The sequence below is a fragment of the Somniosus microcephalus genome, chromosome 8, assembly GCF_052327205.1.
Source record: "Somniosus microcephalus isolate GS21.2 chromosome 8, FLI_Smic_1.0, whole genome shotgun sequence".
Lineage (NCBI taxonomy): Eukaryota > Metazoa > Chordata > Chondrichthyes > Squaliformes > Somniosidae > Somniosus > Somniosus microcephalus.
Window position 1 is genome coordinate 153155782 of NC_140994.1, and position 243793 is coordinate 153399574.

Genomic DNA, 243793 nt, shown 5'->3' on the forward strand with positions numbered 1-243793 from the left:
GAAACTGTAAACAAAGATGAAGTATGTTTTGTACATAAACTGAGTACTATACATTCGATATTACATAAGATACAAACATATTTACAACAATAGAATAGACTAATTGTATAACTAACTAACATTTGGACTAACTTCTATAACTATCAAATATTAACCTTTTATAAACATAGTGTTATCAAAATACTACTCTGACAACGTTGCTATTATGCTAAGAAACAAAGATACTCACAGATATTGCGCTTGGCCTAAAATATGAAATCAGATTACATTGGATTGTGAAACCCTTATGGAATCCTCCATTACTGCCAGGTTCTTCCTGGAATTCTACTTCCTGTGTTACACAGGAAGAAAGGTATGAAGGTCAAATGACCTCTCACAGGAAGAAAGGAACAAAGGTCAAATGACCTCACACAGGAAGAAAGGAACAAAGGTCAAATGACCTCTGCTTCATACAAACACACTGCTAACACAATAACCACCACCAGAGGGTGCTACTGCATGTAAAAATGTCCAGAATGGCACATAATGTCCAGAGCATTGACAGATGAATTGTTATCATTTGACAGCTCTGTGAAGCTGTCAAACACTGACATTCTATGTAGTTTGATGAGCTCTTGAATTCAAGACCTCATCAAACCTCTTTCTTTTGCAGAAATTAGATAGTTGTTGTATTGGAGAATGCAACGGCCATCTGTCATCTCTGCCGCAGAGGTGCGAAACTCGCCGCATATCCACGGATTGAAGCCTGCAGGAAGAAACAAAGATAAGTAAACATTTTCTATCACTTTCTACTTACCTCACATACTCACCTCTCCACACTTGCACCCATCACTCACCTCCACAGCACACATTTGGACCCCTCTGACCGCTGCAGTCCCACTATTCGCCTCGGTGACCCTGGCGGGGTTCGGAGCCTTCGGGAAGCCCACACTTTTGTGGATAAAATGGGGATAATCCTCTCATCTGCCTGTTAACTACCTGTTAAGTGGCTGTAATCCCCCTCCCTCCTCCAAGGAGACGGGGCCTGGTGCAGGTTGGGCACCCGCCCCCAAATTCTGCCATTTACCCGGCAGTCCCGCCTCCATACCCGCCTCCCAGGGCTGGCAAGATCGCGCCCCCACGCCCCTTATAATTATGGGGAGGCAGGAAGGGGATTGTAGCGGACACTCTGGTAAGCTGGTGGTCCCGCTTCTCATTACAATTCTTTTCTCTCCGTTTCCTGGCTGACAACCAGCCAGATTGAAAGGATGGTTGGCTGCCATGCTGGAAGGCCTGCACTCTGTAGGGGGTGGTGTGTGTGGTCAGCTTTGCCTCTTACTCGTGAGTGGTATGAATCACTCCCACTCCCTTGGTTCTAGACCTTGGACTAATTTCGGGGTTTTAATGAAATTGCAACTGAGTTGGTGAAAGAACTTGGATTTTATTTGAGACAAGAAAATATACACAACACAACAATCTTATCACTCTAAAAGGGGGTACACTTCGGAATATATGAGGGAGAATAACAATAGACAGAATACTTCACCTCTCCCAATCCCACTACACTAACTAAGTTGGACTCCAGAGGACCAGGGATAATGCTCACCAAACGACTTCTTTTGACAGTTGTAGAGGTTCGCAATTTCGGGGTTCTCTAGATGTGGCAGTTGGGGCCTGCCGTACCCCGGATGCAGTAGAAGACTTCACCTGCATTGCTGTTTCAGTCTCCGCATGTCCGCTGATGCGGTCGGGTGCGTATTGGACCTATCAGGTAAGTACCCAATTTCTTTTGGTCAGAAATAGGGTTTAGAGTCTTTCCATCAAATCTTACCCAGGGGTAAGTCGGAATAGTTTGTAGAATGGAAACAAACTTGCGAATCTTCGGTTTCTTCCAGGTTGGTTTCTTGTCGGTCACGATGGCCCAATATTACCTAGTTGCTGGTAATATTTTCGGTTGTTTGTTTCTTGGGGCCTTTGGTTTCCGCGAGGCGTTCGATGATGTCTTCTCCTGGCTTGGACTCCTGATACTTTTGTGACTTGGCGTGGCTTTTGAAGTCTTCTTCTTCTCTTCTACACGAGCCATGCTGTATCGAATGGACCGAAACTGAACTGCTCTCTTCTTCTGGACTGTACTGAACTGAACTCCTTGACCGAACGAACCGACTCACTAACCAACTGAAAAAGCAGGCCCCAACTCTCCTACCTCCACCTGGACCATGACCCCACTACCAAACATCAAACCACCGTTTCCAAGACTGTCACTGACCTCATCTCCTCTGGAGATCTTCACCCCGCTGCCACCAACCTCATAGTTTCCCAACCCCACACAGCCCGCTTCTACCTCCTTCCCAAGATCCACAAACAGGACTGCCCTGGTAGACCCATCGTTTCAGCCTGTTCTTGCCCCACGGAACTTATCTCTTCCTATCTCGACTCTATCTTTTCTCCCCTTGTCCAGTCTCTTCCCACCTACATCCGCGACTCTTCGGACGCCCTCCGCCACTTTAACAGTTTCCAGTTTCCTGGCCCCAACCGCTTCCTTTTCACCATGGACGTACAATCCCTCTACACCTCCATCCCCCACCAGGATGGCCTGAGGGCGCTCCGCTTGTTCCTTGATCGGAGGCCCGTCCAGTCCCCATCCACCACCACCCTCCTCTGCCTGGCTGAACTTGTTCTCACATTGAACAACTTCTCCTTTAACGCCACTCATTTCCTCCCAATCAAAGGTGTTGCTATGGGTACCCACATGGGTCCTAGCTATGCCTGCCTTTTCGTGGGCTATGTGGAACAATCTTTGTTCCAGTCCTACTCAGGCCCCCTCCCTCACCTCATTTTCCGATACATTGATGACTGTATCGGTGCCGTTTCCTGCTCTCACCCCGAACTAGACAATTTCATTCAGTTTGCCTCCAATTTCCACCCTTCCCTCACCTTCACATGGTCCATCTCTGACTCTTCCCTTCCCTTCCTTGACTTCTCCATCTCCATCTCTGGGGATAGGTTATCGACCAATATTCACTACAAGCCCACTGACTCCCACAGCTACCTGGACTACACTTCCTCCCACCCCGCCTCCTGTAAGGACTCTATTCCATTCTCCCAGTTTCTCCGTCTCCGCCGTATCTGCTCCGACGATGCCACCTTCCACACCAGTGTGTCCGACATGTCTTCCTTTTTCCGCAACTGAGGATTCCCCTCTACCATGGTTGACACGGCCCTCGACCGTGTCCATTCTATCTCCCGCACTTCTGCCCTCACCCCTGCCCCTCCCTCCCGGAACCACAATAGGGTTCCCCTTGTCCTCACCTTTCACCCCACCAGCCTCCACATTCAACGGATCATCCTCCGCCATTTCCGTTACCTCCAAAGTGATCCCACCACCAAACGCATCTTCCCCTCCCCTCCCCTTTCAGCATTCCGTAGGGACCGCTCCCTCCGAGACACCCTAGTCCACTCCTCTATCACCCCGAACAGCCCTTCCCCTTCGCCTGGCACCTTCCCGTGCAAGTGCAGGAGATGTAACACCTGCCCCTAAACCTCCCCCTTCCCACTGTCCAGGGCCCCAAACACCCCTTCCAGGTGAAACAGCGATTTACTTCTACTTCTTGCAATCTAGTATACTGTATTCGCTGCTCACGATGCGGTTTCCTCTACATAAGGGAAACCAAACGCAGATTGGGTGACCGCTTTGCGGAACACCTCCGTTCAGTCCGTAAGGGTGACCCCGAGCTTCCAGTCGCCTGTCATTTTAATTCACCGCTCCATTCCCACTCGGACCTCACCGTCCTTGGCCTCTTGTATTGTTCCACGGAAGCTCAACGTAAACTCGAGGAACAGCACCTCATCTTCCGATTAGGCACTTTGCAGTCTTCTGGATTCAATATCGAGTTCAACAATTTCAGATCATAACCTCGGCCCCTATTACTTTTTTACTTATAATTTTTTCCACCCCTTTGTTTTGGGTCTTCCTTTCCCCCCCCCCACCCCCTCCCCTTTCCATTTGTTTCTCTCTCCCACCTGGCAGCTGTCTCCTATCCTGCCAGTACACTTCACACCTAATCTCAGCTGTCTTTTGTCTCCACTGGCCTATTACCATCTCGTCTGGTTTTGAATACCTTTTATTGTCTCTTTTACTTCTTTTGTTCGATCGCAGCCCTGCCTTCGATCTATTTTCTTTTCTTTCCAGTTTTGAAGAAGGGTTTTGACCCGAAACGTCAACTCAAATTTCTCTCCACGGATGTTGCCTGACCTGCTGAGTTTTTCCAGCATTTTCTGTTGTTATTTCGGATTTCCAGCATCTGCAGTATTTTGCTATCATACCATTTGAGGCCTTGCTTATCTGCCCGCCCAATCTTCTCTGGCCCATTGTCATTTTTGGCGGGCTCGTTAACATTAATAGTTTTTGAATTCTTTAATGGGTTTCAAGCTGGTCCCATCTATCTTAATTGGTTTAAGTTGGTGTGAATTAGTTTTGGGATGATCCATCGAAACCTAAATTGGCTTTAAATGACTGTTTAATCTCTGGTTTGATTAGTAAGATTTGTTATTTCCTGCTGGGGTCAGGGTCCCTTTTGTTGGTCAGTGGCATGTTCTGCATTATGCATACTTTGGATGGCTCTGTAGTTTTTGGTGGGAATGGCTCTTCCGTTGGTCTTTTATCATTATGTACAATGACTGAGACAGTCCAGAACGTTCCCAGACAGTTTGGCTTATGCCAATATCCAAACTGCTCGTTTTACAGAGGCCCATCCCAATCCCTTTGTCGCAGCCTTTCACAGGCTTGAACATGCCTTTTAAAATAACCAAAATCCTGGGGTTTTGACTTTAAGCCCCATATTCTTATACCATTCTGACATGGTTTATTAACAGTCCAAAAATCCCTTCTTTCGGGTAATCTTCTTGGTTTTGGGGGATCTGCTGAATTTTGAGAATCTTACATTCCCCCCTGTGATACTCTATTCGCTAAGGTATCATACTGGGTGAGCAAAAATTCTGATCCCTGAGAGTCAACCTTCCCCTGTATTATCTAAACTAAAACCCCAAACAAAACACTCTCCCGTTCCCCTTTAAGTGTAGTGTTTAACAGATATACATACAAGGCAAGGTTACATTCACATCCAAGCATGGAGGGGTCCAACACCCCTGCACCACTTGGAAAAAAAATTATACACACATAGGAAAAATAACGACACACACAGTCACCAAACTTTATTTTTAATACCGGATAAGGTTTATTTTATACCTGGTCATAGACTTTATTTTGATGCTCCCCATGCTCTCTCATGTTGAGATTGAAGCATCTTGTCCCTCCCCTTGCACTTTGTGCACAATAAGTAGAAAACTAGACCGAGCTGGCAGACCACTAAAATGTGGGAAGCCAGTCTGATGCAAGAAGGGACCTCGATATTTTCAAAAATGTCCCACCAGGGTGGAACTACAATATTGAAGATCTTGGCCCCTATCTCGACTGTATTCTGCTCTAATGTGTAGAAATGTTTCTGAAAGATCACAACTGCTTTTAATAGGGCGGTAAGATGTTCGGGTAGAGGGGGAATTTCATAGCCGAAATGTGTTACGTAATTTTGCAGGTTGGTAATATTTTCCCTGACAGTGAGGTGAACAGTTGAGGGTTCAGGGATGGGTACAATCCGTTCCTGGGCCACTTGAACTTCTGCCTTGGGTTTAAAGCAGAAACTGCAGTCACTCACTGGACACCAGATGTACTGGTAGTGGGGCGCACTTGTGGTGACACAATATGTCCCACCCCTTATGAATGCTACCTGTAGGGGGACATGGCCTTGTGCCATTACCTCCATGGTACAGTTAATAGGTCATGCGCCAGCAGATTTAAACCCGCACTGTGGTCTCGAATAGGTGTTCAAGTGCTGGGGGCACAGTATTATGTGTGCTCCCAGGCTCCGGCACCCAGAGAGGTCTGTACCTGTCATAGTGTGCTCCCACTTTATGACATAAGGTGGGACCTCTGCGAAACGGACGTGTACACCCCCTTGAATGATCCCAATGTTCTCCACCCTGTATACCGGTGCAGGTCGGGCTGTCCCCACCATGACCGGCATTCTTACTACTATCCCCATGCTAGTGGCCTCGATTTTCAGTGTGCCGTGAGGCGGGCTTTTAGGTGTGCGGGGGGCTAAAATCCTGAATTCGGGGGTCCCGATACCATCCTGCCCAAAACCCGCCTCCACGTAGGTTTCACAGGAGGCGGGTACCCGCCCCGCACTGGGACCCGCTGACTCGAGGCGGGAAGGGATTAGTGCCAATTAACTGCCTGTTAACAGGCAGTTTTTAGCCTAATCCCTATTTTGAGGGGTGTCGTGTGGGATTCCCAACGGCTCCAAACTACGCCAGGTTAGAGCAGGCGGGCCGTCGGGTTGAAGGACTTGGAGGGGTCGCGATGTTGGTGTTCAGGTGAGTGATGGGTGCATGAGTGCAAAGGTAAGTGTGTTTGGTGTGTCTAAAGTGTGTAAAGAAGTTTTAATTACCTGTACTAACCTTAACAGCCTTTCTTCTTCTAGGTTTTGGGAGTCCATCACTCAGCCGGCACTGAAAGCAAAATGGCTGCAAGCTGTCAAAAGTGACAGCCTTCAGCTTTCATTGCCGGTGAGAGTTCTAACTGAGTCTGCGTAGAAGGACTCAGGTTAGAAGTCAGACTGTCAGTGTTTGACAGCTTCAAACAGCTGTGAAACACTGATATTTCATCTGTCAAGACGTCTTGACAGATGAAATTTCAGTCTGTGACGTCACCTGTTGCCGGGTGGCCCTTAATTGGCCTGCTGAGCCCGCTGGGTGGACTCAACAAGGTCAATCAAGGGAAAATCGCGTGGATTGGCCGGACGTCGATGTAGGCGGGACTAAAACCCGAAAGTTGTAGTCCCGCCTCCTTCCCGACTGCTGATTGAAAATCCAGCCCAGTATGTTTCGAACGTCCACAGTTTACTGGGATAGGGTAGGCTTCAGAGGCTAGGCGGAGCTGACACGAGCTCAGCGAATTACTAAACGGGTGGAGGGCTGCGAGGTGCTTGTTGCTAATCCAGGAGGGGACTAAACCTTGTTTTAAATCCTTCAGGTTGCTATGGCCCTTGCCTAGCAACCATGCCCCGTATAGCACACACACCTCAGCTTGATCCGAAGCATTCCTGTCTTCCCGTATGAGTACATTTACTGTTTTGGCGTGTCTCTCCAGCTCAGTGATAATCTCTTTTAAATGAACTGTCATAGCCTGGTCCTCGTGTAGCTCTGAACCTACCACTGTGTTCTCCTCTGTTAGGATTTTTCTTAATTGGGTCTTTAAGCCATTTATCTGTGTTTGTAGCTCTATATCATCCAGGCTATTTATTACTGAGGATCCTGTATTATAGGCAGTGAAAATATCGTTCCAGGCTACCCTTCTTTATTTCCCCGCGCCCATAGTATATTCAGGGTGTAAAGTGTATAGTTTCGCTTTGTCTACGTTGGCAAAGTCGAATTCATAAAACTTCCTAAACATTTCTTTCAGCAGGGCCTGGTATAGCTGTTCTGTCTCCTTAGGGCACCATTCAGGTAAGTGTACCTCGGTCAGGTTCAGGATCACTGAGGCCACCGCATAGTGTACCCCCGGTGCAGCAACTTGTCGGTTGGCACTAGGACTAACCCATTCCCTGGTCCCTTGGTGGTGGTAGGACACCTCTCTACTATGATCCGCGACGTCGTGGTCATGGGCAGGGGCTTTTGGGGGCGTGCTATGAGTTCGGTGGCGTTGACTGGGATTGGGGAGTGTGGGATCGCGCACACATGCAGGCTAGAATCCCACCCCATCCCCTTCCCGGCATCTTGCCATTGTCTGTGGAAGATGATGGATATGCCTGTGGGGCAGACTTTCTCTAATCCCCACATACAAACTCCCTGTTCCAACTTCCACCACTTATCCCAACACACACTCACTCCCCCTCGGGTCCCTGTGATCATACGGTGGGTGTCGTTCCCCAATCGTTCCCAGTCGACTGCGGGATTTCCTATGTCCTTGCTCAGCTTTCTGAGCCACCGCCACCTATCCAGGGGAATCTGTCCTTTACATGTGAGGCACACACGTTTCCCCTTGGTGACGCTGACCCTTGTAGCCACGATCTGTACCCTGGGGTACGGATGGAGGCCTCCCCGTACGTGAACCCGGTCTGGCTGGAGTACTGAGTGGAGTTAGACCCCAGCCACCCTGGCCACCTTCCCTCATGGAAGTAGATAGCGAGCTCCTCCACACCCCGTTCGCCACCCCCAGCGGTAACAATCGGTGCGCTCTTTCCCGAGCACCCATAGATGTGGGAGTTCTCCACGTCTCCTTGGTCACCAATGCTCACCCCTACCAGGGCGAGCAGGAGCAGAACCTTTCTCATGATGATTTCCTTTCTGTAGGGGCACATAAAACAGATAGCCATGGCCCGAGAAGGTTCTCTGGCCTGACACAGTTACCGAAATTTTAAAAAACTTAAATTTATCATAAACTAAAATTAGACTATTAAAATTCCAAACCTAAGAAACTGTAAAACACTCTTAAACTAAAAGCCATATACATCCGCCGCCCGTCTCCAGATGGCTAGGCTAATCCCTGTTAGACCTCTGCCTTTTGTGGAATCTTGGCAGCTTTTACGGTTGGGCGTAAAGTGACCTGTGCCACCGGACCCGGAGTGTCCTTCTTAAAAGAACTGGGGTTTTTTCCGTTTCCCAACTGACCGGGGGAGTGTGCCCTCCTGTGCTGCAACACACTACCCCCTTCTGTGTGGCTGCCGAGTCCCTATCCTGTCCTGTGGGTTGTGTGCAGCCTGATGCCACAGGCTGGGGACCCTTCTCTCTCTCTCTGCCCAACGCTACCTCTCCTGTGAGTCCCTCACCTTTGGAGGCGGCAGGCTGGGGTTCTGTGTCCTTAGACTGGTCCCTGACCTTGGTTTTTCCCTTTCTGTTAAGGGCTCGCCTGGGGCTGGGCCGTTTAAACTGATACTCGGGTGTCCATGGTAGTTTAGGCTGTGGTATGCGAGGAGACCTTCTTAAGGCTCCGGCTACTAGGTGTGTACCTGAGTCACATATGATTGGTGGGAGGGCCCCTCCAGTCACACAAGTCACTGCCCCCACCTTTGCGGTCTCTGAGTCTGCCACAGCTGCAGGCTGATGATCTCTAGCTTTAACACGGTTCGCCCTTGCTGACTGTTCCCCACTCTCAGCTTTGAACAGCTTGCACTGGTTAACGTGGAACCACTTTGTGTGGTGGGACAACTTTATGGCATAGACCATGGGACTTGCCTTATCCACAATGCTGTACGGCCCCATATACAATGGTTCGAAACTTCCCAACCGGGCAAAGTTCCTCACCATGGCCTGATCCCCTATCTCCCACTCGTGGTGCCTGTTGGGTTCTAGCAGCAATCGGTTACTCCGGTGCTGTTTTCCCATGTTGCTAGCAGCCTGCCAGTGAATCTGTTTAAGGTGTTCAAACAGATTCCTGATGAAACTGTCCCAGTTCACCTCTTTGAGCTGACCTTCCGTGAGTACCGGGGCTAGTACATGGGTGGGGGTCCGCATAACCCTGCCAGTCATCAGCTCGTACGGGGAGTACCCTGTGCTTTTTGACTGGCTGGCTCGGATCCACATTAGGACCAACGGTAGGACTTCTACCCACTTCTTGGGTGAGTCTCCCATCTCCTTGTGCAGCCTTTCTTTGATGGTGCGGTTTAAACACTCTACAGGACCTGATGACTGCGGGTTATAGGCGAAGTGCCATTTCCCCTCGATGCAGAGTACCATGAGGGTCTCTTGCATGACCTCTCCGGTAAAGTGACTCCCTTGGTCAGACTCCACATACTCTGGGAGTCCCCATCGTGAGAACACTTACCTGACCAGGATCTTAGCTGTACCCAATGCGGTAGCTGTTCGGCAGGGAAAAGCTTCCACCCACTTTGAAAACACATCCACCAGGACTAGGCAATACTTGTAGCCTCCCTGGGCGGTGGGTAGGGGCCCGATGTAATTGATCTGGATCAACTGCCATGGTCCCTCTACCCGCCTGATGTGCCCCAAAGATACCTTCCTTTTCTGGGGGTCAGGGTTATTGGCAGCACACACCAGACAGCCAGCACAGAACTCGTGGACCTGTTCCCTCAGTCCTGGCCACCATCCTGCCTGTTCCACCCGCTGCCAGGTGGTCTCAGGCCCGGGATGCCCTGCTCCTGGACCCTCATGGGCCAGTTGGAGGAATTCCCTTTGGTGCTGCTGCAACACTACCCATTGCTCCCCGCTGAACAGCATGCCTTCCTTGACGGTGATGGCTGCTCTACTGTATGGGCCCTCTACCTTCTCCCCTTTCGTGAGCCCATCCAGGATGGTCCTGAGGACGGGATCTCATCCCTGGGCCTGCTTTAGGTCTGGGACCAAAGCTACCCCTTGTGTACCACCCTTGTCCCAGATTGCGGCTACCGAACCTGTCTGGTAGGCGTCCCAAAACTCTCCTTCCCTGGCTCCCTGCTTGGCCAATTCATCTGCCTTTTGGTTGCCCTCCCGCATGGGTTCTATCTTTGAATGGGCTTTAACTTTATGGATATAGACCTTCCCTTCCTCCCCTATGCTGTTATGATTTTCTCCAGCAGAGGTTTGATTGCCAGGGGTCTCCCGTCAGCAGAGGTGTATCCGCGACCAGACCAGATGGCCAGGTATTCGGTACACGAATTGCATGTGAACATGCTGTCCGAGCAAATCGTGTACGGGGTAGGGAATTTCTCGGGGTGTGTAACCACGTACACTTCCGCGGACAGTTCAGCCTGCTGGGTGCTCATGGTGCTGGGGAGCTTAATTGCCAGGGCAATCTCTGCCCCTGGGTCATAAACTCCACGCCCTGTAAGTCGTTTCCCAGCAGATACTGTGCTTGAACTGTCTTCATAGATTTCACAGCCTGTGGAGTGCATCCCGGCCCGAAAACCTATGTTGACTTCCCATACTCCTTCAATGGAACACCGGTGGGCCGTCCCTGGATAAATTATGTTGACTGCGAACTTCGGTTCGCAGAGACCTTTCACCCTTAGGTCCAACTGGGAGAGAAGCAGGTGTAATGATCAGTAACCTGTCATTCTGGAATGGTACACTAGGTGGTGCTGTATTTATATAAGAGTGGGCTACCCACGATGCACTAGGCTACCCACAAGGCAGCAGTCAAGATGGATGCCTCTACAGATACTGTACTTAGTCCACACGTGCTCAATAAAGTGTCTAGCAAAAGCTAGCTTTTCTTAATAAAAACGACTAGTTATTAATGAACATAACATGGTACCAGGATTGGTAAGATCTGCTGAATATTGTGCAACGCGACATGGAGAATTTGAACCTCACAGGAAATGTCGACTACAATTGGCGGACTTTTAAACAACAATTCGAACTCTACATTGCTGCCATCGGGTACGGTACGAAGCCAGACGCAAGGAAAATAGCGTTGCTGCTCATGGTTGCAGGCCCACAGGCGATAGAGGTATTTAATACATTTGTATTTAATCCAGAGGAGAACAGAGGAAAATTAGACGATGTGCTAAAGAAGTTTGATACACATTGTTCTCCCAAAAAGAATGAAACCTATGAGAGGTACATCTTCTGTTCTCGGACACAGCAGCAAAATGAGACTTTTGGTAGCTTTTTGACTGATCTGAAACTGAAAGCACAGACATGTAATTTCTCTGAGCTGAAAGCATCCATGATTCGTGACCAGATTGTGTTTGGTATTCATGATAAAAAAAGTCAAGGAACGTCTGTTGAGAGAAACCGAACTAACATTGGAAATTGCTGTGAAAATATGCCAAGCCAGCGAGCTAGCTCAAAAGCACGTGAAGAGTTTCAGTGAAATCAATAATGATGCGATTGTAATGAGTGATAATGCTGCTGTCGGTGCTGTGTCCTGCAAGGGGAAGAAACGTGGGCAGGACAGAAATGAAAAGCAATCGGAGGATGAAATTTTTAATTGTAAATGCTGTGGTTACAAACACCAGTTAAGACAATGCCCAGCGTTTGGAAAAATGTGCACAAAGTGTAATGGAAAGAATCACTTTGCCAAACAATGCTTTTCAAAAGTAAAAACAAAGAAAGGGCAACGAGTTAATGTAATTGAGGACACTGATTTAAGTGAGACATTTTTTGTACGAATGGTGTCATGTGACAATGTCAAAAATGATACAGAAAATGTGCAGCCCTCAGATATGGACAACGCTGAACATAAAATTAATGCAGTAAAAGAGGACAAATGGATGATCCCACTGCAGATAAATGGAGCATTAGTTACATTGAAACTGGACACTGGGGCAAAAGCAAACTTAATCAGTATGAGTGACATTAAAAACATGAAAGAAAAGCCCAAAATACAGAAAAAGTCAGTACTACTGAAGGGCTATAATGGACAGAAAATAGATAGCTTAGGTGTATGCAGACTTAAAGTGAGAGTCAAAGACAAAGTGCATCATCTCATGTTTTCTGTTGTGGCTGAAGGACTTGATTCACTACTGGGTGACAAAGCTTGTGAGGACTTAGAACTGGTCAAGAGAGTATACCGTATAAACTGTGCCATAAGCAGACCAGATGACTCAATGGATTCTGTAGTAAATAATTTCCAGGATGTGTTCAAAGGATTTGGAGTTCTACCATTCACTTACAAGATCCAGCTAAAGGAGGTTGCTCAGCCAGTGGTACATGCTCCACGAAGAGTTCCAGCACCCCTGCGTGACCGGCTCAAGAATGAACTGGACAGAATGACCACACTAGGAGTCATCAGGAAAGTCAAAGAGCCAACAGACTGGGTTAACTCCATGGTATGTGTAAAGAAAAAGAACAATGATCTAAGAATATGCATGGATCCAAAGGACTTCAATGCAAACATAAAATGTGAACACTACCAGATTACCAAGCGAGAAGAAGTCACCAGTGAAATGTCAGGTGCCAGATACTTTACAAAGCTCGATGCCTCACAAGGATTTTGGCACCTAAAACTGGATGAAGAGAGCACCAAATGCTGTACCTTCAACACACCATTTGGTAGGTATTGTTTCCTCAGAATGCCTTTCGGGATAATATCTGCATCTGAAATCTTTCATAGAGCGATGGAACACATAATTGAAGGTCTGGAAGGAGTTCGGGTCTATGTTGATGACATCATCATCTGGGGCTCCACATTGAAAGAACACAATGAGAGACTGACTAAAGTGCGACAGAGCATACGCCGGAATGGACTGAAGCTCAACAAAGCCAAGTGTCAGTTTAGCATCCAGGAAGTCACTTTCCTAGGAGATAATCTATCTGGTAAAGGAATAGAGCCAGATATGGAAAAAGTAAACGCCATACTCAACATGCCCTGACCCACTGACAAAAAAGGAGTGCTACGCATCATGGGGATGATAAACTTCATTGGAAAGTTCATTCCTAACTTGTCAGCCAAGACAGCCTGTCTGCGAGACCTGCTACGTAAAACAAATGAGTTCGCATGGACAGAAAGACATGAACAAGAGTGGATAAACCTCAAAACAGTGCTGATAACCACACCTGTACTCACCTTCTTTGACCCAACAAAAAGAATCAAAGTTTCAACGGATGCATCAAAAGATGTTCTAGGTGCGGTCTTGCTACAAGCAGAGGGTGAAGATTGGAAGCCTGTTGCCTATGCCTCCAGGTCTATGACTGATACTGAGTGTCGATACGCCCAGATTGAAAAGGAATGTCTAGGCTTGGTAGTTGGGCTAGAAAAGTTTCATGGCTACATATATGGACTTCCCACCTTCACAGTTGAGACAGACCACAGCCCACTGGTTGCCATCATAAAAAAGAACCTGAATGAGATGTCTCCAAGGATTCAATGACTCATGATGAAGCTGCAAAGATATGACTTTGAACTGATCTACACACCAGGCAAATACATAGGGCTGAAAATTCAGTTGGGTTAGCGCCCCATTTGAGGCGCTAGAGGGCCTAGCGCCGGAGTTATGGCCGGTTTGTAAATTCAGTGGGGCCCTGCCATCGGCGTTAGACCGGTTGCGCTGCGCCAGCACCGATGACGTCATCGGTGTGCGCAGCGTCCCGGTTGCCGTGGTGACGGGCCCCAACGCCGAAATTGAGTTGCGGCCGCCTCGCCCGTGGCAGCTGCAACTAACGATGTTTCAGCAGAGTCCTACGCGAGTTAGCGCCGGCGCATTAAGGTCGCGCGGCGGCCGGCCGCTTTCCCGCCGGCCGCCTGCCTGCACCTCCCTCCCCGGACTCCTCCACCCCCCCCCGCGGAACAGATGCATCTGGCCTGCGAGCCCGGCACTTCTCCGAGGTGCCGGGCTCATTTTTTTCAAGATTTCAACGGCCAGCGGGCGGGTGCAGGCAGCTCCTCCTTAACTGAAGGAGGAGGCCTGCACTTCCCCAGCCTGCCGCACCGCATCGGGTGCCGCAGCGCCGGAATTGCGCCGCAATGCGGCAGTCAGCGCCCATTTTGAGGCGCTGACACCCTCCTGTAGCGCTGGCAGCCGTTTGGGCGCGGCGCTACTGAATTTTTGGCACGCGCAGGGGTCTTAGCGCCGGCGCTAAATTTCCAGCGCTAAAGCCCTGGCGCGGCGCCAACTGAATTTCTAGGCCATAGTGTTAGCAGATGCACTGTCCCGAGCACCCACAATGAGTCATGTGAGCTCTACTGAAGAAGACGTGGATGTTCATGTGAGTATGGTGACTGCTGCGCTGCCCGTGTCAGACACAAAATCAAAGCAAATAGCAGAAGAAACAGTAAAAGATACAGTATTACAAACAGTAATAGAGAACATTCATCATGGTTGGCCAAAAGGTTCCTGTCCAAAATATTTTCACATAAGGTCAGAATTGAGTGTCGCAAGTGCACTATTACTAAAACAGAACAGAATAGTCATTCCACAGGTTCTACGTCAAGACATGCTCAAAAGGATTCATGAGGGACACCTCGGAATTGAAAAATGCAAAAGGAGAGCAAGAGACACTGTTTATTGGCCTGGCATAAATAAGGACATTGAGAACATGATAGGCAAATGTGAGACATGTCAGAAACACCAAAACAAACAAGCAAAGGAATCAATGATAGTAGCTGACATACCAACAGCACCATGGCAAAAGGTTGGTATGGACCTTTTTCATTTAAATGGTAAAGACTATCTAATAGTGATTGACTACTATTCTAACTATCCTATGATTGCGCTGCTCTCAAGCACCACAGCAAGCAGTGTCATAATGCATGTGAAATCCATCTTCGCCAGACATGGAATTCCCAGGATTGCCGTTAGCAACAACGGTCCGTGCTTCAACTGTAAGGAGTGGCAACAGTTTGCTGCACATTATGACTTTCAACACACCACATCCAGTCCTTTGTATGCTCAGTCGAATGGTAAGGCAGAGAAAGGTGTTCAAGTTCTCAAGCAGCTCCTGAAGAAAGCGACAGAAAGCAAACCTGATCCTTATCTCGCCCTGCTGAGCTATCGAGCCTTACCTTTAGACTCTGGTTCTTCACCTGCTGAACTCCTAATGGGTCGCAAGTTGCATACCACGCTACCCTGCTGTGCAAAAGAAAAGCAGAGTAAGGAACTGAGACAGAGACTTCAACTGTTAAAGCTGAAACAGAAATCATACTATGACAAGTCATCCAAAACTCTGAAACCATTGACAAGGGATGATGTTGTCAGGATTGAGGATCCAGATGCATGGAACAGGAAAGCTGCAGTTCTTGAGGAAGTAGGACCAAGGTTATACACTGTTAGAACTGAGGAAGGACAGATTCTCAGGAGGAACTGCCGTTCACTCCTAAAAATACAAGAGACTATTGAAGAGCAAATCGATGACAATGCCACAACTGAATCTTGTCACTCACCACCAGAACAATCTAACACAAATACACATACAGGCTCTCATGAAAGCACATCAGACTTACCTGTGCTGAGAAGATACACACGTGAAGTAAAAAAGCCTGATAGACTTAATCTTTGAGCACAAAGAAAACTACATTGAAAATGCATTGACTTTTGAAGATGTTTACGTTGTTATTGATTGATATTGATTTTGTTTAACCTCAAAGAAAGGGGGATGTAATGATCAGTAACCTGTCATTCTGGAATGGTACACTAGGTGGTGCTGTATGTATATAAGAATGGGCTACCCACGATGCACTAGGCTACCCACAAGGCAGCAGTCAAGATGGATGCCTCGACAGATACTGTACCTAGTCCACATGTGCTCAATAAAATGTCTAGCAAAAGCTAGCTGTGTTCATAATAAGAATGCCTGGATAAATTATGTTGACTGCGAACTTCGGTTCACAGAGACCTTTCACCCTTAGGTCCAACTGGGAGAGAAGCAGGGTCCAGCGAGCAATGCGGGCACTGCTCACTGTCCCATCTTTAATTCTCCCATCTAGGAGCATCTGGGTGGGCGTGTGATGGGTAAGGAGTGTGATGGGTGAGGTGCCTGTGAAGATCAATGATCTTTTCACAGCCCAGTGAGTGGCGAGGAGGTGCCTCTCAGTTGGAATAGCCCTTTTCTATATCCGTGAGTATCCTGGAGGAGTAAACCACCGGTCTCAGCTGGCCGTGCCAAGCCTAGAGCAGCACTGCACTCAGGCTGTCCCCGCTGGCTGCTACCTCCAAGAAAAACTCTTTTTCCCCATCAATGGCCCCTAGAGCCGGCACGGTCTGCAGATCTTGTTTGAGTTTCACGAATGCAGCCTCGCAACCCTCATCCCAAACCCACTCCACTCCCTTGTGTAGGAGTCGGGGCAGAGGGGCTGCTGTGGCCGCGTAATCCTCAATAAAATCTCTGCAGTACCCGGTTAGCCCTAGAAATGATCTCACTCCTGTCACTGTATTGGGGGCTGGTAACTCTTGCACAGCTTCCCTTCTGGCTTTATCGATGGCCCTTTCCCCTGCGCGCACAGCCAGCCCTAGGAATTTTACTTCCTGTCGGCCGATCTGTACTTTCTTAGGGTTTATTTAAAGCCTTCTTGCCTGAGCAACTCCAGCAGTTCAGCCAGTAGTGGACCGTGTTCCTCTCCTTCATCAGTGAATAGGAGCAGGTCATCCACATACTGAACTAACTGCCGAGGCCGGCTGAAGCTCTTTAAACAATTTGCCATGCACTGGTGAAAAATGCTAGGGCTGTTGTGGAAGCCCTGAGGTAGGCAGTTCCAGGTGTATTGTTGGCCTTTAAAAGTGAAAGTGAACTTGTACTGGTCCTCTCTCTGTAGAGGGATGGACCAAAACCTGTTGGAAATATCCAGCACCGTGAAGGTGGTCGCGGAGGCTGGAATACTTCCAATGATGTCGGAGCAGGGGAGGGATTACTGCAGGAATTACAGGCCCAAAGTCAGGAGACGTTACAGGTAGCAGAGAAACACAGGATCAGACATGAGTATTTTTGGTGTCAAGTCACCGAGGCTAAAAGCAATGAGTTAGTGTTAAGAGAGGAGAATGCTCGCCTAACCAGACAGTTAAAAGAACAGGAAGAGAGGTTAAGAGATGTGCAGGCAGCTTATAAGGTAGCAAGTACTAGGGATTTTGAAGCGGGAGATCACGGCCCCTGCCAAAAGCAGATCGACAGTTTAAAACTTGCTCTGTCCTGGGCAAAAGGCATGGTATGCCTAGTGAGCCCGGGTGGACCTGGAAGTAGACGGAGAAACTGTTCAGACCTCACCTGTGGCGCCGGGGAACGACCCGGTTGGGCAGCAGGAGGGACAAGCAATCTGTAGGGAGGGCAGGGAGGAGTGCACACCACCACCACCTGTGGCACCGGGATTTGACTCGGTTTGGCAGCAGGGAGTAGGGGGCAAGCCAATGCAGGAAAGATCGGAGCCGGGACCGATGTGCCCGGCTCCACAGCAAAAGTTTGGCCTGCCCGGCGGTGGTGGGGGCCAGGGGCCCCTTGAAAGCCAATTCATGATTCCCCATGGTACCCAACAGCTTAGGGCTATGGTAAGCCACCTGAACAAACTCACCCAAAAGGGAGACCCCTCATTCCAGTTCATGGAAGTGGAACAAGCAGCAGGCATCAACGAGTGCGACGACTCTGAGATGGCCAAAATGCTTCTGTTCTCTTTGGATGGCAAGCTATACCAGTCCCTCTCTGCTGAGAGCAAGAAGGGACAGGGCGGGTACGCTGCCATCCGGGAGCAAGTTCTGGAGGCGATGGGGATGAACGATGGTAGTCCTTTCTCCCGGGTGGAGAAGACTACACAATTAGCAGGGGAGACCCCACAGGCTTTGGCAGACAGGCTGTGGCCTGTGTATAGGAGTGCCTGTAATGGGGATCTCGACCGGACTAACTTGAACCAGGATGAGCTGGCCCACTGGCTCTGGAGTCTGGTGGCAAACAGCTTGCCATGGATCAGAGCCAAGGCCGAGCTGTGGTTTGACCCAAAGGGCCCCCAAGTCACCGAGGAGACAGTGGTCAGACAACTGACCCTGGCTTACCGCAACGGTAGAGGGAGAGACGAACCACAAATGAAAGGAAAGGTTCACGAATTAAAACCAGGCCAAAGTAAGAAAGAATGGCACCAGGAAGGGGGTAACCCTTCTGATACGAGGCGTAACTGCTTCGGGTGCGGGAAAAGTGGGCATTGGAGAAGGGACTGTAGGAATCCATGGAAGGGTAACATAGGAAAGAACTCCCCAGCTCCTGCCCCAAAAACAGAGACACCGATCTCTTCCTCGCCCCCCCCCCGCCCCCGCTTGATTCATTAGTAGCTGCACTTTGAGTTTTGTTGGCTGGCCCAAGGAAGGTAGCCACAGCCACGGGTGCTTTAACTCCATCTGCCCCACCCAACACAGACCTATCTAGAGCCAGCGCAGCCTGTCTACCTGTGTCCCCTTGAGTATGATGCGTGGAATACACTGCTTGTTAAGATGGAGGTGGAAAAGGTGAAAGGGACCTATCTGTTGGACATGGGAGCATCGAGCACCATCGTCTATTCAGATAACCCCGCTGCCTCACCTCTGTCTAACGGGGTCCCGTACAGCTTAGTGCGGCTTACAGGTAAAGAGCAGGCTGGCTCGTTCTCCATCCCACTGTCCATTCATTTAGGAGCACTCCACACCAAGTGGACCTGTGTTTTAATGAAATTGGAGCAGGATGGAAGAGGGATCCTGGGGGCTGATTTTATTATAGGCTACAGGATTCTAGTGAATCTTAGGAACCACTGTCTGTGGGGAGCATGCATCAGCAAAGAAAACGAAGTAGCAGTTATCCCAGAGAAACAGGGCAAGGGGACCTTGTGTACCCTAAAACCAAAGGAGGGTTACGACCTCGAACAAATGGTCAGTAACACTCCAGTGGAGCACCAGGCATTTGTGCGAGCACACCTCGGCGCATTTGCCACTCATAAGCATGATTGTGGGAGGGTGAACGGGATCGAGGTTAGTGTAGACGGAGACCCCATGACCCGACCACAAAAGCAGTATAATTTCCCCAAAGAGGCGGAGGCAGACATGGAAACGGCCATGACCTCTCTGTTCAAACAGGGGGTATTGAGACCGATAGCCACCCACGTAAACTCTCCATTGTGGCCGGTTAGGAAACCAGACAACTCCTGGAGGGCCACAGTGGACTATCGGGTACTCAATCGAAACATCCCCGCCTGTGCACCGACGGATAATGCTCACCAAACGACTTCTTTTGACAGTTGTAGAGGTTCGCGGTTTCGGGGCTCTCTAGATGTGACGGTTGGGGCCTGTCATACCCCGGACGCAGTAGAAGACTTCACCTGCGTTGCTGTTTCAGTCTCCACGTGTCCGCTGATGTGGTCAGGTGCGTATTGGACCTATCAGGTAGGTACCCAATTTCTTTTGGTCAGAAATAGGATTTAGAGTCTTTCCATCAAATCTTACCCAGGGGTAAGTCAGAATAGTTTGTGGAGTGGAATCAAACTTGCGCACCTTCGGTTTCTTCCAGGTTGGTTTCTTGTCGGTCGCAGTGGCCCAATATTACTTCGTTGCTGGTAATATTTTCGGTTGTTTGTTTCTTGGGGCCTTTGGTTGCCGCAAGGCGTTCGATGATGTTTTCTCCTGGCTCCGACTCCTGATACTTTTGTGACTTGACGTGGCTTTTGAAGTCTTCTTCTTCTTCTCTTCTACACGAGCCATGCTGTATCGAACGGACCAAAACCGAACTGCTCTCTTTCGGACTGTACTGAACCGAACTCCTTGACTGAACGAACCGACTCACCAACCAACTGAAAAAGCAGGCCCCAATTATACCATTTGAGGCCTTGCTTATCTGCCCGCCAAATCTTCTCTGGCCCATTGTCATTTTTGGCGGGCTCATTAACATTAATAGTTTTTGAATTCTTTAACGGGTTTCAAGCTGGTCCCATCTATCTTAATTGGTTTAAGTTGGTATGAATTAGTTTCGAGATGGTCCATCGAAACCTAAATTGACTTTAAATGAATGTTTAATGTCTGGTTTGATTAGTAAGATTTGTCTTTTCCTGCTGGGGTCAGGGTCCCTTTTGTTGGTCAGTGGCATGTTCTGCATTATGCATACTTTGGATGGCTCTGTAATTTTTGGCTGGAATGGCTCTGCCACTGGTCTTTTATCATTATGTAAAATTGAGAATATCTTTTCAGGGAAAAGAAACCAGAAACTGTAAAAGCAGCAGAGAAGTAAAAAAGGGCTAACCTGATACCTGATCTTTAATTGTTAATGAGGCTGGTGCCCACGAGGCTACACCTTGCTGTAGGAACAATGTAAGGCAGCGTGCAGAAGTTATACAGACAATAGGCGATCAGAAAACGCATTACCATGATTGCAAACGCATTACCATAATGTTTAGGTGATCATGAACACATTACCAGGATGTTTACTTAGCTGTAACCCATTCAGTTAAATGTGACTTCTTTATTTCAAACTGCCAGGCCAGGAAATCAAATTAAATGTATACGTGCACAGCTCAGGATTGGTGCAGGAATATACGAGGTGTTAATGTCTTCTCAAATGCAAGTATAATAATGTAGCACACTGTATGACAAATTGCTTGCTCTGTTGGGTTCGTCAGACTCTTGCAGGAGTCGGTGCCGACATTTCAGAGTAAGACTCCGCGGAAAATAAATCGATTGAATTCTCCAGTTGCATTCGACTCAGTGATTACTGAACCAGACTGAGGGTAAAAGAATCCGTTCTATCATTTGGTGTCAGAAGTGGGATCTCAATGGACAGTCACCGAGAGTTCGCGAACTAAGAGTTGAATCGTCTCGGACATGGAGAGAGGAAATGGGCCCCCGATGTAAGTAGTTTCTTGTACTACCTCAGTTTTCCTCTGATTCCGCCAGTCTGACGACGAGTCGGCCAATCGCTAACTCCCGTGTGGTGTCCCGCCGAGATCCAGGTCAGTCTGGCGAATACTGGAAGGGATAGGTGATTAGGTCAGTGATCGGATATCACTGAGGGTCAGTGATCGGATATCACTGAGGGTCAGTGATCGGATATCACTGAGGGTCAGTATACGTACTGAGGGAATAACTAGGAACTTTGTAAACTTAGAAATAAGCACTTGTGTCAGGTAAAGAGCGTCAACCTCGTATATCACTTGGCCCGCCTAGGCTCTGAACAAGTTTAAAACGCGACTGTGTAAAGTTCACAAGGGGAGTAAGATGGGCAACTGTTTAGATACCACGACTGAATCGGGTAGCGCCTTACAGACCCTTTGTGAACAACATCCTGACAAAGCAAAGCAACTTAGACAGTTGTCGGGAGGATTGAATAAGAAATTAGGAAGTGATCAATGGCCACTAGGAGGAACTAAGAATCTAGATGCCGCTAAAAAGGCTCAAGAACTAATTTGGAAAAGTAACAGGGGTACCACAGCCAAAGAACTAATTGCCCTATGGAGACAGTACTGTCAGGAACTGAAAGAAACTTCCTTGTTAGCAAGTTGGCAGGAAAATGCCTTAAAATTAGGAATAGCACTTACAGGGGGAGGGGTAGTCAAATCAGTAGAGGTATTGAAAAAGGAATGCGCTCATGAGAAACGCTCAAAACAGGAGTCTGAAAAGACCACGAGCGAGCCTGGAAAGGCTGATAAGAGTGGATTACGTAATCCAATGGTTGGCCTTGCCTTGACAGAGGGAGATGGTGATGATGATTTGGACGAATGGAATCACAGGGCTCAGGTTGTTCCCCACGCACCCCCCCCGTACGTTAACATTTATCCCCCGGTGGCACCCGCACCAGCTGCACAAACCCCCGCGCCGACACCTCAAGTATCTGCCAGTGCCGTTTCCCCGCCGCCGTCAGTCACGGTTGAAGTAAATAATCCCCCGCCGGTCCAGATGGGAGACCAACAACCGGGTCCCCAGTATACCGACCCTGTTGCCTTTTACACCCGACTCAGGACTAAGAATAATCGGCCCCCGACGACACCCTCCCCACCCCAACCCAGTCCATCAAGGTCACGAAAACGGAGAAATCAAAGGCAGATGATTCAAAGTCAGAGGCTAGAGAGTCAGAGCCAGAGTACCCTCAAGGCTTTAAGGTCCTTTTTAGAGTGCCGGGACCATAGTGACATTGACAGTGGAGATTCAGGAGACGACTTGTCATCCCTGGAATCAGAATCTGATACCGAGAGACCCGCCAGACATAAACCGACACCCCGGCAGTTGCCGGTGAGACAAATGCCTAACCCTACCTTTAACGCAAATATTCCAGTGGCCGCCGATAACTCCCGGACCATAGGTATCTTCTACCCCTGGAAACCTAACGAGATAATGGCTATCTTAGCCGGGATGCCAGATAGGAAGAAATCCCCCACCTTGTTTGTAGAATTCCTCCGGACTACTATACTCGTCTATAATGCTGAATCAAGAGACTTATGGGCATTAGTACAGCAGATCTTGAATCCCGCCGAACATGCAAGGTTTTTGGTTAACCTAGGCTTTGAGGACCATGCCACATTAGAGGCTCAAAACGCACAGAGTGCTGCTCGTGAACGCGCCATACTCACTGCTTTAACCACCACCCTGCAGAAACCCATTGATATATCCAAGGTGTTGGATACTAAACCACGAAAGGGCGAGGGAGCAGAGGAATTCCTAGAGAGATTCTCTGAGGTATATCGGAGTCAGTCAGGAGATGCTAATTACCGGAACGGAGCAAACTCGCCGCAATACTGTGCTATCCTGATAAATTGTCTACCAATCTCGGTGTCTGAAGCAATTAAGACTAACAATATGGACTGGTCAGAGAATAGTCCCAGCCAGATGGCCAGGGCAGTGAAATATTATTGGAAAGAGAGTAAGAGTCAGGAGAGTCAGCCCCAGGTCAAGGTCAAGACTGTGTACGTGATATGAAAGGAAGAGCCAAAGCCCACCCAAGATGTGATAGGATATCAGACGGAGCCCCAGTACTGCGTCCCAGAGTGGGTTGACAGACAAGGGTACAGAGATACCAGCCATCCCAACGGACCAACCGTCCCTAGTTATGGCCCACCCTACGCTCCCCCAAGACAACATTTTGGCGATAGAGGAAGAGGAGGGAGGCAAGCAGGGTCAGATACCTGTTTTAATTGTGGCCAGCAAGACCATTGGAGCAGGGAATGTCCCTCCCGAAGACAAGGAAGAGGGGGCCACATGCAAGGACAACGGGGAGGTTGGCAGGGAAATCGGGGACGAGGAAGATATACAGACTTCTCCCAGAATAATCCGTTTCCCCAGTACTGACTAGCCAACCTCGTGGTGAACGGGTTCCAGTCGGACAAGGAGCCCGTTCTATCCCTGCTAATTGAAGGGAGCCGACATACGTTTCTGGTAGACACCGGAGCTGCTATGTCATCTGTCCGATCAGAGCTCAATCTCCCTAAATCCGGGGAGACACAAAGCCTGTCCGGATTCCAAGGACAAGTGTGCCAGTACCCGATATCAGAACCAGTTGAAGTAGCATTTCAAAATGAGTCTGTGAAACACCAATTCGTGATCACAAATGGGCTGGATTGCAATCTCATGGCCAGAGACCTGTTATGCACATTTCAATTAAGAAGCATTGTGCTACTATCAACCCAGCATGTTTTCTCACAGAACCACCCCTCGAACAAACAGACCCAGGACATGATTGTTTATTTTTAATCAAGGAAGATACCTCCGTCAGGGAGGATCTATCTGATGCCCCAATGCAGAGTCCTGACACAACCATGTATGTAGATGGAAGTGCGTCCGTCAGTCCCCTTGGGAAAAGACTTTCTGGATATGCAATCATAGATCAGGACAGTAATACTTTGGAGTCTGCCGCCGTTGAACTTCCGTATTCCGCCCAACAAGCAGAACTGTTCGCATTAATACGAGCTTGTATCTTAGGGAAGGACTTAAAGGTTAACGTTTATACAGACTCGAGATATGCCTTCGGAGTGGTTCATGATTTCGGACCATTATGGAAAAACAGAGGGTTCCTAACCTCTGCAGGAACACAGATATCCCATCAGAAATTAGTATCTGATTTGCTACAAGCCCTCATGCTACCAAAACAGATCTCTGTGATAAAGTGCTCCGCACACACAGCATGACAAACCCCAGTAGATATAGGGAATAGATGCGCTGACCAGGGAGCTAGGGAAGCGTCCCAGGAACAACGAGTAGTTGTGCCTAGAATGATGAGCCAGACTAAAAGCTCAAATAAAAGCAAGTCTCCCTCGGAAAAGCCAACGCCAACCATCCAAGACGTCATTAAGTTACAGGAGGACGCTCCTGACTGTGATAAGGGACTGTGGAAACAGCTCGGTTGTACATATGATTGTGTGTCTAAATTATGGGTCACCCCTGCCGAGCAAACTTGTATGTCAGATGAGCTAGCATTATGGGTTATTGAATGTATACACTTTGCAACTCATTGTGGTGCCAGAGCAACTAGTGACACGTTATTAGCTACATGGTGGCATCCTAGATTACAAGCTCTGGCTCAAGGTATTAGCAGTCGCTGCCTCATTTGTCAGCAGCATAACCCGGGAAAAGGCATACCTTGTGAAACGGGTAAGACGCCGTTACCCACGGGTCCCTTTGAGACCCTCCAGATGGACTACATTGAATTAGAAAGGTGTCAGTGTTATAAATATGTACTGGTTATTGTTGATGTATTTAGTAAGTGGATTGAGGCCTACCCGACTACGGATAACAAAGCCTCCACTGTTGTAAAAGTTTTAATGAGAGAAATTATTCCAAGGTACGGAATTCCAAACCGATTAAGTTCAGACAACGGCCCTCACTTCGTGGGTCTGGTAAAAAAGGAGTTCTGCACTCAAATGGGCATCCAACAGCAGCTACATTGTGCCTACAGGCCACAGGCCGCCGGACTGGTCGAGCGGGCTAATCAGACCTTGAAAAATAAACTTGCCAAATTACAGGCCGAGACAGGAACTACATGGCTCAAACTACTCCCCGTGGCCTTGTTCCAAATACGCACTACCCCGGCTGGTGCAGCAAGATTAAGCCCTGCTGAAATCATATATGGCAGACCTCTCAAAACCCCGTGGAACCAGGAAGTCCCAAAGACTGTCCACTTTCACCACATGACGGCAGAAATGACTAACTATATTTTGTCGTTAACCAGGGCATTGAAAGGTTTGCACTCCCGGGTACGCGCTGCTTACATCGACCTCCCTCCTATAGTCAGTCCCTCCCAGGTCGAGCCCGGAGCATATGTATTAATCAAGAATTGGACGCGAAAAGGATTGGAACCTCGTTGGGAAGGACCCTATCAAGTCCTACTCACCACCCCAACTGCTGCCAAAGTAGAGGGAAAGAGTGCTTGGGTTCACCTCCACCACTGTAAAATTGTCAGTAATGCTATGCCTGAAACTTAAAGAATGCTAACCTCTCTTGCTTCCAAGAAATCTCTCCCTAAACAGACGTGCCGCGCCGACCAGCCATGCAGACGTCGCTGTGGATCCTCTCTATCAGTGTCCTGATCACGCTTGGAATAACTCAACAGCCCAGAAGGAGAACATGCCAGCGGAACCAACCCAAGCGGGTACACCACCTATGCCACGGAGACGTGCTTCGGTGCAATGATGATAACCCAAGGCGGGTTCGGGAAATGGAACGTGATCAACTGGGACACCTACATTGGGCTTATTAGACAGCCCCACCGCTCGGTAATGCTGAGATATATACACAGAGGAACATTGCCATACCATTGGACCAAGTGTAAATTTGATTACGTCTGTCGACGCCAGGTGACCAAGTCTGTTACTGCAGGACCATGCAACAGAACTACCGATACCAAAGGACAAAGCTGTTATCCGAAGTCCAACCAGGAAAGGAAAAGAAATGGACTGCCCCCTATGAGCAGCCTTGACTATTTTAGGTTAGAAGGTATACAGGCCAGTGAATATGAAATGAAGGAAGTAAAGTACGATGATAATAAAGAATTTGATCGACTGAATAAAATAGACGTAACCGAATAACGGTTGGTTATCATAGAATGATTAAAGGAGGGAATGAGAATATCATTTCAGGGAAAAGAAACCAGAAACTGTAAAAGCAGCAGAGAAGTAAAAAAGGGCTAACCTGATACCTGATCTTTAATTGTTAATGAGGCTGGCGCCCACGAGGCTACACCTTGCTGTAGGAACAATGTAAGGCAGCGTGCAGAAGTTATACAGATAATAGGCGATCAGAACACGCATTACCATGATTGCAAACACATTACCATAATGTTTAGGTGATCATGAACACATTACCAGGATGTTTACTTAGCTGTAACCCATTCAGTTAAATGTGACTTCTTTATTTCAAACTGCCAGGCCAGGAAATCAAATTAAATGTATACGTGCACAGCTCAGGATTGGTGCAGGAATATATGAGGTGTTAATGTCTTCTCAAATGCAAGTATAATAATGTAGCACACTGTATGACAAATTGCTTGCTCTGTTGGGTTCGTCAGACTCTTGCAGGAGTCGGTGCCGACATTTCAGAATAAGACTCCGCGGAAAATAAATCGTTTGAATTCTCCAGTTGCATTCGACTCAGTGATTACTGAACCAGACTGAGGGTAAAAGAATCCGTTCTATCAAAATGACTGAGACAGTCCAGAACGTTCCCAGACAGTTTGGCTTAAGACAATATCCAAACTGCTTGTTTTACAGAGGGCCATCCCAATCCCTTTGTAGCAGCCTTTCACAGGCTTGAACATGCCTTTTAAAATGACCAAAATCCTGGGGTTTTGAATTTAAGCCCCTTTTAGGCCCAATATTCTTATACCATTCTGACATGGTTTTTTAACAGTCCAAAAGTCCCTTCTTTAGGGTAATCTTGGTTTTGGGGGATCTGCTGAATTTTGAGAATCTTACAGCTGGTAGGCCGCAGCAGGGAAGCGGAGACGATGGAGCGGGAGATCCTGGAGGTTGGGGAACAGATCAGAAAGACTGGGGGGAGCAAAGATCAGAGGTTGGGGATATCGGAGGCATAAAACATATAACCATCCCAGGAGCGAGAGACGAAGGGAGAGAGAGAGAGAGAATGGAATCAGGTATTTCGGAGCTGGGAGAGTTTTTTTCATGAGCTGAGAGGCTGTTCAGATTGCAGGGAGGAAAGCGGGTTAGCTTGGGGGGCTGGGGCTGGGGGGGAAGCACTCCTGCTCCTCCTGGCCCACCCGCAGTGCTGGAAAGGCACTTGGTTGACATCACGATCTCCGGGCGCAGGAGATCATGGAGGTAGTGTTTAGCGCCACTGCAAACCGCCAGTTCAATTTCGCAGACGGCGCTAAAATCGCCGCGCTTGAGCAATAAATTGCTAGCGCTCTGTTAGCGTCCCTGGAGGCGCTAACGGGAGTTGCTAACAAACCCCTAAGAACCAACATATAGTGTGGAGTGGAGTAAGGTGTAAAGGTGGCAGGTTTGCTTCCCTGAAGGGGATTAATGAATCAGTTGGGTTTGACCTCAATCTGGCAGCTATCATGTTTACTTTCCTGGTGCCAGACCACAAATTACTAGATATATGCGACCTAGCAAACCGATCACACAGCATATACTAGCAAGTTACCGGTTTAACAATGCAGGGTAAAGAACCGAGCTTAAATTAAAAGTTTTGTATCCACACTCAATTATTGTTTTCAGCGCAGCAATTATGACCTTTTTGGCATTTAAAAACTCACCTGATTTCTGCTTTCTCTTCAAATAAACGATGGTTAAAATAATGCCATCGGAATAATGCAAAGACAGAAAAATAATGGTCAGAATTTTCTGGTGTGCGGGCGGGGTTAGAGGCAGGTCGGGGGTGAAAGTTGAAATAACTTGGAGCGGGTCGGGAATCTGCCGTCATCCCTTTTCCTTTCCCTTGGGCGTGTTTGCCAGCGTGGCAGTGACCTGAACGGCAGAGGCGGCCGAGCTAATTTAGATGATTATTAAGTACTTGTCAGACCCTTAAGCGTCTTTTTAACCCTACCTTTCAAATTTCACTGGATGACCACGGGAATCACACAGCTCGGGAACTACGTCTGTCAAGCTGAGGTGGAATTTCAGTGGCCATTGATCCAGCACAGCATGGAAAGCACAATAAATACACCCGCCTGACACCTGGTTACTTTCCTAAGGCAGATGCTGTTGCTGAGTGCATGGTCAGCACAGATTTAGCTTTCTAGAGGCTGCAGGTGTTTTCAACAAAGTCGGGATCCACTGGCACCTCATTGGTAGAACAATTGACAGATTGCTTCTGCCGTCTCTACTTGACCTGCTATCTAATACACAAGCATGGTTGCCGTTTGTACTGTCTCACCTTGGTCCTCAGAATCGGACCGCGATGGGCCCCAACACTGGCAGCACCAGGCACACCAGCAGCACCAACAACAACACCACCAACCTTCTCCTCAAACTCTTAATGCTGCGCAGGGCAGAGGGCATCAGTGCAGGGCAGCAGTGCGCCGGAGGCGATACCCCCAACACAGGGTATACAGGCAGAGGTTGAGCTTCCTCAACATGATGGCGCAGCAGTGCCAAAGAAAGCTCAGGCTATCGCGCCAGGTCATCGCAGACATTTGCCCATTGCTGGGGCAAGACCTGCAGCCCAGAGGAACGGGTGGACATGCCTTACCAGTGGCTTGCCCTCAACTTCTTCGCCTGAGGCTCCTTCCAGGGATCTACAGCAGACATTTGTGGCATCTCGCAGTTGGCCGCCCACAGATGCATCACCCAGGTGATCGATGCCCTGTTTGACAGGTCAGCCAATGACATCAACTTTGCCACTAATGAAGCCAGTGTTACTGAGCGGGCGCTCAGCTTTGCCACCCTGGCTGGTTTCCCACGGGTGCAGGACGTCATTGAGTGCACACATGTGGCCATCAGGATACCCCATCAACCAGGAGTCTTTGTCAACTGCCAGGGCTTCCACTCCCTCAATGTGCAGCTCGTCTGCAACCATAGGAAGATCATAATGCATGTGCGCGCCAAATTCCCTGGCAGCTGCCATGACTCGTCCTTCACCAGTCCACCCTCCCTCAGCTCATCGCTCCTCCAAACAGACTTTCCAGCTGGCTGCTTGGAGACAAGGGCTATCCACTGATGACGTGGCTCATGACACCCTTGAGGAGGCCAAGTACTGAGGCCAAGGAGAAATATAATAAAAGCCACATTTTCACCAGATGTATCAGAGCAGACAATCAGCATGCTGAAAATGTGCTTCAGATGCCTTGACAGATCTGGAGGAGCCCTTCAGTACGCACCAGCCAGGGTCTCCAGAATGTTCGTGGTCTGCTGCGCCCTGCACAACATAGCGCAGCAGCGAGGATTAGCACTGCATGAGGAGCAAGGCTCTGAGCGCACAGTCTCTTCAGAGGAGGAGGAGGAGGAGCATCAGCTGGAAGACAAGGAGGAGGAGGATGAACCTGTGGTCCGGTTCTCACCAGCACCCGAGCACATTGCTGCTTGGGAGGCCAGGAATGGCCTCATCATGGCCAGATTTACTTAACTTCAGGCATTACACCCATATGGCTGTCACATGCTGTGCCTGGCTCTCAGCACCACAGAGCAACACCATATAGCATCCCTACAATGACCAGGCCATTCCTTTCACACTGACCACCATTGCTGGAGGTATCGTTATGTCTCACCATTCACTCCAACTCACTAAGCTAATTCCAAAGTTGCCGACACAATTGGTCATGACCAGAAAGCCTATGATTGCCCCGCCAAAGTTTGCTAGTGCAGGGGCAGACTTGGCCATCGTGATCCCAGGAGGCATGTGGGGCTCTGACTGAGGGGGAGGCAACGGGGGAGATGTGATCGCTTTTAGAGGAGCCAACACTTCCATGTCCCCTCTCACCATCATCCCCCTCATGGGCCACCCACACTTCCCTGCTAGCAAGGAGGTGGAGAGCACCATGCTGCAAAGCAGCGGGCCCATGAGGACCCAAGACTATGTTTACATCCCTCCTAGAGAGGAGGTCTATGAGCATCTACCATCTATACTCCATAGATAGCCATCTATCATCATGTGCTCCTGTGAGTGGCTCATTAGCTGCTCCATGTAGGCGGCCATCCTTTCCATGGAAGAGCAAGCAGTCACCATCACTTGCAACATGGTGGTGCTCATGTTGGAGATGGACTCCTCCATTCTCTGCACATTTGCAGACATCGCACTCACAAAAACTGTCAAAGCCTCCTGAACTTCTTGCTGCACCTCCAGGAACGCCCTCTTTCTGGATGGCCCCCGAGGCTCAGCTTCTGCATGAAGCTGAGCAGAGCTGGGAGCATTCTGCACCCTCGGGCGAGGTGTCTCCACTGCTGTCCCTGTCTCCACTATCACCTCTTGCTCACTTGTGACTTGTGAGACACCAGGTGACAACACTACTCTATCTTGCGTGGGACCCACCGAGGTGTCGTTTCTGCACTGGTGCTGGGTGCGCCTGTGATTGATGATGGTGCACCCTCAGAGGCTGGAGGCTCCTCTCAGGAGTTGTCTCTCTTTTCCTCCTGGACAGTTGGGAGGGCTCTTGATGGACCTGTGAGAGAGTAAAGAGATGAGTTAGAAATGTCATATCAAGAATGGGTAACGATACCATTATGCACATAATGAATATTCATTGGCTGTTGACATCAGTCCCCATATAAGTGACTGATGATGCCATGTGGCTGTATGAGATGTAATTCTGTCACCAGGTTGCTGAGATGTCCCCCTCTCTCCGTCTCCCACCTTCAGCTGCTCTGCGACTCCTGAGACTTCCAGGGTGACCTCCTCTGCTGAGGTTAAGGTGGCCAATGATGGCGGGCCACATCCGGTTCTATCCCTCTCCCTCTTATTGTGGGCTTTCTTCTCCTGCAAGGAGTGAAAGAAGAGAAGTTTGAAGGAGAGTGATGGAATGAGTGAATGGGCAACATCTTTAGAGGGTGACTATGATGGAGTGGGGTGCCAATGTCAAATGGCCTCCTTGTGTGTTGTTCGTTAGTCATAGAGTTATCTATAGAGTCATAGGGCTGGATTTTGCTAGGGCCGGGGAGGCGGGATTGGAGGCGTGTGGGGGATAAAAATCGCAAAACTGGCGTGCGGGCCCAAACCCGCCTCCATCCCGCCTCCACGCAATTTTCCTAAATTCGTGTCTGCTGGTCCCGACTCCGTCCCACCTCCAGGAGGCGGGATAGGCCCTTAAGGCCTTTAACAAGCCCTCAATTGGCTCTATAATCCCAATTTCCTAACCAGTTGCAAGTTTAATCGTTGTCCCACGTGAAACACGCCTGGTGGGAAACACACATCTGAAACGTGGTGGGAGCACAACTGGCTTGCGGAGTAGCAGCTGCAGCTCAACCATTAAATGGCAGATTTGAACAGGCTTTAATTGCAGGTGGCATAACTTTGCTCTCTCAGGTCTGGGGGATCTTTCAGAAGGCAGACCCACAGCTCTGGAAGTTTGCAGCCTGACAACCATCTCCAGTGTGACCTCCTGGGAAACCCCTTTCGCCACCTTCACTGAGCGCTTCCTCAACTGAGGCATCTACCAGAAGCATGGGAGCCATTTTTGTCCTGCCCTTCTGGATATTACATGAGGCCGCCCAACAGCAGCAGCAACAACAGTTGCGCGAAGCTGCTGCTGCCCCACCTGAGGATGCACAGGCCAGAAGGGGCCAGCACATGGAAGGCCGTCGGCGCAGGAGATACCCCCCAAACAGGGTCTACAGACGCAGGGTCAGCTACCTCAACATGTCTGAGCAGCAGTGCCAAAGGCGGCTCCGACTTTCGCGAGAGATAGTGGCTGACATCTGCGCAATGCTGCAGCAAGACCTGGAGCCCAGAGGAGCAGCTGGACACCCCTTATCAGTGGCCGTCAAAGTCACCATCGCAGTCAACTTTTTTGCCTCAGGCTCATTCCAGGGATCAGCGGCAGACATCAGCGGCATCTCCCAGGCGGCCGCACACACCTGCATCAAGCGGGTAACCGATGCCCTCTTTGCCATCGCGCACAATCACATCCATTTCACCAAGGATCGAGCAAGTGTCATGGCGAGAGCGGTTGGATTTGCTAATCTTGCAGGCTTTCCAAGGGTGCAGGGCATCGTTGATTGCACACATGTGGCCCTTAAGGCTCCCCATCGCAATCCTGGTATTTTTGTCAACCGCAAGGGCTTCCACTCCCTCAACGTTCAGCTGGTGTGTGACCACAAGAAGGAAATTTTGCATGTTTGTGCCAAGTACCCTGGCAGTTGCCATGACTCCTTCATACTGCGCCAGTCTACTGTGCCTCCGCTATTCAGTCCGCCACACCAACTTAACGGATGGCTACTTGGAGACAAGGGCTATCCCTTGAGGACGTGGCTATTGACGCCGCTGAGGAGGCCAGCCAACGCAGCTGAGGAGAACTACAACTCCAGCCACCTTTCCACCAGAGCCATGATCGAGCAGACCATTGGTCTGCTGAAGATGCGCTTCAGATGCCTGGATAGATCAGGTGGAGCCCTGCAATACTCAGCAGCCAGGGTCTCCAGAATCGTTGTGGTTTGCTGTGTGCTTCACAACATGGCACAGCGTCGTGGCTTGCAGATGGCCGAGGAACAAGTGGCTCCTGACATATCCTCCTCAGATGAGGAGGAGGAGGAGGGGGAGGAGGAGAGCGAAGACGAACATCTTGCAGAGGCTCATCAACCAGCGGCAGCAGCGCGCGAGAACATTGGTGGCCAGCATGCAAGGAACGCGCTCATATTGGGCAGATTTGCTGAGCCTCGCCCATGAGGGACTATTGCCTCGCATCCTTTTACCTGAGCACTGATAATAGCCAGGAACCAGCTGACTTCTAGCGATGTGACCACCATACTGACCTCAAAGTGAAAGTCCCATTCGCGAAATGACACACGCCACAACTACAGCAGTAGCCAACAGATGATTTATTACCATTATTCTGATGGCTTTCAACCATAACACATTAAATTCCACCCAAGTGACTACCCTTGTGACTATTTGTGCAGTTTCTTTCTCTTACGCGTGCTCCTACGTAGTGGTTCACCAGTGGCATCAGCAGATGTGGAGGCCCCTTGCTCACTTCCTTGCTGCTCCTGTCTGGACACCTTTGGCGGGCGTCCTCTGGGGTTGCGAGCCTGTAAGGGCTGTGCAACAGTCTGCTGCTCCTGCGGCTGTGCAGGGGTTGAGACGCCGATCTCACTTGGGTGCTGACTCAGGTGGGGCTCTGACCGAGGACTTGTCAGTAGCATGGAAGTTTGAGCGCTTGGAGAGGAGCCCCCACCTCCTTGTTCTCTGCCACCATCATCCCTCTCATGGGTCAGGTCCCCCTCAGCGCTTGCAAGTGGCGAGAGAGCACCTTGCTGCACATCAGGGGAGCCATGGGGACCCGTGTCGGGACTGGCAGTCCTTCTCAGAGGGACTGCCATGAAGGTCTGGTTTCTCTGTTCAATAGCTGCCCATCGCTCCTCCAGAGATGTCAGTCTAGTCTGAACACTCACCATGTTTTCAACACTCGCGCGACTTATCTCCTCCATGGCCGTAGCCAGCCTTTCCACGGAGGTTGCCATCCTTTCCGTGGTAATGCGTTGATGCGCCAATGGACTCCACAAAGGCTCTGCTCATGTTAGCGACGGACTCCTCCATTCGCTCCACACTCACAGCAACCCTGGAGACAAAACCTGCCAGAGACTCCTGCATATTTTCCTGGAGTGCCATCACCGCTGATACTGTGGATGGACCCAGAGGCAGAGGGTCGACATGCAGCTGAGCCGAGCTGGGAGAGTGCTGCGCCCTCCGACTAGGACTCTCCACTGCTGTCCCTGTCTCCACCATCTGCTGAGGCTCACTTGTGAGCTGTGATACACCAGGTGACAACACTACTCTATGTCCCGAAGGTCCCACCGAGGTGTGAGTGTCTGCGCTGGTGCTGGGTGCGTTGCCTTCTGCTGACGCTGCGCCCTCAGAGGTTGCAGCTTCCTCTGAGGAGTCTGGATGCTGAGGCTGAACCTCCTCCTGCGTCCTGGAGACGGGAGCTTGCGATGGTCCTGTGGGGGAGTAAAGGAAAGTGTCAGAGATGAGAGGCCAGGGTTACCTGCACAGTGCTTATTGCAGATGATCAGAGGTCCATCTGCTAGAGCTTCCAAGTCATTATCAGCGAGTCATGCAATGCAATTGAGAGAGTTGGAAAACTCTTCTGTCACCAGCTTGCTCTGCTGCACCGGTCTCTCCGTCCCCCACTTGTGTGTCGTCCTGGATGCCGATGATCTCCAGGATCGCCTCCTCCCATGGGGTCAGCTGGGCTAAGGAGGCTGCCCCTCCCCCTGTCCTGGCTCACTCTCTTCGGTTGTGAGCTCTCTTTTCCTGCAATGGGGGAGACAAGTGGAGTTTGAGCGAGAATGAAGGAGTGAGTGTAGAGAATCGATGGCATAGATGCTTAGAAGGAGAGAAAGATGGAGTGAGATGGCAAGACCAAGGGCCCTCCCTATGTGATGTAAGTTGTTTTCATAGCATGACAGTGATAGGGAGTGTGAGGGCTGCATAGTCCATTAGTTAGGTGAATGTGACCATAGAGAGAGAGGGAGTGGGAAAGGGTGCATGGATGTCAGTGTCAAGTGGGATGTGGAGGAAGAGATTGGTAAAGCTGAGAGCTGGTGAGGAAAGGCAATGGGGATCAGATTAAGAGTGATGGGAACATCATACTCACTTTTCCAGTGCGCAGAAGGTCATGGAAGCGTTTCCGACACTGGATCCATGTTCTGCTGGTATTCGAGCTGGCGTTCACCTGCTCTGCCACCCTCAGCCACACAGCCTTGGTTTGCTGGGGTGGCTTCTTCCTCCCCGAGGAGGGGAAGAGCACCTCCCTGCTCTCTGTCGCTCCCTCCACCAATGCCTGGAGGGCTGCCTCGTCAAATCTGGGGGATGCCTTACTCCGATGTGTCGCCATGATTGATGATGGTAGCAGCAGCTACCAGGGCCAGAAGCTTGGCAGTCTGCTGAAGTGAGCAAGGCTTGTGGAAGCCCTTAAATGAAGCAGCAGTGATGATGTCATCGGAGGCGAGCTTCCCACCTGAAAAGCTCTCCGGCTAGGGGTTCCCACACGTGGGGAATCAATTGGGCTATAAAATCAAAATTGCATCAATTTCCCACATCGTTCAGGATTCGTGTGGGAAACACGAAATGTGGGGAACACGACCCCAACCCGCCCCCGTAGCAAAATCCAGCCCATAGAGTTACACAGCACAGAAAAAGGCCCTTCGGCCCATCGTGTCCGTGCCGGCCATCAAGCCTTGTCTATTCTAATCCCATTTTCCAGCACTTGGTCCGTAGCCTTGTATGCTATGGCGTTTCAAGTACTCATCTAAATGCTTCTTGAATGTTGTGAGGGTTCCTGCCTCTACCACCCTTTCAGGCAGTGAGTTCCAGATTCCAACCACCCTCTGGGTGAAAAAGTTTTTCCTCAAATCCCCTCTAAACTTCCTGCCCCTTACCTTGAAACTATGCCCCCTGGTTATTGACCACTCTACTAAGGGGAAAAGTTCCTTTCTATCTACCCTATCTATGCCCCTCATAATTTTGCACACCTCAATCAAGTCCCCCCTCAGCCTTCTCTGCTCTAAGGAAAACAACCCCAGCCTATCCAGTTTCTCTTCATAGCTGAAGCGCTGCAGCCCAGGTAACAACCTGGTGAATCTCCTCTGCACCCTTTCCAATGCAATCACATCCTTCCTATAATGTGGTGACCAGAACTGCACACAGTATTCCAGCTGTGGCCTAACTAACGCTTTGTACAGCTCCATCATAACCTCCCTGCACTTATATTCTATGCCTCGACTAATGAAGGCAAGTATCCCATATGCCTTTTTAACCACCTTGTCTACCTGTCCTGCTGCCTTCAGGGATATATGTACATGCACACCAAGGTCCCTCTGATCCTCTGTCCTTCCTAGGGTCCTACCATTCATTGTATATTCCCTTGCTTTGTTAGTCCTCCCAAAATGTATCACCTCACATTTTTCAGGGTTAAATTCCATTTGCCACTGTTCTGCCCATCTGAGCAACCCGTCTATATCATCCTGTAGCCTGAGGCTTCCCTCCTCGCTATTTACCACCCCACTAATTTTTGTGTCATCTGCAAAATTACTGATCATACCTCCTACATTCATATCTAAATCATTAATGTACACTACAAACAGCAAAGGACCCAGCACCAATCCCTGCGGTACACCACTGGACACAGGCTTCCAGTCACAAAAACAACATTCGACCATCACCCTCTGCCTCCTGCCACTAAACCAATTTTGCATCCAATGTGCCAAGTTGCCCTGGATCTGATGGGTTCTTACCTTCTTGACCAGTCTCCCATGCGGGACTTTGTCAAAAGCCTTACTGAAGTCCATGTAGACCACATCAACTGCACTACCCTCATCCACACACCTAGTCACCCCCTCGAAAAATTTAATCAAATTGGTCAGACCTGATCTCCCCCTGACAAAGCCATGCTGACTATCCTTGATTAATCCCTGCCTCTCCAAGTGGCGACTAATTCTGTCCTGTGGTAAACCACTGTAGTTCACTGTGTTCACTGTTGTTGTTGTTGTTGTTGTCGTTCACTCTTGTTTCACTGTTGTGCCTGACTATGCCTCAGCTGACTCCGCCCCTGGGCTACCGAGTATAAGAGCGGCCGCATGGCAGCTCCTGGCATTCGGTCGTCCACTAGAGGCATAGTCCTGATCTGTCTGAAGTGCAATTCAGTAGTTAATAAAAGCCTGTCGTTCTGAACTCTGCCCAGCCTTTTATTAGAATTGATAGCGCATCAATTTTATTAACTACTGAAAAAAAAAAACGATGCTGCAGATTCTTAAGATCAAGTGCCTGGAACTCGACCCGCAAGAACCGGACTCGACTGCTAAGTTCTCGCACTGGCTGCACTGTTTTGAGTCCTTTCTGACTGCATCCGGCGAGACCGTCGCCGCCGATGCCGACAAGCTCAGGGTGCTGAACTCTAAAGTAAACCACCGAGCTTTTGCCCTTATCCGGGACGCTACGAGCTACCAGGGGGCTATCGACATCTTGAAGGAGCAATACGCACGCCCGGTCAACTATGTTTACGCAAGACATCTCCTGGGGTCTCGCAAACAACAGCCCGGGGAACCCACAGAAGCATACATACGGGCGCTGAAGGAACTCGGCCGAGCCTGCGAATGCAAGCAAGTAACAGCCACGGAACATACGGAGGAGCTCATCCGGGACGCCCTCGTGGCGGGCCTCAGGTCCACTCACACACGGCAGCGACTGCTGGAAAGTAGCGAGCTCGACCTGAAGAAGGCGATTTCACTCACCCTCTCGTTGGACGTAGCCCACTGGAACATGGAGGCCTACTCCCCGGACCGCGCGGCCACCTCATGGATGCCGCAGCCGCCGCCACCTTGGGACGCGGCGCCGCCACGGGCCCTGGCCTCAACTGCTGCAGCGATGTCCCGCCCGAGCCAGAAATGTTATTTCTGTGGCCAAACCAAACACCCCAGGGCGCGCTGCCCGGCGAAAAACGCGGTCTGCTCTGCCTGCGGTAAGAAGGGACACTACGCTGGCGTCTGCAGAAGTCAGAAGACCCCTACCTCCAGCAGCGCCGCGTGCGATTCGTGGGAGCGGCCATCTTGCCTCCCTCCAGCCTCGTGGGGATCGGGATCGTCATGGGCGCCGCCATTTTGTCCTTCCTCTCCGACGCTGCCATCTTGTCCGCCATTCTGCCAACGGGCCCCCGACTCACCCACCGCCGCCTCACCGGGGTTCTACAGCGACGCTACCGACTCCACAGCGGCCTCCATCACGCTGGATCAATCCAGACCCCACCAGCTAGCCAGGTCCACGATGGACATCCAGGTAAATGGCCGCGCCACAACTTGCCTTTTTGATTCCGGGAGCACGGAGAGCTTCATACACCCTGATACAGTACGGCGCTATTCCCTCTCGGTCCGGCCAACGCGCCATCGGATCTCCATGGCCTCGAAATCCCACTCAGCAGACGTCGGCGGCTACTGCGTAGTGACCCTCTCGGTGAAGGGCTCCGTATATAAAAATGTAAAGCTATTCGTCCTGCCACATCTCTGCGCTGCCGTTCTACTGGGGTTGGACTTTCATTGTCACTTTAAGAGTGTCACCTTGACATACGGTGGACCTCTTCCCCCGCTCACTGTCTGCAACCAGCAGTTTTTAAATTGCCCGCCGTGCCCCACCTGTAGTCTCTCCACCCTCAAAATCACCCCCCCCCCCTGTTCGCCAACCTCACCCGCGACTGCAAGCCAATCTCCACAAAGAGCAGGCGATACAGCACCGGGGACAGATCCTTCATAAGATCTGAGGTGACGCGGCTCCTGAAAGAGGGGATTATTGAGGATAGTACCAGCCCCTGGCGAGCCCAGGTGGTAGTCGTTAAGACTGGCAACAAGCAGCGCCTAGTCATCGACTACAGCCAGACTATCAACAAGTACACCCAGTTGGACGCATACCCCCTCCCCCGCATAGCCGACATGGTTAATAAGATAGCGCAATACCGCGTTTTCTCGACCATTGACCTCAAGGCAGCATACCACCAAATCCCTATCCGCCCTGAGGACCGCCAGTACACAGCTTTCGAGGCAAACGGCCGCCTTTTTCACTTCCTCAGGGTTCCTTTTGGCATCACCAACGGTGTCTCCGTCTTCCAGAGGGAGATGGACCGGATGGTCGACGAGAATGCGTTACAGGCCACGTTTCCCTACCTGGACAACGTGACCATCTGCGGCCATGACCTGCAGGACCATGACGCCAATCTTGATAAGTTCCTCCGCACGGCCCAACTCCTAAACCTCACGTACAACAAGGAAAAGTGCATATTCCGCACAGCCCGCCTCGCTATCCTTGGTTGCGTGGTGAAACACGGAGTCATCAGTCCTGACCCTGACCGGATGCGCCCGTTGATGGAACTTCCCCTGCCCCACTGTCTCAAGGCCCTCAAAAGGTGCCTGGGCTTCTTTTCCTATTACGCCCAGTGGGTCCCTCATTATGCGGACAAAGCCCGTCCACTTATCAAGTCCACTTCCTTCCCCCTGACGGCGGAGGCCCGCTTAGCCTTTCACCGTATAAAAGATGACATTGCCAAGGCCACCATGCACTCAGTAGACGAGTCCATCCCCTTCCAGGTGGAGAGCGATGCATCCGACTTTGCCCTGGCCGCTACCCTTAACCAGGCGGGAAGACCCGTGGCCTTCTTTTCACGAACCCTCCAGGGCTCCGAACTCAGACACTCCTCTGTGGAAAAAGAGGCCCAGGCCATTGTGGAGGCGGTGCGCCACTGGCGGCACTACCTGGCTGGAAAAAGATTTACCCTGCTTACTGACCAGCGTTCAGTTGCTTTCATGTTCAACAACAAGCAGAGGGGTAAAATCAAAAATGACAAGATTTTGAGGTGGAGAATCGAACTTTCCACCTACAATTACGACATCTTGTACCGGCCAGGGAAACTCAACGAACCCTCAGACGCTCTATCGCGAGGCACATGTGCCACCGCGCAGATCGATAGACTACGGGGCCTCCACAACGACCTCTGCCACCCGGGGGTCACCAGGTTCTTCCATTTCATTAAGGGCCGCAACCTGCCTTACTCCATCGAGGAGGTCAGGACCATGACCAGGAGCTGCCCAGTCTGTGCAGAGTGCAAGCCGCGCTTCTATAGGCCTGACAGAGCAAACCTGATCAAGGCCACCCGCCCTTTTGAGCGCCTGAGTATCGATTTTAAAGGGCCCCTCCCCTCCTCTGACCGCAATGTGTACTTCCTCAACATAGTTGATGAGTATTCCCGTTTCCCTTTTGCCATCCCCTGCCCGGACATGACCACCGCTACGGTCATTAAATGCCTGCACAACCTCTTTGCTCTGTTCGGTTTTCCCAGCTATATTCATAGCGACCGGGGCTCGTCCTTCATGAGCGACGAACTCCGTCAGTACCTGCTCATGAGAGGTATTGCCTCAAGCCGGACCACCAGCTACAACCCCCGGGGGAACGGACAGGTTGAAAGAGAGAACGCGACGGTCTGGAAGGCGGCCCTCCTAGCCTTAAAATCTAGGGGCCTTCCGACCTCCCGTTGGCAGGATGTCCTACCCGATGCGCTCCACTCCATCCGGTCACTGCTGTGTACAGCCACCAACGCAACCCCCCATGAGCGAATGTTTGTTTTTCCCCGGAGGTCCACATCCGGTAACTCACTACCACACTGGCTGACGTCCCCAGGGCCCGTCCTGCTGAGGAAGCATGTAAGGCCCCACAAAACGGCTCCCCTGGTAGAGAAGGTTCACCTCCTCCATGCCAACCCCCAGTACGCCTACGTGGCATACCCGGACGGGCGGGAGGATACAGTCTCCATTAGAGATCTGGCACCCTCGGGGTCCACTGACCCGCCACCATTGCCCCCCACCACGACCCCCTCCGACACGGCCCAAAATTCAGTAGACCCAATTCTCACCCCTGTCCATTCCACCCCAGTAGACGGCATGCCGCGCCCCCAGGACCAGCCGGAGTCCACTCGCCCACCCAACACCAAAGGGGACGATACGCCGGTGCTGGACCCCGCTCAAGACGCGTCGTGGGAAGCTGTACCATCGCAACCGTCGCCACGAAGATCTCGACGGCAAACGAGGCCGCCCGACAGACTCGCCTACTCGAACTTTTGATACACTTCACCCCGCCGGACTTAATTTTAAACGAGGGGTGAATGTGGTAAACCACTGTAGTTCACTGTGTTCACTGTTGTTGTTGTTGTTGTTGTCGTTCACTCTTGTTTCACTGTTGTGCCTGACTATGCCTCAGCTGACTCCGCCCCTGGGCTACCGAGTATAAGAGCGGCCGCATGGCAGCTCCTGGCATTCGGTCGTCCACTAGAGGCATAGTCCTGATCTGTCTGAAGTGCAATTCAGTAGTTAATAAAAGCCTGTCGTTCTGAACTCTGCCCAGCCTTTTATTAGAATTGATAGCGCATCATGTCCCTCAGAATTTTTTCCAATAATTTCCCTACCACTGATGTTAGGCTCATTGGCCTGTAATCCCCTGGTTTATCCCTTCTACCCTTCTTGAATAATGGTACTACGTTAGCTATTTGCCAGTCCTCTGGCACCTCCCCTGTGGCCAGAGAGGTTCTGAAAATTTGTGTCAGAGCCCCTGCAATCTCCTCCCTTGCCTCACACAGCAGCCTGGGATACATCTCATCTGGGCCTGGGGATTTATCCACTTTTAAGCCTGCTAAAACCGCTAGTACCTCCTCCCTCTCAATACTAATTTTTTCAAGTATATCACAATCCCCCTGCCTGATTTCTATGCCTACATCGTCCTTCTCCATAGTGAACACAGATGCAAAATATTCATTTAAAACCTCACCTACATCTTCTGGCTCTACACACAGATTGCCACTTTGGTCCCTAATGGGCCCTACTCTTTCCCTGGTTATCCTCTTGCCCTTAATATACTTATAAAACACCTTGGGATTTTCCTTTATTTTCCCGCCAGTGTTTTTTCATGGCCCCTCTTCGCTCTCCTAATTTCTTTTTTAAGTACCCCCTGCACTTTCTATACTCCTCTAGGGCTTCTGCTGTTTTTAGTCTTTTGTATCTGCCAAAAGCCTCCCTTTTTTTCCTAATCCATTCTCATATATCCCTTGACATTCAAGGTTCCCTGGGCTTGTTGGTCCCACCCTTGACCTTTACAGGAACATGTTGCCGTTGTACTCTCTCTATTTCCTTTTTGAAAGACTCCCACTGCTCTGATGTGGATTTTCCTACAAGTAGCTGATCCCAGTCCACTTTGGCCAGATCCTGCCTTATCATATTAAAGTCGGCCTTCCCCCAATTTAGAACCTTTATTTCCTGTCCATCTTTGTCCTTTTCCATGACTACCTTAAATCTCACCGAATTATGGACACTGTCACCAAAATGCTCTCCTACTGACACGTCTACCACTTGCCCAGCTACATTCCCTAGAATTAGGTCCAGTACCGCCCCCTCTTTTGTAGGACTTTCTACACACTGGCTCAAAAAGCTCTCCTGGATGCACTTTAAGAATTCCGCACCCTCTAAGCCTTTCACACTCTGACTATCTCAGTTAATATTGGGGAAGCTGAAATCCCCTACTATTATTATCCTATTATTTCTACACTTCTCTGAGATTTGCCTACATATCTGTTCCTCTATATCCCCCTGACTGTTTGGAGGCCTATAGTACACTCCCAGCAAAGTGCTTGCCCCCTTTTTGTTTTTAAGTTCTACACATATGGCCTCATTAGAGTAACCTGCTAAGATATCATCCCTCCTTACAGCAGTAATTGACTCCTTGATTAATATTGCAACACCCCCTCCTCTTTTACACCCCCCTCTGTCTCGCCTGAAGATTCTATACCCTGGAATATTGAGTTGCCAGTCCTGCCCCTCCCTCAACCATGTCTCTGTGATAGCAACAATATCATACTCCCATGTGCTCATCAACACCTTCAATTTACCTGCGTTACTCGCAAGACTCCTTGCATTAAAATAAATGCCATCCAACCTTGCCATACTCCCTTGTGCCGTTACATATTTGCTCTGCCTTCCAGGCTGACTTGTTTTTTCCTCTATATTTGGCTGTGCATCACCCCCTACTATAGCTCCACTCCATATCCCATCCCCCTGCCCCCCTGCCACGTTAGTTTAAACCCCCCCACAACAGTACTAGCAAACCTCCCCGCAAGGATGTTGGTCCCGTTGGTGCAACCCATCTGACCTGTATAAGTCCCACCTTCCCCAGAAGCAGACCCAGTGATCCAGGAAACTAAAGCCCTCCCTCCTGCACCAACTCTTTAGCCACGCATTCATCTGCTCTATCCTCCTATTCCTATACTCACTAGCACATGGCACCGGGAGTAATCCAGAGATTACAACCTTTGAGGTCCTGCTTTTTAATCTGCTACCTAGCTCCCTAAATTCTTGTTGCAGGACTTCATCCCTCTTTCTACCCATGTCGTTGATAAAATGTGAACCACGACCTCTGACTGTTCACCCTCCCCCTTCAGAATGCCCTGCAGCTGTTCAGTGACATCCTTGACCCTGGCACCAGGGAGGCAACATACCATCCTGGAGTCACGTCTGCGGCCACAGAAATGTCTATTTGTTCCCCTTACAATAGAATCCCCTATCACTATTGCTCTCCCACTGTTTTTCCTCCCATCCTGTGCAGCTGAGCCACTCATAGTCCCACGGACTTGGCTCTTGCTGCATTCCCCTGAGAAACCATCTCCTCCATCAGTATCCAAAACGGAAAATCTGTTGGAGAGGGAGATGGACCCTTCGGACTTCTGCACTACCTTCCTAGTTCTTTTACTCTGTCTGGCGGTCACCCATTCCCTGTCTGCCTGTGCACTCTTTACCTGCGGTGTGACCGCCTTGTTAAACATGCTATGCACGAAGATCTCAGCTTCGCGGATGCTCCACAGTGACTCCAGCCGCAGCTCCAGCTCCGAAATGCAGATTTTGAGTAGCTGCAGCTGGAGACACTTCCTGCACATGTGTTTGCCCTGGACACCTAAAGTGTCCCTGACTTCCAACATAGCACAGGAGGAGCACTCCACGCAGCCGAGCTGCCCTGCCATGTCCTACCCTTAACTTACTCCCTTTAAGTTGAAGAATATTAAATACACTAGGAACCTTACTTCCCTTTAAACACTACTTACTCTAAACTAGAGGCCTTACTTTTACTTTAATGACTGGAATGTAGAAATACTGTAGAAATACTCACCACTGGTTCTCTGTCCCCTCTTGTGCAACTTTTTAGCTCCTGCTCTCCTGGAAGCTGACAAAGATGGAAAAAGATAGGAACACCTCCCTCCCCGAACTCCCTCACTCACCAAACTCGCAGCTTAACACTCTGTTCCCATCTGCACTCCGTGACAAACTGCACTTTTGGTATGATTGCTTTAGGATGAGGGTGAGTGTGAGGGGTGGCTAGTCAGATGGGGATGTGATTATGTAGATAGAGAGGGATGGGTGAACATGCAAGGTATGTTAGTGTGAGTAATGATGTGCAGGAGTAGGATTGGGAAGGCAGTGATGAGGGTGTGATGAGAGGCACAGCAGGAGGAAGTTGAGTGTGGCTTTGCACTCACCTTTACTGAACTAATGAGATCACTGAAGCATTTCCGGCACTGCACCCAGGTCCTCCTGACCACATCTCCATGTTGACCTCCTCTGCAATCTCCAACCAGGCTCATTTGGTCTGCTGGGGAGGTCTCTTGCGCCCATCCGAAGGGAAGAGGACCTCCCTACGTGCTCTCACTCCCTCCACAAGCATATGGAGGGAGTCATCTGAGAACTTGGGTGCAGCCCTCTGCCTCTGTGCAGTCATGTTTGGAACACTCCAATGGTGTCTGCACAATCCTAGATGAACCTTCAAATGCAATGTGGCCATGGCTCCTTTAAATATACCGGCAGAAAATGCGTCATCGATTACATCATCAGACCCACACCATTTAATAGGGCCGGGTAACATGCAGGACTGTCTTAATAGGCGTCATTAAGGGAAAGTCAATCTCAGGAGCGGAATGAAATGAGGAACGGGGTTGCGATCCACCACGGCGATGTGTTTAATGGTGGTGCTCCAGGTACTACATTTAGCATTCAGTCTGTTACACCAAATTCCATTGCAAATGTATTAAATAAAAATGCATTTATTCATATTAACACCATTAAAATAAAAATATTAGAAACCTTTTTTAGTTTCACCTTGGTTTCTTTTTACTCCTAACTGGAAATATAATTTGTAATCAGCTTCGGTCATGTCAAGGGAATAGAAATTCAAGCTTTGGATCTTGAAATAAGTTATTCAAGGGTTGGATTTCATTTTATAGCATCTTTAGCTGGTATTTGTCATACACCCATTCATAACCAGTAGCCAGGAAATCTTGTAACATCTAAAATCTTAATTGATCCTGGGGAGGAGTATTTCTGCAGGGTTCTCTCAAACTCCTACCACATATTTGGTGGAAATCCTGGAGAAATAATATAAGCAGCCATTTTTAGCAGTTTATGCCATTTTTCTGGGGGTTTCACCAATATCCTGGCAGAGAACCCCATGGACACCCCAGGCACACATTCAGAAAAATTCACATTGGAACTTAGTTAACCCCAATTGGCATCAGTTTAGATCATGTGTCTTGTAACAATAAGAGTGATAAGATAGATTTTCTGCTGCACACTACTGGTGCAGAGCCTCAAGAACAACAATAACAAAAACTTGCATTTATATAGTGCCTTTAACGTAGTAAATTTTCCAAGGTGCTTCACAGGAGCGTTATCAAACAAAATTTGACACCAAGCCACATAGGGAGACATTAGGAAAAGTGCTTGGTCAAAGAGTTAGGTTTTAAGGAATGTCTTAAAGGAGGACAGCATGGTAGAGAGGTGGGGAGGTTGAGGGAGGGAATTCCAGAGCTTAAAGCCTAGGTAGCTGAAGGCACAGCAGCCAATGGTGGAGTGATTAAAACCAGAATTGGAGGAGTGCAGCGATCTCTGGGGTGGGGGTTGTAGGGCTAGAGGAGGTTGCAGAGATAGGGTGGGGAAGACCATGGAGAGATTTGAAAACAAGGATGAGAATTTTAAAATCGAGGTGTTGCTGGACTGGGAGCCAATATAGGTCAGCTAGCACAGAGGTGAACAGGACTTGGTGCGAGGTAGGATACAGGCAGCAAAGTTTTGGATGAGTTCAAGTTTATGGAGGGTGGAAGATGGGAGGCCGGTCAGGAGAGTGGTGGAATAGTCAAGTCTAGAGGTAACAAAGGCATGGCTGAGGGTTTCAGCAGCAGATGAGCTGAGGCAGGGGCAGAGATGGGCGATGTTAGAGGTGGAAGTAAGCGGTCTTGGTGGTAGAGTGGATATGGGATCAGAAGCTCATCTCTGAGTTAAATAGGATGCCAAGGTTGCAAATGGTTCAGCCTCAGACACCGTCAAGAGAGAGGGATGGAGTCGCCTGGCAGGAGTGCATATTGGGAAATTGTGCATATTGGGAAATCGTGCATATTGGGAAATCGTGCATATTGGGAAATCATGCATATTGGGAAATCGTGCATATTGGGAAATCATGCATGATGCAGAAAATGATTAATGGACAGAAAATCACGGGTTGCGTGTGCATGATTTTCGAACATGCTGCCCTGGTGGATGAGACTCCATGCTGTGCATGTGTAAAACTTAATTTTACCTTTCAGTGTGAATCCATTAATATTGATCATTGGTGATTTTTCATCATTTGAGTATTGGAAATGAAACAACTTCTTTACAGAGTTGTGTTGGGACTAATCAATTATTATGAATATATTTTAACATATTACTTAAAGTCTCAACTCTAAATATTCACAAGAAGATGTAAGTATTTTGCAATAGCATATGTTTTTGCTTTGATAACTTATAATGATAAACAAGTCCATACAGACCTTGCTGATCGTGTAAATATAATTTTGTATATATGAATAAAGTATTGCAATTTTTTTCCATTCCATATTAGAGCATTTATGAAGCATCCTGATGCTACCTAGTGGCACAAATTCAGTACTGCAATAGTGAAGTCCACTGAAGCACAGTCTTCATCTGTTTTCTGATGTCAATTAATCACCTATAGTTTTGTTCAAGATATAAATTATTTGTTGAGGCAGATGGTCAGCCTGCTTCCAGAGAACTGCCAATGGCCATTGTAGTCAGCCTCTAGAATGCACTAGGCTCTGCCAGATGTGACTTTTTCTCCTCTGATTTTCTGTTCCACACAGGGGGCTGAAAATTCAGTAGGGTTAGCGCCCATTTTGCGGCGCTAGAGGGCCTAGCGCCGCAATGATAGCCGTTTCTGAAATTCACTTCGGCGCTGCCATCGGCGTTAGCCGGTTGCGCTGCGCTGGCACCGATGACGTCATCGGTGTGCGCAGCGTCCCGGTTGCCGTGGCAATGCGCCCGAACGCCGAAATTCAGTTGCGGCCGCCTCGCCCGTGGCAGCCGCAACTAAGACTCTGGCAACCGAGTCTTACACAAGTTAGCGCCGGCGCATTAAGGTCGCGCGGCGGCCGGCCGCTTTCCCGCCGGCCGCCTGCCCGCACCTCCCTCCCCGGACTCCTCCACCCCCCCCCCCGCGGAACAGATGCGTCTGGCCTGCAAGCCTGGCACTTGTCCGAGGTGCCGGGCTCATTTTTGAAAAAATCAAACGGCCAGTGATCGGGTGAAGGCAGCGCCTCCTTAACGGGAGGAGGAGGCCTGCACTTCCCCAGCCTGCCGCACCGCATCGGGTGCCGCAGCGCCGGATTAGCGCCGCAATGCGGCACTCAGCGCCCATTGGGAGGCACTCACGCCCGCCAGTAGCGCCGGCAGCCGTCTGGGCGCGGCGCTACTGAATTTTTGGCGCGCGCAAGGGAATTAGCACCGGCGCTAAATTTCCGGCGCTAAAGCCCTGGCGCGGCGTCAACTCAATTTCTAGGCCAGGAGGATGTTATAGCAGGCCCTGCTTGATGCACCGTTGATCAGAAGCTGAGAAGAGCAAACTTTTGTTCACGCTATGGCCTTTTTCTGTAAACTGGTCATATTTTGATAGAAATGCCTGTCAAGGGCATTCACTCTGCAAATCCCAAAATGTCTGTTCTCTGTTTGTAGTTCAGATGAGTAAACCTTATAAAGCAAACCAAATTAACATATGAAATGACATTGGAGGTGTCAGCAAAGGAGAAACCTGCATGTTTAGAATATATACTGGAGTACGTGAAAACTTAACTGTCATAATGGATGATCTGACATAAAACCTTCAAGTGGGGGCTTTGGAAGTCCTGTACTCTGCTTTATATTGATCAGTTGGGTTTTAAAAGTTCTTGTAACTACCTGTATATATTATATTCTCAGACTTTGCTTAGAATGCGGTTTGTTCATCACAGGATTTTGTGATCCTATCAACATTTGCCTGTAAAACTGTGGAGGCAGCAATCATGGTTTATTGTTTCATATAAAATGCAAATATTAGATGACTATCAGGTTATGGGTAAAAGGGAAGCCATCTGCAGTAATATTCTGTTACATTGTCCCCATGTACAAGACCCATTCTCAGGTGTTCAGGTGCATAAAGTGCATCATTAAATTTCATAGTAGTTGACAGTTTCTGTGTTTTGGGATATTGGAGTGGTCAGAATTGGGAGATGCTGGATTGCTTTGTGAATAATCAACAGTTGTCCAAATCAAACCATTTGAGATTCAAGGGCTGGAATTTTCCCGCTGCCGAGCGTGCGGGTTTGGGGGCAGGTTGGTAGTAAAAATCCCAGAAATAGTGAGCACGCCGGGAACCTGCCGTCATCCCGTCACCTCGCGCATTTAACTCTGGCGGCTTTGAAGGCGGGACACGGACCCAATCAGCAGAGGCGGGTGACCTCACTGAAATCATTAAATGCTTGTTGAGAAGTCCTTAAGAGTGTTTTTAACGCCAGCTTCTGATTTTAACTGCAGGAGCACGGGATTCACGGTGGTCGGTTACTTTGCCTGTGAAGAGGAGGTGGAAGCTCATGGCCATTGGTAAGTTCATTCATTGGCAGCTGGGAAAAGCACATAAATACTGCAACATTACACCTCATTACTTGCCTCATGGAAAGGCTCTTCCTCACTCCATTGTGTCCACAGATTTGGGTGTCTGCAACTTGCAGGTCATTTTTGAAACCTGGGAAACTACTCTCACCACATTGCTACTCACTATCACAACATTGAGGGATTGGCCCTCTGATCTCCACTTTACCTGCCATCTACTGCATCAGCATGGGTGCTACTTATACTTTCTCACCTTGGTCCTCAGAAACAGACCAAGATGAACCCCACCACCAACAACACCAGCCACATCAGCAGCAGTAGCAACAACCACAAGTGCAGCCTTCTCCTCAATGACCTGATGCTCCACAGGAGAAAGGGGGGCACCACAGGGCTGCAGTGCGCTGGGGGCAACACCCCCAGCACAGGGTATACAGGCAGAGGATGAGCTTCCTCAACATGACTGAGCAGCAGAAGTCATGGCAGACATTTGTAGCTTGCTGGAACAAGACCTGCTGCCCAGAGGGCCTGGTGGACACTCCTTACCAGTGGCTGTCAAAGTCACCACTGCCTCAACTTCTTCACCTCAGGCTCCTTCCAGGGATCTTCAGCAGACATTTGCGGGATCTCGCAGTTGGCCACCCACAGATGAATCACCCAGGGGACCGATGTCATGTTTCACAAGTCAGCCAATTATATCAACTTTGCCACTGATGGGGCCAGTGTTACTGAGCAGGCACTCAGCTTAACCGCTCTGGCTGACATCCCACAGGTGTGGGGTATCATCGATGCACACCTGTGGCCATGAAGGCACCCCCACATTACCCAGGAGTGTTTGTGAACTGTAAGGGCTGCCACTCCCTCAATGTGCAGCTCGACTGCAATCATAAAAAGATGATTATGCATGTGTGTGCCAGATTCCCTGGCAGCTGTCATGACTCTTTCGTTCTGCGCCAGTCCACCCTCGCTTAGTTCTTCGCAACCCCCAAATAGACTTACCGGCTGGCTGCTTGAAGACAAGGGCTATCTACTGAAGACATGGCTCATGACACCTTTGAGGACACCAAGTACTGAGGATGAGAAGTGTTATAATGAGAGCCACATCTCCACCAGATGTGTCATAGAGCAAACAATAGGCATGCTGAAGATGCACTTCAGTTGCCTTGACAGATCTGGAGGAGCCCTTCAGTACACACCAGCCAGGGTCTCCAGAATCATCATCGTCTGCTGCGTGCTGCACAACATAGCGCAGCAGCGAGGATTGGAGCTGCAGGAGGAGCAAGAAGCACAGCCTCTTCAGAGGAGGAGGAGCAGGTGGAAGATGAGGTGGAGGAAGAACCTGAAGTGGAGATGGCATCAGCAGCGGCGCACATTGCTGCCCGGGAGGCCCAGGATGGCCTCATCATGGCCAGATTTACTTAACTTGCTCCAATGCAGCCACATGGTGGCTACATACTGTACTAAGATCCCACCCACCAACAACAGCATAAAGCATCCTACAATGACCAAGCCATTCCTCTCACCCAAAGCCCCGGTACTCGAGGCTAAATCATGTCTCACCATTCACTCCAAGTGAAAAAGCCACTTCCAAGTTTTGAGGCAAAAATGGACAAGACCTGAAAATGTTGCAAAGGAAAACATTTATACGTGTCATCAAAATAACTGAAAGGTAAAATTTTTTGATATGCCCATGTGCCTACCCATGTACGTCTACTTTTGTGTCATTTTTCTTTTCCAAGTGCTTCTATGAGGTGCAACCCCTGTGGCTTCAGCAGAAGTAGTTGCAGGCTGCTCACTTCCTGCTGTGACTCCTTATTCACTTTTGGTGGATGTCCTCTGGGTTTTGGAGCCTGTGATGGCCCTGCTAAAGTCTGCTCCTCCTGTGGCTGTGCAGGGGCAGACTCGGTCATCAGGATCTGAGGAATGGTTTAAAGAGTAGATGGTTCAGGTACATTCGAGATACATTCCCACAAGGGGGAAAGGTAGGGCAACTAAAGCCAGAGCTCCCTGGATGACAAAAGAGCTAGCGAGAAAGATGAAGCAGAAAAAGAGCGTGTATGACAAATGTCAGTTTGAGAATACAAGTGAGAATCAGGCTGAATATAGAAAGTTCAGAGAGGAAGTGAAAAAGAAAATAAGAGGGGCAAAGAAAGAGTATGAGAATAGATTGGCAGCTAACATAAAAGGGAATTCAAAAGTTTTCTATAGGCATTATAAATAGTAAACGGGTAATAAGAGGAGAGGTGGGGCCGATTAGGAACCAAAGAGGGGACCTACACATGGAAGCAGAGGGCATGGCTGAGGTACTAAATGAGTACTTTGCATCTGTCTTCACCAAGGAAGAAGATGCTGCCAAAGTCAAAGTGAAAGAGGAGGTAGTGGAGATACTGGATGAGATAAAAATTGATAAAGAGGAGGTATTAGAAAGGCTGTCTGTACTTAAAGTTGATAAGTCACCAGGACCGGATGGGATGTATCCTAGGATGCTGAAGGAAGTTAAGGAGGAAATTACAGAGGTACTGGCCACAATATTCTAATCCTCCTTGGATACTGGGGTGGTGCCAGAGGACTGGAGAATTGCAAATATTACACCCTTGTTCAAAAAAGGGTGTAAGGGTAAACCCAGCAACTACAGGCCAGTCAGTTTACCCTCGGTAGTGGGAAGCTTTTAGAAATGATAATCAGGGACAAAGTTAACAGTCACTTCGACAAGTGTGGATTCATTAAAGAAAGCCAGCATGGATTTGTTAAGGCAAATCGTGTTTAACTAACTTGATCAAGTTTTTTGATAAGGTAACAGAGAGGGTTGATGAGGGCAATGCAGTTGATGTGGTGTATATGGATTTCCAAAAGGCGTTTGTTAAAGTGCCACATAATAGGCTTGCCAGCAAAGTTGAAGCCCATGGAATAAAAGGGACAGTGGCAACATGGATATGAAATTGCTAAGTGACAGAAAACATAGTGTAGTGGTGAATGGTTGCTTTTCAGACTGGCGAAACGTATACAGTGGTGCTCCCCAGGGGTCGGTACTAGGACCACTGCTTTTCTTGATATGCATCAATGACTTCCCGTCCTCACTCCTGGGTCCCGTCCTCACTCCTGGGCCTCGTCCTCGCTCCTGGGTCCCATCCTGTCTCCTGGTCCTCGTCCTCACTCCTGGGTCCCGTCCTCGCTCCTGGATCCCGTCCTCACTCCTGGGCCTCATCCTCACTCCTGGGCCTTGTCCTCGCTCCCGTCCTGCTATCATTGATCCTGATCCTGATCTTCACCGCGCGTCAATTACAGGAGAAATGCAGGGAACAGCACCAACCTCTGTACATGGCCTTCTTTGACCTCACAAAGGCCTTCAACACTGTCAAACATGAGGGATTATGGAGTGTCCTCCTCAAATTCGGCTGCCCTCAAAGGTTTGTCACCATCCTCCACCTGCTTAACGACGACATGCAAGCCGTGATCCTGACCAATAGATCCACCATAGACCCAATTCATGTATGGACCGGGGTCAAGCAAGGCTGTGTCATCGCACCAATGCTCTTAACATAACATAAGAACATAAGAAATAGGAGCAGGAGTAGGCCAATCGGCCCCTCGAGCCTGCTCCGCCATTCAATAAGATCATGGCTGATCTGATCCTAACCGCCAATCTACTATCACAGAACCATCTCCTGAATCTAACAGAATTAGACACACGAAATAGGAGAAGGATCAGGCTACATGGCCCCTGGGCCCGCTCCGCTACCCACAGGGCCATGACCGGTCCGAACCTAGACTCATGTCCAAATTCCTGCCCGCTCCCCATAACCCTTTATTCCCTTTACTTCTAGGAAACTGTCTATTTCTGTTTTAAATTTATGTAATGATGTAGCTTCGACAGCTTTTTGGGGCAGCATATTCCATGGACCTACCACCCTCTGAGTGAAGTAGTTCCTCCTCATCTCAGTTTTGAAAGAGCAGCCCCTCATTCTAAGACTATGCCCCCTAGTTCTAGTTTCACCCATCATCGGGAACATCCTTCCCGCATCCACCTGATCCAACCCCTTCACAATCTTATATGTTTCAATAAGATCGCCTCTCATTCTTCTGAACTCCAATGAGTAGAGTCCCAATCTACTCAACCTCTCCTCATATGTCCATCCCCTCATCCCCGGGATTAACTGAGTGAACCTTCTTTGTACTGACTCGAGAGCAAGTATGTCTTTTCTTAAGTATGGACACCAAAACTGTATGCAGTATTCCAGGTGCGGTCTCACCAATACCTTGTACAACTGAAGCAATACCTCCCTATTTTTATATTCTATCCCCCTAGCAATGAAAGCCAACATTCCATTGGCCTTCTTAATCACTTGCTGCACCTGCATACTAACCTTTTGAGTTTCGTGCACCAGGACCCCCAGATCCCTTTGTACTTCAGTACTTTCCAGTTTCTTGCCATTAAGATAATAACTTGCTCTACGATTTTTCCTGCCAAAGTGCATAACCTCACACTTTCCAGTATTGTTTTCCATCTGCCAAACCTCTGCCCACTTAAATAGCCTGTCTATGTCCCCTTGCAGGTTTTTTATGTCCTCCTCACTCGCTACTTTCCCTCCCATCTTAGTATCATCTGCAAACTTTGATATGTTACACTCGGTCCCCTCCTCCAAATTGTTAATATAGATTGTAAAGAGTTGGGGACCCAGCACTGACCCCTGTGGAACACCACTAGTTACTGACTGCCAGTCTGAGAATGAACCATTTATCCCAACTCTCTGCCTTCTGTTAGATAGCCAATCCTCTATCCATGCCAGAATATTACCCCCAATCCCGTGATTTTTATCTTAAGCAATAATATTCTGTGTGGCACCTTGACAAATGCCTTTTGGAAGTCTAAATACACTACGTCCACTGGTTCCCCTTTATCCACCCTATGTGTTACTTCCTCAAAGAACTCCAGCAAATTTGTCAAACATGACTTCCCCTTCATAAAACCATGCTGACTTTGTCCTATTAAATTATGATTATCCAAATGTCCTGTTACTGTCTCCTTAATAATGGACTCCAATATTTTACCTACCACAGATGTTAGGCTAACCGGTCTATAGTTTCCAGCATTCTGTCTACTGCCCTTTTTAAATAAGGGCGTTACATTACCAGTTTTCCAGTCTGCCGGGACCTTTGCCGAGTCCAGGGAGTTTTGGAAAATTATTACCAATGCATCCACAATCCCTACCGTCACTTCCCTCAAGACCCTAGGATGTAAACCATCAGGTCCAGGTGATTTATCCGCCTTGAGTCCCATTATTTTACCGAGTACCACTTCCTTAGTGATTTTGATCGTGTTTAGCTCCTCCCCCCCCCTTTAGCCCCCTGTTTGTCCAGTGTTGGGATATTCTTAGTGTCTTCTACTGTAAAGACTGATACAAAATATTCATTCAGTGTTTTTGCCATCTCCATATTTCCCACCATTAATTTCCCGGTCTCATCCTCTAAGGGACCAACATTTACTTTAGCCACCCTTTTTCTTTTTATACAACTATAAAAACTCTTACTACAGGTAGACTATCCTTTATCCGAACTTCCGAAAACCGAAACCCTCTAAAAACCGAAAGTTTTTTCGTTTAGCGTAAGTCGTGCGCACGACATGACCAGAGTGGCGCATGACTTACGCTGAGCAGGGCAGAGGGTCACTGAGTTCCCTCCTGGGTAGGAGATTGCAGGCCGAGCCGGGCAGTGTGAAGGAGGTATACCGGGAGAGTGAACCCAACAATACAGTGGCCCGTCCGATAGCTGCAGCGGCCTGTCCGATATTCTTTTCTCCCCCCCCGACCACCGACCCCCACCCTTTCGGATAAGGGATAGTGTATCCTTTATCCGCACTTCCGAAAACCGAAATCCTCTGAAAACCAAAAGTTTTTTCGTTCAGCGTAAGTCGTGCGCACGACCCCGACCCCCGCCGATGCCGACCCCCGCCGACCCCCACCCCCGACCCCCCGCCGACGCCGATCCCCACCCCCCGCCGACCCCGACCCCCGACAAATTTCCCAGTCTTATAAAATACCTTCTGAAATCCGAAATTTTCCGAAAACCGAAACACGGCCGGTCCCAAGGTTTTCGGATAAAGGATAGTCTACCTGTATCTGTTTTTATATTTTTTGCTAATTTACTTTCATAATCTATCTTCCCTTTCTTAATCAATCTTTTTGTTATTTTTTGCTGTCTTTTAAAGTTTTCCCAATCCTCTATCCTCCCACGAGATTTGGCTACCTTATATGCCCTTGTTTTTAGTCGAATACTATCCTTAATTTCTTTACTTAGCCACGGATGGCTCTTTTCTTTTACACCCTTTTCTTCTCAGTGGAATATTTTTTTTTTGGAAGTTGTAAAGTAACTCCTTAAATGTACACCACTGATCATGTATCGTCTTACCCTTTAATCAATTTTCCCAATCCACTCTACTCAATTCCGCTCTCATGCCTTCATAATCTCCTTTATTCAAGCTTAGCATGCTTGTTTGAGATCCAACCTTCTCACCCTCTAATTGAATATGGAATTCAACCATGTTATGGTCACTCATTCCAAGGGGATCCTTTACTAGGACATTTTTCATTAATCCTGTCTCGTTACACAGGACCAGATCTAAGGTTGCTTGCCCTCTGGTCGGTTCAGTTACATACTGCTCAAGAAACCCATCCCTAATACACTCAATGAACTCATCCTCAAGGCAGCCCTGCCCAATTTGATTTGTCCAATTAATATGATAGTTAAAATCCCCCATAATTATAGATGTTCCCTTATTACAAGCCTCAACTATTTCCTGATTGATACCCCGTCCAACAGAGTTGCAACTGTTCGGAGGCCTATAGACTACGCCCACTAGTGTTTTTTTCCCCTTATTATTCCTTACCTCCACCCAAACTGTTTCATTATCCTGATCTTTTGACCCAATATCATTTCTCTGTATTACAGTGATTCCTTCCTTTATTAACATAGCCACCCCACCTCACCTTCCTTCCTGCCTGTCCTTCCTGATCGTTAAATAACCTGGTATGTTTAATTCCCAGGCATTGTCACCCTGCAGCCATGTTTCTGTAATGGCCACAAGATCATACCCATATGTAGTTATTTGTGCCATTAACTCATCTATTTTGTTACGAATGCTACATGCATTCAGATAGAGAACTTTCAAATATGTTTTGTGACACTTAGTTCCTGCTTTTGCCCTTTTTATTACTTTACCTTTTACTCCATACCTTCTGCCCCTTCCTGACACACTCTGGTTTTTAATTTCCCCACTGCTACCTAAGTCTATGACCTTCTCTGTTGTCATTTTTGTTATTTGTTCTCTAGGAACCTCCCCCCCACTAGTTAGTTTAAAGCCCTCTCTACAGCTCTAGTTATATGATCCGCCAGTGTAAGGGGTTTTCCTCGAGAGGTTTCCCTGAGGTTTCTCTCTCTAGAGGCCTCTCTCTCTTGCACAGTAAAACTTTGAGTGGTTCGACCCACTCACCCCTTAGATTCTATCATCTGGACTTAGGTGCAGGAACTGCAATGCAGAGAAGACTCTTGTAGACCAAGTTTGATGAATAAAAATGAAATTTTATTGCAAATGGAAAAATATCAAATCAAATGCAACAAAGACAAGAGTATGGTACATGGGAGGGAAAAACAAATACAAACAAATCATAACGACATTATACTAACTAAGGCAAATATAGGCATCTTATACTCTACAAAGATCATCATGAAATAAAGAAACACATGGAACATCGAGAGACAACAACTCATGTTAATTGTACCCTTAAATCCACCCCCTTATTAAACCTAACTAGATCTGATTGTGAAGGGCCAGAAACATGCTCACCAATCCCACTAGGAAGTGCAAGGTTTTGAAAACGAGGCTGCTGGGGCTGCAACGACTGTCCGATTTTAAACTGTCCTTTTTCTCCGCTCTCTTTGTGACTGTCCGAGCTTGTTGATTTGAGCTTCCTCCAACGTCTTCTCCCAAGCTATGTCTTCCTCCTCAAGCTGCGTTCCGGGGTGCTGCGTCCTGGTCCTGTATCTCAACTCGTCCAAGCTGTCCCTGGGGTCGTTGCCCCTGTTGCGTCGTGTCCCACTGCCGTGTCCTCCAAGCTGCTTGTTCAGCTTGCCTCGAGTGTCGCTTCCAACCCGGTGCTTCTGCTTGTTTCAACTGCTGAAAAGTCTCTTCAGTTATACCTTTCTTCCTGAGGCTTCACTTCCCCCCCAAAATCAGGTGAGTCTTTGTTTTAACTTTTGGTGGGCTTTGAGCACAGCGGGGCAGTTATTATATTTTAAATCATTTTAAGCGGCTGGTAACAGGCCCATCTCTGGTTTGAAATGCCTTTCATTGTTGTTAAATTTCGTGCTGATCCTGTTACCGAGCCCTTGGTGTTGTCCTCATGAATAAGTTATTGTCTCTTTCATCTGGGTCAACATTTAGCTGGCCTCTGTCTCCAGCCAGATCTTGAGTGGATCTGCATCTAATCCATATGCATGCCTGTGGGTCTGGCTTTGTCCTCTCAGAAACAGCTTCCAGAACTTGCTATGGGTTCAATCCACATAGTTGTCTGAGGTTGTGCAGGAACCATTTTAAAGTGTCCCAATAAGCTGGTCACATGATGCGGTGGCCATTTTGTATGCCCCTTTTTCTGGGCTTCTTTTAAAACAGTCTTTAAAATCATGGCCTCTTCTGCCCATTGATCCTTATTAATATGAAATCCAATTTTGCGAATCCTACACCAGGACTCTAGTCCCAGCACTGGCCAAGTGAAGCCCGTCCCAACGGAACAGCTCCCTCCTGCCCCAGTACTGGTGCCAGTGTCCCAGGAAGCAAAACCCATTTCTCCCACACCAGTCTTTGAGCCACGCATTTAACTTCTCGATCTTCCTGGCTGCAATGCTCCATCTCACCCTCAGTAAGCTCCCTGCTGGAGTGGAACTAATCTACAGAACAAACAGGAAACTGTTCAACCTCTGTCGCCTCCAGTCCAGATCCAAGGTCGTCCCATCTTCTGTAATCGAATTACAGTATGCAGACGACGCTTGCGTCTGCGCACACTCGGAGGTTGAACTCCAAACCATCGTCAACACCTTCACTGAAGCTTATGAGAGCATGGGCCTTACACTAAACATCCGTAAGACAAAGGTCCTCTACCAACCTGCCCCTGCCACACAGTACTGCTCCCTGATTATTAAAATCCATGACGAGGCCTTGGACAACGTGGACCAGTTTCCATACCTCGGGAGCCTACTGTCAACAAGGGCAGATGTCGATGACAAAGTCCAACACTGTCTTCAGTATGTCAGTGCAGCCTACAGACGCTTGAGGAAGAGAGTGTTCGAAGACCAGGACCTCAAACCCAGCACCAAGCTCATGGTCTACAGAGCAGCAGTGATACCCGCCCTCCTGTATGCTTCAGAGACATGGACCATTTACAGCAGGCACCTCAAAACACTGGAGAGGTACCACCAATGCTGCCTCTGCAAGATCCTGTAAATCCATTGGCAGGAAAGGCGCACCAACGTCAGTGTTCTTGCTTAGGCCAACATCCCCAGCATCAAAGTTTTGACCATGCTCGATCAGCTCCGATGGACGGGTCACATCGTCCGCATGCCCGATATGAGACTCCCAAAGCAAATGCTCTACTTGGAGCTCCGACACGGCAAGAGAGCCCCAGGTGGGCAGAGGAAATGCTTCAAGGACACTCTCAAAGCCTCCTTGAAAAAGTGCAACATCCCCACTGACCCCTGGGAATCCCTGGCCCAAGACCGCACAAAGTGGAGGAGAAGCATCTGGGAAGGTGCCGAACACCTCGAGTCTCTTCGCCAGGAGCAAGCGAAAGTCAAGCGCAAACAGCAGAAGGAGCGCACGTCAACCCAAGAACCCCACCCACCCGCCCCTTCAACCACCATCTGCCCCACCTGTGACATAGACTGTAGGTCCCTCATTCGACTCATCAGTCACCTGAGAACACATTTTTAGTATGGAAGCAAGTCATCCTCGGTTCCGAGGGATTGCCTAAGAGAAGAGAGATATCAATGACTTGGACTTGGGTGTACAGGGCACAATTTCAAAATCTGCAGAGGGCACAAAACTTGGAAGTATAGTGAACAGTGAGGAGGATAGTGATAGACTTCAAGAAGACATAGACAAGCTGGTGGAATGGGCGGACACGTGTCAGATGAAATTTAATGCAGAAAATTGCGAAGTGATACATTTTGGTAGGAAGAATGAGGAGAGGTAATATAAACGAAAGGGTACAATCCTAAAGGAGGTGCATGAACAGAGAGACCTGGGAGCAGATGTGTACAAATCATTGAATGTGGCAGGGCAGGTTGAGAAAGTGGTTAAAAATGCATACAGGATCCTGGGCTTCATAAATAGAGGCATAGAGTACAAAAGCAAGGAAGTTATGATGAGCCTTTATAAAACACTGGTTTGGCCTCAACTGGAGTATTGTGTCCAATTCTGGGCACCGCACTTTAGGAAGGATGTGAAGGCCTTAGAAAGGGTGCAGAAAAGATTTACGAGAATGATTCCAGGGGTGAGGAACTTCATTATGTGGATAGACTAGAGAAGCTGGGGTTGTTCTCCTTAGAGCAGAGAAGTTTGAGAGGAAATTTGATAGAGGTGTTCAAAATCATGAGGGGTATAGACAAAATAGATAGAGAGCAACTGTTCCCATTGGTGGAAGGGTCGAGAGGCAGAGGACACAGATTTAAGGCGATTGGCAAAAGCACCAAAGTTGACATGAGGAAAAACTTTTCTACACAGCGACTGGTTAAGATCTGGAATGCACTGCCTGAAAGGGTGGTGGAGGCAGACTCAATCATGGCTTTCAAAAGGGAATTGGATAAGTACCTGAAGGAAAAAAATTTGCAGGGCTACGGGGAACGGGTGGGGGAGTGGGTGTAGCTAAAGTGCTCTTGCAGAGAGCTGGCATGGGCTCAACGGGCAGAATGACCTCCTTCTGTGCTGTAACCATTCTATGATTCTATGGAAGTATGTGGGGCTCTGACTGAACGGGAGGCAATGGGGGAGAAGTGGGAGTGCTTTGAGAAGATCCCCTACTTCCGTGTCCCCTCTCATCATCATCCCTCTCATGGGCCACCCGCACTTTACTGGTACCAAGGAACTGGACAGCACCTTGCTGCACAGCAGTGGGGCAATGAACGCCCAAGTCTACGTTTATATCCCTCCTACAGAGGAGGTCTATGAGCGCCTGCCAACTGTTATCCAGAGCAAGCATGTGCTCATGTGACTGGCGCATTTGCTGCTCCATGCAGGTGGCCATCCTTTCCATGGAACAGCACATCATCGCCATCGCCTGCGAGATGGTGGTGCTCATATTGGAGATGGACTCCTCCATTCTCTGCACATTTGCAGACATCGTGGCTGCAAAAGATGCCAGAACCTCATGCAATTCATAGAAACATAGAAATTTACAGCACAGAAAGAGGCCCATCATGTCCGTGCCGGCTGACAAAGAGCTATCGACCCTAATCCCATTTTCCAGCACTTGGATCCCGTATGCCTTCTTAACCACCTTATCTACCTGTCTTGCTACCTTCAGGGATCTGTGGACATGCACTCCAAGGGCCCTCTGATCTTCTGCACTTCTCAGTGTCCTACCATTTATTGTGTATTCCCTTGCCTTGTTAGCCCTCCCCAAATGCATTAACTCCCACTTCTCCAGATTGAATTCCATTTGCCACTGTTCTGCCCACCTGACCAGTCCATTGATAGCTTCCTGCAGTCTTCTTCTTCATTATCAACCACACGGCCAATTTTTGTATCATCTGCAAACTTCTTAATCATACTTCCTACATTCAAGTCCAAATCATTGATATATACCACAAAAAGCAGAGGACCCAGTACTAAGCCCTGCAGCCCCTCCAAGACTGCCCTCTTTCTCGATGGCTCCCAAGTCTCAGCGTCTGCATGCAGCTCAGCAGAGCTTGGAGCGTCCTGCACCCTCCGACGAGGAGTCTCCACTGATTTTCCTGTCAACACCGCCTGCTCTTGCTCACTTGTGAATTGTGAGACACCAGGTGACATCTCTACTCCATGGTGCACAGGACCCACCGAGGTTTGCGTATCTGCGCTGGTGCTGGGTGCGCTTGGGTCTGCTGACGCTGCACCCTCAGAGGCTGGAGGCTTCCTCTGAGAATTCATCTTCCTCCTCCGGCTGGACAATGGGGATGAGGGGAGGCACTTGATGGATCTGTGGGAGAGTAAAGAGATGAATTAGAACTGTTATAATAAGAATGTGTAACATTACCATTATTCACATGAAGGCATTTCACTGGCTGCTGACATCATTCACCATATGAGAGACTGTTGTATGCCATGTGGCTTTACGAGATGTGATTCTGTCACCAGGTTGCTGGAATGCCCCCCTCTCTATGTCTCTCCAACTCTCGAGATCTCCAGAGCCCCCTCCTCTGCTGGTGTTAGTTGGGTGAAGACTGGAGGGCCACTCCAGTTCTCTGTCTCTCCCTATTGTTCTGGGTTCTTTTCTCCTGCAAGGAGGGAAAGTGATGGAATGAGTGTAAGGAATAGATGGGTTACATCTTTAGAGGGTGACTATGAGGAAGTGGGCTGCCAATGCCAAATGGCCTCCTTCTGTGGTGTTACTTGCTATGATTGCATTAGGAAAGGGTGAATGTGAAGGGTAGTTAGGCAAATGGGGATGTGAGTATGTACATAGACAGAGAGGGATGGGTGGACGTGCAAGGTATGTTGGTGTGGGGAATGATGTGCAGGAGTCAGCTTGGGAAGGCAGAGTGATGGGGCTGCATTGACAGGCACATCAGAATGTAGGTGAGTGTGGCATTGCACTCACCTTTCCTGACCTCATGAGATCATTGAATCGTTTCCTGCACTGGATCCCTGCTGTTGACCTCCTCAGCTATATCCAGCCAGGCTCTTTTGGTCTCTTTTGGCGTTCTCCTTTGCCTATCAGCAGGGAAGAGGACCTCCCTGCATGCTCTGACAGCCTCCACCAGAGTATGCAGGGATGCATATGAAAACCGTGGTGCGGCCCTCTGCCTTTGGCTATTCATCCTTGCTATTTTAAAACAGTACTCAGGCCTTTGTATGTCAGGTTCCACCCTCCTCTGGCAACCTTCAAATGGGTTGAGTGCAAGGCTGCTTTAAATATCGGCGCTGGAAATGAGTCATCGATGACGTCATCAGACCTGCTCCATTTATTAGGGCCGGGGAACGCGTATGAGTCTTTCAATTGGGGCCATTAAGTTAAAGTCGCTCTAAACAACACACTGCTCAGAATATCGTGTTCCCGACCCACTATGCGCCCCGATTCCAAGATAAAGATTCCGGCCAAGATGTTAAAAAAAACCAGAGGAGACTTACACAGAAGCATAATGAGACCCTAAGCACACTTCAGTTACACTGCACCTCTTGGGCACCCTGGGGTTTTTTTGTGCTCTTGTACTCTTTATCTTTCAGTAAAACAGGGCATTTGAAAGGGTCCAACTCAATCCACCTGTTGTTTACTTCAATACCTCTCAAATGCCTGTAATTTCTTTGGGGGATCTCCAATCTCCAGCCGTAGCTTCAGAGGAAGGTTAGTGGAATTATGTAATTGGCTAAAAATGGTCGTTTACACTATTTCTCCGGGGATTCTACTGATCTAGGGCTGAAATTACAACAGGAGATGAGGAGACCCCACTGTAATGCTCTCCCATAATGTTTAGCCTGGCTGTTCAATGATGTTTATTTAAATGTTTCAGGAACTGGCTTCTGGAACAGTAGCAATGTTACAACATTACAAATACTACTAATTAATTTTTTTTAAAGCCTGTATTCATTTTGAGAGGGGCTAGGAAATATCTTGCTGGTAAAACTAAAATGCTACTGTGATGCAAAGTGATAGAATAGGCCAACACTGTTTCAGGTCCATCAGATGTTGGAACAAATGTGGAATATGCTTTTCAGGCATTCACAGAAGTACAAAGGTAACAACAACCTCAACACAACAATATACTGTAGCATTTTTAACATAGAAAATGGCCTCAAGGCACTTCACAGAGGTGTAAGGAAAAGAATGGACACAAAGCCAAAGATGGAGATAATAAGAAGGTTGAATTCTGAGAAGGGTCTGAAAGGAGGAGAGAGAAGTGGAGGTGAAAGATTTAAGAAGGGAATTCCCGTGCATGAGGCCTAGGAGGCTGAAACCACAGCTGTGAATGAAAATAAAGACTGGCATTTAAAAGGCACCATTGCGACCTCCGGATGTATCAAAGCGTTTTACAGCCAATAAAGTACTTTTGAAGTGTAGTCACTTTTGTAATGTAGGCAAATGTGATAGCCATTTTGCACATAGCAAGTAATGTGATAATGAACAGATAATCTGTTTTAGTGATGTTGGTTGAGGGATAAATATTTGCCATCACACCAGGGTGAACTTCCCTGCTTTTCTTCAAATAGATTTTTTACATCCACCGGAGAGGGTCGACAGGGCCCTGGTTTAACATCTGATCCAAAAGACTGCGGGGGGAATTTTTCAGGCGGTCAGCGGGCGCGTTTGGTGGTGGGTCGGCTGGGAATTATTTTTGACAGTGGGTCGGGAACCTGTTGTCAACCCACCGCCACATGACTTTCCCAGATGTCGGGTCTGTCAACACCGAACAGACCCAACACGCAGCGGCGGGGGAGGCAATTCAGGTCATTATGGCCTTGTTGACAGCCCATTAAGAAGTATTTTGAGCTCACCTTTAAATTTTACGAGGTCGCCCATGAGTTCCACGCTGCTCGGGGATCACGTCAGGTAAGCAGGTTGGGAATTATGTTACCATGAAGTCATCTCTTTACTTGACAGCTGCAAATGTTCTATAAAAGCTCCCATCTCATAGCTGTTCACTTTCCAAGCTCAGAAGCTGTTGCTTACTGCATTTCGAAGACAGATTGAGCTTTATGCAGGTTGCAAGTGTTTGGAGTAAACTCTGTCTCCAGTGTCACCTCATTGGAACAACCTTTCTCACCATTGACAGATTGCTTCTATCATCTCAAGTTTACCTGCCATCTATTACATCAGCATCGATGCCCTTTAAACTATCTCACCTTGGTTCTCAGAATCCCACCGCGATCAGCTCCCAACACCAGCAGCACCAGGCACACCAGCAGCACTAACAACAACACCAACCTTCTCCGCAATCAACTGATGCTGCACAGGACACAGGACATCAGCACCCGACCACATTGCTGCCCGGGAGGCCAGGGATGGCCTCACCATGGCCAGATTTACTTCGCTTGAGGCTGTACACCCTGGCTGCCACATGATGCGCTAGGTTGGCACCACCACACACCAACACCATTTGGAATTCCTACAATGCCCAAGACATTCCTTTCACACTCATCACTATTGCAGGGGGTACCGTTATGTCTCACCATTCACTGCAACTCACTAAGACACTTCCAAAGGTGCACACAAATCTGTCCAAGAACGCAAAGTGTTGAAAATAAAGATTTCAATATTTGACAGCACATTAGAAGAAACTTCACATGAACATTGGCTAAAACACACAAGTGTGTTGTTAATTGTTATGATTGGACTAGGATGAGGGTGAGGGTGAGGGGTGGCTAGTGAGATGGGGAAGTGATAATGTAGAGAGGGATGGGTGAATGTGCAAGGTAAGTTGGTGTGAGTAAGGATGTGCAGGAGTAGGGTAGGGAAGGCAGAGTGATGGGGATGTGATGAGTGGCACAGCAGGATGAGGTTGAGTGTGGCTTTGCAGTAACGTTTCATGATCTACTGAGATCATTGAAAGGTTTGCAACAATGCAGCCTGGTCCTCCTGACCACATTCCTACTTGTGTCGTCCTGTGCGATGTGCAACCAGGCTGCGTTGGTCTCCTGGGGAGGTCTCTTTCACCCATTGGAAGGGAATAGAACCTCCCTGCATGCTGTGATTCCCTCCATAAGCATATGGAGGGAGTTATGGGAGAGCCTGCATGCAGCCGTGCACCTCTGTGCAGTGCTTGTCAGTGTTTGCAGCACCTCAATGCTTCAGAACACTGACAGCACAAATGTCATAATCAATTTGCACATAGTCCCTTTAAGGAAATCGGCTGATGATGCGTCATCAAGTGACTCATCAGACCCGATTCCTCAATTGGCCGGCAAACGCGTTGGGCAGGCTTAACAAGCCCAGTCAATGCAAAATCACTTTAGACAGCGGGCTGGAGCCAGCAGGGAGTTCGGGGCCCACCACCTACCCCGACCACCCCGGACCCGCCGAGGTAGGGGAAATTGCGACCTGCATCTCTGGCAGTGCAGCACTCCCTCAGTACTGCACTGAAGTATCAGCCTAGATCATGTGCTCACGTTATGGAGTGGAACAAAGGAATCGTGGGATGTACAAGAGGTCAGAGTCAGAGGAACAGGGAGGTTTGTGGTGAAATGTAGATTACAGAGCTAGGGAGAGGTGAGACCATGGAGGTATTTAAACACAAGGATGAGAACTTTAAATCTGAGGTTGACAGAGCAGGAGCCAACATAGATCAACAAGGACTGGAGTGATAGGTGATCGAGACTTGGGGGCGATTTTTCCAGCCCTGGGGAGGCGGGACTGCCGGGAAATGGCAGAATCCGGGGGCAGCTACCCATCCCACCCCCAAGCCATCTTCTCAGGGGGCGGGTACCTGACCCGTGCTGGGAGCCCCCTCCTCAAGGAGGGAAGGGGATTAGTGCCAATTAACTGCCTCTTAATAGGTAGTTAACAGGCAGTTTTTTGGATAATTCCTATTTTGCCACTAAAGTGTGGACTACCCAATGGCTCCGAACCTTGCCAGGGTCAGCAAGGTGAGCCATGGGTCTGCGGGGGTCGGAGGGGCCGAGATGGGCGAGCTTAACAAGGTCAATCAAGGGAAAATAGCGTGGGTTGACCGGACATCGATGGAGGCGGGTCTAAAACCCGACAAGCAGCAGTCCCACCTCCATCACCTCCCCATTGGCAAAATCACCCCAATGTGTTGGATAAGATATGGGCAACAGAGTTTAAGTGAGTTGAAGTTGATGTAAAGTGGAAGGTGGGTGGTCAGCCAGGACAGCATTGGAATAATCAAGTTTTCTAGGTGACAAAGGCATGGAAGAGGGTTTCAGCAGCAGATATGTTGAGGTAGGGACAGAGGCAGGTGATGTTACAGACCTGCATGTAGTCTTTGTGATGGGTAAGATAAGGACCGCAACTTCAGATTGTGATGACACTGAGATTGTGAACAGTCTAGTTCACCACAAGACAGGTGTCAGCTGTGGCTCAGTGGGTAGCACTTTTGCCTCTAAGTCAGAACGTTGTGGATTCAAGTCCCACTCCAGATACTTCAGCACAAAATCTAGCCTGACTCTGAAACACAGTACTGAGGGAGTGCTGCACTGTCAGAGGTGCTGTCTTTTGGATGAGACATTAAACCGAAGGCCCATCTGTAAGATACCCTAGTTTTACACATCTGCCACTCAGGTGGACATAAAAGATCCCATGACAGTATTTTGAAGAAGAGCAGGGGGGTTCTCCCTGGTGTCCTGGCCAACATTTATCCCTCAACCAACATCATTAAAAACATATTCTGGTCATTATCACATTGCTGTTTGTGGGAGTTTGCTGTGCACAAATTGGCTCCTGCGTTTCCTACATTACAATAGTGACTATACTTCAAAAGTACTTAATTGGCTGTAAAGTGCTCAGGAACATCCTGAGGTCATGAAAGCGCTATACAAATGCAATACTTTCTTTCTATCTGGGGAGAGGGATGGAGTCGGTGGCAAGGATACTAAATTTGTGATGAGGTTTAAAGATGGTGGCTTTGGTCTTTCAGGTGTTTAGCTGGATGAAATTACAGCTCATCCAAGACTGGATGTCAGGCAAGCAGTCTGACAGCACAGAGGCAATAGAGGGTGGAAGGGTTGAGAGCTGGTGGAGAGGTGGAGCTGGGTGTCATCAGCATATATGTGGAAGCTGACCCCCAGAGGCAGCATGTAGATGAGGAAGAGGAGGGTGCCAAGAAAGGATCCAAGTTGATGATGTGGGGACGGGAATAAAAGTTATTGGTAAAGATGCTCTGGCTTTTATTGGGTAGGTAAGATTGAAACTAAATGAGGACAGTCAGTCTGAGCTGTACAATGGAGAAGAGGCGTTGGAGAAGGATGATGTGATTGTGCCAAAGGCTGACCTCAGGGCCTGCTGCACCTGGATTTCTCGGCGTAACAGTGTAATCACTGGGAAAGCAGCGTAACTTCGGGAAATGTGGGCGAGCTGCTATTTTCAATGAGGGTGGAGCTATGTTAATGGGCAGTGGTGGGTTTCAACATATGGTTTGTAGAAGTGGCGCAAAGATCGAGGAAACTCTGGCGTAGCGCAAAGATCGAGGAAACTCCGGCATAGCGCAAAGATCGAGGAAACTCCGGCGTAGCGCAAAGATCGAGGAAACTCTGGTGTAGCGCAAAGATCGAGGAATCTCCAGCATAGCGCAAAGATTGAGGAACCTCCGGTGTAGCGCAAAGAACAAGGAAACTCCGGCGTAGCGCAAAGGTCGAGGAACCTCCGGTGTAGCACAAAGAACAAGGAAACTCCGGTGTAGCGCAAAGATCGAGGAAACTCCAGCGTAGCGCAAAGATCGAGGAAACTCCGGCGTAGTGCAAAGATCGAGGAAACTCTGGCATAGCGTAAAGATCAAGGAAACTCTGGCGTAGCACAAAGATCAAGGAAACTCCGGTGTAGCGCAAAGGTTGAGGAACCTCCGGTGTAGCGCAAAGAACAAGGAAACTCCGGCGTAGTGCAAAGATCGAGGAACCTCCGGTGTAGCGCAAAGAACAAGGAAACTCTGGTGTAGCACAAAGATCGAGGAAACTCCGGCGTAGCGCAAAGATCGAGGAAACTCCGGCATAGCGTAAAGATCAAGGAAACACTGGCGTAGCACAAAGATCAAGGAAACTCCGGTGTAGCGCAAAGATCGAGGAACCTCCGGTGTAGCGCAAAGAACAAGGAAACTCCGGCGTAGCGCAAAGATCGAGGAACCTCCGGTGTAGCGCAAAGAACAAGGAAACTCCGGTGTAGCACAAAGATCGAGGAAACTCCGGCGTAGCGCAAAGATCGAGGAAACTCCGGCATAGCGTAAAGATCAAGGAAACTCTGGCGTAGCACAAAGATCGAGGAAACTCCGGTGTAGCGCAAAGATCGAGGAACCTCCGGTGTAGCGCAAAGAACAAGGAAACTCCGGCGTAGTGCAAAGATCGAGGAACCTCCGGTGTAGCACAAAGATCGAGGAAACTCCGGCGTAGCGCAAAGAACAAGGAAACTCCGGTGTAGCACAAAGATCAAGGAAACTCCGGCGTAGCGCAAAGATTGAGGAAACCCTGGCGTAGCGCAAAGATCGAGGAAACTCCGGTGTAGTGCAGAGATCGAGGAAACTCCGGTGTAGTGCAGAGATTGAGGAAACTCTGGTGTAGTGCAGAGATCGAGGAAACTCCGGCGTAGCGCAAAGATCGAGGAACCTCCGGCGTAGCGCAAAGGAGAAGGAAACTCCGGCGTAGCGCAAAGATCGAGGAAACTCCAGCGTAGCGCAAAGATCGAGGAAACTCCGGCGTAGCGCAAAGATCGAGGAAACTCTGGCGTAGCGCAAAGATCGAGGAAACTCCGGTGTACTCTTTTGATTGGACCAAAAACAAATTATCTGTAAATTAAACAAACTTAAAATAAACTTTAACAAATCAAATTAAAATTTGGTTGTCCGAATTTATTATGCACTCCAGTCCCCGCGGGAAACTCCGGTGTAGTGCAGAGATCGAGGAAACTCCAGCGTAGCGCAAAGATCGAGGAAACTCCGGTGTAGCACAAAGATCGAGGAAACTCCGGCGTAGCGCAAAGATCGAGGAAACTCCGGCATAGCGCAGAGATCGACGAAACTCCGGCGTAGCGCAAAGATCGAGGAAACTCCGGCGTAGCACAAAGATCGAGGAAACTCCGGCGTAGCGCAAAGATCGAGGAAACTCCGGCATAGCGCAGAGATCGACGAAACTCCGGCGTAGTGCAAAGATCGAGGAACCTCCGGTGTAGTGCAAAGAACAAGCAAACTCCGGCGTAGCGCAAAGATTGAGGAAACTCCGACGTAGCGCAAAGATCAAGGAAATTCTGGCGTAGCGCAAAGATCGAGGAAACTCCGGTGTAGCGCAAAGATCGAGGAAACTCCGGCGTAGTGCAGAGATCGCGGAAACTCTGGCATAGTGCAGAGATCAAGGAAACTCTGGCGTAGCGCAAAGATTGAGGAAACTCTGGCGTAGCGTTCGAATGAGGGTAGATCACTTACGCCTGCTGTCCTAGCCAGCATTCATCTTTCGATCAAGACCAAGACAATATTTTTTTTAATGTTCATTACCTGGTTATTCACTATACTTTATCTGGACTATGTTTCCCCTTAATTTCCTTGGCCAATCTGTAGCTACACTAAATGCCACAGATGGGCATTTAGTTCTGCCTCTTTTAGCTGGGATGATCTCGGTGTACGTGTGCGCTAGTGTGTTTATTGGACACGCCTATTAATGTTTATTACTCCTCGTTAAGACAGGGGCTGCTGGGTGCGACGTTTGTGTTCTGTGAAAGTTTTTTTTGTGCTCGATGAGTGAGTGAAGTTAGGTGTTGCGGGAACTTGCAGTCTTTTGATGCGAGAGCAATCAGCGGCCGTTTAGCTGGTTGCCCATCAAGCGTTGCCTGTCAAAGTTTGAGGTGCGCCCTTTTCCTGGGATTTCCTATGATGCAATTCTGTCCTGATAATGGGCCATGTTGTATCAGCAACGCCTTGGACTTTCACCACGGGAAAGTTTCTCACCATTTCTCCTACTTATTAAAAGCGAGATGCCTGAAAAGTGTTAAAATTAAAACGTTAGCACAACTAATGCAGATGCACACTAGCGATGAGAGTTTGACATTCAGCTGGCTTTTTTTTTAAAGATGTGAACTCCCAAGACTTTAGGCAGTTTACCGTAAATACTGTAGCAGTGCGGGCTGTCCCAGTAATCCCCCGCACGCTGAGCAGCAACGCCAAGTGTTGTAAATACTGCCGTGCTTTATCTTCTCTTTTGGTTGGGTTTCTTGAAAAACTGGACGGGAAATGGCAGTGACGTGTGGCGTTCGAATTCCCTGGCGTGAGTCATAAAAAGTGCTGAAATTGTTGGTGTAGTTTTACACGCCTTATATAGCCTGGAAGTGCGGAGCTGTCATTCTATTGCAGAATAAAGTGAGTGGCTGGAACCGCACGGATCTAACCTCCCACTTTCTCCTTTACTTCGCACGGGGATCGCGCTCTATTTTTTCAATTTTCATTTTGCCTCCTGCACCTCCCCCCCCACCCCCCCAAAAAAGTTTCCTGATCCGGTCTTTAAACAAAAAAAAGAAGCGTTCTTCTTTTGTCCTGTTTTTCATCAAACACAAACCCCTCCAGCGACGATGGACTTGTACAAGGTCTCCCTGGAAGGACCGGCTCCGTGGGGTTTTAGACTACAGGGAGGAAAGGACTTCAACAAGCCTTTAACCATGTCCAGGGTGAGCCAGAACAACCGGGGTGGTCAGATATGTTGTCCTCTCTCTACGTGTTACCTGTGTGTGTGTTTAAAGTTATTAGTGGTGAAATCAGGAACAGGCTTGTGTTACAACTAGTCATTCTGCTGGCACAAGAGATTCGAGCCAGCACCAGCCAGGCAGACACTTTAACTGCATGAGTTTTGAGGTTGAATAATGTATGGGAATCACTCCTCCAACTCTTGCAGAAGTTCAAAGCGCGCCCAGTAATGAATGCAGTGAGAGCTGCAGTCGCTTCATGTTTGGATGCGGAGGCAGGCGGTAAAACTAAGCTCGGTCCTGTTTCAGCTGCAACCCCAACCGGTCAAGCCACATGAGTTCACGCTTTTAATGTAAAGGCCACAAGCGTTTTGTGTTTGAGAATCAACAACTGGCGGCGTCCCTCGCTTTGAAGCGACCTCAAAGTATGTTGTTGATGTAACACGGGGTGGTAGTGTGATTATAAAATGGTATCTTAGAATCCCAGTATTGAAAACACATTCCAGAGTGATTCTTGCATATCAGGAATGCGAGGGGATTAGAGAAAGGCTGAAGCTCCCAACTGTACTGAGAACTCGCGGTGTAAGCTGACCCGGCCCCTCTGAGGAGATTGCCAGGAGTCTCTTCCCTTCTCTTTGTATCGACCAGATGAGATCATTATCACCTAAAGTCTTGTTTAATTTAGGTCGAATCACAAATGTATTCCAACCGAGGCAAACATTTCTGCTGGAACTTAAAATGCATCCGTTTGGTAATGTGTGCTGAACTGTCGGTGACAACTCTACAGAAAGTTTTATTTACTTGATTTTTAATCTTGTTATAACGATTCTTCAAGATTATAGCTTTAAATTATGGCGAAGTTCCTTTAAGTTCCACCAATAAGTCTGTAGCATTATCTTTTGGATGAATAAATCTGAGATTTCACCAGGTTCTTGTGATAGAATCGCTTATAAACAAATATTTTATTCGCCCGATTATATTTCACAGAATTACTGCTGTGAAGTTTATTTTTGAAGGATGTTGCTACAGTGCGGAAAATCGGAGGTTTTATAGTTAAGGTTCCTTTGCTGATCTATCCTCAATCAGTTAGGGAAGAGTCGTTTATCATGACCAGATATGGGCAAGAGTTTCAGCATCGAGAAGCAGAATAACAACTCCATATAGGTCTCCAAAATCACATTATTGAACGGGTTTCTTCTTGTGTTTATGGTGCTTCCATATTTGTACTTGATCCCATTTATGTGCTTGTTTTTTTTTTAAATTAACTTATTTTAATCTAAGGTGTATTTGGCATCTCTGCTTTGATTTTGGACCCATTACTCCTATATTTAGCACAATAATTTAAGTTCTGGAATTTTGTTTTAATTAATGTCTATAAAACTTCTACTCAGGAAAGTATTTTATAATTGTATTGTACAACCAGAAGTTGGACTGCTGGAACAGAATAATGTGGTCTTTAAGTGGTATTAAAGCACAACATACGAAAAACAAATTCCAGTCTCATCATGTTATACAAAAGGCGCACTCCATTCCCACAGCCCCTCCCCCCTCCCCTCTCCCCTCCTCCTCCTCCTCCTCCTCCACACCCCCCCTCTCTCCTCCTCCACACCCCCCCTCTCTCCTCCACCTCCACACCCCCCCTCTCTCCTCCACCACACCCCCCCTCTCTCCTCCTCCACACACCCCCTCTCTCCTCCTCCACACACCCCCTCTCTCCTCCTCCACACCCCCCTCTCTCCTCCTCCACCCCCCCCCTCTCTCCTCCTCCACACCCCCCCTCTCTCCTCCTCCACACCCCCCCTCTCTCCTCCTCCACACCCCCCCTCTCTCCTCCTCCTCACAATTCAAATCGCTTTATTGGCATGATAAGTTACATCTTATGTTGCCAAAGCATCAAAATACATTTATGGTTTAGCACATAAACGCAGTTCTATTCATACAGTGTATAAACAGGTATATCCCTGAGTGTATAAATATACATTTGCATTGTTTATATATACTCTTGTCTTAGTTTTCTGGTTGTCCCTCTGTTCATGGCAAGCTGTAACATAGTGTGCTGCCAGTGTTACACAGCTTCTCTCCTCCCCCAGTAGGAATGGGAGTTTTTGGTTGTCAGTCAGATTTCTGAATTCAGGGCATATTTGTGAGAGTTTTTGGTAGAAATTCTCTCTGATGCCCTGATATTTTCCACAGGCTGTGAGGAAGTGCATCTCTGTCTCAACTACTCCCTGACTGCAGTGAGAGCATATCCTGTCTTCTCTTGGCAGCCTGGTCTGCCTGTGTCTGCCTTTTTCGATCGCTAGGCTATGTTCGCTAAGTCTGTACCTTGTCAAGGTTCTTCTCAGTTTGTTATCCTTTACCATGGTCAGGTAATCAGCTATGTTGTATTGTCTGTTTAGGGCCAAGTAGCAATTGAGTTTGCTTTGGGTTTTTGTTGTTTCTGCCCAATATGACAGATATTTTTCCTTTTGCTTAGCGACGATTGTGTTGGGTCGAATTCTTTGTGTTACCCTGTCACTGTCCTGGGACTGGTTATTGTTAGTATTGTTATTAGTTACTTTATTGAGTCCCAGGACTAGTTGACTGAGGGTATTCTTCTTTATGGTCAGCTCTTGGCATTTCAGGGCGTCGTAGTGATAGCATTGGGGGTTGCTCATTTGTAGGTGATTCCAAAATTTGGTGGCTCTTTTTTGGATAGTGATTATTAATGGGTATTGGCCTAGTTCCGCCCTGCATGCGTTGTTTACTGTTTTCCTTTGAGTCCGGAGGATACTTTTACAGAATTCCGCATGTAGGATCTTAATTGGGTGTTTGTCCCATTTTGCAAAATCTTGTTGTGTTAGTGGTCCCCAGACCTCACTGCCATAGAGTACAATTGGTTCAATTACTGATTTGAAAATTTTGAGCCAAATGCTAATTGGGATTTCTATTTGGGTTGATTTTTTGATGGCATAGAAAGCCCTTCTTGCTTTCTCTTTCAGTTCATTCACAGCCAGTTTGAAGTTTCCCGTAGAACTGATTTTTAAGCCCAAGTATGTGTAGTGAGTGGTTTGTTCAATTTTGGTTGTTCCTACTGTGAAATTTATTGTGGGCCCATGTTGTTTGGATCTTTGCTGGAACACAAGGACTTTGGTTTTTTGGGGATTTATTGTCAGGGCCCAAGTCTGGCAGTACGACTCCAGCAGGTCCAGGTTCTGCTGTAGACCCTCCTTAGTTGGTGACAGCAGAACCAGGTCGTCTGCATAGAGGAGGAATTTAACCTTGGATTCAAATAGGGTGAGGCCGGGTGCTGTAGATTGTTCAAGTAGTTTTGCCAATCCATTAATGTAAATATTAGAGTGTCGGTGAGATTGGCGAGCCCTGCGTCACCCCCCGCCCCTGTGGGAAGTATTTTGTTTGTTTGTCTCCAATTTTAACTGCACATTTATTGTTTGTATACATTGATTTAATTACATCATATGTTTTCCCTCCTACCCCGCTTTCGATAAGTTTCAGGAATAAACCGTCATGCCAGATGGAGTCGAAAGCCTTCTGGAAATCTACAAAGCATGCGTAGATTTTGCTTTTGTTATGGTGAACGTGTTTGTCAATTAGGGCCTGTAGGGTGAAGATATGATCGGATGTTCTATAGTTTGGCAGGAATCCAATTTGGCTTTTACTCAAGACATTGTGCTCTTCAAGGAAGTTTATAAGTCTTTTGTTTATGATGCTACAGAATACCTTCCCCAGGTTACTGTTTACACAGATGCCTCGATAGTTGTTTGGGTCGATTTTGTCCCCACTTTTGTATATGGGTGTTATGAGTCCTTTGTTCCAGATGTCAGGGAAATAACCGACACTCAGAACCAAGTTGAAGAGTTTTAGGATAGCCAGTTTCAGTTTGTCGTCTGCGTGTTTAATCATCTCGTTTAGTATGCTGTCTGTCCCGCAAGCTCTTCCTGGTCGCAGGTCCTTGAGTTTTTCAAGAAGTTCTTTTTCTGTTATTATGGCATCTAGCGGGTTTTGGTTATCTTTTATGGCCATTTCAAGCTTTTCCAGTTTTTTGCGTATTTGGTGTTGTTCTGGTCCTAGTGTGTTTTTCTGGTATAATTTTTCAAAGTGGTTTACCCATGTGTCCGCATTTTGAATGGACAAATCGTCGTGTTGTTTTTTGTGTAGTGTCTCCCCACCCCCCCCTCTCCCCACCCCCCCCTCTCCCCGCCCCCCCCCTCTCCCCGCCCCCCCCCTCTCCCCGCCCCCCCCCTCTCCCCGCCCCCCCCCTCTCCCCGCCCCCCCCCTCTCCCCGCCCCCCCTCTCCCCGCCCCCCCTCTCCCCGCACCCCCCCTCTCCCCGCACCCCCCCTCTCCCCGCACCCCCCCTCTCCCCGCACCCCCCCTCTCCCCGCACCCCCCCTCTCCCCGCACCCCCCCTCTCCCCGCACCCCCCCTCTCCCCGCACCCCCCCTCTCCCCGCACCCCCCCTCTCCCCGCACCCCCCCTCTCCCCGCACCCCCCCTCTCCCCGCACCCCCCCTCTCCCCGCACCCCCCCTCTCCCCGCACCCCCCCTCTCCCCGCACCCCCCCTCTCCCCGCACCCCCCCTCTCCCCGCACCCCCCCTCTCCCCGCACCCCCTCTCTCCCCGCCCACACCCCGCCCCCCCCTCTCCCCGCCCCCCTCTCCCCGCCCCGCCCCCCCCTCTCTCCCCACCCACACCCCGCCCCCCCCCTCTCCCCGCCCCCCCCCTCTCCCCGCCCCCCCCCTCTCCCCGCACCCCCCCTCTCCCCGCCCCCCCCTCTCTCCCCGCCCCCCCCTCTCTCCCCGCCCCCCCCTCTCTCCCCGCCCCCCCCTCTCTCCCCGCCCCCCCCTCTCTCCCCGCCCCCCCCTCTCTCCCCGCCCCCCCCTCTCTCCCCCGCCCCCCCCTCTCTCCCCGCCCCCCCCTCTCTCCCCGCCCCCCCCTCTCTCCCCGCCCCCCCCTCTCTCCCCGCCCCCCCCTCTCTCCCCGCCCCCCCCTCTCTCCCCGCCCCCCCCCTCTCTCCCCGCCCCCCCCCTCTCTCCCCGCCCCCCCCTCTCTCCCCGCCCCCCCCTCTCTCCCCGCCCCCCCCTCTCTCCCCGCCCCCCCCTCTCTCCCCGCCCCCCCCCTCTCTCCCCGCCCCCCCCCCTCTCTCCCCGCCCCCCCCTCTCTCCCCGCCCCCCCCTCTCTCCCCGCCCCCCCCTCTCTCCCCGCCCCCCCTCTCTCCCCGCCCCCCCTCTCTCCCCGCCCCCCCTCTCCCCGCCCCGCCCCCCCCTCTCTCCCCACCCACACCCCGCCCCCCCCTCTCCCCGCCCCCCCCCTCCCCGCCCCCCCCCCTCTCCCCGCCCCCCCCCCTCTCCCCGCACCCCCCCCTCTCCCCGCACCCCCCCCCTCTCCCCCCCTTAATAGCTATTTTATAAATTTAAACATTAGGTTATGTGTTACATGTGAAATAATAAATAAATCAGATTCTCCACTGAACATGGCAGTTGCTGAGGCAATGCAGAGGTATGCACCTGGCCCGAGGTGAATATTGTGTAAGATTTATTGAGCTAACTGGCTGGATGGGCAAAATGGTCTTTTGCTTCACACATTAACACTTTTTTAGGCAATTGGCATTTCCCTACTGTGAAGAACTGTTTGTCGTTGGCGGTAGTTTGTGCCAGTTAATCCATGTATTGTAGTGCATTCAAATTCCTCCGATGCATTAAACTAAACAGCAAAGGGACTATGAAAAGAAAACAATTAAAAAATACACTTACAGAATATTGGCAAAAATAAACTTATGGAGTATTGGCAAGAATTTCTCTAAGGACTGTATTCAGACAGAATAATTTCAGTTTGTGCAGTGCTTTCAAAAGCTTTTTTTAAAAATTGAAATTAGCTTAATATGACTTAATTTTGGTGTTTGAGGAAAATATTATAATTTAAATGGTAATGGAATTGGTATTATTGAATAACAAAATCATGCATTAATTGCTAATGTGATTGGCCTGAACTGTGGTGACTTTGTAATTCTTGAGCCAACAAATGCTCCAGTGTGGATTTTTATAAGCAAAATATCTGAGATTAGAGTTCCATTGCAATCCAGTAAAAAGAAAATAAAAAGAAGGGGAATTGAACCAATAATTGAGCCAAGAACATGTTTGCTATGTGAAATATCTTTTATATATAAAAAAAAACAACCTTAGGCTGACTACCAGTTACAGCATGCGAGTTGTGTCGCAATACTAAAAGTCCAGAATCCATTTGTGCTGAACAACATTCTCTTTCCCAGGAGTGGTTTGCTAATATGTCGTGCTATCTGTTTAAGGATTATTATTTTTTAGAATGTTGGGAAAAGTGAAGGTAAAATTTGATGCCTGTTATTAATATTTGTCCTAATGTAAAGGAGCTGTCGCTGAGACTAGTTATTACAATATATGGTTCTAATAGTGTGTCATGCCCTAAATTACATGATGGTTGGCAGCCAGAATACTTTGTCATGGTGGTTTTCGAATGGAAGGCTATTCATTGCAAGTCTTTATTAAAAAGAAAATCTGGTCTATTCCATTGCAGAGTAATTTTAAAAAATCTCTACAATTTAAAAAGAATATGCCAGCTTAGATTGTGACTTCAGCTGTTAGATATTTTGGCTATGTTCCAATACACACAGTAATATCCCTTGGCAAATTAATTCACCATGAACACTAAAATGAGAAATTCCAGACAAGAATTGTACAGTATTCAATGACAGAACTCCTATAAGGGTTTGACTTTATGATTCATATCCATTTCTACAAGTGAAGCCATATTACTCAACATAATTGATGAGAGCACGTCAACAAACCTGTCCATATGAGGTAAAATTAAATACATATACAGTACATACCATCCACCCTCAACCTTTTCATCACAATATTATAAGTTAATCCAACTTACTTGTACAAATCTATAGCCAGTTTTGCAGAAAGTCATATATCCAAATTTGCCGATGACTTAAAGATAGGCGGCATTGTAGACGATGTAGATGGAAGCATAAAATTACAAAGGGATATCGACAGATTAAGTGAATGGGCAAAACTGCAACAAATGGATTTCAGTGTAGGCAAATATGAGGTCATCCACTTTGGACCTAAAAAGGATAGAGCAGGGTACTTTCTAAATGGTGAAAAGCTAAAAACAATGGAGGTCCAAAGAGACTTGGGGGTCCAAGTACATAGATCATTAAAATGTCATGAGCAGGTACAGAAAATAATCCAAAAGGCTAATGGAATGCTGGCCTTTTTATCTAGAGGACTAGAATACAATGGTGTACAAGTTATGCTGCAGCTATACAAAAGCCTGGTTAGAGCACACCTGGAGTAGCGTGAGCAGTTCTGGGCACCACGCCTTAGGAAGGATATATTGACCTTGGAGGGAGTGCAGTGTAGGTTTACCAGAATGATACCCAGATTCCAAGGGTTCAATTACGAGGAGAGATTACACAAACTAGGGTTGTATCCCATAGAATTTAGAAGATTAAGGGGTGATTTGATCAAAGTTTTCAAGATATTAAAGGGAACAGATAGGGTAGATAAGAGAGAAACTATTCCTGCTAGTTGGGGAGTCTAGGACTGGGGGCATAGTCTTACAAATTAGAGCCAGACCATTCAGGAGTGAAATTAGGAAACAGATCTATACACTTCTACACACACAGGGTGGCAGAAGGTTGGAACTCTCTTCCGCAAACAGCAATTGATGCTGGATCTTTTAGAAATGATAATCTGGGACAAAATTAACAGTCACTTTAACAAGTGGATTAATTAAGGAAAGCCAGCATGGATTTGTTGAAGGCAAATCATGTTTAACTAACTTGATTGAATTTTTTGATGAGGTAACAGAGTGGGTTGAAGTGGTGTACATGGCGTTCCAAAAGGTGTTTGATAAATTGCCACATAATAAGCTTGCCAGCAAAGTTGAAGCCTGTGGACTAAAAGACAGTGGCAACATGGATATGAAATTGGCTAAGTGACAGGAAACAGAGTAGTGATGAATGGTTATTTTTCAGACTGGAGGAAGGTATACAGTAGTGTTCCCCAAGGGTCAGTACTAGGACCACTGCTTTTCTTGATCTATTTTAATGACTTGGATTTGGGTGTAAAGGGCACAATTTCAAAATTTGTTGATGACACAAAACTTGGAAGTATACTGGACAGTGAGGAGGCTAGTGATAGACTTCAAGAGGACATAGACAGCCTGGTGGAATGGGCGGACATGTGGCAGATGAAATTTAACGCAGAAAAGTGCAAATGGATACATTTTGGTAGGAGGAACGAGGAGAGGCAATATAAACTAAAGGGTACAATTCTCGGGTGGGTGCACGAACAGAGAGACCTGGGGGCATATGTGCACAAATCGTTGAAGGTGGCAGGGCAGGTTGAGAAAGCGGTTAAAAAAGCATACGGGATCCTGGGCTTCATAAATGGAGGCATAGAGTACAAAAGCAAGGAAGTTATGATGAGCCTTTATAAAACACTGGTTTGGCCTCAACTGAAGTATTGTGTCCAATTCTGGGCACCACACTTTAGGAAGGATGTGAAGGCCTTAAAGAGGATGCAGTAAAGATTTACGAGAATGATTCCAGGGACGTGGGACTTCAGCTACGTGGATAGACTGGAGAAGCTGGGGCTGTTCTCCTTAGAGCAGAGAAGGTTGAGAGGAGATTTGATAGAGGTGTTTAAAATCATGAGGCTGTCTGGACAGAGTAGATAGAGAGCAACTGTTCCCATTGGTGGAAGAGTCGAGAACCAGAGGACACAGATTTAAGGTGATTGGCAAAAGACCCAAAAGCGACATGAGGGAAAACTTTTTAACGCAGCGAGTGGTTAGGATCTGGAATGCACTGCCTGAATGGGTGGTGGAGGCAGACTCAATCGTGACTTTCAAAAGGGAATTGGATAAGTACCTGAACGGGGAAAATTTGCAGGGCTACGGGGAAAGGACTGGGGAGTGGAACTAGCTGAAGCGCTCTTGTAGAGAGCTGGCATGGGCTCAACGGGCAGAATGACCTCCTTCTGTGCTGTAACCATTCTATGATTCTATGAGATCAATTAATTTTAAATCTGAGCTTGATAGATTTTTGTTAACCAAAGTTATTAAGGGATATGGGCCAAAGGTTGCAGATCAGCCATGATCTCATTGAGGCTTGAGGGGCTAAATGGTCTACTCCTGTTCCTATGTTCTTATTTTGATCATGGATGGTAGAGCCTTTGGATTGCTGTGTGCTTGTTTTGTGCAGATACAATAATATGTTGAATTTGTATGAACAGGTGCAGGTAAAACAGTTGTTCTACATAGGATATTTAATATGTTCAGTAGGATAGTTAACTGACTTTTAACACAGCGTTTTGTTGTCATCCTTGTCTCTTTTTCCACATTTTTTCCTTCACTGTTTAAGTCTCCAGTACCAGATTTTAATGCCACCAATCGCTTCCAAATGTAACTCTGATTGTTTAGTAGTAGCATGGATAATGCTCCCCTTAATTTCCTCCATCATTGCTGCTGTTGCTCACTGCCCTCTTAGTTATCTCCAGCTGAGTTTGGGAAATTTTCCACCCCTTTAAGGTGCATGCTGCTGTTGCCACCACCTCCTGCAGGCCCAACTTTGTAATGACACTAATGTACAAAAATGATGCTGTGCTGGGAGTGCACGGTGCCATTCTCTTCCACCTACTGAGGCTTAGCACTCAGCCAACCCATACAAGCCAGTTTTCTACTCTGTTTTCCTGTTATATAAAGGGGTATCCAATTTAACTATGAATTGCAAGAAAATGGCAATATGTTTCCTCTTTAAACCTCTCCATTAAAGAGCCACTTAAAGAAAAAGTTTAGAAACACTTTGGATATCCTAAAATACATAATCTCAATTGATCAGGTTAACTCCTGTTATACTCAATTATTATAACTATAGAAGTGTACAGCTCAGAAGGAGTCCATTTGACCCAGCGTCTTTGCTGGTTCTTTCCTGGAGCAATCCAAAACGAATCCCACATCCCTGTTTGTGGGCATAATCATATATCTTCCACTGTTTAAAATAATAAAAGATATAATGGACTCTGTCACAACTACTCCCTATGGCAAAACATTTAGGCATTTCTCCCAATCCCTTTCCTCGCTCTTTTAGTGACAGCCTTAAACTGATGACTCCTCATCACTGACTTCCCATCCAGAGGAAATAGTCTAATACTCTTTCCCTATTCACTCTATCAGAACCCTTCATAATTTAAAAAACCTTGATTACATCTCCTCTTGCCTTTCTCTGCTCCCATGGAAATAATCCCAGCATCTCAAGTTTGCCCTCATAACCATAGTTTCTCATTCTTGGCATTATCCCGGTGAATCTATGCTGTATGCTCTTTATGGCTTTAATGTCCTTTATCTAATGGGAAGCCCCAAACTGCACATAGTTGTGTAACCAATGCTTTGCATAAATTCCTTTTATTCTTGTGCTCAGTGCATCTATTGATAAAACCAAAAAAGCTGTTGGACTTTATGGTTTTATTGCACTTTCAGGGAATTACATATTTGGACCCATAAGGCTCTGTTAATTCACATATTTTGTAGTCTTTCAATTGAATGTATACTTCCATTCCTTGTTTTTAATTCCAAAATGTATTACTTCATACTTATTTACGTTAAATTATATCTACCACCCAACTGCCCATTCTGCTAACCAGCCTATGTCTTCCTGAAATCTTTTACAGTCCTCGCTGTTTGCTAATCCCCTACTTTTGTGTTGTCAGGAAATTGAGATTGTGCTCCCTATATGAAATTGCAAATCATCCCTGTATATTGAGAACAAAAGTGTGTGCAGCGCTGACCATTAGTGTCTGCCAGCTCCAATTCTAGCAACACCCTTTTGTTCTAAGTCTCTTTTTTCTATCTGTCAACCAACTTTCTATACATGCTGCTACATACCTGTATTCTCTTTATCTCTCCAATCAGTCACCTCTTTTTAGAAACTCTTAAATTTGTCAAACACAACTTGCCTTTAACAAATCAATGCTGCCTATCCTTGATTTAACCCATGTATTTCTAAATGTTCACTTATTTTATCTTAAATTATGGATCTAAGCTTTTTTCCCCACAACTAACATTCAACTAACTGACCCTACTGTTACTCAGTTTATTCCTCTATCTTGAACGAAGGCATTATATGTGTTGCTCTCCAGTCCCATGTCTCTATAAAGAGGTTGAGCTTCTCCAGTAACACCATGCTGAAAACAGAATATCTCAATCCTCTTAACTAACCTCTATGAATCCACACATTTTTTACTTAACAACATTTGGACTTCTAACCTTAGAGACCTACAGTGCAACAGAAAAATAATATATTGTGTTTTACATGGTATAATGTTCTGTCCTAAAACAAAGCACATCCTCTGACTTCGTGTGAGCATTGCTACAGGAAATTTGTTAATCTATGTCAATGTGTGCCAGATGTCATGTTATGTTACAAATGCAAAACAATTGGTGCTTTTTCTTTTTTGAAAAAATATTTAATGCTGGATGCTTCTCACTTTGGAACTGTAACTAAACAACATTTCACAATTCACAGAAATTCCTTAACAAAGCAACAGTAAAATTGAGTGACCTGAGTATTCATTTAACAGAACATCATTCAACCCACCTAGAGCAATACCAACAACAATTTGCATTTATATAGCACCTTGAATGTAGTAAAACATTCCAAGGCGCTTCATGGGAGCATTATCAGACAAAATTTGACACTGAGCTACATAAGAAGTTATTGGGACACGTGGGGGTAGGTTTTAAGGAGAGAGAACTAGACAGGCGGTGAGGTTTAGAGAGGGACTTCCAGTGCTTGGGGTCTAGATAGCTGAAGGCATGGCCACCAATGGTGTGGCAAAGGAAATTGGGAGGCACTAGAGGACAGAATTGGAGGAATGTAGATTTCTTGGAGGGTTGGAGGAGGTTAGAGATGGGCAGGGTTAAGGCTATGGAGGGATATTAAGGATGAGAATTTAAAATTTGAGGCATCGCTGGATCAGCAGCCAATGTAGGTCAGTGAGCACAGCATTTGATGCGTGTTAAGATACGGGCAGAAGAGTTTTGGTGAGCTCAAGTTTATGGAGAATGGAAGATGGGAGGCTGGCCAGGAGAGCATTGCAACAGCCGAGTCTGGAGGTAACAAAGCCTTAGATGAGGGTTTCAGCAGAAGCTGGGCTGAGGCAGTGGCAGAGACGGGCAATATTAGGAAGCTGGAAGTAGGTGGTCTTGGTGATTTGAGAGGATTTGGGGTCGGAAGCTCAACTCAGAGTCAAATAGAATGCTGTGGTTGCGAACAGTCTTGTTCAGCCTCAAACAGTGGCTGGGGAGGGGAATAGAGTCGGTGGCTAGGGAACAGAGTTCATTGCAAGGGCTAAAGACAATGGCTTTGATTTTCCCAATATTTAATTGTGAGAAATTTCTGTTCATCCAATACTAGGTGTCGGACAAGTAACGTGACAAATCATAGGTAGTGGAGGGATAGAGAAGGAGATCTTTTAGTTTATAAACAAAAATGGGAAACCTCTGGTTTATTAAAGTCATGGCAAGATTAAATACTCAATGCAAATATTGCACATAAGACTTTCACTACTCCACTGCAGAAGTATTTTGATATGTACGCTTGAGTTAATTTTGTAGTATAGATTGATATTACCAAGGAAATGGCATAGTGGTTAGCACTGTTGCCTCACAGCGCAAGGGACCCGGGTTCGAATCCGGCCTCGGGTGACTGTCTGTGTGGAGTTTGCACATTCTCCCCGTGTTTGCGTGGGTTTCCTCCGGGTGCTCCGGTTTCCTCCCACAGTCCAAAGATGTGCTGGTTAGGTTGATTGGCTATGATAAATTGACCCTTAGTGTTAGGGGGATCGGGTGGGATATGTGTCGGTGCAGGCTCGATGGGCCGAAATGGCCTCTATCTGCATTGTGGGGTTTCTGTGATTTCTGTGAAAATGCATTGCTTAGTTTTTTTGACTGTGCTATATGGCAGCAGTTAGTTAGACCTTCACACAATCTTGTGTGAATCAGTTTTGTATTAGAGAAATTTGTAGCTGAATCTGGCAGTAGAGGAAATGTAAATATCTGTCAGATGTCTTTGTATTTGTTTGTTCAAACATAGTTGTGCTGAGACGGTAGGGGAGGACATTGAGTCCAGTAGTCGAGGCACTGATCGCGTGAATTGCTTTGTCCTGCATACTGTTGATAGTGTTGCAGCTGTGCCCATCTAGGTAAGGGGTGCCTATTCCATCATACTACTGACTTGAGCCCTGTGGATGGTGGCGAGGCATTGAGGAGCCTCTAATGAGAGTACCCAGCCCCCGGCCTGCTCTTGTAGCCACTTTTGAAGTGTGGTCACTCTTGTAATGTAGGCATGACTGGTGCAAAGAAAGGTTTTGGTCTCGCATGTTGCAAGCATGCCATTTACATTGGGTATTCAGCAAGCATCACACATCAGAGTACCCAGCCTCTGCCCTGTTCTTTCAGCCATGATGTTGATATGGCTGGTCTGCTTTAAGCTACTGGTCAGTCATGACCACAAAAATGTTGATTCTGGGGGACTCTGCAATGGCGGTGGCGTTGAAGGTCAAGGGAAGATGGCTGGGCTTTCTCTTGTTCAAGATAATCATTACCCAGCGCTTCTGTGGTGCAAATGTTACCTGCCACTTGTCAGCCTGGCCTGAATGGAGCTGAACACTGAAACTGTGAACAGCCCCACTGCTGATCTTCTGACAGAGGTCATGGATGAAGCAGCTGAAGCTGGTTCTATGCTCTTGTCCTGTTCTAGGCAGGAATTTGTGGACAAATCTCAGATCAGTAATAGAAGGACACAAACTACACAATCTCAGAAATCAAACTTCAATGTGTCGATGAATATTTTCATTGGTATTCGTGCATAACAAGTAGGCAGTAGAGGGTTAGCCATTCAGACTTTTTAGGGAAAGTTTTTATTTTGCTAGTTGGGATTGATGTGATTTTATTAATTGAGTGCATCATACTCATAGTAATGACAGTTAAAGAAATGGCTTGTATATGTATCCTCCCTTTGTTCTCCTTCCCTATTGCACAACATTTGATCCAAACTGGCTGCTGTTTATGTACAGAAAAATTGAGTGTGTTTAGCTGGTGTTGTGAATATGCATCATCCCATTGAGTAGACATGTTTTATTATTATTATATGGCTTATGTGGACACATTGGGTAAACATGAATTGTATATTAGTTTGTTCTTGAGCTAAAGTAAACAGGCAAATTTGGCATTGTTTCCTGTGGAGAACAGTTTAATCATACTGCAGCAATGGAACTATGGCTCATGGGCTAGGCCTGATGAAATCTTAAAAGGATTCTTGCAGTTCATACCTAGTGTAATACTTATGCATTACTAAACAGGGTATGTTCCATTGTGTACAGATACGGCTGACCTGATGGCTTAATGTGAAAATAAAGCTTAATATTGAAACTGATTAATTTGTTCTGGAGGGGCCATTTGCATGTTTTATGGACCGTTGTTTGATTAAGCTCATTTCCTCCAGGGATAATTCTTTCCTTGGAATTGCAGCTCTATTATCTGCATAAACAGAAATAAACAAAACTGAAGGCATTTTAAAGTCACAGCACGACTGTTATAGAGCTTGTACGTTGATTATAAACTGATGCTAAAATATATGGTACAAAGACAGGATTGTTTTAGACAAGATTTTGAATGCTACCCTCTTTGGTGTACCTGTAGCTATTTTTGTTGTAATTCTTTGGGACGAATGACTCTGTTTTTGTCTGTGACATCTTCCTAATAAACAAAGGGAATAAAGGAGACGGCTTACAATTTTGTTGGAACAGAGCTGCCTTGAGCATGTGGCACCAAATATACCATTTTGGGTTAGTTTGGATGTCCTTTTTTCTGACACACACTCAACCAAGCTTGGCTTTGTCCCTTCAGCTACAGCATGCACTCTAGACGGTACCAATTTTACTCGATACATTTGGGGTAAAATTCAAATTCAAAATGGATGCTAGCACATCGGCCACCCGATGTACATCCTGCCTGGTTTTCATCTATTAAAGTGAATCTGTCTTTTTCTTCCCTCCTATTGAGTAAGCACAATGTCCCCTGCTTGATGCGGTGCCACACTTCGTAACGCTTCTAAAATAGTGTAGTCACTATTCGAGGCAATAATCTGTGGCAAATGAAGTAGGATTTCCTAGTCTGCAGAATATGTTGTTTAAACAAGTCATTCAAGGTAGACTATTTATATAACATCAAATAATTTTTTTTACACATCTTAACCGTTGACTTACTGACATTTTGCTTATTTAGAAACTACCTTAAAGGTAGATCTCTCATCTATGAGAAAATATTTTCTTATTTTACAAGTACAAAATAAAGGCCTGGAATTTTGCAGTCGGTATGGCAGAGTACTCTCCCACTGCCGTACCATCTTTGAAATCCACCGCAAGTTTGGGATTTCCGCTTGCGCATATGCAAAATCCGGAACTTCAGGTCTGTCAGCGTACATGTTGACAGGCCATCCGCACGGGCCACGAGAGAGCAACTGCTGGTGCAGAGGTGGGCTATTCCGACGGACCAGCAATTGCACATGGAAATGTTACAGTTGATGCAAACGGGTCCAGGGCCTGTTTGCATCAGGGTAAGGGGATTTTTTTCAGGCATGGTTGAAACATTTTCATATCATAAATTATGCACACATGCTGAATCAAATGAGTTTCTGCAAATATTGGCCCGGGTTAGAGTTTTAATGTTTTAAAATTATCAAAAAATTTAATTTTTAATGAGGTTAGTGGAATGAAGCTTCTTAAGAATTAAATTCCAATTCTGTAAATTGTAATTGGATCAGATTTCAGGATTCCATTACATCTCATTACGGGTTTCCCTTTGGAAATGATTAAAATGGAATTCTGCTTTGTGATTGGAGGAGCAGGCCCATGTGATCCCAGGTACGCTTCCTCACCACCTGTGTCCCTGGGATCCAGTGGCCATTACCCTGACCTCCGCCTCGCATCCTCAGACTGCAAGTTTTTGCAGCCTTGCTGCCAGCAGATCGGTGTGTAATTCTTTGGCGGGTCGGAGACGTACTCCGGAGGTATGCCTCCGACCGCAATTTTTGGCCCAAATTGACTAAATATGTTGGGTCATTTTCTCATGGAAATTTTCTTTCATGAGAAACTTACCCCTCTGCCCTGGGGTTACAGTTACCCACCTTCTTTAAAGACATTTTGTAACTTTTAACTTGTATTGTCACTTGGGATGTAGTAAAGCAGACTAGTAGGTGAGTGAATTTTTGTCCTGTTTTCTTTTACTAAGAATTCAATAAAGCATAATGGCAGCATACAAATGTGCAGTATCCACTTGAATTCTGAAAAACACGCCCTGGTACAATGAATCGTGCTTATAATTTTTTCAAACTTTGGAGTTGTGTTTGCAGACAGTGGAGTTGATTTTTAACTCCCTCTGCCTGGTGGAAACCAGGTGTGGGCAGTTAAAATAGAGTGGGGGTCTTTCCCACTCCTTCCCACCTTGATCTGTCCAACTAAAATTTTAAATTGCACGTGTTCTGATCTGCCATTTTATCTTGAGCCCTGAGCAGGGGAGTGGTGGTGGTGGTGGCTTCCCCACCAGGCAAAATCTGCTGGGAACAGCAGCCAGGGCCAGAAGAGGCCCAGCAAAGTAAGTTTTTTAACATTTATTTTAATTTGCTTGTAGGCCAAGAGGAGCTGGAGCATTCCTCCAGGCCTCACAAGGAAACTTTGGGCCTTCCCTGCCCTGGGCTTCCTCCCCTGACTGGAATTCCCCTCCCAGAGCACTTAGCTTGTACCGGGGACCGTACTCCTGTGTCCCCGGCGGTGGCCTCAAGCTGCCCAATTCTAACCTCAAGCTGGGCAGCTGCTTCCTGTCGACTTCCCGGCCGTTTTGGTTGGAAAATTGGCCCAGTTGTTAAAGTTGTCCGAGCCTGCCAGTTGCCACTTCTGGACAGGCACACCTCTCGCTTTACCGCATTCCCACATAGGAGTTGAAATCAAGTCCAGTATCTCGAGCTACATACAACTAGGGTACAGTTCTGGTGAAACTGGAGAGAGCCATTTAAAGTGATAAATTAACATTGGCACAAAGGTAATGTATTTTGGATTGAGTTGGTTTATTTTTCTGCAGAATATTGGCATCAGTATGCTAAATGACCTTGTGAACAACATTGCAACATGATTCGCATTGGCTTGTAGCTTAAGTTTGAGTTGCTGAAGAATCATCACTGGTTTTTACTGATGCCTGATTTAATTACAGTCAGTAAAGTAATCGGCAGATGGTATTACCCATTGGTTCTTGATTTCAAATTTCCAATTTAAAAAGAATAACTCTCATTTAATATATTTGTACATTTTCTGCTAGTTGATGATCCCAATCCTGAGAAATGGAACACCCTTTCACTTTGGCTACCTGAGCATTCAGAGGTTAGAATAATGCAACCATACATGAGTAAAGGGAGGTTTGCATTGCCTCAGTGCTGCTAGTTTCAGAAAATAATATTTTGGGGTACAGTATATGAGTAATTTGAGACGTGGTGTCGTGAGCATAGCATGCTCAGAAGGAAAAGGGCGACTTTAGACCCATGGTTCCCAAAGCTCTCTACCACTGGGGTTTTTCTCATCATTTCTGAGGTCTGTTGTAGACTAATTGATAGAGATTGACTGATATGATTATACAATGATAATGGCATTGTTGATTAATGTGATTACCAGGATTGTAGAAGGCGAACTGGATGGACCTTGGTCTCATTTCGTCTAGCAATTCCTATGTTCCTAAACTTGCTCCCCTGAATCGGTGTGATTTTTTTGGTGCTATTTATGGCCTCTCTAAGTAAGAATGTTAATTTTATGCAGAATTGTAGGCAATTTGGCTCCATGGGTACACAATCACAAAGAATTAATTAAGATTTGCAGAATCTTTAACTTGGGACTCTTACAGCAGATTGGTAAAAGCCTTGAGGATCCTATCACTCTGGGTTACATTGAAACACAACTGAATTGGTGAATAGAAATACTCCAGCAGGTCTTGTCATCATCTGGAAAGACACATCAAGGTTTTGGGTACAGATCATCAGAACTGAATGATAAGTAAACCCTTCTATAGGCCTAGAGATGGCAGAAGAGGAGATTATTTTGCTATAGTATGCTTCCTTTTTCTAAAAAAAAGAAAAGGGTAATTTATTTAAATGGTTTTCAATCCATCTTGCTCTTTTTGATCCTAATATCTTTGTGCTAACTTTTTTTAATGCACCATAGGAACTGGGTTTTAAAGCAAAACTCACTCCGTGCAGTTTAAAAGAACCTATTTGGTTCAAAAGATAGGAAAACATTTTTTATGTTTCAATAGCTTTGCAATCGCTCTCATTTTGATAAATTTCACTCCTAACATTTCTGCAATCTTTGTAACTGATTCATTACCACACTGCCCCACCCTGATGCTTTGTGTTTGCAGTCGCCCTATAACAGAGTAGCTTGTGTTCATGGATGAAACATGATAGTTAGAAATATAAAATTTGGCATTTTGATGCTTCACTGACAGAAAAAATGGAAAATGGTGTATTTCAAATACCAGTTACTATGCAGGCAAAACGGAAGCATACAGTGCATGTTTCTTAGTGAGGAAAGCGCAAAGTGGGCACTTCAGCTTTGAATTTGAATATAGCCATATTAACTTTTTACATACTAAAAGCAGGATTTACATTTTTATAATTGCTCCTTCATATTTGCATTGCCGTCACATTTGTTAAAAGATTATTAAAAGCCTCTTCTATCACTTTTTTGCTGCTCATATCCCTTTAGCTTGTTATAAACGTTATTCATCACAGTCCAAAACTTGCACAGAACAGCAGTAAAGGACTCACAAATATTTGGCATTTTAGTGTTTTTAGGCCAATGTATTTTGCCACTTGCAAAATGCATTAAAGTTTCAAAAATCTATTTTCTGGAGAAAATTAAACTCCCTCTCAGCCCTTGCACCTCCTCTCCATCACTGTTTTACAAAAGCATTTTTTATATTATGTCCTTGGAATATGTGATGGAATGTAGTGTAAACCGACAGCTTACCCATGATACTGATGAGTACATGATGTTTAAATTGTTTGGAGAAGCAGGCAAATGACGTGAGTGTGGGGATCCACAGCATGCTTTATTACAGAACACTCTTGTGAATTGACAAGTGCTTTGTATCTTGGTAAGATTTAAAAATCATGTGTTGTACATTTGTGAAAAGTGGACTGTACTGCATACTCAACTTGAAAATAGGAATAGTGACTACGCTACTTCAGCAATAAAGCACAAAGGACAAATCATTTAAACATTACAGTTCAAAAGTATTTCATTTGGATGTGAGGTTCTTTGGGGTATTTTGATGATATAAGGTGCCGTATAAATTAAAGTTCCTTTGCAAACCCAACAAACATTGGTATGTTTGTGCAAATTAAGATGCGTTCAGAGAAGGAAAGTCAAAAGAACGAGTTCCCTAGCATAACTGCCATCAGATTACATCATTTACATAAAGATGTGGCATGCAGGTATTTGATAAAATGCAAACTATTCCATGGTTAAATAGACACGCAACTATCTTGAATTATTTTCATGGTTCATTTCTGTTAAAATATTTTAACACATGAGGTTTTGATAACTGATTGCACCAGTTGTACATGGCACAGCGTATTTTATTTCAAGAGTATTTATGGACCTGCAGTGTTCAGGCTTGCAGATTTCTTTCCAGAAATAAAAGGATGGAATTACACATGCTGTAAACTGACTCCTGAATGACATGTCTGTCGTGGCCATAAACAGCTGCAAGCTTCTCTGCCAAATCCGAAGGAGCAATGAATTAACTTTTTTAAGGGATACATATGTAAGATTAAACATTTCTATAACTTCTGGATTTCATTGGATTCAATGCAGGTAGTTGTTTTTTTAATGATCTACAGGTTTTCTACACTACCTTAACTGGGTGCCTGAATTTATGAGGAAGAGCTAATAAGAAGCACTCTGCTTTTCTACTGCAAAACAAGCTGAGAAGTGGTGTTTGCAAGGCTATATTTTTAATTAAATTAGCTGTTTGAAAATATGTTTTTTGGGAAGGCAAGATGTTCTGAGGAACCAATTGAAATAGTAAGTTTAAAACAAAATTTCCTGCAAATCCACTAGAATAGATACAGATGAGAACTTTGTTTGTATTTGAGCAGATACTGTGGGAAAGTGTCCGATCTAATTCCATTTTAAGTATCATTTACTTTTTTGATATGTTGTACTGTGTGAGTAGACTATTAGGCAAGGGAATTTGGATTTATAAGTTAACTGTAACCTTAAGACAGTTATTAATATCGGTCTCTTTCCTTTGGGAGCCTGATTGTTGTTGCATTAAACTAAGATGCTGTGGTTCCTTCCCTGTAACACGCTGCATGTTACAGGTGCTAACTGGCTGCCTAAGCTCCCAATATAGCGGGCAGGAAGTGCACCGTCCTCCATATTGGGAAAGGAAAAAAAAAGGCATTCCTTATCCATGCCCAAAGCAGATCTTTTGCATATGCTTGTTTGAGACCCCCACTTCAAGGTTGATTAGACAGGAGGTAGCCCACACCTGTGCTGGCTGCACTCTGGGAAACCAAACCATGGGATCGCCTGTGACCTACAAGATAATTTTTTCATGTTTACTTACTGGAATATGGAGCCTGGAAGAGCAGAAATGCTTCTCCCAACACCATATTTAACAAAATAACCCATGAACAAACCATTTTGCCAAATATTTCCACATTTACTAATTGTCTTCATTATGTCCTTTTTTATTTGTTATCACCATGTCTACTTCTTGACTCAAACTCTTTCCACAAGGTTGTAAGATTGGAGGTTATGACTGTATCAATTGAGCTCTTGTGGACTGAGGTAGCATTTGTCTCCGTCATGCTGATCTCCTTACAGGACCTGCATCTGGTGTTATGTCTTGTGTGTTCAATGTTGACTTGGTCCAAGCTAGAAGCTCCCTCAGGTTACTGGCATTGGAAGAAGCTGGATTGAAGCAGCCATCTTGTCACTGTCACAAAAAAATGTTTCCGATGGCCTGAGCAAATTTCAGGCCCTAGATTCTAGTGGACGTAACTATATATGGGTGGAGCAATGATGTTCAGGTAACATAATAATACCATAACCACAGCTTATGATTTGTTGTGGGAAATTTACTAAAAATCAAGGGATAGTTGCTGGTATTTGAGAAATGTGCTGAATGCAAGAATAGCTGATCCTATTAAAATGAACCCCCACACATGAGTAGAAAGCTAGTATAACGACTAATGGAGAAAGAGTCTGGTTGTTGAATTGTTTTGAAGTAGTAGAAATGTGAGCTTGATTGCTGTTACAGTTCCTGCTGATGAACTACTGTACATTACTGGCATTGCTGACCTACACTGGCTCCCGGTTAAGCAGCCCCTCGATTTCAAAATTCTCATCCTTGTTTTCATATCCCTCCATGGCCTCACCTCTCCCTATGTCTGTAATCTCCTCCAGCAACCCCCCCCCCCCCCACCGCCACACCCCCCCTTGAGATATCTGCGCTCCTCTAATTCTGCCCTCTTGAGCATCCCTGATTATAATCGCTTGGTGGCCGTGCCTTCTGTTGCCTAGGCCCTAAGCTCTGGAATTCCCTGCCTAAACCTGTCCGCCTCGCTACCTCTCTTTCCTCCTTTAAGAAGCTCCTTAAAACCTAGCTCTTTGACCAGGCTTTTGGTCACCTGCCCTAATTTTTCCTTATGTGGCTCGTGTGGAGTTTAGAAGATTGAGAGGGGATCTCATCGAAACCTATAAAATTCTGTCAGGCCTGGACAGACTAGATGCAGGAAGGATGTTTCTGATGGCCGGGGAGTCCAGAACCAGGGGTCATAGTCTAAGGATAAGGTGTAAGCCATTTAGGACTGAAATGAGGAGGAATTTCTTCACCCAGAGAGTGGTGAACCTGTGGAATTCTCTGCCACAGAGGGCGGTGGAGGCCAGTTCATTTAATATATTCAAGAAAGAGTTGGATATATTTCTTAAGGCTAAAGGGATATGGGGAGAAGGCAGGGACAGGGTACTGAATTTGGATGATCAGCCATGATCTCATTGAATGGCGGAGCAGGCTCGAAGGGCCGAATGGCCTACTCCTGCTCCTATCTTCTATGTATCTACGTGTCAAATTTTTTGTCTTAAAATACCCCTGTGCAGTGCCTTGGGACATTTTACTACGTTAAAGACGCTATATAAATACAAAGAAAAAGAAAGAAAGACTTGCATTTATATAGTGCCTTTCACGATCAAGTTTAGGTTTCCACTATTTTAAAAGGTCCAATTAAAAAAAAAAAAAGTGTTGACAGTAATTTTGTTTTTCATTCCCACTTCAGTTATGCTGGCTTTTTGTCAATGCAGGAGTGCAGTTCAATTGCAATCAGTAGCTGTTGAAACATGTTCCCGTGCTGGCAAATAAATAACCTATTGTGTTTATATCAAAAAAAACGTCTGCTCCCAACAACACTTTTTTGTACAGAGGAGAATGATTTTATTGATAGCAATGTGCTTAGGAATGACAGATGAAATTTTATCTGAATAAACGTGAAGCATGTGAATAAGATGAAAGATATAAAAGGACTTGGTGTAATTTGAACATTCACATAAAGGTTTTAATCATCATGACATTGGCTGCAAGGCTAACTAAATACTAGAATGCCGCTTAAACATATTTAATCAATTGAATTGTGCTACTTCAACATTGTATAGATAACTGATGTACTTTTTTTTTGTCATCTACAATACAATAAGAATGACGTGGCAAGAAACAAACCAGGTAACGAGAGACCTGTCAGTTTCACGTAGATTCCAGTAACTTCTATCATCAGAGACAAAGTGACTAAGCACTTGGACAAGTATGGGCTGATCCAAGAGAGTCAGCATGGATCTGTGAAGAGTCGGCCATGTCTGACTGAACTAGTTGAACTTTTTGAGGAGGTCACCAACATGCTAGATAGGGGAGTGTCTATGGATAGTAGGCATTTGATATTCTGCACAAGAGATTATTCATGAAAATGAACATGCACGGAATTGGAGGTAACCTTGGACATGGGTTGGTAACTGGTTGGGAGGTAGCAGACAGAGTAGGGATAAAGGGAACCTTCTCTGATTGGTGGCATGTGACTGGTGGTGCTCCCCGGGGATCTGTACAGGAGCCTCCGTTTTTTATTCCTTCATCCAAATCATTAATATATGCGATAGAGAGTTGCATCTCCAAGTTTGCAGATGACACTAAGTTAGAAGGTATAGTAAAATGTGTAGATGGGAGCAGGAAGTTACAAAGGAACATAGACTAAGTGAGTAGGCAAAACGATGGCAGATGGGCGTTCAATGTGAGGAAGTGTGAAGTCATCTACTTTGGATCTGAAAGATGAATTGGAACATTTTCTTAATGGTGCAAGACTAGTAGCTGTGGAAGAGCAGAGAGATTTAGGTGTCCATATGCACACATCCCTAAAATCTAGTGTACAGGTACAAAAGTAATCAAAGGCTAATGGAATGTTGCCCTTTATCTCAAAGGGGTTGGTATTCAAACATGAGAAAGTGATGGCTTAGTTGTACAAAGCGTTAGTCAGACCCCATCTGGAGTATTGCATTCTGTTTGAGCACCGAACCTCATAAGATGTATTGACCTTAGAGGGGATACAGTGCAGATTCGCCAGAATGATACCAGGGCTTAAAGGGTTAAGTTATGAGGACAGGTTGCTTAAACATGGCTTGTCACCCCTTGAGTTTAGATGGTTCAGGGGTTATCTAATCGAGGTGTTTAAAATGGTAGAGATTTTATGAGTAAGATGCAGAGGCTATGTAGGCGCTAGAAAATACTGCTAATGAATATTAGGTTTGGAAATTTGAAGAACAAATTTCTTGTTGGGAATCCAGAACAAGAGGGCATAATCTTAACATTAGAGCTCTGGCATTTAGAATGATACAGCACAGTAGGTGGCCATTTGGTCTGTCGTGCCTGTGCCTGCTCTATATAAAAAAAACTCTCCAATTAGTCCCACACCCCTGCTCTTTCCCCATAGCCTTGCAAATTTTTTCCTTTTCAGATATATATCCAATTCTCTCTTGAAAATTAATTTTGAATCTGCTCACCTTTTCAAGGTAGTGCATTCCAGATCATAACTCTGCATAAAAAGTAAATCTCCCTCTGGTTCTTTTGCCAATTATCTTTAAATCTGTGGCCTCTGATTACTGACTCTCCTGTCGGTGGAAACAGTTTCTCCTTTTAGGAGTGAAATCAGGAAGTATTTTTTCCACACAAAGATTAGTGGAAATCTGGAACTCGCTTCCCCAAATGGCGCTGGATGCTGGGTCAATTGAAATTTTCAAGACTGAGATCAATAGGTTTTTGTTCAGTAAGGGTATCTAGGGATATGGAGCTGATGTACAGATCAGTCATGATCTAATTGAATGGCAGAACAGGATCAAGAGGCTGAATGGCCTCCTATTCCTTTTGTTTCTTTTTAAAAATAAAAACATGTCATTTAATAGCTGGTCAGAGCTAAACTGAGGGTAATTGGGGGATTTACAATCTGAACATACAAGAGTAGAATAAAATGGCTCTTATTTTTGTAAACTCTTGACCATGAATATAGTTGATTTGCACATTTTTCTCTAGGAAGAAACCTTTGTACAGTTGTGCATTCTTTATAAAGGATTCACCTCAGTAAATTTATGAATAGGTATAGCTTGAAAGTTTCTTTTATATTGGCAATTCAGTAGAGCTGAATTGTGAACTGTTGTATCATTCTTTCCAACTATTTCCACTTCATTCTTTAGACATGGAAATCAAGTCTTAGAATATTGAAGTTTCATGAGTGGCTTTTATCAAAACCAGGGTCAGAGGCTATGTAGGCGCTAGAAAATACTGCTAATGAATATTAGGTTTGGAAATTTGAAGAACAAAAAGGTGTGTGTTTAGCACAAAATACAATTTTTGCAACCGTTACATTTTAAGAACATAAGAAATAGGAGTAGGCCAATCGGCCCCTCGAACCTGCTCCGCCATTCAATAAGATCATGGCTGATCTGATCCTAATCGCCAATCTACTATCACAGAACCATCTCCTGAATCTAACAGAATTAGACACACGAAATAGGAGCAGGATCAGGCTACATGGCCCCTGGGCCCGCTCCGCTACCCACAGGGCCATGACGATCTGAACCTAGACTCATGTCCAAATTCCTGCCCGCTCCCTGTAACCCTTAATTCCCTTTACTTCTAGGAAACTGTCTCTTTCTGTTTTAAATTTATGTAACGATGTAGCTTCTACAGCTTTTTGGGGCAGCATATTCCATGGACCTACCACCCTCTGAGTGAAGTAGTTCCTCCTCATCTCAGTTTTGAAAGAGCAGCCCCTTATTCTAAGACTATGCCCCCTAGTTCTAGTTTCACCCATCATCGGGAACATCCTCCCCGCATCCACCCGATCCAACCCCTTCACAATCTTATATGTTTCAATAAGATCGCCTCTCATTCTTCTGAACTCCAATGAGTAGAGTCCCAATCTACTCAACCTCTCCTCATATGACCACCCCCTCATCCCCGGGATTAACCGAGTGAACCTTCTTTGTACTGACTCCAGAGCAAGTATGTCCTTTCTTAAGTATGGACACCAAAACTGTACGCAGTATTCCAGGTGCGGTCTCGCCAATACCTTGCACAACTGAAGCAATACCTCCCTATTTTTATATTCTATCCCCCTAGCAATGAAAGCAAACATTCCATTGGCCTTCTTAATCACTTGCTGCACCTGCATACTAACCTTTTGAGTTTTGTGCACCAGGACCCCCAGATCCCTTTGTACTTCAGTACTTTCCAGTTTCTTGCCATTAAGATAATAACTTGCTCTACGATTTTTCCTGCCAAAGTGCATAACCTCACACTTTCCAGTATTGTATTCCATCTGCCAAATCTCTGCCCACTTACTTAGCCTGTCGATGTCCCCTTGCAGGTTTTTTATGTCCTCCTCACTCACTACTTTCCCTCCCATCTTAGTATCATCTGCAAACTTTGATATGTTACACTCGGTCCCCTCCTCCAAATCGTTAATACAGATTGTAAAGAGTTGGGGACCCAGCACTGACCCCTGCGGAACACCACTTGTTACTGATTGCCAGTCTGAGAATGAACCATTTATCCCAACTCTCTGCCTTCTGTTAGATAGCCAATCCTCTAGCCATGCCAGAATATTACCCCCAATCCCGTGATTTTTTATCTTAAGCAATAATCTTTTGTGTGGCACCTTGTCAAATGCCTTTTGGAAGTTTAAATACACTACGTCCACTGGTTCCCCTTTATCCACCCTATATGTTACTTCCTCAAAGAACTCCAGCAAATTTGTCAAACATGACTTCCCCTTCATAAAACCATGCTGACTTTGTCCTATTAAATTATGATTATCCAAATGTCCTGTTACTGTCTCTTTAATAATGGACTCCAAAATTTAACCTACCACAGATGTTAGGGTAACCGGTCTATAGTTTCCAGCCTTCTGTCTACTGCCCTTTTTTAAATAAGTGTGTTACATTAGCAGTTTTCCAGTCTGCCGGGACCTTTGCTGAGTCCAGGGAGTTTTGGAAAATTATTACCAATGCATCCACAATCCCTACCGCCACTTCCCTCAAGACCCTAGGATATAAGCCATCCGGTCCAGGTGATTTATCTGCCTTGAGTCCCGTTATTTTACCGAGTACCACTTCCTTAGTGATTTTGATCGTGTTTAGCTCCTCCCCCCCCCCCTTTAGCCCCCTGTTTGTCCAGTGTTGGGATATTCTTAGTGTCTTCTACTGTAAAGACTGATATAAAATATTCATTCAGTGTTTTTGCCATCTCCATATTTCCCACCATTAATTTCCCGGTCTCATCCTCTAAGGGACCAACATTTACTTTAGCCACCCTTTTTCTTTTTATATAACTATAAAAACTCTTACTATCTGTTTTTATATTTTTTGCTAATTTACTTTCATAATCTATCTTCCCTTTCTTAATCAATCTTTTTGTTATTTTTTGCTGTCTTTTAAAGTTTTCCCAATCCTCTATCCTCCCACTAGATTTGGCTACCTTATATGCCCTTGTTTTTAGTTGAATACTATCCTTAATTTCTTTACTTAGCCACGGATGGCTCTTTTCTTTTACACCCTTTTCTTCTCAGTGGAATGTATATTTTTTGGAAGTTATAAAATAAATCCTTAAATGTACACCACTGATCATGTATCGTCTTACCCTTTAATCTATTTTCCCAATCCACTCTACTCAATTCCGCTCTTGTACCCTCATAGTCTCCTTTATTCAAGCTTAGCACGCTTGTTTGAGATCCAACCTTCTCACCCCCTAATTGAATATGGAATTCAACCATGTTATGGTCACTCATTCCAAGGGGATCCTTTACTAGGACATTTTTAATTAATCCTGTCTCATTACACAGGACCAGATCTAAGGTTGCTTGCCCCCTGGTCGGTTCAGTTACATACTGCTCAAGAAACCCATCCCTAATACACTCAATGAACTCATCCTCAAGGCAGCCCTGCCCAATTTGATTTGTCCAATTAATATGATAGTTAAAATCCCCCATAATTATAGATGTTCCCTTATTACAAGCCTCAACTATTTCTTGATTGATACTCCGTCCAACAGAGTTGCCACTGTTCGGAGGCCTATAGACTACGCCCACTAGTGTTTTTTTCCCCTTATTATTCCTTACCTCCACCCAAACTGTTTCATTATCCTGATCTTTTGACCCAATATCATTTCTCTGTATTACAGTGATTCCTTCCTTTATTAACATAGCCACCCCACCTCCCCTTCCTTCCTGTCTGTCCTTCCTGATCGATAAATAACCTGGTATGTTTAATTCCCAGGCATTGTCACCCTGCAGCCATGTTTCTGTAATGGCCACAAGATCATACCCATATGTAGTTATTTGTGCCATTAACTTGTCTATTTTGTTACGAATGCTACGTGCATTCAGATAGAGAACTTTCAAATATGTTTTGTGACACTTAGTTCCTGCTTTTGCCCTTTTTATTACTTTATCTTTTACTCCATACCTTCTGCCCCTTCCTGACACGCTCTGGTTTTTAATTTCCCAACTGCTACCTAAGTCTATGACCTTCTCTGTTGTCATTTTTATTATTTGCTCTCTAGGAACCTCCCCCCCCCACTAGTTAGTTTAAAGCCCTCTCTACAGCCCTAGTTATATGATCTGCCAGGACTCTAGTCCCAGCACTGGCCAAGTGAAGCCCGTCCCAACGGAACAGCTCCCTCCTGCCCCAGTACTGGTGCCAGTGTCCCAGGAAGCAAAACCCATTTCTCCCACACCAGCCTTTGAGCCACGCATTTAACTCTCTAATTTTATTTGCCCTAGCCAAATTTGCTCGTGGCTCAGGATTATTACCCTTGTGGTTCTGCTTTTTAATTTGGCCCCTAGCTGCTCAAACTCCCTCAGCAGAACCTCCTTCCTTGTCCTATCTATGTCGTTGGTACCAACATGGACCACGACAACTGGATCCTCCCCCTCCCACTCCAAGTTTCTCTCCGGTCCAGAGGAGATGTCCTTAACCCTGGCACCGGGCAGGCAACACAGCCTTCGGGACTCTCGCTCTCGGCTGCAAAGAACTCTATCTATCCCCCTAACGATACTATCCCCTACCACTACAACATTTCTTTTAACTCCCCCCACTTGAATGGCCCCCCGCTCCACGCTGCTGTGGCCAGGTTGCTCATCCTCCCCGCAGTCCCTGTTCCCATCCTCACAAGGAGTAAGAGCCTCGAACCTGTTGGACAAGTGCAAGGGCTGCGGCTCCTCCAACACTACCTCCTGGATCCCCGTACCTGCCTCACTTCTAGTCACACCATCCTGACCCTGGCCACGGACTACATCTGAATTAATTAATCTAATTGGTGTGACTACCTTGTGATACACAGAGGCCAGGTAACTCTCCCCCTCCCTGATGTGTCTCAGTGTTTGAAGCTCGGACTCCAGCTCTTCAACACGGAGCCGGAATTCCTCGAGCAGCCAACACTTACTGCAAATGTGATCACCGTGAGCATCAATGGTGTCCACCAGCTCCCACATATTGCAGCAGCAACACATCACCTGATCTCCCATTCTATGTAATTAATTAAATTTATTAATATTATTCTTAAATACCCTCTGCCCCGATTCTAGATGGTGAATATCACACCTTTAGAAATTATAAACCAAAGAGATTTAAGCTTAAAAAGGGAGAAATACTTACCAACCAATCACTTACCCGCTTTCTGGTGACGTCACACTTGGATTACTTTTTACCTCTCTCCTTCCCTCCGAGTTCCCAGACTGGAGATTGGTAGGCCTTCCCTGGTCTCTGGGACTTTTATAGCCCCGCTGCTGCCGCTGAGTTCCCGCCGATGCACTGAGGCCTTACCTGGTCTCTGGGACTTTTATAGCCCCGCTGCTGCCGCTGAGTTCCTGAGAAACAATAGTCATTTTTAAAAGGAATGGGTATCCCCATTGTATTATTGCATCTGACCTTCTTGATTACTTATCGATATTTGGAACCATGTATTGTAATATCTGAACCACAGTTATGTCCATATGTTTGAGTCATATTAAATATTTCCAATAATATGCAGCCGAGTATGATTTATTTCTTTGCCAGTTCCAGCTGTGGAAGCGAATGAAGCTCCTATAACACGGGGTACTGAGGCCAATTAATGTGCTGCTTTGTTAAAATAAACAATGCAGCAGACAGGAAATTGAACTAAGGATGTTCCTGCTTTTGGTCATGCCTCAAATCTGCATTTGGCTCTGAGTTTGTTTTCTTTATGCCTCTGTGAAGTGCCTTGGTATTTTTTTTTTCTGCATTTAAAGGTGCTGTATAAATGCATGTTGGTGCTGTAATGTCATATAGCTGAGTTAAGCACTAGTTGAACTTGCTGAGCCAATGAGGGAGCTTGAGTTCTTTATGATAAAGCTTAGTTTCTCAAGCATTAGCTTCTTAATGGTGCAAAATATATCAAAATCGCACTGTGCCAGAATACTTTCATTCAGTCATCTTTTAAATTAAAAGTATTTTTGAGGCAAATTGACTTAATTTTGGCCTTTTGTTTCACAATTTTTCTTTGAACTTTTTCTTGTTTATATAGTTTCCATATGTCTGCAGTATTTTATGCACGTCAAATTTCAACTTTGAGTAAAATGAGAATGATGAATGATGTAATTATATGATGTAGAAGAATGTTTCCTGAGGTGTAGCTTTGATTGAAGATATTGATGAAGCAGATTCTAAATGGAGCTCTTTGGCAACAGTGTCTGAATATTTGCCCCTTGGGTTACAAATGTGATGAACGTCACGTAGCCAAGACTAAAAAAGATTGAAACTCTTGACCCCAATCCTCAGGAGCGTTAAAGTTTTTTTCAGGAATTATATGGCTTCTCCAGCATCTGCGCTGATGACACAGTATGCAGACTTGAGTAAATTTGTACAGTATTGCATTAAACTCTTATTCTTTGTTTCTCCAGTAGTACCTTTCTTAAATGTAAATGAGTGAACAATAATCATGCTACGCTTACACCTTGTATACTGCAGCTGGTTCTAATTGCCAAGAAATGAGAGAGAGATTCAAGCGTTGAAAGCAATGAAAGAAGAGCTACTAGTCTGATCCCAGTGTCAGGGGTCTGAGTTATGATGAAAGATTGGAGAAACTTGGGCTTTTCAGCTGAGAAAGGAAGCACCAGAGATGTGATCTTATAGGGTATAGAAGATATTTAATGGTATTGAAAAAGTTACCTTTGACTATTACTTTAAACTACCGAAGTAGAACTAGGGCACATCGATTCAAACTAGTGAGAGGTAATCTTAGGACTACAGAAATTCTTCTTCACACACAATGTTTAACATGTGGAATAAACTTCCAGACTGACTAGTGGAAGTAAGAACCTTGGAATTATTTGAGATAGAATTGGATTCTCTCTGGATGAACTAAGGTGGGCCATAATTATCATGCGATCTTACAGTGCCTCTTGTACATATGTACATTAAGTTGTTCTAGATTCAACAGTATGCAGCGCAGGCAGTTCAGAATGGGACAGCTTGGTGCTTCCCATGGCTGGGCATATCAAAACAATTGTAGATTTAAGGGATTAATCATGATTCTATACTTCTAGGCTTTTTTGTTTAAGATCATCAGAATGCTATCTATGGAATACCACTGGTGCTGATGATATTGTGGGAGTTGGTGAAGCTTCAGATGTTTCTTGTCTTGGATATTGCATTGGTAGGTGTAATCCTTCCTTTAGGTTTTAAATTGTAAAAAGAGCATCACCAACAAAATGTATGACATTTTGAAAGTAAGGGAATGATATGTGGGCTTAATTTTTTTTTTCAATATGCGTTTTGTGCTATTATTATGAGGATTGTCAGTGTGAGGGAATGCAACATTTGTTTTTATTTTTCATCCAGATTTATTTACTTGGTAAAGTTGAATCCTGGCTAAAACTCTACAAAATGTCCAGCACCAGCCTAGAGTAGCTCTTCAGCTTCCAACACCATTGAATCTGTGGCCTCTACACCTTGCTCATTTAGCAGCAAATGTTGGTAAACTGTGCCATGACTTGAGGCTATGGAACCCTTGCAACCATTTGCGAATAGAAGAAAATAACTTTTGTACCCTACATTGGGGCTGAATTTGAACCCAGGGCCTGAGAAGTACATATTCTAAACTGTGGTGCTGTTCATTTAAAAGGAATAGATTTGAAGGGCATGATTTTTTTTTTCATTTTGTGATTTTCCTTTATTTTCTAGCAAACTTTGGCTTATTCTGAAAACTGCTCCTTTTTGGAGCTGGTACACTAGCTGCCAGTGAAGTTTATGGACAGCAGATGTGATAACTTCTGTAGCACAAACTTTGGGTGTTAAAGCATTGGAGTGAAGCTCCAGTCACTTCAATGGTATTGTTTGAATCTTGCCTCTACCAGACTGTGTACTGATGCATTGCAATTTGTATCAATGATGCAAATGTTATTTACATTGCGAATAAGTATCTGTATTCGGGCAGTGGTACACTTCTACGTAGATAAGGCCAATAAAATGTTTTTTTTTAAATAAAGGACTTTATCACATTGCTGCAAAAGCCCAGAAATCCCATTTGGTTGTTTCTAAAATATTTTGCTGTTGTCATTTCCTGCAGTTGTTTGGGAATGGGAGGGGAAGATACAATACCAGTGTGGTGGTGGTGTCCTACATTATGCCCTGCCTCTTGGGTTAGGTGGTGGTTATTGTAAGTATGGATACAAACTGGCCATTAATTTTGCCAGTGTAGAAGCTTAGGCAATCAGATACAGAGAAAAATACTCACCGCTTAAGTGCTGTGCATTGCAGCAGTGATTCTATAATTTGTGGAACAGTATTTTAACATGAGAATACTTTTACTCCAGATATTATACATGTGATGGTGATTGAAGTTAAACATTTTATATAATACTGAGTACATTCTAATGATTAAATTTGTCCTTAACTTTTGGTAATACTTAAGCTAGCTGTAGGAACTGAGGTTTTGAATTATCTGAAACGATTGTGAGGTAATGTCTGAAATTAATCATCCTTTCTACAGGAAATGGGGAGATGAAATCCAGATAAAATTTGATGGTAACCCTCTTAAACCAGAACCTTGTGTGTGCATTCACAGACTATTGCAATAGATGGCAGGTATCTCTGGAAATTTTACTTTCTGATGCAAGCCTAATTGTGGTTTGCAATTCATGTCAGTAAGATTTGACTTGGCCCCCACAAGCATATCTGTTTCTGCACAGTATTCCCTTAGTCAGCCCATGTGGACTGAATTAAGCAACTACAAATAAACGTAGAATTTGCTTATTTATATCTTTTGCCTTTTATTGGAGGTAGAGTTAGAAGTGAATACTGCTATTCAAATGATGAGTTATAATGCAATTTATCCACCTAACTCTTGTGCATTTACACCTGCATTTATTAAAGTGTGTTATTTGTCATTTGCCTTCCGGGCCTATATGGCTCAACTAAAGAAATAACTTTCATTTATATAGTGACTTCCACAACCTTAAGGCATCCTAAAGTTCTTTACAGCCAATTAAGTATTTTTGAAGTGTCATCATTCTTGTAATATAGAGAAACCGTAATGAGATAATGACCAGATAATTTTTTTTTTTGTGATGTTGGTTGTGGGATAAATGCTGGCCAGGATACTGGAAGAACGTTCCTGCTCTTTTTTCAGTAATGTTATAAGATCATTTTATGTCCGCCAGAGAGGGAAGATGGGACCTCGGTTTAATGGCCCATCCGAAAGATGGCACCTCCAACAGTGCAGCACTCCCTTAGTACTGCACTGAAGTGTCAGCCTGGATTATGTGCTGGAACATAAGAAATAGATGCAGGATTAGGCCATACAGCCCCTTCAATAAGGTCATGGCTGATCTTCTACATCAACTCCACTTTCCCGCCCAATCCCCACACCCCTTGATTCCCTTAGTGCCTAAAAATCTATCGATCTCCGGTCTCAGACTGGGACTTGAACCCAGAACCTTCTGACTCCGAGGTGAGATTGTTTACACTGAGCCGAAGCTGACGCCTGCGCTGCATTTAGCCACTGAGCAGCAGAGGAGAGAGCAGGCTTTCTCTTGCTGATAGAATGCATAGAAGATATGAAATGTACAATTTAACTTTAGTTAATTTTCTTGTATTTTTCTATTATACAATTTTTTTTTAAATCTTAAAAGCTGGACTTGCTGTAGGCTCAGTTGTAATCAAAGCTCTCTGTGGTAATGCTTATTCAATGATCTGCCCCTCCCCTATACATATTTTCCAGTTTACTCATAAGGGTGCTCCAGGTAAACTTAAAAATCATGACTGACAAATTACTTTCTGCATATATGTGAATCTAGAATACTATCAAAAGTTGACATGGCCTCAGAAAGCTGACTATTCCAGAACATCCCTGATTATAAACCTATAATATGTGCAATTTGTTCCATGGGCTTTGTAATTTAAGATGTGGGTATGCCCAATACTCCTTCACTTGTATTCAAGAAAAAAAGCATAAGTACATGGAGCCTGAAGGAGGTATTTCCCGAATACTTTAAGGCACTAAGGGGCCTCCAAGGTGGCCAAGATAGGGTCTTGAGCTGCAAAGCCAGTTTAGCCCGCCTTTACCGCAAGACGCCATCTTGGTAAAGGAGTTGAAGTGCATGCTAGGTACGGCCGCCCAGAGGATCATTAAGGGTCTGATTGAAAATTAAATTTTCTGCTAGTGATCATTAAAGAGGCGGCATGGCATTTTGGTGGCTCACGCTTCAATTAACGACTTCTCCTAACGATGACCAGCTGAACAGGGGTGAAGAAGTCGTTGCTGAGGATTTTGACCACTACTTAAAGCTATGCTCAGCATTCACTGTTAAATTGTTGCTGGAGGTTTGAAGAGAACTTTTGAGATACCTCAGTAGACTTTCTGGGACACTTTGTCCAGCTTTTACCAACACTCCAACATTTATTCTGGAAATTTTTTGAAGACTTCACCTAAAGAGAGTGAGTGCTGTGCTACTGTACCTTATTGGACGCCTTATAGTAGTCACCAGGAGAAAGGGAGTGCTTGGTCATAGGCATCTTGCTCGGGGTCCCCCTTGGTCTGGAGGAGGACATGAGGCCAGTCAGAGGAGCACCATCTACTTCAGAAGAGAGTGACAGGAGGGCGAGGTGGGCTCCTCCCCTTCCCCCTTCATCCAAGAACCTGTGTGCCCTCTCCCTCAGTCCCTGAGCCCATCCTGAAACGTTTTGTTGTGTGTCAGCCAGCACACTCCACACCTTTAGTGGAAGTGGGTGCGTGGAGGCTACATATACAGCTCCATGAAAATTGGTTCTAAACAGTGCTCGAGTGCTAAAGCTGCAGGTGTCTGTTTTTGCGTCTCCAGACACGTTTAAATCATGGAAATCATCATATAATCCCAAACCTGCAGGCTAAAACCAGACTTTCAAACAGGTGTGTTTTATTAGCACAGTGCCCACTTATAATGTTGCCATGCAGCGGTCTGGAGGTCCCACGCAGGCCACTCGCCGGCTTATCAATGGAAAATAACTGCGTGTGCATGAAATATTGAATGGCTTGTGCAGCCAAAGGGCCTGTGCACCAAAAAAAAAATTACAGGGAACATTCACAAAGAACCCCCCCAAATTATGAAGGCAGGGAATGGTCAATTTCTGGGGGTCCAGAAAATACAGAATTTTTACATTAAATTATATATTTGAGTTAAATTGATGCATTCTGGCTAATACTAAGCATGTTTAGACCTAGGCAGCAGCAGCATTTCTTCTTGTCTGGGCTGCCTTCCCTCTATTTATGTCATTACCTCTTAAAACATTGAATGGCATGGCTGATAAACTCCCATTTCTACGACTCCTGTGTAAACAAAATATTCCAGCCAAACTCTGGCCACAGGTTGTTCTGTGGTCATGCATAGAGCCTGAATATGAGCATCTTTTTCTGTAATGACAGTCATTTACTGGGCTTCCATGTGCTATCATGAATGAGTAGCCAGTGTCTTGCCACTCCTTGCATGTCCCCTATCTGCAAGAGCAGTCACCATATAACTAGCCGTTTCAAACCTTATGAGCTCATATAGCCTTCCTGTTCGCATCGCAGGAATCCCAGGAACAGTGGTTCAACTTCTGGCCACTTTCAACGCATTTAAAATATCTGATCACCTTGTCCACACATCTGACTTTTTTGCTTGGATGCCCCCCTCCAGCTGTGCCCAGGGCACTTTGAACAGTGGTTCATCCATGGGATGGTCTGAGGCATCTGGTATCTCACCCATGCAACAGCTACCAGTGTTCATGAGATCACTAAAATAATCAACACGTGCCTAAGTGATCTGAGTAGTCTAGCTTTTATGGAAGTTGACTCTCATTTCCCAATATCTATTTGTATGGTACCAGGGATGTTACAATAGCATTGCCTTGCGATCGGGAAGCGATCCTTGTGTCTTTGTACATGTATTTCTTCAATCTATCTGAAGACAGACTTAAATTAACACTAGTTGAGGCAAGGCTTGGTTCGAAGCTATGAAATTGCTTATTATTTGCAGTCAATGAGAAAACCTCAGTTATCTGAAATTAAAAACACCAAATGCTGGAAACAGCCAGCAGGTCAAACAGAATGTAAGGAGAGATAGCTGATGAAAGTTCATTAACCTGAAATGTTAACTCTGTTTCTCTGCACATGTTCTGCAGAATGTTTCCAAAATTTCTCTTTATTTCAGATTTCCAGCATCTACAGTATTTTTCTTCTGTCAAAGTTATCTGCCTTGTTTCAGGATTTAGAAAAACAGTTACTTTAAATATTGTTTTAAAGGCATTCTGTATTACAGCAAGTTTTTTTAAAAGTCTGAGACAATGAACTCGATTTTTTTCGGTTCGAGGCGGCTTGGGTGTGGGGCAGTTGCCTTCCGGGTTCCAGTCCCATCCCTGAAGACATCAGATGCACAAACATGATTTTACGTCAATTGACATTGTTAAGCCCACCCTGTGGGCTTGCCGGCTAATTAAGAGGAAGCCGGTGTCAGATGACGTCAGTTGATGACGCGTCATCTGCTGATTTTTTAAAGGGGCTACACTTTTTTTGACAGCTGATTTCTGTGTTTGTCGGTGTTTGCAGCACCTCAATGCTGTCAATCAATGTACAAAGGTGAGCTCTTGCACCCAGGCTCTCCAGTGACCCCCTCCTTAGGCTAGAACAGATGGCTGCTGCAGGTGAGGTTACAGAAGCGATCTGTCACTGGTGAGAGAGGTTCTCCCAATAAGGTGAGACTACATATACAAATCAAAACTTGTTACCTACAGAAAAGTCTAAATGCATTAAAAATGATTTTCCCAACATTTTCTTACCTCTGAAACTCACCAGTGCACCATTGGATCCTTCACACCACTTCTGCAGCTGTTATCAATGCAGAAACATTACAGTAGACCCACAGCGCACCTCACTTACCTGGCGTGGTGTCTGGACATCAGGAAGCCCGAAGTAGAGGTGTCAAAATTGCAAAAAGCCTCTTAACTGTCTGTTAGCCACTTAACTGCTCGTTGACAAGTTGTTATCATCCCATTCCCGCTGCTAGGTGTCGGGTCCATGCGCAAATCGGGGCCCCCGACAGTGGGTTTCCAACCCGCTGTCAATCTTTGCCATTTTTGCTGGATGACCCGTCCCCTGAGCGCCGGCAAAATTCCGGCCAATATATTCATATGCTAATGAGCTAACCTTGAGGTTGGTTCCTCATTGACTGTAAATAATCAATTCAGTGGCTTGTCTCCATAATTCATAAACCCCTTGTACCCATTTTGTTGGCCTTTTTTTACTCTGAGCAATCGAGAATAAAGCAGGGTTGCAACAGAACCAGCAGCTTAGCCAGAAAGACCCCAGAAAATGCAGGCTCAAAACGGCAGCATGCAGAGGAATTCTGTTTTAAATCAAGCAAGATGACTCGCTGAAGTAAGCTAGCACAGCATTTACATTATTTTCATCATAATATTACATGAAGATAATTTGTATTCATCAAACAGTGAATCTAATCCTAACTATTGCTCTGTACATTCATCTTACTGTGGAATTGAGCAGCTTGGTGTTTCAAACTAAGTCTTGCCTCACCAGTGTTAACCCAGTCCACCTTTGGAGAGTTTGAAGAAATACGTGCGTGAAAGACACGGATATCCAGTTTAGGTCATAAGGGGGTGTGATTGTTACATCCCTGAGCCCTACTATCATATAATTGATACAGGGTATTGTAAGCCAGATTTCATAAAATCTGCTCAGGCCACTTGGATTCATCGCTATTGGTTTCCTCTAAGAAGGTATCCACAGCAGACATGAACTCTTAACAGTAGCTCATTAATACACTAACTACCTACTCTCTCCTCACCCCTTTTGTTTGTTTTACTTGCAGAAATACATTATGCAATAAAACTTCATCCCCCCCCACCCCGCCCAAGTCCTTTCTGCAAAAAATGGTCAAAAAATCTTGAACCATGACGGTCATCCTCAAGTTGCTAAGAGTAGACAAAGTAATATTTACAATTCAGGCTCTCATTGCTACAATGTGCCACTGGATTAGCTGTTTTCCATTTACTGTGATATTTCACACTGGAGGTTACACTGGCTCTCCACCGTGCGCACCTGCCATTCCAAAAGAAAGAAATGGTCACTGTCAGACCATATCCTTCAAAATAGAGCTAATTTTAAGATTTAGAACTGCAAAGAATCGAAAGGAATACAGCCGAAATCAACATTACAGTACTTGCACAATGTCTGAAATATTGAGTCATTTCTCAATCTGATTTTTGATTAATGTAGCGGCCGTCTGTGTTCCATGCAGTGGCACCTTTCCACTGCGATGTGGAAACGGGTATGGGCACTCCAGGGTGAGGAAAGGCAGCAGCATAAATACACTCCCAGCGAGTTTTCCACATGCCAGATCAAAGCAGTCATTTTACACTTTGCATGTAAACATGTTTTAACCAATTTTTACCTTTTCCAGACAGAGTGGACTGTTTTTTCAGCATTTGAAATGCTTTTATTATAACATTTGAATTACATATCAAATTACTGTACTTGGTCTCCCAAACTATACTTAATGTGCACTTGCAAACTTTTCATTATGTCTAACATTTCAAAGATGGGAGATAATTAAGATGTAATGACTCCCTCCCAGAGATAGATAGGGTTTGAAAGGCCTCACTAATGTGTATATTCCCACTTGTATATTATTTTAACCCAAGCATCCAGACAAAAACAGCAACCCTGAATTTTCATGGGTTCTACCATTCTGCCCCCATAACTTCAGTTGGAGATCACTGGAACCGCCCCCCTGCCCCCTCCTCCCCCCCCCCAGAGAAACAGTGTAAAACAGCTGAAAATGGATATTTAAGCAGTTTTTCTGAGGTTCCTACAAAGTTACAGCAGGAGAATGAAGAACCCCCATGGAATTTATAACATGAAGTAAGACAGAGCTCCTTTATCAACTCAACCACCATATCTTATAAAGTGAGCCAATGTATAAGCCTGTCAAAGATGGCTTGCTTTCAATAAAATTCTGGAGGATATGGAATATTGAAATAACTTCAGTGTGTATAATTAAATCCTTGGGAAGCTTGTACAAAATGTATTTGATCGTACAGGCATACACAAATGGTATATTCACTATTGATCTTAAAAGGCTTTGTTTAGGCTGTACTAAAACATCAAAATTGTATGTTTCTGCTGCAGGTTACACCGGGTGGTAAGGCAGACCTAGCGAATGTTGGACTAGGGGATACTGTGCTGTCCATCGATGGTGAAAATACTGAAGGAATGACTCATCTGGAAGCGCAGAACAAAATCAAGGCCTGTGTAGGATTCCTGACTCTTTCCCTGGGGAAGTAAGTTTAAAGGAGAACATGGATGGGGGAATGTGACTTATAACCTTCATAAATACAATGGTGCTGATGTAAGAATGGCTGCTTCCTAGTTTAATCCTGTGGCCCGGCTGCAAACTGAGATAATTGTAATTTGATGTGAAGTATGTCATGTGGTATATGATGAATGACTCAGTTTTTTATATTTATAGTGGAGAACAAAGATTGTTTGCGTTCCTCTACTCAAAATGTGGAGGAGTTATAAGATAGTACATTGCATGAACTAGATAGCTCAAGTCCTTTTCCATTGAATTCTGACCAAAAAGTTTGGGATGGGGGTGGGGGGTGGCTGTGTTGCTTAGTGGATATATTTATGCTTCACAATTCATATTTATTTCAACATTGTTGCAGGCAAATATTTTGAAGTACTCTGTTACTTAAAGATGTTTTCATGCTTGTGTGTTTTGTTGTACTGCATTCTATAGTAGTGTTTGAAAAATTACTCTCTATTGTCCTTCTAATCGTAAAGCAGCAGGGGTGAAGATAATGGCCACAAACACTGATGTTGCTTTCTTCTTGTCTGCCACAAGATTTCCAGTACCTCATTTTGTAACTGAAGTGGTTTTGAGGTGATTCATATTTTTGTTCTGTGCTTGAATTATTTTAAGGGACTAAAAGCGACACATTTTGGTAGGAAGAATGAGGAGAGGCAATATGAACTAAATGGTACAATTTTAAAGGGGGTGTAGGAACAGAGAGACCTCGGTGTGTATGTACACAAATCTTAAGGAGGCAGGACAAGTTGAGAAGGTGCACATTTGGGATCCTTGGCTTTATTAATAGAGGCATAAAGTACAAAAGTAAGGAAGTTATACTAAACCTTTTCTGAAATACTGGTTAGGCCTCACTGAAGTATTGTGTCCAATTCTGGGCACCACACTTTAGGAAGGATGTCAAGGTCTTGGAGAGGGTGCAGAGGAGATTTACTAGAATGGTACCAGGGATGAGGGACTTGAGTTTGTGGAGAGACTGCAAAAGCTGGGGTTGTTCTCTTTGGAGCAGAGAAGGTTAAGAGGAAATTTGATAGTGGTGTTCAAAACAGTGGTTTTGATAGTGTAAATAAGGAGAAACTGTCCAGTGGCAGAAGGGTCAGTAACCAGAGGACACAGATTTAAGGTGATTGGCAAAAGAACCAGAGGGGACATGAGAAAACATTTTTTTACACAGCGAGTTGTTGTGATCTGGAATGCACTGCCTGAAAGGGTGGTGGAACCAGATTCAGTAGCAACAGTCAAAAGACAATTGGATAAATTCTTGAAGGGAAAAAAATATACAGGGCTATGGGGAAAGAGCAGGGGAGTGCATTTAATTGGATAACTCTACCAAAGAGCCGGCACAAACATGAAGTATGAAATGTACTGGCTACATACTTCCAGAATGGAAAGGGCGACAAACTGCTTATACTAGGGAGCTCTCTAAACTAATTTGGTATGGAGTGGAATAATCTTGAAGAAAAGTAAGAACTTCTGAAAAAGATTGGCCAGAGAAAATAAGGACTGGATTTTCTTGGGTCCCACCTGCACGGTGTGGGGGGACCCGGGAGATGGCGGGAAACCTGGAAGGTTGGGTTTCCCGGCACACTGTGGAGTGCGACATCCGGGGCGGGTTCCCCGCCCAGAAGTCAGCCTGGTTGACAGGCTGGCTTCCATTTGTGTGGGGAACTCCGAGAAGGAGGCCGCAGCAGCAGGTAAGTGCTGGGCGGGGGGCAGCCTTGTTGCAGCCCCGTGATCCCCGGTCACCTGCAGTAAAACCTGCAAAGCAGGTTGAAGTAGAGGCTTCAGGCCTCATTATCATATGTAAATGGCCAACCTGCCTGTTGGCAGCAGGTTGGCAGTCTGCCCGTCCCCCCCCACCCCGTCCCGCCTAAATGAAGGGTGAAAGTAGGCGGGTCGGGGTTCAGATTTTTTCAACTTTCACTTTCCCCCCACGTCTCTACTCTTACCTCCGAAAATTCTGTCCCAAGTGTTCAGCCATGGCTCCAAAGTAGTTTCAGGTTCCTCTGATGGCTCCAGTGAGTTTAGCTAATGAGCAGTGAGCTATACAGATCACCAGCACTCCTGTTTCAAATATGGTCGGTGCTATATATTAGAAGAAAAACTGCTGCTGCCCCCTTGCCATGAGGTGTTGCCAAGGGGGGGATATTAGCCACAGCTATTTGGGCACAATTCCCACCAAGGCATCCATGCCTTCAGGAAAGGAGGCAGAAACTTGGGGGAGGAAGTTGGGTGTGAGAAATTGTTTGCCTTTAGCCATGTTCCTGGCTTTTTTATTGATATTCTTGAAACAGAAATTTTAACAATTTCTTTTAAGTTTCTGATGCTGTACTACCTGATCATTACATTGGTAAAATGTATGACCCTCACACAAGTGGCCCCTGTGGGATTGACAATTTCAATTTTATGGGGCGAGATAACTGAATTAAATTGTAATCAACCTCTGATGTCATGTTATTGCACATCTGGGGACTGGAGCCAGTGACAGAATGTCGAGTGTGGTATGGGACATCTTTGAGACTCGTAACCTCCATGGGTGGGAACTTTTGTTTCAGAACAAATTGCTTATCCAAGCTTTTTGGCCATAGTTTGATTATTTAAATTGATTTATCCTGCAAACTTCTCCCACATTTTTGGGTTAAAGGAGCATTTCAAGTAATACTCTTTAATGTTTAATAACAATTTTCAACAGAAAACTAGAATTACAATTGTGCAGTTTCTGGCCAAACTACAAAAATTATATAGGGCCAGAACTTTGGCTCCCCACCGGTGAGTACGCGCTGGGTACTCATGCGTAGGCCCAACGAAAGTGCCGGTTTCATGCATGCACTGCGCATGCGCGGGAAACCGGAACTTCCGTTTCCTTAAAGGAAGGGGTTCACAAGTCGAACGTGTGCGCTGGAGAGGCAGCGCGTACGCCTGGAACTTCCAGTTTTTTTTGCTGGTTTCTCCGAGAGGGTAAGTCTCCAGGAGCTACGCTTTTAAAAAGCAGTCGCAAGGCCTGCTTTTAACAAGGTAAGTGGTGAATGAAGTAAAATTAAAACATTTTTTCCACAGGTTTATTATTTTTAAATACTTTAAAGAAAGGTAAGTTTATTTTTAGCCCTGTTAGAAACTGTAATTAATTTTTTCAAAAATATAAATTATTGTTTAAAATAGTTATTTTATGTAATTTATAGTTATTTTAAAAATGTGATTTTTAAAAAAAAAATTATTTGAAGTTTTATTTATGTTTTGGGGCTGAACTCTATTCATAAATTTGACAGGTCTTCCTGTGAAATCTATGAATACAGATTCCCTGCTACCATTGGCTCTCCATGGCCCACGTGATCCCAGGGGACGCTTCGAACTAACTGCACCCCTGGGATACGCAAGCACTGCGCGCTGGCAGTTGGAGGAGGCCCAGGATCGGAATCCCATGCGGGCCCACAGCACAACGGCCGGCGCACTAGGTAAGTGCAGGTCGGAGGCTTGCACCCGCGGGAAGCCCCCGACCCAAATTTCTGGGCCTAGATGTTTAAATATGAAGCACCTGTTTTTGTGGCAAGTGCATAGAAAATTAGGTATTAAAGGTACTTTTAATCTACTTAGTAGAAATTATTTTTAGACTGGACCAATGCATTTAGGGGGAATTTTAACCTTAAAAAAAAAAGGGTGGGTTGGGGGCGTGTGGGTAGTTAAAGTCTTAAAAACCTGAATCTCAACCAGAACCCACCTCCAACCTGGTTTTGACAGGGCGGGCAGCCAATCCACTGCCAAAAGGCGGGTCATCTAATTAAATATTATAATGAGGCTGTAAGCCTATGCTTTATGCTGCATTTGTATTTAACTTTAGCTGGTTGGGTTTTGCACACCTCGTGAAACCCGCCAGCTAATGCAAGAGGAGGACTGCTGGATCTAGGAGGCAAGTGTCTTTACACTTACCTCCTGGATTCAGGCTCCCTGCCTAACTCAGCCCCTGCAATCGTAGACCCCCTCAGACTCTGAACTCTCCCCCGCACCATCCCCCTCCCACCCCCAAACTCAGGCCACCAATCCCCACCACAAAGTGCCCCCTCCCCACTCCTCTGGCTGTCGATCAGTGCTGATACCCCAACCCTCCCTGTGCTCCTCCCATTCCCTGTTAAAATCAACAGGGCCTGCGGGAAACCCATTCTCCTGGATTTCCCGATCACCTCGGAGTCCCCAACCCACCTTCCGCATTAAAATTCAGTCCATCATATTAGCCCAGCAGTTCACCTATAGTCATAGGTTTAGTAACTGATTCTGAAAATAAATTGTGCTTGTTCCACTATGAACATGTTCTGTGTAATTTCAGCTGCAAATCTACAACTGGATGTTTAATAAAGTTTCTAAAATTGTAAGCTACACACACCCCTGTGGAGGTGTTTTTTTTAGCATATTTCTATGATGAGGTCATTGACATTATTGTACAGAATACAAGGGACTTCTGCCCAACGTGAAAGTTTTCTTTTTTTTTTAATCTAAAGAAACACCGGTGAAAGCCAGATGTAGATTTGCAGGTGAAGACCTGAAAGCTGGTTGATCGTGTTCTATCTTGTGTTGTCAGCTCGAGGTTGTCGAACCCTTTATATATCATAGAATAGAATACAGCTGAAGCACAAGAAAGAAAGCATCGTGATGTAACTGCCAATGCATTTCTGCTTTACCCCAGATGTTTACCTGGACTGTTCTCCTCCTACAGATTGCTGATTATGGGGTATTGATACCAGAAGCTCCTCAGTCCTTTGTTGAAATGACCATCCTAGATTTGGCCATGTGGACAGGAAGTATAGGTAGCTGATTTGACCACAGGGACCACCACACTCGAGCCTGCTTCTGTCTTCATGTGCTGGCCATTCATTTTTGTTTTTCCATCCTCTTTCCCTGCCCCCTCCCCAATCTGGGACACCCAAGGCCAGTTATAGCACTGACAGCAGACCAGAGATGATCTCAGTGGTACAATATCACCCCCCATTTACTAACTCAGCCATCAGGATCAAAGCTTCCAATGTTGGTAGAAATTAATTAACTTTTCATTTGGCCAATCGAAATTTGTTTTCTACTTTTCCAGTTCCTAATACTTCAGTTCAAATGATTGTAAAGAATTATTACTGCACAACTGAATAGAACAGAACATGACCTTTATTGAAGAGAATGCTACTTAAAGAATTATTGATACAAGCTTTAAGTTTATATAGTTCTCATTTAATTGTTTCATTGAAATGTATCCAATCTATTTTTGGAAACACAAACTACATTCTAGATTTCCCTTGAGCATTTGAGTAAATTTTGAAGTTTGAATTGTATGGAAGCCACACCTGTCCATTTAACCTTTTCAAACCGCCTTCACTGTGATTTGTTGCAAATGAATTGTGAAAACAATTTATTGGAGACTCGTGAAAGGAGTGCTGACAAATCTGAAAACGGGACTTGCATTAAGCCAAACAACTTATGAATGTAATACTTTAAGGCGAAGAGGACAAAGGTGAGGTAAAGTCAGGGCAAAGAAGACAAAAAGCAGCTTTAGAGGTTGTTAAGTATGTCCAGAGTGTAATAGCCTCAATTTATATTGTGTATTCCAAGCTCTGAGATGGCTAAAGGAGTTTTTCCAGAATTACTATGGTATAAATGCTCCACTGGGATGTTGGCAATTGTGTGAAATAGACATCTTTATCTATGTGATACAGAATCAATGTCAAATTGGCACTACAAAATTACAAAACAACCCTGTCAATACAAGAGTTTTCAAAGGTAAGGTGACTGTCTATCACTCCTAGAAAGTAATGCTTTCTTTATCCACTACAGGTGCCTAATTAAATCTTAATGTAATATGGGGAGCTGCTTTTAACCTTTACTGTTCAGTTGTCTAGATTGCTTTTTTATAGAATTATCAAAGAAATGTATAAAACTCAAAGCTAAATTGTAGCTATCCTTCTTTATCAAAATTCACTTAAATGCCAAGAGCCTTCCAGAACTTTCCACTTCATGAATAGTTTCTTTTGCCTGGTTGTTTTGAGTTCTGTGATAAACACTAAAAATAAATGGAGCTGCTCCAGTCCAAGTTGTTCTCCCATGAGTCCCACCCCTGTTGATGGTTTTCTCCTCCACCCTGTATTTGGCGCTCGCTATAGTTGCCAAATATAGTTGCAAGAGATCAGCTAGTACAAAGTATGTAATTTTTGCTTTGAAACTTACCCTGGAAAAAAAATTAAGCTCCTTCTTTGCCTTGTTTTTGATCAATTTGAGTTGCTTTCACTACTGAATTCCCAATCCCCTGGGAAACCACTTTGGTGTAAAGTCATTTTCTATCATTACCGAGAAGTACAGGATATGATGGATTTAAAACCAAGTCCTAGTATTCTCTGTATGGTGAGCAAAAATTGAAAGTTTCTAGATTCTAGGAGTCGAAATCTGCTACCTTCAGCAGAGAATGATGCCTCTGGAAACCTTTGGCATTTTTTTTCATTCCTGGTATGTAGGTGTGCTGGCAAGGCCAGCATTTATTGCCCATCCCTAGTTGCCCTTGAGAAGGTGGTGGTGAGCAGCCTTCTTGAACCGCTGCAGCCCGTGTGGTGAAGGTGCTCCCACAGTGCTGTTAGGGAGGAAGTGCCAGGATTTTGACCCAGTGACGACGAAGAAATGGCGAGATATTTCCAAGTCCGGATGGTGTGTGACTTGCAGGGGAACTTGCAGGTGATGGTGTTCCCATGCACCTGCTGCCCTTGTCTTTCTAGATGGTAGAGGTTGTGGGTGTGGGAGGTGCTGCCGAAGAAGTCTTGGTGAGTTGCTGCAGTGCATCTTCTAGATGGTACACATCTAGATGGTGGAGGGAGTGAATGTTTAAGGTGGCAGATGGGGTGCCGATCAAGCGGGCTGCTTTGTCCTGGATGGTGTCGAGCTTCTTGTGTTGTTGGAGCTGCACTCATCCAAGCAAGTGGAAATTATTCCATCACACTCCTGACTTGTGACTTGTAGATGGTGGAAAGGCTTTGGGGAGTCAGGAGGTGAGACACTTGCCACAGAATACCCAGCTTTTGACCTGCTCTTGTAGCCACAGTATTTATGTGGCAGGTCCAGTTTAAATTTCTGGTCAATGGTGACCCCCCAGGATGTTGATGGTGGGGGATTCGGTGATGGTAATGCCATTGAATGTCAAGGGGCGGTGGTTAAACTCTCACTTGTTGGAGATAGTCATTGCCTGGCACTTGTGTGGCGCAAATGTTACTTGCCACTTATCAGCACAAGCATGAATGTTGTCCAGGTCTTGTTGCATGCGGGCATGGACTGCTTCATTATCTGAGGAGTTGTGAATGGAACTGAACACTGCAATCATCAGCAAACATCCCCACTTCTGACCTTATGATGAGGGAAGGTCATTGATGAAGCAGCTGAAGATGGTTGGGCCTCAGATACTGCCTTGAGGAACTCCTGCAGCGATGTCCTGGGGCTGAGATGATTGACCTTCAACCACCACAACCATCTTCTTTTTGTGCTGGGTATGACTCCAGCCAGTGGGCAGTTTTCCCCCTGATTCCCATTGACTTCAGTTTTACTAGGGTTCCTTGATGCCACACTCAGTCAAATGCTGCCTTGATGTCAAGGGTAGTCACTCTCATCTTACCTCTGGAATTCAGCTCTCTTGTTCATGTTTGGACCAAGGCTGTAGTGAGGTCTGGAGCCAAGTGGTCCTGGCGGAACCCAAACTGGGCATCAGTGAGCAGGTTATTGGTGAGTAAGTGTCACTTGACAGCACTGTCGTTGACACCTTCCATCACTTTGCTGATGATTGAGAGTAGACTGATGGGGCGGTAATTGGCTGGGTTGGGTTTGTCCTGATTTTTGTGGACAGGAAATACCTGGGCAGTTTTCCACATTGTTGGGTAGATGCAAGTGTTGTAGCTGTCCTGAAACAGCTTGGCTAGAGGCGTGGCTAGTTTTAAAGCACAAGTCTTCAGTACGACAGCTGGGGTGTTGTTGGGACCCATGGTCTTTGCTGTATCCCGTGCGCTCAGCCATTTCTCAATCTCAAGTGGAGTGAATTGAATTGGCTGAAGACTGGCTTCTGTGATGGTGGGGACCTCAGGAGGAGGCCAATACGGGCCTCAGCACTTCTGGCTGAAGATGGTTGCAAATGCTTCAGTCTTGTATTTTGCACTCATATGCTGGGCTCCACCATCATTGAGGATGGGGATATTCATGGAGCCTCCTCCTTCCGTTAGTTGTTTAATGGTCCACCACCATTCACGACTGGATGTGGCAGGACTGCAGAGCATTGATCTGAATCTTTGAATGGGATTGCTTAGCTCTGTGTATAGCATGCTGCTTCCACTGTTTAGTGTGCATGTAGTCCTGTGTTGCAGCTTCCCCAGGTTGGTTCCTCATTTTTAGGTACGCCTGGTGCTGCTCCTGGCAGGCTCTTCCGCACTCCTCAGTGAACCAGAGTTGGTCCTTGGCTTGATGGTAATGGTAGATTGAGAGATATGCTAGGCCATGAGGTTACAGATTGTGGTGGAATACAGTTCTGTTGCTGCTGATGGCCCACAGTGCCTCATGGATGCCCAGTTTTGAGTTTCTAGATCTGTTCTGAATCTATCCCATTTAGCACAGTGATAGTGCCACACAACACGATAGATGGTGTCTTCATTGTGAAGATGGGGCTTCTTCTCCACAATGACTGACTCTGCAGTGGTCACTGCTACCAATGCTCTCCTGGACAGATGCATCTGTGACAGGTAGATTGGTGAGGATGAGGTCAAGTAGGTTTTTCCCTCATGTTGGTTCTCTCACCACCTGCTGCAGGCCCAGACTGACAGTTATGTTCTTCAGGGCTCGGTCAGTAGTGATGCTACCGAGCCATTCTTGGTGATGGACATTGAAGTCCCCCACGCAGAGTACATTCTGTGCCCTTGCTACTCTGTGCTTCTTCCAAGTGGTGTTCAACATGGATGAGTACAGATTCATCAGCTGAGGGAGGGCAGTAGGTGGTAATCAGCAGGAGGTTTCCTTGCCCATGCTTGACCTGAAGCCATGAGACTTCATGGGGTCCAGAGTCAATGTTGAGTACTCCCAGGGCCACTCCCTCCTGACTGTATACAACTGTGCTGCCACCTCTGGAAGGTCTGTCCTGCCAATGGGATAGGACATACCTAGGGATGGTGATGGAGGAGTTTGGGACATTGGCTGAAAGGTATGATTCTGAGTGTATGACTATGTCAGGCTGTTGCTTGACTAGTCTGTGGGACAACTCTGCCAATTTTGGCACAAGTCCCCAGATGTTAGTGAGGAGGACTTTGCAGGGTCAACTGGGCTGTGTGTCCCCGAAGCCAGTGCCCAGGTCGATGCCGGGTGGTCCGTCCAGTTTTATTATTATTTTTTGTAGCGGTTTGTTACAACTGAGTGGCTTGCTAGGCCATTTCAGAGGGCAGTTAAGAGTCAACCACATTGCTGTGGGCCTGGATTCACATATAGGCCAGACCGGGTAAGGACGGCAGATTTCCTTCTCTAAAGGACATTAGTGAACCAGATGGGTTTTTACCGTTATCTGATAGTTTCATGGTCACCATTACTGACACTAGCTTTTTATTCCAAATTTATTTGATTAACTGAATTTAAATTCCCCAGCTGCCATGCTGGGATTTGAACTCATGTTTCTGGATCATAGTCCAGACCTCTGGATTACTTGTCCAAAAACATAACCACTATGCTACCATTTTCAGACCGGGAAAGGCTTCAACAAAGAGTTGGAGGCATTTATATCTTGGGAGATGTTTTTTTATTGTGTTTTCATTTATGTTCTGAACCTTTTTCAGTCTTGTGTTCTCAACATAATGGAGAAGCAATATGGTGGCCGAAGGATTTTTATTTTAAAAGAATTGTTACCATTGGTGAGTTTTGCTGACTGGTCATTCAGAATTGGCTATTTTCATACAACCTTTGTAGTTTATCATTGGAATTTATCTACTTGTTTTTAACATGTTTGTTTGACTGCATTACCTCCTGATTGACTGTAATTCGTCACTGGTCCAGTTTTCATTCAGGTACCAGTATGATAAATGTGATCCACAAGGTGTGCATGCTATATGGACTGAGTTTGTATATGCAGAGTAAGTCATGTTTACACCTGATTGTGTAACAACAATGAATGAGTGGTTAGGAACATAATGACGGTCAATTAGCAAGCTGGAATGCGAACTATTACAGAAGTATGTAAGCTACATCAAAAATGAAACTTGGCACATGGTCATCTATATAATTGAAGAAAGAAAAGAATGAAATTGTTCAGTATTTTTTGAAAATAATTGTGGCTGCCATCTCATCTCAGTAAGCTAAGGAGCATTATTCTGAAAGGAAGGTTTTCAAGCTAAAGAAGAACATTACAAAATTAACAAGAACACAATTTTACGTATATTTTGTGAAGTTTTCTGTTGGCCACCAGTCCCTCTAAGTACCCTAGGGCTCCTCAGTCTGAATGAAGAGGCTCAACCAGGTAGCAAACAAACTTGCAGAATGCACAAGTGTTAATCTGTGCAAGCACTTTGGACAAAACTCTCAGAATTCACCTTAAGAATTCACCTTTGAGTTTTGTTAATGCCTGGAGTTGGGGGGTGCATAACTTTTTTTTTTGATTGGCAGCCAGATTGGCCATTCAGAACAAGCCAGAATCATAGAATAGTACAGCACAAAAGGAGGCCATTTGGCCCATCGAGTCTGCGCCAGCTCTTTCGAAGAGCAATCCAGTTAGTTTCACTCCCCCGCTCTTTCCCCATATCCCTGCAATTTTATCTCCTTCAAGTATTTTTCTAATTCCCTTTTGAAGGTTCCTATTGAATCTGTATCCACCACTCGATCAGGCAGTGCATTCCAAATCCTAACCAGTTTTTGCATAAAAAATGTTTTCCTCATGTCGCCTCTGGTTCTTTTGTCAAACACCATAACTCTGTGCCCTCTGGTTAGCGACCCTTCAGTCATTAGAAAAAGTTTCTCTTTTTTACTCTATCTAAACCATTTATTATTTTAAATACCGCCATCAAATCTCCTCTTCGCCTTCTCTGCTCTAAGGAGAATAACCCCAGCAACAACAACAGCACTAGCTGTTTTGAAGCGCCACCTGCTTCTTTCTCCCCTCTTCAGGAAGGGAGAGGAAAAACAATATTGGCCCAGAAATTCAGGTCGGGAGCTTCCCGTGGGTGTAAGCCCCCGACCTGCATTTACCTTGCGCGCCGGTCGTTGAGCTGTGGGCCCCCGTGGAATTCCGATCCTGGGCCTGCTCCAACTGCCGGTGCGCAGAGCTTGCGTGTCCCAGGGGCGCAGTTAGTTCGATGCGTCCCCTGGGATCATGTGGGCCATGGGGAGCCAATCGGAGCAGGGATGGCAGGAATGACGTATGAGGAGAGATTGTGTCGATTGGGCTTATACTCGCTGGAGTTTAGAAGATTGAGAGGGGATCTCATCGAAACCTATAAAATTCTGTCAGGCCTGGACAGACTAGATGCAAGAAGGAGGTTTCTGATGGCCGGGGAATCCAGAACCAGGGGTCATAGTCTAAGGATAAGGGGTAAGCCATTCAGGACTGAAATGAGGAGGAATTTCTTCACCCAGAGAGTGGTGAACCTGTGGAATTCTCTGCCACAGAGGGTGGTGGAGGCCAGTTCATTAAATATATTCAAGAAAGAGTTTCTTAAGGCTAAAGGGATCAAGGGATATGGGGAGAAGGCAGGGACAGTGTACTGAATTTGGATGATCAGCCATGATCTCATTGAATGGCGGAGCAGGCTCGAAGGGCCGAATGGCCTACTCCTATCTTCTATGTTTCTATAAATGCTTCATTCATAAGTTTGACAGGAAGGGCTGTCAAACTTATAAATACTATGAGCCCCAAAACATCACTAAATCTTCAAATAATTTTTTTTTAAATCACATTTTTTAAATAAACTATAAATTCCATGAAATAACTATTTTAAACAATTTAAATTTTTGAAAAATAATTTTATTTCCTAACGGGGCTAAAAATAAACTTACCTTTCTTTAAAGTATTTAAAAATAATAAACCTGTGGAAAAAATGTTTTAATTTTAATTAATTCACCACTTACCTTGTAAAAATGCTTTTTATGTGTAACTTCTGGAGACTTACCCTCCCGGGAAAACCTGCAACAACAAAAAAAGTAAGTTCGATGCGCACGGGCTGCCTCTCCTGCGCACGCGTTCGACCTCTTAACCCCTCCTTTCAGGGGAACAGAAGTGCCGGTTTCCCACGCATGCGAGTGCATGCAGGAAACCGGCACTTCCATTGGGCCTACGGGTGAGTACCCCATGCTTACTCACCCATGGAGACATGAAGTTCTGGGCAATATTAATAACTTTGTAGAAGGATTACAGGAAAATTGCAAATGCTGAAAATACAGGGCAGATTTCAGTATTTATAGAGAGGCAACATACGATAATGTTTTGAGAGTAGAACGTTTGGGAGAATAACTTCTCTCATGAAGGATTCCCTCTATGTATTTCTGCATTTTTTGGGATGGAGAAGGTAAGAAAATTGACCCTGCTACTCTTGCCATCATCTACCCTGGCACTGGTGGCAGTAACTACACCTCTGCTACAAATCCTGGAATTAGCCACTCCCAGTTTCCAGATAACATGAAATTCATCCTGCTCTTTCCCTATTTTTTAATTCTGACGTTGTATCCTGCTGCCCTCCCTGATCCTGTGCTCCATTATGCACCATCTATTCCACTTTGTCCCTATGTCTTGGATTATCAGTGAGCAATACCACAGGGAATCCACTTTTTCGAAAAAGAACTTTGAAAGATTTATGTCTTACATTTGTACTTGTATTCAGATCAAAAATCTTTGAAAAATGTGTCTTCTAGGAACTTTAGCACCCTAAATAAGGGAGCATAAGCGGTTTAACAACTTGGGCAGTGAAGAATGAAATCAAATTTATTGCTTCAACATTGGAGTTTGTTTTCATTTTTTAAGTAAAAGGCATCCCAACCACTTTCCAGTTTAATTTCCTGTACAGCTTGAAATAGGGTTCATGTTGGACCCCAAATTTGGTAATAAGATTAGCTTGAATTACAAGACCAGCCATTTGATAGCAGACACACATCTGTTCTGTACTTTCAGGAAGGGTTGGTACATTTTCTTGGGCCCAATACCGTAATGTTGAAAGACTGCCAAATGCATAATGGAAAAAAAGGTCCAGATTTGTTGAACTTGGACGTCGAACCTTTCGTATGGCTTAAAAAAAAAAGGAACGTTCAAGCCATAGTATTATTAAAAATCACGTTTTAAATTTTTTAAATGTGCTATGTCATTCAAAAAACCTATTTACCTGCCTAAGTCGCTCTGATGAATGGTCATCGACCTGAAACGTTAACTTTGTTTCTCTCGCCACAGATGTTGCTTGGCCTGCTGAGTATTTCCAGTATTTTTTGTTTCAGATTTCCAGCATCCGCAGTATTTTGCTTTTGTGTTAGCTCTATGGCTTTCTATTTAAAAGCAGATTTGATAACTCTGTCTAAACTACAAGAGGATATTTATCACCCCACTGTGTATAAAACCATATAATAGATCAATTCCTTTTTGATAGAATTGCATTAATGGTGACTGTAGTTCTGATTTCAGTAGAGCAACGGGAATATCTCCCTTGTCTCCTAATCAGAGCTTTCTTTTTAAAGAGTTTTAAAATTAACTAAAGCTTATTTTGTTCACTTTTTCTTTTGACTGTCTTTGTTTCAGTAAGTTCTGAATTAGGCAGTGTTGCAAGTTGTAGCTTTGGCATTTGGTGTTGTAGTAAAGGAACATAGTTTGCATTCTACACTGCAAGAAAGTGCCAGTGGAGGCTAAGGACCACCTCTTGCCCCCACCCCACCATCAAGGAAGATGTGTGGTTGGGGTGGGGGGGATAAGAGAGTTGTGAAGAAATTGGAAAGGTACCTCTACTGTTTTGCTGAAAGTGTGTGTGCCTCTTGCTGATTGGCAAGTGTGCATTTATGTGGAAGAACTTGTGTTTTCTATAGTGCCCTTCACAACTTTGGGACGTCTCAATGCACTTTACAGCTAATGAAGTACTTTTGAAGTATAGTCACTGTTGTAGTGTAGGAAACACGGCAGCCAATTTGTGCCCAGCAAGGTCCCACACACAGCAATGAGATCACAACCAGATAATCTGTTTTCGTGATATTGGTTGAGGGCTAGATTTTGGCCAGGACATTGGGGAGAACTCCCTTGCTCTTCCAAATAGTGCCATGGGATCTTTTATGTCCATCTGAAAGGGCAAACGGGGCCACTGTTTAACGTCTCGTTAAAAGACGACATCTCCAATAGTGTAGCATTCCCTCAGTACTGCACTGGAGTTTCGGCCTAAATTTTGTTCTCAAGTCTCTGGAGTGCAACTTGAACCCACGGCCTTAATGCAATCGGACAAAATTTGATACCAACCCACAAAAAGCTATTGGGACAGGTGACCAAAAGCTTGGTCAGAGATGGGTTTTAAAGAGCGACTTAAAAGGAGAAGGGAGAGATAGAGGTTTAGGGAGGGAATTCCAGAGCTTTATGGCTTAGGCAGCTGAAGGCATAGCCGCCAGTGGTGGAGCGAAGGAAAATCTGGGATGTGCAATATACATGCTCTGTGAACTCAGCCATGCACATGTGGCCTAGAGAGGGTGACTATAAAGATTGCAATTACTTAGTGTGTGACTTTCTTCTGAGAGTAATGCAATGTCAAAGCAAATGCTGATGCCTTCATCTGGAGGAACTACTTTGAATGAACTAACAAAAATCTACTGGAAAGAATTGAACACTATACTGTTTGGTACATAAGAACATATGAAATAGGAGCAGGAGCAGACCATTTGGCCCCTCGAGCCTGCTCCACCATTCAATAAGATCATGTCTGACCTACCTCAACTCCACTTTCCTGCACTATCTCCATATCCCTTGATTCCCTTAATATCAAAAAATCTATTGATCTCTGTCTTGAATATTCTCGAAGACTGAGCCTCCACAGCCCTCTGGGGTAGAGAATTCCAAAGGTTCACAACCCTTGAGTGAAGAAATTTCTCCTGCTCTCAGTTCTAAATGGCCGACTCCTTATTCTGAGACTGTGACCCCTGGTTCTAGACACCCCAGCCAGGGGAAACATCTTCCCTGCATCAACCTTGTCAAGCCCTATAAGAATTTTGTATGTTTCAATGAGATCATCTCTCATTCTTCTAAACTCCAGAGAATATAGGCCTAGTCTACTCAATCTCTCCTCATAGGATAACCGCCCCCCCCCCCCCCCATCCCAGGAATCAGCCTGGTGAAACTTTGTTGCACTCCCTCTATGGCAAGTAAATCCTTCCTTAGCTAAGGAGACCAAAACTGTACACAATACTCCAGGTGTGGTCTCACCAGGGTCCTATATAATTGCAATAAGACGTCTTTACTCTTGTACTCAAATCCTCTTATAATAAAAGCCAACAATACCATTTGCTTTCTTAATTGCTTACTGTACCTGCATGTCAACCTTCAGTGATTTGTGTACAAGGATACCCAGGTGCCTCTGAACACCAACATTTCCCAATCTCTCACCATTTAAAAAATACTCTGATTTTCTATTTTTCCTACCAAACTGGATAACTTCACATTTCTTCACTTTATATTCCATTTGCCATGTCCTTGCCCACTCACTTAGCCTGTCTATATCCCCTTGAAGCCTCTTTGCATCCTCCTCACAACTTACATTCCCACCTAGCTTTGTATCATCAGCAAACTTGGAAATATTACATTTGGTCCCCTCATCCAAATCATTGATATAGATGGGAATAGCTGAGGCCCAAGTGGTACCCCACTAGTTACAGCCTGCCAACCCTAAAATGACTAGTTTATTCCTACTCTCTGTTTGCTGTCCGTTAACCAATCCTCAATCCATGCTAGTATATTACCCCTAATCCCATGAGCCCTAAATTTTTTTAATAACCTCTTGTGTGGCACTTTATCAAATGCCTTCTGAAAATCTAAATACACCACATCCACTGGTTCCCCTTATCTATTCTTCTAGTTACAACCTCAAAAAACTCCATTTCATAAATCTGTGTTGACTCTGCCCAATCCTATTATTATTTTCTAAGTGCCCTGTTACCGCGTCCTTAATAATCGATTCTAGCATTTTCTCTACTACTGATGTCTGGCTAACTGGTCTGTAGTGCCCCATTTTCTCTCTTCCCTCCTTTCTTAAATAGTGGGGTTACATTTGCTACCTTCCAATCCACGGGAACCGTTCTAGGATCAGTGGAATTTTGGAAGATGACAACCAATGCATCCACTATCTCTATAGCCACCTCTTTCAAAACCCTAAGATGTAGGCCATCAGGTCCAAGGGATTTAGCGGCTTCCAGTCCCATTAATTTCTCCAGTACTATTTTTTTTTTTAACTTAATACTAATTTCTTTCAGTTCCTCATTCTTGCTAGACTCTTGGTTCTCCACTATTTCTGGGAAGTTTTTTGCATCTTTTTCCATGAAGACAAATACACAATACTTGTTTAATTTCTCTGCCATTTCCTTATTCCCCATTTAAATTTCTACTGTCTCAACCTGTAAGGGACCCACATCTACTTTCGCTAATCTTTTCCTTTTTACATACTTATAAAAGCTTTTACAGTCTGTTTTTATGTCTCTCGCTAATTTACTCTCATTCTATTTTCCCTTTTATCAATTTCTTGGTCCTCCTTTGCTCAATTCTCAAACCCTCCCAATCCTCCGGCTTACTGCTCTTTTTGGCAACATTATAAGCCTCTTCCTTTGATCTAATACTATCTTTAACTTCTCTTGTTAGCCACGGTTGGACCACTTTTCCTTTGGGGTTTTTGTGCCTTAAAGGAATGTATATTTGTTGTAAATTATGTATTAATTCTTTAAATGCTAGCCATTGCTTGTCTACCTTTTTAATGTAGTTCCCCAATCTACCTCTTACCTATGTAGTTTGCTTTATTTAGATTTAAGTCCTTAGTTTCGGATTTAAATAAATCACTTTCAAACTTAGAATTTTATATTATCATATTATGGGCACTCTTCCCTGAGGGCCCCTTTACTACAAGGTTATTAATTAACCCTTTCTCATTGCACAATGCTAGATCTAAAATAGCCTGTTCCCCAGTTGGTTCCTCAACATACTGATCTAGAAAACTATCTTGTATACATTCCATGAATTCATTCTCCACACTATTACTGCAAATTTGGTTTGCCCAGTCTATATGTAGATTAAAGTCCCCCATCATTACTGTGTTACCCTTGTTACATGCTCCTCTAATTTCCTGATTTATACTCTGCCCTACATTACAACTACTGTTTTGGGGCCTATAAACAACTCCCACCAATGTTTTCTGCCCCTTGCTGTTTCTTAGCTCCACCCAAACTGATTCTACTTCTTGATTTTCAGAGCTAAGATCCTTTCTCTCTACTGTCTTTATCCCATCCTTTATTATCAGTGCTACCCCATCTCCTTTTCCACTTTGCCTATCTCGTCTAAAAGTTAAGTATCCTGGACTATTTAGTTCCCAACCTTGGTCATTTTGCAACCATGGGCTGGATTTTCCAAGCCCCAAGGAGGCGGGCATGGAGGCAGGACAGCCGGTAAATTCAGAGAAAGTGGGGGCGGATTGCAAAACTTGCTCTCGGTGCCCTTTTGCCAGGAGGCGGGAAGATTTGTAGCTTCAGGTCCCGTCTCCTGGAGGTGGGAAAGGCATTTAATCCTTTTAACTGCCTGTTAACAGGTAGTTAACAGGCAGAAAAAGGGATTAGTGCCACTTTACCTTCACAGGTGAAGGCTTCCCAACCTCGTAGTTTGGAGAAGACGTGGAGGAGGTCTGCGGTGGTCAGAGGCACCTGGAAGTAAGGTGTAGAGGTGAGTGATAGGTGTAATTGTGGAGTTGTAAGTATGCACGGTGAGTAAGTTTTAAAAAGTGTTCACTTACCTTGTTTTCTTCCTACAGCCTTCAGCCGCGGTGGATCAGGACTTCCGTACCAACAACCATGTGAAATTTACAAATTTGAAGGGTTTGATGAGCCCTGAACACAAGGACTCATCAAACTAAAGAGAATGTCAGTGTTTGACAGCTTCACAGAGCTGTCAAAGGCTAACATTTCTTCTTTCAAGAAGTCTTGACAGATAGCATGTCTGACGTGACGTGCTCTGTCGGTGACTTCCTCCCTAATTGGCCTACAGGGCAGGCTTAACAAGATCAATCAGGGGAAAATCCCTCTGGTTGGTCAGGTGAGGATGGAGGCGGGGTATTGACATGACAAGAAGCTGTCCCGCCTCCAACTTCTCTCCATTCACAAAATCCAGTCCCATGTCTCTCTAATGGCTATTAGATCACTGATGCCCTATTACCTTTGTTAAGCTCTCTGTCCCTTCCTGACCCACTCTGCTTACTTTTACCCAAAACTCTGCTCTAGAGCCTTGACATTTCTCTTGCTGCTTTTAAATTTACTCTTTCCTGAATCCTCCCCCCCCCCCCCCCCACCCCCCACTTCATTAGTTTAAAGCCCTGTCTCTTGTCCTAGTTATTCGATTTGCCAGGACACTGGTTCTAGCCTGGTTTAAGTGCAGCCTGTCCCAACGGAACAGCTCCCTTTTTCTCCAGTACTGGTGCCAGTGCCCCATGAAGCAAAACCTCTGCCTCCCACACCACTCTCTGAGCCACGCATTTAACCTTCTAATCTGCTTATCCCTATGCCAATTGGCATGTGGCTCAGGTAACAATCGAGATTATTATCTTTGAGGTTCGGCTTTTTAATTTGGACTCCAACTTCTCAAACTCTCTCAGCAGAACCTCATTCCTAGTTCTACCTATGTTGTTGGTTCCTATGTGGAGCACGACAAATGGATCCTCCCCTTCCCACGCCAAGTTCTTCTCCAGCTGCGAGGATATGTCTTTAGCCTTGGCACCAGGCAGGCAACACAACCTTTGGAACTCCCAGTCACGGCTGCAGAGAACGGCATCTATCCCTCTGACTATACTGTCCTCTACCACAACTACATTCCTTTTCACTACCTCACTCTGGCTATACTGTCCCCTACCACAACTATATTCCTTTTCACTTCCCCCCACTTGAATGGCCATGGTTCATGGTCAGTTTGCTTATCCATCCTTCAGGCTTTTCCCTCATCCACACAGGCAGCAAGAACCTCATACCTGTTGGATAAGGACACATGCCAAAGCTCCTCCAGCACTTCTCCTGGGGTCCCCTTACCTACCTGAGTTGCAGTCATACCCTCCTGTCCCTGACCACTAACCGGACCCATACCACTACCTAACCTAAGGGGTGTGACTGCCTCCTGGATCAAAGTGTCCAGGTAAGTCTCCCCCTCCCTGATGACCACAATGTCTGCACCTCCGACTCCATCTCAACAACTCTGAGCTGCAGTTCCTCAAGATGCAGGCACCTACTGCAATCATGGTTGTCCGGGATTACAATGCTCTCCACAAACTCCCACATGCTGCAGTTGAGGCACACCACCTGCGCTGCCATCCCTATATGAACTTGTGCTATTTAGTTAAATTTAATTAAATTTGTATTTAAGTAACTTGGTTTACAGTTTAGTTTCTTGACTACTTAATTGATCTAGATTAAGTTATGGGTAATAAAATTAAATATCTACCTGTAACACAAAGCACTGCAATTAGTGTAGGCAAAAAGCAGCAACTCCTTCCGCCTCCTGTCTGAATTCCCACTCTTTCCAAATTCTCAAATAAAACACTGTTTATTTCCACTCTGTGCAGGTACTGTTGTATCCGTGTGTTAATGGAGACACGGTATGCAGGAGCTGGTTTAACGGGTGTTTACTGAACAAAGTCTGGAGGTGAACTAAAAGATACAAGACACTATACAGGCTTATATAGCCCGAGTGGCCACTACCGGCATTACAGTACACAGGGGCTCTTAAAGGCACATACACCACAATTCCTCCCCTTTTAGACAACCAGTACATAACATTTTAAGTAATCATTAATTAACATGTTTACAAGAACAATAATCTACACATTTGCTGCAGTTAATCAATTATAAGTCTGTCTCTCTGGAGGCTTCCTGACTCGGTCCGGATAACGCCTCGGTGGTGTAGTAGTTTCTTTTGGCAAGGTCGATTCGGCTTGAATGCCAGTGTCTGGTTCACCTGGTTCCAGTATCACCGGATCGGAGGTAGATACTATGGGTATCTCTGCTTCATCATTAGGCGTATAGAATTGTGGTGTAGGTTGTCCCTTTTCGGATGACTCTATGATCTGGTCAGCATGGCGCCTTATTATGCTTTCTCCAATGTCCACGGTATACATCAGCGGTCCTAGTCGTGTGCAAATAGTTCCAGGCTGCCATTTCTCGGTACGGTAGTCCCAGGCCAAAACTTGTTGACCTATCTGGAAGGTTCTAGTTGGCCTTTCATTCATGCCTTGAAATTGCCGGTTCTCTACGTCCCTTCTGATGTTTGGCTTGATCAAATCCAGCCGGCATCTTAGTCTTCTATTGAAAAACATCATGGCAGGAGTTTGGTTTGTAACCACATGTGTTGCATTCCTGTATGCAAACAAGAAGTTTTCTACCTTATGCTGTAGATTTATGTCTTTATTACCCATGGCCTTTATGGCCTTCTTGAAGGTCTGGACAAACCTTTCAGCCAATCCATTGGTGGCGGGATGGTATGGGGCGGACGTGTAGTGCTTAACCCCATTGTTTTTTAAGAACTTCCTGAATTCTTCGGACACAAATTGCGGTCCATTATCAGAACAGATCTGCTCAGGCAGCCCATTCCTGGCAAATATGGTCCTTAATACTGTGATGGTTTTTTCCGTGGCGGTGGAGGACATCTTTATTACCTCCGGCCACTTGGAGTGTGCATCAACCGCGATTAAGAACATTGAGTCCATAAATGGACCAGCAAAGTCGATGTGTACCCTTTGCCATGTAGATGAGGGCCACTCCCATGGATGTAGAGGGGCTTGTGGTGGGGCGTTTTGGACCTTCTGGCATCCTAGACAGCCCTTGGTCATTTCTTCGATGTCTCCATCGATACCTGGCCACTACACAAACGCTCTGGCTAGGTTCTTCATTTTCACTCCACCCAGATGCCCCTCGTGAAGCTCCTTTAGCACTTTATCCTGGAGTTTGGGTGGAATCACCACTCTGGATCCACACATCAAGGTTCCTCGGCACACTGACAGCTGTTCTCTTCTTTGCGAGAATGCTGGCAACAGTGGTTCGCCATGTGCTGGCCATCCCTTCACCGTTAAATCGTAGACTCGTGAGAGAGTCGGGTCATTTCTCGTTTCCTTTTCAATGGTAGAATTTGTTACTGGTAGACATTCCACTATGGTTGAGTGGAACATCTCCACTGGGTCCACTGTAGGTGCCTCTTCTACCGTTGGCAATGGTAGACGCGATAATCAGCCAGCATTTCCATGCTGTTTTGATCCTTTGTATTCTATGTCATATTGGTGTGCCCCTAGGAAAAGGGACCACCTCTGTAGCCTTTGCGCTGTCATAATGGGAACGCCCTTTTTAGGGTTAAATATGGAGACGAGGTGTTGATGGTCAGTCAACAAGGTAAATTTTTGTCCGTGTAGGTAATGGTTGAATTTCTTCACTCCCCATACCAGGCTGAGTGCTTCCCTGTCGATCTGGGCATAGTTACGCTCAGCTGAGTTCAATGAGCGTGACACAAAAGCTATCGGCCACTCCGAGCTATCAGGGAATCTATGCGATAATACCGCTCCTACGCCGTAAGGGGATGCATCGCACGCCAGTCTGATTGGCAGTGATGGGTTGTAATGAGCCAAAACTTCCTTGGACGTGATCAATCCTTTGCATTTATGGAAGGCACATTTACAGTCTTCGCTCCATTTCCAATTTACTCCCATTTGTAGCAGTTCGTTAAGAGGGTGCAGAACAGTTGACAAGTTCGGTAAAAATTTATGATCGTAATTTATCAATCCCAGGAACGACCTTAATTGTGAGACATTTTCAGGTGCTGGGGCTTTTACGACCGCTTCAATTTTTTCAGGTGACTTATGCAACCCTTCTTCGTTAATTATGTGGCCACAATATGATATTTGTTTCTGGAAAAATTCGCACTTGGGGCGATTTGCTCGTATGCCCCGTTCTCTCAGCCTAGTGAGCACCTGCTCCAAATTGGCAAGGTGCTCGTTGTCGTTTTCTCCTGTTACAAGGATGTCGTCTAGGTAGCATTGAGTCCCCGGAATCCCTTGCAGGACTTGCTCCATAGCTCTTTGCCAGATAGCTGGAGCTGATGCTACTCTGAAAACCAGTCGATTGTACTGGTAGATGCCTTTGTGTGTGTTTATCGTGAGATACTTTTTAGAGGCCTCCTCAACCTCCATCTGTAGATATGCCTGTGCCAAGTCAATTTTGGTGAAACGTTTCCCTCCGGATAGTGAGGCGAAAATATCTTCTATCCTCGGAAGAGGATACTGTACCGTGTGAAGGACCGGGTTTACAGTCACCTTGAAGTCCCCACAGATGCGAGCTTTTCTCTGTTCTTCAGCTTTATCATTATTCAACGTTTTCTTCATGACCGGGACGATGGGTGTTGCCCACTCGCTCCAATCTATCTTGGATAACACGCCTGCCTTTTCCAAATTCTCCAGCTCTGCCTCGACTGCTGGACGAATTGTGTATGGCACCGGCCTTGCCTTAAAAAACTTGGGAATTGCCGCATCTTCCACTTTTATTGAGGCGGTGACGCCTTTCCAGGTTCCTAGTTCCTGTTGAAACACTTCTTTGGCGTTGGCCAGGATGTCTTTTAATCGTTCAGGTATGATGTCATCATCATTTTTTTTCTTACTGGTCACCGTCAGTGCCTGAATGGAGTGCCAGTCTAAACGTATCTTCCTGATCCATTCACGTCCCAACAGCAGTGGACCACCATCTTGCAGAACGTATAAATACAACTTCTGTATTTCCTTGCCGTTGTATACAAGAGGCACCCTTATTTTCCCTCTGGGGTACACTTTCTGCCCCGTATATGTTTTCAAGACAATGGATGTGTCTTTCAAAGGTATATGCGGAAATAGCCGCTCGTAATCCCGTTGACTTATGATGGTCAGAGCTGATCCTGTATCTAGCTCCATTTTAACTGGGGACCCCGCTATCGTGAGGGTAATCCAAAATGGTCTGGTAATCTTCTTTGGCAATTACATTATGTAATTTGAGACAGCTTATTCTCTTGTTTCCAGAGTCGCTATCGCTCTTCTGGTCTTCGGAGCTACTGTCCGTCATCATTTGTACCTTTCTGTACTTTTCCTTATTGATTTTTTTTCTGTCAGTGGATTTTTTTTTTCCAGATCGGCATACACGTGCAATGTGTCCCATCTTTCCGCATTGCCTGCATGCTTTGTCCTTGAACCAGCAGTCCCTCTGGTCATGGGTGGATCTGCCGCAGCGATAACATCTCTCGAAACCCTGTGTCATTTCATGGGTGCTGAAGTCCTGTGGCTTTTGCTGTATCTCTGCAGCTCCTCTTGCTGCTGCTTCGTATGATACAGCCACACTGTAAGCCTTGTCCAGTGTTAAATCTTTCTCAGAAAGTAGCCTTTTCTGTGTTCCTTCACTTAGGAGACCGCAGACGAATTTGTCTCGAAGAGAATCTGCCAGTCCTGCCCCGAATTGGCAGTGCTTTGACAGCTTTCTTAATTCGGTGAGGTAATCAGCGTTACTTTCATTCTTGTGCTGATTCCTCCTGAAGAATTTGAATCGTTCCGCTATCAGCAGCGGTGTTGGGTTTAAGTGCTCCTGTAGTGTATCAACAATCTCTTTAAAATTCTTGTCCATCGGTTTGGCTGGAGTGATTAAGTTTTGTAACAGCCCGTATGTCCTTGCGCCCATTAGATTTAGAAATACCGATGCCTTTTTATCATCCTCTATTTCATTCGCTGTGCAATATACCTCCACTCTTTCCACATATGTGGTCCAATCCTCTACACCACTATCGAAAGCAGTAATGTTGCCAGTCTTAGGCATCCTGAAAAAAAATGGCGCCTCCCGCGCTTTCCTTTCTTCCCTGCTGAGAAAAAATGGCGCCTGCTGCCGCTGCTGACAATGCTGTTCTCCGCGGTTTTTATTTATACAGATATTTTTAATAGTTGGAGACTCGTTCCCGCCGGACTCTCTGGGACTTTTCCCTCCCTCTGCTTGGTCCGAACGCCGACCTGCTTTGCAGCGCTGGCCGTCTCCCGAGTGCTCCACCCTCCGTCTCTGTTTGCCTCCGCCTTCGCTGCTCGGCCCTGCTGCAGAGCCAGCCGATCGAGCCCCAGCCCGCCGCCCAGGAAGGATTATTGCAGTACCTGCCACCAGCCTGGCTAGCTGGTGAAACCAGGGTTTTTTCTTTTTTTTTCTTCGACCTTTGTCTGAGGGATCGATCTCCTTGAGGTGCTGCTGAATTGCAGGTAAGTCCGTTTCCAATTCGTCGCCACTGTTGTATCCATGTGTTAATGGAGACACGGAATGCAGGAGCTGGTTTAACAGGTGTTTACTGAACAAAGTCTGGAGGTGAACTAAAAGATAGAAGACACTATACAGGCTTATATAGCCCGAGTGGCCACTACCGGCATTACAGTACACGGGCTCTTAAAGGCACATACACCACAGGTACTAAATAGCAACCAAAAGAAAATGTGTTATTTTGATGGTAATTCAACTTTGGGATGTACTATGACTAGTTTAGCACCATTGTCTATAGGTAGAATATGGTTGTTGCCAAGTTTATTCAGCTGATTAAGGGAGTAGATTACTTGAAATAAACTAATTTGTAAGTTTTACACCAGAAATTTCAATATTAACATGAATACAATAAAGGCCCTTTGGAACTCGGGTGCAGTAGTGCCTGTAGTCCTCTGGTTCTATTGTGCCTGGAGCAATTATCTAATTGGAGGAGGTAGCGCATGAGGCTGCACCCAACATTAAAGCATATAATGGCTAAAGTCAAAATATCTGGCCTTTTCAAAACCGCAATGTTGCAGTTGGACACTGTATATTCTACTGATATCTTTTACAGGCTCGTAGAATGGGCAGCTAGGTGGCACATTAAATTTAACTTGGAGAAGTGAGATAATACATTTTTGGGGGAAAATAATGAAGTGGGAGCATAAATGTAATAGAGAGATGCTGAAGGGTTTGGAGGAATTACAGACCCAGGGGTGCAAATACACTTTTTTTAAACGTGTGAGTGCATTTAGGTGAAGCCATAAAAAATAGGTGCCCCATTGTAGGAAGGACATTAAAACGAACAAACATAACGCTAAAAAAATCCAGAAGAATTACTTTCTTTTCCTACTGCACTGGAAAATCTTGTCGCAGTGTGGAGAGACCCTCCGCAATTGAAGGATATTCGCAATTGAGAGTTGGGAGCATGGCCTGTTTTGTGGGTGAAGATTTGTTCATGCAAACTGTTTGATGGACAGTTATAAAAGTTTAAGGAGCCTTGGGCATGTTGTAGTGACGCACGTAACTCACTTATGCCCAGATTATGCATGTCTCTGCGTGAAAATGTGGAGGAAACAAGGCCTCTGTTTTGAGCTGATGGAATGCAAGTGTGTTTTGATTATATAATGCCTGGTTTTTTGTTTCCCTTGAAACGTCGGTATAGAGGAAGGAAAGAAAAGGGCAGAAATCCATTAGTATTTATATCCCATGTTTATTGTAAATTGTAGCCTACTAAATTATTTGAGCTATTGATATTGGTTTGTGACTTGTTCCTAGAGTCACAACTATTGGCAACAAGTTGGTCTCTCCGATTCATGTTCTTGTTGACAAACTTGGCAGTTCTCAGCCTGGCTGTTAAATAGAGCATGACAGGTTGGTGTGTTAACAAAATGCTCTAGCAATAGGTTGGAGTAAGAAGCATGTCTGAACCAGTTGGGCCCTGCTAGAAATGTAGCTCCTGTCAGCTGACTATGGGGTGACATTCATTGGAGACATCCCATCGTTCAGATCACACGAATGAACAATCTCCTATACCACCATTCAAAGTGAGGCAAGTGACTGACCTGTAATCTATATTGTCCTTGAATTTTATTTTTGTTTAACTCTGTCTTCCGAGTTCTGGGTTTCCCTGTTTTGAGCCACTGGTCAGTTTGCCAACATGTGTTCATCCATATATAGTCTACTACTTCAGTAGTATACATAACATTCAAATTACTTTACATTTTAAATCAAAATTGAGCATTCAAATTTTATTGGACTTACTAAAATGAATTATTTTCTTACTCATTAGACTGCCAGCACCTCTGTGGAAATCTAGGCTGTGTGGGCTAGGTATTTTAAAGAAAACTTTACCTTCTGCATAGCAATACTAAAACAGACCCTAATACAATAATGAAACATAAGAGGTATCTTACTTTATGTATTATTGCTGAAAATATGTATTTTGCATAGGAGAATGATTAAGTACTCCTTTGCGTGTTTTCCCCCATTTTTCTACTTGCCCTAGTTTTAGCAGTAGGTGTCCCCATGGTGTCAGCAGTGGCTCAGTTGGTAGCACTCTTGCCTTGAGTCAGAAGGTTGTGGGTTCAAGCACAAAAATCTAGGCTGATACTCCAGTGCAGTACTGAGGGGGTGCTGCACTGTCGGAGGTGCTGTCTTTCAGATGAGAAGTTAAACTGAGGCTCCATTGAAGGGATAATTAAAGTCCTAGCCCTTTGCGGGCTACCCCAGATCAGGCGTATTCCCCAAACGTTCACCTTCAACTAAAGTTAAAGATAGCCGAATTCTATAAGATGTTTAATTGGATCTAAAGGTTCAGACTATCTCTCCCTAAAGGAAAGGAACGTCATGAAGATATTACCATCCTCTGGATAGCACTTTTAATAAGTTTAACTAGACTGTAACCTTCCAGATATTATGAGGGTCCGGAATACCCTCTGCAACTCCTTACAAAAGAGTGTACAGAAATTGAGTTTGCGAGGTTGATACAGAAATACTCTGAGACAATTCTAAAAATATATAGTTTTATTTAAGAGCCGGCATTCAGTTAACAGCTGTTGATTAAATCGCAACTTTTACAATTCAAAATACAATTAGCTTACAAAATTTTATTCTCGGAGATCCTTATTCTCAAATCTTAACTTCATCACATTTCCACTCTTCTACTTATTCTTAATCCAGAATATCCACCAAAATCAAATACCTCGATTTACCCGAGACTCAAAGTTAAAAACTTAGAGCGTGCCTGTGAAGTTGAGAAACGTTTGCCCTTCCAGTGACTTCTGACTTCATTTGAAAAGCTCTTATTTTTATATCTTTTTTTGAATGGTATATTCTTTGAAGTTTTCTGCTGATGTAAGCTAATTATCTTTATTCATTCTTTGTGTTGACTTTCTATTCTTACTGCCAATTTAGCTGCTGCATGCATAATTATGTCTCTACCTTTAGGTGTTCCAAAAACTTATCAAAAAATGGCAACAACAGATTTATCTTTTTGATGTCATTCTTAGCAAAGATCTTTCATTCAATTCTTAATATTGGCTTAACTGGTTTTAGCAGACGTCATGACTCCTAACTGCTCCAAGTTCAATACAAAAACCATGTGATTGCTTGGTGTCATCTATTGAAGTCATATCTTCAAAGTGTTCTGTTGGTATCATATTTACTACATGTAAATCAAAACCACTTTAACCAGGGTGTTGCTTGTTTTCTAGCTATCTTAATTGGCTGCATATTTAATCGTGTTTCCTGTCGTCTTTGATATTTTTACAAAGGCACATGGGCCTAGAAATTCGCTATCGCCGTGCCAGGTCTTTAGCGCCCGAAATTTTGCGCTCGCCCGGATTCCCGTAGCGCCCGCCTGAAATTCAGTTGCGGCGCCCCAAGACGGAGGCGGGCGCTATTGCAGGGTTTGGCCGCCTCGCTTGGGGCGATGAAAGTCAATTGCAGGCGTCCAGCTGCCGCTGCGGCACCCGATGCGGTGCGGCAGGCTGGGGTACTGCAGGCCTCCTGCTCTTGAGGAGCTGCCTGCAGCCGTGAGATCGCCGCTGGATTCCCCCGGCAAATGAGCCCGGCACCACGGAGAAGTGCTGGGCTCGCGGGAGTCAGACACCAATGCCGCGGGGGGGTGGTGCAGGAGTCCGGGGAGGGAGGTGCGGCCAGGCGGCCGCCGGGAAAGCGGCCGACCGCCCCTCCACCTTTATGCGCCGGCCTCTCGGAGCTGCAAGGCCCCGTTTTTCAAACGCTGTTTGCGGCCGCCACGGGCGAGGCGGCCGCAACTGAATTTGGCCCTCGGCACGGAATTGCATTGGAACCGGGGCACTGCGCACACCGATGACGTCATCGGTGCCGGCGCAACGCTACTGGCTAACGCCGATGATAGGGACCAACTGAATTTCGGGCGCTAAAAAACTTCCGGCGCAAACCACTCTTTAGCCAATAAGTGGGCGCAAACGCGACTGAATTTCTAGGCCATGGTTTTTTAATATTCTGTGTTTCTGTATCACGTGTTAGTTCTTAACACTTTACTTGGGTCATTCCATTGTGTTTCTCCCAAACTCTAGACCTCTTGGAAGCACCAAACTGCTATTTCAATAGGGCCATTGTATTAGCACATTTAACCAATTCCCATTTCAAAAGCTTGTGGTGTTTACAACTTTGTTAACAACTGATCTTTATCTCCGAAGCCTGTATTTCTGTTTACAGCTTGTGTCTCAGGTTTTTTAGATTTTTAAACTCAGTTTCTCATGTATTAATAATGTCCGCAATCTATTCATATGATGCTATATCTCTTGGAATGTGGCTTATTCCGTCACACCATCTGCCCTCTCGGGTGGATGTAAAAGATCCCATGGCACTATTTTGACGAAGTGCTGGGGAGTTATCCCTGGTGTCCTGGCCAATATTTACCCCTCAATCAACACCACTAAAATGGGTGATCTGGTCATTATCACATTGCTGTTTGTGGAACATTGCTGTGCGCAAATTGGCTGCCGTGTTTTCTACATTATAACAGTGACTACACTTCAAAAGTATTTCATTGGCTGTAAAGTGCTTTGGATTGTCCTGAGATCATGAAAGGCGCTATATAAATCCAAGTCTTTTTTTTCCATTTTAAGTTTTCCACTTTAACTTTTTAAATCTTTGAAACATTGGTTGCGTTCTTTTAAAAATCCTTTAAAATATTGCCTATTTTCCATCTGACCTCTATTCCTGAAACTAACCAAATACAGTGTGCATGTTGATTTGTTGAGGAGCTGATTTTCAGCCAGTCTAGTTACATGACATTTTATTGCTTCATTTATGTGATCCTGTCAACTGGGTCAATATAATGAGGAATGTTATGGCATCAAACTGGGGGGGGGGGGGGGGTGGAGGGGTGTGCTGAGATGCCTATTTCTGATTTATATAAGCAACCAGGGCACAGCAACGTAAGCTTATTAAATTTGTAAAAATGCTAAAATGGTATGGATGGAAAATGCAGTTATTCTTTTGTAGAGAGATTTAGATCAGTTATGTAATTGGACAGGCAAATGGCAAATTATATTATAGTCATAGAAACAAACAAACATACAGCAAAGAAGGAGGCCATTCAGCCCATCATGTGTGTGCTAGCTCTATGAAAGAACCACTCCCCTGCTTTTTCCCCATATAGTAAATGCTGACCCAATGCAAAATGTGTACAGGAAACTTTGGTTTATCCGGAGGTTGTATGTCCGGAAACCTCGATCTAACGGCAGAAATCAGCAGCCGTTTTGGTTAGGTTTTTTTTCTTCTAGCATTTTTTATTTTTATTTTTTTAACCGTCAGGCTCTGGGAAGCATCTCTGTAGCTTAGCAACAGCTTCAGAGACGCTTCCAAGGTACGGGCCGAGTGTTTACAAGCTGTTGCTAAGCAACAGTGTTGTCAGATACGGAGATGAATACCTCCGTATCCTTCAACATTAGCGCTGGTCTATCTGGAAGTTTTGATAGATCGGCAGCAGCTCGGTCCCGTCGGTGCCGGATATCGCGAAGTTTCCTGTATATTGGAAGAATAAGCAGTGGGTATACACTGAAGTAAGTAGAATTGTCACAGGAAAACTTTGAAAGGGACATGGGAGTGACGGTAGCCTTATCTCTTTCAGTGTCTGGACAATGTGAAAAATTGATTTTAAAACTTAGGACAGTGCAGTAATATATACACTTAATCAGATCAGTCTGCACCTATAAAGGGAAAAAGCAATTTAATGTTTCAATGTGTATCTCTGCAGAACTGAAAACCAAAAGATAAGCAAGAATTTATATTATCCTAAATGCAACAGGGGCAGGGGAAAAAGGGGTGGAGTTTTTATAGGAAGTGGGGGTGGGAATCCGGATAGGTGTGGGAGTTGGTCCGCTTGTAATGAGTGACTATGGAATGCAAGTCTACAGAGGTTATGCTGAGGCTTTATAATGTACTGAATAGAACACATTGAGTACTGCGTACCACTCGATATATTAAACTTCAAAAGGAGCATGCATTGGAGAGGACGCAGAGAAGAGCAATCCGAATGATCCCAAATGTAAGCAATGGGGACAATAAGCTCTGCAATCTAGAGACTGTTAAAGTGGAGGGAAACCCCCTCCGAGATAAAGTATTAGACAACATAGATGAGATGAGCCCACAACATTACTCAGCATACTCTTTTCTAAACTAAAGCTTTCTTTTCTACCTATGTTGCTGAGCATTAACTAACCATCTTGCCAGCGGTGCTACAGGGGTTAATACAATTTATTTGGATCCAGTCATACAGAAATAGGTTGCTGCAACTTAAATGAGTTGTTTTAAGCTACTTAAAAATATGATCTGGAGCAGAGATATATCTTGTTCACTGACAAGCCTGTAAAACATTAATTGCAACAGAAACTAGTTTAAAGCATAGGAAGATTTGCCCATGGTCTGTTTCCTGTTTATAGCATTGCACACATTAACAGTTTCCTGATAAGTTATCAGGGTGTTGGGGCAGAGTAGATGTTCCAATAGTTGTAAACTGTCACTCCATCAATCATTTTACAATTTCCTTGGGAGTATTGTTATTTTCTGGAGTTATACATTATCCTAGTTGGGGTCCTTGCTGAAGTGAAACTGCTAAAACAGACTGACCTAAAGAAATCGTACCAAGGTAAATGATACCATACAGGCAATTAAAAAATTAAAAGATGACCAATGGCATCAAAGCTATTGGCCTAGACCTCAAAAGAGCCATGAATATAGGCCTTGGGTTGTGTCATAACTTGCGCTCAATCAGTTTTATTTGCAGGTGAGTAAACATCAAGTGTTCAAATGTGCCGTTCCAGCAATGGATTTGGAAATTGCTGACGGGAATTTGCGTGCCAAAGGCATATAATTCATCTTCAAAATTAGTCTGGGGGTATATCCCAGAAAATTCTGGTTCTGACTCTTCAGTACATTGATATTTTGGATCCTGTTGTAATTGTGCCTTTCAAGCCAAAAATGTCTTCAGGAAGGGTTAGATATTTAAAATATCAACATGTTACCTTGTCTCAATTGTAGTACTGTTACCTCTGAGCAAAAAGGTTATGGGGTGGGTTCAAGCTCCATTTCAGTGATAGGAGCACATAATCTAGGCTGAATTTTCAGTTGAGTGCTGCACTGCTGGAGGTGCTGTCTTTCGGATGAGACATTAACCGAGGCCCCATCTATCCAGTCATTATTCAGAGAACAGCAGTGTAGTTTTCTTGGTGCCCAGCCTAAATTTATCCCTCAACTAACACCATTAGAACAGATTAGCTGGTCAGTTATCTCATTGCTGGCCCATCTTTCCCGTAATTCCATGTTTGAATCCCTCCAATCAGGTTTCCACCCTTGCCACAGTACTGAAACGGCTGTCATCAGAGTCACAAATTACATCCTTTGTGACTGTGACAAAGGTAAACTATCCCTCCTCGTCCTTCTTGACTTGTCTGCAGCCTTTGACACGGTTGACCACTCCATCCTTCTCCAACGTCATCCAGCTAGGTGGGACTGCACTTGTCTGGTTCCATTCTTATCTATCTAATCGTAACTAGAGAATCACCTGCAATGACTTCTCTTCCTGCTCCTGCATCATTACCTCTGGTGTTCCCCAAGGATCTATCCTTGGTCCCCTCCTATTTCTCATCTAAATGTTGCCCCTTGGTGACACCATCCGAAAACACAGCATCAGTTTCCACATGTACGCTGACGACACCCAGCTCTACCTCATTACCTCTCCCCTCCATGGTGTCTAAATTGTCAGACTGTTTGTCCGACATAACAGTTCAGGATGAGCAAAAATGACTGAAGCCATTGTTTTTGGTCCCCGCCACAAACTCCGTTCCCTAGCCACTGGTTCCATCGCTCTTCACACTGTTGATTCCTGAGATGAGGAGATTGACTTATGAAGAAAGGCTGAGCAGGTTGGGCCTATACTCATTGGAATTTAGAAGAATGAGAGGTGATCTTATTGAAACATATAAGATACTGAGGGGGCTCGAGAAGGTAGATGCAGAGAGGATGTTTTCCCTCGTGCGGAAATCTAGAACTCGGGGGGCATAGTTTCAGAAGAAACGTTCGCCCTTTTAGAACTGAGATGAGGAGGAATTTCTTCTGAGTTGTAAATCTGTGAAATTCTCTGCCCCAGAGAGCTGTGGAGGCTGGGTCATTAAATACATTTAAGGTGGAGATGGACAGATTTTTTACAAGATAAGGGAGTGAAGGATTATGGGGAGCAGGCAGGGAACTGGCTTTGAGCCCAAGATCAGCCATGATCTTATTGAATGGCGGAGCAGGCTCGAGGGGCCAAGTGGCCTATTCCTGCTCCTATTTCTTATGTTCTCTCCCTGGCAGCCGTCTGAGGCTGAACCACAGTGTTTGCAACCTTGGTGTCATATTTGACCCTGAAATGAGCTTCCGACCACATATCAGCAGTATAACAAAGACTGCCTACTTCACCTCCATAACATCACCCGTCTCCGCCCTTGCCTCAGCTCATTCGCTGCTGAAACCCTCATCCATGCCTTTTTCACCTCTAGACTTGTCTATTCCAACGTACTCCTCCTGGCTGGCTTCCCACATTCCACTCTATATGTAAACTTGAGGTCATCCAAAACTCGGCTGCCCGTGTCCTAACCCGCACCAAGTCGCGTTCGCCCCTCACCCCTGTGCTTGCTGACCTACATTGGCTCCTGGTTAAGCAGCGCCTCGATTTCAAAATTCTCATCCTTGTTTTCAAATCCCTCCCTTCCTATCTCTCTGAAATCTCCTTCAGCCCACAACCCCCCGAGATATCTGCACTCTAATTCTGCCCTCTTGAGCATCCCTGATTATAATCGCGCCACCTTTGGTAGTCGTGCCTTCTGTTGCCTAAGCCCTAAGCTCTGAAATTCCCTCCCTAAACCTCTCCACTTCTCTACCTCTCTTTCCTCCTCTAAGACGCTCCTTAAAACCTACCTCTTTGACCAAGCATTTGGTCACCTGCCCTAATTTATCCTTATGTGGATCGGTGCCAAATTTGTTGTCTTAAAATACTCCTGCGCAGCGCCTTGGGATGTTTTACTACGTTAAAGGCACTATATAAATACAAGTTGTTGCTGTTTGTGGGACCTTTCTGTGCACAATTTGGCTCCTGTGTTTGCCTACATAACAGTGACTATACTTCAAAAAGTAATTCATTGGCTGCAAAGCACTTTAGGAACAGGAAGGGCATGACCTAGAAACATAGAAAAATAGGAGCAGGAGTAGGCCATTCGGCCCTTCGAGCCTGCTCCGCCATTCAATATGATCATGGCTGATCCTCTATCTCAATACCATATTCCCGCTCTCTCCCCATACCCCTTGATGCATTTTGTGTCCAGAAAGGCGTTTCTTCAAAATACAATTGCTTTTCCTTTCTCTCAAAAATAATTTTTGAATTTAACACAACTTTGATATTCAGTTCCATTCATTGGAACGCTAACCCAGGTAAATCACGTTAATTTGTGAACTGCAAACTTTCAGAATACAATTATAATGACTCCAACTCGCAGTGCATTTTACATTCACAACCAAAACTATGCAATCATCTCGGGCCTGATTGCAGCCCAGTGCAAGAGGGGGAGCATTGCACTGATTTTAACCATATTTAATAATAACACATGCGCACGTACATATATACACACACGTATGTTTCAGGAGGGATAAGGAGTAATTGAAGCAAAATCTTAGAACTAAATTGTAATGACGGGTTCTTTTCAGATGCTGATCAATCTCATGCATTTCACATATTGTCTCTTAAAACACATTGGCCCAGAATTTGCAGTCAGTGGCGAAGCGACGACGATTGCCGTTGACCTTGAAGAAAGCTGCCCACAGTGGTCTTGCGATCTCTGTGACAAAAGCTTTAGCTATCTCAACGTTAATTTAATTTGTAGTGCTGTCAAAAGGGGATCCGTAGTGTACAGCAGCAATGATGTCACCAAGCTGTCTAAACAGCCAATTACATTGAAGAATTTGCACAGACAGCAAACCAGGAAATAAAAAGCACTAATTATCATTTCACTTTTAATTTTTTTTTATAGAGAGCAAAATAAAGATTGAGACATAAACATGGGGTTAAGGTAGAAGCTGAAATATCATAAACTTTACATTTTCTTATTTTAAAAACTAGTGCTGTTTATCATAATGGAGAAATTTGACCTTCCACAAATATAAAATTAGGTTTTCATGTTTGTTCAGCAGTCAATGCATCATTAAAACCCCAGTTACACCTATTCCAACAAGGCTCAACTTTTTTTGGGGTGTTTAACAGAAATATTAGATTGGAAAAGCTTAAGTTTTCATCAGTTCAACTGACTTCACTGATTGCTGGCAGTGGGGAGTTCCACAGCGCAGCCTGTGATGGAGCAGTGAATGACTGACCGCAACTTCAGGATTTCTGCATTTAATCTGCGCATGTGCTAAATCCTGAAGTAACGGTCAGTTTCAGAGTGGTAATGACGGCGAACACTGACCAGTTTCACCATTATTACCACTGCAAAATCTGGGCCTTAAGGATGGAAATTACTTGGCTATAGTAATAGATGACTGCCGATCGGCTCATCTGCTATTTTAACAGAATACCACATAGAGGAATGGGTTACAAATTCAATAAGCAAACCTGTCTGTCAAGTTTGTGAGAAAACAACATTTGATTAGAGTGCCTTCTTGATTGGCCTTCCAATTGATCTGATTAGTTCTGATGTCCTCCAGTCCTGTCTTTTGACTGATGACCTCCAATCCTAGTGAAAAAAGCTGACTTCCATTTCCACGCCCTTTTTTTAGTGAAACACTAACAAGCAGGAGTTGAAATTAATCTTGGGCAGCAGCGAATTGGCAGCTCTTTTTACACCTGATATAAAATCGGAAAAGAAAACCAGGTGGGGTGTAAAATGGCCTACAATATCATTATCGCCTGGTTTGTCCGACCGCCCAAGAGTAATTTTACCCCCACTGACAGATGTGTTAAAATGCATACATAGCAACAATGTGCTGCTGATGCTCAAAGTATAATTTTTATGATTGGGGACATCATTCATGGATAACAGTCTAGCTAACCGTGACCATATTATGATTGAATTCAATATTGGGTTTGACAGGGAGAAGGGGGAGCCATAAAGCAAGCTTTTAAATTTAGTTACGGCTGACTCTGAAGGGATGACGTAGAAATTGACCACAGTAAACTGGGAGGAAATGTTAACAGGTAAAACTACAGATGAACAGTGGGAGATGTTGAAAAATGTATTTGATACAATACAAGCCAAGTACATACCGCTAAAGGGCAAGAGCCCCACTTGTGTAAATAAACAATCTTGGTTAACAAGAGGTGAGAGACAGTATAAAACTAAATAAAGGGCTTGCATAAATGCAAAGCATAGTGGAGATCCCACGGCCTGGGAGAGATATACAGCAAAGAAATACAAAGAAAGTAATAAATGCTGCTGGTTAAGTGATTGAATGTTGGCCAGAACACCCCTGTTCATTTTTGAATAGGGAGGGTGAACAGCCAGTTGTCGTGGTGCATATAGGTACCAATAATATAGGTAAAAACTGGGACGAGGTCCTAAAAGCTGAATATAGGGAGTTAGGAGGTAAATTAAAAAATAGGACCTCAAAGGTAGTAATCTCAGGATTGCTACCAGTGCCACATGCTAGTCAGAGTAGAAATAGAAGGATATTTCAGATGAATACGTGGCTAAAGGAATGGTGCAAAGGAGAGGGATTCAAATTCCTGGGACATTGGAAAGGGTTCTGGGGGAGGTGGGACCAGTACAAACTGGACAGTTTGCACCTGGGCAGGACCGGGATCAATGTCCTAGGGGGAGTGTTTGCTAGTGCTGTTGGGGAGGCTTTAAACTAAAATGGCAGGGGGTTGGGAACCTGTGCAGGGAGACCGAGAAAAGGGAAGCAAGGATAGAAGCAGAAGACCGGAAGGAGAAAAGCAAAAGTGGCAGCCAGAGAAATCAAGGGTGTAAATCAAACATGGCCACAGTAAATAATAATTTTAAAAGGACTAAGAGTGTTAAAAAAACAAGCCTGAAGGCTTGGTGTCTTAATGCGAGGAGCATTCGTAATAAGGTGGATGAATTAGCTGCGCAAATAGATGTAAACGGATATGATATAATTGGGATTATGGAGACATGGCTCCAGGGTGCCCAAGGCTGGGAATTCAACATCCAGGGGTGTTCAATATTCAGGAAAGATAGGCAAAAAGGAAAGGGAGGTTGGGTAGCATTGCTGGTTAATGAGATTAACACAATAGTAAGGAAGGATATTAGCTCTGATGATGTGGAATCTGCATGGGTAGAGCTGAGAAATACCAAGGGGCAGAAAACATTAGTGGGAGTTGTATACAGACACCCAAACCATAATGCTGAGGTTGGGGGTGGCATTTAATGGGAAATTAGAGATGCGTGCAATAAGGGCACAGCAGTTATCATGGGTGACTTTAATCTACATATAGATTGGGCTAACCAAATTAGTAACAATACTGTGGAGGAGGAAATCCTGGCGTGTATACGGGATGGTTTCCTGGACCAATATGTCGAGGAACCAATTAGAGATCAGGCGATCTTAGACTGGGTATTATGTAATGAGAGGATTAATTAGCAGTCTTGTTGTGCAAGGCCCCTTGGGGCGGAGCGATCATAATATGCTAAAATTCTTCATTAAGATGGAGAGTGAAGTAGTTGACTCCAAGACTAGGGTCCTGAATTTAAATAAAGGAAACAATGATGGTATGAGGCGCGAGTTGGCTAGGATGGATTGGGGAATGTTACTTAAAGGGTTGACGGTGGATAGGCAATGGCAAACAGTGGATGTAGTGTATTTGGACTTTCAATAAGGCTTTCAATAAGGTCCTGCATAAGAGATTAGCGTGCAAAGTTAAAGCACATGGGATTGGGGGTAAGGTACTGATTTGGATAGAGAACTGTTTGGCAGACAGGAAGCAAAGAGTTGCAATAAACGGGTCTTTCTCCGAGTGGCAGGCAGTGACTAGTGGGGTACATAGAATCAGAATCACAGAATCCCCACAGTGCAGATAGAGGCCATTTCGGCCCATCGAGCCTGCACCGACACATAACCTATCCCCGTAACCCCACGTATTTAATCCCCTAACACTAAGGGTCAATTTATCATAGCCAAATCAACCTAACCCGCACATCTTTGGACTGTGGGAGGAAACCGGAGCACCCGGAGGAAACCCATGCAGACACAGGGAGAATGTGCAAACTCCACACAGACAGTCGCCCGAGGCCAGATTTGAACCCGGGTTCCTGGTGCTGTGAGGCAACAGTGCTAACCACTCTGCCACCGTGCCCCGCAGGGATCGGTGCAAGGACCCCAGCTATTCACTATATATAAATGATCTAGACGAGGGAACTAGATGTAATATCTCCAAGTTTGCAGATGACACAAAGCTGGGTGGGCGTGTGTGTTGTGAGGAGGATGCCGAGAAACTCCAGTATGATTTGGACAGGTTGGGTGATTGGGCAGATGCATGGCAGATGCCGTATAATGTGGATAAATGCGAGGTTATCCACTTCGGTGACTAAAACGGGAAGGCAGATTATTATCTGAACGGCAATAGATTGGGAGAAGGGGGAAGTGCAACGAGACTTGGGTGTCCTTGTGCACCAGTCGCTGAAGGGCAGCAGGCAGTTAAGAAGGCAAATGGTATGTTGGCCTTCATAGTGAGAGGATTCGAGTACAGGAGCAAGGATGTTTTGCTGCAGTTGTGCAGGGCCTTGGTGAGACCACACCTTGAGTATTGTGTGCAGTTTTGGTCGCCTTATCTGAGGAAGGATGTTCTTGCCATGGAGGGAGTGCAGCGAAGATTCACCAGACTGATACCTGGGATGGCAGGAATGACGTATGAGGAGAGATTGGGTCGATTGGGCTTATATTCACTGGAGTTTAGAAGAATGAGAGGGGATCCCATTGAAACTTTTATAAAATTCTAACAGGACTAGACAGACTAGATGCAGGAAGGATATTCCCGATGGTGGGGGAGTCCAGAACCAAGGGTCACAGTCTAAGGATAAGGGGTAAGCCATTCAGGACAGAGATGAGGAGGAATTTCTTCACCCAGAGGGTGGTGAACCTGTGGAATTCTCTACCACAGAAGGCAGTTGACGCCAATTCATAAGAAATATATCTAACTCCTTCTTGAATATATTTAAAGGCTAAAGGGATCAAGGGATATGGGGAGAAAGCAGGGACAGGGTACTTAATTTGGATGATCAGCCATGATCTCATTAAATGGCAGAGCAGGCTTGAGGGGCCAAATGGCCTACTCCTGCTCCTATCTTCTATGTTTCTATGTTTTCCATTGGATCTTTATGCCCACCTGTGGGGGCCATGGTTTAACGTCTTATCCAAAATGCAGCACCTTTAACACTTGCTCAGTATTGCACTGAAGAGTCAGCCTAGATTTTGTGCCCAAGTTTCTGGAGTGGGGCTTGAACCCTCAACCTTCTCACTCAGGTGAGAGTGCTACCAGTGAGCCAAAACTGACACCAGAAAATTCTAATTAACTAAGACACCAGCATTGCAAATATGGCATCATTTCTACAATCCTTGATATTATCAAACATGGTTGCAACAGATTAGTTATTTCAGGGAGTTTCCTTGGCCAACCTTAAATTTCTCTGCTAGTTTTGTATCTCTCCCTCTGCTCTATCTTTTGTGCCCCTAGTGGTTCTGCAACACATTTTTCAAGGTTTTTTGAGACATGGAATCATTGGGGTTTGGTTTGAGTGAAATGCAGGTGTTTGTGTAAGAGAGATCTGTAACCAACCATTGGTTGTGGTTAGCATCGGCCAGTTTCCTAGATAGTTTATGATTGTGTTTGTGATAGCGACTTCCCTCAGACTGTCTAGAAAATAAGCATTGATTTAAATTCATAGTAGCAACTGTTATTATAGTACCGTTATACTCACAATAGCACCTTTTTTAAGGTACTCATCTGACAATCAAAAGGTTGTGGCTTCAAGGCCTATCTGAGAAACGTGACCTCACTCTCTCTGTGTCCTCGTTCCTTTGGATGAAATATTTAACTAAAGTCACGTCTGCCAATCCTGATGTGAGAGAGGTTCAAATCAAATCAAATCAAATCAACTTTTATTGTCATTGTTAGTGCACAAGTGCAGTACAACGAAATGTAGGCTTGCGGCTCCCGAGAGTGTACAATTTGGATTAGGACACTTAAACATTTCAACATACATTTATGATGCATGTGACAAGATGGGGCACTGTGGTGTCACATCCTCTATAGCATGTAATTTTCTAATGAACTTTGGTATAGCATGTGTTGCTGCAAAACTTACTTCTCTTGTCTTCTCTTCTCAGGGTTCTTCGTTCCTCCGGAGGCAGTGATGAGAAGGTACAACGCATAACTACTTTTTATGTAGTGTTAAAATTGTACAGGTTTATTTTAAAGATTCTCAAACTACGGGAAACTATGCCAAGTATTTTTCAATTGTACAGGTTCACTGTAACTCTTTCATTTTGTAGCATCGTCAACAAAAGCTTCTATTTATATCATATGCAAAAAATACCGTCTTCCCTGAAAATGGATTATAACATTCCAGTATGGTAAGATTGTAATACCTCAATTATTGATTTGATTCAGGCCCATCTTTTTTCCTGGAAGTCCTGGGTGTATGTCAAAGCACCAAACTGTCAATACCAAAGGGCGCAGAGTTCAGCCTTGTTTAATCATGCATGATTGTGTGCCTATTAAGATCATGTCCGTGTAAGCCAAGTTGTTTAGTGTTGTAATTCAAGGCTTAATGATGAGATTGCCACTTTGTGAAGTCTATCAAAACTATGGAAACCACCAAAGCTATAGTGATTGCTAATGCATTGTTAACTAGCATTATTAATACTTGTGTTTATTTCTCACCATCAGGTTTGCTTTGAGTAGTGATATATCTGTTACACTTGATTCAGACTCTAAATATGAAGCTTGGAGAAAATTTAATTAAATGGCATTTTAATTCATTTAAAATATGTAATTAAAAAAAAAAAAATTATTTCATGTGTTCATGTATTTTTTAAGTGATCCCCATTCATACTTATGGGAGTTACGTACGTACGTAACTCCCATAAGTATGAATGGGGATTCCCTTTTATTGGTTGGGCCGGCCCACATGATCCCAGGGGCACTTGCGATCCACATGCGCCCCTTGAATACGTGGGCCTCTACCTGGAGAGGCCCAGGAGCGCAAGTCTCCGTACCTCCAGGGCCACCAGGTAAATGTGTAGATTTTTTTTTAACGGGGAAGCCTCCAATCACAAATTTTGGGCCAATATATACACCAGAATCCTGATGCACACCTGTACATCTTTTTTGTAAATCTTTTCATTCAAAAGTTCAGATTATATCCAAAATTCAGTTCCAAGAAAATCAACTGTGCAGTTTAAACTCAAGTGCAGATTTTGTGCCTAGCTGAGTAAAATGAATGGACTCAAGGATGCGCTTTGTCTTTGTATAAATTTTCATTCATGTGGCTGGGGGGGACTGAAGTTCAGCTAATTTTTGAATTTCATTTACTTTTCTGAAAACTTGCTTCAAAAATATTATTTATTTACATACCAAAACTGTTGTGTCCGTGTATAATAAGACACAGACTGCAGGAGAACGGTACAACAGGTGTTTACTCAACGTGGCTCACACGGGAACTGATCTGTACAGATTACTACTCAGTGCTATTTTCAGGTGTGGTCACTGCCGGTACTACAGTATACATGAGCTGTAAAAGATAGTTCCCCCCTTAAAGGTATATACATTACAATTCCTCCCCTTTTAGATTAACAGTACCATAACACTCATTTAACAATTAAATATCAAACTAATTACAATTAAGACTTTTAACATGCAACATTAGCTGAAAATAGTCTATTTATATATTCAGTCTTTGGGGAGGCTTCCTGATCCTTTCTGGACAGCGCCTTTCCCGAGTGTCTTGCTCTTGGTGCGGAGGCGATTCTGGCCCCCTGTCGTCGGTTGGTTCATCAGCTTCCGATGCTACTGTTTCTGGGGTAGATGCGACCTGTACGTCCGGTTCATCACCAGGTACGTATGGGCGAGGCATGGGGTTGACTTGTTCCTGTGACTTTAGGATCTGGTCAGCATGGCGTCTCACGATGCTCTCCCCAACGTCCACTGTGTACATTAGTGGGCCCTGCCGTGTGCATATTGTTCCTGGCTGCCATTTTTCTGTTCGGTAGTCGCGGGCCAAGACTGGTTGCCCTACATTGAAGCTCCTTGTTGGCTTCTCATGGATGTGCTGGAATTGCTTACTCTCAACATCTCTTCGTACGTTTGGTCTGAGCAAATCCAGGCGAGATCTTAACCTTCGGTTAAAGAACATCATGGCTGGGGCCTGGTTGGTGACTGCATGTGTCGCATTCCGGTAGGCGAACAGGAAATTGTCCACCTTGTGCTGCAGCAGAATGTTGTCATTGTACATAGCCTTTATTGCCTTCTTAAAGGTTTGTACGACCCTCTCAGCCAACCCATTTGTGGCTGGATGATACGGGGCGGATGTGTAATGCCTTACCCCATTCTTTTTCAAGAACCTCCGGAACTCTTCGGACGCAAACTGTGGTCCGTTGTCGGAGCAAATCTGTTCTGGCAAGCCATTCCTGGCAAAAATGGTCCGTAGGACTGCAATAGTTTTCTCCGTGGTGGTGGAGGACATTTTGATGACCTCAGGCCATTTCGAGTGCGCATCCACGGCTATTAAAAACATGTCCATGAATGGACCAGCAAAATCAATATGCACCCGTTGCCATGGAGATGAGGGCCACTCCCATGGGTGTAGAGGGGCCTGTGGTGGTGCATTTTGGACTTTCTGGCATCCTGAGCAGCTCTTGGTCAGGTCCTCGATTTTGTTTATCGATTCCCAGCCACCACACATAAGCCCTGGCTAGGCTTTTCATTTTTACCCCTCCCAGATAACCCTCATGAAGCTCATTGAGCACTCTCCCTTAACTTGGGTGGAATTACCACTCGGGATCCACACATCAAGGTCCCCCGGCACACTGACAGCTGTTCTCTCCTTGTCGAGAATGCTGGCAACAGTGAGTCGCCATGTGCTGGCCATCCCTTCACCGTCAAATCATATACCCGAGACAGTGTCGGGTCATTTCGGGTTTCCTTTTCGATACAAGCGTTAGTTACCGGTAGGTAGTCAACTATAGTCGAATGGAATATTTCGACAGGATCCACTGCTGGTGCTTCCTTTGCAGTAGGCAGTGGCAGGCATGATAGCCCATCAGCATTTCCATGCTGTTTCGTGCCCTTATATTCAATCTCATAGTGGTGCGCCCCTAGAAAAAGTGACCATCTTTGTAGTCGTTGCGCAGTCATCACCCAAACGCCCTTCTTCGGATTAAAAATGGAGACAAAAGGCTGGTGATCAGTCAGCAAGGTGTATTTCTGCCCGTGCAGATAGTGATTGAACTTTTTCACTCCCCACACTAGGCTGAGGGCCTCCCTGTCAATCTGGGCGTAGTTATGCTCGGCTGAGGTTAGTGATCGTGACGCAAAGGCTATTGGCCTCTCTGAGCCGTCCGAGAATTTGTGCGACAGCACCGCTCCAATGCCGTAGGGTGACGCATCACATGCCAACCGAATTGGTAATGCTGGGTTGTAATGGGCCAATACCTCTTTCAATGTGATTAGTGTTTTGCTCTTCTGGAAAGCTCGTCTACATTCATCACTCCACTTCCATGGCACCCCAGTTTGCAGTAGGGTGTTCAGTGGGTGTAGTATTATAGACAAATTTGGCAAGAACTTATGGTAGTTTACCAGCCCGAGGAACGACCTCAGTTGTGACACATTTTCCGGTGCTGGAGCCTTGACTACTGCCTCAATCTTCTCTGGGGACTTATGTAACCCCTCTTTATCGATAACGTGGCCACAATACGAGATCTGTTTTCTAAAAAACTCGCATTTGGGGCGGTTAGCTCGGAGCCCATATTCCTGCAATCTAGTGAGCACCTGCTCCAGGTTGGCAAGGTGATCACTGTCATTTTCGCCCGTGACCAGGATGTCGTCCAAATAACACCGGGTCCCTGGGATCCCTTGCAGGCCTTGTTCCATTGCCCTCTGCCAAATAGCCGGAGCTGATGCTACCCCGAATACCAGCCGGTTGTATTGGTAGAGACCTTTATGGGTGTTGATTGTGAGGTATATTTTTGATGCTTCTTCTACCTCCATTTGCAGATACGCCTAGGCCAGATCAATCTTAGTGAAGCATTTCCCTCCAGATAGCGAGGCGAAAATATCTTCAATCCGCGGAAGTGGATATTGTACGGTGTGAAGGACCGGGTTCACTGTTACCTTAAAGTCTCCACAGATGCGAACCTTCCTTGGTTCCCCAGGCGTGCTGCTCAACGACTTTTTCATCACGGGGACGATGGGTGTAGCCCACTCGCTCCAGTCTACCTTGGACAGTACACCTGAACGATCCAGACTCTCCAGCTCTGCTTCGACAGCTGGGCGGATCGCATAAGGTACCGGTCTGGCCTTAAAAAATTTGGGGCTTGCGTTTTCTTCAATTTTAATCATTGTTGTCATGCCTTTTAGTGTTCCGAGTCCTTGCTGGAACACTTCTTTCGCGTCAGTTAGGATCTTTGACAGTCGCCCAGGTGTGACGTCGTCATCCTTTTTGTCAGCCACAGTCAGTGCCTGTATGGAATGCCAATCCAGTTGTATTTTCTGGATCCATTCACGTCCCAGTAATGGTGGTCCTCCATCTTGCAATACATACAGGTCTAGTTTTGGTGTTTCCTTACCGTTATATATAACGGTCACCCTTATTTTTCCTTTGGGGTAGACTTTTTGCCCCGTGTACATCTTCAGAATAATTTTTGTATCTCTCAAGGGTATGTGTGAGAATAGCCGCTCGTAGTCCCGTCGGTTTATGACTGTTCGGGTTGATCCTGTGTCCAATTCCATCTTTACCTGGACTCCTGCTATCTTGAGAGTGACCCAATTGGTTCGGTGATCCTCCGTTGTGATCACATTATGTAGTTTCAGACAACTCGGTTCCCTGCTTTCGGAGTTGTTATCGCTCTTTTGTTCGTCTGAACTATTCTCCGTTATCTTATGTACCTTCTTGTACTTTTCTTTGGTAGGTTTCTTATTGCTGGTTTTCTTTCCCGACCTGCAGACTCGTGCTATGTGTCCTACTTTTCCACACTGTCTGCACACTTTGTCTTTGAACCAGCAATTATTCTGGTCATGTGTTGTTCTGCCGCAGCGATAGCACTTCTCTGTTCCATATGACATTTCGTTTGTGCCATATTCTTGCGGTCTCTGTTGTATCTCTGCAGCGCACCGTGCTGCTGCTTCATATGATACCGCAATGCTGAAAGCCTTTTCCAGCATAAGGTCCTTTTTCAGATAAAAGCCGTTTCTGGGTTCCTTCACTTTGAAGCCCACACACAAACTTGTCCCTTAAGGTATCTGCCAGTCCCGCTCCAAACTGGCAGTGTTTTGATAGTTTGTGCAGTTCTGTTAAATTATCAGCATTGCTTTCATCCTTATGCTGGTTCTGTTTGTGAAACTTGAATCTTTCTGCTATCAGCAGCAGTGTGGGGTTTAAATGTTCCTGTAGTGTCGTTACTATGTCTTCAAAACTCTTTTCCATTGGCTTCGTTGGGGTTACTAGATTTCGTAATAAACCATATGTTTTTGCACCCATTAAATTTAACAATACCGACGCTTTCTTGTCATCTGACACCTCATTTGCCTTGCAGTACACCTCTATTCGTTCGACATATGTAGTCCAATCTTCGACTTCATTGTCAAATGCGGTGATACTGCCACTCTTCGGCATTTTGGGTGTGGTTTAAAATGGCATCTCCCGCACTTTCCTTCCTCCCCCGCTGCTGCCAACGCCGCTCTCGACGGTCCTCGTGGCAACGGCGGCGCCTCGTGGGTTTCTGCGTGTGTCTCTCTCCCTCTCTTCGACGCTGCTCAGCCCCTGAACACCGGCTGCGCCCTGTGTGCTCTGCCCTCTTTTTCTCTCTCCCCTGTCGACGCTGCTCAGCCCTTTGCTGTGCTGCTCGGTCGGGCTCTAGCCCGCCGCTGTCCGGAAAGGGTCTGCGCACTACCTGTTGCCAGCCCGTTTTGCTGGACCACCTCAACTGGAAAGCCAAGCCTGGCTCTCGACAGCCTCCCCCGCAATTCTCGAGTCTCTGCTGGATGACTTGGCGGTTGCCCGTGGTCGACGCCCGAGTCTCTGGCCTTGGCCTCCAATCCACTGATCTCCAGGAACGAATCCCCGGGAGGTGATGCAGAGTTGCAGGTAGGTTCGAACTTGCCTTGTTGCCAATGTTGTGTCCGTGTATAATAAGACACAGATTGCAGGGGAACGGTACAACAGGTGTTTACTCAATGTGGCTCACACGGGAACTGATCTGTACAGATTACTACTCCAGTGCTATATACAGGTGTGGTCACTGCCAGTACTACAGTATACATGAGCTGTAAAAGATAGTTCCCCCCTTAAAGGTATATACAGTACAAAAACAAGGAGTGGTTCCTTTTATATGCACAGACCAAGCTCTCATAGAAACATAGAAGATAGGAGCAGGAGTAGGCCATTTGGCCCCTCGAGCCTGTTCTGCCATTTAATGAGATCATGGCTGATCATCCAAATTCAGTACCCTGTCCCTGCTTTCTCCCCATATCCCTTGATCTTGTTGTCCTTAAGAAATATATCTAACTCCTCCTTGAATATATTTAATGAATTGGCCTCCACTGCCTTTTGTGGTAGAGAAATCCACAGGTTCACCACTCTCTGGGTGAAGAAATTCCTCCTCATCTCAGTCCTAAATGGCCTACCCCTTATCCTTAGACTGTGACCCCTGGTTCTGGACTCCCCCGCCATCGGGAACATCCTTCCTGCATCTAGTCTGTCTAGTCCTGTTAGAATTTTATAAGTTTCAATGAGATCCCCTCTCCTTCTAAACTCAAGCGCATATAAGCCTAATCGACCCAATCTCTCCTCATACGTCATTCCTGCCATCCCAGGTATCAGTCTGGTGAATCTTCGCTGCACTCTCTCCATGGCAAGAACATCCTTCCTCAGATAAGGTGACCATCACTGTACACAATACTCAAGGTGTGGTCTCACCAAGGCCCTGTACAATTTTAAAAAATTTTTTTATTCATTGATGGGATGTGGGCGTCGCTGGCTAGGCCTGCATTTAGTGCCCATCCCTAATTGCCCTTGAGAAGATGGTGGTGAGCCGCCTTCTTGAACCGCTGCAGTCCATATGGTGTAGGTACACCCAGAATGCTGTTAGGAAGGGAGTTCCAGGATTTTGGCCCAGCGACAGTGAAGGAATGGCGATACAGGTCCAAGTCAGGATGGTGTGTGGCTTGGAGGGGAACTTTTAGGTGGTGATGTTCCCATGCGTCTGCTGCCCTTGTCCTTCTAAGTGGTAGAGGTCGCGGGTTTGGAAGGTGCTGTTGAAGGAGCTTTGGCGAGTTGCTGCAGTGCATCTTGTAGATGGTACACACTGCAGCCACAGTGCGCCGGTGGTGGAGGGAGTGAATGTTGAAGGTGTTGGATGGAGTGCCTCCAGGCCCCACAAGGAAACCTTGGCCTTCCCCTGTTGGAAAACTTGCCTTGTGCCAGTGATCATCTTGCGGGTCCCTGGCGGCGGCCTCTTGTCACCCAATCTTAACAGACAAGCAACTGCTTCCTACTCCCTTCCCAGCCATTTTGGTCAGGAAGTTGGCAAGCAGCATTTTAATCAGGCTCGGCCATTAAAATTAGGGGAGCCTACGCGCTGCCACTCCTGGACAGGCAGGCACACTGCTTGCCTTGCCATGACCCTGGCCAGCAGTTAAAATTGAGGTTAATTCTAGCATGTTCTGAAAGCAGTGTAGATTGCTGCTGATAATTAATAGTCTGCAATGTTGAAATGTTGTACTTGGGGAAATATCCTGAACTGAAGTTGGCAAGTATGTAAATAAATGTTGCAGTCTAAGACTGCTGCCATAGAGGCCACAGACTCTCTCTTCCAACTTAGACTGGCTTGGGATCACATTAAGTGAGCAATTGTTTGGAGCTTTGATAATCTCATTGTTGCCATATGGTCTGCTATTGCATATATATTTTTTTATTGGGCATAGTTGTAACGTCCGTGTGTAATTGAGACACGGACTGCAGAAGTTGGTTATAACAGGTGTTTACTGAATGGAGACAAAACTGGAACTACTATACAAAGTTACTTCACAGGCTTATATACAGGGGTGGTCACTACTGGTACTGCAGTATACAGGGGCTGCAGAATATAGTTCCTTCTTCAAGGTACATACACTACAATTCCTCCCCTTTTAGCTAAACAGTACATAACATTCGATTAATAATTAAATAACATATTTACAAATACAGTTGCTATATACATTAGCTGAAGTTAATCAATTATAAAGTCAGTCTTTGAGGAGGCTTCCTGATTCTGTCCGGATAACGCCTCTTTGAGGTATCAGGGCCTAGAAATTCAGTGTAGCCACTTTTGGGGCGGTAAAGTCGGGCGGGCGCTAAAGTTAGCGCCCGCCGGAAAGTGGAGGCCACTTCGCCGATATTCAGTAGCTTTGGCCAAGGAGTTTGGGCGAGCGCTGAAACTGGCGTTGCACTCCTATCTTTAGGCGCTAAGCCGGCGGTGCAGACTGATAACGCTGAGGCCGGGCGCAGCGCAGGTGCGGTCATGTTTTGATTGACAGCAGACACCTTGACGCCGGCCAGCTCTTAAAGGGGGAAGGGTCGACTTTGTCTGCTGCCACGCCCTGGATGGTGGAGCCCTGCAGCTAGGCCTGAACACTGCTGGTGGACCCAAATAGCGCCTGAAGCCATGCAGAAGGCCCGTGAACGAGCGCAGCGCTTCTCAGAGCATGCTTTGAGGGTGCTGCTTAGGGGTTTGGAAAAGAAAAGAGAGATCTTGTGCCCGGACAGTGGCAAGAAGGCTCCCAGGAGGCAGTACAGGAGAGCCTGGAGGGAAATCGCCCAGAGGGTCTCAGCCAACAGCGATGTCCCCAGGACTGGTGACCAATGCCGCAAGAAGTACAACGACCTCACTCGGTTGGTCAGGGTGAGTACCCTTTCCAGTGTCCTCCTCATCCTTGCATGTGCACCTCACATTATGGGCAAAGGGACCTCAAAGGCCTAATGGCCAGCCCTCCTCCCGCAGCTATGGCACTGGCATGATCATCAATAGCACTTTCTGCACTTTACACACTGGCCAAGCTATTCGACCATGGGAGGCAGTGCACACAACAACAGGGCACCACACTGGCCAAGCTATTCGACCATGGGAGGCAGTGCACACAACAACAGGGCACCACACTGTACTTAGAGGCCGTCCTTTCTCTTGCAGGCCAAGCTGGCACAGAATCTGAAGAGCCGGACTGTCACCGGGGGAGGCTGTGTCCAGTTCCAGGAGCTCAGTGACCTGGAGGAGCGCGTGGCTCGACTCATGCGTGCCCGGGTGGTTGGCCCCGTAGCTATTGGAGATGCCGACCCTGTGCTGGGCCCCAATGGTAAGGACATGACCGTTTGGACCTCTCTCATTCCCCTTGCGCTTCAGATCTACATCCTTTCCCACTGTCCCACCAATGCGCATAATGCCAACACTCATGCCTCCCTCGCTGACGCCCTGTCCTCACTCTAAAGCTACTCTTGTGCCTTCCTGCTTTCAGCTGGTGAGGAGGAGGTCCCTGAAGCTGAGAGTGCCAGTCCCTCGGAAGAGGAGGACGACGAGGACCAAGAGGAAGGCGGCACATCGGGGGAACCCTCATCCGCGCCAGGGGATGGCAATGGAGGGGACACGTCTTGCCTGGAGGAGAGCCAGGGGGAAGTGTTGCAGGGGGGTGTAGCTCCTGGGCCCAGTGGCGTCCAGGCACGCGGGAAGGGTCGGGCAGCACGGCTGCCTTCTCCCCAGAGGGGGGGGAAGTGTTGCAGGGGAGGGCAGTTGCTGGGCCCAGTGGCGTCCAGGCACGCGGGAAGGGTCGGGCAGCTCGGCGGCCTTCTCCCCAGAGGGAGAGTCCGGCCTCCAGTCCGGAGACGGTCCTCGCCCAGGAGGTGCGCCTCCTTGATGAAATGTCCGCGGACTCGGAGTGGCGCCACACCGAGTTCATGGGGGTTGTGGGACAGTTGCCTCAGGCCATTGAGTCCCTGGCTCATAGTGTGGCCGATTTCGGGGACTCACAGGCCAGGGGTGTCGACCAACTCGCGGCAGCACAGGACGCGAGTCGAGAGTTCCTGAGTGGTGCCGTGCAGACACTGGCTGGTCTGATGCGGGCACAGACCAGGGCAGTTCGGGCACTCACTTCTGCCACACTCGCTGTGTCACGGACGCATCGCCAGGGCACCCGCCGCCCTGCTGCAGCACAGCGGTCTGGCCTTCACCAGATTGCTGCGCTTGCCGCAGTGCCAGCCCGGCCGAGTGCCAGTGTCTCTGGCGATCAGCGAGCGCCTGGCATCAGCCAGCTTGCCCCCATTGCTGCAGCCGCCACTGCGACTCCCCCAGCCAAGCTGCGACGAGCTGCTGGTGAGACTGATGCTCCCCAGCCACAGCTGCAGCAGTCAGCAGCCGGCCCCTCCAGGGCCGGACCTCGTCTAGACCGACCCCCAAGGGCATCTGCCGTCACGCATTGTGCCCCTCAGGAGCCTTCCCCCAGCCTTGCAACACCCACAGGGCCCAGGTTGAGGCGGAGCAACAGGTCGGGCAGGGGCCGGAGAAGCCTGCACAAGGACTCGCCCTCTCGGCACACCAAGTAGAGTGTGTTGCCAACTGTTTTTTTATATGGGGGTGTTTGTGTTCTGTATGGGGGGGTTTGTCTTGGTTAGGCCGAGGATGAAGGCCAATTGGATGGACAAGTTTTGTTATTCCTCCCCAGGTTGTGGGAGTGAGATATGTTTTTGACTGTTTTTTGGGGGTCTTGTCTGTTTTTCTGTTTCATGTGGGAAGGGCCCTGAGTTTGTTAAATAAAGCTTTTTATTTATTCAGCTTGTCCAGGTGTCATGTTTCCAGTGGTTGTTGCGTTAACCGGCTGAGGGCTTGCGGAGCGGCTGCATTCAGGTGCGTTCATTGCCACAAGCCATTCCCTGACAGGGGGCCTAGAAGTGTCGTTCAATAAGCCGCTGGCGGACGGCCCTTGGACCTTGTGGCTCCCTCCTGGCCTGGTACTCCTCCTCCTCCTCATGGTCCTCCTGCTCGTCCTCCTGAGGTGGTGGTCCAACGTGAGGTGGCAGTGCCTGAGTCCTGCAGATAGCCAGGTTGTGCAGCATGCAGCAAACGACGACGAACTGGGAGACTCTATCCGACGAATACTGTAGAGATCCGCCGGAATGATCCAGGCAGCGGAACCGTTGCTTGAGGACGCCAATCATTTGCTCTATGATGTTCCTTGTGGCTTGATGGCTTTCGTTGTATGCCTCCTCAGCCGGGGTCCTGGGCGCGCGGAGCGGGGTCATGAGCCATGTACACAAAGGGTAGCCCTTGTCCCCAATAAGCCATCCCCTTGGTGGAGGCTGTGCCTCGAACATGTCAGCCACAGTAGTCTGGCGCAGGATAAATGCATCGTGGCTGCTTCCTGGAAAGCGGGCATTGACAGCTAGGATGCGCTGCCTGTGGTCACACACCAGCTGTACATTGAGGGAATGGTAGCCCTTCTGGTTGTGGTAATCCTCGGCATTGTCGATAGGTGCCCGCATAGCCACATGCGTGCAGTCCATGGCGCCCTGCACCATGGGGAAGTCGGCGATCCTGGCAAATCCGACTGCACGCTGCTCTTGCCTCTCTAGGGTCATGGGGAAGGAGATGAATTGGTGTCTCCTTGCGAAAAGGGCATCGGTGACCTGCCGGATGCAGCGATGCACGGCGAACTGGGAGATGTTCGCTATGTCCCCAGCAGCGGCTTGGAAGGATCCGCTTGCATAAAAGTTCAGCGCCACCGTGACCTTCACTTCCACCGACAGAGACGTCCTGCACATCAGCTGTGGACGCAGATCTCTGTGAAGCAGCTGGCAGATCTCTGCAACCACCTCCCTTCTGAAGCGCAGCCTCTTAACACAATGCGCGGCAGTCATGGTGAGATAGGACACCTGCTGCCGGTATTCCCTGAGTGGGTAAGGCCTACGTTGCCGACGCCTGATGGCCCCTCTGCATCTAGGCATGGCTGGCCCTCTCACACGGCGTCTGCGAGCCCTTCGCACATAATGCTGGAACTGAGGGTTGGAACCCCATGCAGTCCCCATAATAAACTTGCAAACAGTGAAATCACAATGAGTCAAATTTCCAAGCTCTGGCCAGAAGCCAAAAATACCTCCTATGTTGTCCCAAATCAGTAAGGTCTGTTCCTTGGTCTCTGTCCAGAAATCCAAAGCACTAAAGTCATTGCAGCAAAATGGCTGGCCTTTATAGTTCAGTCTAAGTGCCCTTTAATTAGCGCTCCCAGAGGCCCACAGGGCCTCTGCTGCGTTCCACTTCACAGTTCTTAACAGCGCCACGCCCACATTGGGCGGGCGCCACTGAATTTCCGGTTTGGGGCGCACAAACAGCGTTGCACGACGAAATGACGTCACAAGCTGCGCGCGCAGCTGAGCGGGCGCAAACACTTTGCGCCGGTGCTAAATGTCAACTGAAGTTGGGCGTAGGCGCAGATCGGCCTGCGCCCGGGCGCTAAGTGCCTAGCGCTCGAAGTCTACCCCTCTTATGGCGCTAACGGCTGGCAAACGCAACTGAATTTTTAGGCCCAGGTTCTTCTGGCAAAGTTGATTCGGGATCAACATCGTTGTTTGGTTCGTCTGCTTCCAATATCACCGATTCTGAGGTAGATGCAATTGGCACTTCAGTTTCATCACCAGGTGTATAGGATCGTGGTGTAGATTTGACGTTTTCCAGTGACTCTAGAATCTGGTCAGCATGGCGTCTTACAATGCTCTCTCCAACGTCCACGGTATACATTAGAGGTCCTTGCCGTGTGCAGATCATTCCTGGCTGCCATTTCTCTGTGCGGTAGTCCCGGGCCAAAACTGGTTGACCTATCTTGAAACTCCTGGTTGGCCTTTCATTCATATTCTGAAACTGCCTGTTCTTCACATCTCTTCTGATGTTTGGCTTAACCAAATCCAAGCAGCATCTTAGCCTTCGATTGAAGAACATCATGGCTGGAGTTTGGTTGGTAACCGCATGTGTCGCATTCCGGTAGGCAAACAAGAAGTTATCCACCTTGTGTTGTAGGGGTATGTCTTCATTACACATTGCCTTGATAGCCTTCTTGATGTTTGAACAAACCGCTCAGCCAATCCATTGGTGGCTGGATGATATGGGGCGGATGTGTAATGCTTAACACCATTGTTCTTTAAGAACCTCCGGAACTCTTCAGACACAAACTGTGGTCCATTGTCGGAGCAAATCTGTTCAGGCAGCCCATTTCTGGCGAATATGGTTCGTAAGACTGTGATAGTTTTTTCTGTGGTGGTTGAGGACATTTTTATTACCTCTGGCCACTTTGATTGTGCATCCACTGCAATTAAAAACATCGAGTCCATAAATGGACCAGCAAAATCAATGTGTACCCTTTGCCATGGAGATGAGGGCCACTCCCATGGATGTAGAGGGGCTTGTGGTGGGGCGTTTTGGACCTTCTGGCATCCTGTACAGCTCTGGGTTATCTCTTCGATTTCTCTATCGATTCCCGGCCACCACACACACGCTCTGGCTAAGTTCTTCATTTTTACCCCTCCCAGATGACCCTCATGAAGCTCATTGAGCACTCTATCCTTCAATTTGGGTGGAATTACTACTCTGGATCCACACATCAAGGTTCCTCGGCACACTGACAGCTGTTCTCTTCTCGGCGAGAATGCTGGCAACAGTGGTTCGCCATGTGCTGGCCATCCCTTCACCGTTAAATCATAGACCCTGGAGAGTGTCGGGTCATTTCATGTTTCCTTTTCTATGTTTGCATTCGTCACAGGTAGACATTCGACTATGGTCAAGTGGAATATCTCCACAGGATCCACTGCAGGTGCTTCTTCCACCGTCGGCAACGGTAGGCGCGACAATCCATCAGCATTCCCATGCTGTTTAGTTCCTTTGTACTTGATGTCATATTGGTGTGCCCCTAGGAAAAGGGACCACCTCTGTAGCCGTTGTGCTGTAATTATCGGGACGCCCTTCTTAGGGTTGAAAATGGAGACGAGGTTGATGATCAGTTAGTAGAGTAAATTTCTGTCCGTGCAGGTAGTGATTGTACTTCTTCACCCCCCCACACCAGGCTGAGGGCCTCTCTGTCAATCTGGGCGTAGTTATGCTCGGCTGCAGTTAACGAACATGACGCAAAAGCTATCGGCCTCTCAACCATCAAGGGATTTAGTGACAGTACCGCTCCAACGCCGTAGGGAGACGCATCACACGCCAGTCTTATCGGTAGTGATGGGTTGTAGTGAGCCAATACTTCTCTTGAAGTGATCAGCCCTTTACACTTCTGAAAGGCCCGCTTACATTCATCGCTCCATTTCCATGCTACTCCAGTTTGTAGCAGGGTGTTCAGTGGGTGCAGAATTGTGGACAAATTCGGCAAAAACTTATGGTAGTAATTCACCAATCCGAGGAATGACCTCAGTTGCGACACATTTTCAGGCGCTGGAGCCTTAACTACCGCTTCAATTTTGTCAGGGGAATTATGTAACCCCTCTTCATCAATCACGTGGCCACAATACGATATTTGTTTCTTAAAAAACTCGCACTTGGGGCGATTGGCTCGTAGCCCATGTTCTCTTAGTCTAGTGAGCAGCTGCTTTAGGTTGGCAAGGTGTTCACTGTCATTTTCACCTGTCACTAGGATGTCTTTGCCATATAGCCGGAGCTGATGCAACTCCGAATACCAGTTGATTATACTGGTAAAGACCTTTGTGAGTGTTTATCGTGAGATATTTCCTAGAGGATTCTTCAACCTCCATCTGCAAATATGCTTGCGCTCGGTCAATTTTTGTAAAACGTTTCCCTCCAGATAGTGAGGCGAAAATATCTTCTATTCTCGGAAGAGGACACTGTACTGTGTGAAGGACTGGGTTCACAGTCACCTTGAAGTCCCCACAGATGCGAAACTTCCGTGGCTCCTCAGACTTATTGTTGAACGTTTTCTTCATGACAGGAACGATGGGTGTCGCCCAATCGCTCCAGTCTACCTTAGTTAACATGCCTGCATTCTCCAGATTCTCCAGCTCTGCCTCGACGGCTGGGCAAATTGCATACGGTACCGGTCTTGCTTTGAAAAGTTTGGGAATTACATTCTCTTCTATTTTTATCGAGGCGGTTACGCCTTTAAGAGTTCCCAGTTCTTGTTGAAATACCTCCTTAGCGTTAGCCAAGATTTTTGACAATCGTCCAGGTGTGACGTTGTCATCCTTTTTACCAGCCACAGTCAGTGCCTGAATGGAGTGCCAGTCTAAACTTATCTTTCTGATCCATTCATGTCCCAATAACGGTGGTCCACCATCTTGCAGTATGTACAGATACAATTTCTGTATTTCCTTGCCGTTGTATTCGACAGGCACCCTTATTTTCCCTCTGGGGTATACTTTTTGCCCCGTATATGTCTTCAAGACAATGGATGTGTCTTTCAAGGGTATGTGTGAGAATAGCCGCTCGTAGTCTCGTTGATTCATGGCGGTCAGGGCTGATCCTGTATCCAATTCCATTTTGACTTGGGACCCTGCTATCGTGAGGGTGACCCAAATGGTTCGGTGATCCTCTTTTGTGATTACGTTGTGTAGTTTGAGACAGCTTAATCTCTTGTTCCCGGATTCACTATCACTCTTCTGGTCTTCGGAACTACTGTCCGTCATCTTTTGTACTTTCCTGTACTTTTCCTTAGTAGTCTTTTTGTTATTGTTAGTCTTCTTCCCGGACCTGCAAACTCGTGCAAAGTGTCCCATCTTTCCGCATTGCCTGCATGTTTTGTCCTTGGACCAGCAGTCCTTCTGGTCATGGGTTGTTCTGCCGCAGCAATAACATTTTTCAAATCCCCGTGTCATTTCATGGGTGCCATATTCCTGTGGCTTTTGCTGTATTTCCGCATCTCCCCTTGCTGCTGCTTCGTACGATACTGCCACGCTGAAAGCCTTATCTAGCGTCAGCTCTTTCTCTGAGAGTAACCTCTTCTGGGTTCCTTCACTCAGGAGTCCACAGACAAATTTGTCCCGTAAGGTATCTGCCAGTCCTGCTCCAAACTGGCAGTGCTTTGATAGCTTGCGTAGTTCCGTAAGGTAATCAGCATTGCTCTCATCTTTATGCTGATTTCTCTTGTGGAATTTAAATCTTTCTGCTATCAGCAGCGGTGTAGGATTTAGGTGTTCCTGTAGGATATCAACAATTTCGTTAAAACTCTTCTCCATTGGTTTGACTGGAGTGATCAGGTTCCGCAATAGGCCGTACGTTCTTGCGCCCATTAAGTTTAGTAGTACCGATGCCTTTTTCTCATCGGCTACTTCATTTGCCTTGCAATATACTTCGACTCTTTCCACATACGTGGCCCAGTCTTCTATTGCATTATCGAAGGCAGTGATATTGCCAGTCTTCGGCATCTTGGAGATCTAAGATGGCGCCTCCCGCGCTTTGCCTTCTTCCCCGATTGAACAAAATGGCGCCTCCCGCGCTTTGCCGCCTTCCCCGCTGGATTAAGATGGCGCCTCCCGCGCTTTCTGCCTTTTTCGTTGCTGCCAGCGCTGTTGCTGGCATTTTTATGCCTTGATGGCATCGCCATCATGGTCTTTGCGCACTTCCCCCCGCACTGCTGCCAACGCCGCTCTCCGCGGTCCCCGTGGCAAACTGCAGCTCCTCGCGGCTTTCTGCGCTTCTAATTTCTTTTATTTTAATTACTGTTCCTGTCGTCAGAGCAGACCCTATGGGACACTTTCCTCCCTCTTCTCGGGTCTGTACGCTGCCCGGCTTCGTAGCACCGGCCGCACCCTGTGTGCTCCACTTTCTCTCTCTCTCTCTCTCTCCCCAACAACGTTGCTCGGCCCCGTTGAAAAGCCACCCGATCGAGCTCTAGCCCGCCGCAGCCCAGGAAGGATCAGTGTACTACCTGCCACCAGCCTGATTAGCTGGAACACCATAGACTGGATAACCAAGCCCCGCTCTCGACAGCCTCTCCTGCAAATCTTCGAATTTGATGAATCGGAGGGCAGTTGCCCACGGTCGACGCCCGTTTCTTCTGTTTGTTTTTTTTTTCTTTTTGGATTTCTTCCTTCTGGCCTCGACCTCGAACAACTTCACTTCAGGGATGGATCCCCGTGAGGTGGTGCAGAACTGTAGGTAAGTTCGGATCTGTTCATCGCCAATGTAACGTCCGTGTGTAATTGAGACACGGACTGCAGAAGTTGGTTATAACAGGTGTTTACTGAATGGAGACAAAACTGGAACTACTATACAAAGTTACTTCACAGGCTTATATACAGGGGTGGTCACTACTGGTACTGCAGTATACAGGGGCTGCAGAATATAGTTCCTTCTTCAAGGTACATACACTACAATAGTGAGACAGTGTCCATTAGCGGAGGCTGATAACACATCTGGACTCTCAAGCCTTCACTAATGACTACGTGTGCTACAAAGTGGCCGGGTAGGAGCTGCTATGTGTCAGGACACAACTCAAATGTCAAAGCCCACCTGAATCACTTAAAAGCCTATCTTGGACACAGCAGCCAGTCATTTCCCATACTCGTGTGCCATGGGGAAGCAGGTAGAAGAAACATTAAGTTAAATTGCAGAGCAATCAGTCAGATGATCACCAAAGGGGAGCCCTGCTGTGCTAAATACTTGTCTGATAAAAACATCACATTTAGGCAAATAAATGTGTGTAGAATGTTCTTGTAATGATGTTGGATATTCTGTCAGCAGGTGACAGGAATGGAATCTTAGTAAATCGATTGGAAACTAAGTGCAATTAGGTGAAAGGTATATTTGTTGATGGTGCTGAAGATTGAAGCAGGAAGGTAGTATGAGTGGGTAATTGGAGTCTGACTAACAACTTTAGCAGCTGGAAAGTATATTTTCAGCCGCCTCCTGCTTCTCCGTGGCATCTTTGTTGCTGTGCATTTCCTCCTTAGAGTGCCTCTTGTTGGATGTTTCATTGGATGGCAAGTTGTGCAGCATGCATGACGTTGGCCATGCTAAATTGTACTTTGTTCCCTGATCTGTCCGACGATCAGAGGTTTTGCTGTAACATTCCTATGGTATATTTTGTGCTGACTCTGATGCCTACACCTCACTATCTGTATGTGGCAAGTGTACACGTACTCGCTAGGTTTAGGTGTCATAGAGGTGTTATGAGCCATTCTGCACAGCGTAGCCTTGGTTTCTTTGGAGGCAACCTTCTTTGTGGTTCAGATAATGGACAGATGGTGAATTATTTTAAGGCATGATGAATGTCTTCCCCTCCCTCCAAATAACAGAGTATTTTCCATTAGAGCACTCGGGAGCTAAAATTAGTCTTTGGCGGTAGCGCACATGGCCGATAAAAAAATTTGGCAGCCTTGTTTACACACCGCCCGATTGGGTTGGGGTGCAAGAAAGGTTGCCAATGACAAATCTACCGCTACTGCTGAAAATCAATTATAACCACTCATTGTTCTAGTTTGTACAGGAAACTCTCGATTTACCGGCACCTAAATAACCGGAAATCTCTGTTAACCGGCAAAATTCAGGAGTAGGTTCAGGTAAGTTTTACTTCATATTAGTGGCAGTTCCTGGATCTGTGGCTGTGTAACTGGGGTTCGTGCACTTGTTGCTAAGCAACAGGGATGCTTGGTCTGTGGCTGGAGTTCCTGCACATGTTGCTAAGCAACAGTGAAGCCTGGATTTGTTGCTGTGTACGGAGCTTTCGTACCTTTTAACTATACCTCTCTGTAATCCGGACTTTTGGATAAACCGGCACCACGCTGGTCCCGTTGGTGCCGGATAATAGTTTCCTGTACATGGCAAACAAAAACTAGCACTGCTAAATTTCATGGCAGAAACTCTCTTGCGTTGAGTTGGCCAAAAAAAAACTTTGTGGATAAAGACTTGGATAACTATATACTTAATTAACTGGCTTTTGCTTTACATAACTTTACATTCCAAAGCACAGTTTTGAAATCCTTAATCTGGGTGCAATTATGAAAGTCTAGTTCTGACCTAAGGAATTCAGAAAAGTGTGGCTGTTAAAAATACATCCCTGTCGCTCCATTGTAACATTGAAATGAAGATCCCACCTCTTTCTGGCAGGAGCTTCTGCACCACTGGAAAAGCCCTTCATGCACGTTATGGGTGAAGATGCAGAGTCAGTGATGCCAACCCATCCTTCTGCTTTGTAACAACCTGATTTTACAAATTTATGGGATGTAATCAAGCTGAGACATGCCTCTTGTATTTTAGTATTCATCTCTGATCCTAGCAATCCCCTGCACCACTAGAAGCAACCAGCTTTTAATTACCTCTAGACTTGACTATTTCAGTGCTCTCTTGGCTGCCCTCCCATCTTTCACCCTACATAAACTTGAGCTCATCCGAAATCCTGCTGCCTGTGTCCTAACTCGCACCAAGTCCCATTCACTCAATACCACTGTGCTCACTGCCCCGTGTCCTAACTCGCACCAAGTCCCGTTCACTCATCACCCCCTGTGCTCACTGCCCCGTGTCCTAACTCGCACCGAGTCCCGTTCACTCAATACCACTGTGCTCGCTGCCCCGTGTCCTAACTCGCACCAAGTCCCATTCACTCAATACCACTGTGCTCACTGCCCCGTGTCCTAACTCGCACCAAGTCCCGTTCACTCAATACCACTGTGCTCACTGCCCCGTGTCCTAACTCGCACCAAGTCCCGTTCACTCAATACCACTGTGCTCGCTGACCCGTGTCCTAACTCGCACCAAGTCCTGTTCACTCAATACCACTGTGCTCACTGCCCCGTGTCCTAACTCGCACCAAGTCCCGTTCACTCAATACCACTGTGCTCACTGCCCCGTGTCCTAACTCGCACCAAGTCCCGTTCACTCAATACCACTGTGCTCGCTGCCCCGTGTCCTAACTCGCACCAAGTCCCGTTCACTCAATACCACTGTGCTCGCTGCCCCGTGTCCTAACTCGCACCAAGTCCCGTTCACTCAATACCACTGTGCTCGCTGACCCGTGTCCTAACTCGCACCAAGTCCCGTTCACTCAATACCACTGTGCTCGCTGACCCGTGTCCTAACTCGCACCAAGTCCCGTTCACTCAATACCACTGTGCTCGCTGACCCGTGTCCTAACTCGCACCAAGTCCCGTTCACTCAATACCACTGTGCTCGCTGACCTACATTGGCTCCCGGTCCGGCAAAGCCTTGTTTTTAAAACAATTTGCAACCTTGTTTTCAAATCCTTTTCGTGGCCTTGCTTCTCCCTATCTCTCTAACCTCCTTCAGCTCTACAACCCTCTGCGCTCCTCCAATTCTGCCCTCTTGCGCATCCCCGATTTTAATCACTCCATCATTGACAGCCATGTCTTCAGCTGCCTCGGCCTTAAGCTGTGGAATTCCCTCCCTGAAACACACTCCAGCTCTCGTTCCTCCTTTTAAGACACTCCTTAAAACCTACCTGTTTGGTCAACTGCCTAATATCTCCTTATGTGGCTGGGTGTCTAATTTTGTTAACGCTCCTATGAAGCACCTTGGGATGTTTTACTACATTAAAGGTGCTATATAAATGCACGGTGTTGGTGTTGTTTAGATGGGGTCTTGCATCACTTGGATTTAGTATGCTTAGAACTCCGGAGTTATGTTGGCACTTTCATGTCGATGGGAATCTATTTCAGGTGTGTCAATTTTTTTCAGAGGCTCAGTGATGCAGAAGTGTTAATATAATAGTCTTGGAATTGCATCATACAGCTGTGAAACAAGTCCAGTCTGTTGAGGGTCATTGCCAGATGCATGAATATACGTCTATTGCAGTGCTGGTAATGACTCTCTATGATGTTTCTAGGATGACGGCGTCAATTTAAAAAAAATGTTAATTAGTGTTTCTGTAGCACAGTAAAATAAGTTGAAATTTTCTTTGAAATGTTAATTTGTCACTGATATCCAAGGTAGAAATACTGTATATCTGAATTTCCATAGATTTTCCTCCAAATTTAACATCTCAATTTTCTTCCCTGGCTGTTGCCGATTCATGATTTTGAAGGAGGGTACAGTTCAATAGGTTCATAGTCATTGCACTGGCTCATACATGAAAAATCAATAGAATAGGGATAAGTATCGGATTCAGTTTGAGGTCAAAAAATCTGCTATCAAACTGGCCGTACAGCATAGAGGATACGCGTGGCAGTGAGAGCAAGGCCTTTTTAGCTATAGAAACATAGAAACATAGAAGATAGGAGCAGGAGTAGGCCATTCGGCCCTTCGAGCCTGCTCCGCCATTCAATGAGATCATGGCTGATCATCCAAATTCAGTACCCTGTCCCTGCCTTCTCCCCATATCCCTTGATCCCTTTAGCCTTAAGAAATATATCCAACTCTTTCTTGAATATATTTAATGAACTGGCCTCCACCGCCCTCTGTGGCAGAGAATTCCACAGGTTCACCACTCTCTCGGTGAAGAAATTCCTCCTCATTTCAGTCCTAAATGGCCTACCCCTTATCCTTAGATTATGACCCCTGGTTCTGGACTCCCCGACCATCGGGAACATCCTTCCAGCATCTAGTCTGTCCAGGCCTGACAGAATTTTATAGGTTTCGATGAGATCCCCTCTCAATCTTCTAAACTCCAGTGAGTATAAGCCCAATCGACACAATCTCTCCTCATACGTCATTCCTGCCATCCCAGGTATCAGCCTGGTGAATCTTCGCTGCACTCCTTCCATGGCAAGTACATCCTTCCTCAGATAAGGCGACCAAAGCTGCACACAATACTCAAGGTGCGGTCTCACCAAGGCCCTGTACAACTGTAGCAAGACATCCTTGTTCCTGTACTTGAACCCGCTTGCTATGAAGGCCAACATACTATTTGCCTTCCTAACCACCTGCTGCACCTGCATGCTTACCTTCAATGACTGGTGCACAAGAACACCCAGGTCTTTTGCACTTCCCCTTCTCCCAATCTATTGCCATTCAAATAATAATCTGCCTTCCTGTTTTTGCCACCAAAGTGGATAACCTCACATTTATCCACATTATAATGTATTTGCCATGTTTCTGCCCAATCACCTAACCTGTTCAAATCATACTGGAGTTTCATGACCTCCTCCTCACAGCATACCCTCCCACCCAGCTTTGTGTTGTCTGCAAATTTGGAGATATTACATCCAATTCCCTCGTCCAGATCATTAATATATATTGTGAACAGCTGGGGTCCTAGGACCGATCCTTGCGGTACCCCACTAGTCACTGCCTGCCACTCGGAAAATGACCCATTTATTCCAACTCTTTGCTTTCTGTCCGCCAACCAGTTCTCTATCCAAGTCAATACCTTGCCCCCAATCCCATGTGCCTTAATTTTGCACACTAATCTCTTATGCGGGACCTTATCGAAAGCCTTCTGAAAGTCCAAATACACCACATCCACTGGTTCTCCCTTATCTATTTTACCAGTTACATCCTCAAAAAATTCCAGTAGATTAGTCAAGCATGATTTACCTTTTGTAAATCCATGTTGACTTTGTCCGATCCTGTCACTGCTTTCCAAGTGCTCTGCTATTACATCTTTTATAATGAACTCTAGCATTTTCCCTACTACCGATGTCAGGCTTACCGGTCTATAATTCCCCGCTTTTTCTCTGCCACCTTTTTTGAATAGTCGGGAAACATTAGCTACCCTCCAATCCATGGGTACTGTTTCAGAGTCTATCGAGTTCTGGAAGATGACCAGCAATGCATCTACTATTTCTAGGACCACTTCCTTAAGTACCCTGGGATGTAGATTATCAGGCCCTGGGGATTTATCGGCCTTCAGTCCCATCAATTTTCCTAACACCATTTCCCTACAAATACTGATTTCTTTCAGTTCCACCCTTTTATCAGCCCCTATGTTCCCCGGCATTTCTGGGAGGTTATTTATGTCCTCCTTTGTGAAGACAGAACCAAAATATGTATTTAGTTGGTCTGCCATTTCTTTGTTCCCCATTATAAATTCCCCGATTCTGACTGCAAGGGACCTACGCTTGACTTCACCAATCTTTTTCACTTCACATATCTATAAAAGCTTTTACAGTCAGTTTTTATGTTTCCTGCAAGCTTACTCTCATATTCTATTTTCCCTTTCTTCATTAATCCCTTTTTCCTCCTTTGTTGAATCCGAAACTGCTCCCAATCCTCAGGATTATTGCTTTTTCTGGCCAATTTGTATGTCCTCTCCTTGGATCTTATGCTATCCCTAATTTCCCTTGTTAGCCAAGAGACAGAGAGCTATAGGGCCATTATGAGATTCTGCAGGCAGATTTCAGAGTTCCAAGATATAGTTGAGGTTTTAAATGGTTACTATGCATCAGTCTTTACCACTGATGATAATGCTGAGTTACCAGTACTGTTACGTAGAAGTGATGCACTTTTACACATTCAATTTTAGCATGCAGAATTAGCAAATTGGTCTGCTGGCTCTGATCGTATTCATGCTAGGGAGCTAAAAGAAGTAAGGGTGGCTATGTTATGTCAGCCACTGACGCGTATATTTAGCAGCTCATTGAGAGCTGGGATTGTATGATGGACTGAAGTGAGACCTGTAATAAGGGCAGTAAGTCAGAAAAAAGCAAGCAAGCTATAGACCCATTAATTTAACTTCAGTTAGAGGCAAGTTGCTATAAAGTATTATTAGAGATGCACTGTATGATCACCTAGATGGAGCAGAGGTTATTAGGGAATCCCAATTTGGCTTCTGGAAAAGGAGGTCCTGTCTCTCCAACTTGATCACATTCTTTGAAGAGGTTACAAAATTCATGGACGATGGAAGTCTGATCGATCTTGTTTTTCAAAATGTCTTTGATAAAATGCCACACAAGATTTCTAAGATTGTGTCTCATGGGATTAGCAGGCAGATTTTAGGTTGGATAACTAATTTGTTGCATTTGTGTAGGCTGAGAATAATTGTTAATGATAACAGCTTTGTGTGGTGGTTGGATCCTAGTGGAGTCCTGCAGAGATTTATGTTCGGCCTGGTGCTTTTCATCTTATTAATGATCTGAATGAAAGCATCGGGCAAACAGTCCACAGGTTTGCTGAAGATTAGTGAGTTGGGACTGTCGACAAAACAAATAGTCTGCAGGTGGATCTAGATACAATGGAGGAATGGGCCCACATGTGGCAGGTATCTTTCAGTGTAGGCAAGTGACGTTTAATGTTTTTGGGTCCAGTAATAAGTGGCATGTATATGTCCTGCAAGATTGCCTACCCAAGGCTGAGGGGTATAGAAACACTGAAGGTGTTGCAAAGCTGTAACAAAAGCAAAAGGAGTGTTCGTGTTTAGCTAGGATAATTCAATATAAAACTAGAAGTACAATGCTTACCTTATACAAGGCCATGGTTTGGTTATATCTAGAACACTGTGCCCAATTTTGGTTTCCTCACAAGATATTGTATGACTGGGAGAGAGAGGCTTGATGGTTCATGTAGATTGTATCAAACTGGAATAAGACACGCTTGTTAGTCTTTCCATAACTTATACTTACTTTCCTAGCTTTCAAAATATAGTTTTCTAACATTAGGCTTATACAGTGTAGTGAATTGGTTTTGGTACAATATTGCACTTAAATCAATGTAGCATTAGCATTATGCCTCTTATATGTGATGCTCTTAATTCATCTATATGGGACATGCAGCCTCAGAACTATTTGCTCACTCAAATTATTCCTGAAACAAACTTAAGAGTTAAATTCAGTTGCATTTGAACCTGTTTTTTGTTGCATAAAGATTAAAATTAGGGGTTGTAGCTGTTTTATGTGGTTACAATTACCTGAATCACATTTAAACAGACCCACAGAATCTGAAGTGTTATGCCTGTAACATTTACATTTAGGATTTTAGCTTTTTATCTCTATTTTACATCATGTCTTGGCCGTGATACCCACTTGTGCATTCACTTGCCTGTAATCTCCACCCCCTTCAGTTTAATGGACCAGCCAATCCTGTTGGTGAGCATTCAAGTGGCAAACCCTTACTCTAATGTCTTACTTGTTAAGATGACTGTTCGACATTGCGCATTCTCAGCATGTATTGCAACGGAACAAGCTTGTTGTGGTGAAACTATTCTCCAGGGACAAGTGAGAACATTTTTGCAAGGACCAAGTGCAAATTATTAGAATAGTAATGATTTACCTTTGACCTTCAATGTTCAGGCTGCTTAGATTTCTAAATTGGCAATTCATTGTTTTGTACTGTTATGTAGTTACATTCTTAATGATAATTGTAAAACTCTCTTAATGGTGCTTGAGTTTTGCTGTTGGATAACTGTATAACTGCATGTTGCTTGTGGTGTTTTGAGTTTTTGTGTGTTTTTTTTGCTCAGGATTTTATGCTTGCTGCATCTTCCATTCCGAAGTACTCGTTTGACTCCAGCATGCCATTGAATAAGACAGCAAGACCATTTGGTGTTACAACTACGGAAAGTTCAAACTCAGGGACACCAATAAAGTCAGTGAGCTACAAACCTGTATCCCTATATACTCCACCTTCTGCTTTGCCTAGTATCACACCCGCATCCCAGACACAACTAAAATATGGTTCAACCACAGAAAAACACAGCTCAACTGCATCCACACTGCAGCATCCGAATGGGTATGTCAAAACATGCTTTCAAACCTCTCTACGAAATATAGTCCTAATTAACTGCAGCTTCAAAATTGTTGTGCTGGAGAGGAAGATCTACTGCTAAGTTACAATTTACTGAGTGATTTATTCAAAAAAATTCAATTTCTAGGAAATGAGATATTATCTGCTCAGGCATTTCAGCTGATGGGCAGAGTTCTTTCGGTCAAGCTACGTGCTTCGTTACTACTGGATGAAATGTTAAGTACAACCAACTGGAATTAAAAACCACAGTGATTTAGCACTAGATTTTCCTCTCAAACGAGCACTGCCTTTATGAAAGGGTCTGTAAAACTTTTATTTGCACTCAATGTATTAATTTAAATTGCATCAAAATGCCTTCTGCATGATGCATGGCTGTTCAAACTCTTCCTAGTTTTCCAAACAAGGGAAACAGTTTTTCAAACATCTTGAAAGCTGTGCCCTTTTATATGAACAAAATGGTTCACTGTTCACTGCCACATGAATGTAACTTCACAATTTGCTTTTGCTTGATTTCACATTCATTTACCAAAAGATTTTGGTAGTTTAATTCACCAACTGGTGGTGGTGTTCTGCTTGGAATATTTGCATTTCAGAATGATGCAGAAGTCTCCAATTGATTGAACTATTTACCTTGGGTAATTATGTGTAGTACTTTAAAACGATTTCTGCACAAAATGAATGATGCTCGTTTTCTAAATTGTATTTTATACTTGATTAGCCCAAGGTGTTCTGGGTTTCTGACATGCCCTAATTTCATTTAGATTGTTGCTTGTTGATTAAGTGCATGCAACAGTATGGCATGAGGGTACTGTGTATGAGCTGTGGACTGGCTGTAGTAACATAGTGCCAGGTTGTGACACTTCCTTTTTAAGAAATTATAAATGAGCTTACTGGTCAGGGTCATATTATACAAGTGTGCAGTATTGAGTGCCCACACAGGCCCATACTTGGAAAGGCATATATTTATCTCTGCCTATATTAGGTCTCTTGAATGCTTACCTATTGCTCCAGTTCGCAAGCCTTGATGCTAGTATTTGTCAGGAAGATGTATGAGTGTGTACGTCCACTGCTGATGCAGAATATTGTCCTCGTGTCACTGAAACTCTAACTCTGGTCCAATAATTTTGATCAATTTAAAAATAAGCTTGCAGCCTACAGACCCTCACTGAGACGCACATGCAGAACTAAAACAGATGAGTTAATTACATGCTAATTGATTTCAGTGAGCTTTTGTTAACCCTGTGTGTACTGAAGAAAGTGTTCTTCAAAATACCAAACTGCAAGCTTTCTAATTTAAATGGAGAAACTTGGTAACATGAGGGGTGGAATTTGTATTCGGCGACAATGCATAAGTCAATGGGAAAGAAAATCAGCTATCGCCCATATTGCACGACCACCAAAGACCAATTTCACCCTGTGATTTGTGGCTCTTTACTTACCTGAAAACAATTCTGTAACATTGCATATTGTATTTTTGGAGTTGCGAACGCATTCAATACTAATGGGATTAGGTCTCGGTACTGCTGATGTTTGTCGGTTTTAAAGTTACAGGAGGGTTACCTATGTTGTATTTTATTCTATAAAAATTGTCAATAAATGGAGTATTGTAATGGTAGAAATATGATGAGGGATATTGGCCCGGAATTTGCAGTCAGCGGCGAAGGAACGGTGCTCGCCGCTTACCTCTAAGAAAGCTGCCCACAACGATTTAGTGGGCTCTCTGGCGTTAATTTCTCCTATTCCAACGTGACTTTCAATCTGGCACCATCTATAGGGGATCTGTGGCACTCACCAACAGTGACGTCATCAAGCAGGCTGAGCAGCCAATCAGACTGAAGAATTCGCAGACAGCAAACCAGGAAGGAAAATGCATGGATTATATTTCACTTTTTAATCATTTTACAGAAACCAAATAAAGATTGGGATATACACATGGGATCAAGGTAGAAGCTGAAATATCATAAACTTTAAAAGAAAATAAAAATTAATTTTATCTTTTAAATATCAGGGAATGACACTCCGCACGTATAAAATTAGTTTTCTAGTGCCAGAGAGGTTGTTCAGCAGTAATTATGACTTAGTACGCCATTAAAAAAACTCAGTTACACTTCATTCAACAAGGCTTAACATTTTCAGTGGTATTTACAGGGAGACTAGTGCATAAAAAGTTGAAGTTCACATCAATTCACTGATTCTGTGTTGATTGCATCTGCGAGGACTGCACCAGCATACCCTGTGGCGGAGCAGGGTATCACAGACAGCAACTTCTGGATTTCCACGTTTAACTGTTTATGTGCAGACGGCAGATCTGGCAGTCAGTTTTACACAGTAATGATGGCGAGCGCTGACCGTTTTGCTGTCGTTACAACAGCAAATTCCAGGCCAATATGTGAGATTTTATTTCCACGACTGGCTGACCAAATAACACTTTTATGGTCTGTATGGCAAACTGCAATAAAAATTGTGTGTTGTGCCTCTCCATGCATTCTAATTCTTACAATTGCAGATTTTATTTTAGTTTGCTTTTTTTCTTCTCTTCTCTTTCTGCCCCTCCTTAAAAATGTCCTGGCATATGGCACTCCAGTAGAACATAAGTGAAAGTTGTTGGCATAAGGTGGTTGAGATTTTCTGTATTTTATTTGCATTGTGAAGTAAGACAACAGGTAGAAAAATTACACTTTTTTTTCCTCATTAATTATGATGCACGGTCTGTGCGAAGGAGGGAGTTGCAGGGTGTACCTGCATGTGACTTTTTAATACGTAGTCAACAGACCTGTCTAATTAGTCAAGTGGTATCCCATGTCTGTTGTGCCTCAGGATGTTTATAAGCGCACTCTCTTTTGAATTCTGTACCATCTGTTAATCTTATGGGTAGAGAAGACAGTAAATGTTATGATAACTTTGCCACGCTTCTAGTGATGCAGGAAATGTGTACTTTTGTTTCATTGATCTTTCACTATTTTCACACATGTGGGACAATGCAAACCGATATGAAAAGGATGCTTGAAATTGAGTCGCAAACTACTAAACTGAAAACCTGAAGTGTAACGTAGCCTTTCAGTGAACCTGAAAGTTCGAATAATTCTGATATTAATTGGCTATTGAAAGAGTATTACGCTGGACTGTCTTCTCCAGTTTACAGATCCTTCTTCCATCAGTATCTACCTTTATCTCTGACATTTTTCATTTACACTCTCATTTTCTTTTTTGGCTCTCTTGGTAAGCTTTATCTGTTGGCAATATTTCATATTTAATTCACCTTGCATCTTTCTTTCTTTCTTCTTTAGGTGGATACTCTAATCAAGTTAGTACTTTTCTGTCTTTGCATTTATTGATATGGGTGGCATGTTGTAATTCCTTCTAAAAAGAGGTCACAGACTTGAATAGTTCCTCAATCTTTATATGTAGAAATACAAGAAATGAACTTAAAACACACATAACCGTTGCACCCTTGAGTAATAAACCTCAAAGCCATTAACAGTTGTATTCCAAAATATAAATGCCTGCAGCAATACAGTAAATATTGACACCTAGGATACTAATTTGTAGGTTTTATGTAGCAAAAGAGAGAGAGCATAAATATTTACTATTTCTTGAGAGAGCTTTTATTATACTGCACAAAGAATGCAATGCTTCCTTGTGTTTCTGTTTAACCCTCTGAGTACTGTACCAAGATGGTATTTTAATTGTGTTTATCAAATTCACTGCCTTTCATATCAGTTTGCTGAGTGTTCACAAGGAAACATTTTAGATTTCAGTACAAATTAGAATACTGCATATAATTTATGTAGCTTTTAAAGAAATGCAGTACTCAAAGGGTAATGTGTGTAGAAGTCTAAATGCACTGATTTAGGTTGACCCTAATCAAGCGGTCTCTCTGTTTGTCTCTCCGCTATACACTCAAAAGTTATAGAGCGTACCTACACGCATGTTATATCAAAAGAAAGCTTATCATTAGGGGAGTCTAATAGGCATATTTACTTTTTGGTCAGACAAAAATTGTTCGGACAGTATACAAAAAAGGTTCAAAAAACCGCAACATTCCATTTATTAGCTTTGAGTGATGTGATGGTTGACCAATCGTACAGGGGATTAACCTGATGGTTGACCAATCGGTGCGTCACGGGGGGGCGTTTCATTGCGTGTGTGGGCGGGCCTAATCCTGCTGAGCTGAGGTGAGTGGCCGCCATCTTGATTCCTAACTATTGATTTATTTTTCCCACTTTCTGTGTGTACCCCGTTAGGTTCTTTTCTTAAGTTGCCTTCTTAGCTATGGGGTGCTTAAAAACCTGAACTTTAATATTTAGGAATCTCTCTTTATTGTAGTGGATGCGCGGAGCCATGGCCTAGCAGCGCGGGAAGCCTGGGCCTCGAGTTCAGCGGATTCCCGGCGCGCCCGGAACCTGTCGAACCTGCTCAAGGCCGTTCATTTCCGCGACCACGTCACCGTCTTCGCCTCGGCCAACGGCATCGGGGTGACGGCCGAGGCCGCCAAAAGCGTCCAGGGGAACGCGTTCATCCAGGTGCCGAGGCCCGGGCCACGGGAGAGGAGAGGGGAGGGAGGGACAGAGTAAAGCAGGGAGAGACGGGGGAGGGAGAGAGAGAGGGTGAGAGAGGGAAAGAGTGACGGGGTGGGAGAGGGAGGGAGAGCTCGCCTTCTTCCTTCCTTCCTTCCTTTGCAGGGGTCCATCGGGCCAGGCCTGAGGCGCTCCTTCCCCCCCCCCCTCTCTCTCCAGGCTAATCCTGAACTAAATCCAGCAGTGTCTCTCTCTCTCTTTTCCCCCCCCACCCCCCGTCTCTCTCTTCTCCCCCCAGTCTCTCTCTCTCCCCCCCGCCTCTCTCTCTCTCTCTCTCTCTCGCTCTCTCTCCCCCCCAGTCTCTCTCTCTCGCTCTCTCTCCCCCCCAGTCTCTCTCTCTCGCTCCCCCCAGTCTCTCTCTCTCTCTCTCTCTCTCTCTCCCCCAAGTCTCTCTCTCTCTCTCTCTCTCCCCCCAGTCTCTCTCTCTCTCTCTCTCTCTCTCTCCCCCCCCCAGTCTCTCTCTCTCTCTCTCTTTCTCTCTCTCCCCCAGTCTCTCTCTCTCTCCCCCCCCAAGTCTCTCTCTCTCTCTCTCTCTCTCTCTCTCTCTCTCTCTCTCCCCCCAGTCTCTCTCTCTCTTCCCCCCCCAGTCTCTCTCTCCCCCCCAGTCTCTCTCTCTCTCTCTTTCTTTCTTTCTTTCTTTCTTTCTTTCTTTCTTTCTTTTTTTCTCTCTCTCTCTCTCTTTTTCTCTCTCTCTTCCAAAAAACAACATCCCCTCAAAAAACCCTCTCCACCGCCGGGCACTCCAGCTAGTTATCTATGCATGGCAAGCTCGCTGCTTGGAATGGGCCTAGTGTTGGAATTTAGTCAAAGGAGTTACGAATATTTGTGTGTCATGAGCCCTTAAAAGTAACAAAGTAACTTTTAAAGCAGTGAGTGGCTGTATCTGGGGGAGGGGATGGGGGCTGGAGGCAGCTAAGTGTAGAAGTGGCTGGCAAAAAATAATTAAAGGCAAAACCTCATGGAGGCGGGGCACTGGGCAGAATGATGAAACAATGAAATCTCTCTCTTTGGCTGGTAAAGAGGAAGTACTGCTGCATGAGGTGAATGCAAGGAGGATTACTTGTTTGGTACTCCAGGGCATCCAACCTTGACAGGAGATGGCAGCTAGAGTCAATGCTGTGACCACACTTGCATGAGATGGAAGAAGATGGCATGACTTAAGGAAGTTGCCACAACACTAATTTGCCTGTCAACCAGTTCCAGATTTTCTGCTGGCCCATGCCAAGCCCTGACACAACCTTGCAGCTGTTTCATTGCTCATCATCCACAGGCATGGAATAAGCTTCCATACGTATGTTGATGATCACAAACTCTAGCTCTCCTCCATTTTCCTCAGTCCCACGACTGTGTCTGTGTCACTCGACAGTCTGATGTTCAGTTGTAGCTGAGTCATGTTTTCTCCAGTTGGAGAATGGAAGACTGAAGCCTTCATTTTTGGTCCCCAACAGGCAGTTCACTTCTTGCTTACTGATTTGTTTGCTCCGGCTGAACCAGACTTGGGAGTATTTTTCGCATATTGTTCAGTCCAGAACTGAAATTTAAACCCCATATGCTGTACATCACTGATGACTTATTTCCACCTTTTTTCAAACATCACCCCCCTCCAACCCTATTTCACTCCTCCTGCCATGAAAGTTCTTCTGTCTTCATCAGCCTTCAACTATTTCTGCAATGACCTTGCTAGCTTCCTAACCTCCACCTTCCACCAATTCCAACTCATCTGAAACACTGCTTGCCTATCTTCCCTAACCCACGTCGGCTTTCTGGTTCCCAACACAATTTTAAGAACTTTGTCTGCATCACCTTGCCCCACTCTACCCTAACTTTACTGCTTTCACCAATCTTGCATCCCCTCCCATGCTCTCTGATCCTCTGACTCTTACCTTCTGTGTACCCCCCCCTGTCTCTCCCTTAACCACATAATCATTCAGACAGTTACCATCTTGGCTTCATCTGAATGTGTATCTGGGAGCCTGTATTATTTCCTTTTCTATCATTGAAAGGCTGAAAGAGCAGCTTGATATTACTATCAGCAGCCTGGAACAAGGTAGCATCTCACACATCCTGTGAGCACCAAATGGTATGGTACATTGGAAATTGTGGCATTGTTGTGTCAGTGAGACGTTTGGATGCTGCTGCGGCTGTTTGGGTTAGATGATGAAGATGCTGATTGATGCATCAGCCACCTGTTTAATATGTATATTGCCTGCACATTGGCTGATACTGCAGTTGATCCCCATCTTAGCTTGATAGGTGGTAGAGAAAGAAAGGTTGAGCTAAGACATGACCTAGATTGCCACTGGAAGTGTCAGCCTTAAGTTTAAGGCTCTTGCTGGTGTCCTTGGAGCAGATGGTGCATCTCTGCAACTGGCTCTCTGCTAACCTGAAGGCTGTTACTTGAAGGCCATTGCCAGGTAGGTGAACTGGGGTCTACAAATATGGTTGGCATAATGATGGATTTGAGCGGTCTGGCTGTGGTCTCTGCAGATCTCCCTGGTATGCCTCCTTTCAAGTTGCATCACTTCAACTGTAAAATACTGTATTTCGGATGCTTCAGAACCAACAGTCCTCATTAATTGTAGTTGACAGACTGAACTCCATCAGTTTGTACATTTTTTGTGCTCTCTCACTTCCTTTTTGTTCTGCTCAAGTCTTGTAAATGCTTCAGTTACAGTTGGATATTAAGCGGCTTAGCCAACAATATTATTTTAGGTTCCACATAAACATTACAAACTTATGACAAAAAAAATTCCCCAAAGGAAAGTGTTATAAAAATGTTTTTTTTAATTCTAAAAATGTACTATAAATATAGCTAAAGACATCTGTCCTTTTTAAGAACTGGCACAAATTACACTTCCTTTAGGTCATTGCCATTTGAAAACAGTACACACAGCACAATGCCATCCTAAGTGGATGAAAAAAAAAATCACGCTTTTCTTAATGTAAGTGCATTATAAATTTAGGATTTTTCTGCTCTGGTACATCCAGCCATGGTTACTGAAAGTCAGTCCACATGGTGTACAGGGCATTGTCTGTAGAAAGTAAATTTGTTTGTAGTGTACAGGGAAGGCATTGAACCTCGGAGGTCAGGAAAGTAGTAATAATGTTGAAAGCACTGTAAATAAAAAGATTGATACCTCGAGTGGTAATGGAAGCTGCGGAATAATTAGTGTTATTTATCGCATTTAGTTTGAACAGCATTCCTTCATGTCATGAAAGCCTCTACATTACAATAGGTCTGTCATGGCATAGTTCAAAAGCTTTGCAGCATTCAGTGTGTTTCTGGTAAATTTAAAGTAACTTCAGTCTAATAGAGGCAATATTTTTTACATTAGTGGGTTAAAAACAATGCCAATATTGAGTTTATTCTGCTCTGAACAAGATTTTTATAGCTTGCACGTTGCTCTTGCTAATAGATTATTAAATGTTCATGTATATTAAGAATGCTGCATTTTGAATGTAACTTAGAATCATAGAATGGTTACAGCACAGAAGGCGGCCATTCGGCCCATCGAGCCTGTGCCAACTCTCAGCTAGTCCCTCTTCCCCGCCCTTTCCCCATAGCCCTGCAAATTTTTTTCCTTCAGATATTTATCCAACTTCCTTTTGAAAGATAAGATTGAGCCTGCCTCCACCACCCTTTCAGACAGTGTATTCCAGATCTTAACCACTCGCTGCGTAAAAACGTTTTTTCTTATGCCGCCTTTGGTTCTTTTGCCAATCACCTTAAATCTGTGTCCTCTGGTTCTCGACTTGTCAGTTGCATTCTTTGCGATTGTGATCATAGTATTCTTCATTTCTCCTTGACCTCTCTACAGCATTTAACAGTCAACTATTCTATTCTCATCCATGGATCTCCTCTATGGCATTCCCCTCACTTGGTTCCAATCCTATTTGTCACATCCTGCAATGGTTCTTCTCCCACCTCCATGGTTACCTCAAGAATGCCCAAAGGTTTCATCTTGGCCTCCTTCTATTCTTTGTCTGCATGCTTGCCCTTAGCAATATTATTCATAGATCTGGGTCAGCTATCTTATTTAAGCCAACACAACGAAGCTTTACCTCTCCACTACCAATCTCAAGACTACAAACACCACTGTTGTCTGACTGCTTGTTCAATGTCATCATGAATGACTTGGAGGTTTCTTCAATTTGATTCTGACAAGAGCAAAGCCATCTGTGGCAAGACTGAAGCCATCCTGTTCATCTCTCACCAAAACCCTGCATGCTACCCCATGATTCTATTGCCTCCCCAACTGCTTACTCTGAACCCATCAATGTGAAAACTCAGTTTGACACTAGGCTGACTTTAAACCTGATTATTAGCAAGGTGTCTATTTCCACTTCAAGATTGGTCACATCTACTCTTCCCTCACCTCAACGCCACTGAAATTGTCATTCGCACCTTCTACTTCCTGGCTTGATGACTTCAATACTTTGACTTTGTCCTGAGTTTCACCCTACGTAAACTTCAACTTGCCCATAAGTCTGCCACATTTTATCTCTCACTAACTTCAACTTGGCTGTCATACTTATCCTCCCCACCTCCATTTGACTTAAGTTTCTCTCAAAATCCTTATTTACAAATCCTTCTACCCTCTCAGCCCTTGTAACCTCTTCCATCTGAATGTGCCAACATGTATCCTCCTCTGCATCTCTCCTCTTCCCCACGTCCCCTCCTTTTCTCCCTCCACCCCCCCCCCCCCCCCCAGGTCCATCTTCAGTGGCAGAATTTCCTTAGCCCTATTTTTTTGGAACTTTCTCCCTAAACTCCCATTTTGCTGCTACTTCACTCCTTCAAAACACTCACCTTTTGAACCATGTTTGGCCACTTTCCATGCCGCCTCTACTAATGTTGTGTCCATTTTTGCCTCCTTTGTTGATTGCATTTGGATGCTTTCTATATTGAAGGAGCTATATAAATGCTTGTTGATTTTAATGTGTAGTTGACTATTTGATGGGAGTTTGGCAATTTTCAAGCAAGCTAAGTTCCTGGAACAGCCAGCTCTGAAAATTCTGACTTTATGCTAGCTGTAGAGATGAGTTCATACTGCAATAGATGCATTGTCTGCTGTAGTGTGAAATGTAGCCAGTTAAAATAATTTAAAATTAACAACATTAAAAAAGCAACAATGAACAAGGTTTACACATCACTGCTGACATCTCGGTGACCCCTCAGTTTCCAAACATAAGTAAAATATCTTGCAAGAACTCAAACGATAGTACATTTTTAGCCTGGTTGTCTGTAAACCTATTTGGTTTTTCTGTTTTGAAATACTAAAAAAAAGTTACTTTTTTCTTGTGTGTATGTTTTAAATTAATGATTGCAAGTCGTATATTTAGTTGCGAGTGCTCTATACCTTTCCATATATTCACAAATTAAAAATCTAATTTCCCAACGCTACTTGAAAATTGGCATTTAAAAATGCGCATGTTGCATGCTGTGTTAGCACAGTTGCTGACAATTTAGTGAGCAGTTTTTTTTCCCTCTGTTTTCATCACAAAGCACTTGGCTGTTCTAAATAATAGAAGTCTATGGACCTAGTTTTTTTATTGCTTCCTATATTTAGTTCACTTTCTATTAATTTGCTTTCCCTATTGCTTGTTTGCTGTGGTTTCTCATGTCTTGTAATTTACGCTAATCTTGATTTTTGTACTGTAATACACTCAGTGAAAATGAGGATAAATCTGAGCATCGTCCCAAGCTTAATGTTCTTCGAGATGAAGAAATGTTTTATGACCTTGGTGACTATAGGTAAGCAGAGCAAGCATGAAACCTGCGAGAGTCCTGAATATGACTGGCTTTAAATCTCCTTTTTTGTATGGTTTGCTCACTTTTTTTATATTTTTTTAGCCTCATATTTTTGTTTCCTTATTTTATCCTTTTCTTCTCTCCAAGTAGCTTTCAGCTAAGAAGTCACCATAAGTTACACCACTCTTCTTGTCGTGTGACAACCTGGAAAAAAAACTTTCAGTATATATTCAGCAACTAGAGTTGGCCATGCACGGAACTATAAAACTTCTTTTAGTTTAATGTGCACTCCGTACTGTACAAAAATATGATCTGATATTTTTTAGTATTGCACAGAAATATACCTCCAGCTCAAAGGAAGGTTTTTGCTATAAATGTCTTCCTGGTCTGCATGACTGAATGGTGCATCAGTCTGATAAATTTATATATTGAGTCATCAAGGACACTGAATGTAGTTGTGACCATTTTGGTCCTTCAGCACCTATTTAGTGAGGTGAGATCAAGTAGCAGATGAAATTAATATGAACAGAGGCACACAATGTTGTAACATTACTCAATTGAAATGCATGGTGTTGTTATTTGCACCTTTTCACTTTCTCTTTGAGAAAGAAATCCTGAATATTATATTGTCAGACTAACTAACTTTTGAAAAGTTGATGAGTTTCTAAATGATATGTGACCTTTTGGTAAAAACCATTTTTGAACATGTCTAATCTGATGAGACCCAGAAGATGCAGTATGTACTGTTTCAATCTCCCATAAAAGCTACTACAGGTAGACTACCTTTTTATCCGAACTTCCGAAAACCGGAACCCTCTAAAAACCGAAGGTTTTTTCGTTCAGCGTAAGTCGTGCGCACGACATGACCAGAGTGGCGCACGACTTACGCTGAGCAGAGGGTCAGCGTAAGTCGTGTGCACGACCCCGGCCCCCGCCGACGACCACCCCCCCCCCCCCCCCACGCCGACCCCCCCCCGCCGACCCCCACCGCCGACCCCGATGACCCACCCCCGACAAATTTCCCAGTCTTATAAAATACCTTCCGAAATCCGATATTTTCCGAAAACCGAAACACTGCTGGTCCCGAGGTTTTCGGATAAAGGATAGTCTACCTGTGCCACGATTGGTAGTCATGTGCTTACTTTTGTATACATCGTTCTATTCTCTCCTGCTTCTCATATATTGGAATATAGAGCTCTAATGGCTCCCCTTCTCGTTTCCCACCAAACAAGCTCAGTGTAAAAGATTATGGTCCAGTTTTAAACTTTGAAATCAAATACCAAGTTTAAAAGGAGAGGTATTGCTATCAGCAGAAATAAGTTATTGGATTTTGTGAAAATAAGCCATAGAAAGGGAAAATGCTTTGGAGTAATAGTAGTGGTACTAAAGCTAAAGTGCATCATTGAGCTTGTGTGGAGAAATGTTTGGTTAATATCACCTGGCCTCTAGTTGGCTGGTCTGATATTTTCTTCTGGAATAGTTTACAGCTGATGCCTTTGTTTTTTGGAGGACATATGAATAGAAAATAATTTTACACACTTGTGAAGTCCTGTCTGTGTTGTCGTCTTTTTTTCCTGCAGTACTGACAAGATGGCTGGTGACTGATCATCTCTTTTGAGAGGCCAATTCTGTAACAGATCAAAATACATTATAGAATTTCAGATCCTCCTCCTACATGGTATTTGCTGATTGTAACCTTTCTGCCTTTGGCAGTAGTTGCAGTTAGAATACTTGGAGGATTTTTCTGATGGTTTTAGGTGTCAGCCTTGGCTCAGTGATGGCACTCTTGCCTCTGAATCAAAAGGTTCTGGGTTCAAGCCCCACTCCTGAGACTTGAACACACAATCTAGGCTGACACTATTGGCGGTGCTGTCTTTCAGATGCAATGTTAATTAATGCCCCATCTGCTCTATCGGGTGGAGCTGAAAGATCCCATAGCACTATTCGAAGAAGAGCATGGAAATTCTTCCGATGTCCTAGTCAACATTTATCCCTCAGCCAACCTCACTAAAAACAGATTATCTTGCCATTATCGCATTGCTGTTCTTGGGACCAAGCTGTGAAAAATGGCTGACACTTTTCCCTACCTTACAGCAGTGACTCACATCAAAAGTACTTTATTGGCTGTGAAGCATTTTGGGTTATCCTAAAGTCATAAAAGGCGCTATATAAATGCAAGTTCTTCCTTTCTCTTTTTCTTTCACACTCTCTTTTTCTTCTTTCTTTGAACACCTAACAAACACATAATTTAGGCATTCTACCAGGGTTGACCATCGTGTTATTATCCACAATGATGCCAGTAAGAAGCGACTGATGGAGAACACTGAGGATTGGCAGCCAAAAACAGGAACAACCCAGTCTCGCTCTTTCCGTATCCTTGCTCAGCTGACGGGCACAGATTTCAGTAAGTGCAGTGGCACCATTAACATCCAATGACATAACAAACTGCATGTTAAACGGACAGTTGATATTTTCTTGAAACATTAATACAAAGCTTCTCTTGCCTCTCTGACAAATGTAATGGCAAACTTCCACATTCATTCAACTGCTGAAGACCTACTGTATCACATGTTTTGTGAGGAAAATTTGTTTGATCTGATGTTTTAGGTGAAACATGTAATGCATTATTTAAGCATATGGACTGCAGAAAATCTTTAGCTTTGAAAAAGAGGGTTAGAAGAACCGCTTACATTTATATATCACCTTTAACATAGTAAATGATCCAAGGTACCACAGATCAGCAATGAATACCAAGGAATGATCCAGCCAATGACCAACATGTGATTGAAGAAATGGCTGACAGGGAGACTTTGAAGTGGGGTCGGAGATAGTTGAAGTGGATGGGTTTAGGAACAGAGTTTGAAAGTAGGGACAGGATGGCTGAAATCTCTGCCATTGATCAGGAGGGCAACGTGGAATACACAAGAGGCCACAGTCAGAATATCAAAGAGCATATGCTTGGAATTAGGTCTGGAGCAAGGTGCAGAGGTAGGGTGGAGTAAGGCCGTGGATGGAATGGAATTCAAGGCGGGAGTCAGTGGAGGTTGGTGAAGTGGGGGATGATGGGCAAGCAGGACTTTGTGAAGGACATGCATGGGTAGCAGAAATTTGGAGGAGTTGGAGTTGCATGGGGTGGAGCTTAGGAAACTGCTGAGGCGGGCATTGGTACAGTTGAGGTTGGAGATAACGAGCATAAAGCAATTGAGGGTATAAACTAGCAGCTGCAGTAACAGTTACAAAATAACTTAATTCAACTCAACCACCTATCAATAGCTTTAATGTGGAAGGTCAGTATTGTAGATTGAAAGATTGAGAAACGCCAAAACTTTTGGTGCTTCAGTTATTAGTAAGATTGTAAACTAATTTGTGCTTCTGAATAATCATTGTAATGAATGTACGTCGATAGTCACCTTTTGCTAGGGTAGAAATCTAAACAAAATAGAATTGCTGACTAAAAATTTCCTATTGAATATTGAAAAATAATGGTTTCTAGAATTGTGGCTAGAATTTAAGTTGGGAGCAGTTTATTTTTGCCAAATATTACTTCACTTTAGAACCTGAGAAATGGGCAAGTATATAGTCATGGTTCCCTTTAATTCAGAAATGGGCCTTCACTGTGGGGTGTGGGAGTATTGCATGCAGATGTTTGCAGTGAGCAAATGCATAAGTTACACAATCAACTAGGTTTCATGACCTATAAACTGGACTTGGGCTCTGGTGTAAACTCTCTTTGCTCCTGACTTGCATGAGAAAATACTTAGTTGACTTTCATTTTTTTTTAACCGTACTTACATGGAACTGAAATAAGAAGCCTACAGTAAGGATGTAAACAGTTTTTTTTCTTATATAAAACAGCAATTGTGATGGAAAAGCCAACCTGTGAGCATGAAAACAAGAGATGGGTAGTCAGGTTTCAATGTGTTTATAACTAGTTAGAGGTAAAAATCAGAAAACAAAACCAGTGTATTTTTTGATTTTGAAATGGTGCATGCTGTTAATTGAGCATCCCTTATTCTTTCCGATTAATTTCAGTGCGAGATCCAGATGATGAAGTTGTTAAAAGGGCAAGGTAAGATGTGGAAAAGAGTGATGGCCAATCTTGCTATTACAGAAAATAAATGTCATTCAATTAAACATTAGGGATGGTTGATTTTAAGGGTGGCATATTCTAGGCCGTTGAACCCATTAAATTTTTTATATATTGTATTAAAAATCTTACACTTCCTGTTCACTTTTCCCATTATAAATTTCTATTTTTGTATTTCTAGTGGAAACTGTCTATGTAAGATTGTCACATTGTAATTGCACCCTCCTGCCTGTGGAGGCAATGCAGTGCCATGACTGGGAGGAGGGTGTAATTACATTGTGACAAGTTTACATCGATAGTTGCCATTATAAATGGAAATAAAGAAATAAGGACAAAATGTATAACTTTAAAATAGGGGCTAAATTATGTCTGCTTGCCAGTTCCAATTATCCTCTGCTCTCTAATCTTGCTTCAACTTTAGACAACATATGGTCTTACCTTCCCATGTGGTTTGCCACCCCTAACTGACTGGTGGTATATTATAATTTACATCTACTGGTTATAGTAACTAATGAGCATCACACTGATGTTTAAAAAGTTTTTAGTAAGTGAAGCCAAAAAGAAAAGTTTGACAGGTCACTTTACTACTCCGTGTTATGTTTTGTGAAATGCATCTGGCCTTTCTTCAGATGGAATTTTACACTATCTTGAAAATCATCTGAGTGAGGATTATATTCATTGTTGGGTTTCAATCTCAAATATTGCTTTCGTAACTGAGCTATAGAATTTGAGCAGCTCTGTGATCCAAGCAAAGACAATATAGTAGAACCTGTCAAATATACACCGTAGCTTGAGCATAGGTGCTCTGACCTGAGTGCTAAGTTTCCTCTCTGCACTCCTTGTAGCAAAACTGTAAACTCATTCTTTATAAATAATTTTTCAATTTTGCAACAGGCAGCAAACAGAGGAATTCCTTTGCCTTTTTCCCATTTGATGACTCTTGCTTCTTAGTGAAGTATGAGTTTATTTCCCTTTTCTTTAAATGTATTCTTTTGTAAGGATAAATGAAGCATTAATAACTTTTATTCATTTGAAGACTAGAAAAGCTTATTGAATGATATCCAGCAACAGGAGAGAAAAAGTAAGACTGGAACTTTCAAATTTAGCATTGGCGTAAAATTGTCTAATCAGCTGTCCATTTTCCTTTTCATTGACTTCACTGCAAAGGAAAATCAGACCGGTGGTTAATCTGATAGCGCCAGTTTTTTGTCCCAATTCAAGTTGAATTTTCCACCCTATTTGTGCAAATGTCTATAAATGAAACTTTTATAGAATAAATGTCTTGTTTAAAGTTGGCTTTCATATTTTTGTTCCTTACCTTGGTTAGTATCAGCAAAACCTGCTGAGTGACATATCCAAGGTTAAGGAGCCAAAAATACAAAGGAGAAGTTGTTGAATACGGTGCAGTGTTTATCAAGTGATATACAATTGAAGGCCAAAAGACATAGCTGAAACATTAGGTTGTTTAAGGGTCTCCCAATCATGGAACAAACAAAGTAGGTCTGTAGTATTCTGAAAATGAATCAAAGTTTTGGAAAGCAATAATTGTTATATTTTTTGGAGTGCGGGGTGGGGGGTAGAAATTCAACTCTCGGCTATCTGTTTGCACCTGAAAATCCAGCGGCTATGAGTTGAAAATGGGGAGCAGGTGTAACTCTGCTGTCAATGATACCCAAGGCTCATCTGATGCCATATTCAGGTGGGCTTCCAAATGGGCAAACTGCCCGCCCACCCGAAATTGGCGTAAGCCTTCTTTACTATCCAAATTGGGTCCTATGCTGAAATAACAACAGAAATTGCTGGAAAAACTCAGCAGGTCAGGCAACATCCGTGGAGAGAAATTTGAGTTGATGTTTCGGGTCGAAACCCTTCTTCAAAACTGGAAAGAAAAGAAAATAGATTGAAGGCAGGGCTGCGATCGAACAAAAGAAGTAAAAGAGACAATAAAAGGTATTCGAAACCAGACGAGATGGTAATAGGCCAGTGGAGACAAAAGACAGCTGAGATTAGGTGTAAAGTGTACTGGCAGGATAGGAGACAGCTGCCAGGTGGGAGAGAGAAACAAAAGGAAAGGGGAGGGGGGGTGAAGGAAGACCCAAAACCAAAGGGGTGGAAAAAATTACAAGTAAAAAAAGTAATAGGGGCCGAGGTTATGATCTGAAATTGTTGAACTCGATATTTAGTCCGGAAGGCTGCAAAGTGCCTAATCGGAAGATGAGGTGCTGTTCCTCGAGTTTACGTTGAGCTTCCATGGAACAATACAAGAGGCCAAGGACGGTGAGGTCCGAGTGGGAATGGAGCAGTGAATTAAAATGACAAGCGACTGGAAGCTCGGGGTCACCCTTACGGACTGAACGGAGGTGTTCCGCAAAGCAGTCCCCCAATCTGCGTTTGGTCTCCCCCTTGGGGAACATCTCCGTTCAGTCCGTGAGGGTGACCCCGAGCTTCCGGTCGCTTGTCATTATTACCATCTCGTCTGGTTTCGAATACCTTTTATTGTCTCTTTTACTTCTTTTGTTCGATTGCAGCCCTGCCTTCGATCTATTTTATTTTCTTTCCAGTTTTGAAGAAGGGTTTCGACCCGAAACATCAACTCAAATTTCTCTCCATGGATGTTGCCTGACCTGAGTTTTTCCAGCAATTTCTGTTGTTGTTTCGGATTTCCAGCATCTGCAGTATTTTGCTATGGATCCTATGCTGGTTGTAGGATACTGATGCAAAATTCAGATACAAATGAGCCGAGCCTGCGTCGCGCAAGCTTCATCCAGTTATGGCAGGTCTTCAGCGGCTTAACCAATAGTCCTTAAAGAGACTGCTGAAGACAGTTTTTAAAAAATGGCTGCAAAATTTTTCAAAATTATATTTTTGTGGAGCCAGAAATCTTACTTTCCTAACCTAAACTTCACCAATATGTTATATTGAGGTCATTCATATCAAGTGGATTTTTCTACTCTGGCTTAGTAATGACCCATTTCATAAGTCACTTTTTCTTCATGACATTAATTCTATTGGCTGCTTTAGTTGCAAGTGCAAGGTGTTTATCTGGTATCAGTAGAGGTACTTTCCAGATTTGTCTGAGCTGCTTGTCTCTAGCTGTAAAATAAATGTCATCACTTACATGAGTTTAACATCTTTACCTTGTTGCATAGTCCAACATTCTATTTGTAAAATAAAATTGCTTTAAAGTTTCTTTAAAATAGTCTCTTAAGTGGTACAAAGGTACACCTGCATCAAACAATCCTGAGCTTATTCCTAGAAGTCTGGTACCTGTGGCAATGCAGGATTAATATTGAAGACTAGGCTTTGTGAGAAATATTGAGGCTTTTTCTTAACTTTCTAAGTCTGTCATTTTACTCTTTTTTTTATCTTCTCATCTTCCTCTCTTATCCTCCACAGAGAAAAGTTTATCACCGAACTGCAGAGCCCACGCTATACGAGATTGCGTGACTGGCATCATGAAAGATCTGCTCACACTCTCAATATAAAAACTTGAACTGGAATAGAGTACAATTGTCAATAGTTTGCAATCTCTTGAATCCTTTATATCTAGACATCATTTCTGTACTAAACATCATTTCTGTACTGAACATCTCATTTCTCTTTTAGTCCTGAGCTTTCTTTTGCTCTCCCTTAAAGTTTCAGATATATATGCACTGTAATACATTGTTGCAATATCTGTTATACATAAAATATAAAAGACTGGATTGTTTTGGAGATTTCAACTTGTTAATCAGCATGTTTTTGGTTAAAAATTCAGTTAGTACAAAACATAATACAGTACACATAATAATGGAACAGTTGAGCATGATTTGAGTTGAACAAAATATTGCTGGAACTTAGTAAGCTACAGTTGAGTAATGCATACATTTTCTTTTGGTTGCAAATGTGAGGTCTAGACGCAGGAGCACATGAATCAAATCAACCTGGTTAAATTTAGCCTGAAGCTTTTCACCTGACGAGAGAATCTTTAATGGTTGGTCCTGAGTTGTGGGACCATAGAACATCATTGGACAGAGCTTCACACTGACTGCGAGTTTAATGGTTGTAGAACTGGGGACCGGGAAGCTATTGCATATGTTTGTAACATAGCATTGATGCACTGTATACAAATATATATATACTGGTTTGTTTTGAGAAAATATTTTAATAAAGGTTCTTGAATTAAGTGCTTCTCCATGTTGATTTCCACATAAATCTATCATTTTGTTGGAATATTTGAGTTTGGATATCCAATTCTACTAAAAGTAGAGATGAATTGTGAAACTTTGGAGGGCAAAAGCTGTGTGCCCATACTTATTTGATACATTCCTCGTGCAAAGGTACAACTGAATATATTAACCATACAATCACAAGCACAGGTTTGATGAAGACCAGAGGAGAAGTTGCTGACGTTGGAAATCCTGCTCCAAATGCTAGGCTTTTTTACTATTTAGAACTGAGACTACTGTTGAGACTGAATAGAGCGATGACTCTGATGGACAAACTGATTTCTTTATGCAGAGTGACACACCGTAAGCTTTTCTATGGTCATCCACATATTTAATTCTTTATATACTTTTTAACTATTACTCAGAAGTAAGTGGAACCTTTTTAAAGAAGGAAATGAAGTATCAAAATGATAAACGTTTCAACATTAGACGTGTTTCCACTTTCTCTTGATCAAACACTGCAGTGCTAAATGATGAGAACAAATGTAATGGTCTCTGAATCGGCAGTTTAATTATTCATAGAATAGTTGTTGTTGAACTCTTTTTTCTGGCTCTACATAGTGTGCCACTGGATGCAGTAGTTTCATCTGGGGTTGCTCACTCTGGTTGGATGTATTCCTGGACCTTTGATAATGTGACATTTGATCACGTTTTGCCCACCGTTTGCATCTGTATCACATTTGAGGAGGTTCTGACAATGGGTTATTTTTAAGTTCCTCCTATTGAAGACTATAACTGAAACCTTGCCTCTCTCACCTTCACTCCATGCTCACTTTTTTATTTCATAGTGTTGTTTTGACAGTCACCAAAGCCAATGCCCTGGAAACCAGCTTCTGTCAGAGTCAAGTATACATTTAAAGACCTTTTATTTCATAGATATAGCTAGACAATATGGAAGCCTGACCTGTTCTGCTGAATTTTAAAACACAAAATTAAGTCTTCCAGTCACTTTCATGCCCCAGAAGTGCCCCAGTTGATCAGTGCACATTAATTACAGGTGAGTGGGGGCGGGAGAGGGAAAGGCCAGGAGTCAATGCAGTTTAACAGCAGTGCGAGCTCATGACAAAGATGCACCTGCCACCTTAAAACTAGCTTAATATCTTGAATTCACACCACACTAGAACGGCTGACCTTCCGCGGCTGGTGGGCACCGCAGGGAATGGAATGCATAGTGGACACAGGAACAATACTATAATTTAATTCATTAAGTTTCCTTTGGTTTTATTTATAATTTGGAGTTTATTGTTTGTGACCCTTTAAAAAGGGAGCACTTTTATCATTGATTTTGATTGGTAACCGGGGTCGTCCTCATCAACCAATCAGAAGAGTAGAATAGTTGGGTCTGAAATAACTGCTACTCGCTTAGTAACAAATCTTTTGTAACTAAGTGATCATGTTTGTTTTTGTTAATCTGTGACTAACTTTAAAGTGCTGCACAAAAGAATAACCCTTAATTCAGCACCAATGACTACTGACATTTAGCCTGCACAAAAGAGCAATCAGTAAGTGATTGCAGGGCTAGAAACAGACCCTGTTGATTGTACTGGAGCGTAGTTTCAGTCACATGACCAGTGGGTACTACTGTGCGTCTCGGGCTAAGTACACTTTTTTCCATATACATTTGTAAGCTGTCTAATTCACTTCATTTGAATTGTCACAGCCAACAAATGTTGCAATATTAATGATATTCATGCTGAATTGAATCTGGCTATTTGGTATTCTTTTCTAATTATGAGAGAGTTAATTCTAGATCTGGTTTGGGTGAGGTTCCAAAACCTAACTACTCGATATTTTAATTTTGGCACAATGTTCGAGTGGTTATATTATTCAGAGAGATTTTTTTGCTAGCTATCCCAGGTTCCCATCTGTCAAAAACAGTGCATATAAATGTTAATATTTTACCTTTCATCATTTTTCATGTATTTTTGTGAAAGATTGTGCTGAATATTGTACAGCAGTTTCATAAGTACTTTCATTGTGTGGAACTGATTTACATCATCTTATTTGAAGTAAATTTAAGATCGGAGAGGTATGAATTATCTTTCTGAAAGTTCTTGGTTTCAATTTGAATAAACCAAAAAGGATTGCTAGCTACTTAGACATACAAGCGATACAGAATTGCCATATGCATTTTTGTCATATCAATAACCTGGAGCATGTGGTTGAACGAAATTCAATTTATTACCATGTAACCAATTGCTTCATAAATGCTTGAATTTAAAATGCAGTTTTTGTAACGTTCATGTACATCTAATAGTTCTACAATTTAGATCTGTATATATCCTGAATCTAATCTAGCTGCTAGTTTGTTGGATATCTTCAGTCTTAATTTTAACACTTCTGCCCAGCGTGAACGCTGCAGGCTGATAGTTAAAATGGTGGTGGGGGGGGGAGGGGATTTGTTCCTGGTCAATATTTTAACTGCACAGAAAACTAGTTCAGAAGAGCAACCTGACTCCAGCAGGTGGAGGCCTACTTGTCATACGAAAGGATCAACCCACTGATATCATTGGCACCTCACTGCAATTTAAATGGCATAAAGGGCACAGAATGTACTCTAGGTGGGGGACTTCACTATCCTTCACCAAGAGTGACTCGGTAGCACCACCACTGACCGAGCTGGCCGAGTCCTGAAGGACATAGCTGCCAGACTGAGCCTGCGGCAGATGGTGAGTGAAGCAACATGAGGGGAAAAACCTACTTGCCCTCGTCCTCACCAATCCACTTGTCACAGATGCATCTGTCCATGACAACATTGATAGAAGTGACCACCGCACAGTCCTTGTGGAGACCAAGTCCTGCCTTCACACTGAGGACACCCTCCATCGTGTTGTGTGCACTACCACCATGCTAAATGGGATAGATTCAGAACAGATCTAGCAGCTCAAAACTGGACATCCATGAGGTGCTGTGGGCCATCAGCAGCAGCAGCAGAATTGTATTCTACCACAATCTCTAACTTCATGGCCCGGCATTAACCTCACTCTACCATTACCATCAAGCCAGGGGACTGATGTAAGCCCCCAAAGTGTGGACTAAGTGATATACAAAGTCGACTACACTGGCTTGTTGTAAGAAAGACAGACCCAATAATTGAAGTAAAAACGGTTTATTCAGGCCTGGGGAGCTATGGCTCTTGCGTCCCAACACAAGGCTCCAACTCCACCGAATCTCTTGAGGTTTACACAGTTATACACATATTCCGAGACCTCCTACTCCAGAGGTCCAATCGATTTAAAAGTCTATACGTTAATCACTAACTAGGTGTGTCTAACTTCTACAAGGTAACCAATAACATAAGTTTCACTTTTCACTGCAGGGGCCTGTGGACCCTCTGATTTCTTGGAAATGAGTCATCAGGTCATGTGATTTCTGAGAAACGAGTCCCTCTCTCTCTTGACCACTACTAAGTTTCGTTTTTCCACAAAAGGGTTATGTCAGTGTCTCTTTTTGTAAGTTTCATCTCTCTAAACTGGTATGGTCATTTCTGCAATTAAACATACGAATAATTAGTACATTTCATCTTTAAACATTTTGCTGCGCAATTGCGTTCTACTAAACGTGCCCTGTTACGCTCATTTTTAAATCTTACTTCAGGACAAACCCTGGTTCAATGAGGAGTGCAGAAGAGCATGCCAGGAGCAGCACCAGGCGTACCTAAAAATGGTGCCAACCTGGGGAAGCTGCAACTTAGGACTACATACATGTTAAATAGCAGAAGCAGCATGCTTATAGACATGGCTAAGAGATTCACGATCAACAGATCAGATCAAAGCTCTGCAGTCCTGCCACATCCAGTCGTGAATGGTGGTGGACAATTAAACAACTAATGGAGGAGCAGGCTTCATGAATATCCCCATGCTCAATGATGGCGGAGCCCAGCACGCAAGTGCAAAAGACAAGGCTGAAGCGTTTACAGCCAGAAGTGCTGAGTGGATGATCCATATCCTCCTGAGGTCCCCACCATCAAAGAAGCCAGTCTTCAGCCAATTCAATTCACTTCACTTCACGTGGTATCAAGCAACAGCTGAGCGCACGGGATACAGCAAAGGCTATGGACCCTGACAACACCCCGGCTGCCATGCTGAAGACTTGTGCTCCAAAATTAGCCGTGCCTCTAGCCAAGCTGTTGCAGTATAGCTACAACACTGGCATCTATCCGACAATGTGGAAAACTGCCCAGGTATGTCCTGTGCACAAAAAGCAGGACAAATCCAATCCAGCCAATTACTGCCCCATCAGTCTACTCTCAATCATCAGGAAAGTGATGGAAGGTGTCGTCGACAGCGCTATCAAGCGGCACTTACTCACCAATAACCTGCTCACCGATGCTCGGTTTGGGTTCCGCCAGGACCACTTGGCTCCAGACCTCGTTACAGCCTTGGTCCAAACATAGAAAAAGAGGTGAGGTGAGAGTGACTGCCCTTGACATCACAGCAGCATTTGACCGAGTGTGGCATCAAGGAGCCCTAGTGAAATTGAAGTCAATGGGAATCGGGGAAAACTCTGCACTGGCTGGAGTCGTACCTAGCACAAACGAAGGTGGTTGTGGTTGTTGGAGGTCAATCATCTCAGCCGCAGGACATCACTGCAGGACATCCTCAGGACAGTGTCCTAGGCCTAACCATCTTCAGCTGCTTTATCAATGACCTTCCCTCCATCATAAGGTCAGAAGTGGGGATGTTCGCTGATGATTGCATAGTGTTCAGTTCCATTCGCAACTCCTCAGATAATGAAGCAGTCCATGCCCGCATGCAGCAAGACCTGGACAACATTCAGGCTTGGGCTGATAAGTGGTGAGTAATATTTGTGTCAGACCAGTGCCAGGCAATGAGTATCTCCATGAAGCGAGAGTCTAACCACCATCCCTTGACATTCAATGGCATTACCATCACCAAATCCTGCACCATCAACATCCTGGGGGGTCACCATTGGCCTGAAACTTAACTGGACCAGCCACATAAATACTGTGGCCATAAGAGCAGGTCAGAGGCTAGGTATTCTGTGGCGAGTGTCTCACCCCCTGACTCCCCAAAAGCCTTTCCACCATCTACAAGGCACAAGTCAGGAGTGTGATGGAATACTATCCACTTGCCTGGATGAGTGCAGCTCCAACAACACTCAAGAAGCTCGACACCATCCAGGACAAAGCAGCCCGCTTGATTGGCACCCCATCCACCACCTTAAACATTCCACCACTGGTGCGCCGTGGCTGCAGTGTGTAGCATCTACAAGATGCACTGCAGCAATGTGCCAAGGCTTCTTTGACAGCACCTCCCAAACCCACGATCTCTACCATTTAGAGGGACAAGGGCAGCAGGCGCATGGGAACACCATCAACTGCAAGTTCCCCTTCAAGTTACACACCATCCTGACTTGGAAGTGTATCGCTGTTCCTTCATCGTCGCTGGGTCAAAATTCTGGAACTCCCTCCCTAACAGCACTGTGGGAGTACCTTCACCACACGGACTGCAGCGGTTCAAGAAGGCGCTCACCGCCAGTTTCTCGAGGGCAATTAGGGATGGGCAACAAATGCTGGCCTTGCCAGCGAAGCCCACATTCCAGGAATGAATAAAGTAAAAAAAAAAAGGAGGTCTGCCCAACTTGAAACCTGCCAGTGAAATCTCTTTACTGCTCATTAACCATTTATTTATGCTATATAAATGGGGTGCACAGCTTCAGCACAGTGGGTTATTGGATCATCTCTGTCTCGCTTACCAGGTAGAGTCTCCAGCTTCCAGATTACTACTTGCATATGTTTTTTGCCTTACCTTACCTCAAACATTTCTCTCATCATGGGTGCTATTATTGCCAGTCTTTTCTGGATGGAGGAAGTTAGTTAGAGAAACAGCAGCTACCTCGGGAGCCTCGGGGAGCAGCGCCTCTCGGAAGACACTTTGTGAGGGTGGCTGATTGTAGGAGGCCATACCCACCACACAGGATGTACAGGCCCAGAGTAACTTTGCTGGACCTAGCTGAGGAGCAGTATCTCTGGAGGCTTTGCTTCACCAGGCAGGGTGCATCAGACCTCTGCAACCTCCTGTAAGGAAATCTGCTGCCAGCTGGAGCAGGAAGCCATCCTTCGCCAATGACTCAGTCACCACCGCCCTCAACTTGTTCATTACTGGCACTTTCCAGTTTGCTGCAGTGACTGTCACCTGCATCTCCCAGTCTGCAGCAATTAGCTGCATTAAGTCCCCTTCACCAGTGATAACCAATACACCACCTTCTCCATTGATCTCGGTAGTCAGCAGAAGAGAGCTCGGGAATTTGTAGTAGTCGCTGGCTTCCCCTGCATGCAAGGCGTTATTCACTGCACACATGTTGCCATCAGCACATCACATCACAAGCCAGCAGCATTCCTCAATAGAAAATGCTAGCAATCCATTACTGTGCAGCTAGTGTCTGACCACAGAAGCAGAATCAAACCAGTTTGTAAACTGCCAGCTGTGACAACGCATGTATACTGAGACACTCTTTCATCCTCTCGGTATTTCGCCCTCCCAGGGAAGTGGCAGGATGACTGCTGGGTGACGAGAGTTAACCCCTATAGACATGGCTCCCAGCACATCCCACACTTTTCCCCCTTCCCCCCCCCTCCCCCACTCTTGGGATGAGGAAAACTAGGCAGTAGACAAGGAAGTAGCAGAAGAAGGAGGGCCACCTGAACACCTTGCAGCCAGACTTGTGAGGAATAAGCTAATTGTTCAGCGATTCCGATGACCTCATTCCCACGCCTTCAAAACTTAAGCAGAGGGGCTCTGTATAACAGTTCTTGTTACATCCATCACCAAACCCCTAATCCTACATTAAACAACATTTAAGAAACTGCTACTAAACCACACTGCAGATAAAGTACCAATGTGATTCCGGTGACTCATTTTGTCAAACATCATAATTGTCTTCCATTCATCTCTTACCCAAATGTCAACCCATGGTGTCTTTCATATAAGAAAGTTTCCTAACTCTACTACTCCTGCGAGGTGCATCCCTAATGGCTTCAAAAAATGCAGGTGGAAGGCTACTGTTCCTCATGTTAGACCCCTTGATGTTCATGGCCAGTGACTTCTAGGTGCTCAAGGCTGTGAGGGCCCACCTGCAGACTGCTGCACCTCGGCTGCTGCCAGGGCAGTTTGACACAGTTGAGTTCCTGGCACCATGGTGGCTGTTGATTGAAGGGGTGGAAAGGGAATGGACATGCTGAGAGAAAGCAACAAATACTGCTCACACTGTGTCTCTGCCACTCCCTGGGGTCTCATCACTTCCACTGATCTACAGGAGAGCAGAGTGCAAAAGCTGAATGACTCTTTGAAAGATGTAGAATGGCAATAAGATGCTGGACATTAGCAGGTGGCAGTCTCCAGAATACAGCTTGAAATCCTTTGCTGAGGTGAGTAAAGGATTACAGGTAATATGCAGACACTCTGCTCAGATAAGCTGCTAGCCTTGCCTTCCCTGATGCTCATGGCTCTGCCTTGGCTATTAAACTCCAGGGCTTCTTTCTTTGATTAAGTGAGGGCTATAATGTTGGGACTCTACAGCCTTTTAAGTATTCCTGCTCGGACACTAATGAGAATGTTGCTGCTGATTTTTTTTTTTGGTCTCGATCCCAAATATGACTGCATTAGTTATGGTTGACGATTGAGCTCTGTGTTATGAGCTGACTCTCTGTACTATTTAAGCTGAAAGATGGTGGGTGGTGTGGTGGGGGAGTGAAGTTTAGATTTTTTTAAAACTGCAGCATTGATTGGCATTTACATAACCTTGATTGGACAAACTGCCAACCCAGCGTTGGCCGATTTCCTGCACAAAAGATGTAGGAAATTTGGGCATAGCCCAAGAATGCGTGAAATTCACTTGCACCCATTCTTGCACTATACCTGAATTTCCTTGATCTTTTGCACCTGTTGTATGAAAGCTTCGCCCAGGTCTCTGCTGCTCACCAGCATTGTCCTGTCCCCCATCCTAAAGAGCGTACAGTGCAAATGTCCTGCATTTACACAGGTTCAGAACGGGTGTAAATTTGCACCTGAAACTTTAGGCGCACAGGCTTCCTATGAATTTATCCTTCAGAGATTGGCAAATGCAATCCAAGTCCTGGAATTCACATGGTCTCATTTTATAAGGACTTGATGCAATATTATTGATCAGTTAGTTATAGAAAAAGAAGGTATTGCAACTTAAACTTTCATAGAATTAGCAATAACAATGTTTTATAATTTCAATATAGATGGCAATTCTGTTTCAACAGAACCTCCTATAAACTGTGTCTTTGTTCCCTTGATTGTTCAACTTGATCGCTGGGATGATAGTTAATCACAGAATCATAGAGCACAGAAGGAGGCCATTCAGCCCATTGTGCCTGGGCCGACTCTTTCAAAGGGAAATTGGATAGCTCTTTCAAAGTTATTATTGAATCTGCTTCTACCACCCTTTCAGGCAGTGCATTCCAGATCCTAACTCTCTGCATAAAAAGATTTCTCCTCTTCTCACCTCTGATTCCTTTGCCAATTACCTTAAATCTGCCACAGGAAACAGTTTCTCCTTATTTACTCTATCAAAACCCTTCATGATTTTGAACATCACCTATTAAATCTCCCCTTAACATTCTCTGCTCTAAGGAGAACAACCCCAGCTTCTAAATCCTGCAATCCCCATCAGTAATATGAAGGAAAATTGCATGGTACCTTTTTACATACATACATACATATATATAAAGAAAGCAACCCTGATTTCAAAACTTTCCCTTTCAAAGTTGCAATCAATAATTAGACTCTGATTGTGTAAAGCATGGATTTGGGATGAAATTAGAGCCTATTATTTCAAGATGGGAATTTGGCTGCTAACAGATTAAAGAATCTTCTAAAATATGCAGCTCCAACTAATTAAATTCCGATTTTAAAAAAAAAATTAAATTTTTTTTTTTTGTCATTCATATCGCAGCCTTTAAGAGATTTAAATCTGGAAGTTTAAAGTAGTCAAATGTGATTTGATTCAAACTTCATTAGAATAGTTGATTAAAGTTATGTTAGATTAATTGATATTTATTTCCTCTGTTCCATATGAAAATTATTTTATCAGGTATTTGCTGTAATTAAAATTCAAACCTCATCCCATACATCTGCTTCATCATTGCCAAATGAATTGAAGAGAAAAAAAGATTGCATTTAGAGTGGAGAGAAGCACAGGTTTTAAAAGAAATTTGAGAAACAGCATTGTCCAAAATCAGGAGTATTCTTTAATCTTCAGTGTTGTATTAGACTTTTTTTTTTTTTTTAAGTGTTCCACGCATAATCACTTGGGACCTAAATGTCACAACATTGATTCAAAGTGTGGCTGATTCTAAATTTTATAAGAAGCTAAAGTAAAGGAGTACAATTATGAAGGAATAATTATGCTACCTAGTTCGCATGCCAAAGCTTCCAAAGAAGCTGTTACTTGTAGTACTACATCAAAGTACTCATCAAGGACAGAGAAGCAGTCCATGCCCGCTGGAAGGAGCACTTCGAAGATCTCCTTAACCGCGACTCTGTCTTCGATGTGAGTGTCCTCAACTCCATCCCACAGCATGATACCCGCCACCATCTCAGCACAACCCCAGCCCGGCTGAGGTTGACAAGGCCATCCAACAACTGAAGAACAACAACGCCTCTGGAGCAGATGGAATCCCCGCCGAGGCACTAAAGCATGGCAGAGCAGCACTACTGGCGCGAATTCATGAACTAATTTCTCTTATCTGGAAGGAAGAGAGCATGCCAGGGGATCTGAGACGCCGTGATTGTGACCATCTTCAAGAAAGGTGACAAGTCTGATTTGCGGTAATACAGAGGAGTTTCCCTGCTGTCTGCCACAGGGAAAGTCATTGCAAGAATCCTCCTCAATCGCCTCCTCCCAGTGGCCGAAGAGTTCCTCCCAGAGTCGCAATGCGGATTCCGCCCACTAAGGGGCACAATGGACATGATCCTCACCGCACGTCAATTATAAGAGAAATGCAGGGAATAGCACCAACTGCTGTACATGGCCTTCTTTGATCTCACAAAGGCCTTCGACACTGTCAACCATGAGGGAGTATGGAGTGTCCTCCTCAAATTTGGCTGCCGTACGAACCGGAGTCAAACAAGGCTGCGTCATCGCACCAACGATCTTCTCAATCTTCCTTGCTGCAATGCTCCATCTCACCCTCAGTAAGCTCCCCACTGGAGTGGAGCTAATTTACAGAACAAACAGGAAACTGTTCAACCTCCGTCGCCTCCAGTCCAGATCCAAGGTCGTCCCATCCTCTGTCGTCGAATTACAGTATGCAGACGACGTTTGTGTCTGCGCTCACTTGGAGGCCGAACTCCAAACCATCATCAACACCTTCACTGAAGTGTACGAGAGCATAGGCCTTGCACTAAACATCCGTAAGACAAAGGTCCTCTACCAACCTGCCCCCGCCACACAGTACTGCCCCCCCCCCCCCCCCCGATTATCAAAATCCACGACAAGGCCTTGGACAATGTGGAACACTTTCCATACCTCGGGAGCTTACTGTCGACAAGGGCAGACGTCGACGATGAAGTCCAACACTGCCTTCAGTGTGCCAGTGCAACTTTCAGTCGCCTGAGGAAGAGAGTGTTTGAAGACCAGGACCTCAAACCCGGCACTAAGCTCATGGTCTACAGAGCAGCAGTGATACCTGCCCTGCTGTATGCCTCCGAGACATGGACCACGTACAGCAGGTACCTCAAAGCGCTGGAGAGGCACCACCAACGCTGCCTCCGCAAGATCTTGCAAATCCATTGGCAGGATAGGCGCACCAACGTCGGTGTTCTTGCTCCAGCCAACATCCCCAGCATCAAAGCTTTGACCACACTCAAGCAGCTCCGATGGACGGGTCACATTGTCCGCATGCCCAATAAGTGACTCCCAAAACAAGCACTCTACTCGGAGCTCTGGCATGGCAAGAGAGCCCCAGGTGGGCAGAGGAAACGCTTCAAGGACACCCTCAAAGCCTCCTTCAAAAAGTGTAACATCCCCATCGACACCTGGGAATCCCTGGCCCAAGACCGCACAAAGTGGAGGAGAAGCATCCGGGAAGGCGCCGAACACCTCGAGTCTCTTCGCCAGGAGCAAGCGGAAGCCAAGCGCAAAGAGCGCACATCAACCCAAGCACCCCACCCACCCGTCCATTCAACCACTGTCTGCCCCACCTGTGACAGAAACTGTAGGTCCCGCATTGGACTCATCAGTCACTGCGAACTCATTTTTAATGTGGAAGCAAGTCATCCTCGGTTCCGAGGAACTGCCTAAGAAGAAGAGAGATTCACCATCCCTTGTGGAGTTTTTGTAGGAGGTTGTGGATTGTGGAGGGGGTGGATGTAGTTGTTAAGTAGTTTATCAGATTAACAGCTCCAGTAAGAATGCAAATGGTGTTTTAGTAAAGTCAATCCCAGACAACAAAACATGAAATTAATTATCTGGAGTTCAACATAAAGATCATGAAAAAAACATACATCAATATAGCTATTGACTCAAACAAAATTCAATTCTAAAAAATACATAAATGCATATATAACTTTTTATTGTAAATAAACATATCCAAAATCATTTAATTTAAGCTAAATATCTCTGTAGAAAATTAGCAGCCTTGCTTTTATTCTTACCAAATGCTTTTTTAGCACATGTTTAGTTTGGATTTTTATATGCTGCTATAAAACTTGATGTAGTTTGGCATTTAATATTTTAGAAATTAAATTAATGAAGGGGACAGTATTATATAAAACTATTTTAAATTTATATACCTTGGATTACAAAGAAGGTATATAAATTGAAATACATCATACAGAATAGAAATATTATATGATTATAAATGCATATTTTCTTATGTTTATATTTAATTAAGTGAATATTTGTTTATACTTTTCATTAGAACATTGGCTTCCGATGGGAGATTAGTAACTGTGAATTTGAAACGAGAAATTAGGACTTGGATATCCCAGTGTGTTGTCTTGTCTACTATTTAATTAAAATGCCAACAATTTATTGGTAATTAATTAGATGAGGCACAACAAAGGTAAACACAAGGATGGATTATTGTATGTTCCGCAAATACAACTATCCCTGACCGTTAAACCCTGAACTTTTACACAGTTCAAACTTAATCGTATCACCTTGAATTGCTTCTTTCTACAATGTTATTAATTCATTAATATACAATATTACGTAATGAGTTGAGTACTTCCAAAATAAGATTTCAGTGAGAGTCGCAATAGTGTTGAAACCATCTGATGGAACCAAAGGGCATTTCTTTGTTGCATTTAAATCACACTTTTTTTTTTATTGCTCTGGCGTAGTCTAATGAAGCATATAGGAAATTTCACTGTAAATTGGCATTGGCGAAGTCTGCATACAGACAGGTGTGAATTTGGGCATAACTTCCCAATACAATGCCGCAGCAAATTCTACCTCATTAATGTCAGGAAATGGGACTGAATTATATTTGCAGGATATAGAAGACAGATGGTGTTTAGATGCATTGTTGGCAAGAGAACATAAGTTACAAAGGAACACAAAGTTAGAGCTGTGTCTGTTGTAGATAACCGTAATAGTACATTTCATTAGCTGTTACACCAAGAAAAGGTTTACTGTCCAGGTGGCTGTATTTCTGTAGATTTGTTTGGCCACTGTGCAGTCCTCTGTGCATATAATTGCTTGCTGTGGTTCTTTTAATATGATCCTCTGCTACATTATCACAAATTCTAGATAATTTAAGTGGCTTTTTTGTTTGCTAGGGAGAAAGGAGTGACTGGAGATGGAAAAAGGAATTGTTACATTAATACTGAAAAAGTACATGATGTCGCTACCAATGATCCTGCATTGTTGTGGGCTTTATTTAGTTTTAATGTTCAAATGAAAAATAAACCATGGATTGCAGATGAAGCATTACATAGAAACTGAAATTTTCATTTTCAATCTCTCCAGTAACTTGGATAAATGTACTGCCTTGTGTGGTACTCGCATACAAAAGTAGTTACAGATGTGTTCCTGGTTTGTGCTAAGTCAGCTCATTTCAGCCAGATTGGCAGGAGATGTGCCGCTATTTATTTCAGCTGCCTGGGTTTGTGGAGAGGAAGAATTACCTAGGATGCCTGCTCCTGATGGCTGTTTACCACCACATCGCTGCCAGCAATCCAGTCTGTAACCCAGTATGAGATCGTGCCTTCCGGAGATAAGGAAGCAAAATTGGCCCAAAAAAATCGCATTATTGGATTTGTGTGTGTTTTTGGTAATATGAATAGTCAGTTTTATTGCATTTTAGCTCTCTTAAACCTGACTTGATTTACCTTCCTTGGTTTTTGGGTTTTATTATTTCTTTATTTTCAGATTGCTTTCTCATCAACTCTGTTATGAACCTGCTCTTCTTTCATTAAAACACTAAGAATTCCCTATCGCCTTCTGTTAACACTGGCTCTCTTGGTGATTCTTTTTTCCTGTTCTAGTCGTAATTGAGGTAAAGTATTCATATATTGTGTTGTTCAAATCAGCCTTGTGCCAAATTTATTCAAGTACTGGGGATCTAAAAAGAACAAAATGTATATATTTTTTATATATATTATAAGAAGTAAATGAGTCACGAGCTAAAGATGCCGAGTTCCGAGGGACTGCCTAAGAAGAAGAAAGATGTAATAATTAAATATAATTTCTGGGGAAAAATGATCAGACTTTGGAAATATTGTAGCTTTTATTTAACTGCTTTACTTTTTGTATTAGTATTGCTACTTTGTGGTTTAGACTACATTTTTAAATGCATTTGTAGCTTTATTTCTCTTTTTTTGCTCATTTATTCTCTCGTGTACGCTCCTGCTCTCTCATGGGCTATCTTTGTGTCTGTTGCTCTCCCTTTCTCTTTGTCTGTATTTCGCAGGCTACCTTTCTTTGTTTCCATTTTCTTTCTCACAGTCTTTTTTTCCTCTTGCTCCCTTTGTTTCACTCTTGTCTGCTCTCTCTCACTTCCCTTTTCTCTTGCATCCTCCCCTTCGCTCATGCATGCACTTGTTTGTTTTCTTAATTTTATTTCCTGAGAAAAGGAAAAAAAAAAGATTTTCGGGACAAATTGAATGTGTATGGATTCTGCCTATATCCGAATAATATAGCTACAATGTAATGGTAACCATTTTTCAGCAGATTTTTGTTATGGATTGGGCATTTTTGACTTAAGACACTCTTAATGGTTGTGTTTTTATAGATTACTGACGATTTTTCCAGGATTTTGCTAAGTAAAGGAAACTCCCATTCATCTAGCATTGCACAGTTTTTACACCTTAAATTATGCAACTTAGTTCTACCACAGTAATCCACTGACTTACTGATGCATGTTCATCTAAATTGATATATTGGTTGCACATGATTTTCTTCACCTCTGAGGAAGTTTACTGTCACTGCTAAGGTGATGCTATGTCTTCGAGCTTAAGTTTGTGTGTATGTTCTTCGGCCAAAATAATTATGGATTGCAGTATTGAGTGATGAGCACTGTTTTATTTTTGTCATTTTAGCCCTGAGACAGGTGCTGCAGGGAGTCCATTTGACTTGGCTTCTGCTATTGAGCCCACCTCTCAGTCTTATGAAGATCCAGGTAATCGTGACATTTGAGCTCCTCTTGTTTATTTTTCCACTGGCTAATAGACTCCCAAGTCAATTCTATAGCTTTCCCAAAATGATACAAAATCACAATATATCACAACTTGTCAGGTTTTTTTTAAAAAAAAAGCTTATCACCATGAAGTATTACTAAGTGTGAACCAAACATTAATTTCTTTGGTAGAGAAAATATGTATTTGCCAATCTATTGCAGCATTAGTTTATGTTTGTGTCAAAAATGGTCTTGTGTAAACTTGCATGCAGATGTAGACACCCCAAAGAGTTTAAATAAAAACGGAAAATGCTGGAAATACGCAACAGGTCAGGCAGCATCTGTGAAGAGAGAAACAGTTAACATTTCAGGTCATTGACCTTTCAACAAAACTGGGAAAAGTTAGAGATGTAACAGGTTTTAAGCAAATACAGAGGCCAGGAAAGGGTGGGGGGGGGAGGGGAGGAAAGAACAGAAGGGAAGGTTTGTGATAGGGTGGAAGACGGGAGTGATTAAATTACAAAAGGGATGATGGTGCGAGCAACAGGGAGTGGGAATGGGAAAAGCAAAGAAACAAAAGATAGAGCTAGAGGAGCTGTAAATGGCAAACAGCAGAATCATTACCAGCACCTGCTGTCCAAAAAACAGGAGCAGTGTTGAGTCCAGAAGGTTGTAAAGTGCCTAATTGAAAGATGAGGTGTTGTTCCTCAAACTTCTGTTGAGCTTCATTAGAACAGTGTAGGAGGCTGAGGTCAAAGTGGGAAAGTTGATCCTTTCTTAGTCTTGAAGTCCCCTTGCTGACCAAGTAGTTTGCAGTCACAAAGTGATGGACAGTTTTTGGGACCAACCATTAACTTAGGCATTTGTGACAAATGACATGTCCTTGGCTATTGTCATATCTGAAAATCTAAAAACTTGGCAAAAACAATATACAGCTGAAAAGAAAATCCTTTAACATTTTTCACAGTTTCAAAATTTATTAGCTCTTTGTACAGTAAAAATATAAATAATGCACAACTGTACTGCAAAAGCTTTGAATATAGTTACTTTATATGCAGCTGCCTTGTTAATTATTTTCTCATCAGCTATAGAAGTTGGCTTGTTTATCTTCTCAGCAGTTCCAGTCAGACAACCTCTCTTCGAAGACTGTTGGTTTAACTTTCTGATTTGAACGGTGCAGGCGATTCATTGGAAATCTGTGCCCCTATACTTGATGTTTCTGAGAAACTGTGCCCAAGACTAACAATTACTTTTTTGTTAATACCATTCACCAGAGATCAGCTAGGTTGCACACCAGGATAGAATGGTTACAGCACAGGAGGAGGCCTTTCAGCCCATCAAGCCCATGCCGGCTCTCTGCAAGAGCACTTCAGCTAGGCCCACTCCCCTGCCCTTTCCCCGTAGCCCTGCAGTTTTTTTTTCCTTCAGGTACTTATCCAATTCCCTTTTGAAAGCCACGATTAAGTCTGCCTCCACCAGGTTCTCCTGCCTTCTCCAAAAAATAGAAAACGCCACACGGATCAATAGGTACAGGCAAAAACTATGATTTATTTACAAATAGAGTAATACATAGAAGCAGTGAGACCCTGCAAATTGCTTAAAGTACAATACTTAAACAACAGAAAATCACTCGACAAAAATATAAAATAATCCTTCCTTCCAAAAGACATCTCTTCCACAGGGTGATAAACAACTGCCTGAATAGTCTTCTGTCCATCGCCACTATGTAAAGTTGTGCGTGATTGATGTAAATGAACAATCCAGAGTTTGGAATATGAAAGAACAGAAGCTGAGTAAACCACTGTAATATGTTGCCGTTGGGCAGTTTTCAAGTGGCAGCCATACCTTTCGAAGCACAGGCAGCGTGAGAGCACGATAGAGCTTGCACCTTGAAGTGAAGGATATTAGTCTTAATTGAAATATTTCTCTCTTAATGGTTCAGCCATCACAGTAATTGAATTCAACCATCCCCCAGGCCGTTGACATTTAAAAACAGCCAGTTCTTGTCGTCCAGCAAATTTTGACTTAATTAGCTTCTCAGCGGGAGTGTTGATAGAAGATGAACATGGGAACAGGAGTAGGCCATTCAGTGAGATCATGGCTGATCCGTATTGTAACTCTAGCCACCTGTCTTGGCTCCATATCTCTTAGATTTTTGCTGGACAAAGGTATTATCAATTTCAGATTTAAGATTATTCATTTGAGCTGGCATCTACTGCTTTTTGTGGGAGAGAGTTCCACACTACTACCAGGCTCTCTGTGAAATAGTTTCCTAATTTCTCTCCTGAATGGCCTGGTCCTGACTTTAAGATTATGTCCCCTTGTCCTAGACTCCCCCACCAGTGGAAAATGTTTCTTTCTATCTACCCTATCAATTTCTTTCAAAATCCTAAAAAACCTCAATTAAAGTCACCCCCTTACCTTCTATATTCCAGGTAATACAAGCCTAGTATATGTAATCTCTCCTCATAATTTAACCCTTGGAGCCCTGGTGACATTCTGGTGAATCTTCTGCACTCCTTCCAAGGCCAATATATCCTTCCTAAGGTGTGGTGCCCAGAACTGTACACAGTACTCCAGATGTAGTCTAACCAGGCCTTTGTGTAGCTGCAGCAGAACTTCCTCCCCTTTATATTCTAGCCCTCTAGTTATAAAGGCTAACATTCCATTAGCCGTTTTGATTATTTTTGTACCTGTCCACTACATTTTAGTGTTCTGTGTAGATGGAATGGACACCTAAATCTCTTTGGACCTCTGCTGTTCCTAACTTTTCACCATTTACAAAAAAATACTTGGATCTATACTTTTTTGGTTCAAAATGGATGACCTCACACTTGCCTTTTAAATCCATCTGCCATAGTTTTGCCCACTCAGTTAATCTATCAATGCCTTTTTGTAATTTTAGGCTCTCGTCTACACTACTTCCAATGCCACCAGTCTTTGTGTCATCAGCAAACTTGGATATATGGCCCTTTATTGTGTTATTAAGAAGGACTTAGATATATTTCTTAAGGCTAAAGGGATCAAGGGATAAGGGGAGAAAGCAGGGACAGGGTACTGAATTTGGATGATCAGCCATGATCTCATTAAATGGCGGAACAGGCTCGAGGGGCCGAATGGCCTACTCCTGCTCCTATCTTCTATGTTTCTATCTAAGTCATTAATAAAGATAGTGAACAGTTGAGGCCCCATCAGATCCTTGTGGGCATGTAGACAACTTCCATTACAGTTTTATGTCCTCTCTTATTCCTTCATTCTAACCATAGAGTCGTCACTGATTGTTTTCCCTTACCTATACCCTCGCTTACTAATGTTTTAATAGTATCTTTAATCAATAAGGCTACCCCTCTTCTTCCAGTTTCCCTATCCTTTCTAAAGACCTGATAACGTGGAATATTAAACTCCCAATCATGACTCGCTTGCAGCCATGTCTCAGTAATGGCCACCCTGCCTTGCCCTCGAAGCTCTATTTGAGCCTTTAATTCATTCAATGTATTTCTTGTATGCCATGCGTTGGTATACAAAGCTCTTATTTGGGCAAGAGACCCTAACCTGTCCTTCTGTCCTGATGCTGTCTTACTCACACTCTTTAACTTAACACGTTTCTTATTTGTCACTCCTACTGTTATTTAATTATTTTAGTATTCACTTCACCCGGAGTATCTATATCGCTGTTTGTGACCTGAACTCTGCTCTTATACTTTTTTTCAATCTGTCCCATGAAATGGAGCTCCTCCTTCCCACACCGCTCCTTTAGCCATGTGTTCACCCTCCTGATCTGTTTGTTCCCAAATGCCAATTAGCATGTGGCGGGGGTAATAATCCTAAGATTATCATCCTTGAGGTCCTGCTTTTTAATTTAGCTCCTAACTCCTGATACTCCCTTTGCTTCCCTATGTCATTGGTCCCCAACATGAACCATGACCACTGGATCTTCCCTCCCCACACCCACCCCTGATGCATCGCCTGCACTGCTAGTCCTAGTTTTTATTAATTTATTTACTTGTTGTTAGTAATTTAATTCTAGATACAATAAAATTACTTTAGTAGATGAATTTAGCTTGATTTCAGATTAATTTGCAATTAATTAGTTTGTTTTTTATTTTAGTATCCCCTTAACTCCTATTTATTATATATGTATGTCAGATTTTTATTTAATGTAATTCAGTTCCCTTTAATGTTGGTATCCTCTCCTTAATTAATTTAAATTTTATCTCCTTGGATCTAATTGATTACTCCGATTATTTATATATTTACTTATTTACTTGCCCATTATGTAAATTACTTGGCACCTCCTCCCCCCCCCCCCCCCCCCATTGCACCTAATTCCCATCTTTACTCTGTTTAGCAGCTTACCTCTGTTAAGTGATTCACTCAGCTCTGTGCTTTTGCAGAAACACACTAGTTACAACTGGTCAGTCAACTTCCAGCCACAATAATTAACACCTAGTCAGGGACCCACTTACAGTTAACTGCCACTAACTTGCAGTTTTTTAAAGTTTGAAAATGAAGTTAAATTTCAGTTTGATAACCACGCACTTTCTGTACTACTTGCCCACTGCTTACCAGTGAATTGCCACACTCTCCAAATTTCCATCTTCACTCTGTTTAGCCACTCACTGCTGCTGCTGAGAAGAGAATCTAGCCAAGACTGATTTTTCCACTACCACAGTCTGTGAAATTGGTTAAGTGTATTAGTTCCTTGCTAAAGAAATCATGAATTCCCTTAGAGACACAGCTGACTATTCGGTTTTCAAATTATGTTTGAACTGTCTATCTAAAGTCAAATAAAATTATAATACAAAAATCTCCTTATTTTGTCACTTTTTAAATGAAGGTTTGGTGCCCAAAAACCTCACATCTCTCCTCGCCTCTTCTCACCTTGAATATGAGAAACAAGGGTGCTTCGTTTTTCTTAATTCCTCTGTAGTAACCGTGGAAACAATACCTTCCTGGGGACTCCTCCAAAGACCTTTCTGACACAGAAAGGATCCAATGCCTGAGGAGCTTTGATGTCCTGTCTGGGCTTGATTTACTTATTCAAAGGGGCAGATTAATCAAAGTTTAACACCTTCAGAATCTTCAGTTGCTGTGAGTTGAAATAATTATGGACAATAACACATGGTGAAATGGGGGATCGCTTGTATGAGGTGAATGGCTGGCAAGTCATTGCTCTTAGTGAAATCCTAAAGACACGATTGTAACTTGTTCTATTTGATGTGTCGATCTCACCAATAATAGGTGAACAATAATTTAGTTTGTTGAGATATATTCCACTGGTTAAGTAACCACAGCTTAGGCCAGAGGTAGAAAAGGTAATGAAAGATTGCATTTGAGCAAAATGTATATATCACTAGAATGCAATCCCATACGAAGGTACAACTTGAAAACGACAGGAAAAATGGTATCTAATTCATGAAAGTGTTACATTATTATTTATTTATTTTGGGGTTTTTTTTCAGGAAAAACTGTCCCAAGAACTGCTCCAGTTCCTTCGGCTCCAAGTTGCAGACCACCTTGGGTGGTTGATGATTCCTTTGCAGAGAAGTATGCACCAAACAAAACTACTACCATAATGACTAAATTCACTCAGCCTGCTCAGCCAACTCCTCAGCAAAATCGAAACTCTATTGTCCAGGCAGCACAGCAGGCACCTGACGGGACGAACAGGACTCCAGTGTGTGCCCACTGTAACAAGGTTATCAAGTGAGTAAGGAATGCAGATAAGAGTAATTGTTCATGTTTTGTTATGTACTGTTGGATCATGTAAAAAGACTGCTTTCGCATTGCAAATTTACATTTATTATGAATGTATTTTCCTAATTATCAATTGTGACAGGTCAGTTATTATACTCCACTAGCTGATCTCCTGTGAGGTTGCTCATGGTAAGTCAGTAAATATGATAACTCGCTTACCTATCTGTCTTTGTATTACTGTTTTTGTGTTTCCCCTCTTCTGTGTCAGTATTTCTTCCTCTTTCTCTCTCATTGCTGCTTCTTTCCCCTTAACTCTTCACTTTTCTCTGTGGTCTCTCTCTCTCTCCCTTTTTTTTCTTTCCTCTCCTGCTGAATTCAGCAGTAAAATATTTTCTTCAATGAAATAACAGCACCACAATTCTTTAAACATATTCTGTTAAATGGTAGGCAAAATGATTTTGCTTCCGGCTTTATCAAAATACAACGTGTATAGGTCAGCAATAAGATTATTTAATTCTATTTTATTTGAATTGGATGAGAAACCTGTGCAGGTAACCTTTTGGGTCCCGGTTTCATGATGAGGAAATATGGGGTTAAACTAGCCCAGACTCCCCTGCTTGTTCAGAACAGAGTGTCGGTTTGGCTCATATTTACAACGGCTTCCCCCAAGTTAAATAGACAATAGGCACAGGAAAAGCTTGGCCAGAGAACTTAGCCTGTATCACCCTTGGATGGGGATTAGAAAACTTTGTGGGGCTGCAGATAATGGCTAAGAGGGAGGTTGTGGTGCAAGCAGCTTTGGAGAAATAGATCAGTGGCACACCAGAGGCATGGATAATGCCATTGCAGCAATGCTTCTTTGTCCCTCTAAGTGCGTTGCTTGCTTTCTTGAGTTTTAGTGATGTTCAAAATAAAAACATTTTAACTGATATTTTTCTCTGAAATTACTCTTTTGGGGTCCAATTTTTTCCACATTTTTTTTTCTTTACACTGAAAATAAAACCTGCAAAAGGGTTTTTAATTTGGCCATAACTTTTTAATGACCATTACCCAAAAGCAATTGCATCCTCCCCTCCCCCCCCACCCCCACCCCCCTCCCCCCCAACAACATGTTTCTTCTTCTTTCAAAAACTCCGTCGTCAAAGTTTGCATCTTATAGATCACTGCTTGGAATGCAACCATTGATTTTAATAATTATATTTCTGTGGCCAGATACTGCTTGATCATTAGCTGAATGCAAACCCTGTCTTTGCAAGCAGGCTACAGAATTGCTCTGAGCAACATTGGTGCCCATGTGGGTGCCATTTTGTATATCCTACACTCGAAGTCCAGCACTTGGTGAAATCTTTGACCTGAAAGTTCTTTGAATGGTGTACCATAAAGATATGCCAAATTTATACCGATCTTGCTGTTAGGAATTTACGCACACAAAAATCCTGAGAATCTCATTAACGAACGGAAATCAGTGTAAACATTCAGGGCCTGGGGAAAGTGCGAATGCGCCATTTATGTCCCTCTTTATCATACTGATCATGAAAATTAAAGTTTGAAGATATCAAATCATCATTCATGCACATTGAGCACAGCGGTCTAGAGTTTCCTCTAGGTTGCGTTGGTTTTTCTAGCACAATTCACCCGAAATCGGCCAAACCAGCGCAAAAGATCGAGGAATTTCAAGTGCAATTTGCGTCCAGCGCAAATCGTGTTTCTGCGATCTTTGATGCTGGTTTAAAAAACATCACCCTGGAAACTGGCCCTGACCACAAAACTGGCCACACCCCCAAATCGAATTAATCACCATGGTGAGTCCCTGCTACTTGTGCCCATTTGTGGACCTTCGAGGAGACTCTTAAAATTAAGCATTTTTTTAAGAGAAGGGCACTAATAGGCACATTTTAAAAAGCTTTTGCATATTAAATATTTAATTTACTAAGAAACTGACTACGGTACACCAATGAAACTAATAAATAGTTCTGTATAGTTTGTTTAAAGTCATTTTCGGTTATTTAAAATTGGGTTACTCACTTGGGTGGTGGACTAGACAGTCGACCATTTTCAGCTGTATTAATAAAACTGCACCAGGTTAACACTCTTAAATATATCAAGGAATATTTTTTAATGGAAAAAAATAATTGCGTTCTAAAACGCTGTCCGGTTGCGCTGGTTCATAGATTTTTTACATTTGCGATTAAGCAAATGAGTTTGAACGGAAACTTGAAGCATAAAATTCTTTCAGAAAACTAGAGCAATTTGTGCTTGGATTGTTAATTGCGCCCAAAGCGGAAGCCCTACCCCAGCATGTTTAAGAAAATAGAACTGTGCAAGCTAATCTCTTTCTACATTAACAAATTCTGATGTGATAAAAAAGCATTCAAATATATAGAAAATGTAGTGCATGTCTCCTGTGAGGTGAATTTTTTTTTTTGAATAGCTTATAACTCGCTATAAAACACTGGAAATTACTTTGGGCCCTGCTAAGTCTAAAAGTTTGGACAGAAATTTATGCCAGTTCAGAACAGGCATAACTGCAGGAAACTTGCGTTCTCTGGTCTTTTGCATGAGGGCGGAGCTATGTTTATGAACTAAGTGCTGTTTTAGTTGGCGTAACTCAGGAGTGGTGCAAATGTCAAGGAAACTTGCGTTTTGCGAAGTTGCGTCGTAAAACTGACACAAGTCACTTGCGCATGTTTTCTCGGAAAAAAACAGGCACAACTCCGCAATTGCGCTGGAAATTGAGGAAATCTGGGACTTCAAATCCAGTTCAGCTGATACCTTCATTACTTCCCATGTGGAAAGGAGGTATTAGACATGAAAAACAGTGGGGATCATTTTGACTTTGTGTAAGATGGGTGATGGCAAATTGATAGCCCGTTTTACAAATCTTGTGATTTTTTAAATTTCCATTGACTTCAATGGGACATTATTAAAATTTAACATTTTAACAGCCAACAGAACAACACTCTACCTTTTTAATAAATCTACTTAGGTAGGCCAGACTCCAAGATTGCTAATGTGCCTACTTCAACTGTGCAAAGAGTGTGCCATGGGTGGTCCCTTGTCTGCAGTTGGGAATCCAGGAAAGGGACACATTTAAATATTTACTGAATGGTAATACCAGCAGCATGGCCCCATTTTTACTCCAAAAAATTTAAGTTCCTGATTTTTCACCTTATCTCCCGCTTCCTGCAAAGCTCGCTACTGCTGGTGGAGCCTTGGAACATTTACCCCTTGGAGATTGCATTGACCACTCAAACTTCTGACGTAATAAGATTAGAAATAATTACTAATTTGTCAAACTAATCTGGAAAAATGTGTACAGCTGCCAGCCATGTCATTTGTAGACATGGTGCTCTTAAGGAGGTTCAGATGGAATTGCTTAATTGAAAAGACATTTTCAGTTTAATTAAGCTTTTTAATTTCTATGTTTAATGAAATTGGTTTTTTAAATTGGATTTATGTACTTTTAAAATCACAGCAATCAATTGTCTTTTGATATGTAGATATACTAAATGAGGAGATTTAAGTAATGCAAATAAATTAGTGTTTTAAGATGATTACTTAAATAACCTGTTTATGCACACGGTAATAATAGAATAAAGCAAATTGGCTGCATTATTACCAATCTAGCTTGAACTGATGGAGGTAATACCACGTGTTCTTCAAATAAACACAGAACTCAATTTTTCACAGATAATAAAACTTATGGCTATGTTTTCATGGGGGAACAGATTTCCTTTTTGAATGATTGATTAATAATCACAATTATGAAATTACAATATAAAAAAGTTTTGTAAACCCTGAAAGTTGCACTGCTAGTTGCTGCAGAATTGGTTTTTAATGTATTTGATATCTGCTAAACATTTTTTTTTAAACACCGTTTATTCTGTAGTTTTAACCTGCAAGATCAATATGTGGTTTGTATATCATTGCCGACCTCCATGCTTCTGGCCCGAGCATCCATAAATCATAGAAACTAAACCTAGGGATGAAGAATGGCAGACAGGCCTGAGTACATGAGCCAGGCTTTCCTGAGCTTGGCTTCTTCTGGGGTCTGCTGAGTACAGAATGCAAAATGTTAAAGGAATTTATAACATTGCAAAATAGAACAGCTGTGTAGCACTGAAGATTTAAAAATAGTCACAGTGCGTGTAGGAAATTTTCAGTTCCACTACTGAAGGTGATAGCAGTGTGTCAGGAGCTTGGGTATTTAATATCTCAGATAATAGCGTGAAAAGGTCGACTGTTTCAGTCAGTACATTTTAATAAAGCCGTAGCATCATTCTGGAGGGCATTAGAGTCAGTAAGGACCCCAAAATTGTAATTATTAGTCCAAGCAGAGCCTGTTTAACTCCAATATAGACAAATTGTGTGGTGATTTGAAAAATGTTTTGATTTGAAAAGAGTTCAGATTCGTTTCTTGTAACATTATTGATTTCTTTTAATGCATTTCCAAAAAAAAACTGTTTCTCAATTTGGCATTGATCAGTAATTGATACTCCTTACTAGTAAATGTCGTTGCAGTGGATATGTATCGTAGTAACATAAACATCTCACCGATTTGCTCTACAAACTTTTGTCATTTAATTAAAATATTGTAATATCATAGAACTATAGATCACAAAAATTTACAGCATAGAAGGAGGCCATCATGATTAGAGCTGTGATGAAGTGAGGATTAAAAGTTTCAAGGTTTAGTTGTGGTGGGGTGAACTCATTAAAGAAAAAGATCACAGTCATGTGATTGAGATTTGGCTGCAAGAGCAGCTGAGAAATGACTGGTGACAACCAGCTAAAATGCTAATTTTATTGTCAGCTTGCCAACTATGGTTGCCTGTATTCCAGGAGGATTCATCACATGACCTCCCTCCCACCTCCACCAGCCTTGCCCAGTTGACCAGCTGCATTATCCCATTTTCTAACTAAAGTATTCAAAGCAAATGAAAAGGCGCACCATTTTATTTAATGCCCCTGTGATTTTTCTCCTGGATTGCTCGCAGCAATGTCCAGGAGATTAATCTTCAATTCCTGAAGACTCCGGGACAACCCTGGAGGGTTGGCAACTCTGCTGATTCTGTTACATTAATGCGATCATGAATGGAATTCCATTTTAGGTAGACCATATTCCATTTCATATACCGATTAAAAATAGGTAGAAATGGTGAGTGGACCCTTTGTAAAAATGTGTTTGCATTTTCCCTTGGTATTGTCAACATGGGCTTGGATTAATTTTATCGACGTTTAAATTCCGAATGCATTTCATAGGTGGTTTCAAAAATGCAATGCAATTAGCTGCAACTTCAGTGAATTCACACCATGAAAAGTGTACAAATGCAAGATCAAACCTGAATAATTAAAATTCTAAATTAAGCTTAACACAAATTTTCAAAGCCCAGCAAAATAATGCAGGAATATGATCTCCACTTGGTCATCAGATTCTGCACCATGTGAAGGTGTCATACCAGATGTGGAGCAGAAAAGAGAGGAATGAGTCATCCAGGGTCTTGTTTCAATAACTAGCCATAAGCAACACCAGGGAATTTGAACAGCCTGTGTTACCTTTTGTCAGCATGCGTACACAATGTGAGGAGAGAAAATAGGGCTAACATCAGAATGACTGAGTAGGATCATTAAAGCACACACACACATTCAATAATCAAGTATTATTTCTGCATGAATTCCTTCAAAATATAATGTGTGAAGGAATACTGAATTATGAAAAAGAAAAGGTGCTACCACAGTAAGGAGAGATGGTGGTTCTAAATATTGGCTATAAATTGTCCAGCAACTATACAGATTTACACCAGACTGACTTCAATTATGTAAATAGTGTTTAAATCTGCACAAGCTAAACAAGTTTACATATATGTGCCTTGTGTACATCTTTGTGAATGACACTGGTTTTGTGTCCATTGCTCCACATTTTTTCCATTCTATGGATTACATTTTTGTACACGATTATTCAATGGTAATGCAATAATGTACGTTTAACTGAGATTTTTATTTTTATGGAACGAAGAAGCAAGGCACCTTGCAATCTCCCACTATAATTCATTGATTTTTTTTTTCTCAGGTCCTCAAAGTAGTAATCCTCTCTTTCCCTCCTTCTTCCCTCCTTCCTGCAATCTCCTGGTCTTTTAAAACCCAGGCAGTACGTTCGTTCATTATTTTCTGGTTTTCTTGCTGCCTTTCTTGCTCTTTTCAGCCTTGTTCATGTCCTAAACAACGGGCCTTGGCTCTTAGCTGTGGTTTCTCAACTTAACCAGAGCAAAATGTTGAACTGTTAATGGCCCAGAAATTCGGGTCGGGGGCTTCCCGCGGGTGCAAGCCCCCGACCTACACTTGCATATCGCGCTGACATTTGAAGACTGGGCCTGCTTGGATTTCTGGTCTGTGGCCCGGTTCAGCTCCCAGCGCGCTGTGCGTGCGTGATCCAGTGGCGTACTTAGTGCGATGAGCCGGCTGGGATCACGTGAGCACTGGGCAACCAATGGGAGTTTACAAAAGTCCATTCATGAGTTAGACATAAGACCTGTCAAACTCATGAAAAGTACGGGTGCCCAAAACACTACTTAAACTATAAATAAAAGTTTAAAAAACATTCCAATAATTAAATTAACTATTAATAACTTAAGAAACTAATTTAAACAATTATTCAAATTACTGCCAAAAAATTTTTTTCAATACATCGGGTCCAAAAATACACTTACCTTACTGTAAATTCTTTAAAAATAATAAACCTGTGGAAAAAAATTTCTAACTTTAATTATTAGACCACTTACCTTATAAAACGAAGTCCTTACATCTGCTTTTTACATTCGTAAAAAGTGGAGGTCTTCACGCACAGACAAACCTGTGGAAAAAAACAAAGTTCAACGTGTACGCGCTGCCTCAAACGTCGCTAGGGAACCGCCTCTTAACCCCTTGGTTCAGAGGAGAGGAAATGCCGGTTTGCTGCGCATGCTGAAATCCGGCACTTCCAACAGGCCCACGCGTGAGTACCCCGTCCGTACTCGCGCGTTGGGACCGGAATTACTGGGCCAATATATATTTTTACTGTTGTCACTAAACTAATTCACTGTCTAAAAAGCCTCAGTCAAAAGATGGTGAAATAGTTGACTAAAGTGGTTTCAGTTGTGTTTGACTTAACTCGGTATATATGTAGCAATCCAATAACAGGAAACCTGCTTTATGAGCATTTGAGATCTACATAGGTAGAGAACTCTGATTTTTATCTGAGAGTTTATCACAGAGAAAAGATAACAGCCAGCGAGGGAAAAGGAAGCAGAGAAAGAACAGGTGAGCTAAAGGTGGCCAAGATTTAAAGCAATGTACATGTCTTATTTTTTGATCCATTCGATACAAAGCTCCTGGAGTAAGGAGGAAGGTCTCTGTTTATGACACGTCTCTTCTAATTTCTGCTATGCCAATGTAAACCTGAATTGCCTCTCTCCATTCACGTGCATTTTGCTGGCTGCACTGTTCCTCCTTTGTTTTTCCCTTGTGCCCTTCTTTCCTGTCTCCTTCCCTTCCTGTTGCCTAGTCACGCCACCTCCTCTTTTCTCCCCTCGTGGCTAATTTGCCTCCCCCAAGCCATCACTTCTCCTTTACCTTCCTACTCCCCTATCTCCATTCAAGGCTTGAATCCCTCTTGGATATTCCAACAACTACCCCCTGTGGCGCTCTCAACATTCTCCATCAAGGCACCTGTCGCTGCCTCCTTACGAGCAGCAACGCCAACTGCTCCATCCTCCTCCTCTCACCAGTGTTCCTGCCCAGCACACCTGCTGGGGGATGACCTTGCCAACTTTCTTCCTATCCTGCTGACCCCGTTCACCATTGCTGCCTTGGACTTGACCAGCAGACCAAAATCACTGCCCCTCTCTGCATTTCCCTCCAGAATATCCAAACATTTGCAAACAAGGCCCTCGTCATCCATGACCTTATTGTGGATGATTCCATTGTTGACCTGGCTCACACGTGGCAATATTTTGTCCCTTACTGAAGCCTCACCACTGGCTAAACTTTCCACCACCTGCCCTGTTTAAATCCCCATGATGGCAGTGTAGTCTTTATCATCAAATGACATCTTCGCTTCCCCCTCCTACTTCTCTGGTTTTATCTCCTCCTTCAAGCACCTCACTATTGTTACAATCTGTCCTTTAAAATCCTCTTTGTCTACTGCCCCTGCAAACATCATCCCAGTTTGACACCGAGATATCCTCCCTCTGCACTGAGTGACTATGCATTCTTAGTGATTTCAATCTTTATCTCCGTTCCCCTTTCCTTCTTTCCTCTGAATTCAGTTGATGTTCTCCACTCCCTAAACTGCTCCCTCCAAGATAAATTCTCCAACCCATAATCACATCTAGCCTTCGATCCTGCCATCTACCATGGTCTTGCTACTCCCAATGTTTCTACCACAGGCCATCTCAGACTACGGGGTCAATTTTCTGGCTGCCATCGGGCGGTTTTTCAGGCGGCCAGGGGCCGAAAATTGGCGAAAAAGCGGGTCGGGCCCCCCCCCCCCCCCCCCGCCTGATTCCCCGCCCCGTCCAACTTTCGGACCGCCGTTTCCCCGCGACCCACTTCAGTCCCGGCCGCCGCTGGCGGGACTGGTCGTCAGCACACTAATTACCAATTATCAGCTTGTTGAGGTAGTTATTCCGGGGCCATTGCAACTTTGGGGCTTTCCCCACATCAAACCCGCCTGCAGGGAACCTCGCTGCTGAGACCTGGCGTGAAGCTTGCCGGCTTGCTAGCTGTCAGCTGCAGGTTAATCGGAGAAGCTGCGATTTAAAGGGACAGCACTTGTATGTTGAAGGACCTTGTTGCAGTTTTGGGGCTACTTCTTCAAGGCTTAGGCACAGCTGTGGAAGGTTGGAGCCTCACACACTTCTCCAATGCGATCTCCTGGGAAGCCCCTCTCGCCACCCTCACTCAGCGCTTCCTCAGCGGAGGCACCTACGAGAAGCATGGGACACCTTTTTTTCCTTCCCTTCTTGCCATTAGAGGATCTCCAGCAGCAGAGGCGGCAGCCGCAGAAACAGGAACAGCAGGATCAGCAACAGGAGCACCAGGCTGCTGCTCACTCACCTGAAGCTGCACAGGCCAGAAGGGGCCAGCGCTTGGAAGTGGCTTGAGAGCACCTTGCTGTGCTTTAGGGGGGACCTGTTTCTGCACTGGCAGTCCTACTCAGAAGGACTTCCATGAAGGTTTGGTTTCTCTGTTCAACAGATGGCCAACGCTCCTCAAGAGATGTCATTCGCTTATGAGCACTCACCATGTTTTCCGTACCCTGGTGAGTTATCTCCTCCATGGAGGTTGCCAACCTTTCCATGGTGATGCGTTCATGCACCAATGACTCCACAAAGGCTCTGCTCATGGTCACTATGGACTCCTCCATTGGCTACACACTCGCAGCGACCCTGGAGACAAAACCTGCCAGAGACTCCTGCATCTGTGCATGGAGATCCATCACCTCTTCTCTTGCAGATGGACCCAGAGGCAGAGGGTCGACATGCAGCGCAGCTGAGCTGAGCTGGCAGAATCCAGCGCCCTCCGACGAGGACTCTCCACTGCTGTTCCTGTCTCCAGAATCTGCTGAGGCTCACTTGTGAGCTGTGAAACACCAGGTGACAACACTACTCTATGTCCCAAAGGTCCCCCGAGGTGTGAGTGTCTGCACTGGTGCTGGGTGTGCTGACGCTGTGCCCTCAGAGGTTGGAGCTTCCTCTGAGGAATCTGGCTGCACAGCCTCTTCCTCCTCCACAGTGAGGACGGGGGCTCTGGATGGTACTGTGGGGGAGTAAAGGAAGGAGTTAGAGATGTAATGCCAAGGTTCTTCTGGTGACTCACAGTGAGTTGGCATCTGCTGACACCTGCATCCATGCGGCATTGGTCTCAGTGGGAGTCCTCTTCCTCTCTGACCTAGGGAAGAGGAACTCCCTGTGGGCCCTAACCCCATCCAATAATGCCTGCAGTGAAGCCTCGTTGAATTTGGAGGCAGCTCGGGGACTGGCACTGGCCACAGCTGCTGCAGGCTCCTCTGCCATCCTGTATGGTTTGTTTGGAAGCCTTCAGAGGATGCAGTGCTTGCTATGGACCTTGAAAGCACCATGAATGATGACATCATAATGTGGGGATTTCTGACTCGAATTGGACAATTAGCAAGGCTTCCCACATGCTGGGAATTAATTGGCCACTTGAGGGAAAATTGCGTGGAGCTGGCTGACACTTTTTTATGTGTGTCAGAAACCCCACATTTGGGGAAACCCGACCATTTCCCACACAAGCCGAAAATCGGGGCCTACTTCCTTGTATCCCTCATTGCCCTGTCCCCTTCCAACTTCTCTTTCTTTTGTGTTCATGCCTGAAAGAAACTCTCCTCTAAATCATTTACAACTGCACTTTTCTAAATCTCAACTGCCTAACCTTTGTCACTCCATTAGCCACAGTATTTCTGCAGTCAACAGTCTGATTATCACTCCTTCATGTCCACTTTTGATGCCATTTTCCCCAGTCAGGGTGAATCCCGCTGCCCCCCCCCCCCCCACCACTGGTACGGCCTCCATTTCTATCCCTCAAGTTCCTGGGGTGCAGACTTGTGCGTATCTGGAACACAGTTGGTTTTGCCATCTATCACCACATGAAGTGCTATCAGACTTTGGTTCCTCTGCCAAAGGTGTCAATATTTCATGCTCATCCTGGAGAGCAAAGATAACCCATGGCATTTTTTCCTCCACTTCCAACTCTCTCAAGTCTCTCTCCCCTTCCTCACCTAAAACACAAGTGTGAGGAGCTCATTGACTCGAGCACTAAGATTGAGACCATCCATTCAACAGTCTTTGCTGCTTTTCCTCTCGCCCCCCCCCCCCCGCCCTTGCTCACCAAGCCAAACTTCCCCCCTGCCGCAGCCCTGAACCTATATCTTTCTCCAGTTTCCCTATCTCTCCTCATACCAATTTCAAATTCATCGTATCTTTCTTATTGGCTTGACTCCCTTTTCACTAAACTCCTGACTGCCCAACTTCCCTTCCTGGCCCTCATTCTAGCTAATATTTTAATTGGTTTCCTCTTCTTGGGTACTGTGCCTCTCACTTTCAAAACCATCACCGTAACCCCTTTTCAAAAAAGTAACCTCATCCTATCTGTCGGTGCAAACTACCACCACATCTCCAACCTCCCTCTCCTAAGTTCTTGAGCATTGTTGTTGCCTCCTAAATCATTGGTCATCTTTCTTGCAATCCTGTGTTTGGATCTCTCCAGTCTGGTTTCCATCCCTGCTACAGCACTAAAATGGCCCTGACTAAAGTCACAAATGACACCCACTGTAACTGTGACAGTGGTGCATTATCCCTCTCACCTCTTTGCAGCCTTTGTCATGGACGATTATACCAACCTCCTCCAATGCCTTTCCTCCATTATCTAGCTCTGTAGGATTGCTCTCGCTTGGTTCCACTCTTACCTATCTGATCGTAGCCAAAGCACCTGCAGCAATAGCTTCTCTTCCCGCTCCTGCACCATTACCTCTGGAATCACTCAAATCTATCCTTTCCCCCTCCTTCCTCATCTACATGCTGCCCCTTGGTGATATCATGCAGAGACATGGCATCAGCTTCCACATGTACGCTGACGACACCCAATTCTACTCCCCAATACCTCTCTCACCTCGAAGACTGCTTGTCGAACATACAAGGCTGAATTTTAGCACACAAAAACAGATGGGTTGGGTTCAGGTCAGATATTTAAATTTAAAAAATCTGGACCCCAACCCAACCCGCCTCCAACCTGCCCAGTTCCGGGTTTTATGGAGGTGGGACAAGGGACGGGCAGTCAACCTGCTCCCAGGTGATGGGTTGGCAATTTAAATATTTTAATGAGGTTGGCAGCCTCTGATTTCACTTGCTTTACAGGATTAACTGTGGCTGGCTGGGTTTCCCAGGCTTCGGGAAACCAGGCAGCTAAAGTGAGGGAGGACAGCTTCGGGGAGAAGCTATGTGCCTTCACAGCACTGCTTGTGGGCCTAGGAGGACCAGGAGCCGCTGCCCCATGAGACCCCCATCCCGTACAAAGGTCGGGGATTGGACTCCCCTCGGGGATCAGAGACCCGCCCATCCCCCACCTTAAAACTCCCCAACATGCCCCTGCTGCTTACATAAATCACCCCTGTTAATATCCAGGCCACAATCTCCTTCAATAAAACATTGGGAAGACTGAAGCCATCATCTTCAGCTCTCGCCACAAACTCCGTACCCTCATTACTGATTCCAAACATCTTTGTGGCCGTTGTCTCAGGACGAACCAGAATGTTTGTTTATAATCTTGACATCCTATTCCACACTGCCTAAGCTTCCAACCTCATGTATTCCCCATTACAAAGACCTCCATCTCGGTAACATCATCCGCTTGCGCCCCTGCCTCAACCCATCTTCTGCTGAAACCCTCATACATTCCTTTGTGACTTCCAGACTTGACTATTTGAATGAATGCTCTCCTAGCTGGCCGCCCATTCTGCGCTCTCTTAAAAACTTAAGCTCAACCAAAACTCTGTTGACCAAATCTTGTCCTGCAAGTCCCGTTTGCCCATCACCCCTATCCTGCTGACCTACTCCTCAAATTTAAAATTCTCATCCCTATCCTTGTTACTTCCTTCAACTCTAACCTCCTTCCTCCCCCCCCCCCCCCTTACAGTTCTCGATTCCTCTGACTGGCGTTTTGTGTATACCTTGCACCCCCCCTCCCTTTACATCACCAACGGTGGCTGTGCCTTCAGTCACCTAGGCCTCACTCTGAAATTTCATTGCTAAACCCCTCCGCCTTTCCACTTCCATCTCCTCCTTTTAAGACCCTCCTTAAAACCCACCTCTTTGACCAAACTTTTAGTCACCTTTCCTAATATGTCCTTTGTCTCAGCATCCATTTTTGTCTGATTACGCCTCAACGAAGGCCCAATATAAATGCAAGTTGTTATCATAATTTCTAAAAGTTGAATTAATTTGTTTAATTGGTGAAGTATTTCTTTTTTTTTCATCCAGTTGTGATGACCATAAGTTTTGGGAGAGAGGGTTCTTTGCCATTTCCCAGATCATCACTTGAGGGGGAGAAAGGTGGTCTTCAAAGCCTCATTCTTTCATCTGTTTGGCATTCTATTTTTGAAATTGGCTAGGACACTTGATGTGTTAAAATATGTAAAAGCGGAAAAATTGATTTTGTCCTGGGATGTTACCCTATAAAGGTAGATATATCTGTGGCACTAAGATGTACTTATCTGCCTTAACACAAACAGCCAAGGGACAGATATGTGACTCGCAAATATCTCTTCAGTTGTACAGCTGTGTAAATTTATACAACTGACTTAATAATGCTTGGGTATATGAACAAATCAGCTTAATGACTGCAGCAGAAAAATCTGTTTTATAAATGTGAACTTTTCTCTATACAGAAGGGGTGCTGTTGTCATCATACCACACCAGTTAGAAAAATCAAGATTAACATTGCCTGATGTTTGACTTTGCTCCTTTTGTTTAGAGGTCGCTATCTTGTAGCTTTGGGCCGTTCTTGGCATCCTGAAGAGTTTACTTGCAATCAGTGCAAAATGACCTTGACTGAGGGAGGATTCTTTGAGGAACAGGGCTCTGTGTTCTGTGGAAAATGCTATGAAAACAAGCATGCTCCCAATTGTGCCAAATGCAAACAGAAGATTATAGGCGTGAGTAATATTGTACATTTGTAGCTTTAAATACATAAATGATTTGTATAAAGAAAGCCAATTTGTGAACCAAAAAATATATGCATAGCCTTTAAAATATTCATCAGAAGCGCTTTCTCTGGAGTTTAGAAGAATGAGATGTCTTGACAGGGTAGCTGCTGGGAGGATATTTCCCCTGGCTGGGGAGTCTAGAACCAGGGGCCACAGTCTCAGAATAAGGGGTCGGCCATTTAGGACTGAGAGGAGGAGGAGAAATTTCTTCACTCAGAGGGTGGTGAATCTTTGGAATTCTCTACCCCAGAGGGCTGCGGATGCTCAGTCGTTGAGTATATTCAAGACAGAAACCGATACATTTTTGGATATTAAGGGAATCAATGGATATGGGGGTAGTGCAGGAAAGTGAAGTTGAGGTAGAAGATCAGCCATGATCTTATTGAATGGCGGGGCAGGCTCGAGGGGCCGAATGGCCTACTCCTGCTCCTATTTCTTATGTTCTTATTTAAGTGGAAAGCCAGGTAGATGGATCCAAGTCTATTACAGGTTGGACCCCGGTAATCCGGCACCCTCGGGACCAGGCCGGTGCCGGACCATTGAAAATTCCGAACCACTGAATGTGTCGAAAGTCACCACAAACACCGCCACCACCTGCTCCTCCTCTTCCTGCTGCTGCCCTCCCTGTGCCGCCCACGGGCTGCTCGGGCTCCATCGCTCCGCCGAGCCGTCGGTGATTCTGCGCGGTCCAGGCGCTGATCCTGACCCGGTGGCGGTCCCGGGACCCGAGCCGGACCCATCCCAGGGAGGGAATGTGACAGCAGGACCTTCCTCGCGCCAGACCACTGAAGGTGCCGGACCGTCGGGTGCCGGATTACCGGGGTTCAACCTGTATCATGTTTGTTCATTCTCTTAATAGAAGGTTGAATACGCACAGAAGAGTAGCTCTTCTAGATTGAGAATGAGAAACTTTAAATTGAAAACAAGATATAGGCAAGTTCACCTGGTAATTATCAAATTTAAAAGAATAAACAGTGATGCAATCAATGAACTGTAGATCCGTAGTGTCATTGATTTTTGTCTGCTGCAGTAAATGTTGACTAAACAGCAAAATATTGCAATGAAAGGGGTCTTTGTAGCCCAGTAGGTTCTCTATCATTTCACATCTGAGACATCCATCCTTTACTGCTTGGAGAGTCTTTGGTTTGACTGCATGAGTCGTATGTGGAAAAGGGTTTGGGGAATGTCGATCAAACTTCTATTAGGAACAGCGAAGCAAGAATAGTTTCTATGGGGAAAATACCACACTAATGTCATGGGGCAAATGTACATTGGAAGGACAGAGAAAAAAGAGCTTTACTTTGTACCTGGCTCAAGCTATACATGGCCTGGGAGTGCTTAATGTCTAAAATAGGAAATTACTTAATTCACCATTACTAACAACCCTCACCTTTTTTGACCTTACAAAAGTCAAAAGGCAAATGTGGAGCTGTGGTATAAATTTTCACAGTGGCCTAACATAGCCATATTTAATCATTATCATCAAACATGGCTGTACTTGAACTTAGTTTACCCCAAAGTGGTGTCAAGAGGCCCACTGCTAATAGATTTTGTTAGATATCTAGATTATTTATCCTAGCCATGTCTAAACAAATATAGTCATTGAATTACTTGAAGTTAGCTTGTGTGCTAAATTGGCTGAAAAACAAAAAATATATATTTTTCAAAGTGTGAGTTTTCTCTCTCAAAACTAACTTGCATTTCCTGTTTATAGGAAATTATGCATGCCTTGAAGCAGACATGGCATGTTAAGTGCTTTAATTGTGCTGCATGTAAAACCCCCATCCGCAACAAAGCATTTTACATGGAGGAAGGTCAACCCTACTGTGAGAAAGGTAATAGATTATGTACTACAGAAGAATTTGAGAATACTGTCTGGTAAACATGTGCTTGGTCAAAGTTGTATTCGTCATCCTTAAGACTAAAGTAACTTTTTGCACAAAAATCAAATGTGTAACTCAATACAGTACATTAATTTAAAAACATTTATTCGCAGACCATTTTAAATGAAGTTATGGATCTAAACATTCTTGCATATTCATAATATTAAAATTCATTTTGGTAGTATACAGTAACAACTATTTAGAAACTCTGGCAACCAATGTAACATTTATACTGTCATCTCATCATTTGTTACAAATCCAATCTAGCCAGCTACCCTTTGAACATGAAGACAAATGGTCTAAAGGCAGTAATGTTTTTCTAAGTCTAAAACATGAAGAATAGCAGCAATATACGGTTTAAATGACTGAAAACTCATCTACACAGTAGCATTGTGTCTTTCTAGTCAGAAAAGAATAATTTAGCATGTAACCACAAAAGTTCAAAGGCTTGGCTATAAAGTTAATATTACTTGCTCAAAGAAATAATTTGTGGTGAAAGTTTTTTATATTAACAAATCTTTTATATTAGCACTGATGGTGAATCAAAAGATTTGCGGTTTTATAACAATAGGAGTGTTTATGCATTTAGGGGATAACCTCACAGCCATTCATTTACAGTGACTGAATAAGTCATTTTTACTTAAGTGGTAGTCTGAGACATTTTAATGGTGCTTTTGGGCACTGGATTCCATAACTCTGTCCACTTATTCTATGAAAACAGTAAATGAGATTTTTTAATATTTATTTATAAAATGTTTGGAGAATATCATTATAAAGGTTGACATTAAAATGTTACAGGAGCTATGCAAGATTTTTAATACATAGATATGTTTTGTCTTTAAGGAGAAAAAAAATTGAATTTTTATTTTGGGCAGAGTTTTATGTTTGAGCATGTATGACACCAGTTATTGTTACTTGCATGAATATGAAATTAAATGGAAAAAGTATGTAACCCTTTTTCAAGAAAAGAAAATCTACATAAATTATCTTCACTATATATGCAAAGGTCCAGAGTTTTGTGTGTTCATCTGCTTTCCTTTCCTTTTTTCTTCCTATTTTGCCAATTCTGATATTCCTCAGTGGGATGCTATATCTGTCTGACCTTTAGTTAATCAAAAATTCTATTGCAACATTTTTGTGTTCTCTTAAAATATGATCCTGGCAAACCTTTTGGCAAATTTGCAAGAGAATCTAAATTCAGAGTTCCCACCTTTTCGATTTGTGGTTGGTTTTAATTAGGACTGTCTCAGATAATTGGGTTGGATGGACTCCGTGGGGGGTGAGATTATTCTTGGGAGGTAACGCAGAATGGGAGATAGGTAATTGGTAGTCCATTTTACACTCAATCTGATTTTCTTTTCCACTGAAGTCATTATTGAATCTGCTTCTACCACCCTTTTGAATAATACATTCATCCCAACTCATTGAGTAAAACAATTTCTCCTCATCTCCCCTCTTTTTTTTGCTAATTACCTTAAATCTGTGTCCTCTGATTATTGACCCTCCTGCCAGTGGAAATGATTTCTCCTTATTTACTCTCTCAAAACCCCTCGATGATTAATAACACCTCTATTAAATCTCCCTTAACCTCCCTTCTCTGCTCCAAGGAGAACAATCCCAGCTTCTCTAGTCTCTCCACATAACTCAAGTTTATTATCCCTGATACCACTCCAGTATCCTTCTGCACCCTTTCCAAGGCCTTGCTTCCTTCCTTCCTAAAGTGTGGTGCCCGGAACCGGACACAATACTCCAACTGAGACCTAAACAGTGATTTATTAAATGAATAAATGAATAATTATAAAAATGTATCTATAACATTAAAGTCTCTGTAGTGCACTGTAAAAGTAAATCCAAAACTACATTTTCAATTTATGCAATCTTATTAGACTATGAGAAAATGTTTGGCACTAAATGCCATGGTTGTGACTTCAAGATCGATGCTGGTGATAGATTTCTTGAAGCTCTAGGGTACAGCTGGCATGACACCTGTTTTGTATGTGCAGTGAGTATTAACCTTTTTTTTCTATTCTCCATCTACTGACCTATTACAGTAGCAATGTAATACATTGACAACTTTACATGTCTCTTATAAGATAAACTTTTAGGAAGATGAAGAACGGAGAGCAATTAAAGGCCTACTTGATTCAAGAGGCAGCCGTGGTGTAATTGGCAAAGGAGTATTAAAAGATTTTTGTTTTACGTGTGTCAAGATGGCACTTTCTTTTGAAAATGGCCACCGCTGAATTTGATGTGTAAGAATGGCCCCTTGAATGCAATTTAAAAACCTTGACTATGTATGTTGGTTATGAATATGACTTAAATGAAGTATTTTTGTCTAGTTTTAGTTTGGTACCAATCCTTTAATTCAGTCACAATACATAAGCAGTTCAATAAACAGCTACATTCAATACTCCTGTTCCAGCTGCACCAAAATAAATGTTCCAAAATAAAAGTACTTGCTTTGATCGGCAAGAAGATGGTTTGAGGGAAGGATCCAACCCACCTTTGAACAAAATCATACTGTGCAATTTACTTAGTTTCTGTAACTAACTGACAATTACTTTTGAATTCAATGGCAGTTTTTCAAATCTATAAATGTTAGTTAAGTATTTTAAGAGCATAGGCTACTCAAATCATAGGGGTGGAAATTCAGCATTGCTGCACCCATTTTAAGGGTATAAAATGAGCATAACAATGGGAAGGCCCGCTCCCAATTTGCGCATGCATCCGGGCCACTGCAAAGTTCATCAGGGCTTTTTTTAGTTAGGTGGCCCTGGCAGTGGCTGAAACGAATGCAGGCTTCATTTCAATATGACTATGAGGGCCCACCGCCACTTTCTGGACCCATCCACGATGGGCCTGCTCTGCTCAGTATTACATGGTCTGCAAGCAGCCTAACCGGCAGCCGCCACCAGAAATACAAGTTTTTTTTTCATTCTTACCTTGATTTGGAGCTTGGAGGAGCAAGAGTGTTCCTTCTGGCTCCAGAACACTACTGTGGACCGCTGACGGCCTTCCTCCAGTTCTTGTTCTCCTTTCCTCCCCGCCCCCCCACCTGCCAAACCTTCCAAGGACTTGCTTGAGGGCCACTTCCATGAGGCAAGCAGCTGAAATTCCATCCGGCCACATGGGCGAGCTACCTCTGGAGGTGCAATAGGCGCTGATAGCTCGCACCGATTATAACAAGGATTAATTTAAGATTGTCCTCGGGCCTCCTATTTCAGTTAGGTGGCCAAAAATAAGCCATGACTATTTTATCTTTATTTTAAACATCTGATGGGATTCTTTAGTAAAGAGGTTGTAGGTTCAAACCCCAGTCTCCATCAGCCATCTTACTTTATGTTGACCATTGTGACCAATGATGTAGCAACAAAATCCTAAGAACACCCCCCCCCCCCCCCCCCCCCCCACACACACACTACTTTGGTTCTTAAGCATATTATGAGATTATAAATTGTAACATTAGTTTTGATTTAGATCTAGTGTGTATGAAACACAATGCAACTTAAGTTATTTCACATGAACCCTAAACTAAACCAGTTTGGAACTCAAGAACTTAAAGGACAAATAGCAAACAATTTTGCTTTTTTTTTTGAAAAATAGAAAACTTTGGCTTTTTGTTTTCATAATTTACAGCTTGCTTGATGTGCATTAGCTGTTCTATTATGACATTTTATTATAATGAAATATTATTTCTGGATATTTAGAATCTTACAACACAGAAGGAGGCAATTCGGCCCATCATACCTGTGCCGGCTCTTTGAAAGAGCTGTCCAATTTAGTCCCACACCCCAACTTTCTCCCCATAACCCTGCACATTAGTCATCTTCAAATACATGTCCAATTGCCTTTTGAAAGTTCCTATGGAATTTGATTTCCCCACCCTATCGGGTAGTACGTTCCAGATCATAACAACCCTCTGTGTGGGGAAAAAAACATTCTCCTCCTTTTCCCTCTAGTTCTTTTGACAATTATTTTAAATCTATGATCATTGGTTATTGACCCATTTGTCAGAGGAAACAGTTTCTCCCTACTTGCTCTATCAAAACCCCTCATGATTTTGAATACCTCCATGACGTCTCCCCATAAATTTCAGTGCTCTAAGGAGACCGATCCCAGCTTCTCCAATCTATCCACATAACTGAAGTCCATCATCCTGGTAAACCTCCTCTGTACCCTATCCAAGGTCTTGACATTCTTCTTAAAGTGAGGGTGGAGACTGCACAGGAGTGTATGTCAAGTGTGGATTCTAATGTTTAAATCATTAGAGTGTCAAATTTTACATAGGATTACACAGGATATATGGCACAGAAACAGGCCATTCGGCCCAACCAGTCCATGCCAGTGTTTATGCTCCACTCGCCTCCTCCTGTCTTTCCTCATCTAAATCTATCAGCATAACCCTCTATTCCCTTCTCCCTCATATGCTTATCTAACCGCCCCTTAAATGCAAATTTTTAAATTGCTAATGCCGAACGACTGGATTGCTGTTCCAGGTTAGTTTAGGAAAATAAAGATTAGCAATTATTTTGCAATATTTTGCCTATTTTCATTTAGAATGGACAAAATTATATAATGTTTTATGTTGGTCTAGTTTGAAAACTTATAAAATTCTTGTTATATTAACCTGGGATACCTCTAGGAAAGGTACAGAAATTCTGGAGTGCATTTGAAAATGTAAACCACTGCATTTGCACACAAACATTAGTGCAAAGTTTTAAAATGAAGTCCATAATAATGATGCCTGAACTTTCCATTTAAATCAGAGGGGACCTGATGTTATTTGATTTAATTTCTTTAACCTTCCAGGTATGTCATATAAACTTGGAAGGCAAGACATTTTATTCCAAAAAAGAGAAGCCCTTATGCAAGACCCATGCCTTTTCAACTATCTAGTCCTACACTGATGATCACCAGAGAGCACAGCAGAAACCTGGCTCAGAAAAGCACAGGGAACTTGGAAGAAGTCACAAAGAGAACTGAAGTTGCAAAAGAATTCTGGCTCTCTGGTACAGCAAAAATGTATGAAATGCTTCAGAGGCAATTTATCAACACACAAAGCTGTTACATAAGCCTTTCTCAAAGGGCCAATTATGTTGCATGTCTTTCTGTTGTGCATGTAATCTCCTATAACTTTAAATTTTAACTTCCCTTTTCAAAAGGGAAATAAGCTTACTGATAGCTATCTCGGACATCCATACAGCGTAAGGATATCCTCACGCATTTCACCAATATCACTGTTTTGCACACTATGAATACTGTTTATTAAGTACTTGTTATTTGAGGCTTTTCACACCATGCAGTATCTCTTTTTGTGGATTATGTTGATACCTGTAAAGCAAAATCAGTGTCAGTATTTTATTCATAAACTTTAGAACTTTGGCCATTATTTCATCCACAGAATTAGTTTGGTTGCCTGACATGAATAGTAACTAGAAAAACTTGTTTAAAATGTTCATGTTCAGGAGTAAGCCAAACAGCTTTACATAAGATACTAATTTGTGAGTTTATCGTTTATGTAAGTAGTATACTAATTGCACTTGCATCTCTTATGGATTGTTGTAGGAGAAGGGAAATTTACAGCAAAGTACTTGTGCTTAGATTGGTTTAAAAAAAAAACTATATTTGAAATGCAGGAAGATGATTTGAATTCATATGGAATGTGTTCACTATTTACAAGTATTGGTGTGTTTTTTTTAATTATTCAGACAAATTAGTCACTGTATTTGTAAAACCTAAATTAGGTCTAGTGTTTTGTACATGTTTTTTGCTTACATTGCTCCCATTCAGTCTAAAACCTGCTGAGTGCACCGGCGTTACTACTGAATAGTGAACGTGCTCCACGCGGGTCCCCGTGACCAGCACCTTGCGGCCTGTATTCTTCCTGCAGGAGGAATTGAAGATCTCTTCTGGATTTCATCAAAGAACATTTGGAATGCTGTATTTAACCAAGTAGATTTGATTAATTGGAAAAAGTACTGCAAGGAATGCATCTAGTTTCCTTCTCTTTTCAAATGGTTTGTGTAGAATCAAAATGGTGTTACCAGACTGTTGGCAGAAGGGGAGATTTTGTGTAGGTATAACATGCTAACTATGCAGCCTGTGAAAACCAAAAAGAGTTATCAAGCAGCCAAAGATGTATTTATCTACTTAGAAACATTTTCTATCTAGATAACTTTTGATTTGTTTTAGGTTTTCTTTTGTGAATATATTAACAGCAAATCTCAAAAGATGGTACTCAGTTAGTAAGTTTATTAGAGGAACTTGTATAAAATTGGTGACAGAGGTCAGAGTGTCATATCGCCATTGAGCTCTGGAACCAGTTATGCCGCACACAAGGGAGCTGTCTGCCAAAGGACCACATAGTATTACATTGTGAGACTTTTCTGCAACAAATGATGGCTGAAGATATGCGAACTGGTTTGGCAAATTTGTTGGCATCATTTAAACCTAATAAACAATTGTTTTTAGTGTTCAGGTTGGATGCAAGTGGAAAGTGCTGCAATAAAGAACCTGGTCATCACAAATCTCACTTTTGTTTTGTAAACTTAATTCCATACTGGGACTTTATTTATTGCATTTGTCGTGGGTATGGATCCTATATTTACTAGGTGTTGGTGTAAAGTGCGTGCTTTATTAGCCTAAGTTTCATTACTTGAATTTATCCTCCTTTAGCTGACAAGTATAACAGTCACTTATTACCTAATTTTTTAATACACTATTGTACTTTGCCAGGAAAGGAGCATAATCATTTGAAATTAAAGCAAGCTATGATTCAAATTGTACTGTTTTTCTTGGCATTCTGTTTTGAAATTGCATACGTACTGTTTTTGACACATGCTTAAAATTAAAACATTAGAGGGATTTGGAGACTGTGCTCCGTGTTTTTATTTTTTTAGAACTTTTTTTTCATTTCCTTCATTAAACCTCAATTTAAATTCTGCAGATATGGGAATTCTGGGAATGTTTTGCTATTTGGGGAGTCAAAGCAAGAAAGCTACACCTTGTGCACAGGGTCCTGCAAAGTCCTCATTGTGTCCAAGATAGCAAGATCCATAGCTGTTTACTTAAACTTCCAAAGAAGCTTTGATTATGCAGTTATTGTTTGACATTAATTAAAATTAATTACACTCGCACTGGCTGCTGCAATGGAGTACATCAACCTCAGCCTCGAGGACTGCAATGCATCATCTTTGGGATTTGAGTAGCCGAGCATATGGTCAATGGTAAGAACATCTGATTTCACTTGCTAAAACTGAATACATTTTTTATTAGGTAATAGTCCAGCGTTGTGGACCAAAATTATTTAGCATTTTAATACTTCTTGCATGAAAGAAACATTGACAATTCTTAACCTTAATTACATTATAGCCGTGACTCTACTTCAAAAATACTTCACTGGTAGTAAAGCACTTTGGGACACCATGAGGTCATGAAAGGTGCTATAGAAATGCAAATTTGTTCTTTCTTTTCTGTTCTTAAAGCAATTTTTTTGGTCTTGAACTGTTATATTTGATTTGTTTTCCACCATTAGTTTTTCTGAAGAACTTTTAAAAATGCTTAGGTACAGACCAGTGATCTTCCACAGGATCAGGTACATACCAGTGATCATCTGAAAGATGAATTGCCCATTCTGTGGTAGAGGCTTTCTTAAAAAAGAGATCTGAGTATTTAAAACATGGATTGGAATCCAGATAAAAGTATAATGTGAGGCAGATTTGGCCTACATGTAATATATTGTGTACCCCTGAGCCATCTCATTCAGTTATTCAATTATTCAAAATTTTTCTATTTTTGCCTTTGAGTACTCTCGCAGGTTTACAGCACAGAAACACGCCATTTGGCCCAACAGGTCCATACAATACCAGTGACTGCACTTCAAAAGTAATTCATTGATTTACAAAACACTTTGGGACACCCTGAAATTGTGATTAGGCACTTTATAAATTTATTTTTCATTCTATTCCAGTAGATGTAGCTTATGCGTGTTTGCAAGAGGCATTTGACTAAAGTTCTTTAGATTAGTCAGGAAGGTTCGAGATCATGGAATACATTTTAAATTGCCAACGTGGATTGAGAATTAGTTTAAGAATAGAAGACTGGGGCGATGATGAATGGAAAATGTGGGGTTGACTGGGGGAGAAAGTTGCACAAGAGCTGCTCTTTGAATGATGTGGAGCGGAGTGTCCTGTACTATTAAATTTACTGATGAGAATGCTGGATGGGCAGGAAACGAGTAGAAAGATTGGCTCTGAAAAGTGCGCAGATCTTTGATTCTAGTATTTATGGTTACTGATTGGGTTCAGGGGGAGGTCACCCAATTTACACAAACTGGACAGGAGCCCATGCTACAAGAGATTAATTTCAGGCACCTGTCAGAGGAGGTGCTGTAAAATGCAGCTTCACTGGGTCCCAGCCTAATTCACAGGCTGTCCAGCACTCCTGCCAGATTCATACCACTGAAGAGGATTTGGGAGTGAAAGCATCTCGAGCAGTTATCAACAGGACAAATGTGATACTGCAATTTAATAGAGAGGCTTTGGATTTCAACCTAAAATGACATTATACAGATCAGTGGTGAGGGATTACGGAGTATGATGTGCAAAATGATAGATGCATTAGAAAGGGTTCAGAGAAGAATGCTGAAATAATTTTAGCCTTGAGTAATTAAGTTATGAATAAAGGCTCAAGTGATTAAACTTAAACTGAAGAAAAGATTGAAGGGACATATGATACAGGCATTCAAAATAGCATGCATAGCTAAAGTTGATGTCAGCAAGTTACCTATAGACCATAAACAAAGGATACAAGTCCAAAATTTGCAAAGGTAGATTTATTTATAAAAAGGAACTGCATCCGGGTGGGATAAGTAAAACAAATATTAAAATTAGAAGCCAAAGTTTGTGGTACATACTGTTCTGATTCAGCTGCCTTTTCTGCTGTTTTGACACATGACACCTTGAATACTTGAAACAGAAATGAGATTTTTAAAAATACTGAATTGTCACGTCGTTAATTTTTTTAAAGCTTACAAAAATTACATTACATACAAATCCAATGCTGGGCCAACGTACCGAGCCAGTTGGCATGGTTGCAGTGTTTGGTGAGGTGAGAAGGGAGATGCTCCGTCAGATGTAAAAACATTTCAGCAACTGTACTCTTGCACAAAAAGAGACTCTCTAGCTCCTTGTGTCTTCCACATTTCCTGGAAAGTTATTTAGTCAAATTCAAGCTTAAAATGATAGGCCTCCCCTGATACCCCAATGGGTAAATGCACAATATGGTGTGGGCTTTAGCCATACAGATGAGGAATAGCTCAGGAGTGACTCTCTCCCAGCAACCCCGCTCATCCCTTGTCCTTCTCGACCTGTCTGCAGCCTTTGATATGGTTGACCATTCCATCCTCATCCAACACCTCTCCACCGTCATCGAGTTGGGTGGAACTGCACTCTCCTGGTTCCATTCTTATCTTTCTAATTGTAGCCAGAGAATTACTTGCAATGGCTTCTCTTCCTGCTCCTGCATTGTTACCTCTGGTGTCCTCCTATTTCTCATCTACATGCTGCCCCTTGGTGACACCATCTGAAAACACAGTGTCATTTGCCACATGTATGCTGATGATGCCCAGCTCTACCTCAGCACCCCTTCTCTCGACCCCTCCACTGTCTCTAAATTGTCAGACTGCTCGTCCAACATCCTGTACTGGATGAGCAGAAATTTCCCCCAACTAAATATTGGGAAGACCGAAGTCATTGTCGTCGGTCCCCGCCTCAAACTCCGTTCCCTAGCCACTGACTCCATCCCTCTCCCCAACATCTGTCTGAGGCTGAACCACACTGTTCGCAACCTTGGTGTCATATTTGACCCGGAAATGTGCTTCCAACCACATATCCGCGGTATAACTAGGACTGCCTACTTCCACCTCCGTAACATCGCCCAACTCTGCCCCTGCCTCCGCTCATCTGCTGCTGAAACCCTCTTCCATGCCTTTGTTTCCGTTAGACTTGACTATTCCAACACTCTCCTGGCTGACCTCCCATGTACTACCCTACATAAACTTGGTCATCCAAAACTCTACTGCCTGTGTCCTAACTTGCACCAAGTCCCGTTCACCCATCACCCTTTACTTGCTGACCTACATTGGCTCCCGGTCCGGCATTGCCTCAGTTTTAAAATTCCTCCATATCCTCGCTCCCTCCTATGTCTGCAATCTCCTCCAGCCCCACAACCCACCGAGATATCTGCGCTCTTCTAATTCTGGCCTCTTGAGCATTCCTGATTTTAATCACTCAAACCATTGGTGGCCATGCCTTCAGCTGCCAAGGCCCTAAGCTCGGGAAATCCCTATCTAAATCTCTCCACCTCTCTTTCCTCCTTTGTCACTCATTAAAACCTACTTCTTTGACCGAGCTTTTAGTCATCTGCCCTAATTTCTCCTTATGTGGCTGTCAAATTTTGTTTTATAACACTCCTGTGAAGCACCTTGGGACGTTTTACTACATTAAAGTCACTATATAAATACAAGGTGTTGTTGTTACATTAGTTACATACAGTGGTGATGCAAAAGTTAGCCAGGTGTCCTTATTCAGTGCCCATGTTGGCAAATATGGTTGAGTAGATATCTGGTGTGTACAAGATGAAGCTCAGTTGTGATGCTCCCTCATGCTCAAATAGCTAATTGACGATCACTATCTAGGTTTCTACAGGAAGAATGGCCACTTAGACAAGGTATTGAAGAGCTGCCAGTTCCTGTGAAACTGTGCTTTTGTATTAGATAGTGTTTTAGGAAAGGTAAGGGGGTGGTAGAGGGATGGAGAAACAAGGGGCCTTGTTGCCACCTAAAATGTGACCGTTTTATGCATCTTGGAAAGATAGAAATTTGAGTGATCCCTGCTGGGATTTGAACCAAGGGCCTATGACCCAGTTCAGTACTTGACTAACTGAGCTATCTGCAGGAAAAGATGATGCATATAGTGAACTTCAATCAGTCCAGTAGTGTTGTTTTTAAGTACCATGCTAAGCATTACATGCCACACAAAAGGCTATTAGTTAATCTTAAAAACTTGTAGGCATTCAGGGACATTGGCTAAATTTGCAGATGACGCTAAAGCAGGAATGTAGTGCAATTGGAGAAGGCAGCTCAAATTACAAAATGAGTTGGACAATATATGTTACTGAACAAAACAACTGCAGCTGAAATTTAATACAAACGTAAAGTACTGCATATAGGAAGGAAAAAGAGCAACTCGTGTTCCATGAATGATTTTGAAATAACTGAGGAGGAACATTTTTTTAATTCATTCTCAATGTGGGCATCATTGGCAATGTGAGCATTTATTGGCCATCCCTAGTTTCCCTGAGAAGGTGGTGGTGGGCCGCCTTGAATTGCTGAAGTCTGGTGAAGCTACTGCCAGAATGCAGTTGTGGAGTTCCAGAATTTTGACCCAGGAAGTTGAAAAAAGACTTGTCTATGCCAGTGTTTATACTCCACACGAATCTCCTCCCACGCTAATTACCCATCCTACCCCCATATCCTTCTATTTCATTCGCCCATGCATCAAGCCTCCTCTTAACAGCAGCAATGCTGTCTGCTTCGACCACTTAATGCGGCAGCGAGTTGTACATTCTCATTGCTCTCTGTGTAAAGAAATTCCTCCTAAATTTTGTATCTGATTTGTTGGTGACTCTCATAATTATGCCCTCTTGTTCTGGACTCACCCACAAGTTGAAACTCTTTCTGCAGGCTTTCTTCGTCATATGTATCTTGTGACTTTTCAAACCACCTTCCTATCCGTCATATTAATGCAAGTAGAATACCATAGAGCCAAGAATTCTTCAACACCTTCAAAACATTGGGCTTACTAACTGACAGTTAACTTAAATAGTAAAAACTTAAAGCAGGTAAATCAGGTTTGTAATTACTGTAATTGTTCAAAGAATTGGAAACCATATATTTAGTACATCAGTGTTTTAAATTCATCCCCCTCGAAATATGGCAATAAACTGCTTTGCACCATGCAAATGATCAGTGGCGGAACCATACTATCTGCATTGTAATCCGGTTAAGATTTTTTTGTGTGCTTTTGGTTACATCAAATAACTTGCTTGCTTCTTGTAAATGCTGTAAATTCTTAGGAATTTGCACAAAAAGCATGTACTTTAATTTGGAACTGGCTAAGTTTGCTGTTAAATAATCTAAAAGTAATTTTCAAAGGATTAGTAGGATTAACTTTCATTTCCTGATTAGATTGAGGAAGGACAACCAGTCTTCTGCTCCAATATTTAATCAATATACAAAATGCAGAAAAGAGCAAATCAACAAATTTAACAATATATACTTCATTTACTGGAATCTTGGGTTAAATTACAATACATAAATTTACTGTGGTGGGTATATATACATAAGGCCAATATATTTGAAAGCACTTCAGAATTACTTTTCAAAATAGTACATCTATAGACTGCGGTATTCCAAATTAATTCAAAGTACCGTACTTGGTCATTGTGATCTAAAATGCAATATAGTTTCACAACAGCTGTACAACAAAATGTATGTGGAAAAACATTAATCTGTTAGCACCACTGGATTCTTTATCGTTCAACTCTATAGCATTATAAACAATAGCTTGGGTTTAAAAATAATCACTGTCAATAAAATTGCTCAGCACAAAGATGCAGAACCATAAGTCAAACCAGTGTGGGAAAAATATAAACCTTAAGCAAATGTTATTGACTATTTTTGCTGCACGAAATAGAATTTTACTTCCATCTTGAAACCAACGTTTACATTGTTGGTTAACACTTGAACATAAGTTTGCCATTACAGACCTGAACTGCTTTGTGTATGCTTTTGATGCATTGGTCGCATTGTATAATGCTCAGCTCTTGCTTCTTGTTAGTTTTGTAAACATTAGGAAAATGCACAAAAAAACACAAACCAATTTGGAGCAGGCTGATTTTTGCTGCTGAATGGAAAATAGACACTAACTAGAGTGCTGGTAGTAACACCACCAAAGAAAAGTCATATTTCTGATCACAGCTGGATTCTGTCAAAATAAACTAACATTTAAAAAAAAACTAGAAATGAAAATGAACATTGCACATTTACAGCAAAAAAAATAAACCACTCAGACCATGCATCATATATTTTACTTTCAAATACTTTGAGCATCTGCAAATCTGTGTGTGCTACACTTCAGTGGACAATGTTTCTAAAATTCTCCCTGTAGTGATGTGAACTTATTACTGAATTGTATACCTTCAGACTTGCCATAATGCAAGCTGAAGAAACATTTGAAGAGTTGGGTAAGACTGAAAACATAGTCTACATTACTACAGAATATGATTGAGCAATGGAACACACATTTTAATTAACCCTTTGAATGCTGGGGACATTTTCAACCCTTCATGTATAATGGTAATACTCTGGAATATTTCTTGCTCTAGTCTTGAAATGAAACAGATTTTTTTTACTATTTTGGTGCTGAAATGTTATCCTGAAAGGGTTAATTAAAAAGGATATACACTTAATACATTGTAAAAAGTATAAAATGGCACTGTTGAAACAATTTTAGCATTTGTCTCTCAAACATTTTTAATACAAGGGATACTATTTGAAGGCAAAAGTGTTGCAATGATAATTTACATGAAATGTCTTTGTACTTTTGTAGCATTTATACATCATATACAGCAAATGACCGCAAGCAGCAAAGGAGTACTTAGAAAATAATTACACACATTTTACATAATCTTCACATCTGTAAAGTTTACTACCATAACACTACAAAACATGTATTCCCAATAC

At 44.5% G+C, this 243793-nt stretch overlaps 1 protein-coding gene, 1 long non-coding RNA gene and 1 pseudogene across 6 annotated transcripts; 2 read left to right on the top strand and 1 right to left on the bottom strand.

Annotated features, from left to right (window-relative positions):
* Nucleotides 1–21922: 21922 nt before the first annotated feature.
* Nucleotides 21923–23700, top strand: LOC147113873 (uncharacterized; annotated as a pseudogene).
* A 35184-nt stretch (nt 23701–58884) lies between these two features.
* Nucleotides 58885–70140, bottom strand: LOC147113874 (uncharacterized). Its single transcript, XR_015079297.1, has 3 exons — nt 69968–70140; nt 61300–61495; nt 58885–61197 (listed from the first exon to the last, which is right to left on the bottom strand). It is a non-coding gene; the product is annotated as an uncharacterized LOC147113874 (long non-coding RNA).
* A 90-nt stretch (nt 70141–70230) lies between these two features.
* Nucleotides 70231–236859, top strand: pdlim7 (PDZ and LIM domain 7). 5 transcript variants are annotated; one of them, XM_085995259.1, is made up of 12 exons: nt 70233–70527; nt 109907–110058; nt 149937–149970; nt 175132–175400; nt 187997–188148; nt 189777–189813; nt 208574–208653; nt 214113–214356; nt 227875–228055; nt 229821–229941; nt 231876–231991; nt 234799–236859. In XM_085995259.1, exons 1-12 carry the CDS (start codon nt 70432–70434, stop codon nt 234883–234885), a joined length of 1569 nt encoding a protein of 522 aa, XP_085851385.1. In that variant the 5' UTR covers nt 70233–70431; the 3' UTR covers nt 234886–236859. The 5 variants fall into 5 exon arrangements, with proteins under 5 accessions (XP_085851381.1, XP_085851383.1, XP_085851385.1 ...); XM_085995255.1 differs by lacking the exons at nt 187997–188148; nt 189777–189813 and having other exon boundaries at nt 70231–70527; XM_085995258.1 differs by lacking the exons at nt 187997–188148; nt 189777–189813 and having other exon boundaries at nt 175132–175256.
* The last annotated feature ends 6934 nt before the right edge of the window (nt 236860–243793 follow it).

Excerpts from the sequence above, each read along its gene's own strand:
- pdlim7 (XM_085995259.1), top strand. The coding sequence starts at position 70,432 with ATGGACTTGTACAAGGTCTCCCTGGAAGGACCGGCTCCGTGGGGTTTT. Across the intron at positions 189,814-208,573 it reads GAAGTTGTTAAAAGGGCAAG|CCCTGAGACAGGTGCTGCAG; the intron begins GTAAGATGTGGA and ends TTGTCATTTTAG. Across the intron at positions 231,992-234,798 it reads ACACCTGTTTTGTATGTGCA|GTATGTCATATAAACTTGGA; the intron begins GTGAGTATTAAC and ends TTAACCTTCCAG.